The sequence below is a fragment of the Nerophis lumbriciformis genome, linkage group LG14, assembly GCF_033978685.3.
Source record: "Nerophis lumbriciformis linkage group LG14, RoL_Nlum_v2.1, whole genome shotgun sequence".
NCBI classification, from domain to species: domain Eukaryota; kingdom Metazoa; phylum Chordata; class Actinopteri; order Syngnathiformes; family Syngnathidae; genus Nerophis; species Nerophis lumbriciformis.
In genome coordinates, this window is record NC_084561.2 from 31,944,154 (window position 1) to 32,232,511 (window position 288,358).

At 33.1% G+C, this 288,358-nt stretch overlaps 1 protein-coding gene across 2 annotated transcripts in view; it reads left to right on the top strand.

Moving 5' to 3' along the window:
* The first annotated feature begins 280,283 nt into the window (after positions 1 to 280,283).
* Positions 280,284 to 288,358, top strand: part of LOC133616410 (GDP-L-fucose synthase-like) — a 122,826-nt gene continuing 114,751 nt past the window's right edge. For both annotated transcript variants that reach the window (XM_061975611.1, XM_061975612.1), the window contains exon 1: positions 280,284 to 280,459. The gene's annotated coding sequence lies outside the window, so the exon portion shown is untranslated. The remainder of the gene's footprint in view (positions 280,460 to 288,358) is intronic.

Here is a 288,358-nt window from a genome sequence, read left to right on the forward strand (position 1 = left end):
AGTAAAATTCACAAATATACATTTCTCTAGGCATTATTAGTCATTTTGCATTTGTGTTTTAGGAGTTATGTTTAATTAACTGTCATATTGAGTGTGGCAGTTATATTGTCACTATGAGTAAAACCTAATTTTTGCATTCGTAAACCTTACCAAAATACCTGAATCTGATAAAACTCACATATATTCAATATTACAGGCATTTTTAGACGGATTGCATATTTGGTTTTGGAATTATGTTTATATAACTTTCATATATAGTATGACAGCTAAACTGTTAAATTGTGTAAAAAAAAAACTAACTTGTGTCTTTACAAACCTTACAAAATATTTTTTCCAGTAAAACTCACAAAGATACATTCCTCAAGGCATTATTAGCCATTTTGTCAATATACTGTCATTATGAGTAAAACTAATACTTTGTATTTGTAAAACTTACAAAAACAACTGATTATAGTAAAACTCACATTGATACAAAATTATAAGCATTTTTAAACACAATGCATGTTTGGTGACAGTCAATGTGGCAGTTATACTGTCATTATGAGTAAAACCTAATTTTTGTAATTGTAAACCTTACCAAAATACCTGATTCTGGTAAACCTCACATAGATACAATATTACAGGCATTTTTAGACATAATGTATGTTTGGTTTTGGAGTTATATTTATATAACTTTCATATTTAGTATGACAGTATACCATCATATTAAATAAAAAAAACTAACTTGTGTCTTTATAAACCTTACAAAATATTGTTTTCCAGTAAAATTCACAAATATACATTTCTCTAGGCATTATTAGTCATTTTGCATTTGTGTTTTAGGAGTTATGTTTAAATAACTGTCATATTGAGTCTGGCAGTTATACTGTCACTATGAGTAAAACCTAATTTTTTGATTTGTTAACCTTACCAAAATACCTGATTCTGATAAAACTTAAATATAATAAATATTACAGACATTTTTAGACGGATTGCATGTTTGGGTTTGGAGTTATGTTTATAAAACTTTCATATATAGTATGACAGCTATACTGTAAAATTAAGTTAAAAAAAAAAACAACTAACGTATGTGTTTACAAACCTTACAAAATATTTGTTTCAGTAAAATTCACAAATATACATTCCTCCAGGCATTATTAGCCATTTTGTCAGATTGATTGTGACAGTAAACTCTCATTATGAGTAAAACTAATATTTTGTATTTGTAAACCTTACAAAAACAACTGATTTTAGTAAAACTCACATGGATACAAAATTATAAGCATTTTTAGACATAATGCATGTTTGGTTTTGGAGTTATGTTTAAATAATTGTCATATTGAATGTGGCAGTATACTGTCATTATGAGTAAAACCTAACGTTTATATTTGTCAACCTTACCAAAATACCTGATTCTGGTAAAACTCAAAAAGATACAATATTACAGGCATTTTCAGACTAAATGCATTTTGGTTTTGGAGTTATGTGTATATAACTTTCATATTTAGTATGACAGTTATACCATCATATTAAATAAAATAAAAAAACGTGTGTCTTTATAATCCTTACACATTATTTTTTTCCAGTAAAACTCACAAAGACAAATTTCTCCAGGCATTATTAGTCATTTATCATGTTTGGTTTAGGAGTCATTTTTAAATAACTGTCATATCAAATGTTGCAGTTATACTGTCATTATGAGTAAAACACAAGTTTTGTATTTGTAAACCTTACCAAAATACCTGATTCTGGCAAAACTCACATAGATTCAATATAACAGGCAGTTTAAGACATATTGCAAGTTTGGTTTAGGAGTTTGGTTTTGGAATTATGTTTATCTAACTTTCATCTTTAGTATGACAGTCATCATATTGAGTAAAAAAAACAAATAACTTTTTTCTTTACAAACCTTACAAAATATTTTTTTTCTAGTAAAACTCACAAAGATTCATTTCTCCAGGCATTATTAGCCATTTAGCATATTTGGTTTAGGAGTTAAGTTTAAATAACTGTTATTTTGAATATGGCAGTTATACTGTCATTATGAGTAAAACCCAATTTTTGTATTTGTAAACCATACCAAAATAACTGATTCTGGTAAAACTAACATACAGGTAAAAGCCAGTAAATTAGAATATTTTGAAAAACTTGATTTATTTCAGTAATTGCATTCAAAAGGTGTAACTTGTACATTATATTTATTCATTGCACACAGACTGATGCATTCAAATGTTTATTTCATTTAATTTTGATGATTTGAAGTGGCAACAAATGAAAATCCAAAATTCCGTGTGTCACAAAATTAGAATATTACTTAAGGCTAATACACAAAAGGGATTTTTAGAAATGTTGGCCAACTGAAAAGTATGAAAATGAAAAATATGAGCATGTACAATACTCAATACTTGGTTGGAGCTCCTTTTGCCTCAATTACTGCGTTAATGCGGCGTGGCATGGAGTCGATGAGTTTCTGGCACTGCTCAGGTGTTATGAGAGCCCAGGTTGCTCTGATAGTGGCCTTCAACTCTTCTGCGTTTTTGGGTCTGGCATTCTGCATCTTCCTTTTCACAATACCCCACATATTTTCTATGGGGCTAAGGTCAGGGGAGTTGGCGGGCCAATTTAGAACAGAAATACCATGGTCCGTAAACCAGGCACGGGTAGATTTTGCGCTGTGTGCAGGCGCCAAGTCCTGTTGGAACTTGAAATCTCCATCTCCATAGAGCAGGTCAGCAGCAGGAAGCATGAAGTGCTCTAAAACTTGCTGGTAGACGAATGCGTTGACCCTGGATCTCAGGAAACAGAGTGGACCGACACCAGCAGATGACATGGCACCCCAAACCATCTCTGATGGTGGAAACTTTACACTAGACTTCAGGCAACGTGGATCCTGTGCCTCTCCTGTCTTCCTCCAGACTCTGGGACCTCGATTTCCAAAGGAAATGCAAAATTTGCATGGTCGGGTGATGGTTTGGGGTGCCATGTCATCTGCTGGTGTCGGTCCACTCTGTTTCCTGAGATCCAGGGTCAACGCAGCCGTCTACCAGCAAGTTTTAGAGCACTTCATGCTTCCTGCTGCTGACCTGCTCTATGGAGATGGAGATTTCAAGTTCCAACAGGACTTGGCGCCTGCACACAGCGCAAAATCTACCTGTGCCTGGTTTACGGACCATGGTATTTCTGTTCTAAATTGGCCCGCCAACTCCCCTGACCTTAGCCCCATAGAAAATCTGTGGGGTATTGTGAAAAGGAAGATGCAGAATGCCAGACCCAAAAACGCAGAAGAGTTGAAGGCCACTATCAGAGCAACCTGGGCTCTCATAACACCTGAGCAGTGCCAGAAACTCATCGACTCCATGCCACGCCGCATTAACGCAGTAATTGAGGCAAAAGGAGCTCCAACCAAGTATTGAGTATTTTACATGCTCATATTTCTCATTTTCATACTTTTCAGTTGGCCAACATTTCTAAAAATCCCTTTTTTGTATTAGCCTTAAGTAATATTCTAATTTTGTGACACACGGAATTTTGGATTTTCATTTGTTGCCACTTCAAATCATCAAAATTAAATGAAATAAACATTTGAATGCATCAGTCTGTGTGCAATGAATCAATATAATGTATAAGTTACACCTTTTGAATGCAATTACTGAAATAAATCAAGTTTTTCAAAATATTCTAATTTACTGGCTTTTACCTGTATATTCAATATTACAGGCATTTTTAGACGGATTTGCAAGTTGTGGTTTTGGTGTTATATTTATTCAACTTTCATATTTAGTATGACAGTTATACTGTCATATTGAGTAAAAAAAAGCTAACTTGTGTCTTTACAAAACTTACCAACTTTTTTTTTCCTGTAAAACTTACAAAGATACATTTCTCCAGGCAATATTTGACATTTTGCTTATGGTTTAGGAGTTATGTTTAAATAACAGTCAGATTGAATATGACAGTATACTGTCATAATAGTTTTTTACTCAATATGCCAGCATTGTTCTTAAAATCCTGAGATAATGCAAAAAAAGCAAAAAAAATGTTTTTCAACATAAATCCTACACCAAACATGCAACATGTCTAATAATGCCTGAAGACATGTATCTTTATTAGTTTTACTAGAAAATGTATCTTTTGTAAGTTTTGCAACGACGCAAGTTAGTTTTTTTAATTCAATATAACAGTATAACTGTCAAACTGAATGTAAAAGTTATATAAACATAACTCCAAAACTGAACATGCATTGTGTCTAAAAATAACGAAAATATTGTATCTATGTGAATTTTACCAGATTAAGGTAATTTGGTAAGGTTTACAAATACAAAAATTGGGTTTTTGTCATAATGACAGATAACTGCTACATTCAATTTGACAGTTATTTAAACATATCTTCCTAACCACACATGCAAAATAGGCTAATAAAGCCTAAAACAATGCATCCTTGTGAGTTTTACTCGAAACATATGCTATTTTAAGGCTTGCAAACACAAAAAGTAGTTTTTTACTCATTATGACAGTAATGTTCTGAAAATCCTGAGATAATGCGAAATAAGCAATAAAAATGTTTTTCAACATAATTCCTACACCAAACATGCAACATGTCTAATAATACTTAAAGATATGTATCTTTGTTAGTTTTACTAGAAACATTATCTTTTGTAAGTTTTGCAAAGAGGCAAGTTAGTTTTTTTATTTCAATATTACAGTATAACTGTCATACCAAATATGAAATATATATAAACATAACTCCAAAATTGAACATGCATTATGTTTAAAAATGCCTAAAATATTGTATCTATGTGAGTTACACCAGAATCAGGTAATTTGGTAAGGTTTACAAATACGAAAAATGTTTTTTTTCATAATGACAGATAACTGCTACATTCAATTTGACAGTTATTTAAAGATAACTTCCTAACCACACTTGCAAAATAGGCTAATAAAGCCTAAAACAATGCATCCATGTGAGTTTTACTTGAAACATTTGCTATTTCAAGGCTTGCAAACAAAAAAAGTAGTTTTTTACTCATTATGACAGTAATGTTCTTAAAATCCTGAGATAATGCGAAATAAGCAATAAAAAATTTTTTCAACATAATTCCTACACCAAACACGCAACATGTCTAATAATGCTTGATGATATGCATCTTTGTTAGTTTTACTAGAAACATTTTCTTTTGTAAGTTTTGCAAAGAGGCAAGTTAGTTTTTTCAATTCAATATGAGAAGTATAACTGTCAAACCAAATATGAAAGTTATATAAACATAACTCCAAAATTGAACATGTATTATGTGTAAAAATGCCTAAAATATTGTATCTATGTGAGTTTTACAAGAATCAGTTAATTTGGTAAGGAGTACAATTACATAAATTAGGGGTTTACTCATAATGACAGATAACTGCTACATTCAATTTGACAGTTATTTAAACATATCTTCCTAATCACACATGCAATTAGGTTAATAAAGCCTAAAACAATGCATCCTTGTGAGTTTTACTCGAAACATTTGCTATTAAAAGGCTTGCAAACACAAAAAGTAGTTTTTTACTCATTATGACAGTAATGTTCTGAAAATCCTGAGATAATGCGAAATAAGCAATAAAAATGTTTTTCAACATAATTCCTACACCAAACATGAAACATGTCTAATAATACTTAAAGATATGTATCTTTGTTAGTTTTACTAGAAACATTATCTTTTGTAAGTTTTGCAAAGAGGCAAGTTAGTTTTTTTATTTCAATATTACAGTATAACTGTCATACCAAATATGAAAGTTATATAAACATAACTCCAAAATTGAACATGCATTATGTCTAAAAATGCCTGTAATATTGTATATATGTGAGTTACACCAGAATCAGGTAATTTGGTAAGGTTTACAAATACGAAAAAAAATTTTTTTCATAATGACAGTATAACTGCTACATTCAATTTGACTGTTATTTAAACAAAACTTCCTAATCACTCATGCAATTAGGTTAATAAAGCCTAAAACAATGCATCCTTGTGAGTTTTACTCGAAACATTTGCTATTTTAAGGCTTGCAAACACAAAAAGTAGTTTTTTACTCATTATGACAGTAATGTTCTTAAAATCCTGAGATAATGCGAAATAAGCAATAAAAATGTTTTTCAACATAATTCCTACACCAAACATGCAACATGTCTAATAATGCTTGAAGATATGCATCTTTGTTAGTTTTACTAGAAACATTTTCTTTTGTAAGTTTTGCAAAGAGGCAAGTTAGTTTTTCAATTCAATATGAGAAGTATAACTGTCAAACCAAATATGAAAGTTATATAAACATAACTCAAAAACTAAACATGCATTATGTCTAAAAATGCCTAGATTATTGTATCTATGTGAGTTTTACAAGAATCAGTAAATTTGGTAAGGTGTACAATTACATAAAAAAGGGGTTTACTCATAATGACAGATAACTGCTACATTCAATTTGACAGTTATTTAAAGATAACTTCCTAACCACACTTGCAAAATAGGCTAATAAAGCCTAAAACAATGCATCCTTGTGAGTTTTACTCGAAACATATGCTATTTTAAGGCTTGCAAACACAAAAAGTAGTTTTTTACTCATTATGACAGTAATGTTCTTAAAATCCTGAGATAATGCGAAATAAGCAATAAAAATGTTTTTCAACATAATTCCTACACCAAACATGCAACATGTCTAATAATGCTTGAAGATATGCATCTTTTTTAGTTTTACTAGAAAAATTATCTTTTGTAAGTTTTGCAAAGTGGCAAGTTAGTTTTTTTTAATTCAATATGACAGTATAACTAACTGTCATACCAAAGATGAAAGTTATATAAACATAACTCCAAAAATGAACATGCATTATGTCTAAAAATAACTAACATATTCTATCTATGTGAGTTTACAAGAATCAGTTCATTTGGTAAGGTGTACAATTACAAACATTAGGGGTTTACTCATAATGACAGTTAACTGTTAAGTTCAATTTGACTGTTATTTAAACATAACTCCCTAACCACACATGCAAAATAGGTTAATAAAGCCTAAAACAATGCATCTTTTTGAGTTTTACTCGAAACATATGCTATTTTAAGGCTTGCAAACACAAAAAGTAGTGTTTTAATCATTATGACAGTAATGTTCTTAAAATCCTGAGATAATGCGAAATAAGCAATAAAAATGTTTTTCAACATAATTCCTACACCAAACATGCAACATGTCTAATAATGCGTGAAGATATGCATCTTTGTTAGTTTTACTAGAAAAATTATCTTTTGTAAGTTTTGCAAAGAGGCAAGTTAGTTTTTTTAATTCAATATGACAGTAAAACTGTCATACCAAATATGAAAGTTATAAAAACATAACTCCAAAATTGAACATGCATTATGTGTAAAATGCCTAGAATATTGAATCTATGTGAGTTTTACAAGAATCAGTTAATTTGGTAAGGTGTACAATTACATAAATTAGGGGTTTACTCATAATGACAGATAACTGCTACATTCAATTTGACAGTTATTTAAACATAACTTCCTAACCACACATGCAAAATAGGCTAATAAAGCCTAAAACAATGCGTCCTTGTGAGTTTTAGTCAAAACATATGCTATTTAAAGGTTTGCAAACACAAAAAGTAGTTTTTTACTCATTATGATAGTAATGTTCTTAAAATCCTGAGATAATGCGAAATAAGCAATAAAAATGTTTTTCACAACAAACATGCAACATGTCTTATAACGCCTGGATACATGTATCCTTGTAATTTCACAAGAAAACATATCTTTTGTAACTTTTGCAATGACGCAAGTTAGTTTTTTTAATTCAATATGACAGCATAACTGTCATACCAAATGTAAAAGTTATATAAACATAACTCCAAAACTGAACATGCATTATGTCTAAAAATGCCTGTAATATTGTATCTATGTGAGTTTTACCAGAATCAGGTAATTTGGTAAGGTTTACAAATACAAAAATTAGGGTTTACTCATAATGACAGAAAACTGCTACATTCAATTTGACAGTTATTTAAACATAACTTCCTAACCACACATGCAAAAGGCTAATACAGCCTAAAGCAGTGCCTCCTTGTGAGTTTTACTCGAAACATATGCTTTTTTAAGGCTTGCAAACACTAAAAGTAATTTTTTACTCAATATGACGGTAATGTTCTTAAAATCCTGAGATAATGCGAAATAAGCAATAAAAATGTTTTTCAACATAATTCCTACACTAAACATGCAACATATCTAATAATGCCTGAAGACATTTATCTTTGTTAGTTTTACTAGAAAAATTATCTTTTGTAAGTTTTGCAGAGAGGCAAGTTAGTTTTTTTAATTCAATATGACAGTATAACTGTCATACCAAATATGAAATATATATTACATAACTCCAAAACTGAACATGCATTATGTCTAAAAATGCCTAAAATATTGTATCTATGTGAGTTTTACAAGAATCAGTTAATCAGTTGTATTGTTAATTTTACCAGAATCAGGTATTGTTAAGGTTTACAAATACAAAAATTAGGTTTTACTCATAATGACAATATAACTGCCACATTTAACAAGACAGGTATTTAAACATAATTCCTAAACCACAAATGCAAAATGGCTAATAATGCCTGGAACAATGTATCTTTGTGAGTTTTCCTGGAAAAAAAAATTGTAAGGTTTGTAAAGACACAAGTTAGTTTTTTACTTAATATGACAGTATAACTGGTATACTAAATATAAAAGTGAAATAAACATAACTCCAAAACCAAACTTGCAATACGTCTAAAAATGCCTGTAATATTGTATCTATGTGAGTTTTACCAGAATCAGTTTTTTTGGTAAGGTTTACATATACACAAATTTGGTTTTACTCATAAATGACAGTATAACTGCCACAATTAATATGACAGTTATGTAAACATAACTCCTATACCACACATGCAAAATGATTAATAATGCCTGGAGAAATGCATATTTGTGAGTTTTACTGGAAAAAACATATTCAGTAAAAAAAATAACTTTTTTCTTTACAAACCTTACAAAATAGTTTTTTCTAGTAAAATTCACAAAGATACATTTCTCCAGGCATTAATAGCCATTTATCATGTTTAATCTATGAGTTATGTTTAAATAACTGTCATATCAAATGTTGCATTTATACTGTCATTATGAGTATAAGCCAAATTTTGTATTTGTAAACCTTACCAAAATACCTGATTCTGGTAAAACTCACATAGATTAAATATTACAGGCAATTTAAGACATATTGCAAGTTTGGTTTAGGAGTTTGGTTTTGGAATTATGTTTATATTAATTTTTAATTTAGTTTGAGAGTTATACCATCATATTCAGTAAAAAAAATAACTTTTTTCTTTACAAACCTTACAAAATAGTTTTTTCTAGTAAAATTCACAAAGATACATTTCTCCAGGCATTATTAGCCATTTAGCATGTTTGGTTTAGGAGTTGTGTTTAAATAACTATTATTTTGAATATGGCAGTTATACTGTTATTATGAGTAAAACCCAATTTTTGTATTTGTAAAACTTACCTAAATACCTGATTCTGGTAAAACTCACATAGATTCAATATTACAGGCATTTTTAGACATATTGCAAGTTTGGTTTTGGAGTTATGTTTATTTAACTTTCATATTTAGTAAGACAGTTATACTGTCATATTAAGTAAAAAAAACAACTAACGTGTGTCTTTACAAAACTTATAATTTTTTTTTTTTTTTTTCAGGAAAACTCACAAAGGCATTATTAGCCTTTTTGTATTTGTGGTTTAGGAGTTATGTTTAAATAACTGTCAGATTGAATGTGACAGTATACTGTCATTATGAGTAAAACCTAATTTTTGTATTTGTAAACCTTACCAAAATACCTGATTCTGGTAAAACCCACACCGATACAATATTACAGGAATTTTTTGACATAAAGCATGTTTGGTTTTGGAGTTATGTTTATATAACTTTCATATCTAGTATGACAGTTATTCCATCATATTGAGTAAAAAAAAAAGTAATTTGTATCTTTACAAATCTTACAAAATATTGTTTTCTAGTAAAATTCACAAATATACATTTCTCTAGGCATTATTAGTCATTTTGCATTTGTGTTTTAGGAGTTATGTTTAATTAACTGTCATATTGAGTGTGGCAGTTATATTGTCACTAAGAGTAAAACCTAATTTTTGTATTTGTAAACCTTACCAAAATACCTGAATCTGATAAAACTCACATATATTCAATATTACAGGCATTTTTAGACGGATTGCATATTTTGTTTTGGAATTATGTTTATATAACTTTCATATATAGTATGACAGCTAAACTGTTAAATTGTGTAAAAAAAACTAACTTGTGTCTTTACAAACCTTACAAAATATTTTTTCCAGTAAAACTCACAAAGATACATTCCTCAAGGCATTATTAGCCTTTTTGTCAGTATACTGTCATTATGAGTAAAACTAATATTTTGTATTCGTAAACCTTACAAAAACAACTGATTATAGTAAAACTCACATGGATACAAAATTATAAGCATTTTTAAACACAATACATGTTTGGTGGCAGTCAATGTGGCAGTTATTCTGTCATTATGAGTAAAACCAGTATTTTGTATTTGCAAACCTTACAAAAACAACTGATTCTAGTAAAACTCACATGGATACAATATTAAAGTTATTTTTAGATATAATGCATGTTTGGTTTTGGAGTTATGTTTATATAACTTTTACATTTAGTATGACAGTTATAATGTCATATTGAGTAAAAACAATAACTTGTTTTACAAACCTTACAATTTTTTCCAAGCATTATTAGCCATTTTGCATGTGTGGTTTAGGAGTTATATTTAAATAACTGTCATATTGAGTGTGGCAGTTATACTGTCATTATGAGTAAAACCTTATTTTTGTATTTGTAAACCTTACCAAAATACCTGATTGTAGTAAAACTCACATAGATACAATATTACAGGCATTTTTAGACATAATGCATGTTTGGTTTTGGAGTTATGTTTATATAACTTTCATATTTAGTATGACAGTTATACTGTCATATTAAGTAAAAAAACTAACTTGTGTCTTTACAAACCTTACAAAATATTTTTATTTTTTTTTCAATAAAACTCACAAAGATACATCCAGGCGTTATTAGTCATTTTGTATGTGTGGTTTAGGAATCATGTTTAAATAACTGTCATTTTGAACGTTGCAGTTATACTGTCATTATGAGTAAAACCTAATTTTTGTATTTGTAAACCTTACCAAAATACCTGTTTCTGGTAAAACTCACATAGATTCAATATTACAGGCATTTTTAGACGGATTGCATGTTTGGTTTTGAAGTTATGTTTATATAACTTTCAAATTTAGTAAGACAGTTATACCATCATATTGAGTAAAAAAACTAACTTGTGTCCAAACAAACCTTACAAAATATTTTTTTTTCCATTAAAACTCATAAAAATACATTTCTCCAGGCATTATTAGCCATTTTGCATCTGTGGTTTAGAATTTATGTTTAAATAACAGTCAGATTGAATGTGACAGTATACTGTCATAGTGAGTAAAACCAAAATGTTGTATTTGCAAACCTTACAAAAACAAATGATTCTACTAAAACTCACTTGGATACAATATTATAGGCATTTTAAGACATACAGTCAATTGATTGTGTTTGGTTTAGGAATTATGTTGAAAAACTATTTTATTGCTTTTTTCGCATTATATCAGGATTTTGTGGTTTGGAAGTTATGTTTAAATAACTGTCAAACTGATTAGAGAAGTTATACTGTCATTATGGGTAAAACCTAATTTTTGTATTTGTAAACCTTACCAAATTAGCTGATTCTGGTAAAACTCACATAGATACAATATTTTAGGCATTTTTAAACATGGTGCATGTTTAGTTTTGGAATGATGTGACTTTCATATTTAGTATGAAAGTTATACAGTCATGATGAATTAAAATTTGCAACTTTGCAACTTTGCAAACCTTACAAAATATATTTTTCCTAGTAAAACTAACAAAGACACATGTCTACAGGCTTTATTAGACATTTTGCATGTTTGGTTTAGGAATTATGTTGAAATTTATTTTTATTGCTTTTTCCGCATTATTCAAGGATTTTAAGAACAATTCTGTAATATTGAGTAAAAAACTACTTTTTGTAATTGCAAGCCTTAAAAAAGCACATGTTCGAGTAAAACAGAGCATTGTTTTAGGCATTATTAGCATTTTTGCATGTGTGGTTTAGGAGTTATGTTTAAATAACTGTCATTTTGCGTGTGGCAGTTATACTGTCTTTATGAGTAAAACTTAATTTTTGTATTTGTGAACCTTACCAAAATACCTGATTGTAGTAAAACTCACATAGATACAATATTACAGGCATTTTAAGACATAATGCATGTTTGGTTTTGGAATCATGTTTATATAACTTTCAGTTATACTGTCATATTGAGTAAAAAAAAACTAACTTGTGTCTTTACAAACCTTACAAAAATTATTTCCCAGTAAAACTCACAAAGATACATTTCTCCAGGCATTATTAGTCATTTTGTATGTGTGGTTTAGGAGTTATGTTTAAATAACTGTCAGACTGAATGTGACAGTATACTGTCAAAGTGAGTAAAACCAATATTTTGTATTTGCAAACCTTACAAAAACAACGTATTCTAGTAAAACTCACATGGATACAATATTACAGGCATTTTTAGACATAAAGCATGTTTGGTTTTGGAGTTATGTTTATATATGTTTATATATTTTTTACATTTAGTATTACAGTTATACTGTCATAATGAGTAAAAAAAACTAACTTGTGTCTTTATAAACCTTAAAAATTATTTTTTTTCCAGTAAAACTCACAAAGATACATTTCTCCAGGCATTATTAGCCATTAATCATGTTTGGTTAGAGTTATGTTTAAATAACTGTCATATTGAGTGTGGCAGTATTTGTAAAATTACCAAAATAACTGATTATGATAAAACTCACATTGATAAAATATTACAGGATTTTTGAGACATAAAGCATGTTTCCATCATATTGAGTAAAATAAACTAACTTGTGTCTATACAAACCTTACAAAATATTTTATTTTCCAGTAAAACTCACAAAAATACATTTCTCCAGTTAATATTAGCCATTTTGCATCTGTGGTTTATAATGTATGTTTAAATAACAGTCAGATTGAATGTGACAGTATACTGTCATAGTGAGTAAAACCTATATTTTTATTTGTAAACCTTAACAAAATACCTGATTCTAGTAAAACTCACAGAGATTCAATATTACAGGCATTTTTAGACGGATTGTATGTTTGGTATTGGAGTTATGTTTATATAACTTTTACATTTATTATGACAGTTATAACTTGTGTCTTTACAAACCTTACAATTTTTTTTCCCCCTGTAAATCTCACAAAGATACATTTCTCCAGGCATTATTAGCCATCTTGCATGTGTGGTTTAGGAGTTATGTTTACATAACCATCATATTGAGGGTGGCAGTTATACTGTCATTATGAGTAAAACCTAATTTTTGTATTTATAAACCTTACCAAAATACCTGATTCTGGTTAAACTCACATAGATACAATATTACAGGCATTTTTAGACATAATGCATGTTTGGTTTTGGAGTTATGTTTATATACATTTTTCCAGGCATTATTAGCCATTTATCATGTTTTGTTTAGGAGTTATGTTTAAATAACTGTCATATCAAATAATGCAGTTTACTGTCATTATGCGTAAAACCCAAGTTTTGTATTTGTAAACCTTACCAAAATACCTGATTCTGGTAAAACTCATATAGATTCAATATTACAGGCAGTTTAAGACGGATTGCAAGTCTGGTTTGGAGTTTGTTTTTGGAATTATGTTTATAATAATTGTATATTTAGTTTGACAGTTATACCATCATATTCAGTAAAAAAAAAAAACTTTTTTCTTTACAAACCTTACAAAATATTTTTTTCTAGTAAAATTCACAAAGATACATTTGTCCAGGCATTATTAGCCATTTTGCATGTTTGGTTTAGGAGTTGTGTTTAAATAACTGTCATATCAAATATTGCAGTTATACTGTCATTATGAGTAAAACCCAAGTTTTGTATTTGTAAACCTTACCAAAATACCTGATTCCGGTAAAACTCACATAGATAAAATATTACAGGCAGTTTTGCCTACTCAGTGGCCTAGTGGTTAGAGTGTCCGTCCTGAGATCGGTAGGTTGGGAGTTCAAATCCCGGCCGAGTCATACCAAAGACCATAAAAATGGGACCCATTACCTCCCTGCTTGGCACTCAGCATCAAGGGTTGGAATTGGGGGTTAAATCACCAAAATGATTCCCGGGCGCAGCCACCGCTGCTGCCCACTGCTCCCCTCACCTCCCAGGGGGTGATCAAGGGTGATGGGTCAAATGCAGAGAATAATTTCGCCACACCTAGTGTGTGTGTGACAATCATTGGTACTTTAACTTTAACTTTAACTTTAAGACATATTGCAAGTTTGGTTTAGGAGTTTGGTTTTGGAATTATGTTTATATAACTTTCATATTTAGTATGACAGATATACCATCACATTGAGTAAAAAAACAACTAACTTTTGTCTTTAAAAAACCTTACAAAATTGTTTTTTCTAGTAAAAATCACAAAGATAGATTTCTCCAGGCATTATTAGCCATTTATCATGTTTGGTTTAGGAATTATGTTTAAATAGCTGTCATGTTGAGTGTGGCAGTTATATTGTCATTATGAGTAAAACCTATTTTTTGTATTTGTAAACCTTACTTATTCTGGTAAAACTCATATAGATACAATATTACAGGAATTTTTAGACATAAAACATGTTTGGTTTAGGAGTTATGTTTAAATAACTGTCAGATTGAATGTGACAGTATACTGTCATAGTGAGTAAAACCAATATTTTGTATTTGCAAACCTTACAAACACAACTGATTCTAGTTAAACTCACATGAATACAATATTACAGGCATTTTTAGATATAATGCATGTTCTGTTTTGGAGTTATGTTTATAATTTTTTTACATTTAGTATGACAGTTATACTGTCATATTAAGTAAAAAAACTAACTTGTTTCTTTACAAACCTTATAAAAAATTGTTTTTTTTTCCAGGAAAACTCACTAAGATACATTTTTCCAAGCATTATTAGCCATTTTGTAATTGTGATTTAGGAGTTACAGTATGTTTAAATAACTGTCAGATTGAATGTGACAGTATACTGTCATAGTGAGTAAAACCTAATTTTTGTATTTGTAAACCTTACCAAAAATACCTGATTCTGGTAAAAATCACATAGATACAATATTGCAGGCATTTTTAGTTGGTTTTGGAGTTATGTTTTTACAACTTTTATATTTAGTATGACAGTTATACCATCATATTGAGTAAAAAAAAAAAACTTGTGTCTTTATAAACCTTACAAAAAAAAAGGTTTCCCAGTAAAACTCACAAAGATACATTTCTCTAGGCATAATACCTGATTCTGGTTAAACCCACATCGATACAATATTACAGGAATTTTTAGACATAAAGCATGTTTGGTTTTGGAGTTATGTTTATATAACTTTCATATTGAATGTGGCAGTTATTGTATTGTGTGTCATTATAAATAAAAACCTATTTTTTGTATTTGTAAACCTTACCAAAATACCTGATTCTGGTAAAACCCACACCGATACAATATTACAGGAATTTTTAGACATAGGTTTTACTCACTATGACAGTATACTGTCACATTCAATCTGCCTGTTATTTAAACACAAATTCTAAACCACAGATGCAAAATGGCTAATAATAACTGGAGAAATGTATTTTTGTGAGTTTTACTGGAAAAAAAATATTTTGTAAGGTTTGTTTAGACACAAGTTAGTTTTTTTTACTCAATATGATGGAAACATGCTTTATGTCTAAAAAAATCCTGTAATATTTTATCCATGTGAGTTTTATCAGAATCAGTTATTTTGGTAATTTTACAAAAACAAAAAATAGGTTTTACTCATAATGACAGTATATCTGCCACGCTCAATATGACAGTTATTTAAACATAACTCTAAACCAAACATGGTTAATGGCTAATAATGCCTGGAGAAATGTATCTTTGTGAGTTTTACTGGAAACGGTTTTTTTTAAGGTTTATATAGACACAAGTTAGTTTTTTTTACTCAATATGACAGTATAACTGTAATACTAAATGTAAAAAATATATAAACATAACTCCAAAACCAAACATGCATTTTGTTAAAAAATGCCTGTAATTTTGTATCAATGCGAGTTTTACTAAAATCAATTGTTGTAGTAAGGTTTGCAAATACAAAATATTGGTTTTACTCACCATGATAGTATACTGTCACATTCAATTTTACAGTTATTCAAACATAACTACCAAACCACATATGCAAAATGGCTATAATTCCTGGAGAAATGTATCTTTGTGAGATTACTGGAAAAACATATTTTGTAAGGATTGTAAAGAAACAATTTAGTTTTTTTTACTTAATATGATGAGGTGGCGACTTTTCCAGGGTGTACCCCGCCTTCCGCCTGATTGTAGCTGAGAAGGGAATAAGCGGTAGAAAATGGATGGATGGATGGACAGTATAACTGTCATACTAAATGTAAAAGTAGTATAAACATAACTCCAAAACCAAACATGCATTATGTCTAAAAATGCCTGTAATATTGTATCCATGTGGTTTAGGATTCTACTAAAACTCACTTGGATACAATATTATAGGCATTTTAAGACATAATGCATGTTTGGTTTAGGAATTATGTTGAAAAACTATTTTATTGCTTTTTTCGCATTATATCAGGATTTTGTGGTTAGGAAGTTATGTTTAAATAACTGTCAAACTGATTAGAGAAGTTATACTGTCATTATGAGTAAAACCTAATTTTTGTATTTGTAAACCTTACCAAATTAGCTGATTCTGGTAAAACTCACATAGATACAATATTTTAGGCATTTTTAAACATGGTGCATGTTTAGTTTTGGAATGATGTGACTTTCATATTTAGTATGAAAGTTATACAGTCATGATGAATTAAAACTTGCATTTTTGCAACTTTGCAAACCTTACAAAATATATTTTTCCTAGTAAAACTAACAAAGACACATGTCTACAGGCTTTATTAGACATTTTGCATGTTTGGTTTAGGAATTATGTTGAAATTTATTTTTATTGCTTTTTCCGCATTATTCAAGGATTTTAAGAACAATTCTGTAATATGGAGTAAAAAACTACTTTTTGTAATTGCAAGCCTTAAAAAAGCACATGTTCGAGTAAAACTCACAAGGATGCATTGTTTTAGGCATTATTAGCATTTTTGCATGTGTGGTTTAGGAGTTATGTTTAAATAACTGTCATTTTGCGTGTGGCAGTTATACTGTCTTTATGAGTAAAACTTAATTTTTGTATTTGTGAACCTTACCAAAATACCTGATTGTAGTAAAACTCAAATAGATACAATATTACAGGCATTTTAAGACATAATGCATGTTTGGTTTTGGAATCATGTTTATATAACTTTCATATTTAGTATGACAGTTATACTGTCATATTGAGTAAAAAAAAACTAACTTGTGTCTTTACAAACCTTACAAAAATTATTTCCCAGTAAAACTCACAAAGATACATTTCTCCAGGCATTATTAGTCATTTTGTATGTGTGGTTTAGGAGTTATGTTTAAATAACTGTCAGACTGAATGTGACAGTATACTGTCAAAGTGAGTAAAACCAATATTTTGTATTTGCAAACCTTACAAAAACAACTTATTCTAGTAAAACTCACATGGATACAATATTTGAGGCATTTTTAGACATAAAGCATGTTTGGTTTTGGAGTTATGTTTATATATTTTTTATATTTAGTATTACAGTTATACTATGTAAAAAAAACTAACTTGTGTCTTTATAAACCTTAAAAATTATTTTTTTTCCAGTAAAACTCACAAAGATACATTTCTCCAGGCATTATTAGCCATTAATCATGTTTGGTTAGAGTTATGTTTAAATAACTGTCATTTTGAGTGTGGCAGTATTTGTAAAATTACCAAAATAACTGATTCTGATAAAACTCACATTGATAAAATATTACAGGATTTTTGAGACATAAAGCATGTTTCCATCATATTGAGTAAAATAAACTAACTTGTGTCTATACAAACCTTACAAAATATTTTATTTTCCAGTAAAACTCACAAAAATACATTTCTCCAGTTAATATTAGCCATTTTGCATTTGTGGTTTAGAATGTATGTTTAAATAACAGTCAGATTGAATGTGACAGTATACTGTCATAGTGAGTAAAACCTATATTTTTATTTGTAAACCTTAACAAAATACCAGATTCTAGTAAAACTCACAGAGATTCAATATTACAGGCATTTTTAGACGGATTGCATGTTTGGTATTGGAGTTATGTTTATATAACTTTTACATTTATTATGACAGTTATAACTTGTGTCTTTACAAACCTTACAATTTTTCCCCCCCCTGTAAATCTCACAAAGATACATTTCTCCAGGCATTATTAGCCATCTTGCATGTGTGGTTTAGGAGTTATGTTTACATAACCATCATTTTGAGGGTGGCAGTTATACTTTCATTATGAGTAAAACCTAATTTTTGTATTTATAAACCTTACCAAAATACCTGATTCTGGTTAAACTCACATAGATACAATATTACAGGCATTTTTAGACATAATGCATGTTTGGTTTTGGAGTTATGTTTATATACATTTTTCCAGGCATTATTAGCCATTTATCATGTTTTGTTTAGGAGTTATGTTTAAATAACTGTCATTTCAAATAATGCAGTTATACTGTCATTATGCGTAAAACCCAAGTTTTGTATTTGTAAACCTTACCAAAATACCTGATTCTGGTAAAACTCATATAGATTCAATATTACAGGCAGTTTAAGACGGATTGCAAGTCTGGTTTGGAGTTTGTTTTTGGAATTATGTTTGTAATAATTGTATATTTAGTTTGACAGTTATACCATCATATTCAGTAAAAAAAAAAAAACTTTTTTCTTTACAAACCTTACAAAATATTTTTTTCTAGTAAAATTCACAAAGATACATTTGTCCAGGCATTATTAGCCATTTAGCATGTTTGGTTTAGGAGTTGTGTTTAAATAACTGTCATATCAAATATTGCAGTTATACAGTCATTATGAATAAAACCCAAGTTTTGTATTTGTAAACCTTACCAAAATACCTGATTCCGGTAAAACTCACATAGATAAAATATTACAGGCAGTTTTACCTACTCAGTGGCCTAGTGGTTAGAGTGTCCGTCCTGAGATCGGTAGGTTGGGAGTTCAAATCCCGGCCGAGTCATACCAAAGACTATAAAAATGGGACCCATTACCTCCCTGCTTGGCACTCAGCATCAAGGGTTGGAATTGGGGGTTAAATCACCAAAATGATTCCCGGGCGCAGCCACCGCTGCTGCCCACTGCTCCCCTCACCTCCCAGGGTGAGGGGAGCAGTGGACCCTTGATGCATCAAATGCAGAGAATAATTTCGCCACACCTAGTGTGTGTGTGACAATCATTGGTACTTTAACTTTAACTTTAAGACATATTGCAAGTTTGGTTTAGGAGTTTGGTTTTGGAATTATGTTTATATAACTTTCATATTTAGTATGACAGTTATACCATCATATTGAGTAAAAAAAAACCTAACTTTTGTCTTTAAAAAACCTTACAAAATAGTTTTTTCTAGTAAAAATCACAAAGATAGATTTCTCCAGGCATTATTAGCCATTTATCATGTTTGGTTTAGGAATTATGTTTAAATAACTATCTTGTTGAGTGTGGCAGTTATATTGTCATTATGAGTAAAACCTATTTTTTGTATTTGTAAACCTTACTTATTCTGGTAAAACTCATATAGATACAATATTACAGGAATTTTTAGACATAAAACATGTTTGGTTTAGGAGTTATGTTTAAATAACTGTCAGATTGAATGTGACAGTATACTGTCAGAGTGAGTAAAACCGATATTTTGTATTTGCAAACCTTACAAAAACAACTGATACTAGTTAAACTCACATGAATACAATATTACAGGCATTTTTAGATATAATGCATGTTTGGTTTTGGAGTTATGTTTATATAACTTTAATATATAGTATGACAGCTATACTGTTAAATTATGTAAAAAAAAAAAAAAATAACTCGTGTCTTTACCAAAATACCTGATTCAAGTAAAACTTATATAGATTCAATATTACAGGCAGTTTAAGACGGATTGCAAGTTTGGTTTAGGAGTTTGTTTTTGGAATTTTGTTTATATTAATTTTATATTTAGTTTGACAGTTATACCATCATATTCAGTAAAAAAAAATAACTTTTGTCCTTACAAACCTTACAAAATAGTTTTTTCTAGTAAAATTCACAAAGATACATTTCTCCAGTCATTATTAGCCATTTAGCATGTTTGGTTTAGGAGTTGTGTTTAAATAACTGTTATTTTGAATATGGCAGTTATACTGTCATTATGAGTAAAACCCAATTTTTGTATTTGTAAACCTTACCTAAATACCTGATTCTGGTTAAACTCACATAGATTCAATATTACAGGCATTTTTAGATGTATTGCAAGTTTAGTTTTGGAGTTATGTTTATTTAACTTTCATATCTAGTATGACAGTTATACCATCATATTGAGTAAAAAAAAAGTAATTTGTATCTTTACAAATCTTACAAAATATTGTTTTCCAGTAAAATTCACAAATATACATTTCTCGAGGCATTATTAGTCATTTTGCATTTGTGTTTTAGGAGTTATGTTTAATTACTGTCATATTGAGTGTGGCAGTTATATTGTCACTATGAGTAAAACCTAATTTTTGTATTCGTAAACATTTTTAGACGGATTGCATATTTGGTTTTGGAATTATGTTTATATAACTTTCACTGCATGGCGCAGTGGAAGAATGGCCAGTGCGCGACCCGAGGGTCCCTGGTTCAATCCCCACCTAGTACCAACCTCGTCATGTCCGTTGTGTCCTGAGTAAGACACTTCACCCTTGCTCCTGATGGGTGCTGGTTAGCGCCTTGCATGGCAGCTCCCTCCATCAGTGTGTGAATATATGTGTGTGAATGGGTAAATGTGGAAGTAGTGTCAAAGCGCTTTGAGTACCTTGAAGGTAGAAAAGCGCTATACAAGTACAACCCATTTATCATTTATTTATATATAGTATGACGGATAAACTGTTAAATTGTGTAAAAAAAAACTAACTTGTGTCTTTACAAACCTTACAAAATATTTTTTCCAGTAAAACTCACAAAGATACATTCCTCAAGGCATTATTAGCCATTTTGTCAGTATACTGTCATTATGAGTAAAACTAATATTTTGTATTTGTAAACCTTACCTTACCTAAATAACTTTCATATTTAGTATGACAGTTATATCATCATATTGAGTAAAACATTTAACCTGTATCTTTATAAACCTTACAAATTCGTTTTTTCCAGTAAAACTCACAAATATACATTTCTCCAGGCATTATTAATCATTTTGCATGTGTGGTATAGGAGTTATGTTTACATAACTGTCATATTAATTGTGGCAGTTATACTGTCATTTATGAGTAAAACCAAATTTGTGTATATGTAAACCTTACCAAAAAAACTGATTCTGGTAAAACTCACATAGATACAATATTACAGGCATTTTTAGACGTATTGCAAGTTTGGTTTTGGAGTTATGTTTATTTCACTTTTATATTTAGTATACCAGTTATACTGTCATATTAAGTAAAAAACTAACTTGTGTCTTTACAAACCTTACAATTTTTTTTCCAGGAAAACTCACAAAGATACATTGCTCCAGGCATTATTAGCCATTTTGCATTTGTGGTTTAGGAATTATGTTTAAATACCTGTCTTGTTAAATGTGGCAGTTATATTGTCATTATGAGTAAAACCTAATTTTTGTATTTGTAAACCTTAACAATACCTGATTCTGGTAAAATTAACAATACAACTGATTAACTGATTCTTGTAAAACTCACATAGATACAATATTTTAGGCATTTTTAGACATAATGCATGTTCAGTTTTGGAGTTATGTAATATATATTTCATATTTGGTATGACAGTTATACTGTCATATTGAATTAAAAAAACTAACTTGCCTCTCTGCAAAACTTACAAAAGATAATTTTTCTAGTAAAACTAACAAAGATAAATGTCTTCAGGCATTATTAGATATGTTGCATGTTTAGTGTAGGAATTATGTTGAAAAACATTTTTATTGCTTATTTCGCATTATCTCAGGATTTTAAGAACATTACTGTCATATTGAGTAAAAAATTACTTTTAGTGTTTGCAAGCCTTAAAAAAGCATATGTTTCGAGTAAAACTCACAAGGAGGCACTGCTTTAGGCTGTATTAGCCTTTTGCATGTGTGGTTAGGAAGTTATGTTTAAATAACTGTCAAATTGAATGTAGCAGTTATCTGTCATTATGAGTAAACCCTAATTTTTGTATTTGTAAACCTTACCAAATTACCTGATTCTGGTAAAACTCACATAGATACAATATTACATGCATTTTTAGACATAATGCATGTTCAATTTTGGAGTTATGTAATATATATTTCATATTTGGTATGACAGTTATACTGTCATATTGAATTAAAAAAACTAACTTGCCTCTCTGCAAAACTTACAAAAGATAATTTTTCTAGTAAAACTAACAAAGATAAATGTCTTCAGGCATTATTATATATGTTGCATGTTTAGTGTAGGAATTATGTTGAAAAACATTTTTATTGCTTATTTCGCATTATCTCAGGATTTTAAGAACATTACTGTCATATTGAGTAAAAAATTACTTTTAGTGTTTGCAAGCCTTAAAAAAGCATATGTTTCGAGTAAAACTCACAGGGAGGCACTGCTTTAGGCTGTATTAGCCTTTTGCATGTGTGGTTAGGAAGTTATGTTTAAATAACTGTCAAATTGAATGTAGCAGTTATCTGTCATTATGAGTAAACCCTAATTTTTGTATTTGTAAACCTTACCAAATTACCTGATTCTGGTAAAACTCACATAGATACAATATTACAAGCATTTTTAGACATAATGCATGTTCAGTTTTGGAGTTATGTTTATATAACTTTTACATTTGGTATGACAGTTATGCTGTCATATTGAATTAAAAAAACTAACTTGCGTCATTGCAAAAGTTACAAAAGATATGTTTTCTTGTGAAATTAACAAGGATACATGTATCCAGGCGTTATTAGACATGTTGCATGTTTGTTGTAGGAATTGTGATGAAAAACATTTTTATTGCTTATTTCGCATTATCTCAGGATTTTAAGAACATTACTATCATAATGAGTAAAAAACTACTTTTTGTGTTTGCAAACCTTTAAATAGCATATGTTTTGACTAAAACTCACAAGGACGCATTGTTTTAGGCTTTATTAGCCTATTTTGCATGTGTGGTTAGGAAGTTATGTTTAAATAACTGTCAAATTGAATGTAGCAGTTATCTGTCATTATGAGTAAACCCCTAAATTATGTAATTGTACACCTTACCAAATTAACTGATTCTTGTAAAACTCACATAGATTCAATATTCTAGGCATTTTTACACATAATGCATGTTCAATTTTGGAGTTATGTTTTTATAACTTTCATATTTGGTATGACAGTTTTACTGTCATATTGAATTAAAAAAACTAACTTGCCTCTTTGCAAAACTTACAAAAGATAATTTTTCTAGTAAAACTAACAAAGATGCATATCTTCACGCATTATTAGACATGTTGCATGTTTGGTGTAGGAATTATGTTGAAAAACATTTTTATTGCTTATTTCGCATTATCTCAGGATTTTAAGAACTTTACTGTCATAATGATTAAAAAATTACTTTTTGTGTTTGCAAGCCTTAAAATAGCATATGTTTCGAGTAAAACTCACAAGGATGTATTGTTTTAGGCTTTATTAACCTATTTGCATGTGTTATTATGAAGTTATGTTTAAATAACAGTTTAGTTGAATGTAGTAGTTAGTCATTATGAAAAAAAACAATTTTTGTATTTGTAAACCTTACCAAATTACCTGATTCTTGTGTAACTCACATAGATACAATATTACAGGCATTTTTAGACATAATGCAAGTTCACTTTTGGAGTTATGTTTATATAACTTTTACATTTGGTATGACAGTTATGCTGTCATATTGAATTTAAAAAAACTAACTTGCGTCATTGCAAAAGTTACAAAAGATATGTTTTCTAGTGAAACTAACAAGGATACATGTATCCAGGCGTTATTAGACATGTTGCATGTTTGGTGTAGGATTTGTGATGAAAAACATTTTTAATGCTTATTTCGCATTATCTCAGGATTTTAAGAACATTACTGTCATAATGAGTAAAAAACTACTTTTTGTGTTTGCAAGCCTTAAAATAGCATATGTTTTGACTAAAACTCACAAGGATGCATTGTTTTAGGCTTTATTAGCCTATTTTGCATGTGTGGTTATGAAGTTATGTTTAAATAACAGTCAAATTGAATGTAGCAGTATCTGTCATTATGGAAAAAAAACAACTTTTGTATTTGTAAACCTTACCAAATTACCTTATTCTGGTGTAAATCACATAGATACAATATTTTAGGCATTTTTAGACATAATGCATGTTCAATTTTGGAGTTATGTTTATATATATTTCATATTTGGTATGACAGTTATACTGTCATATTGAATTAAAAAACTAACTTGCCTCTTTGCAAAACTTACAAAAGATAATTTTTCTAGTAAAACCAACAAAGATCCATGTCTTCACGCATTATTAGACATGTTGCATGTTTGGTGTAGGAATTATGTTGAAAAACATTTTTATTGCTTTTTTCGCATTATCTCAGGATTTTAAGAACATTACTGTCATAATGATTAAAAAACTACTTTTTGTGTTTGCAAGCCTTAAAATTGCATATGTTTCGAGTAAAACTCAAAAAGATGCATTGTTTTAGGCTTTATTAACCTATTTTGCATGTGTGGTTAGGGAGTTATGTTTAAATAACAGTCAAATTGAACTTAACAGTTAACTGTCATTACGAGTAAACCCCTAATGTTTGTAATTGTACATCTTACCAAATTAACTGATTCTTGTAAAACTCACATAGATAGAATATGTTAGTTATTTTTAGACATAATGCATGTTCAGTTTTGGAGTTATGTTTGTATAACTTTCATATTTGGTATGACAGTTATACTGTCATATTGAATTAAAAAAACTAACTTGCCTCTTTGCAAAACTTACAAAAGATAATTTTTCTAGTAAAACTAACAAAGATGCATATCTTCAAGCATTATTAGACATGTTGCATGTTTGGTGTAGGAATTATGTTGAAAAACATTTTTATTGCTTATTTCGCATTATCTCAGGATTTTAAGAACATTACTGTCATAATGAGTAAAAAACTACTTTATGTGTTTGCAAACCTTAAAATAGCAAATTTTTCGAGTAAAACTCACAAGGATGTATTGTTTTAGGCTTTATTAACCTATTTGCATGTGTGATTAGGAAGTTTTGTTTAAATAACAGTCAAATTGAATGTAGCAGTTAACTGTCATTATGAAAAAAAACAACTTTTGTATTTGTAAACCTTACCAAATTACCTGATTCTGGTGTAACTCACATAGATACAATATTTTAGGCGTTTTTAGACAAAATGCATGTTCAATTTTGGAGTTATGATTATATATATTTCATATTTGGTATGACAGTTATACTGTCATATTGAATTAAATAAAACTAACTTGCCTCTTTGCAAAACTTACAAAAGATAATTTTTCTAGTAAAACTAACAAAGATACATATCTTCACGCATTATTAGACATGTAACATGTTTGGTGTAGGAATTATGTTAAAAAACATTTTTATTGCTTATTTCGCATTATCTCAGGATTTTAAGAACATTACTGTCATAATGATTAAAAAAACTACTTTTTGTGTTTGCAAGCCTTAAAATAGCATATGTTTCGAGTAAAACTCAAAAAGATGCATTGTTTTAGGCTTTATTAATCTATTTTGCATGTGTGGTTAGGGAGTTATGTTTAAATAACAGTCAAATTGAACTTAACAGTTAACTGTCATTACGAGTAAACCCCTAATGTTTGTAATTGTACACCTTACCAAATGAACTGATTCTTGTAAACTCACATAGATAGAATATGTTAGTTATTTTTAGACATAATGCATGTTCATTTTTGGAGTTATGTTTATATAACTTTCATATTTGGTATGACAGTTATACTGTCATATTGAATTAAAAAAACAAACTTGCCACTTTGCAAAACTTACAAAAGATAATTTTTCTAGTAAAACTAACAAAGATGCATATCTTCAAGCATTATTAGACATGTTGCATGTTTGGTGTAGGAATTATGTTGAAAAACATTTTTATTGCTTATTTCGCATTATCTCAGGATTTTAAGAACATTACTGTCATAATGAGTAAAAAACTACTTTTTGTGTTTGCAAACCTTAAAATAGCAAATGTTTCGAGTAAAACTCACAAGGATGTATTGTTTTAGGCTTTATTAACCTATTTGCATGTGTGATTAGGAAGTTTTGTTTAAATAACAGTCAAATTGAATGTAGCAGTTATACTGTCATTATGAAAAAAAAAAACTTTTGTATTTGTAAACCTTACCAAATTACCTGATTCTGGTGTAACTCACATAGATACAATATTTTAGGCATTTTTAGACAAAATGCATGTTCAATTTTGGAGTTATGATTATATATATTTCATATTTGGTATGACAATTATACTGTCATATTGAATTAAATAAAACTAACTTGCCTCTTTGCAAAACTTACAAAAGATAATTTTTCTAGTAAAACTAACAAAGATACATATCTTCACGCATTATTAGACATGTAACATGTTTGGTGTAGGAATTATGTTAAAAAAACATTTTTATTGCTTATTTCGCATTATCTCAGGATTTTAAGAACATTACTGTCATAATGATTAAAAAACTACTTTTTGTGTTTGCAAGCCTTAAAATAGCATATGTTTCGAGTAAAACTCAAAAAGATGCATTGTTTTAGGCTTCATTAACCTATTTGCATGTCTGATTATGAAGTTATGTTTAAATAACAGTTTAGTTGAATGTAGTAGTTAGTCATTATGAAAAAAAAAAATTTTTGTATTTGTAAACCTTACCAAATTACCTGATTCTTGTGTAACTCACATAGATACAATATTACAGGCATTTTTGGACATAATGCAAGTTCAGTTTTGGAGTTATGTTTATATAACTTTTACATTTGGTATGACAGTTATGCTGTCAGATTGAATTTAAAAAAACTACCTTTTGTCATTCCAAAAGTTACAAAAGATATGTTTTCTAGTGAAACTAACAAGGATACATGTATCCAGGCGTTATTAGACATGTTGCATGTTTGGTGTAGGAATTATGTTGAAAAACATTTTTAATGCTTATTTCGCATTATCTCAGGATTTTAAGAACATTACTGTCATAATGAGTAAAAAACTACTTTTTGTGTTTGCAAGCCTTAAAATAGCAAATGTTTCAAATAAAACTCACAAGGATGCATTGTTTTAGGCTTTATTAACCTAATTGCATGTGTGATTAGGAAGTTTTGTTTAAATAACAGTCAAATTGAATGTAGCAGTTATACTGTCATTATGAAAAAAAAAAAATTTCGTATTTGTAAACCTTACCAAATTACCTGATTCTGGTGTAACTCACATATATACAATATTACAGGCATTTTTAGACATAATGCATGTTCAATTTTGGAGTTATGTTTATATATATTTCATATTTGGTATGACAGTTATACTGTAATATTGAAATAAAAAAACTAACTTGCCTCTTTGCAAAACTTACAAAAGATAATGTTTCTAGTAAAACTAACAAAGATACATATCTTTAAGTATTATTAGACATGTTGCATGTTTGGTGTAGGAATTATGTTGAAAAACATTTTTATTGCTTATTTCGCATTATCTCAGGATTTTCAGAACATTACTGTCATAATGAGTAAAAAACTACTTTTTGTGTTTGCAAGCCTTAAAATAGCATATGTTTCGAGTAAAACTCACGAGGATGCATTGTTTTAGGCTTTATTAGCCTATTTTGCATGTGTGGTTAGGAAGATATGTTTAAATAACTGTCAAATTGAATGTAGCAGTTATCTGTCATTATGAGTAAACCCCTAATTTATGTAATTGTACTCCTTACCAAATTAACTGATTCTTGTAAAACTCACATTGATACAATATTTTAGGCATTTTTACACATAATACATGTTCAATTTTCGAGTTATGTTTATATAACTTTCATATTTGGTTTGACAGTTATACTTCTCATATTGAATTGAAAAAACTAACTTGCCTCTTTGCAAAACTTACAAAAGAAAATGTTTCTAGTAAAACTAACCAAGATGCATATCATCAAGCATTATTAGACATGTTGCGTGTTTGGTGTAGGAATTATGTTGAAAAAAAATTTTATTGCTTATTTCGCATTATCTCAGGATTTTAAGAACATTACTGTCATAATGAGTAAAAAACTACTTTTTGTGTTTGCAAGCCTTAAAATAGCAAATGTTTCGAGTTAAACTCACAAGGATGCATTGTTTTAGGCTTTATTAGCCTATTTGCATGTGTGGTTAGGAAGTTATGTTTAAATAACTGTCAAATTGAATTTAGCAGTTATATTGTCATTATGACAAAAACCCAATTTTTGTATTTGTAAACCTTACCAAATTACCTTAATCTGGTAAAATTCACATAGATACAATATTTTCGTTATTTTTAGACACAATGCATGTTCAGTTTTGGAGTTATGTTTATATAACTTTTACATTCAGTTTGACAGTTATACTGTTATATTGAATTAAAAAAACTAACTTGCGTCGTTGCAAAACTTACAAAAGATACATTTTCTAGTAAAACTAATAAAGATACATGTCGTCAGGCATTATTAGACATGTTGCATGTTTGGTGTAGGATTTATGTTGAAAAACATTTTTTTTGCTTTTTTTGCATTATCTCAGGATTTTAAGAACAATGCTGGCATATTGAGTAAAAAACTATTATGACAGTATACTGTCATAATCAATCTGACTGTTATTTAAACATAACTCCTAAACCATAAGCAAAATGTCAAATATTGCCTGGAGAAATGTATCTTTGTAAGTTTTACAGGGAAAAAAAAGTTGGTAAGTTTTGTAAAGACACAAGTTAGCTTTTTTTTACTCAATATGACAGTATAACTGTCATACTAAATATGAAAGTTGAATAAATATAACACCAAAACCACAACTTGCAAATCCGTCTAAAAATGCCTGTAATATTGAATATACAGGTATGTTAGTTTTACCAGAATCAGTTATTTTGGTATGGTTTACAAATACAAAAATTTTGTTTTACTCATAATGACAGTATAACTGCCATATTCAAAATAACAGTTATTTAAACTTAACTCCTAAACCAAATATGCTAAATGGCTAATAATGCCTGGAGAAATGAATCTTTGTGAGTTTTACTAGAAAAAAAATATTTTGTAAGGTTTGTAAAGAAAAAAGTTATTTGTTTTTTTTACTCAATATGATGACTGTCATACTAAAGATGAAAGTTAGATAAACATAATTCCAAAACCAAACTCCTAAACCAAACTTGCAATATGTCTTAAACTGCCTGTTATATTGAATCTATGTGAGTTTCACCAGAATCAGGTATTTTGGTAAGGTTTACAAATACAAAACTTGGGTTTTACTCATAATGACAGTATAACTGCATTATTTGATATGACAGTTATTTAAACATAACTCCTAAACCAAACATGATGAATAGCTAATAATGCCTGGAAAAATGTATATAAACATAACTCCAAAACCAAACATGGATTATGTCTAAAAATGCCTGTAATATTGTATCTATGTGAGTTTTACCAGAATAAAGAATTTTGGTAAGGTTTATAAATACAAAAATTTGGTTTTACTCATAATGACAGTATAACTGCCACCCTCAATATGACGGTTATGTTAACATAACTCCTAAACCACACATGCAAAATGGCTAATAATGCCTGGAGAAATGTATCTTTGTGAGTTTTACAGGGAAAAAAAATATTTTGTAAGGTTTGATAAGACACAAAATAGTTTTTTTTATTCAATATGTTTGTATAACTGTCATAATAAATGTAAAAGTTATATAAACATAACTCCAATACCAAACATGCAATCCATCTAAAAATGCCTGTAATATTGATTCTATGGGAGTTTTACTAGAATCAGGTATTTTGTTAAGGTTTACAAATACAAAAATTAGGTTTTACTCACTATGACAGTATACTGTCACATTCAATCTGCCTGTTATTTAAACACAAATTCTAAACCACAGATGCAAAATGGCTAATAATAACTGGAGAAATGTATTTTTGTGAGTTTTACTGGAAAAAAAATATTTTGTAAGGTTTGTTTAGACACAAGTTAGTTTTTTTTTTACTCAATATGATGGAAACATGCTTTATGTCTAAAAAATCCTGTAATATTTTATCCATGTGAGTTTTATCAGAATCAGTTATTTTGGTAATTTTAAAAAAACAAAAAATAGGTTTTACTCATAATGACAGTATATCTGCCACACTCAATATGACAGTTATTTAAACATAACTCTAAACCAAACATGGTTAATGGCTAATAATGCCTGGAGAAATGTATCTTTGTGAGTTTTACTGGAAATGTTTTTTTTTAAGGTTTATAAAGACACAAGTTAGTTTTTTTTACTCAATATGACAGTATAACTGTAATACTAAATGTAAAAAATATATAAACATAACTCCAAAACCAAACATGCATTATGTTAAAAAATGCCTGTAATTTTGTATCAATGCGAGTTTTACTAAAATCAATTGTTGTAGTAATGTTTGCAAATACAAAATATTGGTTTTACTCACCATGATAGTATACTGTCACATTCAATTTTACAGTTATTCAAACATAACTACCAAACCACATATGCAAAATGGCTATAATGCCTGGAGAAATGTATCTTTGTGAGATTACTGGAAAAACATATTTTGTAAGGATTGTAAAGAAACAATTTAGTTTTTTTTACTTAATATGATGAGGTGGCGACTTTTCCAGGGTGTACCCCGCCTTCCGCCTGATTGTAGCTGAGAAGGGAATAAGCGGTAGAAAATGGATGGATGGATGGACAGTATAACTGTCATACTAAATGTAAAAGTAGTATAAACATAACTCCAAAACCAAACATGCATTATGTCTAAAAATGCCTGTAATATTGTATCCATGTGAGTTTTACTAGCATCAGTTGTTTTTGTAAGTTTTGCAAATACAAAATATTGGTTTTACTCACTATGACAGAATACTGTCACATTCAATCTGACAGCTATTTACACATTACTCCTAAACCACACATGCAAAATGACTAATAATGCCTGGAAAAATGTATCTCTGTGAATTTTACTGGAAAAAAATAGTTTGTAAGGTTTGTAAAATTACAAGTTTGCTATTTTTTACTCAATTTGACAGTATAACTGTCATACTAAATATGAAAGTTATATACACATAACTCCAAAACCAAACATGCTTTATGTCTAAAAATTCCTGTAATATTGTATCGATGTGGGTTTTACCAGAATCAGGTATTTTGGTAAAGTTTACAAATACAAAAAATAGGTTTTACTCATAATGACAGTATAACTGCCACACTCAATATGACAGTTATTTAAACATAACTCCTAAACCAAACATGATAAATGGCTAATTATGCCTGGAGAAATGTATCTTTGTGAGTTTTACTGGGAACATTTTATTTTGTAAGGTTTATAAATACACAAGTTATTTTTTTTTTACTCAATAGGATGGTATAACTGTCATACTAAATATAAAAGTTTTATAAACATAACTCCAAAACCAAACATGCATTATGTCTAAAAATGCCTGCAATATTGTATCTATGTGATTTTTACCAGAATTAGGCAATTTTGGTAAGGTTTATAAATACAATAAATAGGTTTTACTCACTATGACAGTATACTGTCACATTCAATCTGACAGTTATTTAAACATACTGTAACTCCTAAACCACAATTACAAAATGGCTAATAATGCCTGGAAAAATGTATCTTTGTGAGTTTTTTTGGAATTTTTTTTTTTTTTTATAAGGTTTGTAAAGAAGCAAGTTAGTTTTTTTTACTTAATATGACAGTATAACTGTCATACTAAATATGAAAGTTAAATAAACATAACTCCAAAACCAAACTTGCAATCTGTCTTAAACTTCCTGTAATATTGAATCTATGTAAGTTTTACCAGAATCTGGTATTTTGGTAAGGTTTACAAATACAAAAATTGGGTTTTACTCATAATGACAGTATAACTGCCATATTCAAAATAACAGTTATTTAAACATAACTCCTAAACCAAACATGATAAATAGCTAATAATGCCTGGAAAAATGTATATAAACATAACTCCAAAACCAAACATGGATTATGTCTAAAAATGCCTGTAATATTGTATCTATGTGAGTTTTACCAGAATAAGGAATTTTGGTAAGGTTTATAAATACAAAAATTAGGTTTTACTCATAATGACAGTATAACTGCCGCCCTCAATATGATGGTTATGTTAACATAACTCCTAAACCACACATGCAAGATGGCTAATAATGCCTGGAGAATTGTATCTTTGTGAGTTTTACTAGAAAAAAATATTTTGTAAGGTTTGTAAAGACAAAAGTTTTTTTTTTTTTACTCAATATGATGGTTTAACCGTCAAACTAAATATAAAAGTAATATAAACATCATTCCAAAACCAAACTCCTAAACCAAACTTGCAATCCGTCTTAAACTGCCTGTAATATTGAATCTATATGAGTTTCACCAGAATCAGGTATTTTGGTAAGGTTTACAAATACAAAACTTGGGTTTTACTCATAATGACAGTATAACTGCATTATTTGATATGACAGTTATTTAAACATAACTCCTAAACCAAACATGATAAATAGCTAATAATGCCTGGAAAAATTTATATAAACATAACTCCAAAACCAAACATGGATTATGTCTAAAAATGCCTGTAATATTGTATCTATGTGAGTTTTACCAGAATAAGGAATTTTGGTAAGGTTTATAAATACAAAAATTAGGTTTTACTCATAATGACAGTATAACTGCCGCCCTCAATATGACGGTTATGTTAACATAACTCCTAAACCACACATGCAAAATGGCTAATAATGCCTGGAGAATTGTATCTTTGTGAGTTTTACTAGAAAAAAATATTTTGTAAGGTTTGTAAAGACAAAAGTTTTTTTTTTTTTACTCAATATGATGGTTTAACCGTCAAACTAAATATAAAAGTAATATAAACATCATTCCAAAACCAAACTCCTAAACCAAACTTGCAATCCGTCTTAAACTGCCTGTAATATTGAATCTATATGAGTTTCACCAGAATCAGGTATTTTGGTAAGGTTTACAAATACAAAACTTGGGTTTTACTCATAATGACAGTATAACTGCATTATTTGATATGACAGTTATTTAAACATAACTCCTAAACCAAACATGATAAATAGCTAATAATGCCTGGAAAAATGTATATAAACATAACTCCAAAACCAAACATGGATTATGTCTAAAAATGCCTGTAATATTGTATCTATGTGAGTTTTACCAGAATAAATAATTTTGGTAAGGTTTATAAATACAAAAATTTGGTTTTACTCATAATGACAGTATAACTGCCACCCTCAATATGACGGTTATGTTAACATAACTCCTAAACCACACATGCAAAATGGCTAATAATGCCTGGAGAAATGTATCTTTGTGAGTTTTACAGGGAAAAAAAATATTTTGTAAGGTTTGATAAGACACAAAATAGTTTTTTTTATTCAATATTTTTGTATAACTGTCATAATAAATGTAAAAGTTATATAAACATAACTCCAATACCAAACATGCAATCCATCTAAAAATGCCTGTAATATTGATTCTATGGGAGTTTTACTAGAATCAGGTATTTTGTTAAGGTTTACAAATACAAAAATTAGGTTTTACTCACTATGACAGTATACTGTCACATTCAATCTGCCTGTTATTTAAACACAAATTCTAAACCACAGATGCAAAATGGCTAATAATAACTGGAGAAATGTATTTTTGTGAGTTTTACTGGAAAAAAAAATATTTTGTAAGGTTTGTTTAGACACAAGTTAGTTTTTTTTACTCAATATGATGGAAACATGCTTTATGTCTAAAAAATCCTGTAATATTTTATCCATGTGAGTTTTATCAGAATCAGTTATTTTGGTAATTTAAAAAAAACAAAAAATAGGTTTTACTCATAATGACAGTATATCTGCCACACTCAATATGACAGTTATTTAAACATAACTCTAAACCAAACATGGTTAATGGCTAATAATGCCTGGAGAAATGTATCTTTGTGAGTTTTACTGGAAACTTTTTTTTTTAAGGTTTATAAAGACACAAGTTAGTTTTTTTTACTCAATATGACAGTATAACTGTAATACTAAATGTAAAACATATATAAACATAACTCCAAAACCAAACATGCATTATGTTAAAAAATGCCTGTAATTTTGTATCAATGCGAGTTTTACTAAAATCAATTGTTGTAGTAATGTTTGCAAATACAAAATATTGGTTTTACTCACCATGATAGTATACTGTCACATTCAATTTTACAGTTATTCAAACATAACTACCAAACCACATATGCAAAATGGCTATAATGCCTGGAGAAATGTATCTTTGTGAGATTACTGGAAAAACATATTTTGTAAGGATTGTAAAGAAACAATTTAGTTTTTTTTACTTAATATGATGAGGTGGCGACTTTTCCAGGGTGTACCCCGCCTTCCGCCTGATTGTAGCTGAGAAGGGAATAAGCGGTAGAAAATGGATGGATGGATGGACAGTATAACTGTCATACTAAATGTAAAAGTAGTATAAACATAACTCCAAAACCAAACATGCATTATGTCTAAAAATGCCTGTAATATTGTATCCATGTGAGTTTTACTAGCATTAGTTGTTTTTGTAAGTTTTGCAAATACAAAATATTGGTTTTACTCACTATGACAGAATACTGTCACATTCAATCTGACAGCTATTTAAACATAACTCCTAAACCACACATGCAAAATGACTAATAATGCCTGGAAAAATGTATCTCTGTGAATTTTACTGGAAAAAAATATTTTGTAAGGTTTGTAAAATTACAAGTTTGTTATTTTTTACTCAATTTGACAGTATAACTGTCATACTAAATATGAAAGTTATATACACATAACTCTAAAACCAAACTTGCAATCCGTCTAAAAATGCCTGTAATATTGAATCTATGTGAGTTTTACCAAAATATGGTATTTTGGTAAGGTTTACAAATACAAAACTTGGGTTTTACTCATAATGACAGTATAACTGCATTATTTGATATGACGGTTATTTAAACATAACTCCTAAACCAAACATGATTAATGGCTAATAATGCCTGGAAAAATGTATATAAACATAACTCCAAAACCAAACATGCATTATGTCTAAAAATGCCTGTAATTTTGTATCTATGTGAGTTTTACCAGAATCAGGTATTTTGGTAAGGATTACAAATAAAAAAAAAAAAAGGTTTTAATCATAATGACGGATAACTACCACATTCAAAATGACAGTTTTTCTAAACATAACTCCTAAACAAAACATGCTAAATGGCTATTAATGCCTGGAGAAATGTATCTTTGTGAGTTTTACTGGGGAAAAAAATTTAAGGTTTGTAAAGAGTTTTTTTAACTCAAAATGACAGTGTAATCTGTCATACTTAATGGAAAAGTTATATAAACGTAACTCCAAAACCAAACATGCATGTTGTCTAAAAATGCCTGAAATGATGTATCCATGTGAGTTTTACTAGAATCAGTTGTTTTTGTAAGTTTTGCAAATACAAAATATTGGTTATACTCACTATGACAGTATACTGTCACATTCAATCTGACAGTTATTTAAACATAACTCCTAAACCACACATTCAAAATGACTATTAATGCCTGGAGAAATGTATCTCTGTGAATTTTTCTGGAAAAAAATATTTGGTAAGGTTTGTCATAGTAAATACAAAGTTTTTTGTTTTTTTACTCAATATGACATCAGTATACTGTCATAGTGAGTAAAACCAATATTTTGTATTTGCAAACCTTACAAAAACAACTGATTCTAGTAAAACTCACATAGACACAAAATTACAGGCATTTTTAGATATAATGCATGTTTGGTTTTGGAGTTAAGTTTATATAACTTTTACATTTAGTATGACAGTTATAATGTCATATTGAGTAAAAAAAATAACTTCTGTCTTTCCAAACATTACAATTTTTTTTTTCCAGTAAAACTCACAAATATACATTTTTCCAAGCATTATTAGCCATTTTGCATGTGTGGTTCAGGAGTTATATTTAAATAACTGTCATATTGAGTGTGACAACATACTGTCATAGTGAGTAAAACCAATATTTTGTATTTGCAAACCTTGGTTTCGGAGTTATGTTTATATAACTTTCATATTTAGTATGACAGTTATACTGTCATATTGAGTAAAACAAACTAACTTGTGTCTTTACAAACCTTACAATGTTTTTTTTTTTTTTTCAGGCATTATTAGTCATTTTGTATGTGTGGTTTAGGAGTTATGTTTAAATATCTGCCAGATTGAATGTGACAACATACTGTCATAGTGAGTAAAACCAATATTTTGTATTTGCAAACCTTAAAAAAACAACTGATTCTAGTAAAACTCACATGGATACAATGTTACAGGCATTTTTAGACATAATGCATGTTTGGTTTTGGAGTTTTGTTTATATACATTTTACATTTAGTATGACAGTTATACTGTCATATAGAGTAAAAACTAACTTTTTTTTCAGTAAAACTCACAAAGATGCATTTCTCCAGTCATTATTAGCCATTTAGCATGTTTGGTTTAGGAGTTATGTTTAAGTAACTGTCATTTTGAACGTGGCAGTTATACTGTCAATATGGGTAAAACCATCCATCCATCCATCTTCTTCTGTTTATCCGAGGTCGGGTCGCGGGGGCAGAAGCTTAAGCAGGGAAGCCCAGACTTCCCTCTCCCCAGCCACTTCGTCCAGCTCCTCCCGGGGGATCCCGAGGCGTTCCCAGGCCAGCCGGGAGAGATAGTCTTCCCAGCGTGTCCTGGGTCTTCCCCGTGGCCTCCAACCGTTCGGACGTGCCCGAAACACCTTCCTAGGGAGGCGTTCGGGTGGCATCCTAACCAGATGCCCGAACCACCTCATCTGGCTCCTCTCGATGTGGAGGAGCAGCGGCTTTACTTTGAGCTCCCCCCGGATGACAGAGCTCCTCACCCTATCTCTAAGGGAGAGCCCCGCCACTCGGCGGAGGAAACTCATTTCGGCCGCTTGTACCCGTGATCTTGTCCTTTCGGTCATGACCCAAAGCTCATGACCATAGGTGAGGATGGGAACATAGATCGACCGGTAAATTGAGAGCTTTGCCTTCCGGCTCAGCTCCTTCTTCACCACAACGGATCGATACAGCGTCCGCATTACTGAAGACGCCGCACCGATCCGCCTGTCGATCTCACGATCCACTCTTCCCCCACTCGTGAACAAGACTCCGAGGTACTTGAACTCCTCCACTTGGGGCAAGATCTCCTCCCCAACCCGGAGATGGCACTCCACCCTTTTCCGGGAGAGAACCATGGACTCGGACTTGGAGGTGCTGATTCCCATCCCAGTCGCTTCACACTCGGCTGCGAACCGATCCAGCGATAGCTGAAGATCTTGGCCAGAGGAAGCCATCAGGACCACATCATCTGCAAATAGCAGAGACCTAATCCTGCAGCCACCAAACCAGATCCCCTCAACGCCTTGACTGCGCCTAGAAATTCTGTCCATAAAGGTTATGAACAGAATCGGTGACAAAGGGCAGCCTTGGCGGAGTCCAACCCTCACTGGAAACGTGTCCGACTTACTGCCGGCAATGCGGACCAAGCTCTGGCACTGATTATACAGGGAGCGAACTGCCACAATAAGACAGTCCGTTACCCCATACTCTCTGAGCACTCCCCACAGGACTTCCCGGTCGAATGCCTTCTCCAAGTCCACAAAGCACATGTAGACTGGTTGGGCAAACTCCCATGCACCCTCAAGGACCCTGCCGAGAGTATAGAGCTGGTCCACAGTTCCACGACCAGGACGAAAACCACACTGTTCCTCCTGAATCTGAGGTTCGACTATCCGGCGTAGCCTCCTCTCCAGTACACCTGAATAGACCTTACCGGGAAGGCTGAGGAGTGTGATCCCACGATAGTTGGAACACACCCTCCGGTTCCCCTTCTTAAAGAGAGGAACCACCAACCCGGTCTGCCAATCCAGAGGTACCGCCCCCGATGTCCACGCGATGTTGCAGAGTCTTGTCAACCAAGACAGCCCCACAACATCCAGAGCCTTAAGGAACTCCGGGCGGATCTCATCCACCCCCGGGGCCTTGCCACCGAGGAGCTTTTTAACTACCTCGGCAACCTCAGCCCCAGAAATAGGAGAGCCCACCACAGATCCCCCAGGCCCTGCTTCCTCATAGGAAGACGTGCTGGTAGGATTGAGGAGGTCTTCGAAGTATTCCCTCCACCGATCCACAACATCCGCAGTCGAGGTCAGCAGAGCACCATCCCCACCATACACGGTGTTGACACTGCACTGCTTCCCCTTCCTGAGGCGGCGGATGGTGGTCCAGAATTGCTTCGAAGCCGTCCGGAAGTCTTTTTCCATGGCCTCCCCGAACTCCTCCCATGTCCGAGTTTTTGCCTCCGCGACCGCTGAAGCCGCACACCGCTTGGCCTGTCGGTACCTGTCTGCTGCCTCAGGAGTCCCATGAGCCAAAAGAACCCGATAGGACTCCTTCTTCAGCCTGACGGCATCCCTCACTGCCGGCATCCACCAACGGGTTCTAGGATTACCGCCACGACAGGCACCAACTACCTTGCGGCCACAGCTCCAATCGGCCGCCTCGACAACAGAGGTACGGAACATCGTCCACTCGGACTCAATGTCCAGCACCTCCCTCGTGACATGTTCAAAGTTCTTCCGGAGGTGGGAATTGAAACTCTCTCTGACAGGAGACTCTACCAGGCGATCCCAGCAAACCCTCACAATGCGTTTGGGCTTGCCAGGTCTGTCCGGCATCCTCCCCCACCATCGCAGCCAACTCACCACCAGGTGGTGATCGGTAGAAAGCTCCGCCCCTCTCTTCACCCGAGTGTCCAAAACATGAGACCGCAAATCCGATGACACAACTACAAAGTCGATCATGGAACTGCGGCCTAGGGTGTCCTGGTGCCAAGTGCACATATGGACACCCTTATGTTTGAACATGGTGTTTGTTATCGACAATCTGTGACGAGCACAAAAGTCCAATAACAGAACACCACTCGGGTTCAGATCCGGGCGGACATTCTTCCCAATCACACCTCTCCAGGTTTCACTGTCGCTGCCAACATGAGCGTTGAAGTACCCCAGTAGAACGAGGGAATCACCCGGGGGAGCACTCTCCAGTACTCCCTCGAGTGAATCCAAAAAGGGTGGGTACTCTGAGCTGCCGTTTGGCGCGTAAACGCAAACAACAGTCAGGACCCGTCCCCCCACCCGAAGGCGGAGGGAAGCTACCCTCTCGTCCACCGGGTTGAACTCCAACGTGCAGGCTCTGAGCCGGGGGGCAACAAGAATTGCCACCCCAGCCCGTCGCCTCTCACTGCCGGCAACGCCAGAGTGGAAGAGAGTCCAGCCCCTCTCAAGAGAAGTGGTTCCAGAGCCCTTGCTGTGCGTCGAAGTGAGTCCGACTATATCTAGCCGGAACTTCTCCACCTCACGCACTAGCTCAGGCTCCTTCCCCCCCAGCGAAGTGACGTTCCACGTCCCAAGAGCCAGCTTATGTAGCCGAGGATCGGACCGCCAAGCGCCCTGCCCTCGGCTGCCGCCCAGCTCACACTGCACCCGACCTCTATGACCCCTGCTATGAGTGGTGAGCCCATTGGAGGGGGGACCCACGTTGCCTCTTCGGGCTGTGCCCGGCCGGGCCCCATGGGGACAGGCCCGGCCACCAGGCGCTCGCCATCGTGCCCCACCTCCGGGCCTGGCTCCAGAGGGGGGCCCCGGTGACCCGCGTCCGGGCGAGGGAAATCTGGGTCCTATGTTTGTGTTCTTCATTGAGGTCTTCGAGCTGCTCTTTGTCTGATCCCCTCACCTAGGACCAGTTTCCCTACCAGGGGGCATAGAAACCCCCGGACAACATAGATCCTAGGATCATTGGGACACGCAAACTCCTCTACCACGGTAAGGTGGCAGCTCAGAGAGGAGATGGGTAAAACCAAATTTTTGTATTTGTAAGCCTTACCAAAATACCTGATTCTGGTAAAACTCACATAGATTCAATACTACAGGCATTTTTAGACGGATTGCATGTTTGGTTTTGAAGTTATGTTTATACAACTTTCAAATTTAGTAAGACAGTTATACCATCATATTGAGTAAAAAAAACTAACTTATGTCCAAACAAACCTTACAAAATATTTTTTTTTCCAGTAAAACTCACAAAAATAAATTTCTCCAGGCATTATTAGTCATTTTGAATCTGTGGTTTAGAATTTATGTTTAAATAACAGTCAGATTGAATGTGACAGTATACTGTCATAGGGAGTAAAACCAAAATGTTGTATTTGCAAACCTTACAAAAACAAATGATTCTACTAAAACTCACCTGGATATAATATTATAGGCATTTTAAGACATAATGCATGTTTGGTTTAGGAATTATGTTGAAAAACTCTTGTATTGCTTTTTTCGCATTATATCAGGATTTTAAAAACATCACTGTCATATTGAGCAAAAAAACTACTTTTTGTAATTGCAAGCCTTAAAAAGTATATGTTTCGAATAAAACTCACAAGGCTGCATTGTTTTAGGCTTTATTAGCCTATTTGCATGTGTGGTTAGGAAGTTATGTTTAAATAAATGTCAAATTGATTAGAGAAGTTATACTGTCATTATGAGTAAAACCTAATTTTTGTATTTGTAAACCTTACCAAATTACCTGATTCTGGTAAAACTCACATAGATACAATATTTTAGGCATTTTTAAACATAATGCATGTTTAGTTTTGGAATTATGTAACTTTCATATTTAGTATGAAAGTTATACAGTCATATTGAATTAAAAAAACTAACTTGTGTCTTTATAAACCTTACAAAATATATGTTTCCTAGTAAAACTAACAAAGACACATGTCTACAGGCTTTATTAGAAATTTTGCATGTTTGGTTTAGGAATTATGTTGAAAAACATTTGTATTGCTTTTTCCGCATTATAAGAGGATTTTAAGAACATTGCTGTCATATTGAGTAAACAACTACTTTTTGTAATTACAAGCCTTAAAAAAGCATATGTTCGAGTAAAACTCACAAGGATGCATTGTTTTAGGCATTATTAGCATTTTTGCATGTGTGGTAGGAAGTTATGTTTAAATAACTGTCATTTTGAATGTGGCAGTTATCCGTCATTATGAGTAAAACCTAATTGTTGTATTTGTAAACCTTACCAACATACCTGATTCTAATTAAACTCACATAGATTCAATATTACAGGCATTTTTAGACGGATTGCATGTTTGGTTTTGGAGTTATGTTTATATAACTTTAATATTTAGTATGACATTTATATTGTCATATTAAGTAAAACTCCAGGCATTATTAACCAATTTGCATGTGTGGTTTAGGAGTTATGTTTAAATAACTGTCAGATTGAATGTGAGAGTATACTGTCATAGTGAGTAAAACCAGTATTTTGTATATGCAAAACTTACAAAAACAACGTATTCTAGTAAAACTCACATGGATACAATATAACAGGCATTTTTAGACATAATGCATGTTTGGTTTTGGGGTTATATTTATATAACTTTCACATTTAGTATGACAGTATTACTGTCATATTGAGTAAAAAAAACTAATTTGTCAGGATTTATTAACCATTTTGCATGAGTGGTTTAGGAGTTATGTTTACATAACTGTCATTTTGAATGAGGCAGTTATACTGTCATTATGAGTAAAACCTAATTTGTGTATATGTAAACCTTACCTAAATACCTGATTCTGGTTAAACTTACATAGATACAATATTGCAGGCATTTTTACACATAATGCATGTTTGGTTTTGGAGTTATGTTTATACAACTTTTATATTTAGTATGACAGTTATACCATCATATTGAGTAAAAAAAAAAAATAACTTGTGTCTTCAAAAACCTTACAAACAATTTTTTTCCCAGTAAAACTCACAAAGATACATTTCTCCAGGCATAATTAGTCATTTATCATGTTTGGTTTAGGAGTTATGTTTAAACAACTGTCATATTGAGTGTGGCAGTTATACTGTCATTATGAGTAAAACCTATTTTTTGTATTTGTAAACCTTACCAAAATACCTGATTCTGGTTAAACCCACATCGATACAATATTACAGGATTTTTTAGACATAAAGCATGTTTGGTTTTGGAGTTATGTTTATATAACTTTCATATTTAGTATGACAGTTATACCATCATATTGAGTAAAAAAAAACTAATTTGTATCTTTACAAATCTTACAAAATATTGTTTTCCAGTAAAATTCACAAATATACATTTCTCTAGGCATTATTAGTCATTTTGCATTTGTGTTTTAGGAGTTATGTTTAATTAACTGTCATATTGAGTGTGGCAGTTATATTGTCACTATGAGTAAAACCTAATTTTTGTATTCGTAAACCTTACCAAAATACCTGAATCTGATAAAACTCACATATATTCAATATTACAGGCATTTTAGACGGATTGCATATTTGGTTTTGGAATATAACTTTCATATATAGTATGACAGCTAAACTGTTAAATTGTGTAAAAAAAAAAAACTAACTTGTGTCTTTACAAACCTTACAAAATATTTTTTCCAGTAAAACTCACAAAGATACATTCCTCAAGGCATTATTAGCCATTTTGTCAGTATACTGTCATTATGAGTAAAACTAATATTTTGTATTTGTAAACCTTACCAAAATACCTGATTCTGGTAAAAATCACATAGATACAAAAGTACAGGCATTTTTAGACATAATGCATGTTTGGTTTTGAAGTTATGTTTATACAACTTTCATATTTAGTATGACAGTTATATCATTATATTGAGTAAAAAAAAATAACTCGTGTCTTTATAATCCTTACATTTTTTTTTCTTCCAGTAAAACTCAGAAAGATACATTTCTCCAGGCATTATTAGTCATTTATCATGTTTGGTTTAGGAGTGGGAGGAGTTCGGGGAGGCCATGGAAAAAGACTTCCGGACGGCTTCGAAGCAATTCTGGACCACCATCCGCCGCCTCAGGAAGGGGAAGCAGTGCACTATCAACACCGTGTATGGTGGGGATGGTGCTCTGCTGACCTCGACTGCGGATGTTGTGGATCGGTGGAGGGAATACTTCCAAGACCTCCTCAATCCTACCAGCACGTCTTCCTATAAGGAAGCAGGGCCTGGGGAATTTCTATGGTGGGCTCTCCTATTTCTGGGGCTGAGGTTGCCGAGGTAGTTAAAAAGGTCCTCGGTGGCAAGGCCCCGGGGGTGGATGAGATCCGCCCGGAGTTCCTTAAGGCTCTGGATGTTGTGGGGCTGTCTTGGTTGACAAGACTCTGCAACATCGCGTGGACATCGGGGGCGGTACCTCTGGATTGGCAGACCGGGGTGGTGGTTCCTCTCTTTAAGAAGGGGAACCGGAGGGTGTGTTCCAACTATCGTGGGATCACACTCCTCAGCTTTCCCGGTAAGGTCTATTCAGGTGTACTGGAGAGGAGGCTACGCCGGATAGTCGAACCTCGGATTCAGGAGGATCAGTGTGGTTTTCGTCCTGGTCGTGGAACTGTGGACCAGCTCTATACTCTCGGCAGGGTCCTTTAGGGTGCATGGGAGTTTGCCCAACCAGTCTACATGTGCTTTGTGGACTTGGAGAAGGCATTCGACCGTGTACCCCGGGAAGTCCTGTGGGGAGTGCTCAGAGAGTATGGGGTAACGGACTGTCTTATTGTGGCAGTTCGCTCCCTGTATAATCAGTGTCAGAGCTTGGTCCGCATTGCCGGCAGTAAGTCGGACACGTTTCCAGTGAGGGTTGGACTCCGCCAAGGCTGCCCTTTGTCACCGATTCTGTTCATAACCTTTATGGACAGAATTTCTAGGCGCAGTCAGGGCGTTGAGGGGATCTGGTTTGGTGGCTGCAGGATTAGGTCACTGCTATTTGCAGATGATGTGGTCCTGATGGCTTCATCTTCAGCTCTCACTGGATCGGTTCGCAGCCGAGTGTGAAGCGACTGGGATGGGAATCAGCACCTCCAAGTCCGAGTCCATGGATCTCTCCCGGAAAAGGGTGGAGTGTCATCTCCGGGTTGGGGAGGAAATCTTGCCCCAAGTGGAGGAGTTCAAGTACCTCGGAGTCTTGTTCACGAGTGGGGGAAGAGTGGATCGTGAGATCGACAGGCGGATCGGTGCGGCGTCTTCAGTAATGCGGACGCTGTATCGATCCGTTGTGGTGAAGAAGGAGCTGAGCCGGAAGGCAAAGCTCTCGATTTACCGGTCGATCTACGTTCCCATCCTCACCTATGGTCATGAGCTTTGGGTCATGACCGAAAGGACAAGATCACGGGTACAAGCGGCCGAAATGAGTTTCCTCCGCCGAGTGGCGGGGCTCTCCCTTAGAGATAGGGTGAGAAGCTCTGTCATTCGGGGGGAGCTCAAAGTAAAGCCGCTGCTCCTCCACATCGAGAGGAGCCAGATGAGGTGGTTCGGGCATCTGGTCAGGATGCCACCCGAACGCCTCCCTAGGAAGGTGTTTTGGGCACGTCCGACCGGTAGGAGGCCACGGGGAAGACCCAGGACACGCTGGGAAGACTATCTCTCCCGGCTGGCCTGGGAACGCCTCGGGATCCCCCGGGAGGAGCTGGACGAAGTGGCTGGGGAGAGGGAAGTTTGGGCTTCCCTGCTTAAGCTGCTGCCCCCGCGACCCGACCTCGGATAAGCGGAAGAAGATGGATGGATGGATGGATGGTTTAGGAGTCATGTTTAAATAACTGTCATATCAAATGTTGCAGTTATACTGTCATTATGAGTAAAACCCAAGTTTTGTATTTGTAAACCTTACCAAAATACCTGATTCTGGCAAAACTCACATAGATTCAATATTACAGGCAGTTTAAGACAGACTGCAAGTTTGGTTTAGGAGTTTGGTTTTGGAATTATGTTTATCTAACTTTCATATTTAGTATGATAGTCATACCATCATATTGAGTAAAAAAAAACAACTAACTTTTGTCTTTACAAACATTACAAAATATTTTTTTTCTAGTAAGCACGGTGGAAGAGGGGTTAGTGCATCTGTCTCACAATACGAAGGTCCTGAGTAGTCTTGGGTTCAATTCCGTGCTCGGGATCATTCTGTGTTGTTTTTGCATGTTCTCCCCGTGACTGCGTGGGTTCCCTCCGGGTACTCCGGCTTCCTCCCACTTCCAAAGACATGCACCTGGGGATAAGTTGATTGGCAACACTAAATTGGCCCTAGTGTGTGAATGTGAGTGTGAATGTAGTCCGTCTATCTGTGTTGGCCCTGAGATGAAGTGACGACTTGACCAGGGTGTACCCCGCCTTCCGCCCGATTGTAGCTGAGATAGGCTCCAGCGCCCCGCGCGACCCCAAAAGGGAATAAGCGGTAGAAAATGGATGGATGGATAGTAAAACTCACAAAGATTCATTTCTCCAGGCATTATTAGCCATTTAGCATATTTGGTTTAGGAGTTATGTTTAAATAACTGTTATTTTTTAATGTGGCAGTTATACTGTCATTATGAGTAAAACCCAATTTTTGTATTTGTAAACCTACCAAAATAACAGATTCTGGTAAAACTCTCAAATATTCAATATTACAGGCATTTTTAAGACGGATTGCAAGTTTGGTTTTTGTGTTATATTTATTCAACTTTTATATTTAGTAAGACAGTTATACTGTCATATTGAGTAACAAAAAGCTAACTGGTGTCTTTACAAACCTGACAAACTTTTTTTTTCCTGTAAAACTTACAAAGATACATTTCTCCAGGCATTATTTGACATTTTGCTTGCATGGTTTAGCAGTTATGTTTAAATAACAGTCAGATTGAATATGACAGTATACTGTCGTAGTAGTTTTTTACTCAATATTCCAGTAATGTTCTTTAAATCCTGAGATAATGCGAAAAAAGCAATAAAAAGTTTTTCAACATAATTCCTACACCAAACATTGCAACATGTCTAATAATGCCTGAAGACATGTATCTTTGTTAGTTTTACAAGAAAATGTATCTTTTGTAAGTATTTTTTACAAAGACTCAAGTTAGTTTTTTTAATTCAATATAACAGTATACTGTCAAACTAAATGTAAAAGTTATATAAACATAACTCCAAAACTGAACATGCAGTATGTCTAAAAATAACTAAAATATTGTATCTATGTGAATTTTACCAGAATAGGGTAATTTTGTAAGGTTTACAAATACAAAAATTTGTTTTTTCTCATAATGACAGTATAACTGCTATATTCAATTTTACAGTTATTTAAAAATAACTTCCTAACCACACATGCAAATAGGCTAATAAAGCCTAAAACAATGTATCCTTGTGAGTTTTTCTCGAAACATATGCTATTTTAAGGTTTGCAAACACAAAAAGTAGTTTTTTACTCATTATGACATTAATGTTCTTAAAATCCTGAGATAATGCGAAATAAGCATTAAAAATGTTTTTCATCACAAATCCTACACCAAACATGCAACATGTCTAGTAACGCCTGGATACATGTATCCTTGTTAGTTTCACTAGAAAACATATCTTTTGTAACTTTTGCAATGACGCAAGTTAGTTTTTTTTAATTCAATATGACAGTATAACTGTCATACCAAATATGAAATATATATAATCATAACTCCAAAATTGAACATGCATTTTGTCTAAAAATGCCTAAAATATTGTATCTATGTGAGTTACACCAGAATCAGGTAATTTGGTAAGGTTTACAAATACAAAAGTTGTTTTTTTTCATAATGACAGTTAACTGCTACATTCAATTTGACTGTTATTTAAACAAAACTTCCTAATCACACATGCAAATAGGTTAATAAAGCCTAAAACAATACATCCTTGTGAGTTTTACTCGAAACATTTGCTATTTTAAGGTTTGCAAACACAAAAAGTCGTTTTTTACTCATTATGACAATAATGTGCTTAAAATCCTGAGATAATGCGAAATAAGCAATAAAAATGTTTTTCAGATATTTCCTACACCAAACATGCAACATGTCTAATAATACTTAACGATATGTATCTTTGTTAGTTTTACTAGAAAAATTATCATTTGTAAGTTTTGCAAAGAGGCAAGTTAGTTTTTTTAATTCAATATGACAGTATAACTGTCATACCAAATATGAAAGTTATATAAACATTATTCCAAAACTAAACATGCATTATGTCTAAAAATGCCTAGATTATTGTATCTATGTGAGTTTTACAAGAATCAGTAAATTTGGTAAGGTGTACAATTACATAAATTAGGGGTTTACTCATAATGACAGATAACTGCTACATTCAATTTGACAGTTATTTAAACATAACTTCTTAACCACACTTGCAAAATAGGCTAATAAAGCCTAAAACAATGCATCCATGTGAGTTTTACTCGAAACATTTGCTATTTTAAGGCTTGCAAACACAAAAAGTAGTTTTTTACTCATTAAGACATTAATGTTCTTAAAATCATGAGATAATGCGGAATAAGCAATAAAAATGTTTTTCAACATAATTCCTACACCAAACATGCAACATGTCTAATTATACTTAAAGATATGTATCTTTGGTAATTTTACTAGAAACATTATCTTTTGTAAATTTTGCAATGAGGCAAGTTAGTTTTTTAAATTCAATATTACAGTATAACTGTCATACCAAATATGAAATATATATAAACATAACTCCAAAATTGAACATGCATTATGTCTAAAAATGCCTAAAATATTGTATCAATGTGAGTTACACCAGAATCAGGTAATTTGGTAAGGTTTACAAATACGAAAATTGTTTTTTTTCATAATGACAGTATATCTGCTACATTCAATTTGACTGTTATTTAAACAACACTTCCTAATCATACATGCAAATAGGTTAATAAAGCCTAAAACAATGCATCCTTGTGAGTTTTACTCGAAACATTTGCTATTTTAAGGCTTGCAAACACAAAAGGTATTTTTTTTACTCATTATGACAGTAATGTTCTTAAAATCCTGAGATAATGCGAAATAAGCAATACAAATGTTTTTCAACATAATTCCTACACCAAACATGCAACATGTCTAATAATGCTTGAAGATATGCATCTTTGTTAGTTTTACTAGAAAAATTTTCTTTTGTAAGTTTTGCAAAGAGGCAAGTTAGTTTTTTTAATTCAATATGACAGTATAACTGTCAAACCAAATATGAAAGTTATATAAACATAACTCCAAAATTGAACATGTATTATGTGTAAAAATGCCTAAAATATTGTATCTATGTGAGTTTTACAAGAATCAGTTAATTTGGTAAGGAGTACAATTACATAAATTAGGGGTTTACTCATAATGACAGATAACTGCTACATTCAATTTGACAGTTATTTAAACATAACGTCCTAACCACACATGCAAAATAGGCTAATAAAGCCTAAAACAATGCATCCTTGTGAGTTTTACTCGAAACATATGCTATTTTAAGGCTTGCAAACACAAAAAGTAGTTTTTTACTCATTATGACTGTAATGTTCTTAAAATCCTGAGATAATGCGAAATAAGCAATAAAAATGTTTTTCAACATAATTCCTACACCAAACATGCAACATGTCTAATAATACTTAACGATATGTATCTTTGTTAGTTTTACTAGAAACATTATCTTTTGTAAGTTTTGCAAAAAGGCAAGTTAGTTTTTTTAATTCAATATTACAGTATAACTGTCATACCAAATATGAAATATATATAAACATAACTCCAAAACTGAACATGCATTATGTCTAAAAATGCCTGTAATATTGTATCTATGTGAGTTTCACCAGAATCAGGTAATTTGGTAAGGTTTACAAAAACAAAAATTGTTTTTTTTCATAATGACAGTATAACTGCTACATTCAATTTGACTGTTATTTAAACAAAACTTCCTAATCACACATGCAAATACGTTAATAAAGCCTAAAACAATGCATCCTTGTGAGTTTTACTCGAAACATTTGCTATTTTAAGGTTTGCAAACACAAAAAGTAGTTTTTTGCTCATTATGACAAAAATGTTCCTAAAATCCAGAAATAATGCGAAATAAGCAATAAAAATGTTTTTTAACATAATTCCTACATCAAACATGCAACATGTCTAATAATGCCTGAAGACGTGTATCTTTGTTAGTTTTACTAGAAAAATTATCTTTTGTAAGTTTTGCAAAGAGGCAAGTTAGTTTTTTAATTCAATATGACAGTATAACTGTCATACGAAATATGAAAGTTATATAAACATAACTCCAAAACTAAACATGCATTGTGTCTAAAAATGCCTGAAATATTGTATCTATGTGAGTTTTACAAAAATCAGTTAATTTGGTAAGGTGTACAATTACATAAATTAGGGGTTTATTCATAATGACAGATAACTGCTACATTCAATTTCAGTTATTTAAACATTACTTCTAACCACACATGCAAAATAGGCAAATAAAGCCTAAAACAATACATCTATGTGAGTTTTACTCGAAACATTTGCTATTTTAAGGCTTGCAAACACAAAAAGTAGTTTTTTACTCATTATGACAGTAATAAATGGCTAATTATGCCTGGAGAAATGTATCTTTGTGAGTTTTACTGGGCAACAATTTTTTTTGTAAGGTTTATAAAGACACAAGTTAATTTTTTTTACTTAATATGATGGTATAACTGTCATACTAAATATAAAAGTTGTATAAACATAACTCCAAAACCAAACATGCATTATGTGTAAAAATGCCTGCAATATTGTATCTATGTGATTTTTACCAGAATCAGGTATTTTTGGTAAGGTTTACAAATACAAAAATTAGGTTTTACTCACTATGACAGTATACTGTCACATTCAATCTGACAGTTATTTAAACATACTGTAACTCCTAAACCACAAATACAAAATGGCTAATAATGCCTGGATAAATGTATCTTTGTGAGTTTTACTAGAAAAAAATACTTTGTAAGGTTTGTAAAGACAAAAGTTTTTTTACTTAATATGACACTCTAACTGTCATACTAAATATGAAAGTTGAATAAACATAATTCCAAAACCAAACTTGCAATACGTCTAAAAATGACTGTAATATTGAATCTATGTGAGTTTTACCAGATTCAGGTATGTTAGTCAGGTTTACAAATACAAAAATTGGGTTTTACTCATAATGACAGTATAACTGCCATATTCAAAATAACAGTTATTTAAACATAACTCCTAAACCAAACATGCTAAATGGCTAATAATGCCTGGAGAAATGTATCTTTGTGAGTTTTACTAGAAAAAAATACTTTGTAAGGTTTGTAAAGACAAAAGTTTTTTTTTTCCACTCAATATGATGGTAAAACTGTCACACTAAGTATAAAAGTAATATAAACATAACTCCAAAACAAAACTTGCAATCCGTCTTAAACTGCCTGTAATATTGAATCTAAATGAGTTTTACCAGAATCAGGTATTTTGGTAAGGTTTACAAATACAAAACTTGGGTTTTACTCATAATGAAAGTATAACTGCATTATTTGATATGACAGTTATTTAAACATAACTCCTAAACCAAACATGATAAATGGCTAATAATGCCTGGAAAAATGTATATAAACATAACTCCAAAACCAAACATGCATTATGACTAAAAATGCCTGTAATATTGTATGTATGTGAGTTTTACCAGAATCAGGTATTTTGGTAAGGTTTATAAATACAAAATTTAGGTTTTACTCATAATGACAGTATAACTGCCATATTCAAAATAACAGTTATTTAAACATAACTCCTGAACAAAACATGCTAAATGGCTATTAATGCCTGGAGAAATGTATACAAACATAACTCCAAAACCAAACATGCATTATGTCTAAAAATGCCTTTAGTATTGCATCTATGTGAGTTTTACCAGAAACAGGTATTTTGGTAAGGTTTACATATACACAAATTTGGTTTTACTCATAATGACAGTATAACTGCCACATTTAATATGACAGTTATGTAAACATAACTCCTATACCACACATGCAAAATGGTTAATAATGCCTGGAGAAATGTATCTTTGTGATTTTTTCTAGAAAAAAATATTTTGTAAGGTTTGTTAAGACAAAAGTTTTTTTTTTTTTACTCAATATGATGGTATAACTGTCATGCTAAATATGAAAGTTATATAAACATAATTCCAAAACCAAACTCCTAAACCAGACCGGGGTGGTGGTTCCTCTCTTTAAGAAGGGGAACCGGAGGGTGTGTTCTAACTATCGTGGGATCACACTCCTCAGCCTTCCCGGTAAGGTCTATTCAGGTGTACTGGAGAGGAGGCTACGCCGGATAGTCGAACCTCAGATTCAGGAGGAACAGTGTGGTTTTCGTCCTGGTCGTGGAACTGTGGACCAGCTCTATACTCTCGGCAGGGTCCTTGAGGGTGCATGGGAGTTTGCCCAACCAGTCTACATGTGTTTTGTGGACTTGGAGAAGGCATTCGACCGTGTCCCTTGGGAAGTCCTGTGGGGAGTGCTCAGAGAGTACGGGGTATCGGACTGTCTGATTGTGGCAGTCCGCTCCCTGTATGATCAGTGCCAGAGCTTGGTCCGCATTGCCGGTAGTAAGTCGGACACGTTTCCAGTGAGGGTTGGACTCCGCCAAGGCTGCCCTTTGTCACCGATTCTGTTCATAACTTTTATGGACATAATTTCTAGGCGCAGTCATGGCGTTGAGGGGATCTGGTTTGGTGGCTGCAGGATTAGGTCTCTGCTTTTTGCAGATGATGTGGTCCTGATGGGTTCATCTGGCCAGGATCTTCAGCTCTCACTGGATCGGTTCGCAGCTGAGTGTGAAGCGACTGGGATGAGAATCAGCACCTCCGAGTCAGAGTCCATGGTTCTCGCCCGGAAAAGGGTGGAGTGCCATCTCCGGGTTGGGGAGGAGATCTTGCCCCAAGTGGAGGAGTTCAAGTACCTCGGAGTCTTGTTCACGAGTGAGGGAATAGTGGATCGTGAGATCGACAGGCGGATCGGTGCGGCGTCTTCAGTAATGCGGACGCTGTATCGATCCGTTGTGGTGAAGAAGGAGCTGAGCCGGAAGGCAAAGCTCTCAATTTACCAGTCGATCTACGTTCCCATCCTCACCTATGGTCATGAGCTTTGGGTTATGACCGAAAGGACAAGATCACGGGTACAAGCTGCCGAAATGAGTTTCCTCCGCCGGGTGGCGGGGCTCTCCCTTAGAGATAGGGTGAGAAGCTCTGCCATCCGGGAGGAGCTCAAAGTAAAGCCGCTGCTCCTCCACATCGAGAGGAGCCAGATGAGGTGGTTCGGGCATCTGGTCAGGATGCCACCCGAACGCCTCCCTAGGGAGGTGTTTAGGGCACGTCCGACCGGTAGGAAGCCGCGGGGAAGACCCAGGACACGTTGGGAAGACTATGTCTCCTGGCTGGCCTGGGAACGCCTCGGGGTCACACTGGAAGAGCTGGACGAAGTGGCTGGGGAGAGGGAAGTCTGGGCTTCCCTGCTTAGGCTGCTGCCCCCGCGACCCGAACTCGGATAAGCGGAAGAAGATGGATGGATGGATGGATGGAACTCCTAAACCAAACTTGCAATCTGTCTTAAACTGCCTGTAATATTGAATCTATGTGAGTTTTACCAGATTCAGGTATTTTGGTAAGGTTTACAAATACAAAACTTGGGTTTTACTCATAATGACAGTATAACTGCAACATTTGATATGACAGTTATTTAAACATAACTCCTAATCCATCCATCCATCCATCCATGGATCCGACTTACTGCCAGCAATGCGGACCAAGCTCTGACACTGATCATACAGGGAGCGGACCGCCAAAATCAGACAGTCCGATACCCCATACTCTCTGAGCACTCCCCACAGGACTTCCCGAGGGACACGGTCGAATGCCTTCTCCAAGTCCACAAAACACATGTAGACTGGTTGGGCAAACTCCCATGCACCCTCAAGGACCCTGCCGAGAGTATAGAGCTGGTCCACAGTTCCACGACCAGGACGAAAACCACACTGTTCCTCCTGAATCCGAGGTTCGACTATCCGGCGTAGCCTCCTCTCCAGTAGACCTGAATAGACCTTACCGGGAAGGCTAAGGAGTGTGATCCCACGATAGTTGGAACACACCCTCCGGTTCCCCTTCTTAAAGAGAGGAACCACCACCCTGGTCTGCCAATCCAGAAGTACCGCCCCCGATGTCCACGCGATGCTGCAGAGTCTTGTCAACCAAGACAGCCCCACAGCATCCAGAGCCTTAAGGAACTCTGGGTGGATCTCATCCACCCCCGGGGCCTTGCCACCGAGGAGCTTTTTAACTACCTCGGCAACCTCAGCCTCAGAAATAGAAGAGCCCACCACAGATTCCCCAGGCACTGCTTCCTCATAGGAAGACGTGTTGGTGAGATTGAGGAGGTCTTCGAAGTATTCTCTCCACCGATCCACAACATCCGCAGTCGAGGTCAGCAGAACACCATCCTCACCATACACGGTGTTGACAGTGCACTGCTTCCCCTTCCTGAGGCGGCGGATGGTGGTCCAGAATTGCTTCGAAGCCGTCCGGAAGTCGTATTCCATGGCTTCCCCGAACTCCTCCCATATCCGAGTTTTTGCCTCCGCAACCGCTGAAGCCGCACACCGCTTGGCCTGTCGGTACCTGTCCGCTGCCTCAGGAGTCCTATGAGCCAAAAGAACCCTATAGGACTCCTTCTTCAGCTTGACGGCATCCCTCACCGCCGGTGTCCACCAACGGGTTCTAGGATTACCGCCACGACAGGCACCAACTACCTTGCGGCCACAGCTCCAATCAGCCGCCTCGACAACAGAGGTACGGAACATCGTCCACTCGGACTCAATGTCCAGCACCTCCCTCGTGACATGTTCAAAGTTCTTCCGGAGGTGGGAATTGAAACTCTCTCTGACAGGAGACTCTACCAGGCGATCCCAACAAACCCTCACAATGCGTTTGGGCCTGCCAGGTCTGTCCGGCATCCTCCCCCACCATCGCAGCCAACTCACCACCAGGTAGTGATCGGTTGAAAGCTCCGCCCCTCTCTTCACCCGAGTGTCCAAAACATGAGGCCGCAAATCCGATGACACAACTACAAAGTCGATCATGGAACTGCGGCCTAGGGTGTCCTGGTGCCAAGTGCACATATGACACCCTTATGTTCGAACATGGTGTTCATTATGGACAATCTGTGACGGGCACAAAAGTCCAACACCACTCGGGTTCAGATCCGGGCGGCCATTCTTCCCAATCACGCCTCTCCAGGTTTCACTGTCGCTGCCAACATGAGCATTGAAGTCCCCCAGTAGAACGAGGGAATCACCCGGGGGAGCACTCTCAAGTACTCCCTCGAGCGAATCCAAAAAGGGTGGGTACTCTGAGCTGCGGTTTGGCGCGTAAGCGCAAACCACAGTCAGGACCCGTCCCCCCACCCGAAGGCGGAGGGAAGCTACCCTCTCGTCCACCGGGTTGAACTCCAACGTGCAGGCTCTGAGCCGGGGGCCAACAAGAATTGCCACCCCAGCCCGTCGCCTCTCATTGCCGGCAACGCCAGAGTGGAAGAGAGTCCAGCCCCTCTCGAGAGAACTGGTTCCAGAGCCCTTGCTGTGCGTCAAAGTGAGTCCGACTATATCTAGCCGGAACTTCTCAACCTCGCGCACTAGCTCAGGCTCCTTCCCCCCCAGCGAGGTGACGTTCCACGTCCCAAGAGCTAGCTTCTGTAGCCGAGGATCGGACCGCCAAGTGCCCTGCCGTCGGCTGCCGCCCAGCTCACAGTGCACCCGACCTCTATGGCCCCTGCTATGGGTGGTGAGCCCATTGGAGGGGGGACCCACGTTGCCTCTTCGGGCTGTGCCCGGCCGGGCCCCATGGGGACAGGCCCGGCCACCAGGCGCTCGCCATCGTGCCCCACCTCCGGGCCTGGCTCCAGAGGGGGGCCCCGGTGACCCGCGTCCGGGCGAGGGAAAACTGGGTCCTTTATTTTTATTTGTCATGGAGGTCTTCGACTCCTAATCCAAAAATGATAAATGGCTAATAATGCCTGGAGAAATGTATGTAAACATAACTCCAAAACCAAACATGCATTATGTCTAAAAATGCCTGTAATATTGTATCTATGTGAGTTTTACCAGAATCAGGTTTTTTGGTAAGCTTTATAAATACAAAATTTAGGTTTTACTCACTATGACAGTATACTGTCACATTCAATCTGACAGTTATTTAAACTTACTGTAACTCCTAAACCACAAATACAAAATGGCTAATAATGCCTGGAGAAATGTATCTTTGTGAGTTTTCCTGGAAAAAAAATAACAAATGTATAAGGTTTGTAAAGACACAAGTTAGTTTTTTTTACTTAATATGACAATAAAACTGTCATACTAAATATGAAAGTTAAATAATCATAACTCCAAAACCAAACTTGCAATACGTCTAAAAATGCCTGTAATATTGAATCTATGTGAATTTTACCAGAATCAGGTATTTTGGTAAGGTTTACAAATACAAAAATTGGGTTTTACTCATAATGACAGTATAACTGCCATATTCAAAATAACAGTTATTAAAACATAACTCCTAATCCAAACATGCTAAATAGCTAATAATGCCTGGAGAAATGTATCTTTGTGAGTTTTATTAGAAAAAAATATTTTGTAAGGTTTGTAAAGACAAACGTTTTTTGTTTTTTTACACATTATGATGGTATAACTGTCAAACTAAATATAAAAGTAATATACACATCATTCCAAAACCAAACTCCTAAACTAAACTTGCAATCCGTCTTAAACTGTCTGTAATATTCAGAATCAGGTATTTTGGTAAGGTTTATAAATACAAAACTTGGGTTTTACTCATAATGACAGTATACTGCATTATTTGATATGACAGTTATTTAAACATAACTCCTAAACCAAACATGATAAATAGCTAATAATGCCTGGAAAAATGTATATAAACATAACTCCAAAACCAAACATGCATTATGTCTAAAAATGCCTGTAATATTGTATCTATGTGAGTTTTACCAGAATCAGGAATTTTGGTAAGGTTTATAAATACAAAAATTAGGTTTGTATCATAATGACAGTTTAACTGCCACCCTCAATATGACGGTTATGTTAACATAACTCCTAAACCACACATTCAAAATGGCTAATAATGCCTGGAGAAATGTATCTTTGTGAGTTTTACAGGAAAAACAATATTTTGTAAGGTTTGATAACACACAAAATAGTTTTTTTTATTCAATATGTTTGTATAACTGTCATAATAAATGTAAAAGTTATATAAACATAACTCCAATACCAAACATGCAATCCGTCTAAAAATGCCTGTAATATTGAATCTATGTGAGTTTTACTAGAATCAGGTATTTTGTTAAGGTTTACAAATACAAAAATTAGGTTTTACTCACTATGACAGTATACTGTCACATTCAATCTGACTGTTATTTAAACACAAATTCTAAACCACAGATGCAAAATGGCTAATAATAACTGGAGAAAAGTATTTTTGTGAGTTTTACTGGAAAAAAAAATATTTTGTAAGGTTTGTATGGACACAAGTTAGTTTTTTTTACTCAATATGATGGAAAAATGCTTTATGTCTAAAAAAATCCTGTAATATTTTATCCATGTGAGTTTTATCAGAATCAGTTATTTTGGTGATTTTACAAATACAAAAAATAGGTTTTACTCTTAATGACAGTATATCTGCCACACTCAATATGACAGGTATTTAAACATAACTCTACACCAAACATGGTTAATGGCTAATAATGCATGGAGAAATGTATCTTTGTGAGTTTTACTGGAAAAACATTTTTCTTAAGGTTTATAAAGACACAAGTTAGTTTTTTTTACTCAATATGACAGTATAACTGTAATACTAAATGTAAAAAAAATATAAACATAACTCCAAAACCAAAAATGCATTGCTTAAAAATGCCTGTAATTTTGTATCCATGCGAGTTTTACTAAAATCAATTGTTGAAGTAAGGTTTGCAATTACAAAATATTGGTTTTACTCACCATGATAGTATACTGTCACATTCAATTTGACAGTTATTTAAACATAACTACCAAACCACACATGCAAAATGGCTATAATGCCTGGAGAAATGTATCTTTGTGATATTACTGGAAAAACATATTTTGTAAGGTTTGTAAAGAAACAATTTAGTTTTTTTTACTTAATATGGATGGATGGATGACAGTTATACTGTCCAACCATCCATCCATTTTCTACCGCTTATTCCCTTTTGGGGTCGCGGGGGGGGGGGGGGGGCGCTGGAGCCTATCTCAGCTACAATCGGGCGGAAGGCGGTGTACACCCTGGACAAGTCGCCATCTCATCGCAGGGCATATAACTGTCATACTAAATGTAAAAGTAGTATAAACATAACTCCAAAACCAAACATGCATTATGTCTAAAAATGCCTGTAATATTGTATCCATGTGTGTTTTTCTAGAATCAGTTGTTTTTGTAAGTTTTGCAAATACAAAATATTGGTTTTACTCACTATGACAGTATACTGTCACATTCAATCTGACAGCTATATAAACATAACTCCTAAACCACACATGCAAAATGACTAATAATGCCTGGAAAAATGTATCTCTGTGAATTTTACTGGAAAAAAAATATTTTGTAAGGTTTTCAAAATTACAAGTTTGTTATTTTTTACTCAATTTGACAGTATAACTGTCATACTAAATATGAAAGTTATATACACATAACTCTAAAACCAAACTTGCAATCCGTCTAAAAATGTCTGTAATATTGAATCTATGTGAGTTTTACCAAAATCAGGTATTTTAGTAAGGTTTACAAATACAAAAATTAGGTTTTACTCAAAATGACAGTATAACTGCCACACTCAATATGACAGTTTTTTAAACATAACTCCTAAAAAACAAATGCAAAATGACTAATAATGCCTGGAAAAATGTATCTTTGTGAATTTTAATGAAAAAAAATATTTTGTAAGGTTTGTAAAGACACAAATTAGTTTTTTTTTTACTTAATATGATGGTATAACTGTCATATTAAATATGAAAGTTATATGAACATAACTCCAAAACAAATGCAAAATGACTAATAATGCCTGGAAAAATGTATCTTTGTGAATTTTAATGAAAAAAAATATTTTGTATGGTTTGTAAAGACACAAATTAGTTTTGTTTTTTTTACTTAATATGATGGTATAACTGTCATATTAAATATAATAGTTATATGAACATAACTCCAAAACCAAACATGAATTTTGTCTAAAAATACCTGTAATATTGTATCTATGTGAGTTTTACCAGAATCAGGTATTTTGGTAAGGTTTACAAATACAAAAATTAGGTTTTACTCACTATGACAGTATACTGTCACCTTCAATCTGACAGTTATGTAAACATAACTCTTAAACCACACATGCAAAATGGCTAATAATGCCTGGAGACATGTATCTTTGTGAGTTGTTTTAGGACAAATATTTTGTAAGGTTTGTAAAGACCCACGTTTGTTTGTTTTACTCAATATGACAGTATAACTGTCATACTACATGCAAAAAAATATATAAACATGACTACTACATACTGTTTTTTTTTTAACTCAATATGATGGTATAACTGTCATACTGAATATGAAAGTTTTATAAACATAACTCCAAAACCAAACTTGCAATTCGTAAAAAAAATGGCTGTAATATTGAATATATGTGATTTTTACCAGAATCAGGTATTTTGGTAAGGATTACAAATACAAAAATGAGGTTTTACTCATAATGACGGATAACCGCCACATTTTTTTGAACATAACTCCTAAACAAAACATGCTAAATGGCTAATAATGCCTGGAGAAATGTATCTTTGTGAGTTTTACTGGTAAGGTTTGTAAAGACACAAGTTAGTTTTTTCTAACTCAAAAAGACAGTATAACTGTCATAATAAATGGAAAAGTTATATAAACATAACTCCAAAACCAAACATGCATTATGTCTAAATATGCCTGAAATGATGTATCCATGTGAGTTTTACTAGAATCAGTTGTTTTTGTAAGTTTTGCAAATACAAAATATTGTTTTTACTCACTATGACAGTATACTGTCACATTCGATCCGACAGTTATTTAAACATAACTCCTAAACCACACATTCAAAATGACTAATAATGCCGGGAAAAATGTATCTCTGTGAATTTTTCTGGAAAAAATATTTTGTAAGGTTTGTTATAACACAAGTTAGGTATTTTTTTACTCAATATGACAGCAGTATACTGTCATAGTGAGTAAAACCAATATTTTGTATTTGCAAACCTTACCAAATTACCTGATTCTGGTAAAACTCACATAGATACAATATTTTAGGCATTTTTAGACAAAATGCATGTTCATTTTTGGAGTTATGTTTATATAACTTTTACATTTAGTTTGACAGTTATACTGTTATATTGAATTAAAAAAACTAACTTGCGTCGTTGCAAAACTTACAAAAGATACATTTTCTAGTAAAGCTAACAAAGATACATGTCTTCAGGCATTATTAGACATGTTGCATGTTTGGTGTAGGAATTATGTTGAAAAATATTTTTAATGCTTTTTTCGCATTATCTCAGGATTTTAAGAACATTACTGGCATATTAAGTAAAAAACTACTATGACAGTATACTGTCACATTCAATCTGCCTGTTATTTAAACATACATTCTAAACCACAGATGGCTAATAATGCCTGGAGAAATGTATTTTTGTGAGTTTTACCGGAAAAAAATATTTTGTAAGGTTTGTATAGACATAAGTTAGTTTTTTTTTACTCAATATGATAGTATAACTGTCTTACTAAATTTGAAAGTTATATAAACATAACTCCAAAACCAAACTTGCAATCCGTCTAAAAATGTCTGTAATATTGAATATATGTGATTTTTACCAGAATCAGGTATTTTGGTAAGGATTACAAATAAAAAAATTAGGTTTTACTCATAATGACGGATAACTGCCACATTCGAAATGACATAACTCCTAAACAAAACATGCTAAATGGCTAATAAAGCCTGGAGAAATGTATCTTTGTGAGTTTTACTGGGAAAAAAAAAAAAAGTAAGGTTTGTAAAGACACAAGTTAGTTAGACAGTATAACTGTCATACTAAATGGAAAAGTTATATAAACATAACTCCAAAACCAAACATGCATTTTGTCTAAAAATGCCTGATATGATGTATCCATGTGAGTTTTACTAGAATCAGTTGTTTTTGTAAGTTTTGCAAATACAAAATATTGGTTATACTCACTATAGTGAGTATAACCAGTTTTGTATTTGTAAACCTTACCAAAAACCTTACTGTATATTGAGTGTGGCAGTTATACTGTCACTATGAGTAAAACCTAATTTTTGTTTTTGTAAACCTTACCAAAATACCTGATTCTGATAAAACTCACATATATTCAATATTACAGGCATTTTTAGACGGATTGCATATTTGGTTTTGGAGTTGTGTTTATATAACTTTCATATAAAGTATGACAGCTATACTGTTAAATTGTGTAAAAAAAAAAAAATAACTCGTGTCTTTACCAAAATACCTGATTCAGGTAAAACTCATATAGATTTAATATTACAGGCAGTTTAAGACGGATTGCAAGTTTGGTTTAGGAGTTTGTTTTTGGAATTATGTTTATATTAATTTTATATTTAGTTTGACAGTTATACCATCATATTCAGTAAAAAAAAATAACTTTTGTCTTTACAAACCTTACAAAATAGTTTTTTCTAGTAAAATTCACAAAGATACATTTCTCCAGGCATTATTAGCCATTTAGCATGTTTGGTTTAGGAGTTGTGTTTAAATAACTGTTATTTTGAATATGGCAGTTATACTGTTATTATGAGTAAAACCCAATTTTTGTATTTGTAAACCTTACCTAAATACCTGATTCTGGTAAAACTCACATAGATTCAATATTACAGGCATTTTTAGACGTATTGCAAGTTTGGTTTTGGAGTTATGTTTATTTGACTTTCATATTTAGTATGACAGTTATACTGTCAAATTAAGTAAAAAAAACTAACTTGTGTCTTTACAAACCTTATACATTTTTTTTTTTTTTTTTTCAGGAAAACTCACAAAGGTACATTTCTCCAGGCATTATTAGCCATTTTATATTTGTGGTTTAGGAGTTATGTTTAAATAACTGTCAGATTGAATGTGACAGTATACTGTCATTATGAGTAAAACCTAATTTTTGTATTTGTAAACCTTACCAAAAATACCTGATTCGGGTAAAAATCACATAGATACAATATTGCAGGCATTTTTAGACATAATGCATGTTTGGTTTTGGAGTTATGTTTATACAACTTTCATATTTAGTATGACAGTTAGACCATCATATTGAGTAAAAAAAAAAAAAACTTGTGTCTTTATAAACCTTACAATTTTTTTACCCCCAAAACTCACAAAGATACAATTCTCCAGGCATAATTAGCCATTTATCATAATTGGTTTAGGAGTTATGTTTAAATAACTGTCATATTGAGTGTGGCAGTTATTGTATTGTGTGTCATTATAAATAAAAACCTATTTTTTGTATTTGTAAACCTTACCAAAATACCTGATTCTGGTAAAACCCACACCATACAATATTATAGGAATTTTTAGACATAAAGCATGTTTGGTTTTGGAGTTATGTTTATATAACTTTCATATCTAGTATGACAGTTATACCATCATATTGAGTAAAAAAAAAAGTAATTTGTATCTTTACAAATCTTACAAAATATTGTTTTCTAGTAAAATTCACAAATATACATTTCTCTAGGCATTATTAGTCATTTTGCATTTGTGTTTTAGGAGTTATGTTTGATTAACTGTCATATTGAGTGTGGCAGTTATATTGTCACTATGAGTAAAACCTAATTTTTGTATTCGTAAACCTTACCAAAATACCTGAATCTGACAAAACTCACATATATTCAATATTACAGGCATTTTTAGACGGATTGCATATTTGGTTTTGGAATTATGTTTATATAACTTTCATATATAGTATGACAGCTAAACTGTTAAATTGTGTAAAAAAAACTAACTTACAAACCTTACAAAATATTTTTTCCAGTAAAACTCACAAAGATACATTCCTCAAGGCATTATTAGCCATTTTGTCAGTATACTGTCATTATGAGTAAAACTAATATTTTGTATTTGTAAACCTTACAAAAACAACTGAATATAGTAAAACTCACATGGATACAAAATTATAAGCATTTTTAAACACAATACATGTTTGGTGGCAGTCAATGTGGCAGTTATTCTGTCATTATGAGTAAAACTAGTATTTTGTATTTGAAAACCTTACAAAAACAACTGATTCTAGTAAAACTCACATGGATACAATATTACAGTTATTTTTAGATATAATGCATGTTTGGTTTTGGAGTTATGTTTATATAACTTTTACATTTAATATGACAGTTATAATGTCATATTGAGTAAAAACAATAACTTGTCTTACAAACCTTACAATTTTTTCCAAGCATTATTAGCCATTTTGCATGTGTGGTTTAGGAGTTATATTTAAATAACTGTCATATTGAGTGTAGCAGTTATACTGTCATTATGAGTAAAACCTTATTTTTGTATTTGTAAACCTTACCAAAATACCTGATTGTAGTAAAACTCACATAGATACAAAATTACAGGCATTTTTAGACATAATGCATGTTTGGTTTTGGAGTTATGTTTATATAACTTTCATATTTAGTATGACAGTTAAACTGTCATATTAAGTAAAAAAAACTAACTTGTGCCTTACAAAATATTTTTATTTTTTTCAGTAAAACTCACAAAGATACATCCAGGCATTATTAGTCATTTTGTATGTGTGGTTTAGGAATTATGTTTAAATAACTGTCATTTTGAACGTTGCAGTTATACTGTCATTATGAGTAAAACCTAATTTTTGTATTTGTAAACCTTACCAAAATACCTGTTTCTGGTAAAACACACATAGATTCAATATTACAGGCATTTTTAGACGGATTGCATGTTTGGTTTTGAAGTTATGTTTATATAACTTTCAAATTTAGTAAGACAGTTATACCATCATATTGAGTAAAAAAACTAACTTGTGTCCAAACAAACCTTACAAAATATTTTTTCTCCATTAAAACTCACAAAAATACATTTCTCCAGGCATTATTAATTAGAAATTTTGCATGTTTGGTTTAGGAATTATGTTGAAATTTATTTTTATTGCTTTTTCCGCATTATTCAAGGATTTTAAGAACAATTCTGTTATATTGAGTAAAAAACTACTTTTTGTAATTGCAAGCCTTAAAAAAGCATATGTTCGAGTAAAACTCACAAGGATGCATTGTTTTAGGCATTATTAGCATTTTTGCATGTGTGGTTTAGGAGTTATGTTTAAATAACTGTCATTTTGCGTGTGGCAGTTATACTGTCTTTATGAGTAAAACTTAATTTTTGTATTTGTGAACCTTACCAAAATACCTGATTGTAGTAAAACTCACATAGATACAATATTACCTACTCAGTGGCCTAGTGGTTAGAGCGTCCGTCCTGAGATCGGTAGGTTGGGAGTTCAAATCCCGGCCGAGTCATACCAAAGACTATAAAAATGGGACCCATTACCTCCCTGCTTGGCACTCAGCATCAAGGGTTGGAATTGGGGGTTAAATCACCAAAATGATTCCCGGGCGCAGCCACCGCTGCTGCCCACTGCTCCCCTCACCTCCCAGGGGGTGATCAAGGGTGATGGGTCAAATGCAGAGAATAATTTCGCCACACCTAGTGTGTGTGTGACAATCATTGGTACTTTAACTTTAACTTTAACTTTATTACAGGCATTTTAAGACATAATGCATGTTTGGTTTTGGAATCATGTTTATATAACTTTCATATTTAGTATGACAGTTATACTGTCATATTGAGTAAAAAAAAAACTAACTTGTGTCTTTACAAACCTTACAAAAATTATTTCCCAGTAAAACTCACAAAGATACATTTCTCCAGGCATTATTAGTCATTTTGTATATGTGGTTTAGGAGTTATGTTTAAATAACTGTCAGACTGAATGTGACAGTATACTGTCATAGTGAGTAAAACCAATATTTTGTATTTGCAAACCTTACAAAAACAACTTATTCTAGTAAAACTCACATGGATACAATATTACAGGCATTTTTAGACATGAAGCATGTTTGGTTTTGGAGTTATGTTTATATATGTTTATATATTTTTTACATTTAGTATTACAGTTATACTGTCATAATGAGTAAAAAAAACTAACTTGTGTCTTTATAAACCTTAAAAAATATTTTTTTTCCAGTAAAACTCACAAAGATACATTTCTCCAGGCATTATTAGCCATTAATCATGTTTGGTTAGAGTTATGTTTAAATAACTGTCATATTGAGTGTGGCAGTATTTGTAAAATTACCAAAATAACTGATTCTGATAAAACTCACATTGATAAAATATTACAGGATTTTTGAGACATAAAGCATGTTTCCATCATATTGAGTAAAATAAACTAACTTGTGTCCATACAATCCTTACAAAATATTTTATTTTCCAGTAAAACTCACAAAAATACATTTCTCCAGTTAATATTAGCCATTTTGCATCTGTGGTTTAGAATGTATGTTTAAATAACAGTCAGATTGAATGTGACAGTATACTGTCATAGTGAGTAAAACCTATTTTTTTATTTGTAAACCTTAACAAAATACCTGATTCTAGTAAAACTCACAGAGATTCAATATTACAGGCATTTTTAGACGGATTGCATGTTTGGTATTGGAGTTATGTTTATATAACTTTTACATTTATTATGACAGTTATAACTTGTGTCTTTACAAACCTTACAATTTTTTTTTCCCCCTGTAAATCTCACAAAGATACATTTCTCCAGGCATTATTAGCCATCTTGCATGTGTGGTTTAGGAGTTATGTTTACATAACCATCATATTGAGGGTGGCAGTTATACTGTCATTTTGAGTAAAACCTAATTTTTGTATTTATAAACCTTACCAAAATACCTGATTCTGGTTAAACTCACATAGAGACAATATTACAGGCATTTTTAGACATAATGCATGTTTGGTTTTGGAGTTATGTTTATATACATTTTTCCAGGCATTATTAGCCATTTGTCATGTTTGGTTTAGGAGTTATGTTTAAATAACTGTCATATCAAATAATGCAGTTATACTGTTATTATGAGTAAAACCCAAGTTTTGTATTTGTAAACCTTACCAAAATACCTGCTTCTGGTAAAACTCATATAGATTCAATATTACAGGCAGTTTAAGACGGATTGCAAGTTTGGTTTGGAGTTTGTTTTTGGAATTATGTTTATAATAATTGTATATTTAGTTTGACAGTTATACCATCATATTCAGTAAAAAAAAAAAAAAACTTTTGTCTTTACAAACCTTACAAAATATTTTTTTCTAGTAAAATTCACAAAGATACATTTGTCCAGGCATTATTAGCCATTTAGCATGTTTGGTTTAGGAGTTGTGTTTAAATAACTGTCTTATCAAATATTGCAGTTATACTGTCATTATGAGTAAAACCCAGGTTTTGTATTTGTAAACCTTACCAAAATACCTGATTCTGGTAAAACTCACATAGATAAAATATTACAGGCAGTTTAAGACATATTGCAAGTTTGGTTTAGGAGTTTGGTTTTGGAATTATGTTTATTTAACTTTCATATTTAGTATGACAGTTATACCATCATATTGAGTAAAAAAAAACTAACTTTTGTCTTTAAAAAACCTTACAAAATAGTTTTTTCTAGTAAAAATCACAAAGATAGATTTCTCCAGGCATTATTAGCCATGTATCATGTTTGGTTTAGGAATTATGTTTAAATAATTGTCATGTTGAGTGTGGCAGTTATATTGTCATTATGAGTAAAACTTATTTTTTGTATTTGTAAACCTTACCAAAATACCTTATTCTGGTAAAACTCATATAGATACAATATTACAGGAATTTCTAGACATAAAACATGTTTGGTTTAGGAGTTATGTTTAAATAACTGTCAGATTGAATGTGACAGTATACTGTCATAGTGAGTAAAACCAATATTTTGTATTTGCAAACCTTACAAAAACAACTGATTCTAGTTAAACTCACATGAATACAATATTACAGGCATTTTTAGATATAATGCATGTTTGGTTTTGGAGTTATGTTTATAATTTTTTTACATTTAGCATGACAGTTATACTGTCATATTAAGTAAAAAAACTAACTTGTTTCTTTACAAACCTTATAAAAAATTGTTTTTTTTCCAGGAAAACTCATAAAGATACATTTTTCCAGGCATTACTAGCCATTTTGTAATTGTGATTTAGGAGTTACAGTATGTTTAAATAACTGTCAGATTGAATGTGACAGTATACTGTCATAGTGAGTAAAACCTAATTTTTGTATTTGTAAACCTTACCAAAAATACCTGATTCTGGTAAAAATCACATAGATACAATATTGCAGGCATTTTTAGACATGATGCATGTTTGGTTTTGGAGTTATGTTTTTACAACTTTTATATTTAGTATGACAGTTATACCATCATATTGAGTAAAAAAGAACAACTTGTGTCTTTATAAACCTTACAAAAAAAAGGTTTCCCAGTAAAACTCACAAAGATACATTTCTCTAGGCATAATACCTGATTCTGGTTAAACCCACATCGAAACAATATTACAGGAATTTTTAGACATAAAGCATGTTTGGTTTAGGAGTTATGTTTAAACAACTGTCATATTGAGTGTGGCAGTTATACTGTCATTATGAGTAAAATCTATTTTTTGTATTTGTAAACCTTACCAAAATACCTGATTCTGGTTAAACCCACATCGATACAATATTACAGGAATTTTTAGACATAAAGCATGTTTGGTTTTGGAGTTATGTTTATATAACTTTCATATTTAGTATGAAAGTTATACCATCATATTGAGTAAAAAACAACAAATATTTTGTATCTTTACAAACCTTACAAAATATTGTTTTCCAGTAAAACTCACAAATATACCTTTCTCTAGGCATTATTAGTCATTTTGCATTTGTGTTTTAGGAGTTATGTTCAATTAACTGTCATATTGAGTGTGGCAGTTATACTGTCACTATGAGTAAAACCTAATTTTTGTTTTTGTAAACCTTACCAAAATACCTGATTCTGATAAAACTCACATATATTCAATATTACAGGCATTTTTAGACGGATTGCATATTTGGTTTTGGAGTTGTGTTTATATAACTTTCATATATAGTATGACAGCTATACTGTTAAATTGTGTAAAAAAAAAAACTAACTCGTGTCTTTACCAAAATACCTGATTCTGGTAAAACTCATATAGATTTAATATTACAGGCAGTTTAAGACGGATTGCAAGTTTGGTTTAGGAGTTAGTTTTTGGAATTATGTTTATATTAATTTTATATTTAGTTTGACAGTTAAACCATCATAGTCAGTAAAAAAAAAAAACTTTTGTCTTTACAAACATTACAAAATAGTTTTTTCTAGTAAAATTCACAAAGATACATTTCTCCAGGCAATATTAGTTATTTAGCATGTTTGGTATAGGAGTTGTGTTTAAATAACTGTTATTTTGAATATGGCAGTTATACTGTCATTATGAGTAAAACCCAAGTTTTGTATTTGTAAACCTTACCAAAATACCTGATTCTGGTGAAACTCATATAGATTCAATATTACAGGCAGTTTAAGACGGATTGCAAGTTTGGTTTAGGAGTTTGGTTTTGGAATGATGTTTATATTACTTTTATATTTAGTTTGACAGTTAAACCATCATATTGAGTAAAAAAAAAAAAAACTTTTGTCTTTACAAACCTTACAAAATATTTTTTTCTAGTAAAACTCACAAAGATACAATTCTCCAGGCATTATTAGCCATTTTGCATGTGTAGTTTAGGAGTTATGTTAACATAACCGTCATATTGAGGGCGGCAGTTATACTGTCATTATGAGTAAAACCTAATTTTTGTATTTATAAACCTTACCAAAATTCCTTATTCTGGTAAAACTCACATAGATACAATATTACAGGCATTTTTAGACATAATCCATGTTTGGTTTTGGAGTTATGTTGACATACATTTTTCCAGGCATTATTAGCTATTTATCATGTTTGGTTTAGGAGTTATGTTTAAATAACTGTTATTTTGAATATGGCAGTTATACTGTCATTATGAGTAAAACCCAATTTTTGTATTTGTAAGCCTTACCAAAATACCAGATTCTGGTAAAACTCACATAGATTCAATATTACAGGAAGTTGAAGACAGATTGCAAGTTTGGTTTTGGAGTTATGTTTATTTAACTTTCATATTTAGTATGACAGTTATACTGTCATATTAAGTAAAAAAAACAACTAACTTGTTTCTTTAAAAACCTTATAAAAAAAAAAAAATTCCAGAAAAACTCACAAAGATAAATTTTTCCAGGCATTATTAGCCATTTTGTAATTGTGGTTTAGGAGTTACAGTATGTTTAAATAACTGTCAGATTGAATGTGACAGTATACTGTCATAGTGAGTAAAACCTATTTTTTTGTATTTATAAACCTTACCAAAATTGCCTAATTCTGGTAAAAATCACATAGATACAATATTGCAGGCATTTTTAGACATAATGCATGTTTGGTTTTGGAGTTATGTTTATAAAACTTTTATATTTAGTATGACAGTTATACCATCCTATTGAGTAAAAAAAAAAAATAACTTGTGTCTTTATAAACCTTACCAAAAAAAATGTTCCCAGTAAAACTCACAAAGATACATTTCTCCAGGCATAATTAGCCATTTATCATGTTTGGTTTAGGAGTTATGTTTAAATAACTGTCATATTGAGTGTGGCAGTTATACTGTCATTATGAGTAAAACCTATTTTTTGTATTTGTAAACTTTACCAAAATACCTGATTCTGGTAAAACCCACATTGATACAATATTACAGGAATTTTTAGACATAAAGCATGTTTGGTTTTGGAGTTATGTTTATATAACTTTCATATTTAGTATGAAAGTTTTACCATAATATTGAGTAAAAAACAAAAACTAATTTGTATCTTTACAAACCTTACAAAATATTGTTTTCCAGTAAAATTCACAAATATACCTTTCTCCAGGCATTATTAGTCATTTTGCATTTGTGTTTTAGGAGTTATGTTCAATTAACTGTCATATTGTGTGTGGCAGTTATACTGTCACTATGAGTAAAACCTATTTTTTGTTTTTGTAAACCTTACCAAAATACCTGATTCTGATAAAACTCACATATATTCAATATTACAGGCATTTTTAGACGGATTGCATATTTGGTTTTGGAGTTGTGTTTATATAACTTTCATATATAGTATGACAGCTATACTGTTAAATTGTGTAAAAAAAAAACTAACTCGTGTCTTTACCAAAATACCTGATTCTGGTAAAACTCATATAGATTTAATATTACAGGCAGTTTAAGACGGATTGCAAGTTTGGTTTAGGAGTTAGTTTTTGGAATTATGTTTATTCTAATTTTATATTTAGTTTGACAGTTATACCATCATATTCATTAAAAAAAAATAACTTTTGTCTTTACAAATATTACAAAATAGTTTTTTCTAGTAAAATTCACAAAGATACATTTCTCCAGGCAATATTAGTTATTTAGCATGTTTGGTTTAGGAGTTGTGTTTAAATAACTGTTATTTTGAATATGGCAGTTATACTGTCATTATGAGTAAAACCCAAGTTTTGTATTTGTAAACCTTACCAAAATACCAGATTCTGGTAAAACTCACATAGATTCAATATTACAGGAAGTTGAAGACAGATTGCAAGTTTGGTTTTGGAGTTATGTTTATTTAACTTTCATATTTAGTATGACAGTTATACTGTCATATTAAGTAAAAAAAACTAACTTGTTTCTTTACAAACCTAATAAAAAAAAAAAATTTCCAGAAAAACTCACAAAGATAAATTTTTCCAGGCATTATTAGCCATTTTGTAATTGTGGTTTAGGAGTTACAGTATGTTTAAATAACTGTCAGATTGAATGTGACAGTATACTGTCATAGTGAGTAAAACCTATTTTTTTGTATTTATAAACCTTACCAAAATTGCCTAATTCTGGTAAAAATCACATAGATACAATATTGCAGGCATTTTTAGACATAATGCATGTTTGGTTTTGGAGTTATGTTTATAAAACTTTTATATTTAGTATGACAGTTATACCATCCTATTGAGTAAAAAAAAAATAACTTGTGTCTTTATAAACCTTACCAAAAAAAATGTTCCCAGTAAAACTCACAAAGATACATTTCTCCAGGCATAATTAGCCATTTATCATGTTTGGTTTAGGAGTTATGTTTAAATAACTGTCATATTGAGTGTGGCAGTTATACTGTCATTATGAGTAAAACCTATTTTTTGTATTTGTAAACTTTACCAAAATACCTGATTCTGGTAAAACCCACATCGATACAATATTACAGGAATTTTTAGACATAAAGCATGTTTGGTTTTGGAGTTATGTTTATATAACTTTCATATATAGTATGACAGCTATACTGTTAAATTGTGTAAAAAAAACAACTAACTCGTGTCTTTACCAAAATACCTGATTCTGGTAAAACTCATATAGATTTAATATTACAGGCAGTTTAAGACGGATTGCAAGTTTGGTTTAGGAGTTAGTTTTTGGAATTATGTTTATTCTAATTTTATATTTAGTTTGACAGTTATACCATCATATTCAGTAAAAAAAAATAACTTTTGTCTTTACAAACATTACAAAATAGTTTTTTCTAGTAAAATTCACAAAGATACATTTCTCCAGGCAATATTAGTTATTTAGCATGTTTGGTTTAGGAGTTGTGTTTAAACAACTGTTATTTTGAATATGGCAGTTATACTGTCATTATGAGTAAAACCCAAGTTTTGTATTTGTAAACCTTACCAAAATACCTGATTCTGGTGAAACTCATATAGATTCAATATTACAGGCAGTTTAAGACGGATTGCAAGTTTGGTTTAGGAGTTTGGTTTTGGAATGATGTTTATATTACTTTTATATTTAGTTTGACAGTTAAACCATCATATTGAGTAAAAAAAAAAAAAACTTTCGTCTTTACAAACCTTACAAAATATTTTTTTCTAGTAAAACTCACAAAGATACAATTCTCCAGGCATTATTAGCCATTTTGCATGTGTAGTTTAGGAGTTATGTTAACATAACCGTCATATTGAGGGCGGCAGTTATACTGTCATTATGAGTAAAACCTAATTTTTGTATTTATAAACCTTACCAAAATTCTTTATTCTGGTAAAACTCACATAGATACAATATTACAGGCATTTTTAGACATAATCCATGTTTGGTTTTGGAGTTATGTTTACATACATTTTTCCAGGCATTATTAGCTATTTATCATGTTTGGTTTAGGAGTTATGTTTAAATAACTGTTATTTTGAATATGGCAGTTATACTGTCATTATGAGTAAAACCCAATTTTTGTATTTGTAAGCCTTACCAAAATACCAGATTCTGGTAAAACTCACATAGATTCAATATTACAGGAAGTTGAAGACAGATTGCAAGTTTGGTTTTGGAGTTATGTTTATTTAACTTTCATATTTAGTATGACAGTTATACTGTCATATTAAGTAAAAAAAAAAACTAACTTGTTTCTTTAAAAACCTTATAAAAAAAAAAAAATTCCAGAAAAACTCACAAAGATAAATTTTTCCAGGCATTATTAGCCATTTTGTAATTGTGGTTTAGGAGTTACAGTATGTTTAAATAACTGTCAGATTGAATGTGACAGTATACTGTCATAGTGAGTAAAACCTATTTTTTTGTATTTATAAACCTTACCAAAATTGCCTAATTCTGGTAAAAATCACATAGATACAATATTGCAGGCATTTTTAGACATAATGCATGTTTGGTTTTGGAGTTATGTTTATAAAACTTTTATATTTAGTATGACAGTTATACCATCCTATTGAGTAAAAAAAAAAATAACTTGTGTCTTTATAAACCTTACCAAAAAAAATGTTCCCAGTAAAACTCACAAAGATACATTTCTCCAGGCATAATTAGCCATTTATCATGTTTGGTTTAGGAGTTATGTTTAAATAACTGTCATATTGAGTGTGGCAGTTATACTGTCATTATGAGTAAAACCTATTTTTTGTATTTGTAAACTTTACCAAAATACCTGATTCTGGTAAAACCCACATTGATACAATATTACAGGAATTTTTAGACATAAAGCATGTTTGGTTTTGGAGTTATGTTTATATAACTTTCATATTTAGTATGAAAGTTTTACCATAATATTGAGTAAAAAACAAAAACTAATTTGTATCTTTACAAACCTTACAAAATATTGTTTTCCAGTAAAATTCACAAATATACCTTTCTCCAGGCATTATTAGTCATTTTGCATTTGTGTTTTAGGAGTTATGTTCAATTAACTGTCATATTGTGTGTGGCAGTTATACTGTCACTATGAGTAAAACCTATTTTTTGTTTTTGTAAACCTTACCAAAATACCTGATTCTGATAAAACTCACATATATTCAATATTACAGGCATTTTTAGACGGATTGCATATTTGGTTTTGGAGTTGTGTTTATATAACTTTCATATATAGTATGACAGCTATACTGTTAAATTGTGTAAAAAAAAAAACTAACTCGTGTCTTTACCAAAATACCTGATTCTGGTAAAACTCATATAGATTTAATATTACAGGCAGTTTAAGACGGATTGCAAGTTTGGTTTAGGAGTTAGTTTTTGGAATTATGTTTATTCTAATTTTATATTTAGTTTGACAGTTATACCATCATATTCATTAAAAAAAAATAACTTTTGTCTTTACAAATATTACAAAATAGTTTTTTCTAGTAAAATTCACAAAGATACATTTCTCCAGGCAATATTAGTTATTTAGCATGTTTGGTTTAGGAGTTGTGTTTAAATAACTGTTATTTTGAATATGGCAGTTATACTGTCATTATGAGTAAAACCCAAGTTTTGTATTTGTAAACCTTACCAAAATACCAGATTCTGGTAAAACTCACATAGATTCAATATTACAGGAAGTTGAAGACAGATTGCAAGTTTGGTTTTGGAGTTATGTTTATTTAACTTTCATATTTAGTATGACAGTTATACTGTCATATTAAGTAAAAAAAACTAACTTGTTTCTTTACAAACCTAATAAAAAAAAAAAATTTCCAGAAAAACTCACAAAGATAAATTTTTCCAGGCATTATTAGCCATTTTGTAATTGTGGTTTAGGAGTTACAGTATGTTTAAATAACTGTCAGATTGAATGTGACAGTATACTGTCATAGTGAGTAAAACCTATTTTTTTGTATTTATAAACCTTACCAAAATTGCCTAATTCTGGTAAAAATCACATAGATACAATATTGCAGGCATTTTTAGACATAATGCATGTTTGGTTTTGGAGTTATGTTTATAAAACTTTTATATTTAGTATGACAGTTATACCATCCTATTGAGTAAAAAAAAAATAACTTGTGTCTTTATAAACCTTACCAAAAAAAATGTTCCCAGTAAAACTCACAAAGATACATTTCTCCAGGCATAATTAGCCATTTATCATGTTTGGTTTAGGAGTTATGTTTAAATAACTGTCATATTGAGTGTGGCAGTTATACTGTCATTATGAGTAAAACCTATTTTTTGTATTTGTAAACTTTACCAAAATACCTGATTCTGGTAAAACCCACATCGATACAATATTACAGGAATTTTTAGACATAAAGCATGTTTGGTTTTGGAGTTATGTTTATATAACTTTCATATATAGTATGACAGCTATACTGTTAAATTGTGTAAAAAAAACAACTAACTCGTGTCTTTACCAAAATACCTGATTCTGGTAAAACTCATATAGATTTAATATTACAGGCAGTTTAAGACGGATTGCAAGTTTGGTTTAGGAGTTAGTTTTTGGAATTATGTTTATTCTAATTTTATATTTAGTTTGACAGTTATACCATCATATTCAGTAAAAAAAAATAACTTTTGTCTTTACAAACATTACAAAATAGTTTTTTCTAGTAAAATTCACAAAGATACATTTCTCCAGGCAATATTAGTTATTTAGCATGTTTGGTTTAGGAGTTGTGTTTAAACAACTGTTATTTTGAATATGGCAGTTATACTGTCATTATGAGTAAAACCCAAGTTTTGTATTTGTAAACCTTACCAAAATACCTGATTCTGGTGAAACTCATATAGATTCAATATTACAGGCAGTTTAAGACGGATTGCAAGTTTGGTTTAGGAGTTTGGTTTTGGAATGATGTTTATATTACTTTTATATTTAGTTTGACAGTTAAACCATCATATTGAGTAAAAAAAAAAAAAACTTTCGTCTTTACAAACCTTACAAAATATTTTTTTCTAGTAAAACTCACAAAGATACAATTCTCCAGGCATTATTAGCCATTTTGCATGTGTAGTTTAGGAGTTATGTTAACATAACCGTCATATTGAGGGCGGCAGTTATACTGTCATTATGAGTAAAACCTAATTTTTGTATTTATAAACCTTACCAAAATTCTTTATTCTGGTAAAACTCACATAGATACAATATTACAGGCATTTTTAGACATAATCCATGTTTGGTTTTGGAGTTATGTTTACATACATTTTTCCAGGCATTATTAGGTATTTATCATGTTTGGTTTAGGAGTTATGTTTAAATAACTGTTATTTTGAATATGGCAGTTATACTGTCATTATGAGTAAAATCCAAATTTTGTATTTGTAAACCTTACCAAAATACCAGATTCTGGTAAAACTCACATAGATTCAATATTACAGGAAGTTGAAGACAGATTGCAAGTTTGGTTTTGGAGTTATGTTCATTTAACTTTCATATTTAGTATGACAGTTATACTGTCATATTAAGTAAAAAAAGCTAACTTGTTTCTTTACAAACCTTATAAAAAAAAAAAATTTCCAGAAAAACTCACAAAGATACATTTTTCCAGGCATTATTAGCCATTTTGTAATTGTGGTTTAGGAGTTACAGTATGTTTAAATAACTGTCAGATTGAATGTGACAGTATACTGTCATAGTGAGTAAAACCTATTTTTTGTATTTATAAACCTTACCAAAATTGCCTAATTCTGGTAAAAATCACATAGATACAATATTGCAGGCATTTTTAGACATAATGCATGTTTGGTTTTGGAGTTATGTTTATAAAACTTTTATATTTAGTATGACAGTTATACCATCCTATTGAGTAAAAAAAAAAATAACTTGTGTCTTTATAAACCTTACAAAAAAAATGTTCCCAGTAAAACTCACAAAGATACATTTCTCCAGGCATAATTAGCCATTTATCATGTTTGGTTTAGGAGTTATGTTTAAATAACTGTCATATTGAGTGTGGCAGTTATACTGTCATTATGAGTAAAACCTATTTTTTGTATTTGTAAACTTTACCAAAATACCTGATTCTGGTAAAACCCACATTGATACAATATTACAGGAATTTTTAGACATAAAGCATGTTTGGTTTTGGAGTTATGTTTATATAACTTTCATATTTAGTATGAAAGTTTTACCATAATATTGAGTAAAAAACAAAAACTAATTTGTATCTTTACAAACCTTACAAAATATTGTTTTCCAGTAAAATTCACAAATATACCTTTCTCCAGGCATTATTAGTCATTTTGCATTTGTGTTTTAGGAGTTATGTTCAATTAACTGTCATATTGAGTGTGGCAGTTATACTGTCACTATGAGTAAAACCTAATTTTTGTTTTTGTAAACCTTACCAAAATACCTGATTCTGATAAAACTCACATATATTCAATATTACAGGCATTTTTAGACGGATTGCATATTTGGTTTTGGAGTTGTGTTTATATAACTTTCATATATAGTATGACAGCTATACTGTTAAATTGTGTAAAAAAAAAAACTAGCTCGTGTCTTTACCAAAATACCTGATTCTGGTAAAACTCATATAGATTTAATATTACAGGCAGTTTAAGACGGATTGCAAGTTTGGTTTAGGAGTTAGTTTTTGGAATTATGTTTATATTAATTTTATATTTAGTTTGACAGTTAAACCATCATATTCAGTAAAAAAAAAAAACTTTTGTCTTTACAAACATTACAAAATAGTTTTTTCTAGTAAAATTCACAAAGATACATTTCTCCAGGCAATATTAGTTATTTAGCATGTTTGGTATAGGAGTTGTGTTTAAATAACTGTTATTTTGAATATGGCAGTTATACTGTCATTATGAGTAAAACCCAAGTTTTGTATTTGTAAACCTTACCAAAATACCTGATTCTGGTGAAACTCATATAGATTCAATATTACAGGCAGTTTAAGACGGATTGCAAGTTTGGTTTAGGAGTTTGGTTTTGGAATGATGTTTATATTACTTTTATATTTAGTTTGACAGTTAAACCATCATATTGAGTAAAAAAAAAAAAAACTTTTGTCTTTACAAACCTTACAAAATATTTTTTTCTAGTAAAACTCACAAAGATACAATTCTCCAGGCATTATTAGCCATTTTGCATGTGTAGTTTAGGAGTTATGTTAACATAACCGTCATATTGAGGGCGGCAGTTATACTGTCATTATGAGTAAAACCTAATTTTTGTATTTATAAACCTTACCAAAATTCCTTATTCTGGTAAAACTCACATAGATACAATATTACAGGCATTTTTAGACATAATCCATGTTTGGTTTTGGAGTTATGTTGACATACATTTTTCCAGGCATTATTAGCTATTTATCATGTTTGGTTTAGGAGTTATGTTTAAATAACTGTTATTTTGAATATGGCAGTTATACTGTCATTATGAGTAAAACCCAATTTTTGTATTTGTAAACCTTACCAAAATACCAGATTCTGGTAAAACTCACAGAGATTCAATATTACAGGAAGTTGAAGACAGATTGCAAATTTGGTTTTGGAGTTATGTTTATTTAACTTTCATATTTAGTATGACAGTTATACTGTCATATTAAGTAAAAAAAAAAAAACTAACTTGTTTCTTTACAAACCTTATAAAAAAAAAAAAAATTTCCAGAAAAACTCACAAAGATAAATTTTTCCAGGCATTATTAGCCATTTTGTAATTGTGGTTTAGGAGTTACAGTATGTTTAAATAACTGTCAGATTGAATGTGACAGTATACTGTCATAGTGAGTAAAACCTATTTTTTTGTATTTATAAACCTTACCAAAATTGCCTAATTCTGGTAAAAATCACATAGATACAATATTGCAGGCATTTTTAGACATAATGCATGTTTGGTTTTGGAGTTATGTTTATAAAACTTTTATATTTAGTATGACAGTTATACCATCCTATTGAGTAAAAAAAAAATAACTTGTGTCTTTATAAACCTTACCAAAAAAAATTTTCCCAGTAAAACTCACAAAGATACATTTCTCCAGGCATAATTAGCCATTTATCATGTTTGGTTTAGGAGTTATGTTTAAATAACTGTCATATTGAGTGTGGCAGTTATACTGTCATTATGAGTAAAACCTATTTTTTGTATTTGTAAACTTTACCAAAATACCTGATTCTGGTAAAACCCACATTGATACAATATTACAGGAATTTTTAGACATAAAGCATGTTTGGTTTTGGAGTTATGTTTATATAACTTTCATATTTAGTATGAAAGTTTTACCATAATATTGAGTAAAAAACAAAAACTAATTTGTATCTTTACAAACCTTACAAAATATTGTTTTCCAGTAAAATTCACAAATATACCTTTCTCCAGGCATTATTAGTCATTTTGCATTTGTGTTTTAGGAGTTATGTTCAATTAACTGTCATATTGTGTGTGGCAGTTATACTGTCACTATGAGTAAAACCTATTTTTTGTTTTTGTAAACCTTACCAAAATACCTGATTCTGATAAAACTCACATATATTCAATATTACAGGCATTTTTAGACGGATTGCATATTTGGTTTTGGAGTTGTGTTTATATAACTTTCATATATAGTATGACAGCTATACTGTTAAATTGTGTAAAAAAAAAAACTAACTCGTGTCTTTACCAAAATACCTGATTCTGGTAAAACTCATATAGATTTAATATTACAGGCAGTTTAAGACGGATTGCAAGTTTGGTTTAGGAGTTAGTTTTTGGAATTATGTTTATATTAATTTTATATTTAGTTTGACAGTTATACCATCATATTCATTAAAAAAAAATAACTTTTGTCTTTACAAATATTACAAAATAGTTTTTTCTAGTAAAATTCACAAAGATACATTTCTCCAGGCAATATTAGTTATTTAGCATGTTTGGTTTAGGAGTTGTGTTTAAATAACTGTTATTTTGAATATGGCAGTTATACTGTCATTATGAGTAAAACCCAAGTTTTGTATTTGTAAACCTTACCAAAATACCAGATTCTGGTAAAACTCACATAGATTCAATATTACAGGAAGTTGAAGACAGATTGCAAGTTTGGTTTTGGAGTTATGTTTATTTAACTTTCATATTTAGTATGACAGTTATACTGTCATATTAAGTAAAAAAAACTAACTTGTTTCTTTACAAACCTTATAAAAAAAAAAAATTTTCCAGAAAAACTCACAAAGATAAATTTTTCCAGGCATTATTAGCCATTTTGTAATTGTGGTTTAGGAGTTACAGTATGTTTAAATAACTGTCAGATTGAATGTGACAGTATACTGTCATAGTGAGTAAAACCTATTTTTTTGTATTTATAAACCTTACCAAAATTGCCTAATTCTGGTAAAAATCACATAGATACAATATTGCAGGCATTTTTAGACATAATGCATGTTTGGTTTTGGAGTTATGTTTATAAAACTTTTATATTTAGTATGACAGTTATACCATCCTATTGAGTAAAAAAAAAATAACTTGTGTCTTTATAAACCTTACCAAAAAAAATGTTCCTAGTAAAACTCACAAAGATACATTTCTCCAGGCATAATTAGCCATTTATCATGTTTGGTTTAGGAGTTATGTTTAAATAACTGTCATATTGAGTGTGGCAGTTATACTGTCATTATGAGTAAAACCTATTTTTTGTATTTGTAAACTTTACCAAAATACCTGATTCTGGTAAAACCCACATCGATACAATATTACAGGAATTTTTAGACATAAAGCATGTTTGGTTTTGGAGTTATGTTTATTTAACTTTCATATATAGTATGACAGCTATACTGTTAAATTGTGTAAAAAAAACAACTAACTCGTGTCTTTACCAAAATACCTGATTCTGGTAAAACTCATATAGATTTAATATTACAGGCAGTTTAAGACAGATTGCAAGTTTGGTTTAGGAGTTAGTTTTTGGAATTATGTTTATTCTAATTTTATATTTAGTTTGACAGTTATACCATCATATTCAGTAAAAAAAAATAACTTTTGTCTTTACAAACATTACAAAATAGTTTTTTCTAGTAAAATTCACAAAGATACATTTCTCCAGGCAATATTAGTTATTTAGCATGTTTGGTTTAGGAGTTGTGTTTAAATAACTGTTATTTTGAATATGGCAGTTATACTGTCATTATGAGTAAAACCCAAGTTTTGTATTTGTAAACCTTACCAAAATACCAGATTCTGGTAAAACTCACATAGATTCAATATTACAGGAAGTTGAAGACAGATTGCAAGTTTGGTTTTGGAGTTATGTTTATTTAACTTTCATATTTAGTATGACAGTTATACTGTCATATTAAGTAAAAAAAACTAACTTGTTTCTTTACAAACCTTATAAAAAAAAAAAAAAATTCCAGAAAAACTCACAAAGATAAATTTTTCCAGGCATTATTAGCCATTTTGTAATTGTGGTTTAGGAGTTACAGTATGTTTAAATAACTGTCAGATTGAATGTGACAGTATACTGTCATAGTGAGTAAAACCTATTTTTTGTATTTATAAACCTTACCAAAATTGCCTAATTCTGGTAAAAATCACATAGATACAATATTGCAGGCATTTTTGGACATAATGCATGTTTGGTTTTGGAATTATGTTTATAAAACTTTTATATTTAATATGACAGTTATACCATCCTATTGAGTAAAAAAAAAATAACTTGTGTCTTTATAAACCTTACCAAAAAAAATGTTCCCAGTAAAACTCACAAAGATACATTTCTCCAGGCATAATTAGCCATTTATCATGTTTGGTTTAGGAGTTATGTTTAAATAACTGTCATATTGAGTGTGGCAGTTATACTGTCATTATGAGTAAAACCTATTTTTTGTATTTGTAAACTTTACCAAAATACCTGATTCTGGTAAAACCCACATCGATACAATATTACAGGAATTTTTAGACATAAAGCATGTTTGGTTTTGGAGTTATGTTTATATAACTTTCATATATAGTATGACAGCTATACTGTTAAATTGTGTAAAAAAAACAACTAACTCGTGTCTTTACCAAAATACCTGATTCTGGTAAAAATCATATAGATTTAATATTACAGGCAGTTTAAGACGGATTGCAAGTTTGGTTTAGGAGTTAGTTTTTGGAATTCTGTTTATTCTAATTTTATATTTAGTTTGACAGTTATACCATCATATTCAGTAAAAAAAAAAAAACTTTTGTCTTTACAAACATTACAAAATAGTTTTTTCTAGTAAAATTCACAAAGATACATTTCTCCAGGCAATATTAGTTATTTAGCATGTTTGGTTTAGGAGTTGTGTTTAAATAACTGTTATTTTGAATATGGCAGTTATACTGTCATTATGAGTAAAACCCAAGTTTTGTATTTGTAAACCTTACCAAAATACCAGATTCTAGTAAAACTCACATAGATTCAATATTACAGGAAGTTGAAGACAGATTGCAAGTTTGGTTTTGGAGTTATGTTTATTTAACTTTCATATTTAGTATGACAGTTATACTGTCATATTAAGTAAAAAAAACTAACTTGTTTCTTTACAAACCTTATAAAAAAAAAAAAATTCCAGAAAAACTCACAAAGATAAATTTTTCCAGGCATTATTAGCCATTTTGTAATTGTGGTTTAGGAGTTACAGTATGTTTAAATAACTGTCAGATTGAATGTGACAGTATACTGTCATAGTGAGTAAAACCTATTTTTTTGTATTTATAAACCCTACCAAAATTGCCTAATTCTGGTAAAAATCACATAGATACAATATTGCAGGCATTTTTAGACATAATGCATGTTTGGTTTTGGAATTATGTTTATAAAACTTTTATATTTAGTATGACAGTTATACCATCCTATTGAGTAAAAAAAAAATAACTTGTGTCTTTATAAACCTTACCAAAAAAAATGTTCCCAGTAAAACTCACAAAGATACATTTCTCCAGGCATAATTAGCCATTTATCATGTTTGGTTTAGGAGTTATGTTTAAATAACTGTCATATTGAGTGTGGCAGTTATACTGTCATTATGAGTAAAACCTATTTTTTGTATTTGTAAACTTTACCAAAATACCTGATTCTGGTAAAACCCACATCGATACAATATTACAGGAATTTTTAGACATAAAGCATGTTTGGTTTTGGAGTTATGTTTATATAACTTTCATATATAGTATGACAGCTATACTGTTAAATTGTGTAAAAAAAACAACTAACTCGTGTCTTTACCAAAATACCTGATTCTGGTAAAACTCATATAGATTTAATATTACAGGCAGTTTAAGACGGATTGCAAGTTTGGTTTAGGAGTTAGTTTTTGGAATTATGTTTATTCTAATTTTATATTTAGTTTGACAGTTATACCATCATATTCAGTAAAAAAAAATAACTTTTGTCTTTACAAACATTACAAAATAGTTTTTTCTAGTAAAATTCACAAAGATACATTTCTCCAGGCAATATTAGTTATTTAGCATGTTTGGTTTAGGAGTTGTGTTTAAACAACTGTTATTTTGAATTTGGCAGTTATACTGTCATTATGAGTAAAACCCAAGTTTTGTATTTGTAAACCTTACCAAAATACCTGATTCTGGTGAAACTCATATAGATTCAATATTACAGGCAGTTTAAGACGGATTGCAAGTTTGGTTTAGGAGTTTGGTTTTGGAATGATGTTTATATTATTTTTATATTTAGTTTGACAGTTAAACCATCATATTGAGTAAAAAAAAAAAAAAAACTTTTGTCTTTACAAACCTTACAAAATATTTTTTTCTAGTAAAACTCACAAAGATACAATTCTCCAGGCATTATTAGCCATTTTGCATGTGTAGTTTAGGAGTTATGTTAACATAACCGTCATATTGAGGGCGGCAGTTATACTGTCATTATGAGTAAAACCTAATTTTTGTATTTATAAACCTTACCAAAATTCTTTATTCTGGTAAAGCTCACATAGATACAATATTACAGGCATTTTTAGACATAATCCATGTTTGGTTTTGGAGTTATGTTTACATACATTTTTCCAGGCATTATTAGCTATTTATCATGTTTGTTTTAGGAGTTATGTTTAAATAACTGTTATTTTGAATATGGCAGTTATACTGTCATTATGAGTAAAATCCAAATTTTGTATTTGTAAACCTTACCAAAATACCAGATTCTGGTAAAACTCACATAGATTCAATATTACAGGAAGTTGAAGACAGATTGCAAGTTTGGTTTTGGAGTTATGTTCATTTAACTTTCATATTTAGTATGACAGTTATACTGTCATATTAAGTAAAAAAAACTAACTTGTTTCTTTACAAACCTTATAAAAAAAAAAAAATTTTCAGAAAAACTCACAAAGATAAATTTTTCCAGGCATTATTAGCCATTTTGTAATTGTGGTTTAGGAGTTACAGTATGTTTAAATAACTGTCAGATTGAATGTGACAGTATACTGTCATAGTGAGTAAAACCTATTTTTTGTATTTATAAACCTTACCAAAATTGCCTAATTCTGGTAAAAATCACATAGATACAATATTGCAGGCATTTTTAGACATAATGCATGTTTGGTTTTGGAGTTATGTTTATAAAACTTTTATATTTAGTATGACAGTTGACATCCTATTGAGTAAAAAAAAAAAAAACTTGTGTCTTTATAAACCTTACAAAAAAAAATGTTCCCAGTAAAACTCACAAAGATACATTTCTCCAGGCATAATTAGCCATTTATCATGTTTGGTTTAGGAGTTATGTTTAAATAACTGTCATATTGAGCGTGGCAGTTATACTGTCATTATGAGTAAAACCTATTTTTTGTATCTGTAAACTTTACCAAAATACCTGATTCTGGTAAAACCCACATCGATACAATATTACAGGAATTTTTAGACATAAAGCATGTTTGGTTTTGGAGTTATGTTTATATAACTTTCATATTTAGTATGAAAGTTTTACCATAATATTGAGTAAAAAACAAAAACTAATTTGTATCTTTACAAACCTTACAAAATATTGTTTTCCAGTAAAATTTACAAATATACCTTTCTCCAGGCATTATTAGTCATTTTGTATTTGTGTTTTAGGAGTTATGTTCAATTAACTGTCATATTGAGTGTGGCAGTTATACTGTCACTATGAGTAAAACCTAATTTTTGTTTTTGTAAACCTTACCAAAATACCTGATTCTGATAAAACTCACATATATTCAATATTACAGGCATTTTTAGACGGATTGCATATTTGGTTTTGGAGTTGTGTTTATATAACTTTCATATATAGTATGACAGTACTGTTAAATTGTGTAAAAAAAAAAAAACTAACTCGTGTCTTTACCAAAATACCTGATTCTGGTAAAACTCATATAGATTTAATATTACAGGCAGTTTAAGACAGATTGCAAGTTTGGTTTAGGAATTAGTTTTTGGAATTATGTTTATATTAATTTTATATTTAGTTTGACAGTTATACCATCATATTCAGTAAAAAAAAATAACTTTTGTCTTTACAAACATTACAAAATAGTTTTTTCTAGTAAAATTCACAAAGATACATTTCTCCAGGCAATATTAGTTATTTAGCATGTTTGGTTTAGGAGTTGTGTTTAAATAACTGTTATTTTGAATATGGCAGTTATACTGTCATTATAAGTAAAACCCAATTTTTGTATTTGTAAACCTTACCTAAATACCTGATTCTGGTAAAACTCACATAGATTCAATATTACAGGCATTTTTGGACGTATTGCAAGTTTGGTTTTGGAGTTATGTTTATTTAACTTTCATATTTAGTATGACAGTTATACTGTCATATTAAGTAAAAAAAACTAACTTGTGTCTTTACAAACTTTATAAAATATTTTTTTTTCCAGGAAAACTCACAAAGATACATTTCTCCGGGCATTATTAGCCATTTTGTATTTGTGGTTTAGGAGTTATGTTTAAATAACTGTCAGATTGAATGTGACAGTATACTGTCATTATGAGTAAAACCTAAGTTTTGTTTTTGTAAACCTTACCAAAAATACCTGATTGTGGTAAAAATATTGCAGGCATTTTTAAACATAATGCATGTTTGGTTTTGGAGTTATGTTTATACAACTTTCATATTTAGTATGACAGTTCTACCATCATATTGAGTAGAAAAAAAAAAAATTTGTGTCTTTATAAACCTTACAATTTTTTTCTCCCCAAAACTCACAAAGATACATTTCTCCAGGCATAATTAGCCATTTATCATGTTTGGTTTTGGAGTTATCTTTAAATAACTGTCATATTGAGTGTGGCAGTTATTGTATTGTGTGTCATTATAAAAACAAAACTATTTTTTGTATTTGTATACCTTACCAAAATACCTAGTTCTGGTAAAACCCACACCGATACAATATTACAGGAATTCTTAGACATAAAGCATGTTTGGTTTTGGAGTTATGTTTATATAACTTTCATATTTAGTATGACAGTTATACCATCATATTGAGTAAAAAAAACCTAATTTGTTTCTTTACAAATCTTACAAAATATTGTTTTCCAGTAAAATTCACAAATATACATTTGTCTAGGCATTATTAGTCATTTTGCATTTGTGTTTTAGGAGTTATGTTTAATTAACTGTCATATTGAGTGTGGCAGTTATATTGTCACTATGAGTAAAACCTAATTTTTGCATTCGTAAACCTTACCAAAATACCTGAATCTTATAAAACTCACATATATTCAATATTACAGGCATTTTTAGACGGATTGCATATTTGGTTTTGGAATTATGTTTATATAACTTTCATATATAGTATGACAGCTAAACTGTTAAATTGTGTAAAAAAAAAACTAACTTGTGTCTTTACAAACCTTACAAAATATTTTTTCCAGTAAAACTCACAAAGATACATTCCTCAAGGCATTATTAGCCATTTTGTCAGTATACTGTCATTATGAGTAAAACTAATATTTTGTATTTGTAAAACTTACAAAAACAACTGATTATAGTAAAACTCATATTGATACAAAAATATAAGCATTTCTAAACACAATGCATGTTTGGTGGCAGTCAATGTGGCAGTTATACTGTCATTATGAGTAAAACCTAATTTTTGTAATTGTAAACCTTACCAAAATACCTGATTCTGGTAAACCTCACATAGATACAATATTACAGGCATTTTTAGACATAATGTATGTTTGGTTTTGGAGTTATATTTATATAACTTTCATATTTAGTATGACAGTATACCATCATATTAAATAAAAAAAACTAACTTGTGTCTTTATAAACCTTACAAAATATTGTTTTCCAGTAAAATTCACAAATATACATTTCTCTAGGCATTATTAGTCATTTTGCATTTGTGTTTTAGGAGTTATGTTTAAATAACTGTCATATTGAGTCTGGCAGTTATACTGTCACTATGAGTAAAACCAAATTTTTTGATTTGTAAACCTTACCAAAATACCTGATTCTGATAAAACTTACATATAATAAATATTACAGACATTTTTAGACGGATTGCATGTTTGGGTTTGGAGTTATGTTTATACAACTTTCATATATAGTATGACAGCTATACTGTAAAATTAAGTTTAAAAAAAACAACTAACATATGTGTTTACAAACCTTACAAAAATATTTGTTTCAGTAAAATTCACAAATATACATTCCTCCAGGCATTATTAGCCATTTTGTCAGATTGATTGTGACAGTAAACTCTCATTATGAGTAAAACTAATATTTTGTATTTGTAAACCTTACAAAAACAACTGATTCTAGTAAAACTCACATGGATACAAAATTATAAGCATTTTTAGACATAATGCATGTTTGGTTTTGGAGTTATGTTTAAATAATTGTCATATTGAATGTGGCAGTATACTGTCAATATGAGTAAAACCTAATGTTTATATTTGTCAACCTTACCAAAATACCTGATTCTGGAAAAACTCAAAAAGATACAATATTACAGGCATTTTCAGACTAAATGCATTTTGGTTTTGGAGTTATGTGTATATAACTTTCATATTTAGTATGACAATTATACCATCATATTAAATAAAATAAAAAAACGTGTGTCTTTATAATCCTTACACATTATTTTTTTCCAGTAAAACTCACAAAGACACATTTCTCCAGGCATTATTAGTCATTTATCATGTTTGGTTTAGGAGTCATTTTTAAATAACTGTCATATCAAATGTTGCAGTTATACTGTCATTATGAGTAAAACACAAGTTTTGTATTTGTAAACCTTACCAAAATACCTGATTCTGGCAAAACTCACATAAATTCAATATAACAGGCAGTTTAAGACATATTGCAAGTTTGGTTTAGAAGTTTGGTTTTGGAATTATGTTTATCTAACTTTCATCTTTAGTATGACAGTCATCATATTGAGTAAAAAAAACAAATAACTTTTTTCTTTACAAACCTTACAAAATATTTTTTTTCTAGTAAAACTCACAAAGATTCATTTCTCCAGGCATTATTAGCCATTTAGCATATTTGGTTTAGGAGTTAAGTTTAAATAACTGTTATTTTGAATATGGCAGTTATACTGTCATTATGAGTAAAACCCAATTTTTGTATTTGTAAACCATACCAAAATAACTGATTCTGGTAAAACTAACATACAGGTAAAAGCCAGTAAATTAGAATATTTTGAAAAACTTGATTTATTTCAGTAATTGCATTCAAAAGGTGTAACTTGTACATTATATTTATTCATTGCACACAGACTGATGCATTCAAATGTTTATTTCATTTAATTTTGATGATTTGAAGTGGCAACAAATGAAAATCCAAAATTCCGTGTGTCACAAAATTAGAATATTACTTAAGGCTAATACACAAAAGGGATTTTTAGAAATGTTGGCCAACTGAAAAGTATGAAAATGAAAAATATGAGCATGTACAATACTCAATACTTGGTTGGAGCTCCTTTTGCCTCAATTACTGCGTTAATGCGGCGTGGCATGGAGTCGATGAGTTTCTGGCACTGCTCAGGTGTTATGAGAGCCCAGGTTGCTCTGATAGTGGCCTTCAACTCTTCTGCGTTTTTGGGTCTGGCATTCTGCATCTTCCTTTTCACAATACCCCACATATTTTCTATGGGGCTAAGGTCAGGGGAGTTGGCGGGCCAATTTAGAACAGAAATACCATGGTCCGTAAACCAGGCACGGGTAGATTTTGTGCTGTGTGCAGGCGCCAAGTCCTGTTGGAACTTGAAATCTCCATCTCCATAGAGCAGGTCAGCAGCAGGAAGCATGAAGTGCTCTAAAACTTGCTGGTAGACGGCTGCGTTGACCCTGGATCTCAGGAAACAGAGTGGACCGACACCAGCAGATTACATGGCACCCCAAACCATCTCTGATGGTGGAAACTTTACACTAGACTTCAGGCAACGTGGATCCTGTGCCTCTCCTGTCTTCCTCCAGACTCTGGGACCTCGATTTCCAAAGGAAATGCAAAATTTGCATGGTCGGGTGATGGTTTGGGGTGCCATGTCATCTGCTGGTGTCGGTCCACTCTGTTTCCTGAGATCCAATTTGACTGTTATTTCAACATAACTCCCTAACCACACATGCAAAATAGGTTAATAAAGCCTAAAACAATGCCTCTTTTTGAGTTTTACTCGAAACATATGCTATTTTAAGGCTTGCAAACACAAAAAGTAGTTTTTTAATCATTATGACAGTAATGTTCTTAAAATCCTGAGATAATGCGAAAAAAGCAATAAAAATGTTTTTCAACATAATTCCTACACCAAACATGCAACATGTCTAATAATGCGTGAAGACATGGATCTTTGTTGGTTTTACTAGAAAAATTATCTTTTGTAAGTTTTGCAAAGAGGCAAGTTAGTTTTTTAATTCAATATGACAGTATAACTGTCATACCAAATATGAAATATATATAAACATAACTCCAAAATTGAACATGCATTATGTCTAAAAATGCCTAAAATATTGTATCTATGTGATTTAGACCAGAATAAGGTAATTTGGTAAGGTTTACAAATACAAAAGTAGTTTTTTTTCATAATGACAGATACTGCTACATTCAATTTGACTGTTATTTAAACATAACTTCATAACCACACATGCAAAATAGGCTAATAAAGCCTAAAACAATGTATCCTTGTGAGTTTTAGTCAAAACATATGCTATTTAAAGGCTTGCAAACACAAAAAGTAGTTTTTTACTCATTATGACAGTAATGTTCTTAAAATCCTGAGATAATGCGAAATAAGCATTAAAAATGTTTTTCATCACAAATCCTACACCAAACATGCAACATGTCTAATAACGCCTGGATACATGTATCCTTGTTAGTTTCACTAGAAAACATATCTTTTGTAACTTTTGCAATGCCGCAAGTTAGTTTTTTTAAATTCAATATGACAGTATAACTGTCATACCAAATGTAAAAGTTATATAAACATAACTCCAAAACTGAACATGCATTATGTCTAAAAATGCCTAAAATATTGTATCTATGTGATTTAGACCAGAATAAGGTAATTTGGTAAGGTTTACAAATACAAAAGTTGTTTTTTTTCATAATGACAGATACTGCTACATTCAATTTGACTGTTATTTAAACATAACTTCATAACCACACATGCAAAATAGGCTAATAAAGCCTAAAACAATGCATCCTTGTGAGTTTTAGTCCAAACATATGCTTTAAGGCTTGCAAACACAAAAAGTAGTTTTTTAATCATTATGACAGTAATGTTCTTAAAATCCTGAGATAATGCGAAAAAAGCAATAAAAATGTTTTTCAACATAATTCCTACACCAAACATGCAACATGTCTAATAATGCGTGAAGACATGGATCTTTGTTGGTTTTACTAGAAAAATTATCTTTTGTAAGTTTTGCAAAGAGGCAAGTTAGTTTTTTAATTCAATATGACAGTATAACTGTCATACCAAATATGAAATATATATAAACATAACTCCAAAATTGAACATGCATTATGTCTAAAAATGCCTAAAATATTGTATCTATGTGATTTAGACCAGAATAAGGTAATTTGGTAAGGTTTACAAATACAAAAGTAGTTTTTTTTCATAATGACAGATACTGCTACATTCAATTTGACTGTTATTTAAACATAACTTCATAACCACACATGCAAAATAGGCTAATAAAGCCTAAAACAATGTATCCTTGTGAGTTTTAGTCAAAACATATGCTATTTAAAGGCTTGCAAACACAAAAAGTAGTTTTTTACTCATTATGACAGTAATGTTCTTAAAATCCTGAGATAATGCGAAATAAGCATTAAAAATGTTTTTCATCACAAATCCTACACCAAACATGCAACATGTCTAATAACGCCTGGATACATGTATCCTTGTTAGTTTCACTAGAAAACATATCTTTTGTAACTTTTGCAATGCCGCAAGTTAGTTTTTTTAAATTCAATATGACAGTATAACTGTCATACCAAATGTAAAAGTTATATAAACATAACTCCAAAACTGAACATGCATTATGTCTAAAAATGCCTAAAATATTGTATCTATGTGATTTAGACCAGAATAAGGTAATTTGGTAAGGTTTACAAATACAAAAGTTGTTTTTTTTCATAATGACAGATACTGCTACATTCAATTTGACTGTTATTTAAACATAACTTCATAACCACACATGCAAAATAGGCTAATAAAGCCTAAAACAATGCATCCTTGTGAGTTTTAGTCCAAACATATGCTTTAAGGCTTGCAAACACAAAAAGTAGTTTTTTAATCATTATGACAGTAATGTTCTTAAAATCCTGAGATAATGCGAAATAAGCAATAAAAATGTTTTTCAACATAATTCCTACACCAAACATGCAACATGTCTAATAATGCGTGAAGACATGGATCTTTGTTGGTTTTACTAGAAAAATTATCTTTTGTAAGTTTTGCAAAGAGGCAAGTTAGTTTTTTAATTCAATATGACAGTATAACTGTCATACCAAATATGAAATATATATAAACATAACTCCAAAATTGAACATGCATTATGTCTAAAAATGCCTAAAATATTGTATCTATGTGATTTAGACCAGAATAAGGTAATTTGGTAAGGTTTACAAATACAAAAGTTGTTTTTTTTCATAATGACAGATACTGCTACATTCAATTTGACTGTTATTTAAACATAACTTCATAACCACACATGCAAAATAGGCTAATAAAGCCTAAAACAATGCATCCTTGTGAGTTTTAGTCCAAACATATGCTTTAAGGCTTGCAAACACAAAAAGTAGTTTTTTAATCATTATGACAGTAATGTTCTTAAAATCCTGAGATAATGCGAAATAAGCAATAAAAATGTTTTTCAACATAATTCCTACACCAAACATGCAACATGTCTAATAATGCTTGAATATATGCGTCTTTGTTAGTTTTACTAGAAACAATTTCTTTGTAAGTTTTGCAAAGAGGCAAGTTAGTTTTTTTAATTCAATATGACAGTATAACTGTCAAACCAAATATGAAAGTTATATAAACATAACTCCAAAACTGAACATGCATTATGTCTAAAAATAACTAACATATTCTATCTATGTGAGTTTTACAAGAATCAGTTCATTTGGTAAAGTGTACAATTACAAACATTAGGGGTTTACTCGTAATGACAGTTAACTGTTAAGTTCAATTTGACTGTTATTTCAACATAACTCCCTAACCACACATGCAAAATAGGTTAATAAAGCCTAAAACAATGCCTCTTTTTGAGTTTTACTCGAAACATATGCTATTTTAAGGCTTGCAAACACAAAAAGTAGTTTTTTAATCATTATGACAGTAATGTTCTTAAAATCCTGAGATAATGCGAAAAAAGCAATAAAAATGTTTTTCAACATAATTCCTACACCAAACATGCAACATGTCTAATAATGCGTGAAGACATGGATCTTTGTTGGTTTTACTAGAAAAATTATCTTTTGTAAGTTTTGCAAAGAGGCAAGTTAGTTTTTTAATTCAATATGACAGTATAACTGTCATACCAAATATGAAATATATATAAACATAACTCCAAAATTGAACATGCATTATGTCTAAAAATGCCTAAAATATTGTATCTATGTGATTTAGACCAGAATAAGGTAATTTGGTAAGGTTTACAAATACAAAAGTAGTTTTTTTTCATAATGACAGATACTGCTACATTCAATTTGACTGTTATTTAAACATAACTTCATAACCACACATGCAAAATAGGCTAATAAAGCCTAAAACAATGTATCCTTGTGAGTTTTAGTCAAAACATATGCTATTTAAAGGCTTGCAAACACAAAAAGTAGTTTTTTACTCATTATGACAGTAATGTTCTTAAAATCCTGAGATAATGCGAAATAAGCATTAAAAATGTTTTTCATCACAAATCCTACACCAAACATGCAACATGTCTAATAACGCCTGGATACATGTATCCTTGTTAGTTTCACTAGAAAACATATCTTTTGTAACTTTTGCAATGCCGCAAGTTAGTTTTTTTAAATTCAATATGACAGTATAACTGTCATACCAAATGTAAAAGTTATATAAACATAACTCCAAAACTGAACTTGCATTATGTCTAAAAATGCCTGTAATATTGTATCTATGTGAGTTACACAAGAATCAGGTAATTTGGTAAGGTTTACAAATACAAAAATTGTTTTTTTTCATAATGACTAACTACTACATTCAAACTAAACTGTTATTTAAACATAACTTCATAATCACACATGTAAATAGGTTAATGAAGCCTAAAACAATGCATCTTTTTGAGTTTTACTCGAAACATATGCTATTTTAAGGCTTGCAAACACAAAAAGTAGTTTTTTAATCATTATGACAGTAATGTTCTTAAAATCCTGAGATAATGCGAAATAAGCAATCAAAATGTTTTTTAACATAATTCCTACACCAAACATGTTACATGTCTAATAATGCGTGAAGATATGTATCTTTGTTAGTTTTACTAGAAAAATTATCTTTTGTAAGTTTTGCAAAGAGGCAAGTTAGTTTTATTTAATTCAATATGACAGTATAACTGTCATACCAAATATGAAATATATATAATCATAACTCCAAAATTGAACATGCATTTTGTCTAAAAACGCCTAAAATATTGTATCAATGTGAGTTACACCAGAATCAGGTAATTTGGTAAGGTTTACAAATACAAAAGTTGTTTTTTTTCATAATGACAGTTAACTGCTACATTCAATTTGACTGTTATTTAAACATAATTCCCTAACCACACATGCAAAATAGGTTACTAAAGCCTAAAACAATGCATCTTTTTGAGTTTTACTCGAAACATATGCTATTTTAAGGCTTGCAAACACAAAAAGTAGTTTTTCAATCATTATGACAGTAATGTTCTTAAAATCCTGAGATAATGCGAAATAAGCAATAAAAATGTTTTTCAACATAATTCCTACACCAAACATGCAACATGTCTAATAATGCGTGAAGTCATGGATCTTTGTTGGTTTTACTAGAAAAATTATCTTTTGTAAGTTTTGCAAAGAGGCAAGTTAGTTTTTTAATTCAATATGACAGTATAACTGTCATACCAAATATGAAAGTTATATAAACATAACTCCAAAATTGAACATGCATTATGTCTAAAAATGCCTAAAATATTGTATCTATGTGATTTAGACCAGAATAAGGTAATTTGGTAAGGTTTAGAAATACAAAAGTTGTTTTTTTTCATAATGACAGATACTGCTACATTCAATTTGACTGTTATTTAAACATAACTTCATAACCACACATGCAAAATAGGCTAATAAAGCCTAAAACAATGCATCCTTGTGAGTTTTAGTCCAAACATATGCTTTAAGGCTTGCAAACACAAAAAGTAGTTTTTTAATCATTATGACAGTAATGTTCTTAAAATCCTGAGATAATGCGAAATAAGCAATAAAAATGTTTTTCAACATAATTCCTACACCAAACATGCAACATGTCTAATAATGCTTGAATATATGCGTCTTTGTTAGTTTTACTAGAAACAATTTCTTTGTAAGTTTTGCAAAGAGGCAAGTTAGTTTTTTTAATTCAATATGACCGTATAACTGTCAAACCAAATATGAAAGTTATATAAACATAACTCCAAAACTGAACATGCATTATGTCTAAAAATAACTATTATATTCTATCTATGTGAGTGTTACAAGAATCAGTTCATTTGACAAGGTGTACAATTACAAACATTAGGGGTTTACTCGTAATGACAGTTAACTGTTAAGTTCAATTTGACTGTTATTTAAACATAACTCCCTAACCACACATGCAAAATAGGTTAATAAAGCCTAAAACAATGCATCTTTTTGAGTTTTACTCGAAACATATGCTATTTTAAGGCTTGCAAACACAAAAAGTAGTTTTTTAATCATTATGACAGTAATGTTCTTAAAATCCTGAGATAATACGAAATAAGCAATAAAAATGTTTTTCAACATAATTCCTACACCAAACATGCAACATGTCTAATAATGCGTGAAGATATGTATCATTGTTAGTTTTACTAGAATAATTATCTTTTGTAAGTTTTGCAAAGGAGCAAGTTAGTTTTTTTAATTCAATATGACAGTATAACTGTCATACCAAATATGAAATATATATAATCATAACTCCAAAATTGAACATGCATTTTGTCTAAAAACGCCTAAAATATTGTATCTATGTGAGTTACACCAGAATCAGGTAATTTGGTAAAGTTTACAAAAACAAAAGTTGTTTTTTTTCATAATGACAGTTAACTGCTACATTCAATTTGACTGTTATTTAAACAAAACTTCCTAATCACACATGCAAATAGGTTAATAAAGCCTAAAACAATACATCCTTGTGAGTTTTACTCGAAACATTCGCTATTTTAAGGTTTGCAAACACAAAAAGTAGTTTTTTTACTCATTATGACAGTAATGTTCTTAAAATCCTGAGATAATGCGAAATAAGCAATAAAAATGTTTTTCAACATAATTCCTAGACCAAACATGCAACATGTCTAATAATGCTTGAAGATATGCATCTTTGTTAGTTTTACTAGAAAAATTATCTTTTGTAAGTTTTGCAAAGAGGCAAGTTAGTTTTTTTAATTCAATATGACAGTATAACTGTCATACCAAATATGAAAGTTATATAAACATAACTCCAAAACTGAACATGCATTATGTCTAAAAATAACTAACATATTCTATCTATGTGAGTTTTACAAGAATCAGTTCATTTGGTAAAGTGTACAATTACAAACATTAGGGGTTTACTCGTAATGACAGTTAACTGTTAAGTTCAATTTGACTGTTATTTCAACATAACTCCCTAACCACACATGCAAAATAGGTTAATAAAGCCTAAAACAATGCCTCTTTTTGAGTTTTACTCGAAACATATGCTATTTTAAGGCTTGCAAACACAAAAAGTAGTTTTTTAATCATTATGACAGTAATGTTCTTAAAATCCTGAGATAATGCGAAAAAAGCAATAAAAATGTTTTTCAACATAATTCCTACACCAAACATGCAACATGTCTAATAATGCGTGAAGACATGGATCTTTGTTGGTTTTACTAGAAAAATTATCTTTTGTAAGTTTTGCAAAGAGGCAAGTTAGTTTTTTAATTCAATATGACAGTATAACTGTCATACCAAATATGAAATATATATAAACATAACTCCAAAATTGAACATGCATTATGTCTAAAAATGCCTAAAATATTGTATCTATGTGATTTAGACCAGAATAAGGTAATTTGGTAAGGTTTACAAATACAAAAGTAGTTTTTTTTCATAATGACAGATACTGCTACATTCAATTTGACTGTTATTTAAACATAACTTCATAACCACACATGCAAAATAGGCTAATAAAGCCTAAAACAATGTATCCTTGTGAGTTTTAGTCAAAACATATGCTATTTAAAGGCTTGCAAACACAAAAAGTAGTTTTTTACTCATTATGACAGTAATGTTCTTAAAATCCTGAGATAATGCGAAATAAGCATTAAAAATGTTTTTCATCACAAATCCTACACCAAACATGCAACATGTCTAATAACGCCTGGATACATGTATCCTTGTTAGTTTCACTAGAAAACATATCTTTTGTAACTTTTGCAATGCCGCAAGTTAGTTTTTTTAAATTCAATATGACAGTATAACTGTCATACCAAATGTAAAAGTTATATAAACATAACTCCAAAACTGAACTTGCATTATGTCTAAAAATGCCTGTAATATTGTATCTATGTGAGTTACACAAGAATCAGGTAATTTGGTAAGGTTTACAAATACAAAAATTGTTTTTTTTCATAATGACTAACTACTACATTCAAACTAAACTGTTATTTAAACATAACTTCATAATCACACATGTAAATAGGTTAATGAAGCCTAAAACAATGCATCTTTTTGAGTTTTACTCGAAACATATGCTATTTTAAGGCTTGCAAACACAAAAAGTAATTTTTTAATCATTATGACAGTAATGTTCTTAAAATACTGAGATAATGCAAAATAAGCAATCAAAATGTTTTTTAACATAATTCCTACACCAAACATGTTACATGTCTAATAATGCGTGAAGATATGTATCTTTGTTAGTTTTACTAGAAAAATTATCTTTTGTAAGTTTTGCAAAGAGGCAAGTTAGTTTTATTTAATTCAATATGACAGTATAACTGTCATACCAAATATGAAATATATATAATCAAAACTCCAAAATTGAACATGCATTTTGTCTAAAAACGCCTAAAATATTGTATCTATGTGAGTTACACCAGAATCAGGTAATTTGGTAAGGTTTACAAATACAAAAGTTGTTTTTTTTCATAATGACAGTTAACTGCTACATTCAATTTGACTGTTATTTAAACATAATTCCCTAACCACACATGCAAAATAGGTTACTAAAGCCTAAAACAATGCATCTTTTTGAGTTTTACTCGAAACATATGCTATTTTAAGGCTTGCAAACACAAAAAGTAGTTTTTTAATCATTATGACAGTAATGTTCTTAAAATCCTGAGATAATGCGAAATAAGCAATAAAAATGTTTTTCAATATAATTCCTACACCAAACATGCAACATGTCTAATAATGCGTGAAGACATGGATCTTTGTTGGTTTTACTAGAAAAATTATCTTTTGTAAGTTTTGCAAAGAGGCAAGTTAGTTTTTTAATTCAATATGACAGTATAACTGTCATACCAAATATGAAATATATATAAACATAACTCCAAAATTGAACTTGCATTATGTCTAAAAATGCCTAAAATATTGTATCTATGTGATTTAGACCAGAATAAGGTAATTTGGTAAGGTTTAGAAATACAAAAGTTGTTTTTTTTCATAATGACAGATACTGCTACATTCAATTTGACTGTTATTTAAACATAACTTCATAACCACACATGCAAAATAGACTAATAAAGCCTAAAACAATGCATCCTTGTGAGTTTTAGTCCAAACATATGCTTTAAGGCTTGCAAACACAAAAAGTAGTTTTTTAATCATTATGACAGTAATGTTCTTAAAATCCTGAGATAATGCGAAATAAGCAATAAAAATGTTTTTCAACATAATTCCTACACCAAACATGCAACATGTCTAATAATGCGTAAAGACATGGATCTTTGTTGGTTTTACTAGAAAAAATTTCTTTTGTAAGTTTTGCAAAGAGGCAAGTTAGTTTTTTAATTCAATATGACAGTATAACTGTCATACCAAATATGAAATATATATAAACATAACTCCAAAATTGAACATGCATTATGTCTAAAAATGCCTAAAATATTGTATCTATGTGATTTAGACCAGAATAAGGTAATTTGGTAAGGTTTAGAAATACAAAAGTTGTTTTTTTTCATAATGACAGATACTGCTACATTCAATTTGACTGTTATTTAAACATAACTTCATAACCACACATGCAAAATAGGCTAATAAAGCCTAAAACAATGCATCCTTGTGAGTTTTAGTCCAAACATATGCTTTAAGGCTTGCAAACACAAAAAGTAGTTTTTTATTCATTATGACAGTAATGTTCTTAAAATCCTGAGATAATGCGAAATAAGCAATAAAAATGTTTTTCAACATAATTCCTACACCAAAGATGCAACATGTCTAATAATGCTTGAAGATATGCATCTTTGTTAGTTTTACTAGAAAAATTATGTTTTGTAAGTTTTGCAAAGAGGCAAGTTAGTTTTTTTAATTCAATATGACAGTATAACTGTCATACCAAATATGAAAGTTATATAAACATAACTCCAAAACTGAACATGCATTATGTCTAAAAATAACCAACATATTCTATCTATGTGAGTTTTACAAGAATCAGTTCATTTGGTAAGGTGTACAATTACAAACATTAGGGGTTTATTCGTAATGACAGTTAACTGTTAAGTTAAATTTGACTGTTATTTAAACATAACTCCCTAACCACACATGCAAAATAGGTTAATAAAGCCTAAAACAATGCATCTTTTTGAGTTTTACTCGAAACATATGCTATTTTAAGGCTTGCAAACACAAAAAGTAGTTTTTTAATCATTATGACAGTAATGTTCTTAAAATCCTGAGATAATGCGAAATAAGCAATAAAAATGTTTTTCAACATAATTCCTACACCAAACATGCAACATGTCTTATAATGCGTGAAGACATGGATCTTTGTTGGTTTTAATAGAAAAATTATCTTTTGTAAGTTTTGCAAAGAGGCAAGTTAGTTTTTTAATTCAATATGACAGTATAACTGTCATACCAAATATGAAATATATATAAACATAACTCCAAAATTGAACATGCATTATGTCTAAAAATGCCTAAAATATTGTATCTATGTGATGTTGACCAGAATAAGGTAATTTGGTAAGGTTTACAAATACAAAAGTTGTTTTTTTTCATAATGACAGATACTGCTACATTCAATTTGACTGTTATTTAAACATAACTTCATAACCACACATGCAAAATAGGCTAATAAAGCCTAAAACAATGCATCCTTGTGAGTTTTAGTCAAAACATATTCTATTTTAAGGCTTGCAAACACAAAAAGTAGTTTTTTACTCATTATGACAGTAATGTTCTTAAAATCCTGAGATAATGCGAAATAAGCATTAAAAATGTTTTTCATCACAAATCCTACACCAAACATGCAACATGTCTAATAACGCCTGGATACATGTATCCTTGTTAGTTTCACTAGAAAACATATCTTTTGTAACTTTTGCAATGACGCAAGTTAGTTTTTTTAATTCAATATGACAGCATAACTGTCATACCAAATGTAAAAGTTATATATAAACATAACTCCAAAACTGAACTTGCATTATGTCTAAAAATGCCTGAAATATTGTATCTATGTGAGTTACACAAGAATCAGGTAATTTGGTAAAGTTTACAAATACAAAAATTGTTTTTTTTCATAATGACTAACTACTACATTCAACTAAACTGTTATTTAAACATAACTTCATAATCACACATGCAAATAGGCTAATAAAGCCTAAAACAATGCATCCTTTTGAGTTTTACTCGAAACATATGCTATTTTAAGGCTTGAAAACACAAAAAGTAGTTTTTTAATCATTATGACAGTAATGTTCTTAAAATCCTGAGATAATGCGAAATAAGCAATAAAAATGTTTTTTAACATAATTCCTACACCAAACATGTTACATGTCTAATAATGCGTGAAGATATGTATCTTTGTTAGTTTTACTAGAAAAATTATCTTTTGTAAGTTTTGCAAAGGAGCAAGTTAGTTTTTTTAATTCAATATGACAGTATAACTGTCATACCAAATATGAAATATATATAATCATAACTCCAAAATTGAACATGCATTTTGTCTAAAAACGCCTAAAATATTGTATCTATGTGAGTTACACCAGAATCAGGTAATTTGGTAAGGTTTACAAATACAAAAGTTGTTTTTTTTCATAATGACAGTTAACTGCTTCATTCAATTTGACTGTTATTTAAACATAACTCCCTAACCACACATGCAAAATAGGTTAATAAAGCCTAAAACAATGCATCTTTTTGAGTTTTACTCGAAACATATGCTATTTTAAGGCTTGCAAACACAAAAAGTAGTTTTTTAATCATTATGACAGTAATGTTCTTAAAATCCTGAGATAATGCGAAATAAGCAATAAAAATGTTTTTCAACATAATTCCTACACCAAACATGCAACATGTCTAATAATGCGTGAAGACATGGATCTTTGTTGGTTTTACTAGAAAAATTATCTTTTGTAAGTTTTGCAAAGAGGCAAGTTAGTTTTTTAATTCAATATGACAGTATAACTGTCATACCAAATATGAAATATATATAAACATAACTCCAAAATTGAACATGCATTATGTCTAAAAATGCCTAAAATATTGTATCTATGTGATGTAGACCAGAATAAGGTAATTTGGTAAGGTTTACAAATACAAAAGTTGTTTTTTTTCATAATGACAGATACTGCTACATTCAATTTGACTGTTATTTAAACATAACTTCATAACCACACATGCAAAATAGGCTAATAAAGCCTAAAACAATGCATCCTTGTGAGTTTTAGTCAAAACATATGCTATTTTAAAGCTTGTAAACACAAAAAGTAGTTTTTTACTCATTATGACAGTAATGTTCTTAAAATCCTGAGATAATGCGAAATAAGCATTAAAAATGTTTTTCATCACAAATCCTACACCAAACATGCAACATGTCTAATAACGCCTGGATACATGAATCCTTGTTAGTTTCACTAGAAAACATATCTTTTGTAACTTTTGCAATGACGCAAGTTAGTTTTTTTAAATTCAATATGACAGCATAACTGTCATACTAAATGTAAAAGTTATATAAACATAACTCCAAAACTGAACTTGCATTATGTCTAAAAATGCCTGTAATATTGTATCTATGTGAGTTACACAAGAATCAGGTAAAGTTTACAAATACAAAAATTGTTTTTTTTCATAATGACTAACTACTACATTCAACTAAACTGTTATTTAAACATAACTTCATAATCACACATGCAAATAGGTTAATGAAGCCTAAAACAATGCATCTTTTTGAGTTTTACTCGAAACATATGCTATTTTAAGGCTTGCAAACACAAAAAGTAGTTTTTTAATCATTATGACACGTATGTTCTTATAATCCTGAGATAATGCGAAATAAGCAATAAAAATGTTTTTTAACATAATTCCTACACCAAACATGTTACATGTCTAATAATGCGTGAAGATATGTATCTTTGTTAGTTTAACTAGAAAAATCAACTTTTGTAAGTTTTGCAAAGAGGCAAGTTAGTTTTTTTAATTCAATATGACAGTATAACTGTCATACCAAATATGAAAGTTATGTAAACATAACTCCAAAACTGAACATGCATTATGTCTAAAAATGCCTAAAATATTGTATCTATGTGAGTTACACCAGAATCAGGTAATTTTGTAAGGTTTACAAATACAAAAGTTGTTTTTTTTCATAATGACAGTTAACTGCTACATTCAATTTGACTGTTATTTAAACAAAACTTCCTAATCACACATGCAAATAGGTTAATAAAGCCTAAAACAATACATCCTTGTGAGTTTTACTCGAAACATTTGCTATTTAAAGGTTTGCAAACACAAAAAGTAGTTTTTTACTCATTATGACAGTAATTTTCTTAAAATCCTGAGATAATGCAAAATAAGCAATAAAAATGTTTTTCAACATAGTACCTACACCAAACATGCAACATGTCTAATAATGCGCGAAGATATGTATCATTGTTAGTTTTACTAGAATAATTATCTTTTGTAAGTTTTGCAAAGGAGCAAGTTAGTTTTTTTAATTCAATATGACAGTATAACTGTCATACCAAATATGAAATATATATAATCATAACTCCAAAATTGAACATGCATTTTGTCTAAAAACGCCTAAAATATTGTATCTATGTGAGTTACACCAGAATCAGGTAATTTGGTAAGGTTTACAAATACAAAAGTTGTTTTTTTTCATAATGACAGTTAACTGCTACATTCAATTTGACTGTTATTTAAACAAAACTTCCTAATCACACATGCAAATAGGTTAATAAAGCCTAAAACAATACATCCTTGTGAGTTTTACTCGAAACATTTGCTATTTTAAGGTTTGCAAACACAAAAAGTAGTTTTTTACTCATTATGACAGTAATGTTCTTAAAATCCTGAGATAATGCGAAATAAGCAATAAAAATGTTTTTCAACATAATTCCTACACCAAACATGCAACATGTCTAATAATGCTTGAAGATATGCATCTTTGTTAGTTTAACTAGAAAAATTATCTTTTGTAAGTTTTGCAAAGAGGCAAGTTAGTTTTTTTAATTCAATATGACAGTATAACTGTCATACCAAATATGAAAGTTATATAAACATAACTCCAAAACTGAACATGCATTATGTCTAAAAATAACTAACATATTCTATCTATGTGAGTTTTACAAGAATCAGTTCATTTGGTAAGGTGTACAATTACAAACATTAGGGGTTTATTCGTAATGACAGTTAACTGTTAAGTTCAATTTGACTGTTATTTAAACATAACTCCCTAACCACACATGCAAAATAGGTTAATAAAGCCTAAAACAATGCATCTTTTTGAGTTTTACTCGAAACATATGCTATTTTAAGGCTTGCAATTACAAAAAGTAGTTTTTTAATCATTATGACAGTATTGTTCTTAAAATCCTGAGATAATGCGAAATAAGCAATAAAAATGTTTTTCAACATAATTCCTATACCAAACATGCAACATGTCTAATAATGCTTGAAGACATGGATCTTTGTTGGTTTTACTAGAAAAATTATCTTTTGTAAGTTTTGCAAAGAGGCAAGTTAGTTTTTTAATTCAATATGACAGTATAACTGTCATACCAAATATGAAATATATATAAACATAACTCCAAAATTGAACATGCATTATGTCTAAAAATGCCAAAAATATTGTATCTATGTGATGTAGACCAGAATAAGGTAATTTGGTAAGGTTTACAAATACAAAAGTTTTTTTTTTTTCATAATGACAGATACTGCTACATTAAATTTGACTGTTATTTAAACATAACTTCATAACCACACATGCAAATAGGTTAATAAAGCCTAAAACATCGCATCCTTGTGAGTTTTACTCGAAACATATGCTATTTTAAGGCTTGCAAACACAAAAAGTAGTTTTTTAATCATTATGACAGTAATGTTCTTAAAATCCTGAGATAATGCGAAATAAGCAATAAAAATGTTTTTTAACATAATTCCTACACCAAACATGTTACATGTCTAATAATGCGTGAAGATATGTATCTTTGTTAGTTTTACTAGAAAAATTATCTTTTGTAAGTTTTGCAAAGAGGCAAGTTAGTTTTATTTAATTCAATATGACAGTATAACTGTCATACCAAATATGAAATATATATAATCAGAACTCCAAAATTGAACATGCATTTTGTCTAAAAACGCCTAAAATATTGTATCTATGTGAGTTACACCAGAATCAGGTAATTTGGTAAGGTTTATAAATACAAAAGTTTTTTTTTTCCATAATGACAGTTAACTGCTACATTCAATTTGACTGTTATTTAAACAAAACTTCCTAATCACACATGCAAATAGGTTAATAAAGCCTAAAACAATACATCCTTGTGAGTTTTACTCGAAACATTTGCTATTTTAAGATTTGCAAACACAAAAAGTAGTTTTTTACTCATTATGACAGTAATGTTCTTAAAATCCTGAGATAATGCGAAATAAGCAATAAAAATGTTTTTCAACATAATTCCTACACCAAACATGCAACATGTCTAATAATGCGTGAAGATATGCATCTTTGTTAGTTTTACTAGAAAAATTATCTTTTGTAAGTTTTGCAAAGAGGCAAGTTAGTTTTTTTAATTCAATATGACAGTAAAACTGTCATACCAAATATGAAAGTTATAAAAACATAACTCCAAAATTGAACATGCATTATGTGTAAAAATGCCTAGAATATTGTATCTATGTGAGTTTTACAAGAATCAGTTAATTTGGTAAGGTGTACAATTACATAAATTAGGGGTTTACTCATAATGACAGATAACTGCTACATTCAATTTGACAGTTATTTAAACATAACTTCCTAACCACACATGCAAAATAGGCTAATAAAGCCTAAAACAATACGTCCTTGTGAGTTTTAGTCAAAACATATGCTATTTAAAGGTTTGCAAACACAAAAAGTAGTTTTTTACTCATTATGATAGTAATGTTCTTAAAATCCTGAGATAATGCGAAATAAGCAATAAAAATGTTTTTCATCACAATTCCTACACCAAACATGCAACATGTCTAATAACGCCTGGATACATGTATCCTTGTTAGTTTCACAAGAAAACATATCTTTTGTAACTTTTGCAATGACGCAAGTTAGTTTTTTTAATTCAATATGACAGCATAACTGTCATACCAAATGTAAAAGTTATATAAACATAACTCCAAAACTGAACATGCATTATGTCTAAAAATGCCTGTAATATTGTATCTATGTGAGTTTTACCAGAATCAGGTAATTTGGTAAGGTTTACAAATACAAAAATTAGGGTTTACTCATAATGACAGATAACTGCTACATTCAATTTTACAGTTATTTAAACATAACTTCCTAGCCACACATGCAAAAGGCTAATACAGCCTAAAGCAGTGCTTCCTTGTGAGTTTTACTCGAAACATATGCTTTTTTAAGGCTTGCAAACACTAAAAGTAATTTTTTACTCAATATGACAGTAATGTTCTTAAAATCCTGAGATAATGCGAAATAAGCAATAAAAATGTTTTTCAACATAATTCCTACACTAAACATGCAACATATCTAATAATGCCTGAAGACATTTATCTTTGTTAGTTTTACTAGAAAAATTATCTTTTGTAAGTTTTGCAGAGAGGCAAGTTAGTTTTTTTAATTCAATATGACAGTATAACTGTCATACCAAATATGAAATATATATTACATAACTCCAAAACTGAACATGCATTATGTCTAAAAATGCCTAAAATATTGTATCTATGTGAGTTTTACAAGAATCAGTTAATCAGTTGTATTGTTAATTTTACCAGAATCAGGTATTTTTGTTAAGGTTTACAAATACAAAAATTAGGTTTTACTCATAATGACAATATAACTGCCACATTTAACAAGACAGGTATTTAAACATAATTCCTAAACCACAAATGCAAAATGGCTAATAATGCCTGGAGCAATGTATCTTTGTGAGTTTTCCTGGAAAAAAAAATTGTAAGGTTTGTAAAGACACAAGTTAGTTTTTTACTTAATATGACAGTATAACTGGTATACTAAATATAAAAGTGAAATAAACATAACTCCAAAACCAAACTTGCAATACGTCTAAAAATGCCTGTAATATTGTATCTATGTGAGTTTTACCAGAATCAGTTTTTTTGGTAAGGTTTACATATACACAAATTTGGTTTTACTCATAAATGACAGTATAACTGCCACATTTAATACGACAGTTATGTAGACATAACTCCTATACCACACATGCAAAATGATTAATAATGCCTGGAGAAATGTATATTTGTGAGTTTTACTGGAAAAAACGAATTGGTAAGGTTTATAAAGATACAGGTTAAATGTTTTACTCAATATGATGATATAACTGTCATACTAAATATGAAAGTTATTTAGGTAAGGTAAGGTTTACAAATACAAAATATTAGTTTTGCTCATAATGACAGTATACTGACAAAATGGCTAATAATGCCTTGAGGAATGTATCTTTGTGAGTTTTACTGGAAAAAATATTTTGTAAGGTTTGTAAAGACACAAGTTAGGTTTTTTTTTACACAATTTAACAGTTTATCCGTCATACTATATATAAATAAATGATAAATGGGTTGTACTTGTATAGCGCTTTTCTACCTTCAAGGTACTCAAAGCGCTTTGACACTACTTCCACATTTACCCATTCACACACATATATTCACACACTGATGGAGGGAGCTGCCATGCAAGGCGCTAACCAGCACCCATCAGGAGCAAGGGTGAACTGTCTTGCTCAGGACACAACGGACATGACGAGGTTGGTACTAGGTGGGGATTGAACCAGGGACCCTCGGGTCGCGCACGGCCATTCTTCCACTGCGCCACGCAGTGAAAGTTATATAAACATAATTCCAAAACCAAATATGCAATCTGTCTAAAAATGCCTGTAATATTGAATATATGTGAGTTTTATCAGATTCAGGTATTTTGGTAAGGTTTACGAATACAAAAATTAGGTTTTACTCATAGTGACAATATAACTGCCACACTCAATATGACAGTTAATTAAACATAACTCCTAAAACACAAATGCAAAATGACTAATAATGCCTCGAGAAATGTATATTTGTGAATTTTACTGGAAAACAATATTTTGTAAGATTTGTAAAGATACAAATTACCTTTTTTTTACTCAATATGATGGTATAACTGTCATACTAGATATGAAAGTTAAATAAACATAACTCCAAAACTAAACTTGCAATACGTCTAAAAATGCCTGTAATATTGAATCTATGTGAGTTTAACCAGAATCAGGTATTTAGGTAAGGTTTACAAATACAAAAATTGGGTTTTACTCATAATGACAGTATAACTGCCATATTCAAAATAACAGTTATTTAAACACAACTCCTAAACCAAACATGCTAAATGGCTAATAATGCCTGGAGAAATGTATCTTTGTGAATTTTACTAGAAAAAACTATTTTGTAAGGTTTGTAAGGACAAAAGTTTTTTTTTTTTACTGAATATGATGGTATAACTGTCAAACTAAATATAAAATTAATATAAACATAATTCCAAAAACAAACTCCTAAACCAAACTTGCAATCCGTCTTAAACTGCCTGTAATATTGAATCTATATGAGTTTTACCTGAATCAGGTATTTTGGTAAAGACACGAGTTAGTTTTTTTTTTTTTTACATAATTTAACAGTATAGCTGTCATACTAAATATTAAAGTTATATAAACACAACTCCAAAACCAAATATGCAATCCGTCTAAAAATGCCTGTAATATTGAATATATGTGAGTTTAATCAGAATCAGGTATTTTGGTAAGGTTTACAAAAACAAAAATTAGGTTTTACTCATAGTGACAGTATAACTGCCATACTCAATATGACAGTTAATTACTCCTAATAACTCCTAAAACACAAATGCAAAATGACTAATAATGCCTAGAGAAAGGTATATTTGTGAGTTTTACTGGAAAACAATATTTTGTAAGGTTTGTAAAGATACAAAATATTTGTTGTTTTTTTACTCAATATGATGGTATAACTTTCATACTAAATATGAAAGTTATATAAACATAACTCCAAAACCAAACATGCTTTATGTCTAAAAATTCCTGTAATATTGTATCGATGTGGGTTTAACCAGAATCAGGTATTATGCCTAGAGAAATGTATCTTTGTGAGTTTTACTGGGAAACCTTTTTTTTGTAAGGTTTATAAAGACACAAGTTTTTTTTTTTTACTCAATATGATGGTATAACTGTCATACTAAATATAAAAGTTGTAAAAACATAACTCCAAAACCAAACATGCATTATGTCTAAAAATGCCTGCAATATTGTATCTATGTGATTTTTACCAGAATCAGGTATTTTTGGTAAGGTTTACAAATACAAAAATTAGGTTTTACTCACTATGACAGTATACTGTCACATTCAATCTGACAGTTATTTAAACATACTGTAACTCCTAAATCACAATTACAAAATGGCTAATAATGCTTGGAAAAATGTATCTTAGTGAGTTTTCCTGGAAAAAAAACAATTTTTTATAAGGTTTGTAAAGAAACAAGTTAGTTTTTTTACTTAATATGACAGTATAACTGTCAAACTAAATGTAAAAAAATTATAAACATAACTCCAAAACCAAACATGCATTATATCTAAAAATGCCTGTAATATTGTATTCATGTGAGTTTAACTAGAATCAGTTGTTTTTGTAAGGTTTGCAAATACAAAATATTGGTTTTACTCACTATGACAGTATACTGTCACATTCAATCTGACAGTTATTTAAACATAACTCCTAAACCAAACATGTTTTATGTCTAAAAATTCCTGTAATATTGTATCTATATGAGTTTTACCAGAATAAGTAAGGTTTACAAATACAAAAAATAGGTTTTACTCATAATGACAATATAACTGCCACACTCAACATGACAGTTATTTAAACATAATTCCTAAACCAAACATGATAAATGGCTAATAATGCCTGGAGAAATCTATCTTTGTGATTTTTACTAGAAAAACTATTTTGTAAGGTTTTTTAAAGACAAAAGTTAGTTGTTTTTTTACTCAATATGACGGTATAACTGTCATACTAAATATGAAAGTTATATAAACATAATTCCAAAACCAAACTCCTAAACCAAACTTGCAATATGTCTTAAAGTTAAAGTTAAAGTTAAAGTACCAATGATTGTCACACACACACTAGGTGTGGCGAAATTATTCTCTGCATTTGACCCATCACCCTTGATCACCCCCTGGGAGGTGAGGGGAGCAGTGGGCAGCAGCGGTGGCTGCGCCCGGGAATCATTTTGGTGATTTAACCCCCAATTCCAACCCTTGATGCTGAGTGCCAAGCAGGGAGGTAATGGGTCCCATTTTTATAGTCTTTGGTATGACTCGGCCGGGATTTGAACTCCCAACCTACCGATCTCAGGACGGACACTCTAACCACTAGGCCACTGAGTTGGTAAAACTGCCTGTAATATTTTATCTATGTGAGTTTTACCGGAATCAGGTATTTTGGTAAGGTTTACAAATACAAAACTTGGGTTTTACTCATAATGACAGTATAACTGCAATATTTGATATGACAGTTATTTAAACACAACTCCTAAACCAAACATGCTAAATGGCTAATAATGCCTGGACAAATGTATCTTTGTGAATTTTACTAGAAAAAAATATTTTGTAAGGTTTGTACAGAAAAAAGTTTTTTTTTTTTACTGAATATGATGGTATAACTGTCAAACTAAATATACAATTATTATAAACATAATTCCAAAAACAAACTCCAAACCAAACTTGCAATCCGTCTTAAACTGCCTGTAATATTGAATCTATATGAGTTTTACCAGAATCTGGTATTTTGGTAAGGTTTACAAATACAAAACTTGGGTTTTACGCATAATGACAGTATAACTGCATTATTTGATATGACAGTTATTTAAACATAACTCCTAAACAAAACATGATAAATGGCTAATAATGCCTGGAAAAATGTATATAAACATAACTCCAAAACCAAACATGCATTATGTCTAAAAATGCCTGTAATATTGTATCTATGTGAGTTTAACCAGAATCAGGTATTTTGGTAAGGTTTATAAATACAAAAATTAGGTTTTACTCATAATGACAGTATAACTGCCACCCTCAATATGATGGTTATGTAAACATAACTCCTAAACCACACATGCAAGATGGCTAATAATGCCTGGAGAAATGTATCTTTGTGAGATTTACAGGGGGGAAAAAAATTGTAAGGTTTGTAAAGACACAAGTTATAACTGTCATAATAAATGTAAAAGTTATATAAACATAACTCCAATACCAAACATGCAATCCGTCTAAAAATGCCTGTAATATTGAATCTCTGTGAGTTTTACTAGAATCAGGTATTTTGTTAAGGTTTACAAATAAAAATATAGGTTTTACTCACTATGACAGTATACTGTCACATTCAATCTGACTGTTATTTAAACATACATTCTAAACCACAGATGCAAAATGGCTAATATTAACTGGAGAAATGTATTTTTGTGAGTTTTACTCGAAAATAAAATATTTTGTAAGGTTTGTATAGACACAAGTTAGTTTATTTTACTCAATATGATGGAAACATGCTTTATGTCTCAAAAATCCTGTAAAATGTTATCAATGTGAGTTTTATCAGAATCAGTTATTTTGGTAATTTTACAAATACTGCCACACTCAATATGACAGTTATTTAAACATAACTCTAACCAAACATGATTAATGGCTAATAATGCCTGGAGAAATGTATCTTTGTGAGTTTTACTAGAAAAAGAATAATTTTTAAGGTTTATAAAGACACAAGTTAGTTTTTTTTACTCATTATGACAGTATAACTGTAATACTAAATGTAAAAAATATATAAATATATATAAACATAACTCCAAAACCAAACATGCTTTATGTCTAAAAATGCCTGTAATATTGTATCCATGTGAGTTTTACTATAATAAATTGTTTTTGTAAGGTTTGCAAATACAAAATATTGGTTTTACTCACTTTGACAGTATACTGTCACATTCAGTCTGACAGTTATTTAAACATAACTCCTAAACCACACATACAAAATGACTAATAATGCCTGGAGAAATGTATCTTTGTGAGTTTTACTGGGAAATAATTTTTGTAAGGTTTGTAAAGACACAAGTTAGTTTTTTGTTACTCAATATGACAGTATAACTGTCATACTAAATATGAAAGTTATATAAACATGATTCCAAAACCAAACATGCATTATGTCTTAAAATGCCTGTAATATTGTATCTATGTGAGTTTTACTACAATCAGGTATTTTGGTAAGGTTCACAAATACAAATATTAAGTTTTACTCATAAAGACAGTATAACTGCCACACGCAAAATGACAGTTATTTAAACATAACTCCTAAACCACACATGCAAAAATGCTAATAATGCCTAAAACAATGCATCCTTGTGAGTTTTACTCGAACATGTGCTTTTTTAAGGCTTGCAATTACAAAAAGTAGTTTTTTACTCAATATTACAGAATTGTTCTTAAAATCCTTGAATAATGCGGAAAAAGCAATAAAAATAAATTTCAATATAATTCCTAAACCAAACATGCAAAATGTCTAATAAAGCCTGTAGACATGTGTCTTTGTTAGTTTTACTAGGAAAAATATATTTTGTAAGGTTTGCAAAGTTGCAAGTTTTAATTCATCATGACTGTATAACTTTCATACTAAATATGAAAGTCACATCATTCCAAAACTAAACATGCACCATGTTTAAAAATGCCTAAAATATTGTATCTATGTGAGTTTTACCAGAATCAGCTAATTTGGTAAGGTTTACAAATACAAAAATTAGGTTTTACTCATAATGACAGTATAACTTCTCTAATCAGTTTGACAGTTATTTAAACATAACTTCCAAACCACAAAATCCTGATATATTGCGAAAAAAGCAATAAAATAGTTTTTCAACATAATTCCTAAACCAAACATGCATTATGTCTTAAAATGCCTATAATATTGTATCCAAGTGAGTTTTAGTAGAATCATTTGTTTTTGTAAGGTTTGCAAATACAACATTTTGGTTTTACTCACTATGACAGTATACTGTCACATTCAATCTGATTGTTATTTAAACATAAATTCTAAACCACAGATGCAAAATGGCTAATAATGCCTGGAGAAATGTATTTTTGTGAGTTTTAATGGAAAAAAAATATTTTGTAAGGTTTGTTTGGACACAAGTTAGTTTTTTTACTCAATATGATGGTATAACTGTCTTACTAAATTTGAAAGTTATATAAACATAACTTCAAAACCAAACATGCAATCCGTCTAAAAATGCCTGTAATATTGAATCTATGTGAGTTTTACCAGAAACAGGTATTTTGGTAAGGTTTACAAATACAAAAATTAGGTTTTACTCATAATGACAGTATAACTGCAACGTTCAAAATGACAGTTATTTAAACATGATTCCTAAACCACACATACAAAATGACTAATAACGCCTGGATGTATCTTTGTGAGTTTTATTGAAAAAAAAATAAAAATATTTTGTAAGGTTTGTAAAGACACAAGTTAGTTTTTTTACTTAATATGACAGTATAACTGTCATACTAAATATGAAAGTTATATAAACATAACTCCAAAACCAAACATGCATTATGTCTAAAAATGCCTGTAATATTGTATCTATGTGATTTTTACTACAATCAGGTATTTTGGTAAGGTTTACAAATACAAAAATAAGGTTTTACTCATAATGACAGTATAACTGCCACACTCAATATGACAGTTATTTAAATATAACTCCTAAACCACACATGCAAAATGGCTAATAATGCTTGGAAAAAATTGTAAGGTTTGTAAAACAAGTTATTGTTTTTACTCAATATGACATTATAACTGTCATACTAAATGTAAAAGTTATAGAAACATAACTCCAAAACCAAACATGCATTATATCTACAAATAACTTTAATATTGTATCCATGTGAGTTTTACTAGAATCAGTTGTTTTTGTAAGGTTTGCAAATACAAAATACTGGTTTTACTCATAATGACAGAATAACTGCCACATTGACTGCCACCAAAAATGTATTGTGTTTAAAAATGCTTATAATTTTGTATCCATGTGAGTTTTACTATAATCAGTTGTTTTTGTAAGGTTTACAAATACAAAATATTAGTTTTACTCATAATGACAGTATACTGACAAAATGGCTAATAATGCCTTGAGGAATGTATCTTTGTGAGTTTTACTGGAAAAAATATTTTGTAAGGTTTGTAAAGACACAAGTTAGTTTTTTTTACACAATTTAACAGTTTAGCTGTCATACTATATATGAAAGTTATATATACATAATTCCAAAATAAAATATGCAATCCGTCTAAAAATGCCTGTAATATTGAATATATGTGAGTTTTATCAGATTCAGGTATTTTGGTAAGGTTTACGAATACAAAAATTAGGTTTTACTCATAGTGACAATATAACTGCCACACTCAATATGACAGTTAATTAAACATAACTCCTAAAACACAAATGCAAAATGACTAATAATGCCTAGAGAAATGTATATTTGTGAATTTTACTAGAAAACAATATTTTGTAAGATTTGTAAAGATACAAATTACTTTTTTTTACTCAATATGATGGAATAACTGTCATACTAGATATGAAAGTTATATAAACATAACTCCAAAACCAAACATGCTTTATGTAAAAAAATTCCTGTAATATTGTATCGGTGTGGGTTTTACCAGAATCAGGTATTTTGGTAAGGTTTACAAATACAAAAATTAGGTTTTACTCATAATGACAGTATGCTGTCACATTCAATCTGACAGTTATTTAAACATAACTCCTAAACCACAAATACAAAAAGGCTAATAATGCCTGGAGAAATGTATCTTTGTGAGTTTTCCTGAAAAAAAAATAAAAAAAATTATAAGGTTTGTAAAGACACAAGTTAGTGTGTTTTTTTACTTAATATGACAGTATAACTGTCATACTAAATATGAAAGTTAAATAAACATAACTCCAAAACCAAACTTGCAATATGTCTAAAAATGCCTGTAATATTGAATCTATGTGAGTTTTACCAGAATCAGGTATTTAGGTAAGTTTTACAAATACAAAAATTGGGTTTTACTCATAATAACAGTATAACTGCCATATTCAAAATAATAGTTATTTAAACACAACTCCTAAACCAAACATGCTAAATGGCTAATAATGCCTGGAGAAATGTATCTTTGTGAATTTTACTAGAAAAAACTATTTTGTAAGGTTTGTAAAGAAAAAAGTAATTTTTTTTACTGAATATGATGGTATAACTCTCAAACTAAATTAAAAATTAATATAAACATAATTCCAAAACCAAACTCCTAAACCAAACTTGCAATATGTCTTAAATTGCCTGTAATATTTAATCTATGTGAGTTTTACCAGTATCAGGTATTTTGGTAAGGTTTACAAATACAAAATTTGGCTTATACTCATAATGCAACATTTGATATGACAGTTATTTAAACATAACTCATAGATTAAACATGATAAATGGCTATTAATGCCTGGAGAAATGTATCTTTGTGAATTTTACTAGAAAAAACTATTTTGTAAGGTTTGTAAAGAAAAAAGTTATTTTTTTTACTGAATATGATGGTATAACTCCATCCATCCATTTTCTACCGCTTATTCCCTTTGGGGTCGCGGGGGGCGCTGGAGCCTATCTCAGCTACAATCGGGCGGAAGGAAAATTAGGTTTTACTCATAATGACAGAATAACTGCCACATTGACTGCCACCAAACATGTATTGTGTTTAAAAATGCTTATAATTTTGTATCCATGTGAGTTTTACTATAATCAGTTGTTTTTGTAAGGTTTACAAATACAAAATATTAGTTTTACTCATAATGACAGTATACTGACAAAATGGCTAATAATGCCTTGAGGAATGTATCTTTGTGATTTTTACTGGAAAAAATATTTTGTAAGGTTTGTAAAGACACAAGTTAGTTTTTTTTACACAATTTAACAGTTTAGCTGTCATACTATATATGAAAGTTATATAAACATAATTCCAAAACCAAATATGCAATCCGTCTAAAAATGCCTGTAATTTTGAATATATGTGAGTTTTATCAGATTCAGGTATTTTGGTAAGGTTTACGAATACAAAAATTAGGTTTTACTCATAGTGACAATATAACTGCCACACTCAATATGACAGTTAATTAAACATAACTCCTAAAACACAAATGCAAAATGACTAATAATGCCTAGAGAAATGTATATTTGTGAATTTTACTGGAAAACAATATTTTGTAAGATTTGTAAAGATACAAATTACTTTTTTTTTTACTCAATATGATGGTATAACTGTCATACTAGATATGAAAGTTATATAAACATAACTCCAAAACCAAACATGCTTTATGTCTAAAAATTCCTGTAATATTGTATCGGTGTGGGTTTTACCAGAATCAGGTATTTTGGTAAGGTTTACAAATACAAAAATTAGGTTTTTATTTATAATGACACACAATACAATAACTGCCACACTCAATATGACAGTTATTTAAACATAACTCCTAAACCAAACATGATAAATGGCTAATTATGTCTGGAGAATTGTATCTTTGTGAGCTTTGGGGGGAAAAAAATTGTAAGGTTTATAAAGACACAAGTTTTTTTTTTTTTTTTACTCAATATGACGGTATAACTGTCATACTAAATATGAAAGTTGTATAAACATAACTCCAAAACCAAACATGCATTATGTCTAAAAATGCCTGCAATATTGTATCTATGTGATTTTTACCCGAATCAGGTATTTTTGGTAAGGTTTACAAATACAAAAATTAGGTTTTACTCATAATGACAGTATACTGTCACATTCAATCTGACAGTTATTTAAACATAACTCCTAAACCACAAATACAAAATGGCTAATAATGCCTGGAGAAATGTATCTTTGTGAGTTTTCCTGAAAAAAAATAAAACAATTTTTATAAGGTTTGTAAAGACACAAGTTAGTTTTTTTTACTTAATATGACAGTATAACTGTCATACTAAATATGAAAGTTAAATAAACATAACTCCAAAACCAAACTTCCAATACGTCTAAAAATGCCTGTAATATTGAATCTATGTGAGTTTTACCAGAATCAGGTATTTAGGTAAGGTTTACAAATACAAAAATTGGGTTTTACTCATAATAACAGTATAACTGCCATATTCAAAATAACAGTTATTTAAACACAACTCCTAAACCAAACATGCTAAATGGCTAATAATGCCTGGAGAAATGTATCTTTGTGAATTTTACTAGAAAAAACTATTTTGTAAGGTTTGTAAAGACAAAAGTTATTTTTTTTTTACTGAATATGATGGTATAACTGTCAAACTAAATATAAAATTAATATAAACATAATTCCAAAAACAAACTCCTAAACCAAACTTGCAATCCATCTTAAACTGCCTGTAATATTGAATCTATATGAGTTTTACCGGAATCAGGTATTTTGGTAAAGACACGAGTTAGTTTTTTTTTTTTACACAATTTAACAGATAGCTGTCATACTATATATGAAAGTTATATAAACACAACTCCAAAACCAAATATGCAATCCGTCTAAAAATGCCTGTAATATTGAATATATGTGAGTTTTATCAGAATCAGGTATTTTGGTAAGGTTTACAAAAACAAAAAATAGGTTTTACTCATAGTGACAGTATAACTGCCACACTCAATATGACAGTTAATTACTCCTAATAACTCCTAAAACACAAATGCAAAATGACTAAAAATGCCTAGAGAAAGGTTAATTTGTGAGTTTTATTGGAAAACAATATTTTGTAAGGTTTGTAAAGATACAAAATATTTGTTGTTTTTTACTCAATATGATGGTATAACTTTCATACTAAATATGAAAGTTATATAAACATAACTCCAAAACCAAACATGCTTTATGTCTAAAAATTCCTGTAATATTGTATCGATGTGGGTTTAACCAGAATCAGGTATTTTGGTAAGGTTTACAAATACAAAAAATAGATTTTACTCATAATGACAGTATAACTGCCACACTCAATATGACAGTTGTTTAAACATAACTCCTAAACCAAACATGATAAATGGCTAATTATGCCTAGAGAAATGTATCTTTGTGAGTTTTACTGGAAAAAATTTTTTTGTAAGGTTTCTAAAGACACAAGTTAGTTTTTTCTGACTCAAAAAGACGGTATAACTGTCATAATAAATGGAAAAGTTATATAAACATAACTCCAAAACCAAACATGCATTATATCTAAAAATGCCTGTAATTTTGTATCCATGTGAGTTTTACTAGAATCAGTTGTTTTTGTAAGGTTTGCAAATACAAAATATTGGTTTTACTCACTATGACAGTATACTGCTGTCATATTGAGTAAAAAAAAAAAAAAACGTGTCATAACAAACCTTAAAAAATATTTTTTTCCAGAAAAATTCACATAGATACATTTCTCCAGGCATTATTAGTCTTTTTGAATGTGTAGTTTAGGAGTTATGTTTAAATAACTGTCAGATTGAATGTGACAGTATACTGTCATAGTGAGTATAACCAATATTTTGTATTTGCAAAACTTACAAAAACAACTGATTCTAGTAAAACTCACATGGATACATCATTTCAGGCATTTTTAGACAAAATGCATGTTTGGTTTTGGAGTTATGTTTATATAACTTTTCCATTTAGTATGACAGTTATACTGTCTAACTAACTTGTGTCTTTACAAACCTTACTTTTTTTTTTCCAGTAAAACTCACAAAGATACATTTCTCCAGGCTTTATTAGCCATTTAGCATGTTTTGTTTAGGAGTTATGTCATTTTGAATGTGGCAGTTATCCGTCATTATGAGTAAAACCTAATTTTTTTATTTGTAATCCTTACCAAAATACCTGATTCTGGTAAAAATCACATATATTCAATATTACGGACATTTTTAGACAGATTGCAAGTTTGGTTTTGGAGTTATGTTTATATAACTTTCAAATTTAGTAAGACAGTTATACTATCATATTGAGTAAAAAAAAACTAACTTATGTCTATACAAACCTTACAAAATATTTGTTTCCGGTAAAACTCACAAAAATAAATTTCTCCAGGCATTATTAGTCATCTGTGGTTTAGAATTTATGTTTAAATAACAGGCAGATTGAATGTGACAGTATACTGTCATAGTAGTTTTTTACTTAATATGCCAGTAATGTTCTTAAAATCCTGAGATAATGCGAAAAAAGCAATACAAATATTTTTCAACATAATTCCTACACCAAACATGCAACATGTCTAATAATGCCTGAAGACATGTATCTTTGTTAGCTTTACTAGAAAATGTATCTTTTGTAAGTTTTGCAACGACGCATGTTAGTTTTTTTAATTCAATATAACAGTATAACTGTCAAACTAAATGTAAAAGTTATATAAACATAACTCCAAAAATGAACATGCATTTTGTCTAAAAATGCCTAAAATATTGTATCTATGTGAGTTTTACCAGAATCAGGTAATTTGGTAAGGTTTGCAAATACAAAATATTGGTTTTACTCACTTTGCATGTAGTATGATACTGTCATATTGAGTAAAAAAAATAAAATATTTGTCCTAGTACAACTCAAAGATACATGTCTCCAGGCATTATTAGCCATTTTGCATGTGTGGTTTAAGAGTTATGTTTACATAACTGTCAGATTGAATTTGACAGTATACTGTCATAGTGAGTAAAACCTAATTTTTGTATTTGTAAACCTTACCAAAATACCTGATTCTGGTAAAACTCATATAGATTCAATATTACAGACAGTTTAAGACGGATTGCAAGTTTAGTTTAGGAGTTTGGTTTTGGAATGATGTATATATTACTTTTGTATTTAGTTTGACAGTTATACCATCATATTGAGTAAAAAAACAAAAAACGTTTGTCTTTACAAACCTTACAAAATATTTTTTTCTAGTAAAACTCACAAAGATACATTTCTCCAGGCATTATTAGCTATTTAGCATGTTTGGATTAGGAGTTATGTTTTAATAACTGTTATTTTGAATATGGCAGTTATACTGTCATTATGAGTAAAACCCAATTTTTGTATTTGTAAACCTTACCAAAATACCTGATTCTGGTAAAACTCACATAGATTCAATATTACAGGCATTTTTAGACGTATTGCAAGTTTGGTTTTGGAGTTATGTTTATTTAACTTTCATATTTAGTATGACAGTTTTATTGTCATATTAAGTAAAAAAAAACTAACTTGTGTCTTTACAAACCTTATACATTTGTAATTTTTTTTCCAGGAAAACTCACGAAGATACATTTCTCCAGGCATTATTAGCCATTTTGTATTTGTGGTTTAGGAGTTACAGTAAGTTTAAATAACTGTCAGATTGAATGTGACAGTATACTGTCATAGTGAGTAAAACCTAAATTTTGTATTTATAAAGCTTACCAAAATACCTGATTCTGGTAAAACTCACATAGATACAATATTACAGGCATTTTTAGACATAATGCATGTTTGGTATTGGAGTTATGTTTATATACATTTCTCCAGGCATTATGAGCCATTTATCATTTTTGGATTAGGAGTCGAAGACCTCCATGACGAATAAAAATAAAGGACCCAGATTTCCCTCGCCCGGACGCGGGTCACCGGGGCCCCCCCTCTGGAGCCAGGCCCGGAGGTGGGGCACGATGGCGAGCGCCTGGTGGCCGGGCCTGTCCCCATGGGGCCCGGCCGGGCACAGCCCGAAGAGGCAACGTGGGTCCCCCCTCAAATGGGCTCACCACCCATAGCAGGGGCCATAGAGGTCGGGTGCATTGTGAGCTGGGTGGCAGCCGACGGCAGGGCACTTGGCGGTCCGATCCTCGGCTACAGAAGCTAGCTCTTGGGACGTGGAACGTCACCTCGCTGGGGGGGAAGGAGCCTGAGCTAGTGCGCGAGGTTGAGAAGTTCCGGCTAGATATAGTCGGACTCACTTCGACGCACAGCAAGGGCTCTGGAACCAGTTCTCTCGAGAGGGGCTGGACTCTCTTCCACTCTGGCGTTGCCGGCAATGAAAGGCGACGGGTTGGGGTGGCAATTCTTTTTGCCCCCCGGCTCAGAGCCTGCACATTGGAGTTCAACCCGGTGGACGAGAGGGTAGCTTCCCTCCGCCTTCGGGTGGGGGGACGGGTCCTGACTGTGGTTTGCGCTTACGCGCCAAACCGCAGCTCAGAGTACCCACCCTTTTTGGATTCGCTCGAGGGAGTACTTGAGAGTGCTCCCCCGGGTGATTCCCTCGTTCTACTGGGGGACTTCAATGCTCATGTTGGCAGCGACAGTGAAACCTGGAGAGGCGTGATTGGGAAGAATGGCCGCCCGGATCTGAACCCGAGTGGTGTTCTTTTATTAGACTTTTGTGCCCGTCACAGATTGTCCATAATGAACACCATGTTCGAACATAAGGGTGTCCATATGTGCACTTGGCACCAGGACACCCTAGGCCGCAGTTCCATGATCGACTTTGTAGTTGTGTCATCGGATTTGTGGCCTCATGTTTTGGACACTCGGGTGAAGAGAGGGGCGGAGCTTTCAACCGATCACCACCTGGTGGTGAGTTGGCTGCGATGGTGGGGGAGGATGCCGGATTGTGAGGGTTTGCTGGGAACGTCTGGCAGAGTCTCCTGTCAGAGAGAGTTTCAATTCCCACCTCCGGAAGAACTTTGAACATGTCACGAGGGAGGTGCTGGACATTGAGTCCGAGTGGACCATGTTCCGCGCCTCTATTGTCGAGGCAGCTGATTGGAGCTGTGGCCGCAAGGTAGTTGGTGCCTGTCGTGGCGGTAATCCTAGAACCCGTTGGTGGACACCGGCGGTGAGGGATGCCGTCAAGCTGAAGAAGGAGTCCTATCGGGTTCTTTTGGCTCATAGGACTCCTGAGGCAGCGGACAGGTACCGACAGGCCAAGCGGTGTGCGGCTTCAACGGTTGCGGAGGCAAAAACTCGGACATGGGAGGAGTTCGGGGAAGCCATGGAAAACGACTTCCGGACGGCTTCGAAGCGATTCTGGACCACCATCCGCCGCCTCAGGAAGGGGAAGCAGTGCACTATCAACACCGTGTATGGTGAGGATGGTGTTCTGCTGACCTCGACTGCGGATGTTGTGGATCGGTGGAGAGAATACTTCGAAGACCTCCTCAATCTCACCAACATGTCTTCCTATGAGGAAGCAGTGCCTGGGGAATCTGTGGTGGGCTCTTCTATTTCTGGGGCTGAGGTTGCCGAGGTAGTTAAAAAGCTCCTCGGTGGCAAGGCCCCGGGGGTGGATGAGACCCGCCCAGAGTTCCTTAAGGCTCTGGATGCTGTGGTGCTGTCTTGGTTGACAAGACTCTGCAGCATCGCGTGGACATCGGGGGCGGTACCTCTGGATAGGCAGACCGGGGTGGTGGTTCCTCTCTTTAAGAAGGGGAACCGGAAGGTGTGTTCTAACTATCGTGGGATCACACTCCTCAGCCTTCCCGGTAAGGTCTATTCAGGTCTACTGGAGAGGAGGCTACGCCGGATAGTCGAACCTCGGATTCAGGAGGAACAGTGTGGTTTTCGTCCTGGTCGTGGAACTGTGGACCAGCTCTATACTCTCGGCAGGGTCCTTGAGGGTGCATGGGAGTTTGCCCAACCAGTCTACATGTGTTTTGTGGACTTGGAGAAGGCATTCGACCGTGTCCCTCGGGAAGTCCTGTGGGGAGTGCTCAGAGAGTGTGGGGTATCGGACTGTCTGATTTTGGCGGTCCGCTCCCTGTATGATCAGTGTCAGAGCTTGGTCCGCATTGCCGGCAGTAAGTCGGATCCATGGATGGATGGATGGATGGATTAGGAGTTATGTTTAAATAACTGTCATATCAAATGTTGCAGTTATACTGTCATTATGAGTAAAACCCAAGTTTTGTATTTGTAAACCTTACCAAAATACCTGAATCTGGTAAAACTCACATAGATTCAATATTACAGGCAGTTTAAGACAGATTGCAAGTTTGGTTTAGGAGTTCCATCCATCCATCCATCCATCTTCTTCCGCTTATCCGAGGTCGGGTCGCGGGGGCAGCAGCCTAAGCAGGGAAGCCCAGACATCCCTCTCCCCAGCCACTTCGTCCAGCTCCCCAAGGCGTTCCCAGGCCAGCCGGGAGACATAGTCTTCCCAACGTGTCCTGGGTCTTCCCCGCGGCCTCCTACCGCCACCCGAACGCCTAGGGAGGCGTTCGGGTGGCATCCTGACCAGATGCCCGAACCACCTCATCTGGCTCCTCTCGATGTGGAGGAGCATCGGCTTTACTTTGAGCTCCTCCCGGATGGCAGAGCTTCTCACCCTATCTCTAAGGGAGAGCCCCGCCACCCGGCGGAGGAAACTCATTTCGGCCATAACCCAAAAGCTCATGACCATAGGTGAGGATGGGAACGTAGATCGACCGGTAAATTGAGAGCTTTGCCTTCCGGCTCAGCTCCTTCTTCACCACAACGGATCGATACAGCGTCCGCATTACTGAAGAAGGCGCACCGATCCGCCTGTCGATCTCACGATCCACTCTTCCCTCACTCGTGAACAAGACTCCGAGGTACTTGAACTCCTGCACTTCGGGCAAGATCTCCTCCCCAACCCGGAGCCATCACCCTTTTCCGGGCGAGAACCATGGACTTGGAGGTGCTGATTCTCATCCCAGTCGCTTCACACTCAGCTGCGAACCGATCCAGTGAGAGCTGAAGATCCTGGCCAGATGAAGCCATCAGGACCACATCATCTGCAAAAAGCAGAGACCTAATCCTGCAGCCACCAAACCAGATCCCCTCAACGCCATGACTGCGCCTAGAAATTCTGTCCATAAAAGTTATGAACAGAATCGGTGACAAAGGGCAGCCTTGGCGGAGTCCAACCCTGACTGGAAACGTGTCCGACTTACTACCGGCAATGCGGACCAAGCTCTGGCACTGATCATACAGGGAGCGGACTGCCACAATCAGACAGTCCGATACCCCGTACTCTCTGAGCACTCCCCACAGGACTTCCCAAGGGACACGGTCGAATGCCTTCTCCAAGTCCACAAAACACATGTAGACTGGTTGGGCAAACTCCCATGCACCCTCAAGGACCCTGCCGAGAGTATAGAGCTGGTCCACAGTTCCACGACCAGGACGAAAACCACACTGTTCCTCCTGAATCTGAGGTTCGACTATCCGGCGTAGCCTCCTCTCCAGTACACCTGAATAGACCTTACCGGGAAGGCTGAGGAGTGTGATCCCACGATAGTTAGAACACACCCTCCGGTTCCCCTTCTTAAAGAGAGGAACCACCACCCTGGTCTGGTTTAGGAGTTTGGTTTTGGAATTATGTTTATATAACTTTCATATTTAGCATGACAGTTATACCATCATATTGAGTAAAAAAACAAAAAACTTTTGTCTTTACAAACCTTACAAAATATTTTTTTCTAGTAAAAATCACAAAGATACATTTCTCCAGGCATTATTAACCATTTTGCATGTGTGGTATAGGAGTTATGTTTACATAACTGTCATATTAAATGTGGCAGTTATACTGTCATTATGAGTAAAACCAAATTTGTGTATATGTAAACCTTACCAAAATACCTGTTTCTGGTAAAACTCACATAGATACAATACTAAAGGCATTTTTAGACATAATGCATGTTTGGTTTTGGAGTTATGTTTGTATACATTTCTCCAGTTATTAATAGCCATTTAGCATGTTTTGTTCAGGAGTTATGTTTAAATAACTGTTATTTTGAATATGGCAGTTATACTGTCATTATGAGTAAAACCTAAATTTTGCATTTATAAACCTTACCAAAATACCTGATTCTGGTAAAACTCACATACATACAATATTACAGGCATTTTTAGACATAATGCATGTTTGGTTTTGGAGTTATGTTTATATACATTTTTCCAGGCATTATTAGCTATTTATCATGTTTGGTTTAGGAGTTATGTTTAAATAACTGTCATATCAAATAATGCAGTTATACTTTCATTATGAGTAAAACCCAAGTTTTGTATTTGTAAACCTTACCAAAATACCTGATTCTGGTAAAACTCATATAGATTCAATATTACAGGCAGTTTAAGACGGATTGCAAGTTTTGTTTTGGAGTTATGTTTATATTACTTTTATATTTAGTGTGACAGTTATACCATCATATTGAGTGTAAAAAAAAAAACTTTTGTCTTTACAAACCTTACAAAGTATTTTTTTCTAGTAAAACTCACAAAGATACATTTCTCCAGGCATAATTAGCCATTTATTACTGTCATAATGAGTAAAAAACTACTTTTTGTGTTTGCAAGCCTTAAAATAGCAAATGTTTCGAGTAAAACTCACATAGATGCATTGTTTTAGGCTTTATTAACGTATTTGCATGTGTGATTAGGAAGTTTTGTTTAAATAACAGTCAAATTGAATGTAGCAGTTATACTGTCATTATGAAAAAAAAACAATTTTTGTATTTGTAAACCTTACCAAATTACCTGATTCTGGTGAAACTCACAAAGATACAATATTACAGGCATTTTTAGACATAATGCATGTTCAGTTTTGGAGTTATGTTTATATAACTTTCATATTTGGTATGACAGTTATACTGTCATATTGAATTGAAAAAACGAATTTGTCTCTTTGCAAAACTTACAAAAGAAAATGTTTCTAGTAAAACTAACAAAGATGCATATATTCACGCATTATTAGACATGTTGCATGTTTGGTGTAGGAATTATATTGAAAAACATTTTTATTGCTTATTTCGCATTATCTCATTATTTTAAGAACATTAATGTCTTAATGAGTAAAAAACTACTTTTTGTGTTTGCAAGCCTTAAAATAGCGTATGTTTCGAGTAAAACTCACATGGATGCATTGTTTTAGGCTTTATTAGCCTATTTTGCAAGTGTGGTTAGGAAGTTATGTTTAAATAACTGTCAAATTGAATGTAGCAGTTATCTGTCATTATAATTTATGTAATTGTACACCTTACCAAATTTACTGATTCTTGTAAAACTCACATAGATACAATAATTTAGGCATTTTTAGACATAATGCATGTTTAGTTTTGGAGTTATGTTTATATAACTTTCATATTTATAATTTATTTATTTATTTATATTTGGTATGACAGTTATACTGTCATATTGAATTAAAAAAACTAACTTGCCTCTTTGCAAAACTTACAAAAGATATTTTTTCTAGTAAAACTAACAAAGATCCATGTCTTCCGGCATTATTAGACATGTTGCATGTTTGATGTAGGACTTATCTGAAAAAAATTTTTTTTTTGCTTATTTCGAATTATCTCAGGATTTTAAGAACATTACTGTCATAATGAGTAAAAAACTACTTTTTGTGTTTGCAAGCCTTAAAATAGCAAATGTTTCGAGTAAAACTCACAAGAATGCATTGTTTTAGGCTTCATTAACCTATTTGCATGTGTGATTAGGAAGTTTTGTTTAAATAACACTCAAATTGAATGTAGCAGTTATACTGTCATTATGAAAAAAAACAATTTTCGTATTTGTAAACCTTACCAAATTACCTGATTCTGGTGTAACTCACATAGATACAATATTTTAGGCATTTTTAGACATAATGCATGTTCAGTTTTGGAGTTATGTTTATATATATTTCATATTTGGTATGACAGTTATACTGTCATATTGAATTAAAAAAACTGACTTGCCTCTGCAAAACTTACAAAAGATAATGTTTCTAGTAAAACTAACAAAGATACATATCTTCACGTATTATTAGACATGTTGCATGTTTGGTGTAGGAATTATGTTGAAAAACATTTGTATTGCTTATTTCGCATTATCTCAGGATTTTAAGAACATTACTGTCATAATGAGTAAAACACTACTTTTTGTGTTTGCAAGCCTTAAAATAGCGTATGTTTCGAGTAAAACTAACAAGGATGCATTGTTTTAGGCTTTATTAGCCTATTTTGCATGTGTGGTTAGGAAGATATGTTTAAATAACTGTCAAATTGAATGTAGCAGTTATCTGTCATTATGAGTAAACCCCTAATTTATGTAATTGTACTCCTTACCAAATTAACTGATTCTTGTAAAACTCACATAGATACAATATTTTATGCATTTTTACACATAATACATGTTCAATTTTGGAGTTATGTTTATATAACTTTCATATTTGGTTTGACAGTTATACCGTCATATTGAATTAAAAAAACTAACTTGCCTCTTTGCAAAACTTACAAAAGAAAATGTTTCTAGTAAAACTAACAAAGATACATGTCTTCAGGCATTATTAGATATGTTGCATGTTTGATGTAGGAAATATCTGAAAAACATTTTTATTGCTTATTTCGCATTATCTCAGGATTTTAAGAACATTACTGTCATAATGAGTAAACAACTACTTTTTGTGTTTGCAAGCCTTAAAACAGCATATGTTTCGAGTAAAACTCACAAAGATGCATTGTTTTAGGCTTTACTAGCCTATTTTGCATGTGTGGTTATGAAGTTATGTTTAAATAACTGTAAAATTGAATGTAGCAGTTATCTGTCATGATGAGTAAACCCCTAATTTATTTTATTGTACACCTTTCCAAATTAACTGATTCTTGTAAAACTCACATAGATACAATATTTAGGCATTTTAGACATAATTTGTGTTTCGTTTTGGAGTTATGTTTATACAACTTTCATATTTGGTATGACAGTTATACTGTCATATTGAATTAAAAAAACTAACTTGCCTCTTTGCAAAAATTACAAATGATAATTTCTCTAGTAAAACTAACAAAGATACATGTCTTCAGGCATTATTAGACATGTTGCATGTTTGATGTAGGAAATATCTGAAAAACATTTTTATTGCTTATTTCGCATTATCTCAGGATTTTAAGAACATTATTGTCATAATGAGTAAAAAACGACTTTTTGTGTTTGCAAACCTTAAAATAGCAAATATTTCGAGTAAAACTCACAAGAATGCATAGTTTTAGGCTTTATTAACCTATTTGCATGTGTGATTAGGAAGTTTTGTTTAAATAACAGTCAAATTGAATGTAGCAGATATGCTGTCATTATGAAAAAAACAATTTTCGTATTTGTAAACCTTACCAAATTACCTGATTCTGGTGTAACTCACATAGATACAATATTTTAGGCATTTTTAGACATAATGCATGTTCAGTTTTGGAGCTATGTTTATATAACTTTCATATTTGGTATGACAGTTATACTGTCATATTGTATTAAAAAAACTAACTTGAGTCTTTGTAAAACTTACAAAAGATATTTTTTCTAGTATAACTAACAAAGATACATGTATCCAGGCATTATTAGACATGTTGCATGTTTGGTGTAGGAATTATGATGAAAAACATTTTTATTGCTTATTTCGCATTATCTCAGGATTTTAAGAACATTACCGTCATAATGAGTAAAAAACTACTTTTTGTGTTTGCAAGCCTTAAAATAGCATGTTTCGAGTAAAACTCACAAGGATGCATTGTTTTAGGCTTTATTAGCCTATTTGCATGTGTGGTTAGGAAGTTATGTTTAAATAACTGTAAAATTGAATATAGCAGTTATACTGTCATTATGACAAAAACCCAATTTTTGTATTTGTAAACCTTACAAAATTACCTTAATCTGGTAAAATTCACATAGATACAATATTTTAGTTTTTTTTAGACATAATACATGTTCAGTTTTGGAGTTATGTTTATACAACTTTTACATTCAGTTTGACAGTTATACTGTTATATTGAATTAAAAAAACTAACTTGCGTCGTTGCAAAACTTACAAAAGATACATTTTCTAGTAAAACTAACAAAGATACATGTCTTCAGGCATTATTAGACATGTTGCATGTTTGGTGTAGGATTTATGTTGAAAAACATTTTTTTTGCTTTTTTTGCATTATCTCAGGATTTTAAGAACATTGCTGGCATATTGAGTAAAAAACTATTATGACAGTATACTGTCATATTCAATCTGACTGTTATTTAAACATAACTCCTAAACCATAAGCAAAATGTCAAATATTGCCTGGAGAAATGTATCTTTGTAAGTTTTACAGGGAAAAAAAAGTTTGTAAGTTTTGTAAAGACACAAGTTAGCTTTTTTTCCCCTCAATATGACAGTATAACTGTCATACTAAATATGAAAGTTGAATAAATATAACACCAAAACCAAACTTGCAAATCCGTCTAAAAATGCCTGTAATATTGAATATATGTTAGTTTTACCAGAATCAGTTATTTTGGTATGGTTTACAAATACAAAAATTGGGTTTTACTCATAATGACAGTATAACTGCCATATTCAAAATAACAGTTATTTAAACATAACTCCTAAACCAAATATGCTAAATGGCTAATAATGCCTGGAGAAATGAATCTTTGTGAGTTTTACTAGAAAAAAAATATTTTGTAAGGTTTGTAAAGAAAAAAGTTATTTGTTTTTTTTACTCAATATGATGACTGTCATACTAAATATGAAAGTTAGATAAACATAATTCCAAAACCAAACTCCTAAACCAAACTTGCAATATGTCTTAAACTGCCTGTTATATTGAATCTATGTGAGTTTTGCCAGAATCAGGTATTTTGGTAAGGTTTACAAATACAAAACTTGTGTTTTACTCATAATGACAGTATAACTGCAACATTTGATATGACAGTTATTTAAAAATGACTCCTAAACCAAACATGATAAATGACTAATAATGCCTGGAGAAATGTGTCTTTGTGAGTTTTACTGGAAAAAAATAATGTGTAAGGATTATAAAGACACAAGTTTTTTTTTTTTTTTTTATATGATGGTATGACTGTCATACTATATATGAAAGTTATATACACATAACTCCAAAACCAAAATGCATTTAGTCTGAAAATGCCTGTAATATTGTATCTTTTTGAGTTTTACCAGAATCAGGTATTTTGGTAAGGTTGACAAATACAAACGTTAGGTTTTACTCATAATGACAGTATACTGCCACATTCAATATGACAATTATTTAAACATAACTCCAAAACCAAACATGCATTATGTCTAAAAATGCTTAAAATTTTGTATCCATGTGAGTTTTACTAGAATCAGTTGTTTTTGTAAGGTTTACAAATATAAAATATTAGTTTTACTCATAATGAGAGTTTACTGTCACAATCAATCTGACAAAATGGCTAATAATGCCTGGAGGAATGTATATTTGTGAATTTTACTGAAACAAATATTTTGTAAGGTTTGTAAACACATACGTTAGTTGTTTTTTTTACTTAATTTTACAGTATAGCTGTCATACTATATATGAAAGTTTTATAAACATAACTCCAAAACCAAACATGCAATCCGTCTAAAAATGTCTGTAATATTTATTATATGTAAGTTTGATCAGAATCAGGTATTTTGGTAAGGTTTACAAATCAAAAAATTAGGTTTTACTCATAGTGACAGTATAACTGCCAGACTCAATATGACAGTTATTTAAACATAACTCCTAAAACACAAATGCAAAATGACTAATAATGCCTAGAGAAATGTATATTTGTGAATTTTACTGGAAAACAATATTTTGTAAGGTTTATAAAGACACAAGTTAGTTTTTTTTATTTAATATGATGGTATAACTGTCATACTAAATATGAAAGTTATATAAATATAACTCCAAAACCAAACATACATTATGTCTAAAAATGCCTGTAATATTGTATCTATGTGAGGTTTACCAGAATCAGGTATTTTGGTAAGGTTTACAATTACAAAAATTAGGTTTTACTCATAATGACAGTATAACTGCCACATTGACTGCCACCAAACATGCATTGTGTTTAAAAATGCTTATAATTTTGTATCAATGTGAGTTTTACTATAATCAGTTGTTTTTGTAAGTTTTACAAATACAAAATATTAGTTTTACTCATAATGACAGTATACTGACAAAATGGCTAATAATGCCTTGAGGGATGTATCTTTGTGAGTTTTACTGGAAAAAATATTTTGTAAGGTTTGTAAAGACACAAGTTAGTTTTTTTTTACACAATTTAACAGTTTAGCTGTCATACTATATATGAAAGTTATATAAACATAATTCCAAAACCAAATATGCAATTCATCTAAAAATGCCTGTAATATTGAATATATGTGAGTTTTATCAGATTCAGGTATTTTGGTAAGGTTTACGAATACAAAAATTAGGTTTTACTCATAGTGACAATATAACTGCCACACTCAATATGACAGTTAATTAAACATAACTCCTAAAACACAAATGCAAAATGACTAATAATGCCTAGACAAATGTATATTTGTGAATTTTACTGGAAAACAATATTTTGTAAGATTTGTAAAGATACAAATTAGTTTTTTTTTACTGAATATGATGGTATAACTGTCATACTAAATATGAAAGTTATATAAACATAAGTGAAAGTTAAAGTTAAAGTACCAATGATTGTCACACACACACTAGGTGTGGCGAGATTATTCTCTGCATTTGACCCATCACCCTTGATCACCCCCTGGGAGGTGAGGGGAGCAGTGGGCAGCAGCGGTGGCTGCGCCCGGGAATCATTTTGGTGATTTAACCCCCAATTCCAACCCTTGATGCTGAGTGCCAAGCAGGGAGGTAATGGGTCCCATTTTTTTATAGTCTTTGGTATGACCCGGCCGGGGTTTGAACTCACAACCTACCGATCTCAGGGCGGACACTCTAACCACTAGGCCACTGAGAAAGTTATATAAACATAACTCCAAAACCAAACATGCTTTATGTCTAAAAATTCCTGTAATATTGTATCGATGTGGGTTTTACCAGAATCAGGTATTTTGGTAAAGTTTACAAATACAAAAAATAGGTTTTACTCATAATGACAGTATAACTGCCACACTCAATATGACAGTTATTTAAACATAACTCCTAAACCAAACATGATAAATGGCTAAATATGCCTGGAGAAATGTATCTTTGTGAGTTTTACTGGGAACATTTTTTTTTGTAAGGTTTATAAAGACACAAGTTTTTTTTTTTTTACTCAATAGGATGGTATAACTGTCATACTAAATATAAAAGTTTTATAAACATAACTCCAAAACCAAACATGCATTATGTCTAAAAATGCCTGCAATATTGTATCTATGTGATTTTTACCAGAATTAGGCAATTTTGGTAAGGTTTATAAATACAATAAATAGGTTTTACTCACTATGACAGTATACTGTCACATTCAATCTGACAGTTATTTAAACATACTGTAACTCCTAAACCACAATTACAAAATGGCTAATAATGCCTGGAAAAATTTATCTTTGTGAGTTTTTTTGGAATTTTTTTTTTTTTTTATAAGGTTTGTAAAGAAGCAAGTTAGTTTTTTTTACTTAATATGACAGTATAACTGTCATACTAAATATGAAAGTTAAATAAACATAACTCCAAAACCAAACTTGCAATCTGTCTTAAACTTCCTGTAATATTGAATCTATGTGAGTTTTACCAGAATCTGGTATTTTGGTAAGGTTTACAAATACAAAAATTGGGTTTTACTCATAATGACAGTATAACTGCCATATTCAAAATAACAGTTATTTAAACATAACTCCTAAACCAAACATGGATTATGTCTAAAAATGCCTGTAATATTGTATCTATGTGAGTTTTACCAGAATAAGGAATTTTGGTAAGGTTTATAAATACAAAAATTAGGTTTTACTCATAATGACAGTATAACTGCCGCCCTCAATATGATGGTTATGTTAACATAACTCCTAAACCACAATTACAAAATGGCTAATAATGCCTGGAAAAATTTATCTTTGTGAGTTTTTTTGGAATTTTTTTTTTTTTTTATAAGGTTTGTAAAGAAGCAAGTTAGTTTTTTTTACTTAATATGACAGTATAACTGTCATACTAAATATGAAAGTTAAATAAACATAACTCCAAAACCAAACTTGCAATCTGTCTTAAACTTCCTGTAATATTGAATCTATGTGAGTTTTACCAGAATCTGGTATTTTGGTAAGGTTTACAAATACAAAAATTGGGTTTTACTCATAATGACAGTATAACTGCCATATTCAAAATAACAGTTATTTAAACATAACTCCTAAACCAAACTTGCAATATGTCTTAAACTGCCTGTTATATTGAATCTATGTGAGTTTTGCCAGAATCAGGTATTTTGGTAAGGTTTACAAATACAAAACTTGTGTTTTACTCATAATGACAGTATAACTGCAACATTTGATATGACAGTTATTTAAAAATGACTCCTAAACCAAACATGATAAATGACTAATAATGCCTGGAGAAATGTGTCTTTGTGAGTTTTACTGGAAAAAAATAATGTGTAAGGATTATAAAGACACAAGTTTTTTTTTTTTTTTTTATATGATGGTATGACTGTCATACTATATATGAAAGTTATATACACATAACTCCAAAACCAAAATGCATTTAGTCTGAAAATGCCTGTAATATTGTATCTTTTTGAGTTTTACCAGAATCAGGTATTTTGGTAAGGTTGACAAATACAAACGTTAGGTTTTACTCATAATGACAGTATACTGCCACATTCAATATGACAATTATTTAAACATAACTCCAAAACCAAACATGCATTATGTCTAAAAATGCTTAAAATTTTGTATCCATGTGAGTTTTACTAGAATCAGTTGTTTTTGTAAGGTTTACAAATATAAAATATTAGTTTTACTCATAATGAGAGTTTACTGTCACAATCAATCTGACAAAATGGCTAATAATGCCTGGAGGAATGTATATTTGTGAATTTTACTGAAACAAATATTTTGTAAGGTTTGTAAACACATACGTTAGTTGTTTTTTTTACTTAATTTTACAGTATAGCTGTCATACTATATATGAAAGTTTTATAAACATAACTCCAAAACCAAACATGCAATCCGTCTAAAAATGTCTGTAATATTTATTATATGTAAGTTTGATCAGAATCAGGTATTTTGGTAAGGTTTACAAATCAAAAAATTAGGTTTTACTCATAGTGACAGTATAACTGCCAGACTCAATATGACAGTTATTTAAACATAACTCCTAAAACACAAATGCAAAATGACTAATAATGCCTAGAGAAATGTATATTTGTGAATTTTACTGGAAAACAATATTTTGTAAGGTTTATAAAGACACAAGTTAGTTTTTTTTATTTAATATGATGGTATAACTGTCATACTAAATATGAAAGTTATATAAATATAACTCCAAAACCAAACATACATTATGTCTAAAAATGCCTGTAATATTGTATCTATGTGAGGTTTACCAGAATCAGGTATTTTGGTAAGGTTTACAATTACAAAAATTAGGTTTTACTCATAATGACAGTATAACTGCCACATTGACTGCCACCAAACATGCATTGTGTTTAAAAATGCTTATAATTTTGTATCAATGTGAGTTTTACTATAATCAGTTGTTTTTGTAAGTTTTACAAATACAAAATATTAGTTTTACTCATAATGACAGTATACTGACAAAATGGCTAATAATGCCTTGAGGGATGTATCTTTGTGAGTTTTACTGGAAAAAATATTTTGTAAGGTTTGTAAAGACACAAGTTAGTTTTTTTTTACACAATTTAACAGTTTAGCTGTCATACTATATATGAAAGTTATATAAACATAATTCCAAAACCAAATATGCAATTCATCTAAAAATGCCTGTAATATTGAATATATGTGAGTTTTATCAGATTCAGGTATTTTGGTAAGGTTTACGAATACAAAAATTAGGTTTTACTCATAGTGACAATATAACTGCCACACTCAATATGACAGTTAATTAAACATAACTCCTAAAACACAAATGCAAAATGACTAATAATGCCTAGACAAATGTATATTTGTGAATTTTACTGGAAAACAATATTTTGTAAGATTTGTAAAGATACAAATTAGTTTTTTTTTACTGAATATGATGGTATAACTGTCATACTAAATATGAAAGTTATATAAACATAAGTGAAAGTTAAAGTTAAAGTACCAATGATTGTCACACACACACTAGGTGTGGCGAGATTATTCTCTGCATTTGACCCATCACCCTTGATCACCCCCTGGGAGGTGAGGGGAGCAGTGGGCAGCAGCGGTGGCTGCGCCCGGGAATCATTTTGGTGATTTAACCCCCAATTCCAACCCTTGATGCTGAGTGCCAAGCAGGGAGGTAATGGGTCCCATTTTTTTATAGTCTTTGGTATGACCCGGCCGGGGTTTGAACTCACAACCTACCGATCTCAGGGCGGACACTCTAACCACTAGGCCACTGAGAAAGTTATATAAACATAACTCCAAAACCAAACATGCTTTATGTCTAAAAATTCCTGTAATATTGTATCGATGTGGGTTTTACCAGAATCAGGTATTTTGGTAAAGTTTACAAATACAAAAAATAGGTTTTACTCATAATGACAGTATAACTGCCACACTCAATATGACAGTTATTTAAACATAACTCCTAAACCAAACATGATAAATGGCTAAATATGCCTGGAGAAATGTATCTTTGTGAGTTTTACTGGGAACATTTTTTTTTGTAAGGTTTATAAAGACACAAGTTTTTTTTTTTTTACTCAATAGGATGGTATAACTGTCATACTAAATATAAAAGTTTTATAAACATAACTCCAAAACCAAACATGCATTATGTCTAAAAATGCCTGCAATATTGTATCTATGTGATTTTTACCAGAATTAGGCAATTTTGGTAAGGTTTATAAATACAATAAATAGGTTTTACTCACTATGACAGTATACTGTCACATTCAATCTGACAGTTATTTAAACATACTGTAACTCCTAAACCACAATTACAAAATGGCTAATAATGCCTGGAAAAATTTATCTTTGTGAGTTTTTTTGGAATTTTTTTTTTTTTTTATAAGGTTTGTAAAGAAGCAAGTTAGTTTTTTTTACTTAATATGACAGTATAACTGTCATACTAAATATGAAAGTTAAATAAACATAACTCCAAAACCAAACTTGCAATCTGTCTTAAACTTCCTGTAATATTGAATCTATGTGAGTTTTACCAGAATCTGGTATTTTGGTAAGGTTTACAAATACAAAAATTGGGTTTTACTCATAATGACAGTATAACTGCCATATTCAAAATAACAGTTATTTAAACATAACTCCTAAACCAAACATGGATTATGTCTAAAAATGCCTGTAATATTGTATCTATGTGAGTTTTACCAGAATAAGGAATTTTGGTAAGGTTTATAAATACAAAAATTAGGTTTTACTCATAATGACAGTATAACTGCCGCCCTCAATATGATGGTTATGTTAACATAACTCCTAAACCACACATGCAAAATGGCTAATAATGCCTGGAGAATTGTATCTTTGTGAGTTTTACTAGAAAAAAATATTTTGTAAGGTTTGTAAAGACAAAAGTTTTTTTTTTTTGCTCAATATGATGGTTTAACCGTCAAACTAAATATAAAAGTAATATAAACATCATTCCAAAACCAAACTCCTAAACCAAACTTGCAATCCGTCTTAAACTGCCTGTAATATTGAATCTATATGAGTTTCACCAGAATCAGGTATTTTGGTAAGGTTTACAAATACAAAACTTGGGTTTTACTCATAATGACAGTACAACTGCATTATTTGATATGACAGTTATTTAAACATAACTCCTAAACCAAACATGATAAATAGCTAATAATGCCTGGAAAAATGTATATAAACATAACTCCAAAACCAAACATGGATTATGTCTAAAAATGCCTGTAATATTGTATCTATGTGAGTTTTACCAGAATAAGGAATTTTAGTAAGGTTTATAAATACAAAAATTAGGTTTTACTCATAATGACAGTATAACTGCCGCCCTCAATATGATGGTTATGTTAACATAACTCCTAAACCACACATAAAAAATGGCTAATAATGCCTGGAGAATTGTATCTTTGTGAGTTTTACTAGAAAAAAATATTTTGTAAGGTTTGTAAAGACAAAAGTTTTTTTTTTTTTACTCAATATGATGGTTTAACCGTCAAACTAAATATAAAAGTAATATAAACATCATTCCAAAACCAAACTCCTAAACCAAACTTGCAATCCGTCTTAAACTGCCTGTAATATTGAATCTATATGAGTTTCACCAGAATCAGGTATTTTGGTAAGGTTTACAAATACAAAACTTGGGTTTTACTCATAATGACAGTATAACTGCATTATTTGATATGACAGTTATTTAAACATAACTCCTAAACCAAACATGATAAATAGCTAATAATGCCTGGAAAAATGTATATAAACATAACTCCAAAACCAAACATGGATTATGTCTAAAAATGCCTGTAATATTGTATCTATGTGAGTTTTACCAGAATAAAGAATTTTGGTAAGGTTTATAAATACAAAAATTTGGTTTTACTCATAATGACAGTATAACTGCCACCCTCAATATGACGGTTATGTTAACATAACTCCTAAACCACACATGCAAAATGGCTAATAATGCCTGGAGAAATGTATCTTTGTGAGTTTTACAGGGAAAAAAAATATTTTGTAAGGTTTGATAAGACACAAAATAGTTTTTTTTATTCAATATGTTTGTATAACTGTCATAATAAATGTAAAAGTTATATAAACATAACTCCAATACCAAACATGCAATCCGTCTAAAAATGCCTGTAATATTGAATCTATGGGAGTTTTACTAGAATCAGGTATTTTGTTAAGGTTTACAAATACAAAAATTAGGTTTTACTCACTATGACAGTATACTGTCACATTCAATCTGCCTGTTATTTAAACACAAATTCTAAACCACAGATGCAACATGGCTAATAATAACTGGAGACATGTATTTTTGTGAGTTTTACTGGAAAAAAAATATTTTGTAAGGTTTGTTTAGACACAAGTTAGTTTTTTTTACTCAATATGATGGAAACATGCTTTATGTCTAAAAAATCCTGTAATATTTTATCCATGTGAGTTTTATCAGAATCAGTTATTTTGGTAATTTTACAAAAACAAAAAATAGGTTTTACTCATAATGACAGTATATCTGCCACACTCAATATGACAGTTATTTAAACATAACTCTAAACCAAACATGGTTAATGGCTAATAATGCCTGGAGAAATGTATCTTTGTGAGTTTTACTGGAAACGTTTTTTTTTAAGGTTTATAAAGACACAAGTTAGTTTTTTTTACTCAATATGACAGTATAACTGTAATACTAAATGTAAAAAATATATAAACATAACTCCAAAACCAAACATGCATTATGTTAAAAAATGCCTGTAATTTTGTATCAATGCGAGTTTTACTAAAATCAATTGTTGCAGTAAGGTTTGCAAATACAAAATATTGGTTTTACTCACCATGATAGTATACTGTCACATTCAATTTTACAGTTATTCAAACATAACTACCAAACCACATATGCAAAATGGCTATAATGCCTGGAGAAATGTATCTTTGTGAGATTACTGGAAAAACATATTTTGTAAGGATTGTAAAGAAACAATTTAGTTTTTTTTACTTAATATGATGAGGTGGCGACTTTTCCAGGGTGTACCCCGCCTTCCGCCTGATTGTAGCTGAGAAGGGAATAAGCGGTAGAAAATGGATGGATGGATGGACAGTATAACTGTCATACTAAATGTAAAAGTAGTATAAACATAACTCCAAAACCAAACATGCATTATGTCTAAAAATGCCTGTAATATTGTATCCATGTGAGTTTTGCTAGCATCAGTTGTTTTTGTAAGTTTTGCAAATACAAAATATTGGTTTTACTCACTATGACAGAATACTGTCACATTCAATCTGACAGCTATTTAAACATAACTCCTAAACCACACATGCAAAATGACTAATAATGCCTGGAAAAATGTATCTCTGTGAATTTTACTGGAAAACAATATTTTGTAAGGTTTGTAAAATTACAAGTTTGTTATTTTTTACTCAATTTGACAGTATAACTGTCATACTAAATATGAAAGTTATATACACATAACTCTAAAACCAAACTTGCAATCCGTCTAAAAATGCCTGTAATATTGAATCTATGTGAGTTTTACCAAAATCAGGTATTTTGGTAAGGTTTACAAATACAAAACTTGGGTTTTACTCATAATGACAGTATAACTGCATTATTTGATATGACAGTTATTTAAACATAACTCCTAAACCAAACATGATAAATAGCTAATAATGCCTGGAAAAATGTATATAAACATAACTCCAAAACCAAACATGGATTATGTCTAAAAATGCCTGTAATATTGTATCTATGTGAGTTTTACCAGAATAAGGAATTTTAGTAAGGTTTATAAATACAAAAATTAGGTTTTACTCATAATGACAGTATAACTGCCGCCCTCAATATCAATCAATCAATCAATCAATCTGATATGATGGTTATGTTAACATAACTCCTAAACCACACATAAAAAATGGCTAATAATGCCTGGAGAATTGTATCTTTGTGAGTTTTACTAGAAAAAAATATTTTGTAAGGTTTGTAAAGACAAAAGTTTTTTTTTTTTTACTCAATATGATGGTTTAACCGTCAAACTAAATATAAAAGTAATATAAACATCATTCCAAAACCAAACTCCTAAACCAAACTTGCAATCCGTCTTAAACTGCCTGTAATATTGAATCTATATTAGTTTCACCAGAATCAGGTATTTTGGTAAGGTTTACAAATACAAAACTTGGGTTTTACTCATAATGACAGTATAACTGCATTATTTGATATGACAGTTATTTAAACATAACTCCTAAACCAAACATGATAAATAGCTAATAATGCCTGGAAAAATGTATATAAACATAACTCCAAAACCAAACATGGATTATGTCTAAAAATGCCTGTAATATTGTATCTATGTGAGTTTTACCAGAATAAAGAATTTTGGTAAGGTTTATAAATACAAAAATTTGGTTTTACTCATAATGACAGTATAACTGCCACCCTCAATATGACGGTTATGTTAACATAACTCCTAAACCACACATGCAAAATGGCTAATAATGCCTGGAGAAATGTATCTTTGTGAGTTTTACAGGGAAAAAAAATATTTTGTAAGGTTTGATAACACACAAAATAGTTTTTTTTATTCAATATGTTTGTATAACTGTCATAATAAATGTAAAAGTTATATAAACATAACTCCAATACCAAACATGCAATCCGTCTAAAAATGCCTGTAATATTGAATCTATGGGAGTTTTACTAGAATCAGGTATTTTGTTAAGGTTTACAAATACAAAAATTAGGTTTTACTCACTATGACAGTATACTGTCACATTCAATCTGCCTGTTATTTAAACACAAATTCTAAACCACAGATGCAAAATGGCTAATAATAACTGGAGACATGTATTTTTGTGAGTTTTACTGGAAAAAAAATATTTTGTAAGGTTTGTTTAGACACAAGTTAGTTTTTTTTACTCAATATGATGGAAACATGCTTTATGTCTAAAAAATCCTGTAATATTTTATCCATGTGAGTTTTATCAGAATCAGTTATTTTGGTAATTTTACAAAAACAAAAAATAGGTTTTACTCATAATGACAGTATATCTGCCACACTCAATATGACAGTTATTTAAACATAACTCTAAACCAAACATGGTTAATGGCTAATAATGCCTGGAGAAATGTATCTTTGTGAGTTTTACTGGAAACGTTTTTTTTTAAGGTTTATAAAGACACAAGTTAGTTTTTTTTACTCAATATGACAGTATAACTGTAATACTAAATGTAAAAAATATATAAACATAACTCCAAAACCAAACATGCATTATGTTAAAAAATGCCTGTAATTTTGTATCAATGCGAGTTTTACTAAAATCAATTGTTGTAGTAAGGTTTGCAAATACAAAATATTGGTTTTACTCACCATGATAGTATACTGTCACATTCAGTTTTACAGTTATTCAAACATAACTACCAAACCACATATGCAAAATGGCTATAATGCCTGGAGAAATGTATCTTTGTGAGATTACTGGAAAAACATATTTTGTAAGGTTTGTAAAGAAACAATTTAGTTTTTTTTACTTAATATGGATGGATGGATGACAGTTATACTGTCCAACCATCCATCCATTTTCTACCGCTTATTCCCTTTGGGGTCGCGGGGGGGGGCGCTGGAGCCTATCTCAGCTACAATCGGGCGGAAGGCGGTGTACACCCTGGACAAGTCGCCATCTCATCGCAGGGTGTACCCCGCCTTCCGCCTGATTGTAGCTGAGAAGGGAATAAGCGGTAGAAAATGGATGGATGGATGGACAGTATAACTGTCATACTAAATGTAAAAGTAGTATAAACATAACTCCAAAACCAAACATGCATTATGTCTAAAAATGCCTGTAATATTGTATCCATGTGAGTTTTTCTAGAATCAGTTGTTTTTGTAAGTTTTGCAAATACAAAATATTGGTTTTACTCACTATGACAGTATACTGTCCCATTCAATCTGACAGCTATATAAACATAACTCCTAAACCACACATGCAAAATGACTAATAATGCCTGGAAAAATGTATCTCTGTGAATTTTACTGGAAAAAAAATATTTTGTAAGGTTTGTAAAATTACAAGTTTGTTATTTTTTACTCAATTTGACAGTATAACTGTCATACTAAATATGAAAGTTATATACACATAACTCTAAAACCAAACTTGCAATCCGTCTAAAAATGTATGTAATATTGAATCTATGTGAGTTTTACCAAAATCATGTATTTTAGTAAGGTTTACAAATACAAAAATTAGGTTTTACTCAAAATGACAGTATAACTGCCACACTCAATATCACAGTTTTTTAAACATAACTCCTAAAAAACAAATGCAAAATGACAAATAATGCCTGGAAAAATGTATCTTTGTGAATATTAATGAAAAAAAATATTTTGTAAGGTTTGTAAAGACACAAATTAGTTTGTTTTTTTTACTTAATATGATAGTATAACTGTCTATTAAATATGAAAGTTATATGATCATAACTCCAAAACCAAACATGTTTTATGTCTAAAAATTCCTGTAATATTGTATCTATGTGAGTTTTACCAGAATCAGGTATTTTGGTAAGGTTTACTAATACAAAAAATAGGTTTTACTAATAATGACAAGATAACTGCCACATTTAACATGAACAGGTATTTAAACATAATTCCTAAACCAAACATGATAAATGGCTAATAATGCCTGGAGAAATGTATCGTTGTGCGTTTTACAGGAAAAAAATAATTTGTAAGGTTTATAAAGACACAATGTAGTTTTGTTTTACTCAATATGATGGTATAACCGTCATACTAAATATGAAAGTTATATAAACATAACTCCAAAAACAAACATGAATTGTGTCTAAAAATACCTGTAATATTGTATCTATGTGAGTTTTACCAGAATCAGGTATTTTGGTAAGGTTTACAAATACAAAAATCAGGTTTTACTCACTATGACAGTATACTGTCACATTCAATCTGACAGTTATGTAAACATAACTCTTAAACCACACATGCAAAATGGCTAATAATGCCTGGAGACATGTATCTTTGTGAGTTGTACTAGGACAACTATTTTGTAAGGTTTGTAAAGACCCACGTTTGTTTTTTTTACTCAATATGACAGTATAACGGTCATACTACATGCAAAAAAATATATAAACATGACTCCAAAACCAAACTTGCAATCCGTCTAAAAATGTCTGTAATATAGAATCTATGTGAGTTTTACCAAAATGAGGTATTTTGGTAAGGTTGACAAATAAAAAAAATAGGTTTTACTGATAGTGACATTATAAGTGCCACACTCAATATGACAGTTATTTAAACATAACTCATAAACGACACATGAAAATGGCTATTAATTCTGGAGAAATGTATCTTTGTTAGTTTTACTAGAGTAATGATCTTTTGTAAGGTTTGCAAAGACACAATTTTTTTTACTCAATATGACGGTATAACTGTCAAACTAAATAAAAAAGTTATAGAAACATAACTCCAAAACCAAACTCCAAAAACCAAACATGCAATCCATTTAAAAATGCCTGTAATATTAAATATATGTGAGTTTTATCAGAATCAGGTATTTTGGTAAGGTTTAAAATACCAAAATTAGGTTTTACTCATAATGACAGTAAAACTGCCACGCTCAATATGACAGTTATTTAAACATAACTCCTAAAACACACATGCAAAATGACAAATATTGCGTGGAAAAATGTATCGTTGTGATTTTTACTGGAAAAAAATATTTTGTAAGGTTTGTAAAGATACTGTTTTTTTTTTTAACTCAATATGATGGTATAACTGTCATACTGAATATGAAAGTTTTATAAACATAACTCCAAAACCAAACTTGCAATTCGTAAAAAAAATGGCTGTAATATTGAATATATGTGATTTTTACCAGAATCAGGTATTTTGGTAAGGATTACAAATAAAAAATGAGGTTTTACTCATAATGACGGATAACCGCCACATTTTTTTGAACATAACTCCTAAACAAAACATGCTAAATGGCTAATAATGCCTGGAGAAATGTATCTTTGTGAGTTTTACTGGTAAGGTTTGTAAAGACACAAGTTAGTTTTTTCTAACTCAAAAAGACAGTATAACTGTCATAAAAAATGGAAAAGTTATATAAACATAACTCCAAAACCAAACATGCATTATGTCTAAAAATGCCTGAAATGATGTATCCATGTGAGTTTTACTAGAATCAGTTGTTTTTGTAAGTTTTGCAAATACAAAATATTGTTTTAACTCACTATGACAGTATACTGTCACATTCGATCCGACAGTTATTTAAACATAACTCCTAAACCACACATTCAAAATGACTAATAATGCCGGGAGAAATGTATCTCTGTGAATTTTTCTGGAAAAAATATTTTGTAAGGATTTGTTATAACACAAGTTAGGTATTTTTTTACTCAATATGACAGCAGTATACTGTCATAGTGAGTAAAACCAATATTTTGTATTTGCAAACCTTACCAAATTACCTGATTCTGGTAAAACTCACATAGATACAATATTTTAGGCATTTTTAGACATAATGCATGTTCATTTTTGGAGTTATGTTTATATAACTTTTACATTTAGTTTGACAGTTATACTGTTATATTGAATTAAAAAAACTAACTTGCGTTGTTGCAAAACTTACAAAAGATACATTTTCTAGTAAAGCTAACAAGGATACATGTCTTCAGGCATTATTAGACATGTTGCATGTTTGGTGTAGGAATTATGTTGAAAAATATTTGTATTGCTTTTTTCGCATTATCGCAGGATTTTAAGAACATTACTGGCATATTAAGTAAAAAACTACTATGACAGTATACTGTCACATTCAATCTGCCTGTTATTTAAACATAAATTCTAAACCACAGATGGCTAATAATGCCTGGAGAAATGTATTTTTGTGAGTTTTACCGGAAAAAAATATTTTGTAAGGTTTGTATAGACATAAGTTAGTTTTTTTTTACTCAATATGATAGTATAACTGTCTTACTAAATTTGAAAGTTATATAAACATTACTCCAAAACCAAACTTGCAATCTGTCTAAAAATGTCTGTAATATTGAATATATGTGATTTTTACCAGAATCAGGTATTTTGTTAAGGATTACATATACAAAAATTAGGTTTTACTCATAATGACGGATAACTGCCACATTCGAAATGACTTAACTTCTAAACAAAACATGCTAAATGGCTAATAAAGCCTGGAGAAATGTATCTTTGTGAGTTTTACTGGGAGAAAAAAAAAAAAAAAAGTAAGGTTTGTAAAGACACAAGTTAGTTGGACAGTATAACTGTCATACTAAATGGAAAAGTTATATAAACATAACTCCAAAACCAAACATGCATTTTGTCTAAAAATGCCTGAAATTATGTATCCATGTGAGTTTTACTAGAATCAGTAATTTTTGTAAGTTTTGCAAATACAAAATATTGGTTATACTCACTATGACAGTATACTGTCACATTCAATCTGACAGTTATTTAAACATAACTCCTAAACTACACATTCAAAAAGACTAATAATGCCTCGAGAAATGTATCTCTGTGAATTTTTCTGGAAAAAAATATTTTTTAAGGTTTGTTATGACACAAGTTTTTTTTTTTTTTACTCAATATGACAGCAGTATACTGTCATAGTGAGTAAAACCAATATTTTGTATTTGCAAACCTTACAAAAACAACTGATTCTAGTAAAACTCACATGGATACAAAATTACAGGCATTTTATGTTTATATAACTTTTCCATTTATTATGACAGTTATACCGTCTTTTTGAGTCAGAAAAAACTAACTTGTGTCTTTAGAAACCTTACAAATTTTTTTTTTCCCAGTAAAACTCACAAAGATACATTTCTCCAGGCATTATTAGCCATTTAGCATGTTTTGTTTAGGAGTTATGTTCAAAAAAATGTGGCGGTTATCCGTCATTATGAGTAAAACCTAACTTTTGTATTTGTAATCCTTACCAAAATACCTGATTCTGGTAAAAATCACATAGATACAATATTGCAGGCATTTTTAGACATAATGCATGTTTGGTTTTGGAGTTATGTTTTTACAACTTTTATATTTAGTATGACAGTTATACCATCATATTGAGTAAAAAAAATAACTTGTGTCTTTATAAACCTTACAAAAAAAATGTTTCCCAGTAAAACTCACAAAGATACATTTCTCTAGGCATAATTAGCCATTTATCAAGTTTGGTTTAGGAGTTATGTTTAGACAACTGTCATATTGAGTGTGGCAGTTATACTGTCATTATGAGTAAAATCTATTTTTTGTATTTGTAAACCTTACCAAAATACCTGATTCTGGTTAAACCCACATCGATACAATATTACAGGAATTTTTAGACATAAAGCATGTTTGGTTTTGGAGTTATGTATATATAAATTTCATATTAAGTATGGAAGTTATACCATCATATTTAGTAAAAAACAACAAATATTTTGTATCTTTACAAACTATACAAAATATTGTTTTCCAATAAAACTCACAAATATACCTTTCTATAGGCATTATTAGTCATTTTGCATTTGTGTTTTAGGAGTTATTAGGAGTAATTAACTGTCATATTGAGTGTGGCAGTTATACTGTCACTATGAGTAAAACTTAATTTTTGTTTTTGTAAACCTTACAAAAATACCTGATTCTGATAAAACTCACATATAATCAATATTACAGGCATTTTTAGATGGATTGCATATTTGGTTTTGGAGTTGTGTTTATATAACTTTCATATATAGTATGACAGCTATACTGTTAAATTGTGTAAAAAAAAAAACTAACTCGTGTCTTTACCAAAATACCTGATTCAGGTAAAACTCATATAGATTCAATATTACAGGCAGTTTAAGACGGATTGCAAGTTTGGTTTAGGAGTTTGTTTTTGGAATTATGTTTATATTAATTTAATATTTAGTTTGACAGTTATACCATCATATTCAGTAAAAAAAAATAACTTTTGTCTTTACAAACCTTACAAAATAGTTTTTTCTAGTAAAATTCACAAAGATACATTTCTCCAGGCATTATTAGCCATTTAGCATGTTTGGTTTAGGAGTTGTGTTTAAATAACTGTTATTTTGAATATGGCAGTTATACTGTTTTTATGAGTAAAACCCAATTTTTGTATTTGTAAACCTTACCAAAAATACCCGATTCGGGTAAAAATCACATTGATACAATATTGCAGGCAATATTGCATGTTTGGTTTTGGAGTTATGTTTATACAACTTTCATATTTAGTATGACAGTTATACCATCATATTGAGTAAAAAAAAAAAAAACTTGTGTCTTTATAAACCTTACAATTTTTTTCCCCCCAAAACTCACAAAGATACAATTCTCCAGGCATAATTAGCCATTTATCATGTTTGGTTTAGGAGTTATGTTTAAATAACTGTCATATTGAGTGTGGCAGTTATTGTATTGTGTGTCATTATAAATAAAAACCTATTTTTTGTATTTGTAAACCTTACCAAAATACCTGATACAATATTACAGGAATTTTTAGACATAAAGCATGTTTGGTTTTGAAGTCATGTTTATATAACTTTCATATCTAGTATGACAGTTATACCATCATATTGAGTAAAAAAAAAAGTAATTTGTATCTTTACAAATCTTACAAAATATTGTTTTCCAGTAAAATTCACAAATATACATTTCTTTAGGCATTATTAGTCATTTTGCATTTGTGTTTTAGAAGTTATGTTTAATTAACTGTCATATTGAGTGTGGCAGTTATATTGTCACTATGAGTAAAACCTAATTTTTGTATTCGTAAACCTTACCAAAATACCTGAATCTGATAAAACTCACATATATTCAATATTACAGGCATTTTTAGACGGATTGCATATTTGGTTTTGGAATTATGTTTATATAACTTTCATATATAGTATGACAGCTAAACTGTTAAATTGTGTAAAAAAAACTAACTTGTGTCTTTACAAACCTTACAAAATATTTTTTCCAGTAAAACTCACAAAGATACATTCCTCAAGGCATTATTAGCCATTTTGTCAGTATACTGTCATTATGAGTAAAACTAATATTTTGTATTTGTAAACCTTACAAAAACAACTGATTATAGTAAAACTCACATGGATACAAAATTATAAGCATTTTTAAACACAATACATGTTTGGTGGCAGTCAATGTGGCAGTTATTCTGTCATTATGAGTAAAACCAGTATTTTGTATTTGCAAACCTTACAAAAACAACTGATTCTAGTAAAACTCACATAGATACAATATTACAGTTATTTTTAGATATAATGCATGTTTGATTTTGGAGTTATGTTTATATAACTTTTACATTTAGTATGACAGTTATAATGTCATATTGAGTAAAAACAATAACTTGTCTTACAAACCTTACAATTTTTTCCAAGCATTATTAGCCATTTTGCATGTGTGGTTTAGGAGTTATATTTAAATAACTGTCATATTGAGTGTGGCAGTTATACTGTCATTATGAGTAAAACCTTATTTTTGTATTTGTAAACCTTACCAAAATACCTGATTGTAGTAAAACTCACATAGATACAATTTTACAGGCATTTTTAGACATAATGCAAGAGTGACATTTTAAAGCATTACAGACTGCACCATGGGACCTTTGGACACAGCCATTCAAAATGTAAAATGTATACAAACAAAACTCCAAAACCAAACATGCATTATGTCTAAAAATGCCTGTAACATTGTATCCATGTGAGTTTTACTAGAATCAGTTGTTTTTTTAAGGGTTGCAAATACAAAATATTGGTTTTACTCACTATAACAGTATGTTGTCACATTCAATCTGGCAGATATTTAAACATAACTCCTAAACCACACATACAAAATGACTAATAATGCCTGGGGAAATGTATCTTTGTGAGTTTTACTGAAAAAAAAAAAAAAAATTGTAAGGTTTGTAAAGACACAAGTTAGTTTTTTTTACTCAATATGACAGTATAACTGTCATACTAAATATGAAAGTTATATAAACATAACTCCAAAACCAAGGTTTGCAAATACAAAATATTGGTTTTACTCACTATGACAGTATGTTGTCACACTCAATATGACAGTTATTTAAATATAACTCATAAACCACACATGCAAAATGGCTAATAATGCTTGGAAAAATGTATATTTGTGAGTTTTACTGGAAAAAAAAATTGTAAGGTTTGTAAAGACAGAAGTTATTTTTTTTACTCAATATGACATTATAACTGTCATACTAAATGTAAAAGTTATATAAACTTAACTCCAAAACCAAACATGCATTATATCTAAAAATGCCTGTAATTTTGTGTCCATGTGAGTTTTACTAGAATCAGTTGTTTTTGTAAGGTTTGCAAATACAAAATATTGGTTTTACTCACTATGACAGTATACTGCTGTCATATTGAGTAAAAAAAAACAAAAAAAACTTTTTACTCAATATGACAAACCTTACAAAATATTTTTTTCCAGAAAGATTCACAGATACATTTATCCAGGCATTATTAGTCATTTTGAATGTGTGGTTTAGGAGTTATGTTTAAATAACTGTCAGATTGAATGTGACAGTATACTGTGAGTGAGTATAACCAATATTTTGTATTTGCAAAACTTACAAAAACAACTGATTCTAGTAAAACTCACATGGATACATCATTTCAGGCATTTTTAGACAACATGCATGTTTGGTTTTGGAGATACGTTTATATAACTTTTCCATTAAGTATGACAGTTATACTGTCATTTTGAGTTAAAAAAAACTCTTTACAAACCTTAAATTTTTTTTCCCAGTAAAACTCACAAAGATACATTTCTCCAGGCATTAATAGCCATTTAGCATGTTTTGTTTAGGAGTTATGTTTAGAAAAACTGTCATTTTGAATGTGGTAGTTATCCGTCATTATGATTAAAACCTATTTTTTGTATTTGTAATCCTTACCAAAATACCTGATTCTGGTAAAACTCACATAGATACAATATTACAGGCATTTTTAGACATAATGCATGTTTGGTTTCGGAGTTATGTTTATATAAATTTTTCCAGGCATTATTAGCCATTAATCATGTTTGGTTTAGGAGTTATGTTTAAATAACCGTCATATCAAATAATGCAGTTATACTGTCATTATGAGTAAAACCCAAGTTTTGTATTTGTAAACCTTACCAAAATACCTGATTTTGGTAAAACTCACATAGATTCAATATTACAGGCATTTTTAGACGGATTGCAAGTTTGGTTTTAGAGTTATGTGTATATAACTTTCATGTTTAGTATGACAGTTATACTGTCAAATTGAGTAAAAAATAACAAACTTGTAATTTTACAAACCTTACAAAATATTTTTTTCCAGTAAAATTCACAGAGATACATTTTTCCAGGCATTATTAGTCATTTTGCATGTGTGGTTTAGGAGTTATGTTTAAATAGCTGTCATAATGAATGTGACAGTATACTGTCATAGTGAGTAAAACCAATATTTTGTATTTGCAAAACTTACAAAAACAACTGATTCTAGTAAAACTCACATGGATACAATATTACAGGCATTTTTAGACATAATGCATGTTTGGTTTTGGAGTTATGTTTATACTACTTTTACATTTAGTATGACAGTTATACTGTCCATCCATCCATCCATTTTCTACCGCTTATTCCCTTCTCAGCTACAATCAGGCGGAAGGCGGGGTACACCCTGGAAAAGTCGCCACCTCATCATATTAAGTAAAAAAAACTAAATTGTTTCTTTACAATCCTTACAAAATATGTTTTTCCAGTAATCTCACAAAGATACATTTCTCCAGGCATTATAGCCATTTTGCATATGTGGTTTGGTAGTTATGTTTAAATAACTGTCAAATTGAATGTGACAGTATACTATCATGGTGAGTAAAACCAATATTTTGTATTTGCAAACCTTACTACAACAATTGATTTTAGTAAAACTCGCATGGATACAAAATTACAGGCATTTTTAAACATAATGCATGTTAGGTTTTGGAGTTATGTTTATATATTTTTTACATTTAGTATTACAGTTATACTGTCATATTGAGTAAAAAAAACTAACTTGTGTCTTTATAAACCTTAAAAAAAAAATGTTTTTTTAAAACTCACAAAGATACATTTCTCCACGCATTATTAGCCATTAACCATGTTTGGTTTAGAGTTATGTTTAAATAACTGTCATATTGAGTGTGGCAGATATACTGTCATTATGAGTAAAACCTATTTTTTGTTTTTGTAAAATTACCAAAATAACTGATTCTGATAAAACTCACATGGATAATATATTACAGGATTTTTTTAGACATAAAGCATGTTTCCATCATATTGAGTAAAAAATACTAACTTGTGTCTAAACAAACCTTACAAAATATTTTTTTTCCAGTAAAACTCAGAAAAATAAATTTCTCCAGTTATTATTAGCCATTTTGCATCTGTGGTTTAGAATTTGTGTTTAAATAACAGGCAGATTGAATGTGACAGTATACTGTCATAGTGAGTAAAACCTAATTGTTGTATTTGTAAACCTTAACAAAATACCTGATTCTAGTAAAACTCACATAGATTCAATATTACAGGCATTTTTGGACGGATTGCATGTTTGGTATTGGAGTTATGTTTATATAACTTTTACATTTATTATGACAGTTATACAAACATATTGAATAAAAAAAACTATTTTGTGTCTTATCAAACCTTACAAAATATTTTTTTTCCCTGTAAAACTCACAAAGATACATTTCTCCAGGCATTATTAGCCATTTTGCATGTGTGGTTTAGGAGTTTGTTAACATAACCGTCATATTGAGGGTGGCAGTTATACTGTCATTATGAGTAAAACCTAATTTTTGTATTTATAAACCTTACCAAAATTCCTTATTCTGGTAAAACTCACATAGATACAATATTACAGGCATTTTTAGACATAATCCATGTTTGGTTTTGGAGTTATGTTTATATACATTTTTCCAGGCATTATTAGCTATTTATCATGTTTGGTTTAGGAGTTATGTTTAAATAACTGTTATTTTGAATATGGGAGTTATACTGTCATTATGAGTAAAACCCAAGTTTTGTATTTGTAAACCTTACCAAAATACCTGATTCTGGTGAAACTCATATAGATTCAATATTACAGGCAGTTTAAGACGGATTGCAAGTTTGGTTTAGGAATTTGGTTTTGGAATGATGTTTATATTACTTTTATATTTAGTTTGACAGTTATACCATCATATTGAGTAAAAAAAAAAAAACTTTTGTCTTTACAAACCTTACAAAATATTTTTTTCTAGTAAAACTCACAAAGATACAATTCTCCAGGCATTATTAGCCATTTTGCATGTGTGGTTTAGGAGTTATGTTAACATAACCATCATATTGAGGGCGGCAGATATACTGTCATTATGAGTAAAACCTAATTTTTGTATTTATAAACCTTACCAAAATTCCTTATTCTGGTAAAACTCACATAGATACAATATTACAGGCAGTTTTAGACATAATCCATGTTTGGTTTTGGAGTTATGTTTATATACATTTATCCAGGCATTATTAGCTATTTATCATGTTTGGTTTAGGAGTTATGTTTAAATAACTGTTATTTTGAATATGGGAGTTATACTGTCATTATGAGTAAAACCCAATTTTTGTATTTGTAAACCTTACCAAAATACCTGATTCTGGTGAAACTCATATAGATTCAATATTACAGGCAGTTTAAGACGGATTGCAAGTTTGGTTTAGGAATTTGGTTTTGGAATGATGTTTATATTACTTTTATATATAGTTTGACAGTTATACCATCATATTGAGTAAAAAAACAAAAACTAATTTGTATCTTTACAAACCTTACAAAATATTGTTTTCCAGTAAAATTCACAAATATACCTTTCTCCAGGCATTATTAGTCATTTTGCATTTGTGTTTTAGGAGTTATGTTTAATTAACTGTCATATTGAGTGTGGCAGTTATATTGTCACTATGAGTAAAACCTAATTTTTGTATTCGTAAACCTTACCTAAATACCTGAATCTGATAAAACTAACATATATTCAATATTACAGGCATTTTTAGACTTATTGCATATTTGGTTTTGGAATTATGTTTATATAACTTTCATATATAGTATGACAGCTAAACTGTTAAATTGTGTAAAAAAAACTAACTTGTGTCTTTACAAACCTTACACAATATTTTTTCCAGTAAAACTCACAAAGATACATTCCTCAAGGCATTATTAGCCATTTTGTCAGTATACTGTCATTATGAGTAAAACTAATATTTTGTATTTGTAAAACTTACAAAAACAACTGATTATAGTAAAACTCACATGGATACAAAATTATAAGCATTTTTAAACACAATGCATGTTTGGTGGCAGTCAATGTGGCAGTTATACTGTCATTATGAGTAAAACCTAATTTTTGTAATTGTAAACCTTACCAAAATACCTGATTCTGGTAAACCTCACATAGATACTACAGTAGTATTACAGGCATTTTTAGACATAATGTATGTTTGGTTTTGGAGTTATATTTATATAACTTTCATATTTAGTATGACAGTTATACCATCATATTAAATAAAAAAAACTAACTTGTGTCTTTATAAACCTTACAAAATATTGTTTTCCAGTAAAATTCACAAATATACATTTCTCTAGGCATTATTAGTCATTTTGCATTTGTGTTTTAGGAGTTATGTTTAAATAACTGTTATATTGAGTCTGGCAGTTATACTGTCACTATGAGTAAAACCTAATTTTTTTCTATTTGTAAACCTTACCAAAATACCTGATTCTGATAAAACTACATATAATAAATATTACAGACATTTTTAGACGGATTGCATGTTTGGTTTTGGAGTTATGTTTATAAAACTTTCATATATAGTATGACAGCTATACTGTAAAATTAAGTAAATAAAAAACTAACGTATGTGTTTACAAACCTTACAAAATATTTGTTCCAGTAAAATTCACAAATATACATTCCTCCAGGCATTATTAGCCATTTTGTCAGATTGATTGTGACAGTAAACTCTCATTATGAGTAAAACTAATATTTTGTATTTGTAAACCTTACAAAAACAACTGATTCTAGTAAAACTCACATGGATACAAAATTATAAGCATTTTTAGACATAATGCATGTTTGGTTTTGGAGTTATGTTTAAATAATTGTCATATTGAATGTGGCAGTATACTGTCATAATGAGTAAAACCTAATGTTTGTATTTGTCAACCTTACCAAAATACCTGATTCTGGTAAAACTCAAAAATATATAATATTACAGGCATTTTCAGAATAAATGCATTTTGGTTTTGGAATTATGTGTATATATAACTTTCATATTTAGTATGACAGTTATACCATCATATTAAATAAAAAATAAAAAACTTGTGTCTTTATAATCCTTACACATTATTTTTTTCCAGTAAAACTCACAAAGACACATTTCTACAGGCATTATTAGTCATTTATCATGTTTGGTTTAGGAGTCCTGCGATGAGATGGCGACTTGTCCAGGGTGTACCCCGCCTTCCGCCCGATTGTAGCTGAGATAGGCTCCAGCGCCCCCCGCGACCCCAAAGGGAATAAGCGGTAGAAAATGGATGGATGGGTTTAGGAGTCATTTTTAAATAACTGTCATATCAAATGTTGCAGTTATACTGTCATTATGAGTAAAACCCAAGTTTTGTATTTGTAAACCTTACCAAAATACCTGATTCTGGCAAAACTCACATAGATTCAATATAACAGGCAGTTTAAGACATATTGCAAGTTTGGTTTAGGAGTTTGGTTTTGGAATTATGTTTATCTAACTTTCATATTTAGTATGACAGTCATCATATTGAGTAAAAAAAACTAATAACTTTTTTCTTTACAAACCTTACAAAATGTTTTTTTTTCTAGTAAAACTCACAAATAAATGATAAAATGGTAAATAAATGGGTTGTACTTATATAGCGCTTTTCTACCTTCAAGGTACTCAAAGCGCTTTGACACTACTTCCACATTTACCCATTCACACACACATTCACACACTGATGGAGGGAGCTGCCATGCAAGGCGCTACCAGCACCCATCAGGAGCAAGGGTGAAGTGTCTTGCTCAGGACACAACGGACATGACGAGGTTGGTACTAGGTGGGGATTGAACCAGGGACCCTCGGGTCGCGCACGGCCACTCTTCCACTGCGCCACGCCGACAAAGATTCATTTCTCCAGGCATTATTAGCCATTTAGCATATTTGGTTTAGGAGTTATGTTTAAATAACTGTTATTTTGAATATGGCAGTTATACTGTCATTATGAGTAAAACCCAATTTTTGTATTTGTAAACAATACCAAAATAACTGATTCTGGTAAAACTAACATATATTCAATATTAAAGGTATTTTTAGACGGATTTGCAAGTTTAGTTTTGGTGTTATATTTATTAAACTTTCATATTTAGTATGACAGTTATACTGTCATATTGAGTAAAAAAAAGCTAACTTGTGTCTTTACAAACCTTACAAACTTTTTTTTTCCTGTAAAACTTACAAAGATACATTTCTCCAGGCAATATTTGACATTTTGCTTATGGTTTAGGAGTTATGTTTAAATAACAGTCAGATTGAATATGACAGTATACTGTCATAATAGTTTTTTACTCAATATGCCAGTAATGTTCTTAAAATCCTGAGATAATGCAAAAAAAGCAAAAAAAAATGTTTTTCAACATAAATCCTACACCAAACATGCAACATGTCTAAGAATGCCTGAAGACATGTACCTTTGTTAGTTTTACTAGAAAATGTATCTTTTGTAAGTTTTGCAACGACGCAAGTTAGTTTTTTTAATTCAATATAACAGTATAACTGTCAAACTAAATGTAAAAGTTATATAAACATAACTCCAAAACTGAACATGTATTATGTCTAAATATTGTATCTATGTGAATTTTACCAGATTAAGGTAATTTGGTAAGGTTTACAAATACAAAAATTGGGTTTTTGTCATAATGACAGTATAACTGCTATATTCAATTTTACAGTTATTTAAACATAACTTCCTAACCACACATGCAAATAGGTTAATAAAGCCTATAACAATGCATCCTTGTGAGTTTTACTCGAAATATTTGCTATTTTAAGGCTTGCAAACACAAAAAGTAGTTTTTTACTCATTATGACAGTAATGTTCTTAAAATCCTGAGATAATTCGAAATAAGCAAAAAAAATATTTTTTTCAGATAATTCCTACATCAAACATGCAACATGTCTAATAATGCCTGAAGACATGCATCTTTGTTAGTTTTACTAGAAAAATTATCTTTTGTAAGTTTTGCAAAGAGGCAAGTTAGTTTTTTTAATTCAATATGACAGTATAACTGTCATACCAAATATGAAAGTTATATAAACATTTCTCCAAAACTAAACATGCATTAGGTCTAAAAATGCCTAAATTATTGTATCTATGTGAGTTTTACAAGAATCAGTAAATTTGGTAAGGTGTACAATTACATAAATAAGGGGTTTACTCATAATGACAGATAACTGCTACATTCAATTTTACAGTTATTTAAACATAACTTCCTAACCACACTTGCAAAATAGGCTAATAAAGCCTAAAACAATGCATCCATGTGAGTTTTACTCGACACATTTGCTATTTTAAGGCTTGCAAACACAAAAAGTAGTTTTTTACTCATTAAGACATTAATGTTCTTAAAATCATGAGATAATGCGAAATAAGCAATAAAAATGTTTTTCAACATAATTCCTACACCAAACATGCAACATGTCTAATAATACGTAAAGATATGTATCTTTGTTAGTTTTACTAGAAACATTATCTTTTGTAAGTTTTGCAAAGAGGCAAGTTAGTTTTTTTAATTCAATATTACAGTATAACTGTCATACCAAATATGAAATATATATAAACATAACTCCAAAATTGAACATGCATTATGTCTAAAAATGCCTAAAATATTGGATCTATGCGAGTTACACCAGAATCAGGTAATTTGGTAAGGTTTACAAATACGGAAATTGTTTTTTTTTCATAATGACAGTATAACTGCTACATTCAATTTGACTGTTATTTAAACAAAACTTCCTATTCACACATGCAAATAGGTTAATAAAGCCTAAAACAATGCATCCTTGTGAGTTTTACTCGAAACATTTGCTATTTTAAGGCTTGCAAACACAAAAAGTAGTTTTTTACTCATTATGACAGTAATGTTCTTAAAATCCTGAGATAATGCGAAATAAGCAATAAAAATGTTTTTTATCATAATTCCTACATCAAACATGCAACATGTCTAATAATGCGTGAAGATATGCATCTTTGTTAGTTTTACTAGAAAAATGTTCTTTTGTAAGTTTTGCAAAGAGGCAAGTTAGTTTTTTTAATTCAATATGACAGTATAACTGTCAAACCAAATATGAAAGTTATATAAACAAATCTCCAAAATTGAACATGCATTATGTGTAAAAAATGCCTAAAAGATTGTATCTATGTGAGTTTTACAAGAATCAGTTGATTTGATAAGGTGTACAATTACATAAATTAGGGGTTTACTCATAATGACAGATAACTGCTACATTCAATTTGACAGTTATTTAAACATAACTTCCGAACCACACATGCAAAATAGGCTATAAAAGCCTAAAACAATGCATCCTTGTGAGTTTCACTCGAAACATATGCTATTTTAAGGCTTGCAAACACAAAAAGTAGTTATTTTAACTCATTATGACAGTAATGTTCTTAAAATCCTGAGATAATGCGAAATAAGCAATAAAAATGTTTTTCAACATAATTCCTACACCAAACATGCAACATGTCTAATAATACGTAAAGATATGTATCTTTGTTAGTTTTACTAGAAATATTATCTTTTGTAAGTTTTGCAAAGAGGCAAGTTAATTTTTTTAATTCAATATTACAGTATAACTGTCATACCAAATATGAAATATATATAAACATAACTCCAAAACTGAACATGCATTATGTCTAAAAATGCCTAAAATATTGTATCTATGTGAGTTACACCAGAATCAGGTAATTTGGTAAGGTTTACTATTACGAAAATTGTTTTTTTTTCCCATAATGACAGTATATCTGCTACATTCAAGTTGACTGTTATTTAAACAAAACTTCCTATTAACACATGCAAATAGGTTAATAAAGCCTATAACAATGCATCCTTGTGAGTTTTACTCGAAATATTTGCTATTTTAAGGCTTGCAAACACAAAAAGTAGTTTTTTACTCATTATGACAGTAATGTTCTTAAAATCCTGAGATAATGCGAAATAAGCAATAAAAATGTTTTTCAACATAATTCCTACACCAAACAAGCAACATGTCTAATAATGCGTGAAGATATGCATCTTTGTTAGTTTTACTAGAAAAATTTTCTTTTGTAAGTTTTGCAAAGAGGCAAGTTAGTTTTTTAATTTAATAAGACAGTATAACTGTCAAACCAACTATGAAAGTTATATAAACATAACTCCAAACTTGAACATGCATTATGTGTAAAAATGCCTAAAATATTGTATCTATGTTAGTTTTACAAGAATCAGTTGATTTGGTAAGGTGAACAATTACATATATTAGGGGTTTACTCATAATGACAGATAACTGCTACATTCAATTTGACAGTTATTTAAACATAACTTCCTAACCACACATGCAAAATAGGCTAATAAAGCCTAAAACAATGCATCCTTGTGAGTTTTACTCCAAACATATGCTATTTTAAGGCTTGCAAACCCAAAAAATAGATTTTTACTCAATATGACAGTAATGTTCTTAAAATCCTGAGATAATGCAAAATAAGCAATAAAAATGTTTTTCAACATAATTCCTACAAAGAACATGCAACATGTCTAATAATACGTGAAGATATGTATCTTTGTTAGTTTTACTAGAAACATTATCTTTTGTAAGTTTTGCAAAGAGGCAAGTTAGTTTTTTTAATTCATTATAACAATATAACTGTCATACCAAATATGAAATATATATAAACATAACTCCAAAACTGAACATGCATTATGTCTAAAAATGCCTAAAATATTGTATCTATGTGAGTTACACCAGAATCAGGTAATTTGGTAAGGTGTACAATTACGAAAATTGTTTTTTTTTCCATAATGACAGTATAACTGCTACATTCAATTTGACTGTTATTTAAACAAAACTTCCTAATCACACATGCAAATAGGTTAATAAAGCCTATAACAATGCATCCTTGTCAGTTTTACTCGAAATATTTGCTATTTTAAGGCTTGCAAACACAAAAAGTAATTTTTTACTCATTATGACAGTAATGTTCATAAAATCCTGAGATAATGCGAAATAAGCAATAAAAATGTTTTTCAACATAATTCCTACACCAAACAAGCAACATGTCTAATAATGCGTGAAGATTTGCATCTTTGTTAGTTTTACTAGAAAAAATTTCTTTTGTAAGTTTTGCAAAGAGGCAAGTTAGTTTTTTTAATTCAATATTACAGTATAACTGTCATACCAAATATGAAATATATATAAACATAACTCCAAAACTGAACATGCATTTTGTCGAAAAATGCCTAAAATATTGTATCTATGTGAGTTACACCAGAATCAGGTAATTTGGTAAGGTTTACTATTACGAAAATTGTTGTTTTTTTTCATAATGACAGTATAACTGCTACATTCAATTTGACTGTTATTTAAACAAAACTTCCTAATCACACATGCAAATACGTTAATAAAGCCTAAAACAATGCATCCTTGTGAGTTTTACTCGAAATAGTTGCTATTTTAAGGCTTGCAAACACAAAAAGTAGATTTTTACTCAATATGACAGTAATGTTCTTATAATCCTGAGATAATGCGAAATAAGCAATAAAAAAATGTTTCAACATAATTCCTACACCGAACATGCAACATGTCTAATAATGCGTTAATATATGCGTCTTTGTTAGTTTTACTAGAAACATTTTCTTTTGTAAGTTTTGCAAAGAGACAAATTCGTTTTTTTTATTTCAATATGACAGTATAACTGTCATACCAAATATGAAAGTTATATAAACATAACTCCAAAACTGAACATGCATTATGTCTAAAAATGCCTGTAATATTGTATTTATGTGAGTTTCACCAGAATCAGGTAATTTGGTAAGGTTTACAAATACAAATTTTTTTTTTTTTTCATAATGACAGTATAACTGCTACATCCAATTTGAATTCCTAATAACACATGCAAATACGTTAATAAAGCCTAAAACAATGCATCCTTGTGAGTTTTACTCGAAACATTTGCTATTTTAAGTTTTGCAAACACAAAAAGTAGTTTTTTACTCATTATGACAAAAATGTTCTTAAAATCCTGAGATAATGCGAAATAAGCAATACAAATGTTTTTTAACATAATTCCTACATCAAACATGCAACATGTCTAATAATGCCTGAAGACATGTATCTTTGTTGGTTTTACTAGAAAAATTATCTTTTGTAAGTTTTGCAAAGAGGCAAGTTAGTTTTTTTAATTCAATATGACAGTATAACTGTCATACGAAATATAAAAGTTAAAGTTAAAGTTAAAGTACCAATGATTGTCACACACACACTAGGTGTGGCGAAATTATTCTCTGCATTTGACCCATCACCCTTGATCACCCCCTGGGAGGTGAGGGGAGCAGTGGGCAGCAGCGGTGGCTGCGCCCGGGAATCATTTTGGTGATTTAACCCCCAATTCCAACCCTTGATGCTGAGTGCCAAGCAGGGAGGTAATGGGTCCCATTTTTATAGTCTTTGGTATGACTCCCAACCTACCGATCTCAGGACGGACACTCTAACCACTAGGCCACTGAAAAAGTTATATAAACATAACTCCAAAACTAAACATGCATTATGTCTAAAAATGCCTAAAATTTTGCATCTATGTGAGTTTTACAAGAATCAGTTAATTTGGTAAGGTGTACAATTACATAAATTAGGGGTTTATTCATAATGACAGATAACTGCTACATTCAATTTCAAAGTTATTTAAACATTACTTCTAACCACACATGCAAAATAGGCTAATAAAGCCTAAAACAATACATCCATGTGAGTTTTACTCGAAACATATGCTATTTTAAGGCTTGCAAACACAAAAAGTAGTTTTTTACTCATTATGACAGTAATAAATGGCTAATTATGCCTGGAGAAATGTATCTTTGTGAGTTTTACTGGGAAAACATTTTTTTGTAAGGTTTATAAAGACACAAGTTAATTTTTTTTACTTAATATGATGGTATAACTGTCATACTAAATATAAAAGTTGTATAAACATAACTCCAAAACCAAACATGCATTATGTCTAAAAATGCCTGTAATATTGTATGTATGTGAGTTTTACCAGAATCAGGTATTTTGGTAAGGTTTATAAATACAAAATTTAGGTTTTACTCATAATGACAGTATAACTGCCATATTCAAAATAACAGTTATTTAAACATAACTCCTGAACAAAACATGCTAAATGGCTATTAATGCCTGGAGAAATGTATACAAACATAACTCCAAAACCAAACATGAATTATGTCTAAAAATGCCTTTAGTATTGTATATATGTGAGTTTTACCAGAAACAGGTATTTTGGTAAGGTTTACATATGCACAAATTTGGTTTTACTCATGATGACAGTATAACTGCCACATTTAATATGACAGTTATGTAAACATAACTCCTATACCACACATGCAAAATGGTTAATAATGCCTGGAGAAATGTATCTTTGTGATTTTTACTAGAAAAAAATATTTTGTAAGGTTTGTAAAGACAAAAGTTATTTTTTTTTTACTCAATATGATGGTATAACTGTCATGCTAAATATGAAAGTTATATAAACATAATTCCAAAACCAGAACTCCTAAACCAGACCGGGGTGGTGGTTCCTCTCTTTAAGAAGGGGAACCGGAGGGTGTGTTCTAACTATCGTGGGATCACACTCCTCAGCCTTCCCGGTAAGGTCTATTCAGGTGTACTGGAGAGGAGGCTACGCCGGATAGTCGAACCTCGGATTCAGGAGGAACAGTGTGGTTTTCGTCCTGGTCGTGGAACTGTGGACCAGCTCTATACTCTCGGCAGGGTCCTTGAGGGTGCATGGGAGTTTGCCCAACCAGTCTACATGTGTTTTGTGGACTTGGAGAAGGCATTCGACCGTGTCCCTCGGGAAGTCCTGTGGGGAGTGCTCAGAGAGTACGGGGTATCGGACTGTCTGATTGTGGCAGTCCGCTCCCTGTATGATCAGTGCCAGAGCTTGGTCCGCATTGCCGGTAGTAAGTCGGACACGTTTCCAGTGAGGGTTGGACTCCGCCAAGGCTGCCCTTTGTCACCGATTCTGTTCATAACTTTTATGGACAGAATTTCTAGGCGCAGTCATGGCGTTGAGGGGATCTGGTTTGGTGGCTGCAGGATTAGGTCTCTGCTTTTTGCAGATGATTTGGTCCTGATGGCTTCATCTGGCCAGGATTTTCAGGTCTCACTGGATCGGTTCGCAGCTGAGTGTGAAGCGACTGGGATGAGAATCAGCACCTCCAAGTCCGAGTCCATGGTTCTCGCCCGGAAAAGGGTGGAGTGCCATCTCCGGGTTGGGGAGGAGATCTTGCCCCAAGTGGAGGAGTTCAAGTACCTCGGAGTCTTGTTCACGAGTGAGGGTAGAGTGGATCGTGAGATCGACAGGCGGATCGGTGCGGCGTCTTCAGTAATGCGGACGCTGTATCGATCCGTTGTGGTGAAGAAGGAGCTGACCCGGAAGGCAAAGCTCTCAATTTACCGGTCGATCTACGTTCCCATCCTCACCTATGGTCATGAGCTTTGGGTTATGACCGAAAGGACAAGATCACGGGTACAAGCGGCCGAAATGAGTTTCCTCCGCCGGGTGGCGGGGCTCTCCCTTAGAGATAGGGTGAGAAGCTCTGCCATCCGGGAGGAGCTCAAAGTAAAGCCGCTGCTCCTCCACATCGAGAGGAGCCAGATGAGGTGGTTCGGGCATCTGGTCAGGATGCCACCCGAACGCCTCCCTAGGGAGGTGTTTAGGGCACGTCCGACCGGTAGGAGGCCGCGGGGAAGACCCAGGACACGTTGGGAAGACTATGTCTCCTGGCTGGCCTGGGAACGCCTCGGGGTCACACTGGAAGAGCTGGACGAAGTGTCTGGGGAGAGGGAAGTCTGGGCTTCCCTGCTTAGGCTGCTGCCCCCGCGACCCGACCTCGGATAAGCGGAAGAAGATGGATGGATGGATGGATGGAACTCCTAAACCAAACTTGCAATCTGTCTTAAACTGCCTGTAATATTGAATCTATGTGAGTTTTACCAGATTCAGGTATTTTGGTAAGGTTTACAAATACAAAACTTGGGTTTTACTCATAATGACAGTATAACTGCAACATTTGATATGACAGTTATTTAAACATAACTCCTAATCCATCCATCCATCCATCCATGGATCCGACTTACTGCCGGCAATGCGGACCAAGCTCTGACACTGATCATACAGGGAGCGGACCGCCAACATCAGACAGTCCGATACCCCATACTCTCTGAGCACTCCCCACAGGACTTCCCGAGGGACACGGTCGAATGCCTTCTCCAAGTCCACAAAACACATGTAGACTGGTTGGGCAAACTCCCATGCACCCTCAAGGACCCTGCCGAGAGTATAGAGCTGGTCCACAGTTCCACGACCAGGACGAAAACCACACTGTTCCTCCTGAATCCGAGGTTCGACTATCCGGCGTAGCCTCCTCTCCAGTAGACCTGAATAGACCTTACCGGGAAGGCTGAGGAGTGTGATCCCACGATAGTTGGAACACACCCTCCGGTTCCCCTTCTTAAAGAGAGGACCCACCACCCTGGTCTGCCAATCCAGAAGTACCGCCCCCGATGTCCACGCGATGCTGCAGAGTCTTGTCAACAAGACAGCCCCACAGCATCCAGAGCCTTAAGGAACTCTGGGTGGATCTCATCCACCCCCGGGGCCTTGCCACCGAGGAGCTTTTTAACTACCTCGGCAACCTCAGCCCCAGAAATAGAAGAGCCCACCACAGATTCCCCAGGCACTGCTTCCTCATAGGAAGACGTGTTGGTGAGATTGAGGAGGTCTTCGAAGTATTCTCTCCACCGATCCACAACATCCGCAGTCGAGGTCAGCAGAACACCATCCTCACCATACACGGTGTTGACAGTGCACTGCTTCCCCTTCCTGAGGCGGCGGATGGTGGTCCAGAATCGCTTCGAAGCCGTCCGGAAGTCGTATTCCATGGCTTCCCCGAACTCCTCCCATATCCGAGTTTTTGCCTCCGCAACCGCTGAAGCCGCACACCGCTTGGCCTGTCGGTACCTGTCCGCTGCCTCAGGAGTCCTATGAGCCAAAAGAACCCGATAGGACTCCTTCTTCAGCTTGACGGCATCCCTCACCGCCGGTGTCCACCAACGGGTTCTAGGATTACCGCCACGACAGGCACCAACTACCCTGCGGCCACAGCTCCAATCAGCTGCCTCGACAATAGAGGCGCGGAACATGGTCCACTCGGACTCAATGTCCAGCACCTCCCTCGTGACATGTTCAAAGTTCTTCCGGAGGTGGGAATTGAAACTCTCTCTGACAGGAGACTCTGCCAGACGTTCCCAACAAACCCTCACAATGCGTTTGGGCCTGCCAGGTCTGTCCGGCATCCTCCCCCACCATCGCAGCCAACTCACCACCAGGTGGTGATCGGTTGAAAGCTCCGCCCCTCTCTTCACCCGAGTGTCCAAAACATGAGGCCGCAAATCCGATGACACAACTACAAAGTCGATCATGGAACTGCGGCATAGGGTGTCCTGGTGCCAAGTGCACATATGGACACCCTTATGTTCGAACATGGTGTTCATTATGGACAATCTGTGACGGGCACAAAAGTCCAATAAAAGAACACCACTCGGGTTCAGATCCGGGCGGCCATTCTTCCCAATCACGCCTCTCCAGGTTTCACTGTCGCTGCCAACATGAGCATTGAAGTCCCCCAGTAGAACGAGGGAATCACCCGGGGGAGCACTCTCAAGTACTCCCTCGAGCGAATCCAAAAAGGGTGGGTACTCTGAGCTGCGGTTTGGCGCGTAAGCGCAAACCACAGTCAGGACCCGTCCCCCTACCCGAAGGCGGAGGGAAGCTACCCTCTCGTCCACCGGGTTGAACTCCAACGTGCAGGCTCTGAGCCGGGGGGCAACAAGAATTGCCACCCCAGCCCGTCGCCTCTCATTGCCGGCAACGCCAGAGTGGAAGAGAGTCCAGCCCCTCTCGAGAGAACTGGTTCCAGAGCCCTTGCTGTGCGTCGAAGTGAGTCCGACTATATCTAGCCGGAACTTCTCAACCTCGCGCACTAGCTCAGGCTCCATCTCCCCCAGCGAGGTGACGTTCCACGTCCCAAGAGCTAGCTTCTGTAGCCGAGGATCGGACCGCCAAGTGCCCTGCCGTCGGCTGCCACCCAGCTCACAATGCACCCGACCTCTATGGCCCTTGCTATGGGCGGTGAGCCCATTGGAGGGGGGACCCACGTTGCCTCTTCGGGCTGTGCCCGGCCGGGCCCCATGGGGACAGGCCCGGCCACCAGGCGCTCGCCATCGTGCCCCACCTCCGGGCCTGGCTCCAGAGGGGGGCCCCGGTGACCCGCGTCCGGGCGAGGGAAATCTGGGTCCTTTATTTTTATTCGTCATGGAGGTCTTCGACTCCTAATCCAAAAATGATAAATGGCTAATAATGCCTGGAGAAATGTATATAAACATAACTCCAAAACCAAACATGCATTATGTCTAAAAATGCCTGTAATATTGTATCTATGTGAGTTTTACCAGAATCAGGTATTTTGGTAAGCTTTATAAATACAAAATTTAGGTTTTACTCACTATGACAGTATACTGTCACATTCAATCTGACAGTTATTTAAACTTACTGTAACTCCTAAACCACAAATACAAAATGGCTAATAATGTCTGGAGAAATGTATCTTTGTGAGTTTTCCTGGAAAAAAAATAACAAATGTATAAGGTTTGTAAAGACACAGGTTAGTTTTTTTACTTAATATGACAATAAAACTGTCATACTAAATATGAAAGTTAAATAATCATAACTCCAAAACCAAACTTGCAATACGTCTAAAAATGCCTGTAATATTGAATCTATGTGAGTTTTACCAGAATCAGGTATTTTGGTAAGGTTTACAAATACAAAAATTGGGTTTTACTCATACTGCCATATTCAAAATAACAGTTATTAAAACATAACTCCTAATCCAAACATGCTAAATAGCTAATAATGCCTGGAGAAATGTATCTTTGTGAGTTTTACTAGAAAAAAATGTTTTGTAAGGTTTGTAAAGACAAACGTTTTTTTTTTTTTTTACTCAATATGATGGTATAACTGTCAAACTAAATATAAAAGTAATATACACATCATTCCAAAACCAAACTCCTAAACTAAACTTGCAATCCGTCTTAAACTGTCTGTAATATTGAATCTATATGAGTTTTACCAGAATCAGGTATTTTGGTAAGGTTTATAAATACAAAACTTGGGTTTTACTCATAATGACAGTATAACTGCATTATTTGATATGACAGTTATTTAAACATAACTCTTAAACCAAACATGATAAATAGCTAATAATGCCTGGAAAAATGTATATAAACGTAACTCCAAAACCAAACATGCATTATGTCTAAAAATGCCTGTAATATTGTATCTATGTAAGTTTTACCAGAATCAGGAATTTTGGTAAGGTTTATAAATACAAAAATTAGGTTTTACTCATAATGACAGTATAACTGCCACCCTCAATATGACGGTTATGTTAACATAACTCCTAAACCACACATGCAAAATGGCTAATAATGCCTGGAGAAATGTATCTTTGTGAGTTTTACAGGAAAAACAATATTTTGTAAGGTTTGATAAAACACAAAATAGGTTTTTTTATTCAATATGTTTGTATAACTGTCATAATAAATGTAAAAGTTATATAAACATAACTCCAATACCAAACATGCAATCCATCTAAAAATGCCTGTAATATTGAATCTATGTGAGTTTTACTAGAATCAGGTATTTTGTTAAGGTTTACAAATACAAAAATTAGGTTTTACTCACTATGACAGTATACTGTCACTTTCAATCTGACTGTTATTTAAACACAAATTCTAAACCACAGATACAAAATGGCTAATAATAACTGGAGAAAAGTATTTTTGTGAGTTTTACTGGAAAAAAAATATTTTGTAAGGTTTGTATTGACACAAGTTAGTTTTTTTTACTCAATATGATGGAAAAATGCTTTATGTCTAAAAAATCCTGTAATATTTTATCCATGTGAGTTTTATCAGAATCAGTTATTTTGGTAATTTTACAAATACAAAAAATAGGTTTTACTCATAATGACAGTATATCTGCCACACTCAATATGACAGGTATTTAAACATAACTCTACACCAAACATGGTTAATGGCTAATAATGCATGGAGAAATGTATCTTTGTGAGTTTTACTGGAAAAACATTTTTCTTAAGGTTTATAAAGACACAAGTTAGTTTTTTTTACTCAATATGACAGTATAACTGTAATACTAAATGTAAAAAATATATAAACATAACTCCAAAACCAAAAATGCATTGCTTAAAAATGCCTGTAATTTTGTATCCATGCGAGTTTTACTAAAATCAATTGTTGTAGTAAGGTTTGCAATTACAAAATATTGGTTTTACTCACCATGATAGTATACTGTCACATTCAATTTGACATTTATTTAAACATAACTACCAAACCACAGATGCAAAATGGCTATAATGCCTGGAGAAATGTATCTTTGTGAGATTACTGGAAAAACATATTTTGTAAGGTTTGTAAAGAAACAATTTAGTTTTTTTTACTTAATATGGATGGATGGATGACAGTTATACTGTCCAACCATCCATCCATTTTCTACCGCTTATTCCCTTTTGGGGTCGCGGGGGGGCGCTGGAGCCTATCTCAGCTAAAATCGGGCGGAAGGCGGTGTACACCCTGGACAAGTCCCCTCCTCATCGCAGGGCGTATAACTGTCATACTAAATGTAAAAGTAGTATAAACATAACTCCAAAACCAAACATGCATTATGTCTAAAAATGACTGTAATATTGTATCCATGTGAGTTTTTCTAGAATCAGTTGTTTTTGTAAGTTTTGCAAATACAAAATATTGGTTTTACTCACTATGACAGTATACTGTCACATTCAATCTGACAGCTATATAAACATAACTCCTAAACCACACATGCAAAATGACTAATAATGCCTGAAAAAATGTAACTCTGTGAATTTTACTGGAAAAAAAATATTTTGTAAGGTTTGTAAAATTACAAGTTTGTTATTTTTTACTCAATTTGACAGTATAACTGTCATACTAAATATGAAAGTTATATACACATAACTCTAAAACCAAACTTGCAATCCGTCTAAAAATGTCTGTAATATTGAATCTATGTGAGTTTTACCAAAATCATGTATTTTAGTAAGGTTTACAAATACAAAAATTAGGTTTTACTCAAAATGACAGTATAACTGCCACACTCAATATGACAGTTTTTTAAACATAACTCCTAAAAAACAAATGCAAAATGACTAATAATGCCTGGAAAAATGTATCTTTGTGAATTTTAATGAAAAAAAATATTTTGTAAGGTTTGTAAAGACACAAATTAGTTTTTTTTTTACTTAATATGATAGTATAACTGTCATATTAAATATGAAAGTTATATGAACATAACTCCAAAACCAAACATGTTTTATGTCTAAAAATTCCTGTAATATTGTATCTATGTGAGTTTTACCAGAATCAGGTATTTTGGTAAGGTTTACTAATACAAAAAATAGGTTTTACTAATAATGACAAGATAACTGCCACATTTAACATGAACAGGTATTTAAACATAATTCCTAAACCAAACATGATAAATGGCTAATAATGCCTGGAGAAATGTATCGTTGTGAGTTTTACAGGAAAAAAATATTTTGTAAGGTTTATAAAGACACAATGTAGTTTTGTTTTACTCAATATGATGGTATAACCGTCATACTAAATATGAAAGTTGTATAAACATAACTCCAAAAACAAACATGAATTGTGTCTAAAAATACCTGTAATATTGTATCTATGTGAGTTTTACCAGAATCAGGTATTTTGGTAAGGTTTACAAATACAAAAATTAGGTTTTACTCACTATGACAGTATACTGTCACATTCAATCTGACAGTTATGTAAACATAACTCTTAAACCACACATGCAAAATGGCTAATAATGCCTGGAGACATGTATCTTTGTGAGTTGTACTAGGACAAATATTTTGTAAGGTTTGTAAAGACCCACGTTTGTTTTTTTTACTCAATATGACAGTATAACTGTCATACTACATGCAAAAAAATATATAAACATGACTCCAAAACCAAACTTGCAATCCGTCTAAAAATGTCTGTAATATAGAATCTATGTGAGTTTTACCAAAATGAGGTATTTTGGTAAGGTTGACAAATAAAAAAATAGGTTTTACTGATAGTGACATTATAAGTGTCACACTCAATATGACAGTTATTTAAACATAACTCATAAACGACACATGAAAATGGCTATTAATTCTGGAGAAATGTATCTTTGTTAGTTTTACTAGAGTAATGATCTTTTGTAAGGTTTGCAAAGACACAAGTTTTTTTACTCAATATGACTGTATAACTGTCAAACTAAATAAAAAAGTTATAGAAACATAACTCCAAAACCAAACTCTAAAAACCAAACATGCAATCCATTTAAAAATGCCTGTAATATTAAATATATGTGAGTTTTATCAGAATCAGGTATTTTGGTAAGGTTTAAAATACCTAAAATTAGGTTTTACTCATAATGACAGTAAAACTGCCACGCTCAATATGACAGTTATTTAAACATAACTCCTAAAACACACATGCAAAATGACAAATATTGCGTGGAAAAATGTATCGTTGTGATTTTTACTGGAAAAAAATATTTTGTAAGGTTTGTAAAGATACTGTTTTTTTTTAACTCAATATGATGGTATAACTGTCATACTGAATATGAAAGTTTTATAAACATAACTCCAAAACCAAACTTGCAATTCATAAAAAAATGGCTGTAATATTGAATATATGTGATTTTTACCAGAATCAGGTATTTTGGTAAGGATTACAAATACAAAAATGAGGTTTTACTCATAATGACGGATAACCGCCACATTTTTTTGAACATAACTCCTAAACAAAACATGCTAAATGGCTAATAATGCCTGGAGAAATGTATCTTTGTGAGTTTTACTGGTAAGGTTTGTAAAGACACAAGTTAGTTTTTTCTAACTCAAAAAGACAGTATAACTGTCATAATAAATGGAAAGGTTATATAAACATAACTCCAAAACCAAACATGCATTATGTCTAAAAATGCCTGAAATGATGTATCCATGTGAGTTTTACTAGAATCAGTTGTTTTTGTAAGTTTTGCAAATACAAAATATTGTTTTAACTCACTATGACAGTATACTGTCACATTCGATCCGACAGTTATTTAAACATAACTCCTAAACCACACATTCAAAATGACTAATAATGCCGGGAGAAATGTATCTCTGTGAATTTTTTCTGGAAAAAATATTTTGTAAGGTTTGTTATAACACAAGTTAGGTATTTTTTTACTCAATATGACAGCAGTATACTGTCATAGTGAGTAAAACCAATATTTTGTATTTGCAAACCTTACCAAATTACCTGATTCTGGTAAAACTCACATAGATACAATATTTTAGGCATTTTTAGACATAATGCATGTTCATTTTTGGAGTTATGTTTATATAACTTTTACATTTAGTTTGACAGTTATACTGTTATATTGAATTAAAAAAACTAACTTGCGTTGTTGCAAAACTTACAAAAGATACATTTTCTAGTAAAGCTAACAAAGATACATGTCTTCAGGCATTATTAGACATGTTGCATGTTTGGTGTAGGAATTATGTTGAAAAATATTTTTATTGCTTTTTTCGCATTATCTCAGGATTTTAAGAACATTACTGGCATATTACCGGTAAGTAAAAAACTACTATGACAGTATACTGTCACATTAAATCTGCCTGTTATTTAAACATAAATTCTAAACCACAGATGGCTAATAATGCCTGGAGAAATGTATTTTTGTGAGTTTTACCGGAAAAAAATATTTTGTAAGGTTTGTATAGACATAAGTTATTTTTTTTTTACTCAATATGATAGTATAACTGTCTTACTAAATTTGAAAGTTATATAAACATAACTCCAAAACCAAACTTGCAATCTGTCTAAAAATGTCTGTAATATTGAATATATGTGATTTTTACCAGAATCAGGTATTTTGTTAAGGATTACATATACAAAAATTAGGTTTTACTCATAATGACGGATAACTGCCACATTCGAAATGACATAACTCCTAAACAAAACATGCTAAATGGCTAATAAAGCCTGTAGAAATGTATCTTTGTGAGTTTTACTGGAAAAAAAAAAAAAAGTAAGGTTTGTAAAGACACAAGTTAGTTAGACAGTATAACTGTCATACTAAATGGAAAAGTTATATAAACATAACTCCAAAACCAAACATGCATTTTGTCTAAAAATGCCTGAAATGATGTATCCATGTGAGTTTTACTAGAATCAGTTGTTTTTGTAAGTTTTGCAAATACAAAATATTGGTTATACTCACTATGACAGTCACATTCAATCTGACAGTTATTTAAACATAACTCCTAAACTACACATTCAAAAAGACTAATAATGCCTGGAGAAATTTATCTCTGTGAATTTTTCTGGAAAAAAATATTTTTTAAGGTTTGTTATGACACAAGTTTTTTTTTTTTTTTACTCAATATGACAGCAGTATACTGTCATAGTGAGTAAAACCAATATTTTGTATTTGCAAACCTTACAAAAACAACTGATTCTAGTAAAACTCACATGGATACAAAATTACAGGCATTTTATGTTTATATAACTTTTCCATTTATTATGACAGTTATACCGTCTTTTTGAGTCAGAAAAAACTAACTTGTGTCTTTAGAAACCTTACAAAAAATTATTTTCCAGTAAAACTCACAAAGATACATTTCTCCAGGCATTATTAGCCATTTAGCATGTTTTGTTTAGGAGTTATGTTCAAAAAAATGTGGCGGTTATCCGTCATTATGAGTAAAACCTAACTTTTGTATTTGTAATCCTTACCAAAATACCTGATTCTGGTAAAAATCACATAGATACAATATTGCAGGCATTTTTAGACATAATGCATGTTTGGTTTTGGAGTTATGTTTTTACAACTTTTATATTTAGTATGACAGTTATACCATCATATTGAGTAAAAAAAATAACTTGTGTCTTTATAAACCTTACAAAAAAAATGTTTCCCAGTAAAACTCACAAAGATACATTTCCCTAGGCATAATTAGCCATTTATCATGTTTGGTTTAGGAGTTATGTTTAGACAACTGTCATATTGAGTGTGGCAGTTATACTGTCATTATGAGTAAAATCTATTTTTTTGTATTTGTAAACCTTACCAAATTACCTGATTCTGGTTAAACCCACATCGATACAATATTACAGGAATTTTTAGACATAAAGCATGTTTGGTTTTGGAGTTATGTATATATAACTTTCATATTAAGTATGAAAGTTATACCATCATATTGAGTAAAAAACAACAAATATTTTGTATCTTTACAAACCTTACAAAATATTGTTTTCCAATAAAACTCACAAATATACCTTTCTATAGGCATTATTAGTCATTTTGCATTTGTGTTTTAGGAGTTATTAGGAGTAATTAACTGTCATATTGAGTGTGGCAGTTATACTGTCACTATGAGTAAAACCTAATTTTTGTTTTTGTAAACCTTACCAAAATACCTGATTCTGATAAAACTCACATATATTCAATATTACAGGCATTTTTAGATGGATTGCATATTTGGTTTTGGAGTTGTGTTTATATAACTTTCATATATAGTATGACAGCTATACTGTTAAATTGTGTAAAAAAAACTAACTCGTGTCTTTACCAAAATACCTGATTCAGGTAAAACTCATATAGATTCAATATTACAGGCAGTTTAAGACGGATTGCAAGTTTCGTTTAGGAGTTTGTTTTTGGAATTATGTTTATACTAATTTAATATTTAGTTTGACAGTTATACCATCATATTCAGTAAAAAAAAATAACTTTTGTCTTTACAAACCTTACAAAATAGTTTTTTCTAGTAAAATTCACAAAGATACATTTCTCCAGGCATTATTAGCCATTTAGCATGTTTGGTTTAGGAGTTGTGTTTAAATAACTGTTATTTTGAATATGGCAGTTATACTGTTATTATGAGTAAAACCCAATTTTTGTATTTGTAAACCTTACCTAAATACCCGATTCTGGTAAAACTCACATAAATTCAATATTACAGGCATTTTTAGACGTATTGGAAGTTTGGTTTTGGAGTTATGTTTATTTAACTTTCATATTTAGTATGACAGTTATACTGTCATATTAAGTAAAAAAAACTAACTTGTGTCTTTACAAACCTTATAATTTTTTTATTTTTTTTTTCAGGAAAACTCACAAAGATACATTTCTCCAGGCATTATTAGCCATTTTGTATTTGTGGTTTAGGAGTTATGTTTAAATAACTGTCAGATTGAATGTGACAGTATACTGTCATAGTGAGTATAACCAATATAACTGTCATACTAAATGTAAAAGTTATATAAACTTAACTCCAAAACCAAACATGCATTATATCTAAAAATGCCTGTAATTTTGTGTCCATGTGAGTTTTACTAGAATCAGTTGTTTTTGTAAGGTTTGCAAATACAAAATATTGGTTTTACTCACTATGACAGTATACTGCTGTCATATTGAGTAAAAAAAAAAAAAAAAAAAACTTTTTACTCAATATGACAAACCTTACAAAATATTTTTTTCCAGAAAAATTCACAGATACATTTATCCAGGCATTATTAGTCATTTTGAATGTGTGGTTTAGGAGTTGTGTTTAAATAACTGTCAGATTGAATGTGACAGTATACTGTGAGTGAGTATAACCAATATTTTGTATTTGCAAAACTTACAAAAACAACTGATTCTAGTAAAACTCACATGGATACATCATTTCAGGCATTTTTAGACAACATGCATGTTTGGTTTTGGAGTTACGTTTATATAACTTTTCCATTAAGTATGACAGTTATACTGTCATTTTGAGTTAAAAAAAACTCTTTACAAACCTTAAAAAAAATTTCCCAGTAAAACTCACAAAGATACATTTCTCCAGGCATTAATAGCCATTTAGCATGTTTTGTTTAGGAGTTATGTTTAGAAAAACTGTCATTTTGAATGTGGTAGTTATCCGTCATTATGATTAAAACCTCCATCCATCCATCCATCTTCATCCGCTTATCCGAGGTCGGGTCGCGGGGGCAGCAGCCTAAGCAGGGAAGCCCAGACTTCCCTCTCCCCAGCCACTTCGTCCAGCTCCTCCCGGGGAATCCCGAGGCGTTCCCAGGCCAGCCGGGAGACATAGTCTTCCCAACGTGTCCTGGGTCTTCCTCGTGGCCTCCTACCGGTCGGACATGCCCTAAACACCTCCTTAGGGAGGCGCTCGGGTGGCATCCTGACCAGATGCCCGAGCCACCTCATCTGGCTCCTCTCGATGTGGAGGAGCAGCGGCTTTACTTTGAGCTCCCCCCGGATGGCAGAGCTTCTCACCCTATCTCTAAGGGAGAGCCCCGCCACCCGGCGGAGGAAACTCATTTCGGCCGCTTGTACCCGTGATCTTGTCCTTTCGGTCATAACCCAAAGCTCATGACCATAGGTGAGGATGGGAACGTAGATCGACCGGTAAATTGAGAGCTTTGCCTTCCGGCTCAGCTCCTTCTTCACCACAACGGATCGATACAGCGTCCGCATTACTGAAGACGCCGCACCGATCCGCCTGTCGATCTCACGATCCACTCTTCCCTCACTCGTGAACAAGACTCCGAGGTACTTGAACTCCTCCACTTGGGGCAAGATCTCCTCCCCAACCCGGAGATGGCACTCCACCCTTTTCCGGGCGAGAACCATGGACTCGGACTTGGAGGTGCTGATTCTCATCCCAGTCGCTTCACACTCAGCTGCGAACCGATCCAGTGAGAGCTGAAGATCCTGGCCAGATGAAGCCATCAGGACCAAATCATCTGCAAAAAGCAGAGACCTAATCCTGCAGCCACCAAACCGGATCCCCTCAACGCCTTGACTGCGCCTAGAAAATTCTGTCCATGAAAGTTATGAACAGAATCGGTGACAAAGGGCAGCCTTGGCGGAGTCCAACCCTCACCGGAAACGTGTCCGACTTACTGCCGGCAATGCGAACCAAGCTCTGACACTGATCATACAGGGAGCGGACCGCCACAATCAGACAGTCCGAAACCCCATACTCTCTGAGCACTCCCCACAGGACTTCCCGAGGGACACGGTCGAATGCCTTCTCCAAGTCCACAAAGCACATTTAGACTGGTTGGGCAAACTCCCATGCACCCTCAAGGACCCTGCCGAGAGTATAGAGCTGGTCCACAGTTCCACGACCAGGACGAAAACCACACTGTTCCTCCTGAATCCGAGGTTCGACTATCCGGCGTAGCCTCCTCTCCAGTACACCTGAATAGACCTTACCGGGAAGGCTGAGGAGTGTGATCCCACGATAGTTAGAACACACCCTCCGGTTCCCCTTTTTAAAGAGAGGAACCACCACCCCGGTCTGCCAATCCAGAGGTACTTCCCCCGATGTCCACGCGATGCTGCAGAGTCTTGTCAACCAAGACAGCCCTACAGCATCCAGAGCCTTAAGGAACTCCGGGCGGATCTCATCCACCCCCGGGGCCTTGCCACCGAGGAGCTTTTTAACTACCTCAGCAACCTCAGCCCCAGAAATAGGAGAGCCCACCACAGATTCCCCAGGCACTGCTTCCTCATAGGAAGACGTGTTGGTGGGATTGAGGAGGTCTTCGAAGTATTCCCTCCACCGATCCACAACTTCCGCAGTCGAGGTCAGCAGAACACCATCCGCACCATACACGGTGTTGGTAGTGCACTGCTTCCCCTTCCTGAGGCGGCGGATGGTGGTCCAGAATCGCTTCGAAGCCGTCCGGAAGTCGTTTTCCATGACTTCCCCGAACTCCTCCCATGTCCGAGTTTTTGCCTCCGCGACCGCTGAAGCCGCACACCGCTTGGCCTGTCGGTACCTGTCTGCTGCCTCAGGAGTCCCATGAGCCAAAAGAACCCGATAGGACTCCTTCTTCAGCTTGACGGCATCCCTCACCGCCGGTGTCCACCAACGGGTTCTAGGATTACCGCCACGACAGGCACCAACTACCTTGCGGCCACAGCTCCAATCAGCCGCCTCGACAATAGAGGTGCGGAATATGGTCCACTCGGACTCAATGTCCAGCACCTCCCTCGTGACATGTTCAAAGTTCTTCCGGAGGTGGGAATTGAAACTCTCTCTGACAGGAGACTCTGCTAGACGTTCCCAACAAACCCTCACAATGCGTTTGGGCCTGCCAGGTCTGTCCGGCATCCTCCCCCACCATCGCAGCCAACTCACCACCAGGTGGTGATCGGTAGAAAGCTCCGCCCCTCTCTTCACCCGAGTGTCCAAAACATGAGGCCGCAAATCCGATGACACAACTACAAAGTCGATCATAGAACTGCGGCCTAGGGTGTCCTGGTGCCAAGTGCACCTATGGACACCCATATGCTTGAACATGGTGTTCGTTATGGACAATCCGTGACGGGCACAAAAGTCCAATAACAAAACACCACTTGGGTTCAGATCCGGGCGGCCATTCTTCCCAATCACGCCTCTCCAGGTTTCACTGTCGTTGCCAATATGAGCGTTGAAGTCCCCCAGTAGAACGAGGGAATCACCCGGGGGAGCACTCTCAAGTACTCCCTCGAGTGAATCCAAAAAGGGTGGGTACTCTGAGCTGCTGTTTGGCGCGTAAGCGCAAACAACAGTCAGGACCCGTCCCCCCACCCGAAGGCGGAGGGAAGCTACCCTCTCGTCCACCGGGTTGAACTCCAACATGCAGGCTCTGAGCCGGGGGGCAACAAGAATTGCCACCCCAGCCCGTCGCCTCTCACTGCTGGCAACGCCAGAGTGGAAGAGAGTCCAGCCCCTCTCGAGAGAACTGGTTCCAGAGCCCTTGCTGTGCGTCGAGGTGAGTCCGACTATATCCAACCGGAACTTCTCTACCTCGCGCACTAGCTCAGGCTCCTTCCCCCCCAGCGAGGTGACGTTCCACGTCCCAAGAGCTAGCTTCTGTAGCCGAGGATCGGACCGCCAAGTGCCCTGCCTTCGGCTACTGCCCAGCTCACATTGCACCCGACCTCTATGGCCCCTGCTATGGGTGGTGAGCCCATTGGAGGGGGGACCCACGTTGCCTCTTCGGGCTGTGCCCGGCCGGGCCCCATGGGGACAGGCCCGGCCACCAGGCGCTCGCCATCGTGCCCCAACTCCGGGCCTGGCTCCGGAGGGGGGCCCCGGTGACCCGCGTCCGGGCGAGGGAAATCTGAGTCTCGGTTCTTGCATTTCCATAGAAGTCTTCGAGCTGCTCTTTGTCTGATCCCTCACCTAGGACCTGTTTGTCTTGGGAGACCCTACCAGGGGGCATGGAATCCCCCGGACAACATAGCTCCTAGGATCATTGGGACACGCAAACTCCTCCACCACGTTAAGGTGGCAGCTCAGAGAGGAGTGATTAAAACCTATTTTTTGGATTTTTAATCCTTACCAAAATACCTGATTCTGGTAAAACTCACATAGATACAATATTACAGGCATTTTTAGACATAATGCATGTTTGGTTTTGGAGTTATGTTTATATACATTTTTCCAGGCATTATTAGCCATTAATCATGTTTGGTTTAGGAGTTATGTTTAAATAACCGTCATATCAAATAATGCAGTTATACTTTCATTATGAGTAAAACCCAAGTTTTGTATTTGTAAACCTTACCAAAATACCTGATTTTGGTAAAACTCACATAGATTCAATATTACAGGCATTTTTAGACGGATTGCAAGTTTGGTTTTAGAGTTATGTGTATATAACTTTCATATTTAGTATGACAATTATACTGTCAAATTGAGTAAAAAATAACAAACTTGTAATTTTACAAACCTTACAAAATATTTGTTTCCAGTAAAATTCACAGAGATACATTTTTCCAGGCATTATTAGTCATTTTGCATGTGTGGTTTAGGAGTTATGTTTAAATAGCTGTCAGATTGAATGTGACAGTATACTGTCATAGTGAGTAAAGCCAATATTTTGTATTTGCAAAACTTACAAAAACAACTGATTCTAGTAAAACTCACATGGATACAATATTACAGGCATTTTTAGACATAATGCATGTTTGGTTTTGGAGTTATGTTTATACTACTTTTACATTTAGTATGACAGTTATACTGTCCATCCATCCATCCATTTTCTACCGCTTATTCCCTTCTCAGCTACAATCAGGCGGAAGGCGGGGTACACCCTGGAAAAGTCGCCACCTCATCATATTAAGTAAAACAAACTAAATTGTTTCTTTACAATCCTTACAAAATATGTTTTTCCAGTAATCTCACAAAGATACATTTCTCCAGGCATTATAGCCATTTTGCATATGTGGTTTGGTAGTTATGTTTAAATAACTGTCAAATTGAATGTGACAGTATACTATCATGGTAAGTAAAACCAATATTTTGTATTTGCAAACCTTACTACAACAATTGATTTTAGTAAAACTCGCATGGATACAAAATTACAGGCATTTTTAAACATAATGCATGTTTGGTTTTGGAGTTATGTTTATATATTTTTTACATTTAGTATTACAGTTATACTGTCATATTGAGTAAAAAAAACTAACTTGTGTCTTTATAAACCTTAAAAAAAAAATGTTTCCAGTAAAACTCACAAAGATACATTTCTCCAGGCATTATTAGCCATTAACCATGTTTGGTTTAGAGTTATGTTTAAATAACTGTCATATTGAGTGTGGCAGATATACTGTCATTATGAGTAAAACCTATTTTTTGTTTTTGTAAAATTACCAAAATAACTGATTCTGATAAAACTCACATGGATAAAATATTACAGGATTTTTTTAAACATAAAGCATGTTTCCATCATATTGAGTAAAAAAAACTAACTTGTGTCTAAACAAACCTTACAAAATATTTGTTTTCCAGTAAAACTCACAAAAATAAATTTCTCCAGTTATTATTAGCCATTTTGCATCTGTGGTTTAGAATTTGTGTTTAAATAACAGGCAGATTGAATGTGACAGTATACTGTCATAGTGAGTAAAACCTAATTTTTGTATTTGTAAACCTTAACAAAATACCTGATTCTAGTAAAACTCACATAGATTCAATATTACAGGCATTTTTAGACGGATTGCATGTTTGGTATTGGAGTTATGTTTATATAACTTTTACATTTATTATGACAGTTATACAAACATTGAATAAAAAAAAATATTTTGTGTCTTATCAAACCTTACAAAATATTTTTTTTCCCTGTAAAACTCACAAAGATACATTTCTCCAGGCATTATTAGCCCTTTTGCATGTGTGGTTTAGGAGTTATGTTAACATAACCGTCATATTGAGGGTGGCAGTTATACTGTCATTATGAGTAAAACCTAATTTTTGTATTTGTAAACCTTACCAAAATACCTGATTCTGGTTAAACCCACATCGATACAATATTACAGGAATTTTTAGACATAAAGCATGTTTGGTTTTGGAGTTATGTTTATATAACTTTCATATTTAGTATGAAAGTTATACCATCATATTGAGTAAAAAACAACAAATATTTTGTATCTTTACAAACCTTACAAAATATTGTTTTCCAGTAAAACTCACAAATATACCTTTCTCTAGGCATTATTAGTCATTTTGCATTTGTGTTTTAGGAGTTATTAGGAGTAATTAACTGTCATATTGAGTGTGGCAGTTATACTGTCACTATGAGTAAAACCTATTTTTTGTTTTTGTAAACCTTACCAAAATACCTGATTCTGCTAAAACTCACATATATTCAATATTACAGGCATTTTTAGACGGATTGCATATTTGGTTTTGGAGTTGTGTTTATATAAAAGTTGTATAAACATAACTCCAAAACCAAACATGCATTATGTCTAAAGATGCCTGCAATATTGTATCTATGTGATTTTTACCAGAATCAGGTATTTTTGGTAAGGTTTACAAATACAAAAATTAGGTTTTACTCACTATGACAGTATACTGTCACATTCAATCTGACAGTTCTTTAAACATAACTCCTAAACTACACATTCAAAGTGACTAATAATGCCTGGAGAAATGTATCTCTGTGAAATTTTCTGGAAAAAAAATATTTTTTAAAGTTTGTAAAAACACAAGTTAGTTTTTTTTACTCAATATGACAGTATAACTGTCATACTAAATATGAAAGTTAAATAGACATAACTCCAAAACCAAACTTGCAGTCTGTCTAAAAATGCCTGTAATATTGAATCTATGTGAGTTTTACCAGAATCAGGTATTTTGGTAAGGTTTACAAATACAAAAATTATGTTTTACTCATAATGACAGTATAACTGCCACATTCAAAATGACAGTTATTTAAACATAACTCCTAAACCAAACATGCTAAATGGCTAATAATGCCTAGAGAAAGGAATCTTTGTGACTTTTTCTGAGAAAAAATGAATTTGTAAGGTTTATAAAGACACAAGTTAGTTTTTTTTACTCAATATGATGGTATAACTGTCATACTAAATATAAAAGTTATATAAACATAACTCCAAAACCAAACATGCATTATGTCTGAAAATTATTGTTATATTGTATCTATGTGAGTTTAACCAGAATCAGGTATTTAGGTAAGGTTTACATATACACAAATTAGGTTTTACTCATAATGACAGTATAACTGCCTCATTCAAAATGACAGTTATGTAAACATAACTCCTAAACCACTCATGCAAAATGGTTAATAAATCCTGAAAAATTAGTTTTTTTTACTCAATATGACAGTAATACTGTCATACTAAATGTGAAAGTTATATAAATATAACCCCAAAACCAAACATGCATTATGTCTAAAAATGCCTGTTATATTGTATCCATGTGAGTTTTACTAGAATAAGTTGTTTTTGTAAGTTTTGCATATACAAAATACTGGTTTTACTCACTATGACAGTATACTCTCACATTCAATCTGACAGTTATTTAAACATAACTCCTAAACCACACATGCAAATTGGTTAATAATGCCTGGAGAAATGTATCTTTGTGAGTTTTACTTAATATGACAATATAAATGTCATACTAAATATTAAAGTTATATAAACATAACTCCAAAACCAAACATGCAATCCGTCTAAAAATGCCTGTAATATTGAATCTATGTGAGTTTAATTAGAATCAGGTATGTTGGTAAGGTTTACAAATACAACAATTAGGTTTTACTCATAATGACGGATAACTGCCACATTCAAAATGACAGTTATTTAAACATAACTTCCTACCACACATGCAAAAATGCTAATAATGCCTAAAACAATGCATCCTTGTGAGTTTTACTCGAACATATGCTTTTTTAAGGCTTGCAATTACAAAAAGTAGTTGTTTACTCAATATGACAGCAATGTTCTTAAAATCCTCTAATAATGCGGAAAAAGCAATACAAATGTTTTTCAACATAATTCCTAAACCAAACATGCAAAATTTCTAATAAAGCCTGTAGACATGTGTCTTTGTTAGTTTTACTAGGAAACATATATTTTGTAAGGTTTGCAAAGTTGCAAGTTAGTTTTTTTAATTCAATATGACTGTATAACTTTCATACTAAATATGAAAGTTACATAATTCCAAAACTAAACATGCATTATGTTTAAAAATGCCTAAAATATTGTATCTATGTGAGTTTTACCAGAATCAGGTATTTAGGTAAGGTTTACAAATACAAAAATTAGGTTTTACTCATAATGACAGTATAACTTCTCTAATCAATTTGACATTTATTTAAACATAACTTCCTAACCACACATGCAAAAAGGCTAATAAAGCCTAAAACAATGCAGCCTTGTGAGTTTTACTCGAAACATACGCTTTTTAAGACTGGCAATTACAAAAAGTAGTTTTTTTGCTCAATATGACAGTGATGTTTTTAAAATCCTGATATAATGCGAAAAAAGCAATACAAGAGTTTTTCAACATAATTCCTAAACCAAACATGCATTATGTCTTAAAATGCCTATAATATTGTATCCAGGTGAGGTTTATTAGAATCATTTGTTTTTGTAAGGTTTGCAAATACAACATTTTGGTTTTACTCACTATGACAGTATACTGTCACATTCAATCTAAAGTTAAAAGTTAAAGTACCAATGATTGTCACACACACACTAGGTGTGGCGAGATTATTCTCTGCATTTGACCCATCACCCTTGATCACCCCCTGGGAGGTGAGGGGAGCAGTGGGCAGCAGCGGTGGCCGCGCCCGGGAATCATTTTGGTGATTTAACCCCCAATTCCAACCCTTGATGCTGAGTGCCAAGCAGGGAGGTAATGGGTCCCATTTTTATAGTCTTTGGTATGACTCGGCCGGGGTTTGAACTCACAACCTACCGATCTCAGGGCGGACACTCTAACCACTAGGCCACTGAGTAGGTAAGTCTGACTGTTATTTAAACATAAATTCTAAACCACAGATTCAAAATGACTAATAATGCCTGGAGAAATTTATTTTTGTGAGTTTTACTGGAAAAAAAAATATTTTGTAAGGTTTGTTTGGACATAAGTTAGTTTTTTTTACTCAATATGATGGTATAACTGTCTTACTAAATTTGAAAGTTGTATAAACATAACTTCAAAACCAAACATGCAATCCGTCTAAAAATGCCTGTAGTATTGAATCTATGAGTTTTACCAGAATCAGGTATTTTGGTAAGGCTTACAAATACAAAAATTAGGTTTTACCCATATTGACAGTAAAACTGCCACGTTCAAAATGACAGTTACTTAAACATAACTCCTAAACCAAACATGCTAAATGGCTAATAATGACTGGAGAAATGCATCTTTGTGAGTTTTACTGGAAAAAAAAGTTAGTTTTTACTCTATATGACAGTATAACTGTCATACTAAATGTAAAATGTATATAAACAAAACTCCAAAACCAAACATGCATTATGTCTAAAAATGCCTGTAACATTGTATCCATGTGAGTTTTACTAGAATCAGTTGTTTTTTTAAGGTTTGCAAATACAAAATATTGGTTTTACTCACTATGACAGTATGTTGTCACATTCAATCTGGCAGATATTTAAACATAACTCCTAAACCACACATACAAAATGACTAATAATGCCTGGGGAAATGTATCTTTGTGAGTTTTACTGAAAAAAAAAAAAAAAAAAATTGTAAGGTTTGTAAAGACACAAGTTAGTTTTTTTTACTCAATATGACAGATAACTGTCATACTAAATATGAAAGTTATATAAACATAACTCCAAAACCAAGGTTTGCAAATACAAAATATTGGTTTTACTCACTATGACAGTATGTTGTCACACTCAATATGACAGTTATTTAAATATAACTCCTAAACCACACATGCAAAATGGCTAATAATGCTTGGAAAAATGTATATTTGTGAGTTTTACTGGAAAAAAAAATTGTAAGGTTTGTAAAGACAGAAGTTATTTTTTTTACTCAATATGACATTATAACTGTCATACTAAATGTAAAAGTTATATAAACTTAACTCCAAAACCAAACATGCATTATATCTAAAAATGCCTGTAATTTTGTGTCTATGTGAGTTTTACTAGAATCAGTTGTTTTTGTAAGGTTTTCAAATACAAAATATTGGTTTTACTCACTATGACAGTATACTGATGTCATATTGAGTTAAAAAAAAAAAAAACTTTTTTATTTAATATGACAAACCTTACAAAATATTTTTTTCCAGAAAAATTCACAGAGATACATTTCTCCAGGCATTAATAGTCATTTTGAATGTGTGGTTTAGGAGTTATGTTTAAATAACTGTCAGATTGAATGTGACAGTATACTGTCATAGTGAGTATAAACAATATTTTGTATTTGCAAAACTTACAAAAACAACTGATTCTAGTAAAACTCACATGGATACATCATTTCAGGCACTTTTAGACAACATTCATGTTTGGTTTTGGAGTTACGTTTATATAACTTTTCCATTAAGTATGACAGTTATACTGTCATTTTGAGTTAAAAAAAACTCTTTACAAAACTTAAAATTTTTTTCCCAGTAAAACTCACAAAGATACATTTCTCCAGGCATTAATAGCCATTCAGCATGTTTTGTTTAGGAGTTATGTTTAGAAAAACTGTCATTTTGAATGTGGTAGTTATCCGTCATTATGATTAAAACCTATTTTTTTTATTTGTAATCCTTACCAAAATACCTGATTCTGGTAAAACTCACATAGATACAATATTTCAGGCATTTTTAGAAATAATGCATGTTTGGTTTTGGAGTTATGTTTATATACATTTTTCCAGGCATTATTAGCCATTAATCATGTTTGGTTTAGGAGTTATGTTTAAATAACCGTCATATCAAATAATGCAGTTATACTGTCATTATGAGTAAAACCCAAGTTTTGTATTTGTAATCCTTACCAAAATACCTGATTTTGGTAAAACTCACATAGATTCAATATTACAGGCATTTTTAGACGGATTGCAAGTTTGGTTTTAGAGTTATGTGTATAAAACTTTCATATTTAGTATGACAGTTATACTGTCAAATTGAGTAAAAAATAACAAACTTGTAATTTTACAAACCTTACAAAATATTTTTTTCCAGTAAAATTCACAGAGATACATTTTTCCAGGCATTATTAGTCATTTTGCATGTGTGGTTTAGGAGTTATGTTTAAATAGCTGTCAGATTGAATGTGACAGTATACTGTCATAGTGAGTAAAACCAATATTTTGTATTTGCAAAACTTACAAAAACAACTGATTCTAGTAAAACTCACATGGATACAATATTACAGGCATTTTTAGACATAATGCATGTTTGGTTTTGGAGTTATGTTTATACTACTTTTACATTTAGTATGACAGTTATACTGTCCATCCATCCATCCATTTTCTACCGCTTATTCCCTTCTCAGCTACAATCAGGCGGAAGGCGGGGTACACCCTGGAAAAGTCGCCACCTCATCATAATAAGTAAAAAAAACTAAATTGTTTCTTTACAATCCTTACAAAATATGTTTTTCCAGTAATCTCACAAAGATACATTTCTCCAGGCATTATAGCCATTTTGCATATGTGGTTTGGTAGTTATGTTTAAATAACTGTCAAATTGAATGTGACAGTATACTATCATGGTGAGTAAAACCAATATTTTGTATTTGCAAACCTTACTACAACAATTGATTTTAGTAAAACTCGCATGGATACAAAATTACAGGCATTTTTTAACATAATGCATGTTTGGTTTTGGAGTTATGTTTATAAAACTTTTATATTTAGTATGACAGTTATACCATCCTATTGAGTAAAAAAAAAAAAAACTTGTGTCTTTATAAACCTTACAAAAAAACTACTTTTACATTTAGTATGACAGTTATACTGTCCATCCATCCATCCATTTTCTACCGCTTATTCCCTTCTCAGCTACAATCAGGCGGAAGGCGGGGTACACCCTGGAAAAGTCGCCACCTCATCATAATAAGTAAAAAAAACTAAATTGTTTCTTTACAATCCTTACAAAATATGTTTTTCCAGTAAAACTCACAAAGATACATTTCTCCAGGCATAATTAGCCATTTATCATGTTTGGTTTAGGAGTTATGTTTAAATAACTGTCATATTGAGTGTGGCAGTTATACTGTCATTATGAGTAAAACCTATTTTTTGTATTTGTAAACTTTACCAAAATACCTGATTCTGGTAAAACCCACATTGATACAATATTACAGGAATTTTTAGACATAAAGCATGTTTGGTTTTGGAGTTATGTTTATATAACTTTCATATTTAGTATGAAAGTTTTACCATAATATTGAGTAAAAAACAAAAACTAATTTGTATCTTTACAAACCTTACAAAATATTGTTTTCCAGTAAAATTCACAAATATACCTTTCTCCAGGCATTATTAGTCATTTTGCATTTGTGTTTTAGGAGTTATGTTCAATTAACTGTCATATTGAGTGTGGCAGTTATACTGTCACTATGAGTAAAACCTAATTTTTGTTTTTGTAAACCTTACCAAAATACTTGATTCTGATAAAACTCACATATATTCAATATTACAGGCATTTTTAGACGGATTGCATATTTGGTTTTGGAGTTGTGTTTATATAACTTTCATATATAGTATGACAGCTATACTGTTAAATTGTGTAAAAAAAAAAACTAACTCGTGTCTTTACCAAAATACCTGATTCTGGTAAAACTCATATAGATTTAATATTACAGGCAGTTTAAGACGGATTGCAAGTTTGGTTTAGGAGTTAGTTTTTGGAATTATGTTTATATTAATTTTATATTTAGTTTGACAGTTATACCATCATATTCAGTAAAAAAAAAATAACTTTTGTCTTTACAAACATTACAAAATAGTTTTTTCTAGTAAAATTCACAAAGATACATTTCTCCGGGCAATATTAGTTATTTAGCATGTTTGGTTTAGGAGTTGTGTTTAAATAACTGTTATTTTGAATATGGCAGTTATACTGTCATTATGAGTAAAACCCAAGTTTTGTATTTGTAAACCTTACCAAAATACCTGATTCTGGTGAAACTCATATAGATTCAATATTACATGCAGTTTAAGACGGATTGCAAGTTTGGTTTAGGAGTTTGGTTTTGGAATGATGTTTATATTACTTTTATATTTAGTTTGACAGTTAAACCATCATATTGAGTAAAAAAAAAAAAAACTTTTGTCTTTACAAACCTTACAAAATATTTTTTTCTAGTAAAACTCACAAAGATACAATTCTCCAGGCATTATTAGCCATTTTGCATGTGTAGTTTAGGAGTTATGTTAACATAACCGTCATATTGAGGGCGGCAGTTATACTGTCATTATGAGTAAAACCTAATTTTTGTATTTATAAACCTTACCAAAATTCCTTATTCTGGTAAAACTCACATAGATACAATATTACAGGCATTTTTAGACATAATCCATGTTTGGTTTTGGAGTTATGTTTACATACATTTTTCCAGGCATTATTAGCTATTTATCATGTTTGGTTTAGGAGTTATGTTTAAATAACTGTTATTTTGAATATGGCAGTTATACTGTCATTATGAGTAAAACCCAATTTTTGTATTTGTAAACCTTACCAAAATACCAGATTCTGGTAAAACTCACATAGATTCAATATTACAGGAAGTTGAAGACAGATTGCAAGTTTGGTTTTGGAGTTATGTTTATTTAACTTTCATATTTAGTATGACAGTTATACTGTCATATTAAGTAAAAAAAACTAACTTGTTTCTTTACAAACCTTATAAAAAAAAAAAAAATTCCAGAAAAACTCACAAAGATAAATTTTTCCAGGCATTATTAGCCATTTTGTAATTGTGGTTTAGGAGTTACAGTATGTTTAAATAACTGTCAGATTGAATGTGACAGTATACTGTCATAGTGAGTAAAACCTATTTTTTGTATTTATAAACCTTACCAAAATTGCCTAATTCTGATAAAAATCACATAGATACAATATTGCAGGCATTTTTAGACATAATGCATGTTTGGTTTTGGAGTTATGTTTATAAAACTTTTATATTTAGTATGACAGTTATACCATCCTATTGAGTAAAAAAAAAATAACTTGTGTCTTTATATACCTTACAAAAAAAAATGTTCCCAGTAAAACTCACAAAGATACATTTCTCCAGGCATAATTAGCCATTTATCATGTTTGGTTTAGGAGTTATGTTTAAATAACTGTCATATTGAGTGTGGCAGTTATTGTATTGTGTGTCATTATAAAAACAAAACTATTTTTTGTATTTGTATACCTTACCAAAATACCTGGTTCTGGTAAAACCCACACCGATACAATATTACAGGAATTTTTAGACATAAAGCATGTTTGGTTTTGGAGTTATGTTTATATAACTTTCATATTTAGTATGAAAGTTTTACCATAATATTGAGTAAAAAACAAAAACTAATTTGTATCTTTACAAACCTTACAAAATGTTGTTTTCCAGTAAAATTCACAAATATACCTTTCTCCAGGCATTATTAGTCATTTTGCATTTGTGTTTTAGGAGTTATGTTCAATTAACTGTCATATTGAGTGTGGCAGTTATACTGTCACTATGAGTAAAACCTAATTTTTGTTTTTGTAAACCTTACCAAAATACCTGATTCTGATAAAACTCACATATATTCAATATTACAGGCATTTTTAGACGGATTGCATATTTGGTTTTGGAGTTGTGTTTATATAACTTTCATATATAGTATGACAGCTATACTGTTAAATTGTGTAAAAAAAAAAAACTAACTCGTGTCTTTACCAAAATACCTGATTCTGGTAAAGCTCATAGATTTAATATTACAGGCAGTTTAAGACGGATTGCAAGTTTGGTTTAGGAGTTAGTTTTTGGAATTATGTTTATATTAATTTTATATTTAGTTTGACAGTTATACCATCATATTCAGTAAAACAAAATAACTTTTGTCTTTACAAACATTACAAAATAGTTTTTTTCACGTAAAATTCACAAAGATACATTTCTCCAGGCAATATTTGTTATTTAGCATGTTTGGTTTAGGAGTTGTGTTTAAATAACTGTTATTTTGAATATGGCAGTTATACTGTCATTAGAAGTAAAACCCAATTTTTGTATTTGTAAACCTTACCTAAATACCTGATTCTGGTAAAACTCACATAGATTCAATATTACAGGCATTTTTAGACGTATTGAAAGTTTGGTTTTGGAGTTATGTTTATTTAACTTTCATATTTAGTATGACAGTTATACTGTCATATTAAGTAAAAAAAACTAACTTGTGTCTTTACAAACCTTATAAAATATTTTTTTTTCCAGGAGAACTCACAAAGATACATTTCTCCAGGCATTATTAGCCATTTTGTATTTGTGGTTTAGGAGTTTTGTTTAAATAACTGTCAGATTGAATGTGACAGTATACTGTCATTATGAGTAAAACCTAATTTTTGTATTTGTAAACCTTACCAAAAATACCTGATTCTGGTAAAAATCACATAGATACAATATTGCAGGCATTTTTAGACATACTGCATGTTTGGTTTTGGAGTTATGTTTATACAACTTTCATATTTAGTATGACAGTTCTACCATCATATTGAGTAGAAAAAAAAAAAACTTGTGTCTTTATAAACCTTACAATTTTTTTCTCCCCAAAACTCACAAAGATACATTTCTCCAGGCATAATTAGCCATTTATCATGTTTGGTTTCGGAGTTATCTTTGAATAACTGTCATATTGAGTGTGGCAGTTATTGTATTGTGTGTCATTATAAAAACAAAACTATTTTTTGTATTTGTATACCTTACCAAAATACCTGGTTCTGGTAAAACCCACACCGATACAATATTACAGGAATTTTTAGACATAAAGCATGTTTGGTTTTGGAGTTATGTTTATATAACTTTCATATTTAGTATGACAGTTATACCATCATATTGAGTAAAAAAAAAACTAATTTGTTTCTTTACAAATCTTACAAAATATTGTTTTCCAGTAAAATTCACAAATATTCATTTCTCTAGGCATTATTAGTCATTTTGCATTTGTGTTTTAGGAGTTATGTTTAATTAACTGTCATATTGAGTGTGGCAGTTATATTGTCACTATGAGTAAAACCTAATTTTTGCATTCGTAAACCTTACCAAAATACCTGAATCTGATAAAACTCACATATATTCAATATTACAGGCATTTTTAGACGGATTGCATATTTGGTTTTGGAATTATGTTTATATAACTTTCATATATAGTATGACAGCTAAACTGTTAAATTGTGTAAAAAAAAAAAACTAACTTGTGTCTTTACAAACCTTACAAAATATTTTTTCCAGTAAAACTCACAAAGATACATTCCTCAAGGCATTATTAGCCATTTTGTCTACTGACAGTATACTTACTGTCATTATGAGTAAAACTAATATTTTGTATTTGTAAAACTTACAAAAACAACTGATTATAGTTAAACTAACATTGATACAAAATTATAAGCATTTTTAAACACAATGCATGTTTGGTGGCAGTCAATGTGGCAGTTATACTCTCATTATGAGTAAAACCTAATTTTTGTAATTGTAAACCTTACCAAAATACCTGATTCTGGTATAGATACAATATTACAGGCATTTTTAGACATAATGTATGTTTGGTTTTGGAGTTATATTTATATAACTTTCATATTTAGTATGACAGTATATACCATCATATTAAATTAAAAAAACTAACTTGTGTCTTTATAAACCTTACAAAATATTGTTTTCCAGTAAAATTCACAAATATACATTTCTCTAGGCATTATTAGTCATTTTGCATTTGTGTTTTAGGAGTTATGTTTAAATAACTGTCATATTGAGTCTGGCAGTTATACTGTCACTATGAGTAAAACCTAATTTTTTGATTTGTAAACCTTACCAAAATACCTGATTCTGATAAAACTTACATATAATAAATATTACAGACATTTTTAGACGGATTGCATGTTTGGGTTTGGAGTTATGTTTATAAAACTTTCATATATAGTATGACAGCTATACTGTAAAATTAAGTAAAAAAAAAAAAACAACTAACGTATGTTTTTACAAACCTTACAAAATATTTGTTTCAGTAAAATTCACAAATATACATTCCTCCAGGCATTATTAGCCATTTGTCAGATTGATTGTGACAGTAAACTCTCATTATGAGTAAAACTAATATTTTGTATTTGTAAACCTTACAAAAACAACTGATTCTAGTAAAACTCACATGGATACAAAATTATAAGCATTTTTAGACATAATGCATGTTTGGTTTTGGAGTTATGTTTAAATAATTGTCATATTGAATGTGGCAGTATACTGTCATTATGAGTAAAACCTAACGTTTATATTTGTCAACCTTACCAAAATACCTGATTCTGGTAAAACTCAAAAAGATACAATATTACAGGCATTTTCAGACTAAATGCATTTTGGTTTTGGAGTTATGTGTATATAACTTTCATATTTAGTATGACAGTTATACCATCATATTAAATAAAATAAAAAAACGTGTGTCTTTATAATCCTTACACATTATTTTTTTCCAGTAAAACTCACAAAGACACATTTGTCCAGGCATTATTAGTCATTTATCATGTTTGGTTTAGGAGTCATTTTTAAATAACTGTCATATCAAATGTTGCAGTTATACTGTCATTATGAGTAAAACACAAGTTTTGTATTTGTAAACCTTACCAAAATACCTGATTCTGGCAAAACTCACATAGATTCAATATAACAGGCAGTTTAAGACATATTGCAAGTTTGGTTTAGGAGTTTGGTTTTGGAATTATGTTTATCTAACTTTCATCTTTAGTATGACAGTCATCATATTGAGTAAAAAAAACAAATAACTTTTTTCTTTACAAACCTTACAAAATATTTTTTTTCTAGTAAAACCCACAAAGATTCATTTCTCCAGGCATTATTAGCCATTTAGCATATTTGGTTTAGGAGTTAAGTTTAAATAACTGTTATTTTGAAAATGGCAGTTATACTGTCATTATGAGTAAAACCCAATTTTTGTATTTGTAAACCATACCAAAATAACTGATTCTGGTAAAACTAACATACAGGTATATTCAATATTACAGGCATTTTTAGACGGATTTGCAAGTTTGGTTTTGGTGTTATATTTATTCAACTTTCATATTTAGTATGACAGTTATACTGTCATATTGAGTAAAAAAAAAGCTAACTTGTGTCTTTACAAAACTTACAAACTTTTTTTTTCCTGTAAAACTTACAAAGATACATTTCTCCAGGCAATATTTGACATTTTGCTTATGGTTTAGGAGTTATGCTTAAATAACAGTCAGATTGAATATGACAGTATACTGTCATAATAGTTTTTTACTCAATATGCCAGCAATGTTCTTAAAATCCTGAGATAATGCAAAAAAAGCAAAAAAAATGTTTTTCAACATAAATCCTACACCAAACATGCAACATGTCTAATAATGCCTGAAGACATGTATCTTTGCTAGTTTTACTAGAAAATGTATCTTGCGTCGTTTTGCAACGACGCAAGTTAGTTTTTTTAATTCAATATAACAGTATAACTGTCAAACTGAATGTAAAAGTTATATAAACATAACTCCAAAACTGAACATGCATTGTGTCTAAAAATAACGAAAATATTGTATCTATGTGAATTTTACCAGATTAAGGTAATTTGGTAAGGTTTACAAATACAAAAATTGGGTTTTTGTCATAATGACAAGATAACTGCTACATTCAATGTGACAGTTATTTAAACATAACTTCCTAACCACACATGCAAAATAGGCTAATAAAGCCTAAAACAATGCATCCTTGTGAGTTTTACTCGAAACATTTGCTATTTTAAGGCTTGCAAACACAAAAAGTAGTTTTTTACTCATTATGACAGTAATGTTCTTAAAATCCTGAGATAATGCGAAATAAGCAATAAAAATGTTTTTCAACATAATTCCTACACCAAACATGCAACATGTCTAATAATGCTTGAAGGTATGCATCTTTGTTAGTTTTACTAGAAACATTTTCTTTTGTAAGTTTTGCAAAGAGGCAAGTTAGTTTTTTCAATTCAATATGAGAAGTATAACTGTCAAACCAAATATGAAAGTTATATAAACATAACTCCAAAATTGAACATGTATTATGTGTAAAAATGCCTAAAATATTGTATCTATGTGAGTTTTACAAGAATCAGTTAATTTGGTAAGGAGTACAATTACATAAATTAGGGGTTTACTCATAATGACAGATAACTGCTACATTCAATTTGACATTTATTTAAACATATCTTCCTAACCACACATGCAAAATAGGCTAATAAAGCCTAAAACAATGCATCCTTGTGAGTTTTACTCGAAACATATGCTATTTTAAGGCTTGCAAACACAAAAAGTAGTTTTTTACTCATTATGACAGTAATGTTCTGAAAATCCTGAGATAATGCGAAATAAGCAATAAAAATGTTTTTCAACATAATTCCTACACCAAACATGCAACATGTCTATTAATACTTAAAGATATGTATCTTTGTTAGTTTTACTAGAAACATTATCTTTTGTAAGTTTTGCAAAGAGGCAAGTTAGTTTTTTTAATTCAATATTACAGTATAACTGCCATACCAAATATGAAATATATATAAACATAACTCCAAAATTGAACATGCATTATGTCTAAAAATGCCTGTAATATTGTATATATGTGAGTTACACCAGAATCAGGTAATTTGGTAAGGTTTACAAATACGAAAATTGTTTTTTTTCATAATGACAGTATAACTGCTACATTCAATTTGACTGTTATTTAAACAAAACTTCCTAATCACACATGCAAATAGGTTAATAAAGCCTAAAACAATGCATCCTTGTGAGTTTTACTCGAAACATTTGCTATTTTAAGGCTTGCAAACACAAAAAGTAGTTTTTTACTCATTATGACAGTAATGTTCTTAAAATCCTGAGATAATGCGAAATAAGCAATAAAAAAGTTTTTCAGATATTTCCTACATCAAACATGCAACATGTCTAATAATGCCTGAAGACATGTATCTTTGTTAGTTTTACTAGAAAAATTATCATTTGTAAGTTTTGCAAAGAGGCAAGTTAGTTTTTTTAATTCAATATGACAGTATAACTCTCATACCAAATATGAAAGTTATATAAACATTACTCAAAAACTAAACATGCATTATGTCTAAAAATGCCTAGATTATTGTATCTATGTGAGTTTTACAAGAATCAGTAAATTTGGTAAGGTGTACAATTACATAAATTAGGGGTTTACTCATAATGACAGATAACTGCTACATTCAATTTGACAGTTATTTAAAGATAACTTCCTAACCACACTTGCAAAATAGGCTAATAAAGCCTAAAACAATGCATCCATGTGAGTTTTACTTGAAACATTTGCTATTTTAAGGCTTGCAAACACAAAAAGTAGTTTTTTACTCATTATGACAGTAATATTCTTAAAATCCTGAGATAATGCGAAATAAGCAATAAAAATGTTTTTCAACATAATTCCTACACCAAACATGCAACATGTCTAATAATGCTTGAAGATATGCATCTTTGTTAGTTTTACTAGAAACATTTTCTTTTGTAAGTTTTGCAAAGAGGCAAGTTAGTTTTTTCAATTCAATATGAGAAGTATAACTGTCAAACCAAATATGAAAGTTATATAAACATAACTCCAAAATTGAACATGTATTATGTGTAAAAATGCCTAAAATATTGTATCTATGTGAGTTTTACAAGAATCAGTTAATTTGGTAAGGAGTACAATTACATAAATTAGGGGTTTACTCATAATGACAGATAACTGCTACATTCAATTTGACAGTTATTTAAACATATCTTCCTAACCACACATGCAAAATAGGCTAATAAAGCCTAAAACAATGCATCCTTGAGAGTTTTACTCGAAACATATGCTATTTTAAGGCTTGCAAACACAAAAAGTAGTTTTTTACTCATTATGACAGTAATAATCTGAAAATCCTGAGATAATGCGAAATAAGCAATAAAAATGTTTTTCAACATAATTCCTACAACAAACATGCAACATGTCTAATAATACTTAAAGATATGTATCTTTGTTAGTTTTACTAGAAACATTATCTTTTGTAAGTTTTGCAAAGAGGCAAGTTAGTTTTTTTAATTCAATATTACAGTATAACTGTCATACCAAATATGAAATATATATAAACATAACTCCAAAATTGAACATGCATTATGTCTAAAAATGCCTGTAATATTGTATATATGTGAGTTACACCAGAATCAGGTAATTTGGTAAGGTTTACAAATACGAAAATTGTTTTTTTCATAATGACAGTATAACTGCTACATTCAATTTGACTGTTATTTAAACAAAACTTCCTAATCACGCATGCAAATAGGTTAATGAAGCCTAAAACAATGCATCCTTGTGAGTTTTACTCGAAACATTTGCTATTTTAAGGCTTGCAAACACAAAAAGTAGTTTTTTACTCATTATGACAGTAATGTTCTTAAAATCCTGAGATAATGCGAAATAAGCAATAAAAAAGTTTTTCAGATATTTCCTACATCAAACATGCAACATGTCTAATAATGCCTGAAGACATGTATCTTTGTTAGTTTTACTAGAAAAATTATCATTTGTAAGTTTTGCAAAGAGGCAAGTTAGTTTTTTTAATTCAATATGACAGTATAACTCTCATACCAAATATGAAAGTTATATAAACATTACTCAAAAACTAAACATGCATTATGTCTAAAAATGCCTAGATTATTGTATCTATGTGAGTTTTACAAGAATCAGTAAATTTGGTAAGGTGTACAATTACATAAATTAGGGGTTTACTCATAATGACAGATAACTGCTACATTCAATTTGACAGTTATTTAAAGATAACTTCCTAACCACACTTGCAAAATAGGCTAATAAAGCCTAAAACAATGCATCCATGTGAGTTTTACTTGAAACATTTGCTATTTTAAGGCTTGCAAACACAAAAAGTAGTTTTTTACTCATTATGACAGTAATGTTCTTAAAATCCTGAGATAATGCGAAATAAGCAATAAAAATGTTTTTCATCACAATTCCTACACCAAACATGCAACATGTCTAATAACGCCTGGATACATGTATCCTTGTTAGTTTCACTAGAAAACATATCTTTCGTAACTTTTGCAATGACGCAAGTTAGTTTTTTTAATTCAATATGACAGCATAACTGTCATACCAAATGTAAAAGTTATATAAACATAACTCCAAAACTGAACATGCATTATGTCTAAAAATACATGTAATATTGTATCTATGTGAGTTATACAAGAATCAGGTAATTTGGTAAGGTTTACAAATACAAAAATTGTTTTTTTTCATAATGACTAACTACTACATTCAATTAAACTGTTATTTAAACATAACTTCATAATCACACATGCAAATAGGTTAATGAAGCCTAAAACAATGCATCCTTGTGAGTTTTACTCGAAATATTTGCTATTTTAGGTTTGCAAACACAAAAAGTAGTTTTTTACTCATTATGACAGTAATGTTCTTAAAATCCTGAGATAATGCGAAATAAGCAATAAAAAATGTTTTTCAACATAATTCCTACATCAAACATGCAACATGTCTAATAATGCCTGAAGACATGTATCTTTGTTAGTTTTACTAGAAAAGTTACATTTTGTAAGTTTTGCAAAGAGGCAAGTTAGTTTTTTTTTAATTCAATATGAAAGTATAACTGTCATACCAAATATGAAAGTTATATAAACATAACTCCAAAACTAAACATGTATTATGTCTAAAAATGCCTAAAATATTGTATTTATGTGAGCTTTACAAGAATCAGTAAATTTGGTAAGGTGTACAAATACATAAATTAGGGGTTTACTCAAAATGACAGTATAACTGCTACATTCAATTTGACCGTTATTTAAACATAATTTACTAATCACACATGCAAATAGGTTAATAAAGCCTAAAACAATGCATCCTTGTGAGTTTTAATCGAAACATTTGCTATTTTAAGGCATGCAAACACAAAAAGTAGTTTTTTACTCATTATGACAGTAATGTTCTTAAAATTCTGAGATAATGCGAAATAAGCAATAAAAATGTTTTTTAACATAATTCCTACACCAAACATGCAACATGTCTAATAATGCGTGAAGATATGCATCTTTGTTAGTTTTACTAGAAAAATTATCTTTTGTAAGTTTTGCAAAGAGGCAAGTTAGTTTTTTTAATTCAATATGACAGTAAAACTGTCATACCAAATATAAAAGTTATAAAAACATAACTCCAAAATTGAACATGCATTATGTCTAAAAATGCCTAGAATATTGTATCTATGTGAGTTTTACAAGAATCAGTTAATTTGGTAAGGTGTACAATTACATAAATTAGGGGTTTACTCATAATGACAGATAACTGCTACATTTGACAGTTATTTAAACATAACTTCCTAACCACACATGCAAAAGGCTAATACAGCCTAAAGCAGTGCCTCCTTGTGAGTTTTACTCGAAACATATGCTTTTTTAAGGCTTGCAAACACTAAAAGTAATTTTTTACTCAATATGACAGTAATGTTCTTAAAATCCTGAGATAATGCGAAATAAGCAATAAAAATGTTTTTCATCACAATTCCTACACCAAACATGCAACATGTCTAATAACGCCTGGATACATGTATCCTTGTTAGTTTCACTAGAAAACATATATTTCGTAACTTTTGCAATGACGCAAGTTAGTTTTTTTAATTCAATATGACAGCATAACTGTCATACCAAATGTAAAAGTTATATAAACATAACTCCAAAACTGAACATGCATTATGTCTAAAAATGCCTGTAATATTGTAACTATGTGAGTTTTACCAGAATCAGGTAATTTGGTAAGGTTTACAAATACAAAAATTAGGGTTTACTCATAATGACAGATAACTGCTACATTCAATTTGACAGTTATTTAAACATAACTTCCTAACCACACATGCAAAAGGCTAATACAGCATAAAACAGTGCCTCCTTGTGAGTTTTACTCGAAACATATGCTTTTTTAAGGCTTGCAAACACTAAGAGTAATTTTTTACTCAATATGACAGTAATGTTCTTAAAATCCTGAGATAATGCGAAATAAGCAATAAAAATGTTTTTCAACATAATTCCTACACTAAACATGCAACATATCTAATAATGCCTGAAGACATTTATCTTTGTTAGTTTTACTAGAAAAATTATCTTTTGTAAATTTTGCAAAGAGGCAAGTTAGTTTTTTTTAATTCAATATGACAGTATAACTGTCATACCAAATATTAAATTTATGTAAACATAACTCCAAAACTGAACATGCATTATGTCTAATAATGCCTAAAATATTGTATCTATGTGAGTTTTACAAGAATCAGTTAATTTGGTAAGGTGTACAATTACATAAATTAGGGGTTTACTCATAATGACAGATAACTGCTCCATTCAATTTTACAGTTATTTAAACATAACTTCCTAACCACACATTCAAATTAGGCTAATAAAGCCTAAAACAATGCATCCTTGTGAGTTTTACTCGAAACATATGCTATTTTAAGGCTTGCAAACACAAAAAGTAGTTTTGTACTCATTATGACAGTAATAAATGGCTAATTATGCCTGGAGAAATGTATCTTTGTGAGTTTTACTGGGAACATTTTTTTTTGTAAGGTATATAAAGACACAAGTTTTTTTTTTTTTACTCAATATGATGGTATAACTGTCATACTAAATATAAAAGTTGTATAAACATAACTCCTTAAACCAAACATGCATTATGTCTAAAAATGCCTGCAATATTGTATCTATGTGATTTTTTTTACCAGAATCAGGTATTTTTGTTAAGGTTTACAAATACAAAAATTAGGTTTTACTCACTATGACAGTATACTGTCACAGTTATTTAAACATACTGTAACTCCTAAACCACAAATACAAAATGGCTAATAATGCCTGGATAAATGTATCTTTGTGAGTTTTCCTGGAATTTTTTTTTATTTTTTATAAGTTTTGTAAAGAAACAAGTTAGTTTTTTTACTTAATATGACACTGAAACTGTCATACTAAATATGAAAGTTAAATAAACATAACTCCAAAACCAAAATTGCAGTACATCTAATAATGCCTGTAACATTGAATCTATGTGAGTTTTACCAGAATCAGGTATGTTGGTCAGGTTTACAAATACAAAAATTGGGTTTTACTCATAATGCCATATTCAAAATAACAGTTATTTAAACATAACTCCTAAACCAAACATTATAAATGGCTAATAATGCCTGGAGAAATGTATCTTTGTGAGTTTTACTAGAAAAAAATATTTTGTAAGGTTTGTAAAGAAAAAAGTTTTTTTTTTTACTCAATATGATGGTATAAATGTCAAACTAAATATAAAAGTAATATAAACATAATTCCAAAACCAAACTCCTAAACCAAACTGCAATCCGTCTTAAACTGCCTGTAATATTGAATCTATATGAGTTTTATCAGAATCAAGTATTTTGGTAAGGTTTACAAATACAAAACTTGGGTTTTACTCATGACAGTATAACTGCATTATTTGATATGACAGTTGTTTAAACATAACTCCTAAACCAAACATGATAAATGGCTAATAATGCCTGGAAAAATGTATATAAACATAACTGCAAAACCAAACATGCATTATGTCTAAAAATGCCTGTAATATTGTAGTTTTACCAGAATCAGGTATTTTGGTAAAGTTTATCAATACAAAATTTAGGTTTTACTCATGATGACAGTATAACTGCCATATTCAAAATAACAGTTATTTAAACATAACTCCTGAACCAAACATGCTAATTGGCTATTAATGCCTGGAGATATGTATACAAACATAACTCCAAAACCAAACATGCATTATGTCTAAAAATGCCTTTAGTATTGTATCTATGTGAGTTTTACCAGAATCAGGTATTTTGGTAAGGTTGAAAAATACAAAAATTAGGTTTTACTAATAATGACAGTATAACTGCCACATTGACTGCCACCAAACATGCATGATGTCTAAAAATGCCTATAATTTTGTATCCATGTGAGTTTTACTAGAATCAGTTGTTTTTGTAAGGTTTACAAATACAAAATATTAGTTTTACTCATAATGACAGTATACTGTCACAGTCAATCTGACAATATGGCTAATAATGCCTTGAGGAATGTATCTTTGTGAGTTTTACTGGAAAAAATATTTTGTAAGGTTTGTAAAGACACGAGTTAGTTTTTTTTTTTACATAATTTTACAGTATAGCTGTCATACTATATTTGAAAGTTATATAAACACAACTCCAAAACCAAATATGTAATCCGTCTAAAAATACCTGTAATATTGAATATATGTGAGTTTTATCAGAATCAGGTATTTTGGTAAGGTTTACAAAAACAAAAATTAGGTTTTACTCATAGTGACAGTATAACTGCCACACTCAATATGACAGTTATTTAAACATAACTCCTAAAACACAAATGCAAAATGACTAATAATGCCTAGAGAAAGGTATATTTGTGAATTTTACTGGAAAACAATATTTTGTAAGATTTGTAAAGATACAAATTAGTGTTTTATTACTCAATATGATGGTATAACTGTCATACTAAATATGAAAGTTATATAAACATAACTCCAAAACCAAACATGCTTTATGTCTAAAAATGCCTGTAATATTGTATCTATGTGATTTTACCAGAATCAGGTATTTTGTTAATGTTTACAAATACAAAAAATATGTTTTACTCATAATGACAATATAACTGCCACATTTAACATGACAGGTATTTAAACATAATTCCTAAACCACAAATGCAAAATGGCTAATAATGCCTGGAGCAATGTATCTTTGTGAGTTTTCCTGGAAAAAAAAATTGTAAGGTTTGTAAAGACACAAGTTAGTTTTTTACTTAATATGACAGTATAACTGGCATACTAAATATAAAAGTGAAATAAACATAACTCCAAAACCAAACTTGCAATACGTCTAGAAATGCCTGTAATATTGTATCTATGTGAGTCTTACCAGAATCAGGTTTTTTGGTAAGGTTTACATATACACAAATTTGGGTTTACTCATAAATGACAGTATAACTGCCAAATTTAATATGACAGTTATGTAAACATAACTCCTATACCACACATGCAAAATGGTTAATAATGCCTGGAGAAATGTATATTTGTGAGTTTTTCTGGAAAAAACGAATTTGTAAGGTTTATAAAGATACAAGTTAAATTTTTTACTCAATATGATGATATAACTGTCATACTAAATATGAAAGTTATTTAGGTAAGGTAAGGTTTACAAATACAAAATATTAGTTTTACTCATAATGACAGTATACTGACAAAATGGCTAATAATGCCTTGAGGAATGTATCTTTGTGAGTTTTACTGGAAAAAATATTTTGTAAGGTTTGTAAAGACACGAGTTAGTTTGTTTTTTTACACAATTTAACAGTTTAGCTGTCATACTATATATGAAAGTTATATAAACATAATTCCAAAACCAAATATGCAATCCGTCTAAAAATGCCTGTAATAATGAATATATGTGAGTTTTATCAGATTCAGGTATTTTGGTAAGGTTTACGAATACAAAAATTAGGTTTTACTCATAGTGACAATATAACTGCCACACTCAATATGACAGTTAATTAAACATAACTCCTAAAACACAAATGCAAAATGACTAATAATGCCTAGAGAAATGTATATTTGTGAATTTTACTGGAAAACAATATTTTGTAAGATTTGTAAAGATACAAATTACTTTTTTTTTTACTCAATATGATGGTATAACTGTCATACTAGATATGAAAGTTAAATAAACATAACTCCAAAACCAAACTTGCAATACGTCTAAAAATGCCTGTAATATTGAATCTATGTGAGTTTTACCAGAATCAGGTATTTAGGTAAGGTTTACAAATACAAAAATTGGGTTTTACTCATAATAACAGTATAACTGCCATATTCAAAATAACAGTTATTTAAACACAACTCCTAAACCAAACATGCTAAATGGCTAATAATGCCTGGAGAAATGTATCTTTGTGAATTTTACTAGAAAAAACTATTTTGTAAGGTTTGTAAAGACAAAAGTTTTTTTTTTTTACTGAATATGATGGTATAACTGTCAAACTAAATATAAAATTAATATAAACATAATTCCAAAACCAAACTCCTAAACCAAACTTGCAATATGTCTTAAACTGCCTGTAATATTTAATCTATGTGAGTTTTACCAGAATCAGGTATTTTGGTAAGGTTTACAAATACAAAATTTGGCTTATACTCATAATGACAGTATAAATGCAACATTTGTTATGACAGTTATTTAAACATAACTCCGAAACCAAACATGATCAATGGCTAATAATGCCTGGAGAAATGTATCAGTGTGAGTTTTACTGGAAACAAATAATTTGTAAGGTGTATAAAGACATAAGTTGTTTTTTTTTATTTAATATGATGGTATAACTGTCATACTAAATATAAATGATAAATGGGTTGTGCTTGTATAGCGCTTTTCTACCTTCAAGGTACTCAAAGCACTTTGACACTACTTCCACATTTACCCATTCACACACACATTCACACACTGATGGAGGGAGCTGCCATGCAAGGCGCTAACCAGCACCCATCAGGAGCAAGGGTGAAGTGTCTTGCCCAGGACACAACGAACATGACAAGGTTGGTACTAGGTGGGGATTGAACCAGGGACCCTCGGGTCACGCACGGCCATTCTTCCACTGCGCCACGCCGTCCCTAAATATGACAGTTATATAAATATAACTCCAAACCAAACATACATTATGTTTAAAAATGCCTGTAATATTGTATCTATGTGAGTTTTACCAGAATCAGGTATTTTGGTAAGGTTTACAATTACAAAAATTAGGTTTTACTCATAATGACAGAATAACTGCCACATTGACTGCCACCAAACATGTATTGTGTTTAAAAATGCTTGTAATTTTGTATCCATGTGAGTTTTACTATAATCAGTTGTTTTTGTAAGGTTTACAAATACAAAATATTAGTTTTACTCATAATGACAGTATACTGACAAAATGGCTAATAATGCCTTGAGGAATGTATCTTTGTGAGTTTTACTGGAAAAAATATTTTGTAAGGTTTGTAAAGACACAAGTTTGTTTGTTTTTACACAATTTAACAGTTTAGCTGTCATACTATATATGAAAGTTATATAAACATAATTCCAAAACCGAATGTGCAATCCGTCTAAAAATGCCTGTAATATTGAATATATGTGAGTTTTATCAGATTCAGGTATTTTGGTAAGGTTTACAAATACAAAAATTAGGTTTTACTCATAGTGACAATATAACTGCCACACTCAATATGACAGTTAATTAAACATAACTCCTAAAACACAAATGCAAAATGACTAATAATGCCTAGAGAAATGTATATTTGTGAATTTTACTGGAAAACAATATTTTGTAAGATTTGTAAAGATACAAATTACTTTTTTTTTTACTCAATATGATGGTATAACTGTCATACTAGATATGAAAGTTATATAAACATAACTCCAAAACCAAACATGCTTTATGTCTAAAAATTCCTGTAATATTGTATCGGTGTGGGTTTTACCAGAATCAGGTATTTTGGTAAGGTTTACAAATACAAAAAATAGGTTTTTATTTATAATGACACACAATACAATAACTGCCACACTCAATATGACAGTTATTTAAACATAACTCCTAAACCAAACATGATAAATGGCTAATTATGCCTGGAGAATTGTATCTTTGTGAGTTTTGGGGGGGGGGAAATTGTAAGGTTTATAAAGACACTAGTTTGTTTTTTTTTTACTCAATATGATGGTATAACTGTCATACTAAATATGAAAGTTGTATAAACATAACTCCAAAACCAAACATGCATTTTGTCTAAAAATGCCTGCAATATTGTATCTATGTGATTTTTACCCGAATCAGGTATTTTTGGTAAGGTTTACAAATACAAAAATTTGGTTTTACTCATAATGACAGTATACTGTCACATTCAATCTGACAGTTATTTAAACATAACTCCTAAACCACAAATACAAAATGGCTAATAATGCCTGGAGAAATGTATCTTTGTGAGTTTTCCTGAAAAAAAAAAAAAAAAATTTATAAGGTTTGTAAAGACACAAGTTAGTTTTTTTTACTTAATATGACAGTATAACTGTCATACTAAATATGAAAGTTAAATAAACATAACTCCAAAACCAAACTTCCAATACGTCTAAAAATGCCTGTAATATTGAATTTATGTGAGTTTTACCAGAATCAGGTATTTAGGTAAGGTTTACAAATACAAAAATTGGGTTTTACTCATAATAACAGTATAACTGCCATATTCAAAATAACAGTTATTTAAACACAACTCCTAAACCAAACATGCTAAATGGCTAATAATGCCTGGAGAAATGTATCTTTGTGAATTTTACTAGAAGAAACTATTTTGTAAGGTTTGTAAAGAAAAAGTTATTTTTTTTTACTGAATATGATGGTATAACTGACAAACTAAATATAAAATTAATATAAACATAATTTCAAAAACAAACTCCTAAACCAAACTTGCATTCCGTCTTAAACTGCCTGTAATATTGAATCTATATGAGTTTTACCTGAATCAGGTATTTTGGTAAAGACACGAGTTAGTTTTTTTTTACACAATTTAACATAATTAACTGTCATACTATATATGAAAGTTATATAAACACAACTCCAAAACCAAATATGCAATCCATCTAAAAATGCCTGTAATATTGAATATATGTGAGTTTTATCAGAATCAGGTATTTTGGTAAGGTTTACAAAAACAAAAATTAGGTTTTACTCATAGTGACAGTATAACTGCCACACTCAATATGACAGTTAATTACTCCTAATAACTCCTAAAACACAAATGCAAAATGACTAATAATGCCTAGAGAAAGGTATATTTGTGAGTTTTATTGGAAAACAATATTTTGTAAGGTTTGTAAAGATACAAAATATTTGTTGTTTTTTACTCAATATGATGGTATAACTTTCATACTAAATATGAAAGTTATATATACATAACTCCAAAACCAAACATGCTTTATGTCTAAAAATTCCTGTAATATTGTATCGATGTGGGTTTAACCAGAATCAGGTATTTTGGTAAGGTTTACAAATACAAAAAATAGATTTTACTCATAATGACAGTATAACTGCCACACTCAATATGACAGTTGTTTAAACATAACTCCTAAACCAAACATGATAAATGGCTAATTATGCCTAGAGAAATGTATCTTTGTGAGTTTTACTGGGAAACATTTTTTTTGTAAGGTTTATAAAGACACAAGTTATTTTTTTTACTCAATATGATGGTATAACTGTCATACTAAATATAAAAGTTGTAAAAACATAACTCCAAAACCAAACATGCATTATGTCTAAAAATGCCTGCAATATTGTTTCTATGAGATGTTTACCAGAATCAGGTATTTTGGTAAGGATTACAAATACAAAAGTTAGGTTTTACTCATAATGACGGATAACCGCCACATTTTTTTGAACATAACTCCTAAACAAAACATGCTAAATGGCTAATAATGCCTGGAGAAATGTATCTTTGTGAGTTTTACTGGAAAAAAAAAATTGTAAGGTTTCTAAAGAGACAAGTTAGTTTTTTCTGACTCAAAAAGACGGTATAACTGTCATAATAAATGGAAAAGTTATATAAACATAAAATGCCTGTAATTTTGTATCCATGTGAGTTTTACTAGAATCAGTTGTTTTTGTAAGGTTTGCAAATACAAAATATTGGTTTTACTCACTATGACAGTATACTGCTGTCATATTGAGTAAAAAAAAAAAACTTGTGTCATAACAAACCTTAAAAAATATTTTTTTCCAGAAAAATTCACAGAGATACATTTCTCCAGGCATTATTAGTCTTTTTGAATGTGTAGTTTAGGAGTTATGTTTAAATAACTGTCAGATTGAATGTGACACTATACTGTCATAGTGAGTATAACCAATATTTTGTATTTGCAAAACTTACAAAAACAACTGATTCTAGTAAAACTCACATGGATACATCATTTCAGGCATTTTTAGACAAAATGCATGTTTGGTTTTGGAGTTATGTTTATATAACTTTTCCATTTAGTATGACAGTTATACTGTCTAACTAACTTGTGTCTTTACAAACCTTACCTTTTTTTTTTTTTTCCACTAAAACTCACAAAGATACATTTCTCCAGGCTTTATTAGCCATTTAGCATGTTTTGTTTAGGAGTTATGTCATTTCGAATGTGGCAGTTATCCGTCATTATGAGTAAAACCTATTTTTTTTATTTGTAATCCTGACCAAAATACCTGATTCTGGTAAAAATCACATATATTCAATATTACAGCCATTTTTTTACGAATTGCAAGTTTGGTTTTGGAGTTATGTTTATAAAACTTTCATATTCAGTATGACAGTTATACCATCATATTGAGTTAAAAAAACAAAACAGTATCTTTACAAACCTTACAAAATATTTTTTTCCAGTAAAAATCACAACGATACATTTTTCCACGCAAAATTTGTCATTTTGCATGTGTGTTTTAGGAGTTATGTTTAAATAACTGTCATATTGAGCGTGGCAGTTTTACTGTCATTATGAGTAAAACCTAATTTTGGTATTTTAAACCTTACCAAAATACCTGATTCTGATAAAACTCACATATATTTAATATTACAGGCATTTTTAAATGGATTGCATGTTTGGTTTTTAGAGTTTGGTTTTGGAGTTATGTTTCTATAACTTTTTTATTTAGTTTGACAGTTATACCGTTATATTGAGTAAAAAAACTTGTGTCTTTGCAAACCTTACAAAAGATCATTACTCTAGTAAAACTAACAAAGATACATTTCTCCAGAATTAATAGCCATTTTCATGTGTCGTTTATGAGTTATGTTTAAATAACTGTCATATTGAGTGTGGCACTTATAATGTCACTATCAGTAAAACCTATTTTTTTATTTGTCAACCTTACCAAAATACCTCATTTTGGTAAAACTCACATAGATTCGATATTACAGACATTTTTAGACGGATTGCAAGTTTGGTTTTGGAGTCACGTTTATATATTTTTTTTGCATGTAGTATGACAGTTATACTGTCATATTGAGTAAAAAAAAAAAAATATTTGTCCTAGTACAACTCACAAAGATACATGTCTCCAGGCATTATTAGCTATTTTGCATGTGTGGTTTAAGAGTTATGTTTACATAACTGTCAGATTGAATTTGACAGTATACTGTCATAGTGGGTAAAACCTAATTTTTGTATTTGTAAACCTTACCAAAATACCTGATTCTGGTAAAACTCACATAGATACAATATTACAGGTATTTTTAGACAAAATTCATGTTTGTTTTTGGAGTTATGTTTATATAACTTTCATATTTAGTATGACGGTTATACCATCATACTGAGTAAAACAAAACTACATTGTGTCTTTATAAACCTTACAAATTATTTTTTTCCTGTAAAACTCACAACTATACATTTCTCCAGGCATTATTAGCCATTTATCATGTTTGGTTTAGGAATTATGTTTAAATACCTGTTCATGTTAAATGTGGCAGTTATCTTGTCATTATTAGTAAAACCTATTTTTTGTATTAGTAAACCTTACCAAAATACCTGATTCTGGTAAAACTCACATAGATACAATATTACAGGAATTTTTAGACATAAAACATGTTTGGTTTTGGAGTTATGTTCATATAACTTTCATATTTAATATGACAGTTATACCATCATATTAAGTAAAAAAACAACTAATTTGTTTCTTTACAAACCTTACAAAATATTTTTTTTCATTAAAATTCACAAAGATACATTTTTCCAGGCATTATTAGTCATTTTGCATTTGTTTTTTAGGAGTTATGTTTAAAAAACTGTCATATTGAGTGTGGCAGTTATACTGTCATTTTGAGTAAAACCTAATTTTTGTATTTGTAAACCTTACTAAAATACCTGATTTTGGTAAAACTCACATAGATTCAATATTACAGACATTTTTAGACGGATTGCAAGTTTGGTTTTAGAGTTATGTGTATATAACTTTCATATTTAGTATGACAGTTATACTGTCAAATTGAGTAAAAAATAACAAACTTGTAATTTTACAAACCTTACAAAATATTTTTTTTCCAGTAAAATTCACAGAGATACATTTTTCCAGGCATTATTAGTCATTTTGCATGTGTGGTTTAGGAGTTATGTTTATATAGCTGTCAGATTGAATGTGACAGTATACTGTCATAGTGAGTAAAACCAATATTTTGTATTTGCAAAACTTACAAAAACAACTGATTCTAGAAAAACTCACATGGATACAATATTACAGGCATTTTTAGACATAATGCATGTTTGGTTTTGGAGTTATGTTTATACTACTTTTACATTTAGTATGACAGTTATACGCCCTGCGATGAGGTGGCGACTTGTCCAGGGTGTACACCGCCTTCCGCCCGATTGTAGCTGAGATAGGCTCCAGCGCCCCCCCGCGACCCCAAAAGGGAATAAGCGGTAGAAAATGGATGGATGGTTGGACAGTATAACTGTCATCCATCCATCCATATTAAGTAAAAAAAACTAAATTGTTTCTTTACAAACCTTACAAAATATGTTTTTCCAGTAATCTCACAAAGATACATTTCTCCAGGCATTATAGCCATTTTGCATGTGTGGTTTGGTAGTTATGTTTAAATAACTGTCAAATTGAATGTGACAGTATACTATCATGGTGAGTAAAACCAATATTTTGTAATTGCAAACCTTACTACAACAATTGATTTTAGTAAAACTCGCATGGATACAAAATTACAGGCATTTTTAAGCAATGCATTTTTGGTTTTGGAGTTATGTTTATATATTTTTTACATTTAGTATTACAGTTATACTGTCATATTGAGTAAAAAAAACTAACTTGTGTCTTTATAAACCTTAAGAAAAATGTTTTTCCAGTAAAACTCACAAAGATACATTTCTCCATGCATTATTAGCCATTAACCATGTTTGGATTAGGAGTTATGTTTTAATAACTGTTATTTTGAATATGGCAGTTATACTGTCATTATGAGTAAAACCCAATTTTTGTATTTGTAAACCTTACCAAAATACCTGATTCTGGTAAAACTCACATAGATTCAATATTAGAGGCATTTTTAGACGTATTGCAAGTTTGGTTTTGGAGTTATGATTATTTAACTTTCATATTTAGTTTGACAGTTTTATTGTCATATTAAGTAAAAAAAACTAACTTTTGTCTTTACAAACCTTATACATTTGCTATTTTTTTTCCAGGAAAACTCACAAAGATACATTTCTCCAGGCATTATTAGCCATTTTGTATTTGTGGTTTAGGAGTTACAGTAAGTTTAAATAACTGTCAGATTGAATGTGACAGTATACTGTCATAGTGAGTAAAACCTAAATTTTGTATTTATAAAGCTTACCAAAATACCTGATTCTGGTAAAACTCACATAGATACAATATTACAGGCATTTTTAGACATAATGCATGTTTGGTTTTGGAGTTATGTTTATATACATTTTTCCAGGCATTATGAGCCATTTATCATTTTTGGATTAGGAGTCGAAGACCTCCATGACAAATAAAAATAAAGGACCCAGATTTCCCTCGCCAGGCCCGGAGGTGGGGCACGATGGCGAGCGCCTGGTGGCCGGGCCTGTCCCCATGGGGCCCGGCCGGGCACAGCCCGAAGAGGCAACGTGGGTCCCCCCTCCAATGGGCTCACCACCCATAGCAGGGGCTATAGAGTTCGGGTGCATTGTAAGCTGGGCGGCAGCCGACGGCAGGGCACTTGGCGGTCCGATCCTCGGCTACAGAAGCTAGCTCTTGGGACGTGGAACGTCACCTCGCTGGGGGGGAAGGAGCCTGAGCTAGTGCGCGAGGTTGAGAAGTTCCGGCTAGATATAGTCGGACTCACTTCGACGCACAGCAAGGGCTCTGGAACCAGTTCTCTCGAGAGGGGCTGGACTCTCTTCCACTCTGGCGTTGCCGGCAATGAGAGGCGACGGGCTGGGGCGGCAATTCTTGTTGCCCCCAGGCTCAGAGCCTGCACGTTGGAGTTCAACCCGGTGGACGAGAGGGTAACTTCCCTCCGCCTTCGGGTGGGGGGACGGGTCCTGACTTTGGTTTGCGCTTACGCGCCAAACCGCAGCTCAGAGTACCCACCCTTTTTGGATTCGCTCGAGGGAGTACTTGAGAGTGCTCCCCCGGGTGATTCCCTCGTTCTACTGGGGGACTTCAATGCTCATGTTGGCAGCGACAGTGAAACCTGGAGAGGCGTGATTGGGAAGAATGGCCGCCCGGATCTGAACCCGAGTGGTGTTCTTTTATTGGACTTTTGTGCCCGTCACAGATTGTCCATAATGAACACCATGTTCGAACATAAGGGTGTCCATATGTGCACTTGGCACCAGGACACCCTAGGCCGCAGTTCCATGATCGACTTTGTAGTTGTGTCATCGGATTTGAGGCCTCATGTTTTGGACACTCGGGTGAAGAGAGGGGCGGAGCTTTCAACCGATCACCACCTGGTGGTGAGTTGGCTGCGATAGTGGGGGAGGATGCCGGACAGACCTGGCAGGCCCAAACGCATTGTGAGGGTTTGCTGGGAACGTCTGGCAGAGTCTCCTGTCAGAGAGAGTTTCAATTCCCACCTCCGGAAGAACTTTGAACATGTCACGAGGGAGGTGCTGGACATTGAGTCCGAGTGGACCATGTTCCGCGCCTCTATTGTCGAGGCAGCTGATTGGAGCTGTGGCCGCAAGGTAGTTGGTGCCTGTTGTGGCGGTAATCCTAGAACCCGTTGGTGGACACCGGTGGTGAGGGATGCCGTCAAGCTGAAGAAGGAGTCCTATCGGGTTCTTTTGGCTCATAGGACTCCTGAGGCAGCGGACAGGTACCGACAGGCCAAGCGGTGTGCGGCTTCAGCGGTTGCGGAGGCAAAAACTCGGACATGGGAGGAGTTCGGGGAAGCCATGGACAACGACTTCCGGACGGCTTCGAAGCGATTCTGGACCACCATCCGCCGCCTCAGGAAGGGGAAGCAGTGCACTATCAACACCGTGTATGGTGAGGATGGTGTTCTGCTGACCTCGACTGCGGATGTTGTGGATCGGTGGAGAGAACACTTCGAAGACCTCCTCAATCTCACCAACACGTCTTCCTATGAGGAAGCAGTGCCTGGGGAATCCATGGTGGGCTCTTCTATTTCTGGGGCTGAGGTTGCCGAGGTAGTTAAAAAGCTCCTCGGTGGCAAGGCCCCGGGGGTGGATGAGATCCACCCAGAGTTCCTTAAGGCTCTGGATGCTGTGGGGCTGTCTTGGTTGACAAGACTCTGCAGCATCGCGTGGACATCGGGGGCGGTACCTCTGGATTGGCAGACCGGGGTGGTGGTTCCTCTCTTTAAGAAGGGGAACAGGAGGGTGTGTTCCAACTATCGTGGGATCACACTCCTCAGCCTTCCCGGTAAGGTCTATTCAGGTCTACTGGAGAGGAGGCTACGCCGGATAGTCGAACCTCGGATTCAGGAGGAACAGTGTGGTTTTCGTCCTGGTCGTGGAACTGTGGACCAGCTCTATACTCTCGGCAGGGTCCTTGAGGGTGCATGGGAGTTTGCCCAACCAGTCTACATGTGTTTTGTGGACTTGGAGAAGGCATTCGACCGTGTCCCTCAGGAAGTCCTGTGGGTAGTGCTCAGAGAGTATGGGGTATCGGACTGTCTGATTTTGGCGGTCCGCTCCCTGTATGATCAGTGTCAGAGCTTGGTCCGCATTGCCGGCAGTAAGTCGGATCCATGGATGGATGGATGGATGGATTAGGAGTTATGTTTAAACAACTGTCATATCAAATGTTGCAGTTATACTGTCATTATGAGTAAAACCCAAGTTTTGTATTTGTAAACCTTACCAAAATACCTGAATCTGGTAAAACTCACATAGATTCAATATTACAGGCAGTTTAAGACAGATTGCAAGTTTGGTTTAGGAGTTCCATCCATCCATCCATCCATCTTCTTCCGCTTATCCGAGGTCGGGTCGCGGGGGCAGCAGCCTAAGCAGGGAAGCCCAGACTTCCCTCTCCCCAGCCACTTCGTCCAGCTCTTCCTGTGGGACCCCGAGGCGTTCCCAGGCCAGCCGGGAGACATAGTCTTCCCAACGTGTCCTGGGTCTTCCCCGCGGCCTCCTACCGGTCGGACGTGCCCTAAACACCTCCCTAGGGAGGCGTTCGGGTGGCATCCTGACCAGATGCCCGAACCACCTCATCTGGCTCCTCTCAATGTGGAGGAGCAGCGGCTTTACTTTGAGCTCCTCCCGGATGGCGGAGCTTCTCACCCTATCTCTAAGGGAGAGCCCCGCCACCCGGCGGAGGAAACTCATTTCGGCCGCTTGTACCCGTGATCTTGTCCTTTCGGTCATAACCCAAAGCTCATGACCATAGGTGAGGATGGGAACGTAGATCGACCGGTAAATTGAGAGCTTTGCCTTCCGGCTCAGCTCCTTCTTCACCACAACGGATCGATACAGCGTCCGCATTACTGAAGACGCCGCACCGATCCGCCTGTCGATCTCACGATCCACTCTTCCCTCACTCGTGAACAAGACTCCGAGGTACTTGAACTCCTCCACTTGGGGCAAGATCTCCTCCCCAACCTGGAGATGGCACTCCACCCTTTTCCGGGCGAGAACCATGGACTCTGACTTGGAGGTGCTGATTCTCATCCCAGTCGCTTCACACTCAGCTGCGAACCGATCCAGTGAGAGCTGAAGATCCTGGCCAGATGAAGCCATCAGGACCACATCATCTGCAAAAAGCAGAGACCTAATCCTGCAGCCACCAAACCAGATCCCCTCAAAGCCATGACTGCGCCTAGAAATTCTGTCCATAAAAGTTATGAACAGAATCGGTGACAAAGGGCAGCCTTGGCGGAGTCCAACCCTCACTGGAAACGTGTCCGACTTACTACCGGCAATGCGGACCAAGCTCTGGCACTGATCATACAGGGAGCGGACTGCCACAATCAGACAGTCCGATACCCCGTACTCTCTGAGCACTCCCCACAGGACTTCCCGAGGGACACGGTCGAATGCCTTCTCCAAGTCCACAAAACACATGTAGACTGGTTGGGCAAACTCCCATGCACCCTCAAGGACCCTGCCAAGAGTATAGAGCTGGTCCACAGTTCCACGACCAGGACGAAAACCACACTGTTCCTCCTGATTCCGAGGTTCGACTATCCGGCGTAGCCTCCTCTCCAGTACACCTGAATAGACCTTACCGGGAAGGCTGATGAGTGTGATCCCACGATAGTTAGAACACACCCTCCGGTTCCCCTTCTTAAAGAGAGGAACCACCACCCCGGTCTGGTTTAGGAGTTTAGTTTTGGAATTATGTTTATATAACTTTCATATTTAGCATGACAGTTATACCATCATATTGAGTAAAAAAAAAATAACTTTTGTCTTTACAAACCTTACAAAATATTTTTTTCTAGTAAAAATCACAAAGATACATTTCTCCAGGCATTATTAACCATTTTGCATGTGTGGTATAGGAGTTATGTTTACATAACTGTCATATTAAATGTGGCAGTTATACTGTCATTATGAGTAAAACCAAATTTGTGTATATGTAAACCTTACCAAAATACCTGTTTCTGGTAAAACTCACATAGATACAATACTATAGGCATTTTTAGACATAATTCATGTTTGGTTTTGGAGTTATGTTTGTATACATTTCTCCAGGCATTAATAGCCATTTAGCATGTTTTGTTCAGGAGTTATGTTTAAATAACTGTTATTTTGAATATGGCAGTTATACTGTCATTATGAGTAAAACCTAAATTTTGTATTTATAAACCTTACCAAAATACCTGATTCTGGTAAAACTCACATACATACAATATTACAGGCATTTTTAGACATAATGCATGTTTGGTTTTGGAGTTATGTTTATATACATTTTTCCAGGCATTATTAGCCATTTATCATGTTTGGTTTATGAGTTATGTTTAAATAACTGTCATATCAAATAATGCAGTTATACTGTCATTATGAGTAAAACCCAAGTTTTGTATTTGTAAACCTTACCAAAATACCTTATTCTGGTAAAACTCATATAGATTTAATATTACAGGCAGTTTAAGACGGATTGCAAGTTTGGTTTAGGAGTTAGTTTTTGGAATTATGTTTATATTCATTTTATATTTAGTTTGACAGTTATACCATCATATTCAGTAAAAAAAAAAAAAAATTTGTCTTTACAAACATTACAAAATAGTTTTTTTAGTAAAATTCACAAAGATACATTTCTCCAGGCAATATTAGCCATTTAGCATGTTTGGTTTAGGAGTTGTGTTTAAATAACTGTTATTTTGAATATGGCAGTTATACTGTCATTACAAGTAAAACCCAATTTTTGTATTTGTAAACCTTACCTAAATACCTGATTCTGGTAAAACTCACATAGATTCAATATTACAGGCATTTTTAGACGTATTGCAAGTTTGGTTTTGGAGTTATGTTTATTTAACTTTCATATTTAGTATGACAGTTATACTGTCATATTAAGTAAAAAAAACTAACTTGTGTCTTTACAAACCTTATAAAATATTTTTTTTATCCAGGAAAACTCACAAAGATACATTTCTCCAGGCATTATTAGCCATTTTATATGTGTGGTTTAGGAGTTATGTTTAAATAACTGTCAGATTGAATGTGACAGTATACTGTCATTATGAGTAAAACCTAATTTTTGTATTTGTAAACCTTACCAAAAATACCTGATTCTGGTAAAAATCACATAGATACAATATTGCAGGCATTTATAGACATAATGCATGTTTGGTTTTGGAGTTATGTTTATACAACTTTCATATTTAGTATGACAGTTCTACCATCATATTGAGTAGAAAAAAAAAAAACTTGTGTCTTCATAAACCTTACAATTTTTTTCTTCCCAAAACTCACAAAGATACATTTCTCCAGGCATAATTAGCCATTTATCATGTTTGGTTTCGGAGTTTTCTTTAAATAACTGTCATATTGAGTGTGGCAATTATTGTATTGTGTGTCATTATAAAAAAAAAAACTATTTTTTGTATTTGTAAACCTTACCAAAATACCTGGTTCTGGTAAACCACACACCGATACAATATTACAGGAATTTTTAGACATAAAGCATGTTTGGTTTTGGAGTTATGTTTATATAACTTTCATATTTAGTATGAAAGTTATACCATCATATTGAGTAAAAAAAAACTAATTTGTATTTTTACAAATCTTACAAAATATTGTTTTCCAGTAAAATTCACAAATATACATTTGTCTAGACATTATTAGTCATTTTGCATTTGTGTTTTAGGAGTTATGTTTAATTAACTGTCATATTGAGTGTGGCAGTTGTATTGTCACTATGAGTAAAACCTAATTTTTGTATTCGTAAACCTTACCAAAATACCTGAATCTGATAAAACTCACATATATTCAATATTACAGGCATTTTTAGACGGATTGCATATTTGGTTTTGGAATTATGTTTATATAACTTTCATATATATTATGACAGCTAAACTGTTAAATTGTGTAAAAAAAACTAACTTGTGTCTTTACAAACCTTACAAAATATTTTTTCCAGTAAAACTCACAAAGATACATTCCTCCAGGCATTATTAGCCATTTTGTCAGTATACTGTCATTATGAGTAAAACTAAAATTTTGTATTTGTAAAACTTACAAAAACAACTGATTATAGTAAAACTCACATGGATACAAAATTATAAGCATGTTTAAACACAATGCATGTTTGGTGGCAGTCAATGTGGCAGTTATACTGTCATTATGAGTAAAACCTAATTTTTGTAATTGTAAACCTTACCAAAATACCTGATTCTGGTAAACCTCACATAGACACAATATTACAGGCATTTTTTGACATAATGTATGTTTGGTTTTGGAGTTATATTTATATAACGTTCATATTTAGTATGACAGTTATACCATCATATTAAATAAAAAAAACTAACTTGTGTCTTTATAAACCTTACAAAATATTGTTTTCCAGTAAAATTCACAAATATACATTTCTCTAGGCATTATTAGTCATTTTGCATTTGTGTTTTAGGAGTTATGTTTAAATAACTGTCATATTGAGTCTGGCAGTTATACTGTCACTATGAGTAAAACCTAATTTTTTGATTTGTAAACCTTACCAAAATACCTGATTCTGATAAAACTTACATATAATAAATATTACAGACATTTTAGACGGATTGCATGTTTGGTTTTGGAGTTATGTTTATAAAACTTTCATATATAGTATGACAGCTATACTGTAAAATTAAGTTAAAAAAAAAACTAACGTATGTGTTTACAAACCTTACAAAATATTTGTTCCAGTAAAATTCACAAATATACATTCCTCCAGGCATTATTAGCCATTTTGTCAGTATACTGTCATTATGAGTAAAACTAAAATTTTGTATTTGTAAAACTTACAAAAACAACTGATTATAGTAAAACTCACATGGATACAAAATTATAAGCATTTTTAAACACAATGCATGTTTGGTGGCAGTCAATGTGGCAGTTATACTGTCATTATGAGTAAAACCTAATTTTTGTAATTGTAAACCTTACCAAAATACCTGATTCTGGTAAACCTCACATAGATACAATATTACAGGCATTTTTAGACATAATGTATGTTTGGTTTTGGAGTTATATTTATATAACTTTCATATTTAGTATGATAGTTATACCATCATATTAAATAAAAAAAAAACTAACTTGTGTCTTTATAAACCTTACAAAATATTGTTTTCCAGTAAAATTCACAAATATACATTTCTCTAGGCATTATTAGTCATTTTGCATTTGTGTTTTAGGAGTTATGTTTAAATAACTGTCATATTGAGTCTGGCAGTTATACTGTCACTTTGAGTAAAACCTAATTTTTTTATTTGTAAACCTTACCAAAATACCTGATTCTGATAAAACTTACATATAATAAATATTACAGACATTTTTAGACGGATTGCATGTTTGGTTTTGGAGTTATGTTTATAAAACTTTCATATATAGTATGACAGCTATACTGTAAAATTAAGTAAAAAAAAAAGAACTAACGTATGTGTTTACAAACCTTACAAAATATTTGTTCCAGTAAAATTCACAAATATACATTCCTCCAGGCATTATTAGCCATTTTGTCAGTATACTGTCATTATGAGTAAAACTAAAATTTTGTATTTGTAAAACTTACAAAAACAACTGATTATAGTAAAACTCACATGGATACAAAATTATAAGCATTTTTAAACACAATGCATGTTTGGTGGCAGTCAATGTGGCAGTTATACTGTCATTATGAGTAAAACCTAATTTTTGTAATTGTAAACCTTACCAAAATACCTGATTCTGGTAAACCTCACATAGATACAATATTACAGGCATTTTTAGACATAATGTATGTTTGGTTTTGGAGTTATATTTATATAACTTTCATATTTAGTATGACAGTTATACCATCATATTAAATAAAAAAAACTAACTTGTGTCTTTACAAACCTTACAAAATATTTTTTCCAGTAAAACTCACAAAGATACATTCCTCCAGGCATTATTAGCCATTTTGTCAGTATACTGTCATTATGAGTAAAACTAAAATTTTGTATTTGTAAAACTTACAAAAACAACTGATTATAGTAAAACTCACATGGATACAAAATTATAAGCATGTTTAAACACAATGCATGTTTGGTGGCAGTCAATGTGGCAGTTATACTGTCATTATGAGTAAAACCTAATTTTTGTAATTGTAAACCTTACCAAAATACCTGATTCTGGTAAACCTCACATAGATACAATATTACAGGCATTTTTTGACATAATGTATGTTTGGTTTTGGAGTTATATTTATATAACGTTCATATTTAGTATGACAGTTATACCATCATATTAAATAAAAAAAACTAACTTGTGTCTTTATAAACCTTACAAAATATTGTTTTCCAGTAAAATTCACAAATATACATTTCTCTAGGCATTATTAGTCATTTTGCATTTGTGTTTTAGGAGTTATGTTTAAATAACTGTCATATTGAGTCTGGCAGTTATACTGTCACTATGAGTAAAACCTAATTTTTTGATTTGTAAACCTTACCAAAATACCTGATTCTGATAAAACTTACATATAATAAATATTACAGACATTTTAGACGGATTGCATGTTTGGTTTTGGAGTTATGTTTATAAAACTTTCATATATAGTATGACAGCTATACTGTAAAATTAAGTAAAAAAAAAAACTAACGTATGTGTTTACAAACCTTACAAAATATTTGTTCCAGTAAAATTCACAAATATACATTCCTCCAGGCATTATTAGCCATTTTGTCAGTATACTGTCATTATGAGTAAAACTAAAATTTTGTATTTGTAAAACTTACAAAAACAACTGATTATAGTAAAACTCACATGGATACAAAATTATAAGCATTTTTAAACACAATGCATGTTTGGTGGCAGTCAATGTGGCAGTTATACTGTCATTATGAGTAAAACCTAATTTTTGTAATTGTAAACCTTACCAAAATACCTGATTCTGGTAAACCTCACATAGATACAATATTACAGGCATTTTTAGACATAATGTATGTTTGGTTTTGGAGTTATATTTATATAACTTTCATATTTAGTATGACAGTTATACCATCATATTAAATAAAAAAAACTAACTTGTGTCTTTATAAACCTTACAAAATATTGTTTTCCAGTAAAATTCACAAATATACATTTCTCTAGGCATTATTAGTCATTTTGCATTTGTGTTTTAGGAGTTATGTTTAAATAACTGTCATATTGAGTCTGGCAGTTATACTGTCACTATGAGTAAAACCTAATTTTTTGATTTGTAAACCTTACCAAAATACCTGATTCTGATAAAACTTACATATAATAAATATTACAGACATTTTTAGACGGATTGCATGTTTGGTTTTGGAGTTATGTTTATAAAACTTTCATATATAGTATGACAGTTATACTGTAAAATTAAGTTAAAAAAAAAACTAACGTATGTGTTTACAAACCTTACAAAATATTTGTTCCAGTAAAATTCACAAATATACATTCCTCCAGGCATTATTAGCCATTTTGTCAGATTGATTGTGACAGTAAACTCTCATTAGGAGTAAAACTAATATTTTGTATTTGTAAACCTTACAAAAACAACTGATTCTAGTAAAACTCACATGGATACAAAATTATAAGCATTTTTAGACATAATGCATGTTTGGTTTTGGAGTTATGTTTAAATAATTGTCATATTGAATGTGGCAGTATACTGTCATTATGAGTAAAACCTAATGTTTGTATTTGTCAACCTTACCAAAATACCTGATTCTGGTAAAACTCAAAAAGATACAATATTACAGGCATTTTCAGACTAAATGCATTTTGGTTTTGGAGTTATGTGTATATAATAAAAAAATCATGTTAAATAAAAAAAAAAAACTTGTGTCTTTATAATCCTTACACATTATATTTTTCCAGTAAAACTCACAGACACATTTCTCCAGGCATTATTAGTTATTTATCATGTTTGGTTTAGGAGTCATTTTTAAATAACTGTCATATCAAAGATTGCAGTTATACTGTCATTATTGTAAACCTTACCACAATACCTGATTCTGGCAAAACTCACATAGATTCAATATAACAGGCAGTTTAAGACATATTGCAAGTTTGGTTTAGGAGTTTGGTTTTGGAATTATGTTTATCTAACTTTCACATTTAGTATGACAGTCATCATATTGAGTAAAAAAATCAAATAACTTTTTTCTTTACAAACCTTACAAAATATTTTTTTTCTAGTAAAACTCACAAAGATTCATTTCTCCAGGCATTATTAGCCATTTAGCATATTTGGTTTAGGAGTTATGTTTAAATAACTGTTATTTTGAATATGGCAGTTATACTGTCATTATGAGTAAAACCCAATTTTTGTATTTGTAAACCATACCAAAATAACTGATTCTGGTAAAACTAACATATATTCAATATTACAGGCATTTTTAGACGGATTTGCAAGTTTGGTTTTGGTGTTATATTTATTCAACTTTCATATTTAGTATGACAGTATGTCATATTGAGTAAAAAAAAAGCTAACTTGTGTCTTTACAAAACTTACAAACATTTTTTTTCCTGTAAAACTTACAAAGATACATTTCTCCAGGCAATATTTGACATTTTGCTTATGGTTTAGGACTTATGTTTAAATAACAGTCAGATTGAATATGACAGTATACTGTCATAATAGTTTTTTACTCAATATGCCAGTAATGTTCTTAAAATCCTGAGATAATACAAAAAAAGCAAAAAAAAATGTTTTTCAACATAAATCCTACACCAAACATGCAACATGTCTAATAATGCCTGAAAACATGTATCTTTGTTAGTTTTACTAGAAAATGTATCTTTTGTAAGTTTTGCAACGACACAAGTTAGTTTTTTTAATTCAATATAACAGTATAACTGTCCAACTAAATGTAAAAGTTATATAAACATAACTCCAAAACTGAACATGCATTGTGTCTAAAAATAACTAAAATATTGTATCTATGTGAATTTTACCAGATTAAGGTAATTTGGTAAGGTTTACAAATACAAAAATTGGGTTTTTGTCATAATGACAGTATAACTGCTTAACTAAGTATAACTAATTTTACAGTTATTTAAACATAACTTCCTAACCACACATGCAAATAGGCTAATAAAGCCTAAAACAATGCATCCTTGTGAGTTTTACTCGAAACATATGCTATTTTAAGGCTTGCAAACACAAAAAGTAGTTTTTTACTCATTATGACGGTAATGTGCTTAAAATCCTGAGATAATGCGAAATAAGCAATAAAAATGTTTTTCATCATAATTCCTACACCAAACATACAACATGTCTAATAATGCCTGGATACATGTATCTTTGTTAGTTATACTAGAAAAATTATCTTTTGTAAGTTTTACAAAGACTCAAGTTAGTTTTTTAATACAATATGACAGTATAACTGTCATACCAAATATGAAAGTTATATAAACATAACTCCAAAACTGAACATGCATTATGTCTAAAAATGCCTAAAATATTGTATCTATGTGAGTTACACCAGAATCAGGTAATTTGGTAAGGTTTACAAATACGAAAATTGTTTTTTTTCATAATGACAGTATAACTGCTACATTCAATTTAAATAAATGATAAATGGGTTGTACTTGTATAGCGCTTTTCTACCTTCAAGGTACTCAAAGCGCTTTGCCACTACTTCCACATTTACCCATTCACACACACATTCACACACTGATGGAGGGAGCTGCCATGCAAGGCGCTACCAGCACCCATCAGGAGCAAGGGTGAAGTGTCTTGCTCAGGACACAACGGACATGACGAGGTTGGTACTAGGTGGGGATTGAACCAGGGACCCTCGGGTCGCGCACGGCCACTCTTCCACTGCGCCACGCCGTCCTTAAACATAACTTCATAACCACACATGCAAAATAGGCTAATAAAGCCTAAAACAATGCATCCTTGTGAGTTTTACTCGAAACATTTGCTATTTTAAGGCTTGCAAACACAAAAAGTAGTTTTTTACTCATTATGACAGTAATGTTCTTAAAATCCTGAGATAATTTGAAATAAGCAAAAAAAATATTTTTTTCAGATAATTCCTACATCAAACATGCAACATGTCTAATAATGCCTGAAGACATGGATCTTTGTTAGTTTTACTAGAAAAATTATCTTTCGTAAGTTTTGCAAAGAGGCAAGTTAGTTTTTTTAATTCAATATGACAGTATAACTGTCATACCAAATATGAAAGTTATATAAACATTTCTCCAAAACTAAACATGCATTATGTCTAAAAATGCCTAAAATATTGTATCTATGTGAGTTACACCAGAATCAGTTGATTTGGTAAGGTTTACAAATACGAAAATTGTTTTTTTTTTCATAATGACAGTATAACTGCTACATTCAATTTGACTGTTATTTAAACAAAACTTCCTAATCACACATGCAAATAGGTTAATAAAGCCTAAAACAATGCATCCATGTGAGTTTTACTCGAAACATTTGCTATTTTAAGGCTTGCAAACACAAAAAGTAGTTTTTTACTCATTAAGACATTAATGTTCTTAAAATCCTGAGATAATGCGAAATAAGCAATAAAAATGTTTTTCAACATAATTCCTACACCAAACATGCAACATGTCTTATAATACGTAAAGATATGTATCTTTGTTTGTTTTACTAGAAACATTATCTTTTGTAAGTTTTGCAAAGAGGCAAGTTAGTTTTTTTAATTCAATATTACAGTATAACTGTCATACCAAATATGAAATATATATAAACATAACTCCAAAATTGAACATGCATTATGTCTAAAAATGCCTAAAATATTGTATCTATGTGAGTTACACCAGAATCAGTTGATTTGGTAAGGTTTACAAATACGAAAATTGTTTTTTTTTCATTATGACAGTATAACTGCTACATTCAATTTGACTGTTATTTAAACAAAACTTCCTAATCACACATGCAAATAGGTTAATAAAGCCTAAAACAATGCATCCTTGTGAGTTTTACTCGAAACATTTGCTATTTTAAGGCTTGCAAACACAAAAAGTAGTTTTTTACTCATTATGACAGTAATGTTCTTAAAATCCTGAGATAATGCGAAATAAGCAATAAAAATGTTTTTCAGCATAATTCCTACACCAAACATGCAACATGTCTAATAATGCGTGAAGATATGCATCTTTGTTAGTTTTACTAGAAAAATTTTCTTTTGTAAGTTTTGCAAAGAGGCAAGTTAGTTTTTTTAATTCAATATGACAGTATAACTGTCAAACCAAATATGAAAGTTATATAAACATAACTCCAAAATCGAACATGTATTATGTGTAAAAATGCCTAAAATATTGTATCTATGTGAGTTTTACAAGAATCAGTTAATTTGGTAAGGAGTACAATTACATAAATTAGGGGTTTACTCATAATGACAGATAACTGCTACATTCAATTTGACAGTTATTTAAACATAACTTCCTGTAACCACACATGCAAAATAGGCTAATAAAGCCTAAAACAATGCATCCTTGTGAGTTTTACTCGAAACATATGCTATTTTAAGGCTTGCAAACACAAAAAGTAGTTTTTTACTCATTATGACAGTAATGTTCTTAAAATCCTGAGAAAATGCGAAATAAGCAATAAAAATGTTTTTCAACATAATTCCTACACCAAACATGCAACATGTCTAATAATACGTGAAGATATGTATCTTTGTTAGTTTTACTAGAAACATTATCTTTTGTAAGTTTTGCAAAGAGGCAAGTTAGTTTTTTAAATTCAATATTACAGTATAACTGTCATACCAAATATGAAATATATATAAACATAACTCCAAAACTGAACATGCATTATGTCTAAAAATGCCTAAAATATTGTATCTATGTGAGTTACACCAGAATCAGGTAATTTGGTAAGGTTTACAATTACGAAAATTGTTTTTTTTTCCATAATGACAGTATAACTGCTACATTCAATTTGACTGTTATTTAAACAAAACTTCCTAATCACAGATGCAAATAGGTTAATAAAGCCTATAACAATGCATCCTTGTGAGTTTTACTCGAAATATTTGCTATTTTAAAGCTTGCAAACACAAAAAGTAGTTTTTTACTCATTATGACAATAATGTTCTTAAAATCCTGAGATAATGCGAAATAAGCAATAAAATGTTTTTCAACATAATTCCTACACCAAACATGCAACATGTCTAATAATGCGTGAAGATATGCATCTTTGTTAGTTTTACTAGAAACATTTTCTTTTGTAAGTTTTGCAAAGAGGCAAGTTAGTTTTTTTAATTCAATATGACAGTATAACTGTCATACCAAATATGAAATATATATAACATAACTCCAAAATTGAACATGCATTATGTGTAAAAATGCCTAAAATATTGTATCTATGTGAGTTTTACAAGAATCAGTTAATTTGGTAAGGTGTACAATTACATAAATTAGGGGTTTACTCATAATGACAGATAACTGCTACATTCAATTTGACAGTTATTTAAACATAACTTCCTAACCACACATGCAAAATAGGCTAATAAAGCCTAAAACAATGCATCCTTGTGAGTTTTACTCGAAACATATGCTATTTTAAGGCTTGCAAACACAAAAAGTAGATTTTTACTCATTATGACAGTAATGTTCTTAAAATCTTAAGATAATGCGAAATAAGCAATAAAAATGTTTTTCAACATAATTCCTACACCAAACATGCAACATGTCTTATAATACGTAAAGATATGTATCTTTGTTTGTTTTACTAGAAACATTATCTTTTGTAAGTTTTGCAAAGAGGCAAGTTAGTTTTTTTAATTCAATATTACAGTATAACTGTCATACCAAATATGAAATATATATAAACATAACTCCAAAACTGAACATGCATTATGTCTAAAAATGCCTGTAATATTGAATCTATATGAGTTTCACCAGAATCAGGTATTTTGGTAAGGTTTACAAATACAAAACTTGGGTTTTATTCATAATGACAGTATAACTGCATTATTTGATATGACAGTTATTTAAACATAACTCCTAAACCAAACATGATAAATAGCTAATAATGCCTGGAAAAATGTATATAAACATAACTCCAAAACCAAACATGGATTATGTCTAAAAATGCCTGTAATATTGTATCTATGTGAGTTTTACCAGAATAAGGAATTTTGGTAAGGTTTATAAATACAAAAATTAGGTTTTACTCATAATGACAGTATAACTGCCACCCTCAATATGACGGTTATGTTAACATAACTCCTAAACCACACATGCAAAATGGCTAATAATGCCTGGAGAAATGTATCTTTGTGAGTTTTACAGGGAAAAAAAATATTTTGTAAGGTTTGATAAGACACAAAATAGTTTTTTTTATTCAATATGTTTGTATAACTGTCATAATAAATGTAAAAGTTATATAAACATAACTCCAATACCAAACATGCAATCCGTCTAAAAATGCCTGTAATATTGAATCTATGTGAGTTTTACTAGAATCAGGTATTTTGTTAAGGTTTACAAATACAAAAATTAGGTTTTACTCACTATGACAGTATACTGTCACATTCAATCTGCCTGTTATTTAAACACAAATTCTAAACCACAGATGCAAAATGGCTAATAATAACTGGAGAAATTTATTTTTGTGAGTTTTACTGGAAAAAAAATATTTTGTAAGGTTTGTTTAGACACAAGTTAGTTTTTTTTACTCAATATGATGGAAACATGCTTAATGTCTAAAAAATCCTGTAATATTTTATCCATGTGAGTTTTATCAGAATCAGTTATTTTGGTAATTTTACAAAATCAAAAAATAGGTTTTACTCATAATGACAGTATATCTGCCACACTCAATATGACAGTTATTTAAACATAACTCTAAACCAAACATGGTTAATGGCTAATAATGCCTGGAGAAATGTATCTTTGTGAGTTTTACTGGAAACATTTTTTTTTAAGGTTTATAAAGACACAAGTTAGTTTTTTTTACTCAATATGACAGTATAACTGTAATACTAAATGTAAAAAATATATAAACATAACTCCAAAACCAAACATGCATTATGTTTAAAAATGCCTGTATTTTTGTATCCATGCGAGTTTTACTAAAATCAATTGTTGTAGTAAGGTTTGCAAATACAAAATATTGGTTTTACTCACCATGATAGTATACTGTCACATTCAATTTGACAGTTATTTAAACATAACTACCAAACCACATATGCAAAATGGCTATAATGCCTGGAGAAATGTATCTTTGTGAGATTACTGGAAAAACATATTTTGTAAGGATTGTAAAGAAACAATTTAGTTTGTTTTACTTAATAGGATGAGGTGGCGACTTTTCCAGGGTGTACCGCGCCTTCCGCCTGATTGTAGCTGAGAAGGGAATAAGCGGTAGAAAATGGATGGATGGATGGACAGTATAACTGTCATACTAAATGTAAAAGTAGTATAAACATAACTCCAAAACCAAACATGCATTATGTCTAAAAATGCCTGTAATATTGTATCCAGGTGAGTTTTACTAGAATCAGTTGTTTTTCTAAGTTTTGCAAATACAAAATATTGGTTTTACTCACTATGACAGTATACTGTCACATTCAATCTGACAGCTATTTAAACATAACTCCTAAACCACACATGCAAAATGACTAATAATGCCTGGAAAAATGTATCTCTGTGAATTTTACTGGAAAAAAATATTTTGTAAGGTTTGTAAAATTACAAGTTTGTTATTTTTACTCAATTTGACAGTATAACTGTCATACTAAATATGAAAGTTATATACACATAACTCTAAAACCAAACTTGCAATCCGTCTAAAAATGCCTGTAATATTGAATCTATGTGAGTTTTACCAAAATCAGGTATTTTGGTAAGGTTTACAAATACAAAACTTGGGTTTTACTCATAATGACAGTATAACTGCATTATTTGATATGACGGTTATTTAAACATAACTCCTAAACCAAACATGATTAATGGCTAATAATTCCTGGTAAAATGTATATAAACATAACTCCAAAACCAAACATGCATTATGTCTAAAAATGCCTGTAATATTGTATCTATGTGAGTTTTACCAGAATCAGGTATTTTGGTAAGGATTACAAATAAAAAAAAATAGGTTTTAATCATAATGACGGATAACTACCACATTCAAAATGACAGTTTTTCTAAACATAACTCCCAAACATGCTAAATGGCTATTAATGCCTGGAGAAATGTATCTTTGTGAGTTTTACTGGGGAAAAAAATGTAAGGTTTGTAAAGAGTTTTTTTTTAACTCAAAATGACAGTATAACTGTTGTTGTGTTTACTGAGAGAGGTGACGGCTCAGACACCAGGGGGCAGTATATACAATAATTTATTATATATAATAAATATATTTAATAATAAACATTTACAACTAAACTATAGAAATAGAGTGTGTGACTAAAATACAAGAGTGTGTGTGTAGTGTAAGACTATGTGTGTAGATATCTGAAGTGTGTTACCAAGTGTTGATGAGAAAAGGCAGACAAGTCCAAAGAGGGCAAGGCAAAAGGGGTCCAAGTTCAGCGAGGGGTCCGTGGGGCAGAGAGAGACGTCAGAGTCCAGGGGCGAGTGAGGAGTCGGGAAACGAAGAAGGCAGTCCAAAACACCGGGGAAACAACGGGTAGTGATGGGTCCGGCAACACCGATGCATCGGCGCATGCGTCGAGCTCATAGAGCGAAACCCTGTGTCGGTGCGCGTATCGCTTTTAGAAAGTCACGTGACCGATCATGAGCTGTTTTGGTCACGTGACCGATACGCGAACTGTGTCGCACTGACGCCTCCTCTGTGCCCTGTGAGCGGGTCTTTTCTACAGCCGGAGAAATAATAACTAAGAAGAGAAAGCGTCTAAAATTGAATACGTTGGAAAAACTTTTTTTTTTTTTTTTTTATAAAAATGTGTAAAAAAAAAAAAATAATAATTTCCAGGTCCACAAGCATCCTCATTCACAACACGTTCTCTTAGATTTCCATGTTATGATACATGTTCACATTATTTATTGACTGTATCTAAAAAAGACAAAAAATATATTTTTATTTAAATGAAGTTATGAAATAATCCTAAATGAAATACAATGACTTGCTTTATATTATTGTATATACTAGGTCAATGGTTCTCAACCTTTTTTCAGCAATGCACCCCCTGTGAATTTTTTAAAAATTCAAGTACCCCCTAATCAGAGCAAAGCATTTTTGGTTGAAAAAAAAAAGATGAAGTAAAATACAGCACTATGTCATCAGTTTCTGATTTATTGAATTGTATAACAGTGCAAAATATTGCTCATTTGTAGTGGTCTTTCTTGAACTATTTGGAAAAAAAGATATAAAAATAGCTAAAAACTTGTTGAAAAATAAATAAGGGATTCAATTATAAATAAAGATTTCTACACCTAGAAGTAATAATCAACTTAAAGTGCCCTCTTTGGGGATTGTACTAGACTAGAGCTCCATCTGGATTCATGAACTTAATTCTAAACATTTCTTCACAAAAAAAAAAAATCTTTAACATCAATATTTATGGAACATGTCCACAAAAAATCTAGCTGTCAACACTGAATATTGCATTGTTGCATTTCTTTTCACAGTTCTTTTTGACAGACATTTTAGTGACAAACCTGAGCTTGTGTTTCACGGAGTTTATGAACTTACATTCATATTTTGTTGAAGTATTATTCAATAAATATATTTATAAAGGATTTTTGAATTGTTGCTATTTTTAGAATATTTTTTAAAAATCTCACGTACCCCTGGCATACCTTCAAATACCCCCAGGGGTACGCGTACCCCCATTTGAGAACCACTGTACTAGGTCATAAAATCAGTGTCAGTTGAGTCGGTCCATAGGTTGCCTGTAGGGATTTTTAATGTCCAGCAGATGTCAGTATTTAGTGACACGGTATCGACACAGTATCAATACAGTTTTGCAATGTGTCGAAACGCTTCATGAGGCTTCATCAACCCATCACTAACAACGGGAGATCTCGAGGAGGGAAGACTCGGGAAGGCACTGCGGAAAAGCAACAGACGTCAGAATCACGGAGGGAAAAACAACACAGTAAGAGCGCATAAGGCTTACAGTACACCATGAGAAAAACTAAGTTCCCGCGACGATCCTTGGGTCCACTGGTCCTTTATTGATCTCGCTCTGATCAGTCGCAGGTGTGCAGATTGCCAGCGAGTGATTGCAGCTGGTGGCTGCAGCAGGGCGGAGACGCGCGCGGCGCGTCCCTGGATGTGCGCACCCGTGGGCGTGTCCCGAGGTGCGCACAGACGGATGAGCGGCGTTGGCAGGAGCCTGAGCCGTAAAAACTGTCATACTTAATGGAAAAGTTATATAAACGTAACTCCAAAACCAAACATGCATGTTGTCTAAAAATGCCTGAAATGATGTATCCACGTGAGTTTTACTAGAATCAGTTGTTTTTGTAAGTTTTGCAAATACAAAATATTGGTTATACTCACTATGACAGTTTACTGTCACATTCAATCTGACAGTTATTTAAACATAACTCCTAAACCACACATTCAAAATGACTAATAATGCCTGGAGAAATGTATCTTTGTGAATTTTTCTGGAAAAAATATTTTGTAAGGTTTGTCATATTGAGTAAAAAGTTTTTTTTTTTTTTTTACTCAATATGACAGCAGTATACTGTCATAGTGAGTAAAACCAATATTTTGTATTTGCAAACCTTACAATATTTATTTATTTATTTATCATTTATAATGCATGTTTGGTTTTGGAGTTAAGTTTATATAACTTTTACATTTAGTATGACAGTTATAATGTCATATTGAGTAAAAAAAAATAACTTCTGTCTTTACAAACCTTACAATTTTTTTTTTTCCAGTAAAACTCACAAATATATATTTTTCCAAGCATTATTAGCCATTTTGCATGTGTGGTTTAGAGTTATATTTAAATAACTGTCATATTGAGTGTGACAACATACTGTCATAGTGAGTAAAACCAATATTTTGTATTTGCAAACCTTGGTTTTGGAGTTATGTTTATATAACTTTCATATTTAGTATGACAGTTATACTGTCATATTGAGTAAAAAAAAAAACTAACTTGTGTCTTTACAAACCTTACAAAATATTTTTTTTTTTTCAGTAAAACTCACAAAGATAAATTTCCCCAGGCATTATTAGTCTTTTTGTATGTGTGGTTTAGGAGTTATGTTTAAATATCTGCCAGATTGAATGTGACAACATACTGTCATAGTGAGTAAAACCAATATTTTGTATTTGCAAACCTTAAAAAAACAACTGATTCTAGTAAAACTCACATGGATACAATGTTACAGGCATTTTTAGACATAATGCATGTTTGGTTTTGGAGTTTTGTTTATATACATTTTACATTTAGTATGACAGTTATACTGTCATATAGAGTAAAAACTAACTTTTTTTTCAGTAAAACTCACAAAGATGCATTTCTCCAGTCATTATTAGCCACATAGCATGTTTGGTTTAGGAGTTATGTTTAAGTAACTGTCATTTTGAACGTGGCAGTTATACTGTCAATATGGGTAAAACCTAATTTTTGTATTTGTAAGCCTTACCAAAATACCTGATTCTGGTAAAACTGACATAGATTCAATATTACAGGCATTTTTAGACGGATTGCATGTTTGGTTTTGAAGTTATGTTTATACAACTTTCAAATTTAGTAAGACAGTTATACCATCATATTGAGTAAAAAAAACTAACTTAGGTCCAAACAAACCTTACAAAAAAAATTGTTTTCCAGTAAAACTCACAAAAATAAATTTCTCCAGGCATTATTACTCATTTTGAATCTGTGGTTTAGAATTTATGTTTAAATAACAGTCAGATTGAATGTGACAGTATACTGTCATAGTGAGTAAAACCAAAATGTTGTATTTGCAAACCTTACAAAAACAAATGATTCTACTAAAACTCACCTGAATACAATATTATAGGCATTTTAAGACATATTGCATGTTTGGTTTAGGAATTATGTTGAAAAACTCTTGTATTGCTTTTTTCGCATTATATCAGGATTTTAAAAACATCACTGTCATATTGAGCAAAAAAACTACTTTTTGTAATTGCAAGCCTTAAAAAGCATATGTTTCGAGTAAAACTCACAAGGATGCATTGTTTTAGGCTTTATTAGCCTTTTTGCATTTGTGGTTAGGAAGTTATGTTTAAATAAATGTCAAATTGATTAGAGAAGTTATACTGTCATTATGAGTAAAACCTAATTTTTGTATTTGTAAACCTTACCAAATTACCTGATTCTGGTAAAACTCACATAGATACAATATTTTAGGCATTTTTAAACATGAAGCATGTTTAGTTTTGGAATTATGTAACTTTCATATTTAGTATGAAAGTTATACAGTCATATTGAATTAAAAAAACTAACTTGCAACTTTGCAAACCTTACAAAATATATGTTTCCTAGTAAAACTAACAAAGACACATGTCTACAGGCTTTATTAGAAACTTTGCATGTTTGGTTTAGGAATTATGTTGAAAAACATTTGTATTGCTTTTTCCGCATTATTAGAGGATTTTAAGAACATTGCTGTCATATTGAGTAAACAACTACTTTTTGTAATTGCAAGCCTTAAAAAAGCATATGTTCGAGTAAAACTCACAAGGATGCATTGTTTTAGGCATTATTAGCATTTTTGCATGTGTGGTAGGAAGTTATGTTTAAATAACTGTCATTTTGAATGTGGCAGTTATCCGTCATTATAAGTAAAACCTAATTGTTGTATTTGTAAACCTTACCAAAATACCTGATTCTAATTAAACTCACATAGATTCAATATTACAGGCATTTTTAGACGGATTGCATGTTTGGTTTTGGAGTTATGTTTATATAACTTTAATATTTAGTATGACATTTATATTGTCATATTAAGTAAAACTCACAAAGATACATTTCTCCAGGCATTATTAACCAATTTGCATGTGTGGTTTAGGAGTTATGTTTAAATAACTGTCAGATTGAATGTGAGAGTATACTGTCATAGTGAGTAAAACCAGTATTTTGTATATGCAAAACTTACAAAAACAACTTATTCTAGTAAAACTCACATGGATACAATATAACAGGCATTTTTAGACATAATGCATGTTTGGTTTTGGGGTTATATTTATATAACTTTCACATTTAGTATGACAGTATTACTGTCATATTGAGTAAAAAAAAAAACTAATTTTTCAGGCTTTATTAACCATTTTGCATGAGTGGTTTAGGAGTTATGTTTACATAACTGTCATTTTGAATGAGGCAGTTATACTGTCATTATGAGTAAAACCTAATTTGTGTATATGTAAACCTTACCTAAATACCTGATTCTGGTTAAACTCACATAGATACAATATAACAATAATTTTCAGACATAATGCATGTTTGGTTTTGGAGTTATGTTTATATAACTTTTATATTTAGTATGACAGTTATACCATCATATTGAGTAAAAAAAGCTAACTTGTGTCTTTATAAACCTTACAAATTCTTTTTTTCTCAGTAAAAGTCGCAAAGATTCCTTTCTCTAGGCATTATTAGCCATTTAGCATGTTTGGTTTAGGAGTTATGTTTAAATAACTGTCATTTTGAATGAGGCAGTTATACTGTCATTATGAGTAAAACATAATTTTTGTATTTGTAAACCTTACCAAAATACCTGATTCTGGTAAAACTCACATAGATTCAATATTACAGGAATTTTTAGACGGACTGCAAGTTTGGTTTTGGAGTTATGTCTATTTAACTTTCATATTTAGTATGACAGTTATACTGTCATATTGAGTAAAAAAAACTAACTTGTGTTTTTACAAACTTTAAAAAATATTTTTTTTTCCCAGAAAAATTCACAGAGATACCAGGCATTATTAGTCACTTTGAATGCGTGGTTTAGGAGTTATGTTTAAATAACTGTCAGATTGAATGTGACAGTATACTGTCATAGTGAGTAAAACCAATATTTTGTATTTGCAAACCTTACAAAAACAACTGATTCTAGTTAAACTCACATGAATACAATATTACAGGCATTTTTAGATATAATGCATGTTTGGTTTTGGAGTTATGTTTATAATTTTTTTACATTTAGTATGACAGTTATACTGTCATATTGAGTAAGAAAAAACTAACTTGTGTCTTTACAAACCCATCCATCCATCCATTTTCTACCGCTAATTCCCTTTGGGGTCGCGGGGGGCGCTGGAGCCTATCTCAGCTACAATCGGGCGGAAGGCGGGGTACACCCTGGACAAGTCGCCACCTCATCACAGTCTTTACAAACCTTACAAAAAAAATTTTTTTCCTGTAAAACTTTAAAAGATGCATTTCTCCAGGCATTATTAACCATTTTGCATGTGTGGTTTAGGAGTTATGTTTACGTAACTGTCATATTGAATGTGGCAGTTTTACTGTCATTATGAGTAAAACCTAATTTTTGTTTTTGTAAACCTTACCAAAATACCTGATTCTAGTAAAACAAACATAGATTCATTGGTTTTGGAGTTATGTTTATATAACTTTCATATTTAGTATGATAGTTATATCATCATATTGAGTAAAAAATGTAACTTGTATCTTTATAAACCTTACAAATTCGTTTTTTCCAGTAAAACTCACAAAGATACATTTCTCCAGGCATTATTAATCATTTTGCATGTGTGGTATAGGAGTTATGTTTACATAACTGTCATATTAAATGTGGCAGTTATACTGTCATTATGAGTAAAACCAAATGTGTGTATATGTAAACCTTACCAAAATACCTGATTCTGGTAAAACTCACATAGATACAATATTACAGGCATTTTTAGACAAAATGCATTTTGGTTTTGGAGTTATGTTTATATAACTTTCATATTTAGTATGAGAGTTATACCATCATATTAAATAAAAAAAAATAACTTGTGTCTTTATAAACCTTAATACACAAAGATACATTCCTCCAGGCATTATTTGACATTTTGCTTGCATGGTTTAGGAGTTATGTTTAAATACCAGTCAGATTGAATGTGACAGTATACTGTCATAGTAGTTTTTTACTCAATATGCCAGTAATGTTCTTTAAATCCTGAGATAATGCGAAAAAAGCAATAAAAATATTTTTCAACATAATTCCTACACCAAACATGCAACATGTCTAATAATGCCTGAAGACATGTGTCTTTGTTAGTTTTACTAGAAAATGTATCTTTTGTAAGTTTTGCAACGACGCAAGTTAGTTTTTTTAATTCAATATAACAGTATAATTGTCAAACTAAATGTAAAAGTTATATAAACATAACTCCAAAAATGAACATGCATTATGTCTAAAAATGCCTAAAATATTGTATCTATGTGAGTTTTACCAGAATCAGGTAATTTGGTAAGGTTTGCAAATACAAAATATTGGTTTTACTCACTATGACAGTATACTGCTGTCAGATTGAGTAAAAAAAAAAACTAACTTGTGTTATAACAAACCTTACAAAATATTTTTTCCAGAAAAATTCACAGTGATACATTTCTCCAGGCATTATTAGTCATTTTGAATGTGTGGTTTAGGAGTTATGTTTAAATAACTGTCGGATCGAATGTGACAGTATACTGTCATAGTGAGTAAAAACAATATTTTGTATTTGCAAAACTTACAAAAACAACTGATTCTAGTAAAACTCACATGGATACATCATTTCAGGCATTTTTAGACATAATGCATGTTTGATTTTGGAGTTATGTTTATATAACTTTTCCATTTATTATGACAGTTATACTGTCTTTTTGAGTTAGAAAAAACTAACTTGTGTCTTTACAAACCTTACATTTTTTTTTCCAGTAAAACTCACAAAGATACATTTCTCCAGGCATTATTAGCCATTTAGCATGTTTTGTTTAGGAGTTATGTTAAAAAAAATGTGGCGGTTATCCGTCATTATGAGTAAAACTTAATTTTTGTATTTGTAATCCTTCCCAAAATACCTGATTCTGGTAAAAATCACATATATTCAATATTACAGCCATTTTTTTACGAATTGCAAGTTTGGTTTTGGAGTTATGTTTATAAAACTTTCATATTCAGTATGACAGTTATACCATCATATTGAGTTAAAAAAAAAAAACAGTATCTTTACAAACCTTACAAAATATTTTTTTCCAGTAAAAATCACAAAGATACATTTTTCCACACATTATTAGTCATTTTGCATGTGTGTTTTAGGAGTTATGTTTAAATAACTGTCATATTGAGTGTGGCAGTTATACTGTCATTATGAGTAAAACCTAATTTTGGTATTGTAAACCTTACCAAAATACCTGATTCTGATAAAACTCACATATGTTCAATATTGCAGGCATTTTTAAACGGATTGCATGTTTGGTTTTCGAGTTTGGTTTTGGAGTTATGTTTCTATAACTTTTTTATTTAGTTTGACAGTTATACCGTCATATTGAGTAAAACAACTTTTGTCTTTGCAAACTTGACGGCATCCCTCACCGCCGGTGTCCACCAACGGGTTCTAGGATTACCGCCACGACAAGCACCAACTACCTTGCGGCCACAGCTCCAATCAGCCGCCTCGACAATAGAGGCGCGGAACATGGTCCATTCGGACTAAATGTCCAGCACCTCCCTCGTGACATGTTCAAAGTTCTTCCGGAGGTGGGAATTGAAACTCTCTCTGACAGGAGACTCTGCCAGACGTTCCCAGCAAACCCTCACAATGCGTTTGGGCCTGCCAGGTCTGTCCGGCATCCTCCCCCACCATCGCAGCCAACTCACCACCAGGTGGTGATCGGTAGAAAGCTCCGCCCCTCTCTTCACCCGAGTGTCCAAAACATGAGGCCGCAAATCCGATGACACAACTACAAAGTCGATCATGGAACTGCGGCCTAGGGTGTCCTGGTGCCAAGTGCACATATGGACACCCTTATGTTTGAACATGGTGTTCGTTATGGACAATCTGTGACGGGCACAAAAGTCCAATAACAAAACACCGCTCGGGTTCAGATCCGGGCAGCCATTCTTCCCAATCACGCCTCTCCAGGTTTCACTGTCGTTGCCAACATGAGCATTGAAGTCCCCCAGTAGCACGAGGGAATCACCCGGGGGAGCACTCTCAAGTACTCCCTCGAGTGAATCCAAAAAGGGTGGGTACTCTGAGCTGCGGTTTGGCGCATAAGCGCAAACCACAGTCAGGACCCATTCCCCCACCCGAAGGCGGAGGGAAGCTACCCTCTCGTCCACCGGGTTGAACTCCAACGTACAGGCTCTGAGCCAGGGGGAAACAAGAATTGCCACCCCAGCCCGTCGCCTCTCACTGCCGGCAACGCCAGAGTGGAAGAGAGTCCAGCCCCTCTCGAGAGAACTGGTTCCAGAGCCCTTGCTGTGCGTCGAAGTGAGTCCGACTATATCTAGCCGGAACTTCTCCACTTCGCGCACTAGCTCAGGCTCCCTTCCCCCCCAGTGAGGTGACGTTCCACGTCCCAAGAGCTAGCTTTTGTAGCCGAGGATCGGACCGCCAAGTGCCCTGCCTTCGGCTGCCGCCCAGCTCACATTGCACCCGACCTCTATGACCCCTGCTATGGGTGGTGAGCCCATTGGAGGGGGGACCCACGTTGCCTCTTCGGGCTGTGCCCGGCCGGGCCCCATGGGGACAGGCCCGGCCACCAGGAGCTCGCCATCGTGCCCCACCTCCGGGCCTGGCTCCAGAGGGGGGCCCCGGTGACCCGCGTCCGGGCGAGGGAAATCTGGGTCCTTGTTTTTTATTATTCATGGAGGACTTCGAGCTGCTCTTTGTCTGATCCCTCACCTAGGACCAGTTTGTCTTGGGTAACCCTACCAGGGGGCATAAATCCCCCGGACGACATAGCTCCTGGGATCATTGGGACACGCAAACTCCTCACCACGTTAAGGTGGCAGCTCAGAGAGGAGTTCTTCTTTACAAACCTTACAAAATATTTTTTTTCCAGTAAAACTCACAAAGATTAATATCTCCAGGCATTATTAGCCATTTAGCATGTTTGGTTTAGGAGTTGTTTAAATAACTGTTATTTTGAAGATGGCAGTTATACTGTCATTGAGTAAAACCCAATTTTTGTATTTGTAAACCTTGCCAAAATACCTGATTCTGGTAAAACTCACATAGATACAATATTCCAGGCATTTTTAGACACATTGCATGTTTGGTTTTGGAGTTTTGTTTATATAACTTTTACCTTCAGTATGACAGTTATACCATCATATTGAGTAAAACAAACTAATTTGTGTCTTTACAAACCTTAGAAAATAATTTTTTCCAGTAAAACTCACAAAAAAACTGACAACTCTGTGTCACAGGGTTCTCTCTGCAGTCTTTAGCAGAGTTAGTAGACTTTAGTAGACTTTAGTTTCTTTAGCTGTCTTTAGTAGCCTTCGGTAGGTGAAAAACCTTTAAGGACAAAACACCACAAAATTAACATGCTGTAAAAAATCAATCCCATAATTTACAATTATTAATTAGGCTATCAAATTCTTAACTATTAAACAAGTCCAAGAAAATGGACTAATATTTTCCCTTTAAGTTAACACAGACTTTAAATAAATTGTCTCAACATAAATGCACCAAGATACATATAAAATACATTTAAACACCAGAAACACAATAGATAAATGCAGCAGAAAACCCAATATTTAAATACATAAATAACTAGCCAATTAACCACCTATTTTAGATACATATTTAAAATCCATATCCAATATAAATATATTGTTAAATTAGCAGTGAAACAATCTTAAATGCTGTCTATAGGTAGAAAAATGCCCCCTTTTCTATGCCTTCACCAGCATCCAATGATCCAACAGTTAAATCAAACACTTTATATTGAGCGACTTCACCCGCCCGATAAAGCAAACTGCTCCAACATTAATCAAACTAAGCAAATATTATCAACACTTCCTTACTAAACAACAGTTACATAAAACACTGTGTGTATTTAGCCTCCAGACTAAGCACGCTACATGCACACAACTACCCCGCACCCCCCATCTCACCAGCGAAACAAGTGCGCCACACCTACAGAATTAAAGTGCAATCTTACCGGCTGTCCGTTCAGCTTTTGGTTTTACCCCCCCAAAATATTCTTAAACCCCCCTAAATAATTTGGTGTTAAAAAAAAAAAAAAAAAAAAAAAAAAACATTTTTTTTTTTTTTTTTTTTTTACAAATACATGCACTGAAAAAAAGAACTCATAAGATTTACTTAAAAAAATTATTGTAAGTATTTGCACGCAAATGATTTAAGTAAAATTTAATGCTGCAATATCAAGTAACACTCACTTGCCAGTATCAAGTAAATTCTACTTACCATATGGGACGGTGTGGCGAAGTTGGTAGAGTGGCCGTGCCAGCAATCGGAGGGTTGCTGGTTACTGGGGTTCAATCCCCACCTTCTACTATCCTAGTCATATCCGTTGTGTCCTTGGGCAAGACACATCACCCCTTGCTCCTGATGGCTGCTGGTTAGCGCCTTGCATGGCAGCTCCCGCCATCAGTGTGTGAATGGGTGAATGTGGAAATACTGTCAAAGCGCTTTGAGTACCTTGAAGGTAGAAAAGCGCTATACAAGTATAACTCATTTATTTATATAACATAACAGTTGTGAAGATATTAAGTAACAGTTACTTAATTACATCCAAGTTTTAAGTTATATTTATTTAAACAAATTAAGTAAAGTCTACTTGTTTTTCATCGGCAGGAACATCATTTTATTCAAAATTTTAAGTAAATTTTATATATCTGTAGTATTTGCTGTTATGAAGTAATTCAGTAGATTTTAATTATTTTCTTGTGCTTGACATTTTAATTTACTTGGTTGCATTACGTTACATTACTCACTAAAATTAGGTAATCATTGCCAGTTTTCTTTTGATAAATGTTACCAAATAAATTTAACTAATACTCTATGCATTTAATATATATGTATCACATATCACACAACTAAATTACAATGCAATTAAACAGTTTATTTTTAATTCAATCTTACAACCCTCTGAAACAGAGTTTCTACATTCATTGCAGAAATATAATACTCAACAACAACTTCTGGGAGAGGGTTAGGACAGAAACCGCCTCTTAAACTTTGAGCAGTGGTGTATGGATTATGTATACCCCTATTTAAATGGGGGGAAAAACAGAATGTACTGTACAAGTACTGCGTTAATAGTAAAAGTGCATTATATTGTACTGCATTAGAATTTGTACTAACAGTAAATTAAAGATGTATCTCCAGCAAAAGGTATTCAAAGTAAATAGTAGTAATAGTATATTTTTTAAAGAAAATATCCAAAGGTTGGTATGACTGGTAAACAACAAATACACAGTATTACACATTATACACCAAATCCAACATAGATCTGGTAACATAGTCACTTAATGAACATTTTGTTTTGTCTAGCTAAATAAAACAATTAACACATGACAGATTTATTTGCGAGTAGAAGTTGTAATGAACAATCCATTCTTTCATTGACTTACAAAAACATGTTGCTGTGGGCTTCACACCGATAACTAGCTTCTTGTCAAAAAAAAAAGACAAGAAAGAAAAATGCCAGCGAAGTCTCTTTGTAATCGCAAGCTGATGCTCTCAAAGACCTCTGGCGCTTCTGTCAGTAAATGTGTGTTTTAAAAACCTATTCTGGGGCATTTCTCCCAAACATTCAGCAGTATCGCCCCCTCATTCCCAATGCACATTAATTCACTAACGTTAACGTTACTTCAGTGTCGCCGCCAAAAGTTTTACAGAGAACAATACCGTGTTCTGCTATGTTGATGTCAGTTGATAAAAGTTATACCGTTAGGTTGGTGTTTTTTTAATATCCTAACTTTATATTAGTTAACTTTAGTTTTTATCAGGAAAAACTGCAGCCCTCCCACTACAGGCCAGCACGGACCAATGTAGCGTTATGCTAACTTTTTTACTTAACTTACTTACTTACTTAACTTAACTTAATTAACTTATGAGCAGTTACATATCTTGCGTCAAACTACATGCAGACGTATATTATCACAAATTTAAAACAGAACGTAATAACTTACCTGTGGAATGACTAGCGCGCGCTACACCTTGCAGTGCTCTGTGAAGTGATCTTAACGGCCAGAGCAGAGCCAGTCGGCCAGAGCCTGTTGTGCTGTGCGCATGTGTCGTCATGCATGCGTTTCAAAACACTAGATTTTCAGAGTAAAGTTTATGTAATATTTTTAGGTTTATGTACGTACAACTATTAAACATTTAAACTTACTCTTCCCCCATAATTAATGTATTACGTTAATAAAATGTTTAATTTTACTTAAGAAACTCTAGTTCTTACTGAATGTTAAAAATACTAGGTATAAATTATGACAGTTACTCTAATAGAGTTTACAGCACCAAAAAGTCACTTTTTTCAGTGTGCCGACATATTCATTATAAAGTGGCCCGAATATGAGTTTAAATAAATAATTATTATAATCATTATTCACTCAGTTTCCCCTCACTTCATAGCGTAAGGTAGAGAGCCCCTTTAGTGCGTCAGTATCCAATCCATTCCACTTGTTCATATAGAAAATGCCGACATCACTCAAAATCCAGTCCGCATTTTCTCTGCGACCTTGCTTGCGGTCCGTGGACTTGTTCATATAGAAAATGCCCACATCACTCAAAATCCAGTCCGCATTTTCTCTGCGACCTTGCTTGCGGTCCTGCAGATGTACGAAGCACATTAGCATACAGCACTGCAGAACAAGAACGTGAACGGATGCAAAATGGACATAAGAAACGTTTTCAAGAAAGTAAGTATTCATCACTGCTTGTATTAAAATGTATTAGCTCCACTTTCATACTTGCCAACCCTCCCGGATTTTCCGGGAGACTCCCGAAATTCACCGCCTCTCCCGAAAACCTCCCGGGACAAATTTTATCCCGAAAATCTCCCGAAATTCAGGCGGACCTGAGTCCAGCCTGTTTTCACGTCCGCTTTCCCAGAATATAAACAGCGTGCCTGCCCAATGACGTTATAACTGTAGAATGATCGAGGGCGAGTTCTTGGTTTCTTATGTGGGTTTATTGTTAGGCAGTTTCATTAACGTCCTCGCAGCACGGCAACAACACACAACTACAGCGTCATGTTTTTGTCTACCGAAAAGCAGTTTGTCTGCCGTAGACAGCAATGTTGTGACACTCTTAAACAGGACAATACTGCCATCTACTGTACATGCATATGTGACAATAACATCTAGGGCTTTTAGAGAGTGCAGTGCACAACTGCGCACACAACAAGGAGACGAAGCAGAGTGCATCATCAGAGAGGGTGTTCAGCATGGTTAGAAAAATAGTGACAGAGAATAGAACAAGGATGGACAATTCAACCCTTACCTCAACAATGAGTAGATGAGTGTTATGTGTGTGTATATGTGTAAATAAATTCAAGTATTTCTCTTACTTATATATATATATATATATATATATATATATATATATATATATATATATATATATATATATATATGCCCTGCGATGAGGTGGCGACTTGTCCAGGGTGTACCCCGCCTTCCGCCCGATTGTAGCTGAGATAGGCTCCAGCGCCCCCCGCGACCCCAAAGGGAATAAGCGGTAGAAAATGGATGGATGGATATATATATATATATATATATATATATATATATATATATATATATATATATATATATATATATATATATATATATATATATATATATATATATATAGCTAGAATTCACTGAAAGTCAAGTATTTCTTATATGTATATATATGAAATACTTGACTTGGTGAATTCTAACTGTAAATATACTCCCCCCCCCCCCCCCCCCCCCCCCCCCCACACACACCTCCCGAAATCGGAGGTCTCAAGGTTGGCAAGTATGTCCACTTTACTGTGTTTGACAAAAAGTTACATTCCCACTCTAAAACAATGCTGCTACTTAGTTAGCTAGTTAGCCTGAAATGCATCATGAAGGTCCTGGTTATTTATAAAGTTAAATGTGCACTCTTTTTTACCATTTGCTATCTTTGGGGTTACTTCCTTCTGGCGCATCAGCTGTGTTTCTCACTTTACACATGGAGGAGAACAGGAGCTGAGCTCATTCACGTATGACTATCATCAGTAGATAATAATAATAATCACTCCACAGCCCCTATTGACATGTAGGAGTCAGGGCAGAGGAGCACATAAAGTGAGAGGGGAGAGGCCTCTACTGGAAAGGTGAGTAGGAGAATAATGATACATATAAATAAATATTAAAACAATTTTTTTTTTAAATGGCTTATCGATAAGCCATTTGTTTTATTTATTTCTGGGTGGATCATGTTGACTATTGGTCCTCCTAATTGTCAATCATTCTGGTGATGTTACGTAAGGACATATATATATATATATATATATATATATATATATATATATATATATATATATATATATATATATATATATATATATATATATAATTTATTAATATAATAGATTGTATTTGTCATCTACTTTACACTTGATTCCAAATCTCAAAGTGCTACAGAATTACAACCATTGGCGTTGTTAGGCCTATTTTGGCGTTGTAATATATATATATATATATATATATATATATATATATATATATATATATATATATATATATATAATTTATTAATATAATAGATTGTATTTGTCATCTACTTTACACTTGATTCCAAATCTCAAAGTGCTACAGAATTACAAACATTGGTGTTGTTAGGCCTATTTTGGCGTTGTAATATATATATATATATATATATATATATATATATATATATATATATATATATATATATATATATATATATATATATATATATATATATATATGGCAGAGGAGTTAGTGCGTCTGCCTCACAATACGAAGGTCCTGAGTAGTCGTGAGTTCAATCCCGGCCTCGGGATCTTTCTGTGTGGAGTTTGCATGTTCTCCCCGTGACTGCGTGGGTTCCCTCCGGGTACTCCGGCTTCCTCCCACCTCCAAAGACATGCATGTTGATTGGCAACACTAAATTGGCCCTAGTGTGTGATTGTGAGTGTGAATGTTGTCTGTCTATCTGTGTTGGCTCTGCGATGAGGTGGCGACTTGTCCAGGGTGTACCCCGCCTTCCGCCCGAATCTAGCTGAGATAGGCTCCAGCGCCCCCCGCCACCCCGAAGGGAATAAGCGGTAGAAAATGGATGGATGGATATATATATATATATATATATATATATATATATATATATATATATATATATATATATATATATATATATATATATATATATATATATATATATATGTCCTTACGTAAGATCACCAGAATGATTGACAATTAGGAGGACCAATAGTCAACATGATCCACAACATCCTCTATCCATCCATCCATTTCCTACCGCTTATTCCCTTTGGGGTCGCAGGGGGAGCTGGAGCCTATCTCGTATACCTTTTAAGTCTTTCATATATATATATATATATATACAATATATATATATAGTATATATATATATATATATATATATATATATATATATATATATATATATGTATGAAAGAATAATGAATTATGTATAATTAATATGTATTTATATATATATATATATAAGAAAAACCCAGACACCATCTTTGTAGTCATTATTCTCCTGCGTGGACTTCCATCTTCTTTTACAATGAGTGAAGCTGCACGAAACCTTGTGTCTGCAATTGTAAATAATTTAGTTTTTAAGTTTTGTGTTTCTTGTTGAATCCATATAAAGTAATATACATTAGCCTATTGTTAAAATAATGAAAAAAACATCATTAAATATATTTGTTTTATTGTATTGTTACATTAATAGCTGTTGTATTGTTATAGGATGGCTTGTTAAACATTTCATAGGATTTTCAGAGGGAAGAAAAACCAAGACATTTAATATAAATTGTAAAATGAATAAATACATAAAAAGAAAAAAAATGGTTAAAAGCCATGGTCCCGGAGAGCATTTAATTTCGTCCCGTGCATTTTTTTTACCGTCCCCGGGACGACGGGACTACGTTACTCTCAAGCCCTGGAAGTTACATTTTGTTGTTTGCATTATTTGTTTCAGCATTGAAATTTGAAGATGGTCCCTCAGCTCTTTGACAGCTTTGGCTCTTTTTCAGATCAGCAGACGGACTCTAAGTCTTTCTTATTTACAGTATATATAAACGTTTTTCATTGCTATTCAGACTTCCATATATATTTAATTTCCTTAACGACTTGCCATAATATATATATATATATATATATATATATATATATATATATATATATATATATATATATATATATATATATATATATATATATAAATATATTATATATAAGCCAAATCATCCCTATCCAGATATTACTTTAATTCAAGTAATTAAGTAATATTTCCAGGGCTTGAATTTACAATCATTTTAGTCACATATGTGCCCAAAATGTAATCTGTGCAACTTCAAAATATTTGGGAACAAACAATTATTGTATTGTGAGTGAAAGTCATGGCATTAGCCTCTATGTTTTAACATAGAGGCTAATGCCATGACTTTCATTGTGTTTCAGTGTATCTTGAAGGATCATGCAAGTCATTGTTTCTTGTTGATACTGTAAACAAAATGTCACTGTGCAAACCCATGTTTGTTGTTGTACCGAACACAGATTGAAAATAAACCGACTGAAATAATAATAATAACAATGAATAATTTCTAAGTCTTTGTTAGCCGTTTGTGAGGTTTTGTACTGTGCGCTACGTTCGCTCGCATCCTGTGCACCTCCTGGGGGCTAAGCCCCCCTGTCCTTAAAAGCTAGTGACGCCCCTGCTCCTAGGTACTTGAACTCCTCCACTTGGGGCAACATCTCCTCCCCAACCTGGAGATGTCATTCCACCCTTCCCCGGGCGATAACCATGGACTCGGACTTGGACGTGCTGATTCTCATCCCAGTCGCTTCACACTCGGCTGCAAACCGATCCAATGAGAGCTGAAGATCCTGGCCAGTTGAAGCCATCAGGACCATATCATCTGCAAAAAGCAGAGACCTAATCCTGCAGCCACCAAACCTAATAATGCGTGAAGAAATGTATCTTTGTGAATTTTACTAGATACATTTTCTTTTGTAAGGTTTGCAAAGACACCAGTTAGATATTTTTACTCAATACGACAGTATAACTGCCACTCTCAATATGACAGTTATTTAAACATTACTCCTATTTTACACATGAAAAAAGGCTAATAATGCCTGAAATAATGCATTCTTGTGAGCTTTACTCGAAACATGTGCTTTTTTGAGGCTTGCAAACACAAAAAGTAGTTTTTTCCTCAATATGACAGTAATGTTCTTAAAAACCTGAGATAATGCGAAAAAAGCAATAAAAATGAATTCCATTATATTTCCTAAACAAAACATGCAAAATGTCTAGAAATTCCTTTAATATTGAATCCATGTGAGTTTTACTAGAATCAGTTGTATTTGTATGGTTTGCAAATACAAAAATTAGGTTTTACTCACATTGACACTATACTGTCACACTCAATATGACAGTTATTTAAACATAACTCCTAAACCACATATGACAAATTGCTAATAATGCCTGAAATAATGCATCCTTTGGAGTTTTACAAGAAACATATGCTTTTTTAAATCTTGCAAACACAAAAAGTAGTTTTTTACTCAATGTGATTGTAATGTTCTTAGAATCCTGAGATAATTCAAAAAAAGCAATAACAATTTATTTTATCATAACTCCCAAACAACACATGCAAAATGGCTAATAATGCCTGGAGGCATGTATCTTTGTTAGTTTTACTAGAAAAAATTATCTTTTGTAAGGTTTGCAAAGACACAAAATAGTTTTTTTTTCCAATATGACAGTATAACTGTCATATTAAATATGAACGTTATATAAACATAACTCCAAAACCAAACATGCATTTTGTCTAAAAATGCCTTTAAAATTGTAACTTTGTGAGTTTTACTATAATCAGTTATTTTTCCAAGGTTTGCAAATACAAAAATGAGGTTGTACACATAATGACAGTATACCTGCAACACTCAATATGACAGTTCTTTAATCATAACTCCTAAACCAAACATGAAAAATGTCTAATTATGCGTGAAGAAATTTATAATTGTTAATTTTACTATAAACATTTTCTTTTGTAAGGTTTGCAAAGACACCAGTTAGTTATTTTTACTCAATATGACAGTATAACTGTCAATCTCAATATGACAGTTATTTAAAGATTTATCCTAAACTTCACATGAAAAAAGGCTAATAATGCCTGAAATAATGCATTCTTGTGACTTTTACTCGAAACATGTGCTTTTTTGAGGCTTGTAAACACAAAAAGTAGTTTTTTCATCAATATGACAGTAATGTTCTTAAAAACCTAAGATAATGTGAAAAAAGCAATAAAAATGTATTTAAACATAACTCCCAAACAACACATGCAAAATGGCTAATAATGCCTGGACACATGTATCTTTGTTAGTTTTATTCGAAAAATTATCTTTTGTAAGGTTTGCAAAGACACAAAATAGCTTTTTTTATTCTATATGACAGGAAAACTGTCATATTAAAAATGAACGTTATATTAACATAAGTCCAAAACCATTATGTCTAAAAATGCCTTTAATATTGTAACTTTGTGAGTTTTACTAGAATCAGTTGTTTTTCTAAGGTTTGAAAATACAAAAATAAGGTTTTACACATAATGACAATATAACTGCAACACTCAATATGACAGTTCTTTAATAATAACTCCTAAACCAAACATGAAAAAAGTCTAATAATGCGAGAAGAAATGTATAATTATGAATTTTACTAGAAACATTTTCTTTTGTAAGGTTTGCAAAGACACCAGTTAGTTTTTTTTACGCAATATGACAGTACAACTGCCACTCTCAATATGACATTTATTAACATTACTCCTCATTTACACATGAAAAAAGGCTAATAAAGCCTGAAATATATGCATTATTGTGAGTTTTTCTCAAAACATTTGTTTTTTTTTAAGGCTTGTAAACACAAAAAGTAGTTTTTTATTTAATATGACTGTAATGTTCTTAGAATCCTGAGAGAATGCGAAAAAAGCAATAAAAATGTATTTAAACATAACTCCCAAACAACATATGCAAAATAACTAATAATGCCTGGAAACATGTATCTTTGTTAGTTTTACTAAAAAAATTATCTTTTGTAAGGTTTGCAAAGACACAAAATTGTTTTCTTTTACTCAATATGACAGTATAACTGTCATAATATATATGAACGTTATATAATCATAACTCCAAAACCAAACATGCATTATATCTAAAAATGCCTTTAATATTGTATTTTTGTGAGTTTGACTAGAATCAGTTATTTTTGTAAGTTTTGCAAGTACTAAAATGAGGTTTTACACATAATGACAGTATAACTGCAACACTCAATATGACAGTTCTTTAATCATAACTCCGAAACCAAACATGTCTAAGTTCTAATAATGCGTGAAGAAATGTATCTTTGTGAGTTTTACTGGAAAACAATATTTTGTAAGGTTTGCAAAGACACAAGTTAGTTTTTTTTTATTCAATAAGACAGTATAACTGTCATACTAAAAATGAAAGTTATATAAACATAACTCCAAAACCAAATGTGCATTATGTCTAAAAATACCTGTAATAGTTTATCCATTGAGTTTAACTAGAAACAGTTGTTTTCGTAAGGTTTTTTTGTAAGGTTTTTTCTCACTATGACAGTATACTGTCACATTCAATCTGACAGTTATTTAAACATACCTGCTAAACCACACATGCAAAATGGCTGAAAATGCCTGGAGAAATGTATCTTTGTGAGTTTTGCTTGTAAAGACACAAGTTAGTTTTTTTTACTCAATATGACAGCATAACTGTCATACTGAATATGAAAGTTATATAAAGATATATCTCCAAAACCAAACTTACAAACCGTCTAAAAATACCTGTAATATTTAATCTATGTGGGTTTTACCAAAATCAGGTATTTTGGGATGGTTTAAAAATACAAAAATTAGGTTGTACTCATAATGACAGTATAACAGCCACATTGAATATGACAGTTATTTAAACATTACTCCTAAACCAAACATGCAAAACGGCTAATAATGCCTGGAGAAATGTATCTTTGTGAGTTTTACTGGAAAAAAATATTTTATAAGGTTTGTAAAGGCTGCCCTTTGTCACCGATTCTGTTCATAACTTTTATGGACAGAATTTCTAGGCGCAGTCAAGGCGTTGAGGGGATCTGGTTTGGTGGCTGCAGGATTAGGTCTCTGCTTTTTGCAGATGATGTGGTCCTGATGGCTTCATCTGGCCAGGTTCTTCAGCTCTCACTGGATCGGTTCGCAGCCGAGTGTGAAGCGACTGGGATGAGAATCAGCACCTCCAAGTCCGAGTCCATGGTTCTCGCCCGGAAAAGGGTGGAGTGCCATCTCCGGGTTGGGGAGGAGATCTTGCCCCAAGTGGAGGAGTTCAAGTACCTCGGAGTCTTGTTCACGAGTGAGGGAAGAGTGGATCGTGAGATCGACAGGCGGATCGGTGCGGCGTCTTCAGTAATGCGGACGCTGTATCGATCCGTTGTGGTGAAGAAGGAGCTGAGCCGGAAGGCAAAGCTCTCAATTTACCGGTCGATCTACGTTCCCATCCTCACCTATGGTCATGAGCTTTGGGTTATGACCGAAAGGACAATATCACGGGTACAAGCGGCCGAAATGAGTTTCCTCCGCCGGGTGGCGGGGCTCTCCCTTAGAGATAGGGTGAGAAGCTCTGCCATCCGGGGGGAGCTCAAAGTAAAGCCGCTGCTCCTCCACATTGAGAGGAGCCAGATGAGGTGGTTCGGGCATCTGGTCAGGATGCCACCCGAACGCCTCCCTAGGGAGGTGTTTAGGGCACGTCCGACCGGTAGGAGGCCGCGGGGAAGACCCAGGACACGTTGGGAAGACTATGTCTCCCGGCTGGCCTGGGAACGCCTCGGGGTTCCACAGGAAGAGCTGGACGAAGTGGCTGGGGAGAGGGAAGTCTGGGCTTCCCTGCTTAGGTTGCTGCCCCCGCGACCCGACCTCGGATAAGCGGAAGAAGATGGATGGATGGATGGATGGGTTTGTAAAGATACAAGTTAGTTTTTTTTAGTCAACATGACAGTATAACTGTCATACTAAATATGCAAGTTATATAAAAATAACTCCAAAACCAAACTTGCAATCCGTCTAAAAATGCCTGTAATTTTGGATCTAAGTGAGTTTTACCAGAATCAGGTATTTTGGTAAGGTTTGGTAATACAAACATTATGTTTTACTCATAATGACAGTATAACAGCCACATTGAATATGACAGTTATTTAAACATTACTCCTAAACCAAACATGCAAAACGGCTAATAATGCCTGTAGAAATGTATCTTTGTGAGTTTTACTGGAAAACAATATTTTGTAAGGTTTGTAAAGACACAAGTTAGTTGTTTTTTACTCAATATGACAGTATATTTGTCATACTAAATATGAAAGTTATATAAACATAACTACAAAACCAAACATGCATTTTGTCTAAAATTGCCTGTAATTTTGGGTCTATCTGAGTTTTACCAGAATCAGGTATTTTTTTAAGGTATACAATTGCAAAAATTAGGTTTTACTCATAATGACAGTATAACTGCCACACTTAATATAACAGTTATTTAAACTAAAGTCTTAAACCACACATAAATAATGTCTAATAATGCGTGAAGAAATGTATCTTTGTGAGTTTTACTAGAAACATTTTCTTTTGTAAGGTTTGCAAAGACACAAGTTAGTTTTTTTTACTCAATATGACAGTATAACTGTCATACTAAATATGAAAGTTAGTAGCTGAGATAGGCTCCAGTGCCCCCCGCGACCCCAAAGGGAATAAGCGGTAGAAAATGGATGGATGGATATAAACATAACTCCAAAACCAAACATGCATTCTGTCTAGTAATACCTGAAATATTGTATCCATTGAGTTGAGCTAGAATCAGTTGTTTTTGAAAGGTTTGCAAATACAAAATATGTTTTTTTCTCAGTATGACAGTATACTGTCATACTCAATCTGACAGTTATTTAAACATAACTACCAAACCACAAATGCAAAATGACTAATAATGTCTGGAGAAATTTATCTTTGTGAGTTTTACTGGAAAACATTATTTTGTAAGGTTTGCAAAGACACAAGTTAGTTTTTTTTATTCAATATGACAGTATAACTCTCATACTAAATATGAAAGTTATATAAACATAAAACCAAAACCAAACATGTATTATGTCTAAAAATGCTTGTAATGTTGTATCTGTGTGAATTTTATTAGAATCAGGCATTTTTTTTATGGTTTAAAAATGCAAAAATTAGGTTTTCCTTATAAGGACAGTATAACTGCCACACTCAATATGACAGTTATTTAAACATAACTCTTAAACCACACATGCAAAATAGCTAATAATGCCTGGAGAAATTTATCTTCGTGAGTTTTATCGGAAAAAAATATTTTGTAAGGTTTGTAACGACACAAGTTAGTTTTTTTTACTCACTATGACAGTATAACTGTCATACTAAATATGAAATTTTTGTAAACATACCTCCAAAACCAAACTGCATTATGTCTAAAAATACCTGTAATATTGCATCCATGTGAGTTTAACTAGAAACAGTTGTTTTTGTAAGGTTTTTTTGTAAGGTTTTTTCACACTGTGACAGTATGTTGTCACACTCAATCTGACAGTTATTTAAACATACACACATGTAAAATGGCTAATAATGCCTGGAGAAATGTATATTTGTGAGTTTTACTGGGGAAAAAAATATTTTGTAAGGTTTGTAAAGACACAAGTTAGTTTTTGTTTTACTCACTATGACAGTATAACTCTTATACTAAATATGAAAGTTATATAAACATAACTCCAAAACCAAACTACATTATGTATAAAAAATACCTGTAAAATTGTATCAATGTGAGTTTAACTAGAAACAGTTGTTTTTGTAAGTTTTTTTTGTAAGGATTTTTCTCACTATGACAGTATACTGTCACACTCAATATGACAGTTATTTAAACATAACTCTTAAACCACACATGCAAAATAGCTAATAATGCCTGGAGAAATTTATCTTCGTGAGTTTTATCGGAAAAAAATATTTTGTAAGGTTTGTAACGACACAAGTTAGTTTTTTTTACTCACTATGACAGTATAACTGTCATACTAAATATGAAATTTTTGTAAACATACCTCCAAAACCAAACTGCATTATGTCTAAAAATACCTGTAATATTGCATCCATGTGAGTTTAACTAGAAACAGTTGTTTTTGTAAGGTTTTTTTGTAAGGTTTTTTCACACTGTGACAGTATGTTGTCACACTCAATCTGACAGTTATTTAAACATACACACATGTAAAATGGCTAATAATGCCTGGAGAAATGTATATTTGTGAGTTTTACTGGGGAAAAAAATATTTTGTAAGGTTTGTAAAGACACAAGTTAGTTTTTGTTTTACTCACTATGACAGTATAACTCTTATACTAAATATGAAAGTTATATAAACATAACTCCAAAACCAAACTACATTATGTATAAAAAATACCTGTAAAATTGTATCAATGTGAGTTTAACTAGAAACAGTTGTTTTTGTAAGTTTTTTTTGTAAGGATTTTTCTCACTATGACAGTATACTGTCACACTCAATCTGACAGTTATTTAAACATCACTATTAAACCACACATTCAAAATGGCTAACAATGCCTGGAGAAATGTATCTTTGTGAGTTTTACTGGAAAACATTATTTTATAGGGTTTGTAAAGATACAGATGTGATGGGACACAAGTAGGGGATTTTATTTTTTCATGTTTCATTGCCATGCATGTCTTTGAGTATTTTTATTGTTGTGGATTTTAATGTTTTTACATTTTAGTATTTGATTGTATTTTTAATTGCATGTTTTATTGCTGTGGAATTTGGTTGTATTTTTAATTGCATGTTTTATTGCTGTGGAATTTGGTTGTATTTTTAATTGCATGTTTTTACACGTTGCAGACTTTGATTGTATTTTTAATTGCATGTTTTTATTCTTTGGACTTTGCTGGCATTTTAAGACGTTGCCCCTTTTAGCTTGTTGCCCCTGACAACCAAAGTGCCCAATTGAACGGCACCTGAAATCAGACGCACCTGTGGAGCATTAGGGCTGCACACATTTAAAAAGGAGCGCCCACAGGAGGCTCGAGAGGCTTGACAAGAAGGACCGGGTGAACGCGCACAGGTTGGGAAGGAATCCCCAGGACTACCCAGCAGACCCGCAGGCTACCGGAGCGAACCCCCAGAATCCCACAACACGCAGGGGCAGAGGAAACTCTGCCTCCAAAGTAAGTGTCGTGCCTTAAGGCTGTGGGCTTGCTGCTCGTGCGTCGTGCGCTGGCTGTGTGGTTCTGTGAGCAGGAGCGATCGGGACCCGGAGACCGCTGCGGTGACCCCCGGGAGAGACCAAGAGGCGGAGCGAGCCGGAACAAGTACGGCCACGTAGGTCCCGCAAGTGACCGGAGACTGGCGATGAGGGTGGGCGTACCCAATACGCCTACGCAGAATTACAGCAGGGGCAGGGTTTTCCCTGCCTTGTGTGTAAGTATGACGTCAGCCCTGAGAGCGTCTCCGTGTTTTTAAATTACCGTATGTTATCCCCGTGGCCTGCCTCCGATTTTAATTTGTGTGCAGGAGGCCGCCTTGGAAGTGAGCGGAGCCAGGACACTGACCACGCCTGTCGCAACTGTACACTGACCATATTATTGTTTACCAATTGGTATTTTTAGTGTTATTAACTTGACTGTTTTTAATTTGTATTGTAATAAATTGTAAATCAACATCATTATATTTCCTTATTTTGGGACTGTTGCTCTCACTGTATTGGGTTCTTAATAGTTATTAGTTTTTATCAAAATTGTATTAGATTTTAAATTTCCACCACTCGGGTCCATCACACAAGTTAGTTTTTTTTTACTCAATGTGACAGTATAACTGTCATACTTAATATAAAAGTTGTAAAAACTTAACTCCGAAACCAAACTTGCAATCCGTCTTAAAATGCCTTTAATATTGAATCTATGTGAGTTTTACCGGAATCAGCTATTTTGGTAAGGTTTACAAATACAAAAATTAGGTTTTACTCAATATGACAGTATAACTGTCATACTAATTATGAAATTTATATAAACATGACTCCAAAACCAAACATGCATTACGTCTAAAAATACCTGTAATATTGTATCCATTGAGTTTAACTAGAATCAGTTGTTTTTGGAAGGTTTGCAAATACAATTTTTTTTTTTTTCTCACTATGACTGTATACTGTCATACTCAATCTGACAGTTATTTAAAAATAACTACTAAACCACACATGCAAAAAAGCTAATAATGCCTGGAGAAATGTATCTTTGAGTTTTACTGGAAAAAAATATTTTGTAAGGTTTGTAAAGACACAAGTGAGGTTTTTTTTTTTTTAGTCAATATGACAGTATAACTGTCATACTAAATATGAAAGTTACATAAACATAAATCCAAAACCAAACTGCATTATGTCTAAAAATACCTGTAATAGTGTATTTTATTGAGTTTAACTAGAAACAGTTGTTTTTGTAATGTTTTTTTGTAATGTTTTTTCTCACTATGACAGTATACTGTCACGCTCAATCTGACCGTTATTTAAACATAACTGCTAAACCGCAGATGCAAAATAGCTAATGCCTGGAGAAATGTATCTTGTGAGTTTTACTGAAAAACAATATTTTGTAAGGTTTGTAAAGACACAAGTGAGTTTTTTTTAGTCAATATGACTGTATAACTGTCATACTAAATATGAAAGTTATATAAACATAACTCCAAAACGAAACTGCTTTATGTCTAAAAAAATGCCTGTAATATTGTATCCATGTGACTTTAACTAGAAACAGTTGTTTTTGTAAGGTTTTTTTGTAAGGTTTTTTCTCTCTATGACAGTATACTGTCACACTCAATCTGACAGTTATTTAAACATAAATACTAAACCACACATGCAAAATGGCTAATGACTGGAGAAATGTATCTTTGTGAGTTTTACTGGAAAAAAATATATTTTTTAAGGTTTTTAAAGACACAAGTTAGTTTTTTTACTCAATATGACGGTTTAACTGTCATACTGAATATGAGAGTTAAATAATGATATATCTCCAAAACCAAACTTACAATCCGTCTAAAAATGCCTGTAATATTGAATCTATGTGAGTTTTACCAGAATCAGGTATTTTGGTAAGGTTTACAAATACAAAAATTAGGTTTTACTCATGACAGTATAACAGCCACATTCAATATGACAGTTATTTAAACATAACTCCTAAACCAAACATGCAAAATGGCTGATAATGCCTGGAGAAATGTATCTTTGTGAGTTTTACTGGAAAACAATATTTTGTAAGGTTTGTAATGACACAAGTTTTTTTTTTTTAGTCAATATGACAGTAAGACTGTCATACTAAATATGAAAGTTATATAAACATAAATCCAAAACCAAACTGCATTATGTCTAAAAATACCTGTAATATTGTATCCATTGAGTTTAACTAGAAACAGTTGTTTTTGTAAAAAAATTTTGTAAGGTTTTTTCTCATTATGACAGTATACTGTCAAAGTCAATCTGACAGTTATTTAAACATAACTACTAAAGCACACATTGTGAGTTTTAGTGGAAAAAAATATATTTTGTAAGGTTGTAAATACAAAATGTTTTTTTCTCACTATGACAGTATACTGTCATACTCAATCTGACAGTTATTTAAACATAACTACTAAAGCACACATTGTGAGTTTTAGTGGGAAAAAAAATATTTTGTAAGGTTGTAAATACACACGTTTTTTTTTTACTTAATATTACGGTATAACTGTCATACTAAATATGAAAGTTGCCTGTAATGTATCTGTGTGAATTGTACTAGAATCAGGCATTTTGGTATGGTTTAAAAATGCAAAAAATAGGTTTTACTCATAATGACAACTGCAACACTCTGACAGTTATTTACACATAACTGTTAAACCACAAATAAAAAATGTCTAATAATGCGTGAAGAAATGTATCTTTGTGAATTTTACTAAAAATATTTTCTTTTGTAAGGTTTGCAAAGAAACAAGTTAGTTTTTTTCACTCAATATGACAGTATAACTGTCATACTAATTATGAAAGTTATATAAACATAACTCCAAAACCAAACTGCATTATGTCTAAAAATACCTGTAATAGTGTATCCATGTGAGTTTATTTAGAAACAGTTGTTTTTGTAAGGTGTTTTTGTAAGGTTTTTTCTCACTATGACAGTATACTGTCACACTCCAAACATAACTCCAAAACCAAACTTGCAATCCATCTAAAAATGCCTGTAATTTTGAATCTATGTGAGTTTTACCAGAATCAGGTATTTTGGAAAGGTTTACAAATACAAAAATTAGGTTTTACTCATAATGACAGTATAACGGCCACATTCAATACGACAGTTATTTAAACACCACATGCAAAACGGCTAATAATGCCTGAAGAAATGTATCTCTGTGATTTTTACTGGAAAACAATATTTTGTACCGTTTGTAAAGACACAGGTTAGTTTTTTTACTCAATATGACAGTATAACTGTCATACTAAATTCATCCATCCATCTATTTTCTTCCGCTTATCCGAGGTCGGGTTGCGGGGGCAGCAGCCTAAGCAGAGAAGCCCAGACTTCCCTTTCCCCAGCCACTTTGTCCAGCTCTTCTCGGGGGATCCTGAGGCGTTCCCAGGCCAGCTGCAGGAGACATAGTCTTCCCAATGGTTCGTGGGTCTTCCCCATGGCCTCCTGCCGGTCGGACTCGCCCTAAACACCTCCCTAGGGAGGTGTTCGGGTAGCATCCTGAGCAGATGCCCGAACCACTTCATCTGGCTTCTCTCAATGTGGAGGAGCAGCGGTTTTACTTTGAGTTCCTCCCGGATGACAGAGCTTCTCACCCTATCTCTAAGGGAGAGACCCGCCACCCGGAGGAGGAAATTAATTTCGGCCGCTTGTACCCGTGATCTTTTCCTTTCGGTCATAATCCAAAGCTCATGACCATAGGTGAGGATGGGAACGTAGGTCGGCCGGTAAATTGAGAGCTTTTCCTTCTGGCTCAGCTCTTCTTCACCAAAACGGATCGATATAGCTTCCTCATTACTGAAGATACCGCACAGATCCGCCTGTGGATCTCACGATCCACTCTTCCCTCACTCGTGAACAAGACTCCTAGGTACTTGAACTCCTCCACTTGGGGTAACATCTCCTCCCCAACCTGGAGATGGCACTCCACCCTTTGCCGGGCGAGAACCATGGACTCGGACTTGGAAGTGCTGATTCTCATCCCAGTCGCTTCACACTCGGCTGCGAACCGACTCAATAAGAGCTGAAGATCCTGGCCAGTTGAAGCCATCAGGACCACATCATCTGCAAAAAGCAGAGACCTAATCCTGCAGCCACCAAACCTAATAATGCGTGAAGAAATGTATCGTTGTGAATTTTACTAGAAACATTTTCGTTTGTAAGGTTTGCAAAGACACCAGTTAGTTATTTTTACTCAATATGACAGTATAACTGCCACTCTCAATATGACAGTTATTTAAACATTACTCCTAAACTACACATTAAAAAAAAAGGCTAATAATGCCTGAAATAATGTATCTTTGTGAGTTTTACTCGAAACATTAGCTTTTTTAAATCTTGCAAACACAAAAAGTAGTTTTTTAATCAATATGACTGTAACACATGAAAAATGGCTAATAATGCCTGGAGACATGTATCTTTGTTAGCTTTACTAGAAAAATGATATTTTGTAAGGTTTGCAAAGACACAAGTTAGTTTTTTTATTCAATATGACAGTATAACTGTCATATTAAATATGAAAGTTATATAAACATAACTCCAAAACCAAACATGCATTATGTCTAAAGTGCCTTTAATATTGAATCTTTGTGAGTTTTAATAGAATCAGTTGTTTTTGTAAGGTTTGCAAATACAAAAAATAGGTTTTACACATAATGACAGTATAACTGCAACACTCATGACAGTTATTTAATCATAACTCCTAAACCAAACATGAAAAATGTCTAATAATGCGTGAAGAAATGTTTCTTTGTGAATTTTACTAGAAAAATTTTCTTTTGTAAGGTTTGCAAAGACACCAGTTAACTGCCACTCTCAATATGACAGTTATTTAAACATTACTCCTAAACTACACATGAAAAAAGGCTAATAATGCCTGAAATAATGCATTCTTATGAGTTTTGCTCGAAACATGTGCTTTTTTAAGGTTTGCAAACACAAAAGTAGTTTTTTCCTCAATAAGACAGTAATGTTCTTAATCCTGAGATAATGCGAAAAAAGCAATACAAATGTATTTAAACATAACTCCCAAACAACACATGCAAATAAGGCTAATAATGCCTGGAGACATGTATCTTTGTTAGTTTTTTTTATTCAATATGACAGTGTAGCAATCATATGAAAGTTATATAAAAATAACTCCAAAACCAAACATGCATTATAAGTCTAAAAATGCCTTTAATACTGTATCTTTGTGAGTTTTACTAGAATCAGTTGTTTTTGTAAGGTTTGCAAAAACAAAAAATAGGTTTTAAGCATAATGACAGTATAACTGCAACACTCAATATGACAGTTATTTAATCATAACTCCTAAACAAAAAATGAAAAATGTTTAATAATGCGTGAAGAAATGTATCTTTGTGAATTTTACTAGAAACATTTTCTTTTGTAAGGTTTGCAAAGACACCAGTTAGTTATTTTTAATCAATATGACAGTATAACTGCCACACTAAATTTGACAGTTATTTAAATATTACTCCTAAACTACACTTAAAAAATGGCTAATAATGCCTGAAATAATGCATTATTCTGTGTTATACTCGAATTATATGTTTTTTTAAGGATTGCAAACACAAAAAGTATTTTTCTTTCCTCATTTTGACAGTAATATTCTTATAATCCTGAGAAAATGCGAAAAACGCAATAAAAATATATTCCATCATAATTCCTAAACAAAAAATGCAAAATGTCTAAAGATTTCTTTAATATTGAATCCATGTTAGTTTTACTAGAATCATTTGTGTTTGTAAGATTTGAAAATCCAAAAATTAGGTTTTACTCTCTATGACAGTGTTCAATCAATATGACAGTTATTTAAACATAACTCCTAAACTACACATGCAAAATGGCTAACAAAGCCTGAAGTTATGTATCTTTGTGAGTTTTACAAGAACAATATATTTTGTTAGGTTTGTAAAGACACAAGTTAGTTTGTTTTACTCAATATGACAGTATAACTGTCATACTAAATATGACAGTTATATAAACATAACTCCAAAACCAAACATGCATTATTTCTAAAAATACCTGTAATATTGTATCCATTGAGTTGAACTAGAATCAGTTGTTTTTGTAAGGTTTTGCAAATACAAAATATGTTTTTTTCTCACTCTGACAGTATACTGTCATACTCAATCTGACAGTTATTTAAACATAACTACTAAACCACACATGCAAAATGGCTAATAATGCCTGGAAAATTGTATCTTTGTGAGTTTTACTGGAAAAATATATTTTGTAAGGTTTGTAAAGACACAAGTTAGTTTTTTTTATTCAAAATGACAGTATAACAGGTATTCGATCGTGTCCCTCGGGAAGTCCTGTGGGGAGTGCTCAGAGAGTATGGGGTATCGGACTGTCTGATTTTGGCGGTCTGCTCCCTGTATGATCAGTGTCAGAACTTGGTCCGCATTGCCGGCAGTAAGTCGGACATGTTTCCAGTGAGGGTTGGACTCCGCCAAGGCTGCCCTTTGTCACCGATTCTGTTCATAACTTTTATGGACAGAATTTCTAGGCGCAGTCAAGGCGTTGAGGGGATCGGTTTGGTGGCTGCAGGATTAGGTCTCTGCTTTTTGCAGATGATGTGGTCCTGATGGCTTCATCTGGCCAGGATCTTCAGCTCTCGCTGGATCGGTTCGCAGCCGAGTGTGAAGCGACTGGGATGAGAATCAGCACCTCCAAGTCCGAGTCCATGGTTCTCGCCCGGAAAAGGGTGGAGTGCCATCTCCGGGTTGAGGAGGAGACCCTGCCCCAAGTGGAGGAGTTCAAGTACCTCGGAGTCTTGTTCACGAGTGAGGGAAGAGTGGATCGTGAGATCGACAGGCGGATCGGTGCGGCATCTTCAGTAATGCGGACGCTGTATCGATCCGTTGTGGTGAAGAAGGAGCTGAGCCGGAAGGCAAAGCTCTCAATTTACCGGTCGATTTACGTTCCCATCCTCACCTATGGTCATGAGCTTTGGGTTATGACCGAAAGGACAAGATCACGCACTGAAAAAAATAACTCATAAGATTTACTTAAAATAATTATTGAAAGTATTTGCACGCAAATGATTTAAGTAAAATTTAATGCTGCAATATCAAGTAACACTCACTTGCCAGTATCAAGTAAATTCTACTTACCATATAACATAACAGTTGTGAAGATATTAAGTAACAGTTACTTAATTACATCCAAGTTTTAAGTTATATTTATTTAAACAAATTAAGTAAAGTCTACTTGTTTTTCATCGGCAGTAACATAATTTTACTCAAAATTTTAAGTAAATTGTATATATCTGTAGTTTTTGCTGTTATGAAGTAATTCAGTAGATTTTATTTATTTTCTTGTGCTTGACGTTTTAATTTACTTGGTTGCATTACGTTACTGTGGAGAGGGGCGTGGTTCGCGCGTTCCCTGCGGGCGGGGTGTGTGCGGAGGCCGGCCATGAAGCAGCAGACAGGTGAGTGGATGACTCAGCTGGAACGAGTTATCTAATCTAATCTAATCTTTATTAAGCAGCGTCGGAGACCATGAGGGCAGAGGGGACCTGGAAAGCAGCTGAAAAGCCACGGAAGAGTGCTGAAAAGCCGAAAAGAGAGACATTGTAAGGGGGAGGAGAGCTGAAAAGCCGACAGAGACTTGTGTGAGAATTGAATTAAAAGAATTGTAAAACGCCGACCCAAAGTGTTGTGCCCTTTCCTGTGGTCCCAGAAGAACCCGAGACAGAGACGTCTTCACAGTGGCGCCCAACAAGACGGACCACAGAAAATGTCGACAACATCCCCGCTGGAGGCGCTGGGCCAAGTGCTGGCCGAGGTGTCAACAGCAAGCCGGCAGCAGACACAGGTGCTGCAGGCATTAATGGACAGAGCAGAGGCGGCGGGAGGAATGTCCGCCATGAAACGCATGGTGGAGGGGGAGGACCCCCAGACATTCCTCGATGTCTTTGAGGCCACGGCGACATCGTGCAGGCGGCCAGAAGAGGAATGGGGCGCGAAGCTGCTGCCGCTCCTGGTGGGGGAGGCGCAGCGGGCGGCGGTGAGTCTCCCGGCGTCCGCCCGCTTGCAGTATACAAACTTGCGCTGTGCCATACTAGATCGGGTCGGCAGCAGCCCCGAAGACCATCGCCGGAAGTTCCGGGCCATGATGTTGGGGCAAGGGGACCGGCCCTTCGTACTGGCATTCCAACTCCGAGACGCAGCAACCCGTTGGCTCCAGCCAAATGGACTGGACCCAAAAATGCTGGAGGCCATCAATCATCCTGGAGCGATTCGTGGAGGCAATCCCGGCCAGGACCTCCGCGTGAGTACGGTACCACAGCCCCCCGGACGTCAAAGCTGCGGTGAAACTGGCGGAGGAACACCTGGCAGTACAGCGGGAGACAACAACCAAAACGGCCAAGGGACCCACCCCAGCACCCCGCCGACGACTCGCCCCGCTCTGGGGGGGGGGTGGAGGGAGAGTCTCCGCAGTGGCAACCAAGCCAGCCTGAGCCACCCGGAGCCAGCGAACAGGTTCACCACACGGACATAAAAAAAGAACACGCACACACACACACCCAGAGACAGACGACAAAGGGGGGGACACGGGGTCATAAAAAGTCTATGATTTGTGCTTTGCAGGGTACCGACGCTGCGGGGAGAGGGCTTCCCTCGCAGATGGCACCTCAAACCCCAGGGCCGGTGTGCTGGAGGTGCGGACGGCCCGGGCACGTGCGCCGGGAGTGCTCCCTAATGGAGGTGGGGCAGGTGTTGCGGGTTGTCGGGCCTCCAGCACCCGCCCCCGATCGGGGGTAGACGTACTGTGTCCCGGTAAGGGTACAAGGGGGTACATATCGGGCGATGGTGGATTCGGGCTGCAAACAGTCCATGATCCACCAAAACCTGGTTTGGCCCGGGGCGTTGAGGCAGGCGACACGGGTGAAAATTAGGTGTATTCATGGGGATGTGCACGAGTACCCTATGGTGCCAGTGGAAATTATATATAAGGAACAAAAGCATAAAGTTAAGGTTGCCGTAAGCGCGCAACTTACGTACCCCGTAATTCTAGGGACGAATTGGCCGGGATTTAACCATTTGGTGACACAATGTGTGGGGTTGCGTTCATGGACAGTAGGCGAGGGGAGTATCCGCGCGGTTCTCAGCGGCGACGCGGCTTCATCCGGGGCTGCCGAGCGGGAGGCCCCCCCGGTCCCCCGGTGGCAACCTACTGAGGACTTTCCCCTCGAGCAGTCCCGTGATGAAACCTTGCGCAAGGCCTGGGACCAGGTGGATTATATTGACGATCAGCTGGTGCGGCCGGTGAAAGCGCGGGTATTCCCCCATTTTTCAATTATTAGGGATAGATTATACAGAGTGGGCCGTGACACTCAAACCGGGGAGGAACACACCCAGTTGTTGGTGCCAAAACACCGCCGGGAAATGGTTTTCCAGGCGGCGCATTTTAATCCCATGTCTGGCCACTTAGGGTATGATAAAACACTTAATCGGGTAATGGTCCGATTCTATTGGCCAGGCCTCCGGGCAGACGTGCGCCGTTGGTGCGCTGCCTGTCCGGACTGCCAGCTGGTGAACCCAGCGGCCACCCCAAAGGCGCCCTTGCGCCCATTACCGCTTATGGAGGTCCCGTTCGAAAGAATTGGGATGGACCTCATCGGACCATTCCACCCGAGCACACGGGGATACCGCTTTGTGTTAGTCCTGGTGGATTATGCAACGCGTTATCCCGAAGCAGTACCTTTGCGCTCCATCTCTGCCAAGAGTGTTGCGCAAGCGCTGTTTCAGGTCATCTCCCGAGTTGGAATCCTGAAAGAGATTCTGACTGACCAAGGCACGTCCTTTATGTCGCGCACGATAAAGGAACTCTACGGGTTACTGGGAATTAAAGCGATGCGCACCAGTGTATACCATCCGCAAACGGATGGGCTGGTGGAGAGATTAAATAAAACGCTGAAAACCATGATCCGTAAGTTTATGCACGAGGACAAACAGAATTGGGATAAATGGTTGGACCCCCTAATGTTTGCGATGCGGGAGGTACCCCAGGTCTCTGTTGGTTTTGCACCTTTTGAGTTGTTGTACGGCCGGAGGCCTCGCGGAGTGCTGGACGTCATTAAAGAAAGCTGGGAGGAGGGTCCAAGCTCCAGCAAGAATGAAATTCAATACGTCATGGACATGCGAGCAAAACTCCACAAGGTGGGGCACTTGTCACGTGAGAATTTGCTCCGTGCCCAAGAACGTCAGCGGCGCACGTATAACAGGGGGACCCAACTACGCAAATTCACACCGGGAGAAAAAGTACTTGTATTGCTTCCAACCTCAAACTCCAAATTACTTGCAAAGTGGCAGGGACCCTTTGAGGTCGCACGGCAAGTGGGTGATGTCGATTATGAGGTTCGGCGCTCGGACCGACGCGGAGACACTCAGATCTATCATTTGAACCTGCTGAAGGCATGGAAAGAGGCGGAGCCTGTTTCCATGGTGACAGTAGTGGGGGAGGAGGAGGAGTTGGGGCCAGAGGTCCCGCGCTCTGGCCCGGCCCCCCGGCTGTCCTGTGACGACCAGCTCACATCAGCGCAGAGGGCGGATGTGGCTGAGTTACAGCGGCGCTTCTCTGATGTGTTCTCCTCGCGGCCCGGTCGCACGGATCTCATCCGACACCATATTGAGACCAACCCGGGGGTTACGGTGTGGTCTCGGCCATATCGGCTTCCCGAACACAAACGCAAAGTAGTTCGGGAGGAATTAAAAACTATGCTTGAGTTGGGGGTGATAGAAGAATCCCACAGCGCGTGGTGCAGTCCCATTGTTCTGGTTGGGAAGAAGGATGGGACTGTGCGGTTCTGTGTGGATTACCGCAGGGTGAATGAACAATCACGGTTTGACGCGTACCCAATGCCTCGGGTCGACGAGCTCCTGGATCGGCTAGGCACTGCTCAATTTTTCACGACACTGGATTTGACCAAGGGCTACTGGCAGATTCCCTTGTCACCAGAGTCCCGAGAAAAAACGGCCTTTTGCACTCCGGACGGTTTGTACCAATTTGTGACACTTCCGTTTGGCTTGTTTGGTGCGCCCGCCACGTTCCAGCGTCTCATGGACCGAGTGCTGCGCCCCCACGCTGCATACGCGGCTGCCTACCTGGATGATGTCATCATCCAGAGTAGCAGCTGGGAACAACACATGCGGCGAGTCCCTGAGGCGGGCAGGGCTCACCGCCAACCCGGCGAAGTGCGCGGTTGGCCGGAGGGAGGTACAGTATCTGGGGTACCACTTGGGAGGGGGACAGGTGCGGCCGCAGGTAGACAAAACAGCGGCAATCGCGGCCTGTCCACCCCACAAGACAAAAAAAGAGGTGAGGCAGTTTTTGGGACTGGCGGGCTATTACCGGCGGTTCATTTCCCGGTTCGCGGACTTAACCGGCCCACTGACTGACCTCACCCGAAAGGGTGCTCCAGAACTGGTCCAGTGGACGGAGCAGTGCCAGCGGGGGTTTGAGAAGGTAAAAACAGCACTCTGCGAGGAGCCGGTGCTGCACATGCCTAATTTTGACATCCCTTTCTGTCTGCAGGCGGACGTGTCGGGCCGGGGACTGGGGGCGGTGCTGTCTCAGCGGGTGGGGGACGTCGACCGCCCCGTGCTGTATATCAGCCGGAAACTCTCGGACCGGGAGGCAAGGTACAGCACGGTGGAGAGGGAGTGCCTTGCCATCCGGTGGGCGGTCGGGGCCCTCCGCTACTACCTGTTGGGGCGTGCCTTCAGTCTCTGCTCAGACCACAAACCTCTCCAGTGGCTCCATCGCATGAAGGACGCCAACGCACGGATCACCCGGTGGTATCTGGCATTACAGCCCTATAACTTCCGGGTGGTCCACAGGCCGGGCGCGCAGATGGCCGTGGCCGATTTTCTCTCTCGGCCCGCTATAGGGGGTGGGGGGAGTGAGCGCGGCCGGACGGCTGCCCGGCCTCAAATCTGGCGGTAGAGGCATGTGGAGAGGGGCGTGGTTCGCGCGTTCCCTGCGGGCGGGGTGTGTGCGGAGGCCGGCCATGAAGCAGCAGACAGGTGAGTGGATGACTCAGCTGGAACGAGTTATCTAATCACCTGTTCCTTTATTAAGCAGCGTCGGAGACCATGAGGGCAGAGGGGACCTGGAAAGCAGCTGAAAAGCCACGGAAGAGTGCTGAAAAGCCGAAAAGAGAGACATTGTGAGGGGGAGGAGAGCTGAAAAGCCGACAGAGACTTGTGTGAGAATTGAATTAAAAGAATTGTAAAACGCCGACCCAAAGTGTTGTGCCCTTTCCTGTGGTCCCAGAAGAACCCGAGACAGAGACGTCTTCACAGTTACATTACTCACTAAAATTAGGTAATCATTGCCAGTTTTCTTTTGATAAATGTTAGCAAATAAATTTAACCAATACTCTATGCATTTAATATATATGTATCGCATATCACACAACTAAATTACAATGCAATTAAACAGTTTCTTTTTAATTCAATCTTACAACCCTCTGAAACAGAGTTTCTACATTCATTGCAGAAATATAATACTCAAGAACTTCTGGGAGAGGGTCAGGACAGAAACCGCCTCTTAAACTTTGAGCAGTGGTGTATGGATTATGTATACCCCTATTTAAATGGGGGGAAAAACAGAATGTAATGTACAAGTACTGCGTTAATAGTAAAAGTGCATTATATTGTACTGCATTAGAATTTGTACTAACAGTAAATTAAAGATGTATCTCCAGCAAAAGGTATTCAAAGTAAATAGTTGTAATAGTATATTTTTTAAAGAAAATATCCAAAGGTTGGTATGACTGGTAAACAACAAATACACAATATTACACATTATACACCAAATCCAACATAGATCTGGTAACATAGTCACTTCTCAAATATGCAATTAAAATCTTACAAACTACACTGAAAAAGTGCAATTTCAACATTTAAACCAGTTTTCTGACTAGTGCACTTTTAAGTATGCAATTAAAACATTAATGAAATAAAATCAACAGAATCAACTAAAAATAAACAGCTTAAGGTGTCTAACCATTCTTGTTGAAAAATACAATCTTTACTGTCATTAACAGATACCTTATTTGACAAAAAATGAAAAACATTTATGACAGGCAACCCACTAGTAAACCAAGATGAACTGGAACTCAGTGCTAATTCTTCGCATTTCTTCACAAGAGTCCATGCATGATGCTACGTCCTCAACAAGGGTCCATAAATGATGTAATTTTCCTCCTCTAGGATGACAAAGTCATGACATGCATTTAGGAAAGCAACTTCAACTTCAAGGTGTTTACTTTTGGGGACAGTTTGAATCCATCCAGCTCCAGCACGAGTTTTTGGAAGACTTCAAAAGTGTAGCGCAAAGTGGGAGGGTATGCCAAGTTCAGGGCATAAATCAGTCCCATGAGCAGTGAGCAAGCTTTCGCAGTACTGTTGCACCCTGGCAAAATCTCATGGCCTTCCACAAGGATGGAGACATCGACTGGATCCTCATCAGCACCGTGGATGACGAGTATTTTGAGGATGTGGTTACTGACATCACTCCGGCTGTCCTCCTGCATACAATATACAACAAAAAAGAAGAATGTTTTTGAGAAACAAATAATAGAACTGCATGAATCATTCAAAGTGACTTCATTATCAGGGAAGAATGAACACAAGAATATATGTTCCTTTGTCTGCTTTCCTCTTAACGTTAACATTAAATTAACCTGTGTCATTAAAAAATATTTTTAAATGATTAAAATAATGCTATACCAAGCAGTCTTCAAAAAGTTCCTTTTCCTTCTCGCCAAGGTACAGTATAAGGCTGCGGATAATGGTTGCACGCCTCATCTCAATGCTCTGTTTCTGTGAACAGATTAATAACATGAACAAAACCATTATACATACACAATGAACTGTCAAGTGAAAACACAAGTGCATATATTTGCTCGTGTTTTAAGTGCATGGACCCAGAGCGTGCAAGGGCATGGAATCTACCAAGTGTGAGGCTTGTCCTGTATGTGTATACTGTATGTGTCTGTGAGTGAGAAAAAAAGTAGGTCCAGCTCCCTGTAAAACATACTGTATGAACAAGCAAAACAAGCACACCTGACTCAGTCTGTCCAGGAGCGGCCTCATCTTGATCCCCACGGCACCTCCCTTGGCTTTCATCAGGGTAATAAGTTTTGGTGTGTGTTCGTCCAGTTTGTGCATGAAGGTTCGCTCCAGGGGAATGGTAGTTATTCTCCTGAATTCCTCCTTGATCTGAATGGACAAAAGATTCACAAGTACATCAATATTATTTTTATATAGATGTACATGTTTGAAAAGAAAATTAATTCATTAATTATTGTTACAGCTCAATAAAGCAAATGAAATGTTTAAGGCTTTATGGAATCACCTACCGGTACATCAGCTTCACAAAACAAAGCAGGCCATCTCTCTTTGAAGTCAGCAGCAGCAGGACTATCACTCACAACCTCGAGTCTTCAATAGGAAAATGTGTTGGCCATTTTTTCGTTAATTATTTTAGCGTTGTCCTTCTTCTTAACCTCGTTAAGGAGCTCCTGTCTGTCCCTCTCCAGACTGTCGTTGCTTTCTCCACTTGGATGTGGGGGAAGGAAGTTCACCTCGGCTCTCTTCGGTTTCTTGCATTTTTTTGCAGGATATCTCTTGCCAGGGGCCTTCCTTTTCAAGGAGTTGATGTGAAGCTCGGGACAAGGGACATTGCGCCTTTTCAGTTTGCTTCGGAAATTGGCCATCTCATTTTGAGATGATTCTGCCACCCATATGTGCCTGAATATGAGGTTCCAGGCTCCCTCAAGCATGGGTGTTTGTTTAGTAGAGCTTCTACAACTTCAAGTTGTTGAAGAGCACTGGGATAGGCCTGGTAGTGGTAGATTGCTTCTGCAAGTTTCTCTAGAATGTCAGAGTAGATACTTGGATCCTGAAGGAGTGAGCCGTCGCGTTCATAAGCTTGATTTCCAGCTTCAAGAATCATTTTGACACCATATGAAAAGATGGGTATCACAAAATTGGTTGGCCATGGCTCTGATCGATACTCTGCTGAAGGTTGTAAAATAATGGTGTCAGATGAGCTGGCTGAGGAACTCTCATCTTGAGAAGACTGATCCAGCGGCACTGGAGTGGAGGAACCTGAAGGCTCACTGATAGAAGTAAATGTCAAAATTACAGATGGTTCTGTTTGAACTAGTTTGATTGTGTCCTTGTCATTAACCACATCGGCTGATGTTAGTGTGAAGAATTGATTATCGAAATCTTTGTCCATGTGCATTACAGTGTAACTCCCTTCAAGTTTAAAATTATTCTGCGCAGCTGCCAAAAGTTCGTCTACAGTGCTAGGGATTCCATCTGGTAGGGTTAACTTGTAAACTTGTGTCTCTTCAATAACAACACGTAGTTGAGTTGGGGCAGACATGATCACAGTCTTGGGCAAGCAGAACTGCAAGAGAGAGAAAAAGAAGACATGGTGTGATAACAAATAATAAAAAAAGTTCTAAAAAACAAATAATATATTTTCATACCCTGAATAATACATGACCTTCACAAATCAGACAAAGTATAAAAAAATAATATTTTTACAAAACAGGAAATCCATCCATCTATCCATCCATCCATCCATCCATCTTCTTCCGCTTATCCGAGGTCGGGTCGCGGGGGCAGCAGCCTAAGCAGGGAAGCCCAGACTTCCCTCTCCCCAGCCACTTTGTCCAGCTCTTCCTGTGGGACCCCGAGGCGTTCCCAGGCCAGCCGGGAGACATAGTCTTCCCAACGTGTCCTGGGTCTTCCCCGCGGCCTCCTACCGGTCGTACGTGCCCTAAACACCTCCCTAGGGAGGCGTTCGGGTGGCATCCTGACCAGATGCCCGAACCACCTCATCTGGCTCCTCTCAATGTGGAGGAGCAGCGGCTTTACTTTGAGCTCCCCCCGGATGGCAGAGCTTCTCACCCTATCTCTAAGGGAGAGCCCCGCCACCCGGCGTAGGAAACTCATTTCGGCCGCTTGTACCCGTGGTCTTGTCCTTTCGGTCATAACCCAAAGCTCATGACCATAGGTGAGGATGGGAACGTAGATCGACCGGTAAATTGAGAGCTTTGCCTTCCGGCTCAGCTCCTTCTTCACCACAACGGATCGATACAGCGTCCGCATTACTGAAGACGCCGCACCGATCCGCCTGTCGATCTCACGATCCACTTTTCCCTCACTCGTGAACAAGACTCCGAGGTACTTGAACTCCTCCACTTGGGGCAAGATCTCCTCCCCAACCCGGAGATGGCACTCCACCCTTTTCCGGGCGAGAACCATGGACTCGGACTTGGAGGTGCTGATTCTCATCCCAGTCGCTTCACACTCGGCTGCGAACCGATCCAGGAACAGGAAATCATCAAAAAAAAAATCTAATTCTATTTTATGTTGATTATTGAGGCTGTAAAGAAAGAGTGGTGCTTGTGTGCACTATGACATCAATAATAAACTTAAAGTAGAATTCTCACTTTTGGGCAACATCAACAAAAACAGAAAATAATATTATTTGTGTCTGATGTTTTTTTCCACCCAAAAAATTCCAGTTTCTGTTAAAAATCTTAAAATATCATCTGCTTCTGCACAGTGAAGCTCTACCCGTCAACTGAAGGAATAAATAGAAAAACATGTAGGAAGGACTTGGGTTACTTTACCTAGTTTGACAAGCAGATGTGGTGTTTCAAAGAAACCATGTGATCGCCTTCCACTGCATAAGTAGCCAATGGGTATGTGTCAGTGAGTTGTGACTGCTAAATTACTTTGACAACTCTTGTGGACTCCAACTTGAAACATCTAAAATGCTCAGAGTACCATGCACTTTGCAGTTTCACTACAAACACTAAGGTGTCATTAACAATGATGATTTGTAGTATTTCAGCAAAGTCAGGCAACCCAGATGTGGAGCCATATACCAACATCATGCCAACACTGTAACTGTCCATCCATCCATACATTTTCTACCGCTTATTCCCTTCGGGGTCACGGGGGGCGCTGGAGTCTATCTCAGCTACAATCGGGCGGAAGGCGGTGTACACCCTGGACAAGTCTCCATTTCATCACAGGGCCAACACAGATAGACAGACAACATTCACACTCACATTCACACACTAGGGCCAATTTAGTGTTGCCAATCAATTTATCCCCAGGTGCATGTCTTTGGAGGTGGGAGGAAGCCGGAGGGAACCCACGCAGTCACAGGGAGAACATGCAAACTTCACACAAAACGATCCCGAGCCCGGGATTGAACTCAGGACTACTCAGGACCTTCGTATTGTGAGGCAGATGCACTAACCCATGTTGCACCGTGCTACCCTAAGTAAAAAACGAAATTTTGTATTTGCTAACTTTACAAAAGATAATTTTTCCTAGTAAAACTCACAAAGATACAATATTTCAGGCATTACTAGCCATTTTGCATGCAGGGTTTAGAACTTATGTTTAAATAAATATCATATTGAGTGTGACAGTTATGCTGTCATATTGAGTAAAAACACAATTTTGTATTTGCAAACCTTACAAAACACCTGATTCTCATAAAAATCATATAGATACATTATTACAGGCATTTTTAGACATATTGCATGTTTGGTTTGGAGTTAAGTCTATCCATCCATCCATCCATTTTCTACCGCTTATTCCCTTCAGGGTCGCGGGGGGCACTAGAGCCTATCTCAGTTATAATCGGGCGGAAGGCGGGACACCCGGGACAAGTCACCATCTCATCACAGGAGTTAAGTCTATATAACTTTCATATTTAGTTTGACAGTTATAGTGTCATATTGAGTAAAAACAAACTTTGTATCATTACAAACCTTACACAAGTTATTTTTTCTAGTAAAACACACACAGATACATTATTCCAGGCATTATCAGACATTTTGCATGTTTGGTTTAGGAGTTATGTTTAAATAACTGTCATAATGAGTTCGACAGTCATACTGAGTAAAAACCCAATTTTTTATTGTAAACACTACAGAAACTCCTGGTTATATTAAAACTCACATTGATACATTATTTCAGGCATTTTTAGACATATTTCATGTTTGGTTTTGGAGTTATGTTTATGTAACTTTAATATTTAGTATGAAAGTTCATATCATATTTAGTAAAAAAATAAAATAAAAAAAAATGTATGTCTTTGCAACCCCTACAAAATATACGTTTTCTAGAAAAACTCACAAAGACACATTATTCCAGGCATTTTTAGACATATTGCATGTTTGGTTTTGTAGTTATGTCTATACTGTATATCTTTCATATTTAGTATGACAATTATACTGTCATATTGAGTAAAAAAAATAATGTATGTCTTTGCAAACCTTACAAAAAAATCATTTTTTTAGTAAAACTCACAAAGACACTATATTCCAGGCATTATTAGACACTATTTTAGGCAATTTTAGACATATTGCATGTTTGGTTTTGGAGTTATGTCTATATAACTTTCATATTTAGTATGACAGTTATACTGTCATATTGAGTTAAAAAAAACAACTAATTTATTTATGTCTTTGCAAACATTACAAAATTTTTTTTTTTTTGCAAAACTCACAAAGATACATTATTTCAGGCATTGCTAGTCATTTTACATGTATGGTTTAGGAATTATGTTTGAATAACTGTCATATTGGTGTGACCGTTATACTATTATATTGAGTAAAAACAATTTTTTAATTTGCAAACCTTACAGAAACACCCGATTCTAGTAAAACTCACAAAGTTACATTATTTCAGGCATGTTTGGCTATTTTGCATGTTTTGTTTTAGAGTTATGTTTATATAAGGTTCATATTTCGTATGACAGTTATTCTGTCATATTGAGTAAAAACACAATGTTGTATTTGCAAACCTTACAGAAACACCTGATTCTATTGAAACTCACATAGAAACATTATTTTAGGCATTTTTAGACATATTTCATGCTTTGTTTTGGAGTCATGTTAATGTAACCTTCATGTTTAGTATGACAGTTATAGTCATATTGAGTAAAAAAAAAAAAAAAAGTTGTCTTTGCAAACCTTACAAAATATATATTTTTTGTAAAAAATCACAAAGACACATTATTCCAGGCATTATTAGACATTTTGCATGTTTGGTTTTAAAGTTATGTTTGAATACATTTGTATTGCTTTTTTCGCATTATCTCAAGATTCTAAGAACATTACTGTCATATTGAGTAAAAAACGAAATTTTGTATTTGCAAACCTTACAAAATCTCATGTTTCTTTTAAAACTCACAAAGATACATTATTTTCGGCATTACTAGCCATTTTGCATGTATGGTTTAGGAGTTATGTTCAAATAACTGTCATATTGAGTGTGACAGTTATGCTATCATATTTAGTAAAACACAATGTTTTATTTGCAAACCTTACAGAAACACCTAATTCTAGTAAAACTCACAAAGATACATTATTTCAGGCATTTTTAGCTATTTTGCATGGTTTGTTTTAGAGTTATGTTTACATACGTTTCATATTTAGTATGACAGCTATACTGTCATATTGAGTAAAAAAAAACGAATTTGTGTCTTTACAAACCTTACAAAAGAAAATGTTTTTTGTATAACTCACATTTTTAGACATGTGGGATGTTTGGTTTTAAAGTTATGTTTGAATACAGTTTTATTGCTTCTTTCGCATTATCTCAGGAGTCCAAGAACATTACTGCCATATTGAGTAAAAAACGAAATGTTGTATTTGCAGACCTTGCAAAAGCTCATGTTTCTTTAAAAACTCACAAAGATACATTATTTCAGACATTACTAACCATTTTACATGTTTAGTGTAGGAGTTATGTTTAAATAAAAGTGAGAATCGAGATGACCCTAACAGAGTCGAAGGATACTGTGGTCCGAGTTGCCTTCCCAAATCTGACAGCAGGGAAGAAGTGGTCAGCTAAGAACGCAGTACAGCAGGCAAAATCTGCTCTCCGCCACGCTGACATCGTTGGCCAAGTCCAGCATGGAAGAGCCAGTTTGGGACTTGGAGAGACACGATCTTCCTGGAACAAGGCATCCTCTGCTGAGCGGCGCAAGCTGCTTGTGGCCGAGGTCCGTCGACAGGAAGAGTCGAATAGATATACCAAGGCTGTGGCTCAAGCTAAGCAGGGCCGGTGGACAAGGTGGGAAGGGGTGGAGAAACGGAAGATCAGCTGGAGGGACATATGGGAGATGGAATCGAGTATGGTAAGTTTCCTACTTCAAGCAACCTATGATGTCCTTCCCACCCCCAAAAACCTCAACCGGTGGCTGGGTGAAGAGTTCAGTTCCGGTCCCCATGATGAACAATCACATTTTCTTTTGCTCCCACTGTAGCATACAAACAAAGGCTTGTTTGATTCCACACTTTCTCCTTTTTCTATTGTGGATCACGGATTTGTATTTTAAACCACCACGGATACTAAACCCTCTTGAAAATGAGAGTCGAGAACGCAAAATGGACAATCACTGTGATTTTTATCTCCTCGGTAATACATCGGCGAAGCACTTTAGCTTCGGAGGTAACGTGATAACCTCGTGCCTGACTGCGGATCGAAACAGAAGAAACAAGCCCCTGACTGGAAGGATAGACCGAAGATCAACAATACTACTATTACCTCTACTCTCAGGAGACACTGAACTAAAACCTGGACCAGTAACCACCCTGTTAATGTTGTCTCGCCTGGCGAAGCCTAGCAAAGCTGCTGCTAACGACGCCATTGAAGCTAACTTAGCTACGGGACCTCGTCGGAGCTATGCTAAAAACATTAGCTCTCTACCTACGCCAGCCCCTATTTACTCATCTCAACCCGAGCTCACCTGTGCTCCAGCGGTCGACGGCTCGACGGATGACTTCACCCCGTTCTTCGATGCGATCGGCGGCCCGGCGGCGGAGGAGGACGACCCATACACCGGTGAAGACAGCGGTCCGGCGGCGGACAGCGAGGTGACTGTCGACAACAACACCCCGGTCTGCAGTAGAGACGGCGGAGCGGGGATCCTCGCGGCCTCTCCCCGGTCGGGGCCGCGGCGCCTGGACCCGCGGCCTACACAGGATTCAGGGGCTTCTTCATCCATCCCTGGTCTTTGTTTTCAGCCACACCAAAGCCCGCGAAAACAACAACCCCCCCTACCTGCCCTCCCCCCCTCTCCAACTCCGCCCCTCCCCCATCACCTGGCTGATGAACAATAGGCCTCTCTCCCCCTCCTCCCCCTCCTCTCCCCCCTCCTTTCCCCCCTCCTCTCCCTCCTCCTCCCCCAAGCCTCTCCATCCAAACAGTGAACTGGACTGCTCTTCAACTTCAACTTCAATAACAACCAACATGGCCATCCCTCCTTTTTCTGGACATTACCACTACATAGCGGACTCTGATGCTCTTTTTGGTTCCAGTAGACTACACATCATCCACCTTAATGTAAACAGCCTCTCTGGAACCAAACTCGACCAAATCAGAGAAATGTTCCTCAACAAGAAGGTAAAAATCCTGTGTTTCTCTGAAACCAAATTAGATCAAAGTGCTACTGACTCAGAGATAGAGATAGCAAACTTTTCGGTTATCAGAAAGGACAGGAATAAACACGGTGGGGGTGTTTGTATGTATATTCACCACGATATAAAATACATAACTCACACTGATCTCAACCACAATGCCCTTGAATCTGTGTGGGCGGAAATCACATTTAAAAACGCTAAACCGGTACTCAAGAGGACTGTATACAGACCCCCTAATCAGAGTGATTTCTATGGGGCTCTCGAGGAGTGCTTGGCTGGGGTAGACAACGTGGAGAAAATTATAATTGGAGATTTGAACACAGATCTTCAACGCAGAGATGCGCTGTCTTCAGATCCTACAGCAAGCTTTGTAATCTACACGGTCTTTCCCAGCTAATAACACTACCTACAAGGGTGTCTGATTCCACCCAATCAACCATAGATCTCATTCTCACTTCAGACCGGCCTAAAATAAAAGATAGTGGACTCATGATCTGTGGTCTTAGCGACCACTATCTAACTTCCTGCACCTGCAAAATAGCTAAACCCAAAGCTAACGGCCACATAACAGCCTAATCCAGATCCCTTAAAAATACTCCAGTGATAATTTCAACCTAAAATTAGGTGAGTGGGACTGGTCCCCTGTGCTCACAAGCAACCTGGTCGATGATGCTTGGGATCGCTTCAAAACAGCGTTCCTAACAATACTAAATGATTTGGCTCCCGTGAGAACAGTCAGGATCAAAGCCCGCTCTGAACCATGGATGAATCCGGCCCTATTAGCTGCCATAAAGGACAGAGACAGAAAATACTCCGAATACCAAAAGTGTAAAACCGAAGTAGATATACAACCCAATAATAACCTCAAATCACTCCTTTCAACACTCAAAAAGCAATGCAATAAATTAAGAAATAAGACAACCAACCTGAATAAATCCTTGAAAAAAAATTATATTAACAACAAAATAGAGGAAAACACAAATAAGCCACGTGAGCTCTGGAAAATCCTCAACAACCAGCTTCCTGGTTGCAGCCAGAAACTTAAAACCAGACTCACCAATATCAACATCAAGGAGGGTGACTCCCTCAATACAGACAAAATGGAGGTAGTAAGCAGACTTAACACCTTTTTCACCAGCATAGCCACAACTCTAGTCAACAAGCTGTCCCACCACTCTGGTCGCTTTGGTGTAGAACACATTAAAGCCTTCTACAGAAAGCTTGGAGTATCCAACAACGATTTCAAATTAGAAATGGTCTCAGCTGACAAGGTGCTTAAAAAATTGAGCGCGCTCAACCCAAACAAGGCCACCGGCCTTGACAATATCCCCTCCAGATTCCTCTGGGACTCTGCCACCACCATTGCCCCAATCATCACGCACATAATAAACCTCTCAATTACACAAGGCCAAGTACCAAAAGATTTCAAGATAGCAAGAGTAACTCCCCTCTTTAAAAAAGGAAGCAAATTAGAACCTGGCAACTACCGACCTGTTTCTATTCTCAGTTCCATTTCGAAAGTAATGGAAAAAATAGTTTATGAACAGGTCGATAGTTACCTAGTTAAACTAATAAACTCATGTACAAATTCCAATCCGGCTACAGAACTAACCACTCCACTGACACATGCCTTTTCTATCAACCGACCACATCAAACATGAGGTAGACGCGGGCAAATACTGCGGCATGGTCATGCTGGACCTTCAGAAGGCCTTTGACAACATTAACCACGCTATACTGTTGGATTAGCTCAGAGCAATCGGATTTGATAAAACCTCATCGAGGTGGATGCAATCTTACTTGGAGGGGAGGAAACAGGTGGTAGAGGTGAACAGCACCGTGCCCCCCCCCTCTCAGTAAGCTGTGGAGTCCCCCAAGGCAGTATATTAGGGCCTTTACTGTTCCTAATATACATAAACGACATGTCATCAGCATGCAACTGTGAATTATTTGTTATGGTTTGCAGAGGGAGGTGACGGCAAACAGACTCCAGAGGGCGGTAATGATTGATAATTTATTATATATATATAGTAAATATATATAAGAATAACAAACTATACTAACTAATAAACTAAGGAAATTAAGTGTGACAAAATCCAAAAGTGTGTATGGTGTAAGGCTATGTGTTGTAGATTAGCTGTTGAGTGTTACCGTAAGTGTTGAACGAGATACGAGGAAGTCCAGGGGAGAGAGAAGTTTACAAGTCCGAGTCCAAAGCCAGGGAAGTCAAGGATCGAGGGAGGCAGTCAGATTCCAGAGGGAGATGCGGGGAAAAGAGAAAAGCACAGCTCACTTTCCAGGCAACGGAGGGTACTGCGGGGGCGACACAAGAAAACACACTGAGAACACGGAGAGGCAAAACACGGAGAGCAGGATTGCATAAAGCAGGATGATCGCTTACTGTACGTCAAATGAGAACTAAGTTCCCGCGCCGATCCTTGGCTCCACTGGTCCTTTTATCCAGCTCGCCCTCATCAGTCCCAGGTGTGCAGATTGCCGGTGAGTGATTGCAGCTGGCGGGTGCTGCAGGGCGGAGACGCGCGCGGCGCGTCCCTGGATGTACGCGCCCGTGGGCGTGTCCCGAGGTGCGCACAGACGGATGAGCGGCGTTGGCAGGAGTCTGAGCCATAACATTATTCTTGTTTGCGGATGACTCGGCCCTGCTGGTATCTGGCAGGGACAAGTCACAGGTGAAGAAAATCCTCAGTGCTGAACTCTGTCGAATTTGCACCTGGCTCACTGACAACAAGCTATTCATACACTTGGGTAAAACGGAATATATCCTATTTGGGTCCCACATCAACCTTAAGAAAGTCAGTGACTTCACTATAAAAGTGGGTGACATTGTTATCACCAGGAAAGATGAGGTCACCTACCTAGGTTCCATTCCAGAGGCTAATCTTTCCTGTGATAAAATGGCAACCAAGGTAATCAAAAAGCTCAACCAACGAACGAGATTTCTCTATAGAATCTCCTCTCTGGTCAACAAAAGCACCATGAAGATTCTAGCGGGAACGCTCATCCAACCCTTTTTCGATTACGCATGCACCTTCTGGTACCCTAGCACCTCCAAAACCCTCAAATATAGACTCCAAACATCCCAGAACAAGCTAGTCAGATTATTTCTAGACCTCCACCCCAGATCACACCTCACTCCTACCCACTTCTCCAAAGTGGGCTGGCTCAGGGTGGAGGACAGAGTAAAACAACTTGCACTGAGCCTAGTCTATAAAATCCGCTACACCTCACTGATACCGAAGTACATGTCAAACTACTTCCTTAACGTAAATGACCGCCATAACCACAACACCAGGGGGAGCTCCACCAACCACGTTAAACCCAGATTCCGATCCAACAAAGGTCTTAACTCATTCTCTTTCTATGCCACATCAATATGGAATGCACTCCCAACAGGTGTAAAAGAAAGGGCATCTCTATCCTCCTTCAAAGTCGCACTAAAAGAAAACCTCCAGGCAACTTCAACCCTAAACTAACACCCTCCCTTCCACATCCTACCTCCCCGGATTGTAAATAATCAAATGTAAATATTCAAATGTAAATAATCAAATGTAGATACTTATTCTTATGCTTTCTGATCTCTCTCTCTATGTCCACTACTTGCTGTACATATCCTACCAAGTCAGTACTACACTGTTCCAATGTCCATATTGCTGATGACTGAAGTGTTGATATCAACCAAACCTAACCCCCCCCCCCCCACACACACACATCCCACACCCCGGGTTGTAAATAATGTAAATACTTCAATGTACATGCTTACATACTCTGATGATTATCTTGTGTGATGACTGTATTCTGATGATAGTATACAGTATATCTGTATATATCTGTATCATGAATCAACCCCGCTTGAACAAATAGAAAAACTTATTCGGGTGTTACCATTTAGTGGTCAATTGTACGGAATATGTACTGCACTGTGCAATCTACTAATAAAAGTTTCAATCAATCAATCAATCAATCCATCATGACCCCTGTGCTCAACACCAGCTACACTCAGACTCATCCTCACTGGGTGTAAAGTGAGCCTCTCCCAAGAACGATACACCTAGATACACAACAAAGTACTCAAATGCTTGACAGCAACCCTGGAAAGCAGGAGAACAACCAACAACTCCTTTCCACCCAGGACACCCAACCTGAATATGCCAGTTGCCTTTGTTAGAGAGGGGGAACAAAGGCAATGAAAGACACCATCAAGGCCCAGGTTGGGACAGCTGGAGGTAGCCCAGGACTTGCAGATGCTGGTGGACGTGTATAAGAAACTCATCATTCCACCAGAGATACCAATTACTAACTTGCAGCCTGACCTAGTCCTTTGGTCCAACTCCCAACACATTGTGTACTTTGTTGAACTCACAGTCCCTTGGGAGGATGCGGTGGAGGAAGCTTTTGAGCGGAAAAAGCTCCGGTATGCAGAGCTCGCTGCAGAGGCTGAATGGCGAGGCTGGAGAACACAAGTCTGCCCTGTAGAAGTTGGATGTCGGGGGTTCGTGGCAACATCAGCAATAAGGCTGATGAGGGGCCTGGGAGTTGGCGGTCAAGCTCTACGTCAGACCATAAAGGAAACATCGCGTGTGGCAAAGCAGAGCAGCCAGTGGCTCTGGCTAAAGAGGAAATACCCCAACTGGTCTCCAAAATAAATCATTACTCATGCTGAGGCTGGGCAGATGCAGAGGGGGGTGCTTTTGGGACGCCATAATGCACCGCTGAACCTACTTGAGCCCAGTCAGCGAAACGTCCATGAGAGTAGAAGCCCACTTGACAACCCTAATGATGTGTCTGTCCAGCCTGCTGCAACATAGATAATAAGTCAGTGTATTTAAGTCTTCAACACGTGAGGTAAGAGGTGGCACTCTGGATTTTAACATCTTGTCCTGTGTATTTGGAAACATTGTCAGCGCTCTTTACTTCCGTTTTCACCACTGTGGACGGTCCCTTACAGGGGGCTGTGGGCATTCTATTAAGGTGGGCGTGCCACAATGGGCATTCTATTAAGGTAAGCGTTCCTAAAAGAGTGTCTGTTGTACTGCAGCTGGATATACTTGGATTTGAACACAGTCATAGATATCTTATATAGAGATGCTGCATCGACCACTACTGCCTATTGGCGCTGACGAGCTGTAGGGCCGTCATCTTAAACCAGTAAAAATTGCCATTTACTGACAGGATCAATGACGTGTGAGCACATTTAATCCATTATAACTTTTTTAATAATTAACAGATTTTTATAAAAAAACTTTATGCAAACTTCATACATGTACCTATGGCATTTTTTAACTTACTCTACACCATTTGTCATTATTTACGTTGTAGTGGTACTCATTGGCCTAAACTTGGTTCTTTGGGTACTAATTTTAAGCCATCTCATATGTGCTGGTATGACAAAGGTCCTTAGTATAAACATCATTTATCTTCAAAACTAATGATAAACGTGACGCTTTACACAAGAAAGCGCCACGCTTCAAGTGTTGCTTTAAAACACGCCTCGCCAAATGTGGCGATTAGTATTACCACCTTTGCTTTAAACTTCGGTAAACATTTAAATAATAAACATTCAGGTCTGCACAAGGAGTTATAAAGGTGACAGGTAATAATGTAGTTGTTATGCTCCGGTGCAGACTGTCGTCAAGATTTGTGTTTTATCTTTAACAAATGTGTGATTTACCTGCTACATGGCTTATCTGGGTACATTTATCCATCGTTTTGTTTTTAGTACGTACTATTAATTGTAATTTTCTTAAAGCACAGACTAGGATTGGCAACCATAAATTATAAATAATTTAATATATTAATAAAGATGTTTTAATTACATTCTTATCTAATTCTTGATTATGGAAAATTATAAATTGTTATTTGAGTCCAACAAGAAAAACACAGTGTTTAATGCCCTTTAATTTATATTTTAACCTTCTAAAATTGTTCTTTGAGTGCAATATGAAACATATGTTTATTGTATTGTAAGATTTTTCTGTTAAAATAAAGCCAAAAAATACACATTTTGGTATATACAAATCCCGTTTCCATATAAGTTGGGAAATTGTGTTAGATGTAAATATAAACGGAATACAATGATTTGCAAATCATTTTCAACCCATATTCAGTTGAACATGCTACAAAGACACTGTTTGATGTTCAAACTGATAAACTTTTTTTTTTTTTGCAAATAATCATTAACTTTAGAATTTGATGCCAGCAACACGTGACAAAGAAGTTAGGAAAGGTGGCAATAAATACTGATAAAGTTGAGGAATGCTCATCAAACACTTATTTGGAACATCCCACAGGTGTGCAGTCTAATTGGGAACAGGTGGGTGCCATGATTGGGTATAAAAACAGCTTCCCAAAAAATGCTCAGTCTTTCACAAGAAAGGATGGGGCGAGGTACACCCTTTTGTCCACAACTGCGTGAGCAAATAGTCAAACAGTTTAAGAAAAACGTTTCTCAAAGTGCAATTGCAAGAAATTTAGGGATTTCAACATCTACGGTCCATAATATCATCAAAAGGTTCAGAGAATCTGGAGAAATCACTCCACGTAAGTGGCATGGCTGGAAACCAACATTGAATGACCATGACCTTCGATCCCTCAGACGACACTGTATCAAAAACCGACATCAATCTCTAACGGATATCACGACAAGGGCTCAGGAACACTTCAGAAAACCACTGTCACTAAATACAGTTTGTCACTACATCTGTAAGTGCAAGTTAAAGCTCTACTATGCAAAGCAAAAGCCATTTATCAACAACATCCAGAAACGCCGCCGACTTCTCTGGGCCTGAGATCATCTAAGATGGACTCATGCAAAGTGGAAAAGTGTTCTGTGGTCTGACGAGTCCACATTTCAAATTGTTTTTGGAAATATTCGACATCGTGTCATCCGGACCAAAGGGGAAGCGAACCATCCAGACTGTTATCGACGCAGAGTTCAAAAGCCAGCATCTGTGATGGTATGGGGGTGCATTAGTATGATATTAGTATGGTATGGGGGTGCATTAGTGCCCAAGGCATGAGTAACTTACACATCTGTGAAGTTTTTTACACATCTATAAATATATACATATATATATATATATATATATATATATATATATATATATATATATATATATATATATATATATATATATATGTATATATATACATATATATATATATATTTATATATATATATATATATATATATATAAACATATATGTATATACATATATGTATGTATACAATTCTAAAATACATTTACAAAAAAGAAAAAATAGGAAATAACTACTTAAATATACAAAGATTTAAAAACAAACATGATTTTCAAATCAAACCTTTCCTGTGCCTTGTGATGGAATCACTAGGGTGCCGTTGTTTTTCAGGGCTCAACGGGGTAGTTCTCGCCAAATGACTACGCTACACAGCACACATCACAGGACAGTTTCTGTAGTATCTGCCAGACTAAAGATCCTGCTATGTAGACCAGATAATTTTTCACCACACCAGCAACCCGAGTGGGAAAATAACTGTGGTCACCAGGGGCGCCGCTAGGGATTTTGGGCCCCATGAAAAGAATCTTTACAGGGCACCCAACACAGTGTCATTACTTTTTCTGTATTATAATTTCATCATCATTAGGGGCCTCTCTGGGCCCCCCTCCATCATGGGCCCCTAGAATCCGTCTCCTCACACCCCTTTTCGGCGCCCCTGGTGGTCACACACAATGGCCGAAGGGTTGGTAAATGGAAATGGGTGTTTTTCTGTCAGCAGAGGACATCTCTACTGAAGAGAGATAACCTGTGTAGTCTTGGGCTGCCACATTGCTGGCCTCACTTTGTGAGACGCCACAGCAAACCATCAGATGGCGGAAATGGCTTGAAACTGGCGTGCAGCTGAATTGTTGTTCCAGATGCTTTACACGGAAAACAGAAACAATACAGAATTACACCCTAGGCATAGCAAAAAAAGACATCAATTGATCCCAGAATGTATTATAGTTAAAACATCATCAACCCTACCTGACGCTCTGATTGAAATAAATAGGAATTCCCAGGGGTCCCTGGATCCATCTGTAGGTGAGCACAAAGCGATGAACTTCGAGCAGTTCCGGAATCACCAGCATCCATATTGATGACAAATACGATAAACGGACAAGTGCACAATACCTGCACAATAAAAACATTGTATTAGTTTGATCATAGCAAAACAAGAACCTCCAAAAAAAGCACCATATCGTGTTGTTCCTTCAAAGCAGTTCCATGAATTTCAACTTTTACATCCATCAGTAACGTGTAACCAACAATTGTTGAGTGCCTATCACAGGGACGCAAACTCACAAAGAATGAAAATTGTGAACAGCTACCAGGGCACATAGATAATTAGTTTGCATCCATGTTCTTATGAATGGGATCAGTATTTTGTTTAGCTTTAGTGTACTTAGGACCATGGAACAATGTAACTGAAGAAATTAGATAACTAAAATAACTAAAAAAATAACACTAGTAATGTTCACTCCTTTTTGTGAAAAGTAATTATCCGTGGCCTGTTTTCCATGGTCCGCCGATTTGTGCAAGAATATGCAGCACACTATTCTGCCATGTGTTCTTCCTTGTTATTTTTGCTGCTCAAAGAGGAGTAAAATACCGGTTCAAGATGGCGGCTGAAATTCTTGCGCCACAGCACCCAATGCAGTCCTATGTTTTAATGGCGCTGGTTCCTTTTTTCTCTCGCGAGAACTGGCAACACTGAGGAGAAGACAAGGAGGAGTGTTGTGGTGCGGTCGCCTGTCAGACTTTAGAAGTCAGAGCTACACACTTGTCTCGTCAAGAAACCAACACAAGACCAGGAAAAAATAATTTATGTTGTTAACTGTTAATTATTGAAGAGACCTGGTGATACGCTTGTTCGAGTCTTCACACGAAGGTAATTTACTGTTATGTTGTCTCAGATACTCGCTTGACTGCATGTGTGCGAGCTAACGTCGACTTCACGCTAATACAACGTAGTTAGTAAAACGTAATCCCTTCAAATCGGCGGAGGACATGTATTTTTATTCGTTTGCTTCAAAATGTTAAAAGTAGAAGATACACGAGCAAACGGATTTAACAAGTATTAAACCTCGACACAGTCAAAGCAGGTAGGGAGGAGTTAATTTTGGCCTTGCCACTACTACGGTAAAGTTAGAACGAGATTGGCACGTTCAGAGATAACAGCTCAATAGCTCAAAAATGAAGCATCTTTAAAGCACAAATAGTACTTTTTTTGCAAGTTGAATGAATTTGGTTACAGCAAACAAATTGCTACAATTTGTGCTTTATCTTTAACATATGTGTTTTACCTGATACATGGCTTATCTGGGTACATTTATCCATAGTTTTGTTTTTCGTACTTACTAATAATTGTATTTTTTAAAAGCACAGACTAGCAGTGGCAACCACAAATCATGAATAATTTAATATAATGTCAGTAAAACTTTGTTCTATTAAATTGGCAATTGTTCTTTGAGTGCAACAAAAAAAAAACTGTGTTCAATGCCTTTTAATTTATATTTTAACCTTCAATTGTTCTTTGAATGCAATAGGCATCATATGTTTATTGTATTGTAAGATTTTTTTGCAAGACTAAATGTTCTCACACTTTAAAAGTTATTACTGGCAATGTTTTTGCGAGTGGCGTTGCTGGCCCGCTTCCGCACGGAAAAACACGAGTGATGACGTCACGAATATTGTCGACAATTTTATAATTGACGGTGTCAAATAATATAATAAAAGTATATAAATACAATCTCCAATCGTCTTTTAAAAAAACATTTTGCTATGCTCAATTCCTCAGCTAACAACATAACAAAAGAATAACGTGAAATAAAGTGCCCTGATTTAAGAGGATGTGTTTAAACGTCAGCAGCAACTTGAAAACAATTGACCTTTAACAATGTTTTTTGGTTAACATTATTATTAGGGACACACAAACATATTTTAGCCAGCAACACCAACCTGCCAACGGCTTCATGATGCTGTCTGACAGGCTGTGTTTTGAAAATTACTTTTAAAAAGTAATTAATTATAGTTGCTCGTTACTTTACCAAAAAAGTAATTGATTTACTCACATAATTACTCTTTAGTAAATGTAATTAATTACTAAGGAAAGAAGTTAATGCGTTAGGTAAAAAAAAAACTTAAAATATCAATTGAGATACGTTTCATATGAGAGCAGTGTGTGCGTCAGTGTGTGTGCCTTTAAAAGACGGTGCCTGTTGCCTTGACGTCATCTTGTCCACGCTCAGTCTGAATCTCACAGGCTTTTTGATTGATTGATTTAACCTTTTATTAGTAGATTGCAAAGGAAGAGAATACATTATATGAAACAGTACAGTTTACACAGTACAGTACATATTCTGTACAATCCATCCATCCATCCATCCATCCATCCATCCATCCATCCATCCATCCATCTTCTTCTGCTTATCCGAGGTCAGGTCGTGGGGGCAGCAGCCTAAGCAGGGCAGCCCAGACTTTCCTCTCCCCAGCCACTTCATTCAGCTCTTCCCGGGGGATCTAGAAGTAACCTGACTAGCTCGTTCTGGGATGTTTGGATTCTTGATTTGAGGGTTTTAGAGGTGCTGGGGTGCATGCGTAATCAAAAAAGTGTTGAATGAGAGTGCCTGCTAGAGTCTTCATGGTGCTTTTGTTGACCAGAGAGGAGATTCTGTAGAGAAATATTGTTCGATGGTTGACCTTTTTGATTACCTTGGTTGCCATTTTATCACAGGAAAGGTTAGCCTCGAGTATGGAACCTATGTAGGTGACCTCATCCTTCCTAGTGATAACAATGTCACCCACTTTAATAGTGAAGTCACTGACTTTCTTAAGGTTGATTTGGGACCCAAAGAGGATGGATTCCGTTTTACCTAAGTGTATCGATAGCTTATTGTCAGCGAGCCAGGTGCAAATTCTACAGAGTTCGGCACTGAGAATTTTTTCCACCTGTGATTTGTCCTTGCCGGATACCAGCAGGGCCGAGTCATCCGCAAACATGAACAATTCAGTCACATGCTGATGACATGTCGTTTACGTATATTAGAAACAATAAGGCCCTAATATACGGCCTTGGGGGTAGGGATGATGTTCGTTAAGAAATTATCGAGTTCGAGCCCATTATTGAATCCTCTTATCGAACCGATTCCTTATCAAATCTCTTATTGAATCAAATAGGTTGTTGTGTGTGCACTGAGTTCCAAAAGCCATAGATCAGGGATCTCAAACTCAATTTACCTGGGGGCCACTGGATGCAGAAACTGGGTGAGGCTGGGCCGCAAGAAAAGATTTCTTAAAAAAAATCTAACATGCACTTTTTAATGAATTCACCTTCTTTGAATGGCTTTCCCGCCCTAGCAACCATCTCACTCATCATGTAGCTAGCTTTGACTGCTGCATCGCTCTTTTCGGTTGCTTTCTTGAAGAAATCTTGTTGCCTCAGTAGACTGGTTTTAAAATGTGCAACCCGGTTCACTCTCTCATCTCCCTGGTATTTTGCATACTCCTCAGCATGTCTAGTTGTATAATGATGTTTCAAATTGTATTTCTTGTGCACCGCAACTTTCTCTGTGCAAATAAGACACGTAAAAGAAAGGGCATCTCTATCCTCCTTCAAAACCGCAATAAAAGTACATCTCCAGGCAACTGCAACCCTAAACTAACACCCTCCCCGGATTGTTAATAATCAAATGTAGATACTTTTTCTTTTTCTTATGCCTTCTGGTCTCTCTCTCTCTCTCTCTCTCTCTCTCTCTCTCTCTCTCTCTCTCTCTCTCTCTCTCTCTCACACTCACACTCACACTCACTCACACTATGTCCACTACTTGCTGTACATATCCTACCAAATCAGTCCTACACTGTTCCAATGTCCATTTCTCTGTTCTCAATTGTGTTGATATCAACCAAACCTAACCTCTCCTCCCCATCCCACACCCCGGATTGTAAATAATGTAAATAATTCAATGTATATACTCTGATGATTAACTTGTGTGATGACTGTATTATGATCAGTGTTTCCCACAGGACAGGCATCTATTTGTGGTGGTGTGGTCGAGGGGCGGGGGGTGGCAGCGGCGATGACCAAGAAGAACGCGGAGTTGGAATATAATTACAACACTTTATGTACATATTTATATACATATTTGAACAATTAGTTATTCACTGAAATATATTTATTAATTGTGGTTCTTACAAAAAATATATCTTATAAAAGCTCAAATGTCTCTTAAATCTCTGCCCCTTTAATTAGTGAATACTAAATAATTTAACTTTAGCCTACTACTACAACCATATTATTTACCAGCAACATGAAGTGAAACAGAGGCAGAGGTGTCCTGCCACAGTCAGTCAACCTCCTCCTCCTGCTGAACAGGTCGCACCTGTTGTCCTGACTGTAGGCCTACCTCCTCTCCAAGTCGAGCCCTTTTCGGCCGTTGAAAATATTTTTCTATACTCATCTGCATACCTGCCAACTACTCCGGTTTTCCCGTAATTCGTACGGTTTTCATCAACCTATTCCGGGTTACGGTTGCAGTGATAAAAAATACGGTTTTTCATTAATAAAAAAAAAAAAAAGGGTGAAAACTACGCGAATTGCACCTTGTGCAGACAAGATTTTTCGATCGGACACGGAGGAATTAGCGATGTAAAAGACCACGTTGGGACAAAAAAACACAAGTCTAATGCCGTTGCTAGCGATACAAGTGGAAAACTTTCAACGTTTTTCGTCGCCCAAACAGATTCTTTGGATGTGATAAATGCCGAAGTTTTATTTACGGAGGCAATTATTGAGCATGGACTTCCAATCGCACTGGCTGATCACATGGGACAGTTAAATGTTTGTAATGCAACCTTTAAAAATCATTACGCGGTGATCGCGGTCCCAAAAATAAACTTTTCTTGCATGATAATGTCCAGAAAAATTCGCTTTATATTACTATAGAGTCCTTTTAACGAATGAGTTTGATCGTTTATCACAAACCTTAAATGAAAGAAGTCCTTTGTTCTCCTGCAGCATGCATGCGCTTTGGCCTTGCTTCGTGTTTGGTGCGCAATCCTGTCGGCTGTATTTCACAGCACGACATACTGTTAAAAGTGTTTATACTATTTATGCTTCCATGTCCAAGTTGAAGAAATCTTGTTAAATGTTGACAGCATAACTACCAAAATACAGAAGTATGTCCTTAATATTTTTGCAGTGCTATTTCTGTTGAAAAGTTCAAATGATTACATTAGAGATGTGATGTGCCACTTTTCAAGTGTCTGATGGCTTAAATTAATTTTCATTAATTTTTCATATTTTGAATTCTTTTGAAAGGCTTACAAAAAAACTACATTTGAATTGTAATTCCATGCTATTGACAGGACTATTAATTTTAATGAAGTTAGCTTACCATGTTTACAGTATGATAATTGTGATAGAAATGTGAATTTTAGGCACAGAATATTTTTTACAATTGAACAAGGCAGTAGATTATACAAGCTTGGACAGAAAGTTAATAATGACACCAATTTTTTTTTTAATGGAATTGTTTAGTACTGTTTTACCATTTGTTTACTGTAAAAAGTGTTTATACTGTTTATACTTTCAATTAACAAATTGAAGTCTTGTGAAAGGTTGACAGGATAACTGGCATTGACTGTCAAAATAATTTCAAACTATTGAAGTTAGCTTACAGAATAAACATGCCAATCAACCCATATGATTTTTGCTGTAATATTTTTGTTTTGAAAAGTCACTGTGACTGATAGAAAAGTGATGGTTTTAGCAACATTTTAACCTGTCTGAATGCTAATAATCATTTTGCGTCGGGGGGCGAAGCCCTGAACCCTCCACCAGGACTTTGTCCTGGACCTACCGGGGCCTGCGGCCCTTGGACCCTGGCTACTAGGTTTTTCTGATTTCAAAAGTTGGCAGGTATGCATCTGTGTGAAGGAGTGAACATCCAACATTAGAATTTATTACTAACGAGCAGAACCGCTCTATGTACAGTGCCGTCTAACCTTAAGCGGCAGCAGCTCAACACATGCAGGGTTCAACGTTAAGGTTTTTTTCTACTTGCCCGACTTCTCAAATCTACTTGCCCCAATATTTTTACTTGTCCTGCCTAGGTTTTTTTCTGGCTGTGTAGTGCTCATGGTTTATATCTTACTAAAATCCTTCCCGTTGACTATTTACAACACTACACAGTATTTATTATTATTATTATTATTATTATTATCTATAATTACATTTAAATGGCATTGCATACATGTAAAATTAAATGCTATTTCACATTATTTGACCAGTAGCAGTTACACCCATCTGAACAGGTCAGCCACCTGTTTAAAGCCCGATCACAGTTGAAATCTTGAAATGAAGGGCCTTTATGGCCAAAACATTAACCTGGACAACATATTAACAGCTGGTTGGCTCAGATTTTATTCTTTTCATTGCATTCACATGCTGCAGTGGACAGTGGACAATTTAGCTTCAGTATTAATGCAGTATCTGAAGCACCGTCTCCACGTGTGTTTATTGACAACAGGGTTATAACCTGGACACGTTAGCTCGTCGGTATGGTAACAGGTAGTGATGGGTTGATGAGGCTTCATGAAGCGTTTTGACACATTGCAAAACTGTATTGATACTGTGTCGAATACTGTGTCACTAAATACTGACATCTGCTGGACATTAAAAATCCCTACAGGCAACTTATGGACCGACTCAACTGACACTGATTTTATGACCTAGTATATACAATATACAATAATATAAACCAAGTCATTGTATTTCATTTAGGATTATTTCATAACTTCATTTAAATAAAAATATCTTTTTTTATCTTTTTTAGATACAGTCAATAAATAATGTGAACATGCATCATAACATGGAAATCTAAGAGAACGTGTTGTGAATGAGGATGCTTGTGGACCTGGAAATTGTTTTTTTTTTTGTTTTTTTTACACATTTTTATTACAAAAAAACCCTGTTTTTCCAACTTATTCAATTTTAGACGCTTTCTCTTCTTAGTTATTTCTCCGGCTGTAGAAAAGACCCGCTCACAGGGCACAGAGGAGGCGTCAGTGCGACACAGTTTGCGTATCGGTCACGTGACCAAAACAGCTCATGATCGGTCACGTGACTTTCTAAAAGCGGTACGCGCACCGACACAGGGTTTTGCTCTATGAGCTCGACGCATGCGCCGATGCATCGGTGTTGCCGGACCCATCACTAGTAACACGTGACTTTTACTCCGTGCGTCTGCCACGGCCCCCGAGTCAAACAGCGGCGGTGTTAATGAAGCAGCGTCAGGCTTCTCACCGTCAGTGAAACGCTCGGTGAAATCGCGGATTAACGTTAAATATATGACGAGCCGCGAGCGATGCAGCTATAACCTATATTATCCTTGTATTTTGATCTGGTCGGTCCGTTCTTCTTTTACTTTGTCGTCGTCTTCTTCTTCTTCTGGCCCACCAGAAGATTTTGGCAGAGTTACAATGCATAGTAGGCTACCGCCACCTACTGCACCGGAGTTGTAACTACAAGCTCCATTCACAGACAGAGTCCCATTGCTTTTATGAGCGGTCGAGCGAGTCAAAAGCCGAAAAATCCATTTGTGGCGGACGTAATTCTTGCGTGGTGGGCCGCCACAAATAAATGAATGTGTGGGAAACACTGATATATATATATATAGATATATGTATATGTATATATATATATATATATATATATATATATATGTATGTATATGTGTATATATATATATATATATATGTATGTATATGTGTATATATATATATATATATATATATATATATATGTATGTGTGTATATATATATATATATATATATATATATATATATATATATATATATGTGTATATATATATGTATATGTGTATATATATATATGTATATGTGTATATGTATGTGTATATATATATATATATATGTATATGTGTATATATATATATATGTATATATGTATATATATATGTATATGTATATATGTATATGTATATGTATATATATATATGTGTATATATATATATATATGTGTATATATATGTATATGTATATATATATGTATATGTGTATATGTATATGTGTGTATATATATGTGTATATATGTATATGTATATATATGTATATGTATATGTATGTATATGTATATATATATATGTATATGTATATATATATATATATATATACACATATATACACATTATTTTTTATATTCAGTAACTCAGTTACCGTTACTACATGATGCGTTACTGCGTTGTACGTTATTTTTTATGTAGTATCAGCTAGAAACAGAAGATCTGAGTGTGTTTTATTGAAGAGTTGCAGTGTCGTCCTTCTGATTCTTCATGTGTCACACCGGGGACAAGAGAATAGGTGTTGTGTGCGTGTGTCTGGGTGGGGATGTGAGGGGGGGTGTGTCTGTGTTTACTAACAAGACATTATGGTGGAGCTGAAGCCGTGTTTCTTAACATGGAAATATTCTAGACCAGTGGTTCTTAACCTTGTTGGAGGCACAGTTTCATATGCGCATTCACCGAACCCTTCTTTAGTGAAAAATATATATATATTTTTTTCAAATTCAAGACAAAGTTATATGTTTCTTTTACTGGTGCACAAGATGAACCGTGAATGAGCATCACCTTGTTCAAAGAACAAAACCAACACAGTGCATGAGCCATGAACTCACAACAAATTACACACCTGCAAATCTTATGGAAATTAGAGGGAACATTGTTTGCGGGTATCCATAATATGCCGATAGGGAGAAGTTTTTATTTTCAC